The sequence below is a fragment of the Schistocerca americana genome, chromosome 3, assembly GCF_021461395.2.
Source record: "Schistocerca americana isolate TAMUIC-IGC-003095 chromosome 3, iqSchAmer2.1, whole genome shotgun sequence".
In the NCBI taxonomy this organism is placed as follows: Eukaryota; Metazoa; Arthropoda; class Insecta; order Orthoptera; family Acrididae; genus Schistocerca; species Schistocerca americana.
Window position 1 is genome coordinate 37,975,277 of NC_060121.1, and position 288,358 is coordinate 38,263,634.

The 288,358-nt window shown below is 43.9% G+C and overlaps 1 protein-coding gene across 1 annotated transcript; it reads left to right on the plus strand.

Annotated features, from left to right (window-relative positions):
- The first annotated feature begins 56,649 nt into the window (after positions 1–56,649).
- LOC124605242 (transient receptor potential-gamma protein-like) lies at positions 56,650–232,639 on the plus strand. The gene is made up of 4 exons (XM_047136796.1): positions 56,650–56,873; positions 62,821–62,958; positions 176,682–176,943; positions 232,493–232,639. The coding sequence occupies exons 1-4, from the start codon at positions 56,650–56,652 to the stop codon at positions 232,637–232,639; spliced, it is 771 nt and encodes a 256-aa protein (XP_046992752.1).
- Positions 232,640–288,358: the final 55,719 nt, after the last annotated feature.

The window sequence follows — 288,358 nt, forward strand, 5'->3', positions numbered from 1 at the left end:
CCATGATGTTAGATTTGCAATCTGAGCATACGTACTATCCATAACCACACTTTAGATCCAAGTCATAGTCACAGATATGCGAATACAACACATTGGCTTATACTTGAGGTATTTCGTTTCCCAGGAAGTGGTGGCAGCTGATGCTGTGGCGTCTTCGAAGCGCGAGCTTAGCCAGCGCTAGCTATCTCAGCACATCAGCTGAGCGAACTTGCATAGTATGTCGGTAGCACTTCGTCGCCTTGCCTATTATGCTGTGTAGCAGACTTTAAAGCTGTGCAGATCAGCATAACCAAAAGGCGAGGGGTCTCGCTCCTTTTGCCCACGACTGTACATAAAGAAACCAAATAATAACAGACATAAATCGAACACACAGTAGTTACGACTTTATATCAGTGTTAGGCAAAATATCTGCAGCTAGTGACAGAACAATAATATTTTAAACATAGCTGCACAACAGCAACGGTTCTACGTAATAAAATTATAAACAGCCGACCAGTTGCAATGGATAAAGAATTCTTTATCCATTGCAATTGGTCGGCTGTTTATAATTTTATTACAGAAGAATAACATTACTCCACACCAATTAGCGAGAAGAACATGAAAATTGTGAAGAAAAAGTTTGTAACGTGACACTGTGCTTATGTCTCGTAAGTGGAGTGACCTACAGCCTGCGACCAGGTGGGAGAAAACGCGTATGCCAGCCAAAAACTCGATTAACTGTAAGTAATCACTTATTCGCCTAAAAAAATTAGATGTGAACTGTTTTATAAGCTAAAATATATCAAAGATTACACTGGAAGTGCCTTAAAGTAAAATGAGAAACGCTTCTGGAACAAATAAATCGCATGAAGAAATAGGTGTTTGTTATTTACGATGCGATCATTTCTGTGCTTGCTGCTGGTGGTGGCCACGTAAACAAACTTGTTATTAATTATTTGGTTTTGCCTTAAGACAGTCTGTTTATTTGCAACGTTTAGAATACTTTATAGTTACATGTAATACCAAATTGCCGATTACTCTTTCCAGCATCGCTAAATTAGTCTATACAGGCAGGATATATAGCCTCTCCCGGGTTCGCGGGGTCAGGGATTTTCACCCGCCTCGAGATGACTGGGTGTTTGTGTTATCCTCATCATTTCATCATCATTCATGAAAGTGGCGAGATTGGACTGAGCAGAGGTTGGGACTTTGTACGGGCGCTGATAACCGCGCAGTCGAGCGCCCCACAATCCAAACATCATCATCATCATCATCATCATCATCATCATATAGCCTCTATAAGTCGATTTCTTTTACCGAAAGATTTTACATCCCTGATCGAATCTTTGTGTAAAACACCTTTGCCTGAAGTTATGCGTCGTCTTCAGTATTCATAAAGTCTCACTCATCCCAGTCTCGCAAGTAGTTCTGAAGGGCCAGTCATAATAACTGGTTTCACAATCACCAATTTAGGTGTTATGGTCCAGTTGCCGATTCGATATTTAGTTGCCAAATTCACTATTTACTTCTTAATTAACCTGCTTTCCTGACACACACCGTAATTAAAAATAGTTTCGTACGATGTAAGTGCATCCTTCAATAGGTCAGAGAACGTTCACACAACATTTGAAGTCAGTGGAAAAGCCTCCACTGCACAAAAAGCCATGTGACAACATGCGCAGAACTGCATTACGATACGTTTGCTACGGATGACTTCTACACAGTTTGAGAACTGCCAGACCATTCGAAAGTCATGGATAATACGTAACCAGTCACTGGTTGTTGGTTCATGAAGTAACACATGTTCTGTGGAAAATGCCACATACGGCAGAGTGACCAAAACAGTAATTCAGCCTTATCATTTGCTGACAGTCGCCATAAGAAAACTGCATTCAAGTTGTCGTTTTTCCGTAACTTAAGATTGCTTGCAGTGAGTAATAGAGACGCGTACACAAATACATTACAGGTGATATGTGCTACAGGCTAAATTAAACACATATCCTCGCTATAAATACACAACTCACCTACCCAATCAAAGCTAGTGTTATTTGCTGCTGGGTTACATTAACAAGAAATACAATTCGTTTCACTATTTTTTGCTGTAGTCTTCAGCCTGAACACAGTGTTGATACAGTGCCCCACAGCAGTCTCTCCTGTGTAGGCCACCTCATCTCTATGAAGCTACTGCATCCTACATCCATTTAAATCTGCTTAACGTTGGCAAGCCTTTGTCTCTCTATCTCCATCTACACTTTAGCCTCCATTACAGAATTGACAATCCTTTGATGCCTCATAATATGTCCTGTCAACTAATTCCCTCTTTTAGACAAGTTGTGCCATAATTTCCTTTACTTCCTCAGTTTAATTCAGTACGACTTCTTTAGTTATACGATCTACATATCTAATCTTCAGCATTCTTCTTTATTACCACATTTTGAAAGCGTCCATCGTCTTCTTGACAGAACTGGTCATCGTCCACGTTTCACTTAGAGACAAGGCCACACTCCACACAAATACCATTATAAAACGTGAAGCTCGCCGTCATCGAAGAGAAGCTCAGGGTCGAGAACTTCCCAGGTAGTGTCACTCAATCTCATCGCATGTTTACCAGAGTAGAATAATGGCTGTGGGCAAGTGGCAGATTAGAAAGCGGTAGGAAACAATGCGGTATTCCAAGAAGGCTGCGCACTGTCGTACTGGAAGGAGTGCATCATCAAGATGAAGTACTCGAACAACTTCACGTGACTTTCACGCGTCTCACTCGTAAGTCTGGCGTTTTGTGCATGAAGAGCAACTCCACCCATATCACCTTCACAAGGTACACGCTGTGCTCCCAGTGGATTTTGTACCACATGTTAATTTCTGTACTTAGTTTTTACATCCTAATGTGGATTTCCCTGAGTTTCCAATACGAATTTTCTTCACCCACAACGCGCATTACGGCAGGAAAGGTGTTTTGAACGCTCCATATAGCGACATTTGGGATTAACAAATCCCCACGCGATCTAATAACCCAGAAAATTTTAACTTCAGTGACATCGGCCACGAAAGCCTGCAGACTTAAATAAAACCGAAAGTGCATGTGTACACGAAGATCCCAGCACGTCTTCGGCGTCAGTGTCAGGGTAGATATCTGCAATGATCGTCCTTCCTCCTCACCTAACGGGTGTCACGTAATTGACCTTCCTGCAAAAAGTGCTGGCGAAGTTTAGGGAGATGTGCTATTGCAGCCGGCCGGTGTGTCCGTGCGGTTCTAGGCGCTTCAGTCTGGAACCGCGTGACCCCTACGGTCGCGGGTTCGAATCCTGCTTCGGGCATGGATGTGTGTGATGTCCTTAGTTTAGTTAGTTTTACGTAGTTCTAAGTTCTAGGGGACTGATGACCACAGATGTTAAGTCCCATAGTGCTCAGAGCCATTTGAACCATTTTGTGCTATTGCACATTCGGCACGAATTGTGGTTCCAGAATGGTGGCGCGGCAGTACATTTTGCAGTTCGCGTCTGAAATCATCCGAAAGTAGTCTACGGGGATAGATGGTTGTGCGAGATGTACCACATACTGGATCCCCAGATTTAACCAGCTTAGATTTTTTCTCCTTGGGGCCACGTGAATAGACTTGTTTACGACACCCCTGTCCAGACGGAAGAATATCGAGTTGCACGGAACATGGGTGCGGCAGAAGTGATTAATCATACACCACGTGTGCTGGACAAAATTTATGCAAACTTACTGCGCCGACACGCTGTGTGCAACGAAATTGGTAGTCGTTATATGGAACAGCTGTTGTAATATCACAATAAATAGGCGTGAAATCTTTACATCTCGTTTTTCTTATAACGTGGAAACGAAGAGTTTCAGACCATGAGTTTCTATATAAAACTTGATCCACTAAGTCCCCTATACAACCTCTAGAAGAGCTGAACAGGAATTGTAAAACACTCGGTGTGCTACAGTCCCATTAAACCTTTAATTAATTTACGGAAGATTGAGCTAAGCTTCTCATGAGTGAAATTAAGTGTGATACTCTGACCCTATTGTTGGATAATTCGAGAATGAGATAAAGTGATCCGCTGATTTTTTTTGCGATGGGTGTCGGCAGTTTCAATTCACGATATGTGGACCAGTAAATGAGATAAGGAATTAAAGAAAAACATGGAATGGTTTGTATCATGAAGAGGCTGCAAAACAGGTTTCATATCGGAATGCTTACCTGAATTACTGGAATATTGGGATCTTTTACATGTCTCGCCTTCCCAGGATCGCGACTTTCTCACAGAACGGTAAGCTTTAACATGTCGAGCCCTGCCAGCATATATTGTAGCCATAGAAGGAGAAACCTTTTAAATCTGCGATACTGGCAACAAAAACTAGTATGGTTACGGCTGTTGCGGATATCCCTCCATGTGAGTATTACCTACACGTCGTTCAGTGAGCAGTTTGGTACACTTCAACTGGCTGGGAACAGATCATCAGGAAACACATGAGACGATCGGCCTGTGTATGTAATTTCATAATCTTCTGCGAAATGACTTCGCATCTGACAGTAATATCGAGTTTGTTAGGATTTATGGTTAACTAGGAGAAAATTTCTAACTAGGCTATTTAGCCATCGTGGAAAAGGCAAAGAGTTTAAATCATTAAATCTTCAAAGTAGTGTAACACATTTTTACATCAAACCAAATTTTTAGTTAATGTAATACTGTTCCCCAAGGTACGTGGAAAACTTGGAAGGGTGCAATAATTGAATACGGCAGGATGCGAACTCTTTTAAATTAAGAAGAGTTTGAATGGCAGTGCTCTTACGCATAAATAACGGTTCCAAATCAGCGACATAGCAACAAGAGGCATGTATGTGAATCGACACACACACCACTCTCTTAAGATTCGCCAACCTTCGTACCCCATCCTTATTTCCCACATTTTCTGAAAGTAAGCGTTATGTTGATTAACAACAGGCGCTCATGTCGGAGATCGCATTCTGATCTACGATAAACGCAGAGCACGTCACTCGAGTTATGTCTTGTACAAATACAAAAACTCGGGCGTTCGGTGCTTAACGTTAGCAAAGCAACAAATTCAGAACCACATTTGAAAATAAACATTTTCTACTATGTAATGATTGAATGTTTCGTATGTAGTAGAATAAAAGAAAATCCACGATTATTCGCCAGAGCTAGTTCGGGAAGGACAAAAGAAGTGTCTGCATCGACGCGGACTCTGAGCTGGTAACGACTCTGGAATTGGCGTTGCTGGAGAAGCAGCCGAGGGCGGGCCGGTGGACTGGATCCAGCCTCATCCTCAGTCCCTGCCCCGGTTCCATTTCCAGCTCCAGCCCCAACTGCAGCTGCAGTTCGTATCGCAGGCCGCGGCTGCCATTGTGTTCCCAGAAGGCACGCCCTCCGCTGCTCCGCCCTGCCGAATCTTACCAATTCCGATTCCAATTAATACCGAGGCGGATCTAATTTGCGAAAGAAAATCGTTCTCGCCGGGTTTAATTACTGGCGGGCGCCTGTGGCCCTCGGCCGCTCCGCCGTTCGATAGACGTTCATTAAAAGTCAGCGCGCGGCTGTCCAAGTGAGCGCGTTGAACACACCGTGGGCGGCGGGCCGGGCCGGGGCGGTCGCGGAGGCAGCGAACGCGGCGCGAGCGCGCCCGGCTGTCAGCCGGCGTGCGGTGGAGGCGCCGCCGAGGGGGGCTGTCACTTTCCCGATGTCTCAGCCAACTGTCAAAGTATAAAGTAACGTGAATGCTGAGTATCTCCAAAGCCGCAAGGGAGAAAATTCCAGAAATTGCGGTCTGTGTTTGAGACGGGATGGTTTTCAGTTGCCTCGGCACGTGGATGTGTTTCGCGACGTGTCCACTAGGTTATAGGAAGACCACATTGTGCTTCTAGAAGCTGGGAAGCAGTTTGCTGAGTTTTTAAGACTGATGGAATAACTGCATTTAATAGTTCGTTTGCAGTAGTGTTTAAGTTACACTTAAACTGTATGGAACGCGATTACACTGCGTCAACGACTGTTTATGACTCTGCAGTGAACTTACCGAATTTATAAAGTGCCCGACTAAAAAAGGAGATGGCATTAGGGTCCGATTTATAACCACCGAGCGGGTAGCTCAGTGGTTGGTTAACTGTACTCGCATTTAGGAAGAAGACGGTTCAGAACCGCGTCCGCCCATCCTGATTTAGATTTTCCTTGTTTTCCCTAAATCGCTTAAGCGGGGTAGGACGTGAAACGGGCCGACTTGGAGCGGGAGAGTCACCACAGGACATTTTAATTTACACTGTCTATACTTTTACAAATAAATTCATAAAACTTTGTTACCATGACCAGGAAGGATTCAGGATTCACACTCATAGCAGAGGAAGTTCAAAACATAACAAAACAAATTTTTTACATGTGAAATTTTTCATCATTTTTTCACTTGGTATTGGCTGCATTTGTTGCTGTAGGTACACCTTTCTTCATAAGTAAGAGAGATTCTTAGATGAATTTTGCACAACATACAAACCATACTTACAGGTGTATGAAACTCTAGAATTTTCCAAATCTGCAAAAAAACTGTGGTAAAAATTGAGATAATTAACTATAAAATTCTACTTTTCTCTATACACAAAGTTTAAAACGTAACAGCCCATTCATTTTTCCATAGATTAAATAAATTCTAGAATTTCATATACCTGTAACTATGGTTTGTAAGCTGTGCAAAATTCATCGAAGAATCTCTGTTACTTATGGAGAAAAGCGTACCTATAGCAACAAATGCAGCGAACAATGAGTGAAAAAAATCGTGAAATTTCACATTTAAAAAAATATTATTTTTTCGTGTTTTTGAACATCCACTGCTATGAGTGTGAATCCTGAATCCTTCCTGGTCATGCTGACAAAGTGTTATGAATTTATTTGTAAAAGTATAGACAGTGCAAATTCTGTGGTGCCTCTCCTTCTCGAAGTCGGCCCGTTTGACGTCCTACCCCCTTAAGGCGATTGCTGGGATGGTTCCTTCGAAAGGACACGGCCTCTGTCGTTCTCCAGCCTTCCCTAAACCGAACTTGTGCTTAGTTTCTAGTGACCTCGTTGTTGACGGGACGTTAAACACTAATCTCCTCCAGGATTTATATTCACAGTTCGTGCCTGTACACAAAAAAACACCAACAGTGTCGTAATAAATGGTAAGTGACAGACAGACACAAATCCCACGACTGACTCGCGTGGGAACCAGTACCGAGACTTCCCGATCCATAGACTGGTTAGAGTTAAGTCATTCTTTGGATTCATGAAGTACAGGAGAAATGATGGATGACTTGGATTTCAATATTGTTTCAGTGTCTTCCTAACTGACGTGAAGTGAAGCTCTGAATAGCATGGAAGACGAAACAGGATGGAATTACACACTGTTATAAGCGGCCCAACAAGTCTTAGCAAGATTCTAATATCATAGTTAAACTGTCCTCATATTCCAGCTCTGGGATTCAAACACTGTTATAAATAGCCCGACAGGTCTAACCTGGATTGTGACATCATAGCTAGACTGTCCTCGTATTCCAGCTCTAGGTCAGTATACCAAAACTGTACACTGTTGTAAGTAGCCCAACAGGTCCGAGCTGGACTATAACGTCATAGGCTGGAACTCGAATCGCAAGTCTGGATTTGTGTTGTCTGGTAGTCACCTTTTATTCTAAGGACAACAGCCCTAGGGCGTCGCAGGAGTGAACACTGGCTCAGTTGGGCTATTTTCTTTTTTTTTTAATTTCCCGTAAAATTTAAATTTCTTGCCATTTTATACTCTGAGGGGAGGGAGCGACGCGGGGATATCCCGTGACTTACTGATGACGCCATCGATGACTTAATCGGTGACACGCTTTCGGCCTACTCTCCCACTGCTACGCTACTAATCCCTCAATTGCCTTCGGTGTCCCATCCCTACCATTGCCTGATTTAGGTCGGCTACATTCTGTTACAATAAATTTAACTTTGTTACTCTCGTTCATATGATGTATTTTCAAAACAATATGCTTTCCGTTCAACTGCTCATACAAGTTGTTTGTGTCCCTCATTGAACTGCGTCCTCGGAAAACCTCAAAGTCTTTATTTCTTGCATTTAATGCACATCATGTAAAAGCTCGGGAAGTGCCAAAGTTTAATAAGTAGCATCTTGTAACGAGTTTACTGAGCGTATGTTATCATATTGTACATCGACTACTACTGATCGTTGTCGTTCTGTACAAAATTAACGAAGTCTGTATGTATTTTGTTTTTCTTTTCTGTGTTAACGTTGCTTATCTCGGATTATAATGATTTTGCACACAATCAATATTATTACTTACGGCGTAATTTTGTTCCCATGTATTGCGTAATTTCATGGTAATTCAAGGACCTTGGGTCCGTTAGAAAAATTAACATCTATGGAGAGTACCACAAAGACACAGCCGACGAGCGATAGTGAGTGACGATGTGCTGCAACTACGAGTAAAACTGAACGCTGTGAGTGAGACGGAGCGTCGTCGTTTCAGACCATGAACTGTGTGTGGTCAGATTCCGTCTGCTCAAAACCGTATATGAAATTTATGTGAGGGACGAGTTCCTAAACAATTCAATTCTGGCGTTGTGAAAAATGAACTGGCGGACTGCACGTCAAAGATGGATATCCGATCCGCTGTCCACTGCTGTTTTCCGGAACTCATCATGTGATATTAATATTAAATTTACTCGATTGGACTGTCCCATACTTCTGAAAGAGGGTAAGCTTATTACTGAGTGCATCAACTCGTCAGCGAACAACGAGACGGTTGGAAGCAAGCTGCAGCACACTCACACATCTGCAATCACACTGCCGACTGTCAACCGTCGCTACTTTGCTTCACAAAACGTAAAGTAGGATAGATGGTGTTCTGTGGCAATTTTCTTGGCTGTTGCAGTTCTCTCCTACGCTCGGGTTCAGTACAGCTGTCCTCCTAGGTTCCTGATAGTCTGACCAATGCACGACATGCCACAGCTGTTGGGAATGTGGTAGGCACCCGCCATACGAAAATTTAGATCATTCCTTACGGTTAGACTGTCGCCGGAAACATATATTACATCATATTTCCGCAAAATATACCAACTCTTTTGCAAGTACTAGCTGCATAAGGCATAAAGTCTGTAGACTTCCTCCCACCTCGGCATTATCATCACTGACCCGATGCATGCTTGGTCGACAGCGTAACGCATGTCTGATATGTCTTTTTCACTATAACCATTCCGACGACGGAAGGTAACTTCGTAAAGAGTTAACTCGAGAGGCAAACTGACGAACTTCCAGGGACTCAGAGGATGTGCGGTCTGTCAACCAAGGTTCGAAGGATTCCTTCACGCTGAGCCGGATTGTGACCAGTACCAGCCTCCAGATACCAGTCTGTGATAATTGGCTGCCTGTGAACAGCATGTTCCAACATACCATCAACCTTCCTCTTGACCAACACATCAAAGAACCGGCCCGTCCTTTTCCACGAACATTCGTGTGGATTAAATTCAGGTGTTCTAAACAGTCGTTCAAATTCTCACTGCCACGAGGTCAAACAACAGAAGTATCCAGAACGAGATTTTCACCCTGCAGCGGAGTGTGCGCTGATATGAAACTTCCTGGCAAATTAAAACTGTGTGCCGGACCGAGACTCTGGTCCCGAGTTCGAGTCCCGGTCCGCAGAGAGTTTTAATTTGCCAGCAAGTTTCACAACAGAAGTATCGTCTACATATATGGAGAAACACGCAGGTTTCAGTGCCGCAGACTCTAGCGTGCTTTCCTCGAAGTCTTCCATTAACAAACTGGCAATTACAGATGACAATGGGCTGCCCATCGCAACTCCACCTGTCTCGATAGTAGGGGTACTGAGTAAGTGGAAACCGTCACTTGTCGATGCAGTGTCCTTAATTCAACATCAGATCTAACCAGCATTAAATATGACGGATCACTCAGAGGAACGCGAATGAACACAGAGACCACATCAAAACATACGAAAATGTCAGTCATTCAGAACTAATCCCTCTCATCGACGTAAAAATCAACCGAGTTTTTGATGTGTACACGCCGTGCTACTGATAGTCTTAGCAGGGGGGCAGGCTGTTTTGCTACTCCGTATCTAGGAGCACCATGATACTGAAAATAAACCTAAGTGGATCAGCTCCCTTGTGGATCTTCGGAAGGCCGTACAACCCGGGTAGGGAGCACTATAAAACTCTCAGTAGTCTCTGGCGACAAGGTACTTTTCTTAAGGTGACTGTTACACCTTCCTCTCAACCTCTTCTTCGGTCAGCACCCTGTCTACGATACATTGAATCAGCCAGTGAACACTCCAACTTTTCAATATAATCCTTTATATACCGCACAACCGTAGTGAACCTTCCGCACAGCATTAAGAGGTAGTTTAAACACAGACTATTCGACAGAAATTACAGAATCAAGAAGGGGCAATCACTTGGACATCAGTGCAAAATTTAAACCTCGTTGTATTTTTGCGTTGAAAATAACGACGTGTACGTATATCGAAATGTCGGCGGCTGTCGAAAGGGATGAAGTCACCCGGCAACATTGTCTGAAGTTGCTTCAACTTCTCGCTTTGCTTTTCATATGAAATATATGAGGGGCGCCCAATAAGTAATACAATACATTCTTTTTATCGGTCAATTTCGGTTGAAAAAAATGCGGAATTTGTTGTGAGAAATCGTGAAATAATCCCGCTTGAACCGCTATAGCTTCGTTTACTTCCGTTAGATGGAGGCGCTGTACGTAGTCTTCAAAATATCATATGTAAGGAGGTGCGTTCCAAACAGAGCTGTCATTGAGTTTGAGAGCATCGCAAATATTCACAGACGTTTGCAGAATTCCTACTGAAACCTGGCACTGAACAAAAGCTCGGTGAGTCATCGTAACAGTACCACCTACTTGTCCGATCTCTCGCGTGCCGGCCGGCCGCACGCAGCTCTGACTCCTGCGATGTTGGAACGTGCGGACACTCTCATTTGAGGTGATCCATGGATCACAATCAAACACCTCGCTGGACAGCTGAAAGTGTGTGTTAGTACTGCCGACACACTCGGCCACCAGTTGTGTGCCGGCGGTCTTCCTTGCCGCCTAACAGAAGACCATAAATGTCAACGAAGAACCATCTGTGCGAAATGGCATCCGCGTTACGAGGCTGATGGTTTCAATTTTTTGTGGAATGTAGTCACAAGCGATGAAATATGGGTTCATCACTTCAAACCCGCCGGCCGCGGTGGTCTAGCGGTTCTAGGCGCGCAGTCCGGAACCGCGCGACTGCTCCGGTCGCAGGTTCGAATCCTGCCTCGGCCATGGATGTGTGTGATGTCCTTAGGTTAGTTAGGTTTAAGTAGTTCTAAGTTCTAGGGGACTGATGACCACAGATGTTAAGTCCCATAGTGCTCAGAGCCATTTGAACCATTTGAACTTCAAACTGGAAAAAGGGGCAATCTGTGGAGTGGCGCCACACCACCTCTCTTCCGTAGATAAAGTTCAGAGTCCCACACTCTGCCGGTAAAGCGATGACGAGGGTCTTCTGGAGCTCTGAGAGTGTTATTCTGTTTGATATCCTCCCTTACGGTGCAACGATCAAGTCTGAAGTGTATTGTGCTACTCTCAGAATACTGAAGAAACGAATTCAGCTTGTTCGTTCCACAACATCGCAAGGGCTCACACAAATCTGCGCTCTGCGCGCCCGAGAGGAGCTCACAGAACCCCACTGGACTGGCCTGCCTCATCCACCCTACGGCTCTGATCTCGCACCTTCCGACTTCCTTCTGTCTGGCCCAATAAGGGAGTCACTCCTCGGGAAGCAGTATGTAGATGACGGAGTGGTTACTGAGGCAGCGATACGTCGCCTCCGACGTCGACCACTAGAGTGGTGCCAAGCGGGCATACGGGCCCTCCCAGTAAAGTGGTTTGAAGCCGCTTCATTGAACATAAATCGGAGATTCTGTTGAACTCTTGTATTTTGTAGTAAAAGGAGTGGTTAATAACATGGTATATTGACATCCAGAATAAAAGCATCCCGATTTTCAGAAAAAAAATGTTTGCATTACGTATTGTACGAACCTCGTAAATTCGTGTCATACATCATGGCGACAACACCTAAGCGAAACGAAAAATTTTATACTCCTTCATCCCTTGTACTTTGTGTCGTGATTCGATGGGAAAAAGACTTTCTCCACTCTCTTCTGAGCACAACAAATTGCAACACTTCGCTTACGTTAATTATAAATGCACTGAAGCGCCAAAGAAACTGATAAAGGCATCCGTATTCAAATACAGAGATATGTAAACAGGCAGCAACAAGGGTCTGGCGCAGTTGTTAGATAGGTTACTGCTGATACAATGGCAGGCTATCAAGATTTAAGTGAGTTTGAACGTGGTGTTATAGTCGGCGCACGAGCAGTGGGACAAAGCATCTCCGAGGTAGCGACGAAGGGGCGTTTTCCGGTAAGACCATTTCATGAATGTACCGTGAATATCAGACATCCGGTAAAACATCAAACCTCCGACATCCCTGCAGCCGGAAAAACATCCTGCAAGAACGGGATCAACGACGACTGATGAGAATCGTTCACCGTGACAGAAGTGCAACCTTTCGCAAATTGCTGCAGATTTCAGTACTGGGCCATCAACAAGTGTCAGCTTGCGAACCATTAAACGAAACACTATCGATATGGCCTTCGGAGCCGAAGGCCCATGTGTGTGCTCTTGACGACTGCACGAACACAGAGCTGTTCGTCTCTCCTGGGCAGATCAACACCGACATTTGACTGTTGATGAACGGAAACATGTTGCGTGGTCGGACGACTGTCGTTTCAAACTGTGTCGAGGGGACTTGGAGACAACCTCATGAATCCATGGACCAGAAATAAGTTCAGCCGAAATTATTTTTAACCGACCTGTCAGTGTTCAGAAAGGATAGATTAAATACAGTCGGTGGTGGAGTATTTATTGCTGTCAGAAGTAATTTTCCTTGCAGTGAAATTGAATTAGATAGTTGCTGCGAAATAGAATGGGTAGGGGTTGTACTTGATAATCGTTTTACCGACTCCCGCGACTCAGAAGATATAGTTGCTGAGCAGTTCAAAGAAAACTTGAGTCTCATTTCAAATAGGTACCCAATCATATAATTATAGTCGGTGGTGACTTCAATCTACCCTCGATATGCTGAAAAAATTATGCGCTAAAGCCGGGGACAGGCATAAAACGTCATCCGAAATTGTACTGAATGCTTTCTCAGAAAATTATTTTGAACTAGTATTTCATGAGTCCACTCGAAGCGTAAATGGTTGCGAAAGCATACTTGGCCTCTTAGCAACATATAATCCTGGACAAATACAGGGATTAGCGACCACAGAGCAGTTCCTGCTAGGCTGAATACCGTAACAACCACGAACATCAAAAAGAAACGCAAAGTACGTCTGTTTGAAAAAGCTGATAGAAATGCTCTTAACGCCTTTTTAAGAAAGTCTCCACTCCTTCCGATCTGATCACGTAAGCGTAGAAAAGATGTGAAATGATTTCAAAGAGATAGTATCGACAACAATTGAGATATATATACCACATAAATTAATAAGTGATGTTACTGATCCTCCATGGTACACAAAACGGACCAGATCGCTGTTACAGAAGCTTCGAAAAAAGCATGCCAAATTTAAAAGAACGCAAAATCCCCAAGATTGGCAAAGTTTTGCAGAAATTCGAAATATAGCGCGTGCTTCAATGCGAGAGTCATTTAATAATTTCCACAATGAGACTTATTAAACACGATTTTACGAAACTCCTTCACCAAGGAAGACGAGGTAAATATTTTTGAATTCCAATCAAGAACAACTGCCAAGATGAGAAACATAGAAGTAGATATCCTCGGTGTAGCAAAGCAGCTTAAATCACTTAATAAAGGTAAGGACTCTGGCTAAGATTTTATATCAGTCTGGTTCCTCTGAGAGAATCCTGATACAATAGCTTCCTATTTAGCAATTATATACAACCGCTCACTCACATAAACATCCGTACCTAAAGACAGGAAAATCGCTCAGGTCACACCAATATCAAAAAGGGAAGTAGGAGTAATCCGCTGAATTACAGGCCCATATCACTAACGTCGATTTGCGAAAGGGTTTTGGAACATATACTATATTCGAACATTATGGAGGACCTCGAAGAAAACACGTAGTCACCACGGATTCAGAAAATATCATTCCTGCGAAACACAACTAGCTCTTTATACTCATGAAGTACTGAGTGCTATCGACAGGGGATGTCAGATTGATTCCATATTTTTAGATTTCCAGAAGGCTTTCGACACCGTTCGTCACAACTGTCTTCTAACCAAACTGTGCAACTATGGAATATCACCTCAGTTGTGCGACTGGATTCGTAATTTCCTGTTAGAAAGGTCACAGTTCGTAGCAATAGGCGGGAAGACATAGACTAAAAGAGAGTTAACATCCGGTGTTGCCCAAGTAAGCCTTATCGTCCGTCTATTGCTCCTGATCTATATTAACGACGTAGGAGACAATCTGAGTAACCCTCTTAAATTATTTGCAGATGATGACGTCATTTACCGTCTTGTAAAGTCATCAGATGACCAAATCGAATTGCAAAATGATTTAGATAACAGATCTGTATGGTGCGAAAGTGGCAGTTGACCCGCAATAAGGAAAAGTGTGAAGTTATTCACATGAGTACTAAAAGAAAGCCGCTAAATTTCGATTACGCGATAAGCCACACAAATCTGAAGGCTGTAAATTCAATTAAATACTTAGGGATTACAATTACAAATAGCCTAAATTGGAACGATCACATATATAATGTTGTGGGTAGAGCAAACCAAAGACTGCGATTCATTGGCAGAACACTTAGAAGGTGCAACAGATCTACTAAAGAAACTGTCCGTCCTATTCTGGAGTACTGCGGTGCGGTGTCAGCTCCGCATCAGGTGAGACTGACGGATGACATCGAACAAGTTCAAAGGAGGACGGCTCATTTTGTATTATCGCGAAATAGGGGACATAGTGCCACAGACATGATACGTGAATTGGAGTGGTAATCATTGAAACAACGCCGTTTTTCGTTGCGACGGGATCGTCTCATGAAATTTCAGTCACCAGTTTTTTCCTCCGACTGCAAAAACATTCTGTCGGCACCTAGCTACATAGGGAGAAATGATCATCAGGCACATTGTGAATAGCAGAGTAATCACGTAGCTGTAGACGCTGCATGTCAGCAGAGGTCTGTTCAAGCTGATGGGGAGTGTGCAGTTGGAGTTACACGGGAGCCCTGATAACGTCTAGATACGACTCTGATAGCTGACACGTACTTAAGCATCCCGTCTGATCACCTGCATCCATTCATGTCCATTGTGCGTTCCGACGGCCTTGGGCAATTCTGAGAACACAATGCGACACCCCACACGTCCAGAATTGCTGGAGAGTGGCTCCAGGAACTCTCTTCTGAGTTTAAAGACTCCCGCTGTCCGCCAAACTCCCCAAACAAGAACTTTATTAAGCATATTTAATTATTTATTTATACGTCAAGTTCCGCAGGACCAAATTGAGGAGGCAAATCTCCAACGTCATGGAACGTGTCAGTACATGAAATTACAACGCAAAAGTAATAACAGATAAAAATAAAATATTTATGACCCCAAGAAAAGTAAAGCCATAAGTTTAAGTAAACGCAGTCAACAAAACAAGAAGAATTAGGTTAATTTTTCGAGGAACTCCTCGACAGAATAGAAGGAGTGATCCATGAAGAAACTCTTCAGTTTCTATTTGAAAGCGGCTGGATTAGTGCTAAGATTTTTTAATTCGAGTGGTAGCTTATTGAAAATGGATGCAGCAGTATACTGCATACCTTTCTGCACAAGAGTTAAGGAAGTCGGATCCAAATGTAGGTTTGATTTCTGCCGAGTATTAACTGAGTGAAAGCTGCTTATTCTTGGGAATAAGCTGACATTATTGACGAGAAATGACTCGAAAGAACATGTATATTGAGAGGCCAATGTCAAAATACCCAGAGTAGTGAACAGAGGTCGAGAAGAGGTTCGCGAACTTACACCATTTATTGCCCCAACCGCCTGTTTATGAACCAAAAATATCATTTTAGAATGGGAAGAGTTATCCCAAAGTATAAACCATACGACATAAGTAAATGAAAATAAGTAGACTAGACTTATTTTTGTGTCGAACGACCACTTACTTCAGATATCGTTGGAATAGTAAAAATGGCAGCATGAAGTGTTTGGACACGATCCTGATCGTGGGCTTTTCAAGACAATTTACTATCTATCTGATCACCTAGAAGTTTGAACTGTTCAGTTTCACTAATCATATGCCCATTCTGTGAAATTAAAACGTCGTTTTTTTAATTGTGTGTTAGTAAAAACTGAGTCTTACTGTGATTTAGCGTTAGCTTCTTTTCTCCAAGCCATGAACCTACGTCATAAACTGCACTATTTGAAACCGAGCCAATGTGGCACATAGCATCCTTGACTACCAATCATTTGGGATGCCTTGCAACGTGCTGTTCAGAAGCGATCTCCACCCCGTCGTTCTCTTACGGACTTACGGACAGCCCTGCAGGATTCATGGTGTTAGTTCAGCACTACTTCAGCCATTAGTCGAGTCCATGCCACGTGGTGTTGTGGCACTCCTGCGTGCTTGCGGAGCCTTACGCAATATTAGGCAGCTATATCAGTTTCTGTGCCCTTAAGTTTATATGTCCCAGTGAATCTAAACGTTATTATCTTTACATTAAGAAAAATACTGTCTTAGGTATTAACTCATGGCACTTTTGTTGCCCTATGCATATAAGTGCTTTCAGAAGTCAAATTAACGATGAAATTAAGTAATTTAATAATAATGAAAGCCGGCTGGTGTGGCCGAGCGGTTCTAGGCGCTTCAGGCTTGAACCGCGTGACCGCAACGGTCGCAGGTTCGAATCCTGCCTCGGCCATGTCCTTAGGTTAGTTAGGTTTAAGTAGTTCTAAGTTCAAGGGGACTGATGACCTTAGATATTAAGTGCCATAGTGCTCAGAGCCATTTGAACCAATAATAATGAACCTTAAAGTGCTGGTGTACTGATGTATGAGCACAATAAAATAAAAACAGTGAGTAGTAGAGAAGGTATGGCTGAGAACAGTGGTGTAATTAAGTTTACAAAATAATGATAAATTTTATTAAACCTCTAGTAACTAAAGCTTTCTGGATAAGCAGCTAATAAATCCTATACAAAAAGATAACAAACATAAAGAGCTAAGGAATGGTGTTTGAGAGACCGTACATTGGGGGTGAAATCTATACAAATACTCACCTGAATTAATCTCTTTTGCAACGCATTCTGGCATTTTTAATATGAATCGACTGTGAGGCCCAAATCTATTCCAATGGAATCAACTGCAGTCAAGTATACCACAAATGGATCACCAGCGAACAGGGAGCTGTGAGCGTTTAACAACCTTCCGCCGGTGTAGCAGTACTTCACTCTTTCACGTTGACTCAGGCGGCAGCAGAAAACGGCGAGCTGTCCGTATTGTCCCAGTGTCTAACACAAGAATGCACCGATTTTGATAACCTTGCCATCATTTTCACAGAAGCTCAGTTTGCAGCAGTCTCTCTTAAATGGCTTCCTCCTACCACTTTCAGCCATCCGGCCACCTTCACGATGGAGTGGCACCCGGCCCAGGTAAAATGTTTTGCGAACTGGCTGGCGTCTTTCTGTCCGACCCTAAACAGAAGCAGGAGAGAGCTTCGGCCGGAAGTCCCTCTGTAAGTAACAATCACTGAACTCTGCTTCCCAGAATCCCTCGCACGGCCAGGTCAGTGCGATCAGCATTTAGCGTCCCCAGTTCATCTTTCTCACTGTTCTCGGTCGCCCCCATCCCGGCCCCTCAGGTACGAGTTCTCTACAGTTACAAGACATTCTGCACTCAATTTCCTCATTTAGAAAAAAGTCATTAACCACACACAGAAACTGTATAACGGAGAACACTAAGATCACGACTGAAAATATAAATGTTAATCTGGCTGACAGTGTGAGGGTGTGTCAGAGTGACTGTGGACAGCGACAACTGCACTAGAGGTTCAGGTGAACGTGCACTGCTGGCGCGGTTGGTTGCAGTTTTAGCGTCATTCTCAGGACACACAGGCTGCACCTTTTACCTAAATCCACCACTAACAGTTAATTCTCACGCGACCTCCTTCATTTCAAAGGCTTCACCTTGTGTCTAGTACGCAAAACAAAAGAAAAAATCTGAATCTTACGCTCTTCTTTACCTTTGTTAATCTTGTTAAAATTCTTTTAACGCCCGGGGCGAATTGTGGAGCAGTGAATTGGGATCTCTTATCAGACCGCTGTGGCTCTGGGGCTGCCACCAACAGTCAGTCGCTTGTGAAGCGATCGTTGCAGGGCAGGAGTGGGGAGCGCACTCCTTACCGCCCCCCCCCCCCTCCTCACGAGGGGCGCTGCTCGGCGGCGTCTCAACCAAAAAGTATTCCCAGGTTGGCGAAGCGAAGGCAAACTAAGCACTGGCCCACAAGCGATGCGGATGAATTCTTAACTTGCTTCCTCGTGCGTAAATACCAATTTTCCCGGAGAGAGCTCCTCAACAGAAAAAGTCGGTAACCTGGTCGAGCTGCGGACTTTCGATCTCCACCCCCACCTGTGCCTGCACGTAGTTGCCAGATCCACTGTACGGTGTTTAGGGGGGCGATGCTTCATATCAGTCTTACACATAAAGTAGGCCCTATCCCAATGAGTTCGCGTGCTTGCCGAGGAAAAATGAATGTCTCTATGTCTCCTTATTACATTCTACTTCCTCCGACCTTTCTCTCACGATCTCCAGGGAGGTATTCAATGCAGTCAGCACAATTATAGCACAATTGTAAACATACGAACGGTGTTCAATGAATAAAGCAGCATACTCTGAAAGCGGGTTCGTTTTATTCACGATTCTAATAACTATATTATTCTCCACTCTTTTGCCTACAAAATCTTATTTCTCAACATAATCTCCGTTCAATGCGACGGCCTCATGTGACGTCACTGGGGTGGTCTGTATGCCCGCACGGTATCACTCTAGTGGTCGCCGTCGTAGCCGAGGTCTTGCTGCCCCAGTAACCTCCGAATTGTCTAAGAATTGTTTCCCGTAAACTGCGTCCCTCATACTACCCGGAAGGTGAGTGATCCGGGCTGTGGGGTGGATGAGGAAGAACAGGCCAGTGAAGTTCCGTGAGCAGCTTTTGGGCGCGCTGACTTGTATACGGCTTTGCGATGTCACGGAAAAGCAGAAGCTCGTTTGCATTTTTGTGGCGACGGACACGCTGAAATCGATTCTCCAATATTCTGAGGGTAGCACAACGCACTTCAGAGTTTATCGTTGCACCGGGAGGGAGGACATCAAACAGAATAACCCTCTCAGAGTCCCAGAAGACCGTCGTCATCACTTTACCGGCGGAGGGTGGGACTTTGAACTTTTTCTTCGGAGGAGACTTGGTGTGGCTCCACTCCATAGATTGCCCCTTTTTTCCCGTTAGAATTGATGAACCCACGTTTCATCGCTTGTGACGACGTTCGACAAAAAACTGCCACGATCAGCCTCGTAACGCGCAAGCAACTCCGCGCAGGTTGTCCCTCGTTGCTGTTTATGGTCTCGCGCTAAGCGACGTGCAACCCAGCGGGCACACCGATGAGCACGCCAACCAGTGAAGAGTACGTCAGCAGTGCCAACACAACGTCCAGCTGTGCAGCATGGTGTTTGATCGTGATCCGTATATCACTTGAGGCGAGAGTGCGCGCACGTTCCAGCATTGCAGGAGTGACAGGTGTGTGGGGCTGGCCGGCACGTCACACATCGGACAGGTTTGTGTGATGATGACAGACGCCCCACCCAACGATTCACCGAGCTTTTGTTCACTGTCGGATCTCCGTAGCCGTTGTGCGTGCGCTTATGAACATCTGCGAGGCTCCGGTTTTTCTCCAAAAGAAATTCGGCGACTGTTGTCTGCCTGGAACGCTCCTCTGTTACAGAAGCCATTTTGAAGGTTACGTGGCGCCCCTCCACTTATCCGAGCTTCATAAATTTACTGTAGGAGCTGAAGCGGGAATTCTCCACGATGTTCCACAAAATATTGCGCAGTTCTCGACCGAAACTGGCCGAAAAAAAAATTTGTTGCATTTCTTATTGAACGCATCTCTTAGTTCGTCAGTGTCTTATAATCGGACACTGCGGAGCTATGCCGGCTGTTTACGGGTATTACCTTGCATTTGCACACTGAGCTGCCACTTAGTGCAACGAGCGGAAGAACGGAAGAACGGCTGCAGTGAGCGCACGTCCTCTGCTGCAGGCAACGGAGCCGCCAGCGTGCAGTGTCCGCCTCGCAGTCCCTTTATCGGTAATACCACGTCTTCTGACAATGTGGAATGCACTGCTCTCGTTCAAATACTGAAGGTAGCGGGGATGAAATACAGGAAGCGAAAGGCTGTTTACAATTTCTACAGAAACTAGTTATAAGAATAAGCGACATGCAAGAGAAGCCACGGTTGGCTAGGGGGAGACCAAGGATACTGAGCAAGTTGTCGAGGAATCGAAGAAAAGATTAGGAAAAGGAATTGAAGTTCAGAGAGAAGAAATAATAGTATTGCGCTTGGCCGATGACGCAGTAATTATGCCACAGACACAAGGAGTTTCAAGTGCAGTTGAACGGAATTGATAGTGTCTTGAAAAGAGACAACAACATAAACATCAATAAAAGTGAAACAAAGGAAATGGTGATAGTTACGGCCTCCTAATACAGCCAGGAAGGTGAGCCGGGAAGAGCTGGGCCAGTGGGGTTGTTACACACATCCCTCACTGACAGGACACAAATTTATTTCACACAGTTTCAATCGCACAGCAGCCAACTCAGATTTTTAATTAATTAAAAGCAATGAGAAACTCATTTAAAATTCAGTGCCAGTTAAAATAATTTATAGAAAAATTTAAAATTAACTTTAACCAAAAAAATACTTTCTATTCTTTAAGACAAAGACACGTTCTACATAAGGGCGTAATAAACGCAGACGTAAATCTAAACAACAGTACCCGAACAGACCAGAACGGTCTTAATCATAAAATGGCGAGAATAAAACACGATTTTAAATTTATTGATTGAAAAAAAGCCTAAAACCATATTTAAAACAATGAAAAACAATTTAACACCGAGACGTAGGCAAGATAAATTTGAACCCAGAAAAACACATCAACTGAAGATTTAACGCCTTCTTTTTCAATAACACAAGAATAATAATGATATAATCCCAACGTACATAAAAATTTGCTTAAGATGAAGGCCGCAAGCTAACGGATACAAATTCAGAATTATTCCTATTATAAACATAACTTGAAGAGGAACATTAAGTAGTGCGGCTGCGGTTGGAGGTAACAGCGCGAGACGTGCCGAGTGTATGAGTTCTAAATGTCATAAACAGCCGACGATGTGTGAATAAGTGGGGCCTGATCCTAGGTAGCACGTACCAGCAAAATGGTTCAAATGGCTCTGACCACTGTGGGACTTAACATCTCAGGTCATCAGTCCCCTACAACTTAGAACTACTTAAACCTAAGTAACGTAAAGACATCACACACATCCATGCCCGGGGCGGGAGTCGAACCTCCGGCCGTAGCAGCCGCATGGTTCCGGACTGAAGCGCCTAGAACAGTTTGACCACAACAATACAAGAGATTATTAACGACAGCTTTCTGGAGCACAAAGAATGTTAATTGTACAAAATTCCAAAGCACAGCAGTGCATCAAATAAATACAGTACCCTTAGGGTAGAATTAAGTAATCTGCACTCTTATCAAAAACCATGACAACGGAACTGTTATTTAACAAGTTAACCAAAGGATTTAAGAAACCAGAAACAAATATTTTTTAAAAAATAATTTCAGCAAGAATATCAAAAATTTTCCTTTCTACCAAACCATTAAAGCAGACGCAAGGACACTTGCATGACATTCAAAACTCATCAGTACACACATTAGTCCATAGCAGATCTGAGAAAACAGATCCGTCCTGGAACAGACCAAAATTTAAATGAACCACTGAAATAGTACAGACGCTCTATATAATTTCTTAGCCAACATAGACCTCTGGCATTAGCTTCAAAGAAACCAGAACACAAAAGCAAATTATAACTAGGCTAATAAAACAGCAAAACAAACACACTTTGTGACACGAACAGTTAATGATCCGTGGTAACTGATAATTATAAACATTTCATTGTGCCTCCAACTGGAAATTACATAACAAATCATTTACTTTAAAAATCTGAACAATTAAGTGAAGGCGGACAAGAACAGGTGATGCATACACTACTGCACACCCCCAACATTCAGAACATGCTTTCTCTTGGAACACGGTGCTTAACACAGGCTAAAGGTTCACAAGTACCACGAATGCATAAGGTTAATATATAAAACACTTTAGAATAAGATATAAGCCAATGAATCAGTTTAAAATGGCTACCAGATCTTGCAATCACATTGCCCTTCGAATACCATGGAGACTTGGACATCCATACCCAAGAAAAAGAAGTAAGACAGACCAAAATGACAGTGAACACTGCCCTGACAGCTCGGCGCCCTTGTGATAGATCACATCGCAAGCCACGTCGGTAATCGATAACTTACACGAGATAACGTCACCCCATTACTTGTCGCCTGCCAACGTTTAACATCACGGCGGAGGGAGCCCACGAAAGCTCGTTACAGCTTCGTTTCCAGCTCACACCCCCTGCCCCCTCACCCCATCCCGCCAAACCGGCCAGCACGCTCGGAGCCGCCACTCCAGGGAGGTGCGGTCCAACGGCAAGTATTAATCAAAGATCTTGAGAGGAGTGTCGCCGATACATTGCTAGAAAGCCGCCACGGCTCAGGAGTGTTGTCCAAGTGAATGAGGTAATGATGAGGGAATTAGTTTAGAATACGACACACTAAATTTAGTAAATGAGCTGCAAAGTAGCTGATGGTGGTCGAAGTAGGCCTACCGGAGAAATAACATGCGATGCGATAATAGCAAGAATCGCGTTTCTGGGGAACATAAATTTTATTAAAGTCGAATGTAAATTTAGATGTCAAGAAGTCTTTACTGAAAGTACTGGTCTCGAGGTACCTTCCATGTCAGCGAATTATGGATGACACGCGCTTCAGACAAGAAAAATATAGAATATTCTGAAACGTGGTGCTGTGAAAGAATACTGAAGAACAACTAGCGAGAATGTACTGAATCGAATTGGGGTGAAAAAGGGAATTTATGGCACAACTTGAGTGAAAGGAAGTTTGGTTTTTTGGTCTAGATCAGAGAACTGTCAGTTTGGAAGAAATTGAGGGGGTAAAAACTGTAGAGGGGGAACAAGGCTCGAATACAGTGGTCCGGCTCAACAGTATGTAGGTTGCGGCAGTTACGCAAACACGGAGAGGCTTGCACAGGATAGGCTGGAATGGGGAGCTGCATCAAACCAGTATTCGGGGTGAAGACCGCAGCTACATCAGATTTCATGTAACGCTTGCCCAGAGGACATTTGAAACGGGATTTATTTCCGCTGAAAATAATCCGTCCACTACTCTGTATTGTTGCTCGTCAGTCAGTCAAACAGTCATTGAGCCAGGCAAAAATTTGAGTCACGTATGTAGCCTATTTTCTAAAGTACCTGATAGAGTTAGTACTGTCCGGCGTGTTCACACTGAACTGCCCCCTCAGACGCTACGCGTTCGAATTGCTGAGGACGGGCTTGGCGATCCCGGGTTTCTCAGCTGCGGCCTGGTAAGCGCCGCCAGTCCTCTGTCACCGTAAGCTCTGTACCTGCTTCAGCGACCACCGTTCGGCGCGACGATGGAACGTTTTGTGTCGCAGGGAACTGGAATCTCGGCTGACCGCCCGGATCGCGAGGATGGTAAAAGCCTCTATAAAAAGAACCCTCCGCCCTAAGGTGTTCTGCGCCCTGATGTGGTGCCTGGCTGCTGCAGCAGAACAGCCGTAAGCGGGCGACCTCTGGGACACCTGCCGCACCTCAGCTGTACCAGGCTTACCCAGGCAAACAGGGCTCTGCCTGGGTGGACATCTGTTCCCTGGTTGCTCGTGGGACCACCATTCTTCAACAACTGCTCCCAGTGGATCGGATGGGCCGCTGGTGCGCAGTTACCCGTCCCAACAAGAGAAGCCGTGAGGGTACCTCTGCTGAGCATACTCCTTAGAAATGCAGAATCAGTTATAGTATCAGGGAGCAGGTGCGTCAAAATGTTTTTGTGATAGTTAAAAGGGCCGAGGGAACCTTTATAAGGTGTCCCCATTCTACATCCAGAAAGGTTTAGATGCTATTACGAGTAATTTGAAGGCAGGTAAACGGCTTCATAATGGTACATTGTTGATTGTTGAAATGGCCTCTTCAGGGCATGTACAAAGACTTCTGAAAGTAACTGCATTGGGTGAATATCTCATTACGTTGAACTGCAAGAAACCTTGATTTCCAGCTGTGGGGTGGTAACATGTGAAGACCTCGTGCATCAGAACATCACTGTCTTACAAAGGAGATGGGTGTTAAGGAAGTTCAAAATGTGAAGAAGAGAGCGAATGGGCAGCTTGAACAACACCTTCATTCATTCTAACTTTGAAAACGCAAGATCCGCCCAGCCACATTAAGGCACGTTACTTACGCTTACCGGTTCACCTTTTCTTTCCAAATTCCGTTTGATGCTTCAAGTATTAATAATTTGGTCATAAAATGATCGTGCTGCCTGCGGGAACTGTGGTCAAGAAGCTCATGAACCATGTTCATCTCCATTGATGTGTGTTAATTCCTCTAACTCACATCCAGATTGGAGTAGGGAATACACCACCCATAGGGACGAAAAGAAAGTTCAAGAACTGAAAGTTACACGTCGCGTGTCATATACCGAATGAAAGAAGCTCTTTAAATCAATGCAGCCGCCATCATTCCCTGCGTCATTTGCATCATCTGCAAAACGACCCATACTTATTTTTAATATTGGTGCGACGACACAAACGGAAATGGCGACTGGCGCTACCAAGAAGTGCTCCTGTTGCTGAACATGCCAACAGCCCGGCTCTGGTAACACTGCGCTTGCCAGAAACTCAGCTACACAAAGTTCTCAGACTGACACCGTGAAGCCATTGCCCCCAACAGCGACTGTCCCACCGGCGCCGACTGTTACACTCACTCAGGAACCTTCCCGTATTTCAGCTCAACAAGGGCAAGCCGCCACAAAGGCCAAGTAAGAGTCCAGTGGAACAGTCCCTAAAGCGCCGGCAGGGAAGCCGCCTCCTGCTGCTGCTGCTGCTGCTACAGACGATTTGGCAGTGGATGTGGTTTCAATCGGCAACCCACCTAGTTCTACTAGCCCACCATCAGTGACTTCGCGTTCCCCACCAAGGTGCAAAAAGGAAAGGAAGACAAAAGTTTCTCAATAGATAATGGACATCCCGCAGTGGAATTTAAATGGCTTCAGAGCTCAGGTGGATGAACTGAAGTTCCTCACACAGACCAGATCTCTCTCTCTCTCTCTGTGTGTGTGTGTGTGTGTGTGTGTGTGTGTGTGTGTGTGTGTGTGTGTGTGTGTGTGTGAGTGAGTCCTTAGAAAACACAATTCAGGGAATCTAATAACCTGTATTTAGGGGTTATCGTCTATACCGTAAAGATGATCTTCATGGCGACAGAGCTCAGGGAGGAATGGCAGTGTTGGTCCATGACACACCTTTCTCCTCCCCTGTAGCCGTAATCACCACACTACAGGCAGTTGCCGTCACCTTTCAGGCAGCCTTCTGTTCCCTCTTGCATCCGCCACAGCGCCACTGGACGGCGATGCACTTTCCGAGCTGATCGACCAGCTTCCGCCACCGATTGTGCTCTTTAGGGATTTTAATGCCCGTAATGTTCTGTGGGGTCGTCTCTCCAACTGCCCGAGGAGACGAGTGGTTGAAAGTGTATTACGATCTGACACCATGTGTGTCACGAATACGGACTCCACGACACATTTTTTCACAGCAACAGGGACATTCTCCGCCAGTGATTTGACAGTTTGCCCACTTGCTCTCGCAGACTCTGTCGAATGGGAGACGGCAGACGACCTCGTCTCGTCTCCAGTGACCACTTTGTTATTACTGGCCGCCTTTTACAACGAATGGAGCGTGGGGGAAGAGCACGCAAGTGGCTGTTATCCGAGGCGAACTGGGCGCTTCACAGCCAGCTGGCTGTGCTTCACTACGACCGGGTGCATCACATCACCGATGTAGTTCACGCTGACGCTGATGCATGTACACCTAAGTTGTCAAGCCGTCGCAGAAGACAACCTGTTCCTTGGTGGAATGATCAGTGTCGTTGCTCTATACGGGACAGGCGAACAGTGCGGTGCAAGTTCCGGCATAGTCCAATAGCAGAGAACGTTCGAGCTTTGTGGTTAGCGAGAGCCGAAGCTCGATAGACAGTGAAGGAGAGCAAGAAGCAATCACGGCACGAATTTCTGAAGTCCATAAATAGGTCAGCTTCTGCCACTGCAGTATGGGAATCCGTAAGGAAGATATCTGGGAAAAGGATGTCTTGTCCATTAACTGCTGTAGAGGGTAATGGAGTCCTGAAAGTAAATCTATCGTCCATGAGTCCAATACCAGGTTTCCACGCCTGTCGCGAAGTTCAGAGAGGAGACGTCTCGCTTCACCTCCACCCGTTCTCCATGTGGGAATTGGACACAGCATTAGCTGCAGCTCGCGAGACCACTCCCGGGCGAGACTTTACACATTACGCTATGCTACGGCACCTGAACGCTGCGTCTAAAGACACCTTGCTTGCTCTCTTTCATAAGATATGGAGAGATGGGAAATATCCTGTCCCTTGGTGGCAGTCCGTAATGGTCCCCATTCTTAAACCAGGGAGGGACCGCACGCACACAGGCATCTGTCGGGTGTCGCTCTTGCCAGCAGCGTAGGAACGGCGCCAGAGCCGATGATCAGCTCCCGCCTAGTCAGGAGTCTCGCATCTCGAAATCTCCTCGGTCGTTCCCAGTGTGGATTCAGAAGATGTCGTTCCATTTTTTATAACCTCAACCTACTGGAGGCGACTATACAGGAGGCATTCCTACGGAAACAGCATTTAATATGCATCTTTTTTGACGCTGAAAAGGCATACGACACTACGTCGAGACACAATATACAGGGTGATTCAAAAAGAATACCACAACTTTAAAAATGTGTATTTAATGAAAGAAACATAATATAACCTTCTGTTATACATCATTACAAAGAGTATTTAAAAAGGTATTTTTTCACTTAAAAACAAGTTCAGAGATGTTCAATATGGCCCCCTCCAGACACACGAGCAATATCAACCCGATACTCCAACTCGTTCCACACTCTCTGTAGCATATCAGGCGTAACAGTTTGGATAGCTGCTGTTATTTCTCGTTTCAAATCATCAATGGTGGCTGGGAGAGGTGGCCGAAACACCATATCCTTAACATACCCCCATAAGAAAAAATCGCAGGGGGTAAGATCAGTGCTTCTTGGAGGCCAGTGATGAAGTTCTCTGTCACGGGCTGCCTGGCGGCCGATCCATCGCCTCTGGTAGTTGACGTTCAGGTAGTTACGGACAGATAAGTGCCAATGTGGTGGCGCTCCATCCTGCTGAAATATGAATTGTTGTGCTTCTTGTTCGAGCTGAGGGAACAGCCAATTCTCTAACATCTCCAGATACTGTAGTCCAGTTACAGTAGCACCTTCGAAGAAAAAGGGACCAAAAATTTTATTGGCTGAAATGGCGAACAAATGTACAACTAAATGAAACTTTATAGCTCCCTTAATTCGCCGGCAGATAGTGCTTAGATCTGCCTTTTGTCGTTGCAGACTTTTTAATTCCTAAAGTTGTGGTATTCTTTTTGAATCACCCTGTATTTTATTAGCTATATGAATGGGGCCATCTCCCGTTTATCCTGCGACCGTATCTTGCTGAACGGTATTTTCGGTGCAGAGTGAGGAATACTCTTTCCGATGGGTTTCCTCAAGTTCATGATATCCCACTGTCTTGCGTTTTAAGCGCGACTTTGTTCACAATTGCGATCAATGGCATATCGTCTAGAGAGTGGAGCCCTTTGCAGTGCTCGTTATTTGTCGATGATTTTTCTATTTTCTGTTCCGCTTCTAGTACCATATCTTCCTCTCGACACTTGAGCGACTGGAAGAATGGTCTACTCGCACAGGTTTCAATTTGCCCCCAGAGGAAACAGTATGTATTGATTTTAATCGTGATTTTCCTCTTTTTACACTTCCGGAACTAAGGCCATAGGATACTTTTTTACATTTTAAGGAGACGGCGTGGTTTTTGGATCTCTCATTTGGCAGCAAACTTATTTGGCTGACACATCTCAAGGAACTCAAAACACGAGCCGTTGAAGCGCTGGATATCGTGAACTTGAATGGCAAGAACGGGGGTGCAGACAGACACTGCTTGCAGCAGTTCTGTAAAGGTTCCGTGCGATCGCGTCTTGATTATGGTTATACGGTCTGTGGCTCGGCACGATCAGCATATTTAAAGATGCTGGACTCCGTACACCACGAGGGTATCAAATTAGCCTCACAAGCCTATAGAAGGAGCCCTACACCGTGCTCCTGGGCGGCGCTTCCTTGTGGTTAAACAGGCGCTCAAACTCCGGTCGTTTCCAAGTTCTTTGTCTTTTCCTGCAGCTAGTAATATCTGCGAGTCCTTAGAACGACTGTATCGCACTCGTCCACGAGGGACGAAACCGTGCGGTGTAAGGGCAAAGCAGCTTTTATTGGACCTGGGAGAGTCTCCGCCAAACATACAGAGGGAGGGTTGGTGCGAAGCTCCGCCGTGGTTGTTACTGAAACCTAGGAAGATTTTAGTTTCGACAGAGTGCAACAAATTGTTCACTCCACACTACTTTTTTCAGGTTCAAGTTGTTACAATTTTAAATGAGCACCAGGATTCTAACAGAAGGTTCCCAAGAGGCGAGTACTGTCGGTTGTTCTGTCGTTTTTCCTGCCTTGTGCGTTACTATGCGATTTTTAAAGCTGTAGATCAGATAAAACATGAACGTGGATACAAATTCCTCATATACTGTGATTTGCTTAGTGCGTTTCAGACAATCCAGTCTATGTACCCAGCAGATAAAACTGTCCAGGACATCTACGACGCTATCCGGTACTTGCACAGACAAAGAAAGGACACGTGGCTATGCGTGCGAACGAGTTGGCCGATACCACGGCCAAGGGGGCGTGCACCCTTCCGAACGTAACTGACTGCTCTATTCCTCTGCCCTGCACTGTCATTGCAGCGGAGGTCTGCCGTGCGTCTCTGGGAGAAACAGTGGCTGGGCGTGACGCCACGGCGCACCTCCTTCCGGCCAGTTCGCATTGATCAAGTGTGTTTAAGGCGACTTGGGACAGGACACACAACAGCCCCCTGGGCCGTGGCTTCCACCTCAGACGTGAAGAACCGCCTGTTTCTGATGCACGTGCTGTGCTGATTAAGGATCGCTACATTTTAACCGACTGTTTTTTATGTAATAACGAGAGTGTTCAGGGCAGATCTGCCCTCAATTTTAGGTGACAATGAGCTGAATGTGTCACGTGTTTTACGATTTTGTGCTTTGTCTTCACTTTTACCTAAGCTGTTAGGTGGACGCTTGTAGTATGTTACAGAACTACTGGCTCATCCCGTTACTATTTCTATAATCCGCCGATCTTCTATTCCGGAATTGCATGTTAGGCGCTCTTCATATCAGATATTGTTTGTAATGGTCTGCCTTGACTCGCTTGCTCCGTTGTACCGTTCAGAGGAAAATGGCTCAAATGGCTCTGAGCACTACGGGACTTACCTTCTGAGGCCATCAGTCCCCCAGAACTTAGAACTACTTAAATCTAACCAACCTAAGGACATCACACACATCCATGCCGAGGCAGGATTCGAACCTGCGACCGTAGCGGTCGCACAGTTCCAGACTGTAGCACCTAGAACCGCTCGGCCACGTTCAGAGGAGTCGCGTGGGTTCATATAAAAGAGTACAAGGGAACATATCTGATCGTATGTTGTATTTTAGGCTATCCTCATTTTTTGTGCTGTATCCCCAATCACCACACACAGTCAGCCTACCGGCGCCGACCATCGCGATGTTGAGCGCCCTCCAGATGCAGCAGCAGCAGCAACAACAACAACAGCAACAACAACAACAACTGACCCTATTTTTTACCTTTTATGTTAATGATCTGAAAGATAACGATGGAGTTTCCGTGAGGCAATTCGCGGAGGATGCTACAGTATATAGGGCTAGGCTATAGTTAAATGAGGGAAGACGTGCAAATGGTCGACGATTCGTGCTGGGACTGGGTTACACGCTGAACGTAAATACATGTATCGTGGTGTGCATAAACAGGCGAAAAGATTCACTATTGTACGAGCACAGTATTAGCGACATGTCATAGGAAGCTGTAATCACCGTAAAAGATGTAGAAGTAACCACACGCAGTGACCTCAGGAGGAATGACTACATAAAGTAAATTGTAGGAGAAGTAGATGCTAGACTGAGATTCATTTGGAGAATTTGAAGGAAATATAATTCGTCCACGAAAGATGTGACTTGCAAAACACTCGTCCGACCATTTCTTGAGTACTGTTCACATGTCTGGGTCCCGATTAGTAGAGGAGGGAGAAATGGTCCATCTAGGAGCTGCGCGTGGTTCATTCGGTGGGAGGGCGTTGCTGATCTGTTCATCAGACTCCGGTGGCAGACGCTACAAGAGAAGCATCCTGCAGCACGAGAGATTATGTTCCACTAAGAATTGGGCAACACATTATACTTCGTTCGCTAAATGTGTTCCACACGGGTGGCATTTCCTGAACGCATGTTGCACCTATGAGAGAAAGGCTTCCGCAGCGTACGAGTACCCTAACAAGCGTGAGCAGATAACAGTGGACGCTTGCTTTATTTCTTACGATTGTCGCACGGTATCATTCAGACTACCATGCCGAGTTTCGTATTTTGTCAGTAGTCGCACATCACTGCCTGATGTATCGACGGTATATATGCGCAGATCACGGAAAACTGCGTAGGTCGTGCTTGGGTTGCTCAGTTGGTAGAGCACTTGCCCGCGAAAGGCAAAGGTCCCGAGTTCGAGTTTCGGTCCGGCACACAGTTTTAATCTGCCAGGAAGTTTCATATCAGCGCACATTCCGCTGCAGAGTGAAAATCTCATTCTGCTTTTTATAGTTGGCAGATGCAAATTTCACCAAAGGGAATAGTTTTAAAGTGCCCGCTAAGATCTTTTGACGCTGCTCACAGTGTCCTGAGAACCTGGGACCAATGTCGGTGGTTTACGACACAGCCGTTATGATGGATTTTCAAGTGTATGATAAGTTTTACCACTTGTTTCGCATCGATTCTGCTAGAACTTGAGATGGCAACATCAATGATCCACCCTTTCTTTTCGTCCACAGTTTTGATATCTAATGTACGTATTGTATTCCAGCAGTCGGTCTCTCTGAGGTCACAAGTCACGCACTAATTTGGTATGTTCGTTTACGACAGCTTTTCTGGCTTACGTTCACACAACATCTTCGCCAAAGCCATATGCTAATTTTGGCATATGTTCCAGTGGATCTCTTGTACCGTAACACTGTGCCTCCGTACAATTAATCAACTGCAACATCTGAAGCTGTGGTCGAGTGTTCTGGTGATTTGGGCTCAGATGGCGTTAGCTCTGATGGCTCGGTTCTGTGCAGAAAAAAATCAGTGCTTTAGTTACCCTTTTTAGTATTCATTAGTTCATCCGAGACCAGATCCTTTCCGTATCTGCTTTACCTTCGATCCTCTCCGAAACACGCCTTTGCCGCGACGTGTGTCAGTCGGGCGCTGAAGCGCGGATTTCAGGTATCGAACCTTAGTTTTCTGTACGTTGAGAAGCTTCCTGTTGGTGTTTACAGTCAGAAACAGCTCTTGCTCACTTTCACACAGTCTGTCAGTCAGCCCCGCTTGCGTTCAGTCGCCTGCCACACACCCTGTCGACGCTGCTGCGTGGTCATTTGACACGCTTTTTCTTATTTTCCTGTCCAGATCATTCCTCTCCCGTCTACAGTTCACGATACCTGCTGTGTAACTGACGAAGGATATAGTCCAGGAGCTAATTTCCATCGCGATATGCCAGAGTTCAGTTTTTTTAATTTTTTCCTTTGGGGTGGAATATTTGCTGAGTATTCTTTTTACATGCCCATAATTGGTGCTGCCCCACTGAAAACCTGGGTATGTGTAGGCGGGTGGCACTTAATCGTTTTTGAAATGCGTTGAGGAGTTGGTGTTGAGAGGTAGGATACTTCGCCATAATTTTATTAATAAATTTAATTAAAAACGAATCACTTTATGGGCACATCAAAAAGTCCGAAAATTCGCAAAAACTACGACCAGAATTTATAGGTGACTTGCTGTTTTGGAAGCAAGACCACTGGTGGTAGAATTTACAAAACCTCTAAACTAACCTCCAAGAAAAAATTTAAGTAAAGAATCTTAAAATTTTCTGGAACTTCGGCGTTAAATCCAAGCCTTAACACGAATGTTTAGTATGGTCAACACTGTCACTTTTAACAATAAAATCCAAATTTTAAGTTTTAGGAGCCTACAGAAACGGTTAACAGGCAGTTAACACCCGATATCCAATGACAAGTAAAACAGATCGCGTGTAATAAGAAAAACAAGCAAATCCAAGTAAATAGGCTGACGACAAGCTTACGTAAAATACTGTCAGTTGGTCGTGCAGACAACGGGCCCGTGCAGGGCCGAAACAACTTCTTTGTTGGTCTAACCTTTCACTGTTTAACTGTTAACCCCGCCTGCCTTTGTCAGCACAAGACCTGACTTAGGTGACCTGAGTGTTCTTCACATGTCTTGCTACAAACAGCAACATTACTCAAATAATTGTACACGCACTTAAAATTTAAGTTACGCAAAACACAATCTAAGAAAACAAAAGGGAGACAGTTATATACAAACCCAGTCCGTACAGAACGCATTGAAGGGCTTTCACTCTTCTGCTGGAGGTATTTAATGAGAGTCCTGATTCAGATCTAGCACCAAAACATTCTGAGTACCCGAAAACCGTGTCAGCAATCGTGTAAAGCAGGAAGTTGAACTGACTCTAAAACCACTTTGGGATTCAGTTGTCGGTGGTCAACCACCAGACGACACTCCTGACTACCGGCCTGAGCCACTAAAAATACAGGAGGCGCAGACGGCCGGGACTACACTGGTAGCAAACTGCCGATCACTTATCTTGTCAAGTTCTTTCCTTTTAGGAGGGATAATCGATAAGGCGGCTGCCACACCAGAATCCTGTCAGTCAGCTTAACAGCGTACTCAATGTTATGCGTGGCATACAGTTATCGGTTAACACTTCTGGATACTGATGTAGTCCGGCTCCAAATGCAAGAGCTCAGACGGACCGCCCTTTTCTGTAACGGAACATATCCCCTGGTGACATTTAAGACCAGGCAAAGGATAAGTCTTCCTTGAGACAAAATTTGAATATAATTTCTTTGTCAACATAATTCAATAAACAGCCAGCGCGCTTAAAAGAAATCACACCCTGTACCACAGTAAACTCAATGAGCCACGACCACTGCCTAACATTTAGTAGAGTCCAGTACACCCTGCCACTAGAATGACGCCCCTGTTGTCACTCTGGCACTTAACTTGAGGTTTTTGAAGTTTAGAAAATTTGAAAATGCGAGAAAACTTACGATACCAGGATTCGCTAGTTAGTGAGAGAGCACAGATGGGTGTCACACTCGAAAGGCAACTTAACTTGAGTGGATGCTCCGACTTTTCGAGTCCTTTAATTAACCCACACAAACCTCCACAATAATCTGCGAGCTTCTGGCGCCATCTCTGCTTTCCCTTCTCTCGGGCCGTGTCCCCTCTTCTTGTAACGAAAAGATGCGCCTCCTTCCGCTGGTCAACATTCTGACAGATTCTGGCTACCTACAGTCCTTTCAACCACTAGGCTACGGTTACTGCTAGTAACACCACGCCTCTGACCGCTAGAACGGAACTTCACAGTATTAGCCATTAATCCATCTAGATCCGGAAAGCTTTGTGGCCTCTTAATAAAGAGCGCCCGCGACCGGTCCTCTGGAAGTATTCTCAATGATACTGTCCAGAGTTTCCATTTCATATTCATCAACACACGACGCTGTGACTGCCGTTCAAATATCCTCAATGTATAGCGCCAAACTCTTCCCATATCCTCGGACACAACAGACATAACGATTTGCAAGTTCGTAACAAAACCTACAGAGCAAATTACTTTGTAATAGTCTTTGCCCGCTAGCCCTCAGTGACATTGCTTCCCCAATAACGTCTGCAATTACTCTAGAAGTTTGCCCCGAGCCAAAGGGTACACGAATATAACCTGAAAAATCTCGGTACTTGTAAGTAGCAAGACAGTTGCCTGATTCTCTAAGCGGACTGTTAACCACAGAAAATCAACAACCTGCTCATCCGCCTCCATAGCCAGATTAGAGATTCCCTGAAGTGCACTCAGAAGAGGAGTAGCAGTTCACTAAATAAATGGTAAGTACGCGACCTGTTCTCCTCCTCTGAACCGACCAGGTGGGAATCATCACTTTCTCCAGGATTCAAACCTCTGCGCTACCCACAGCCGTTTACCAATTCGAGAGACTCCGTTCAAGCTGAAGCTTAATTACTTTATCCCTTAACATTTCACTCACCGGTTTCTGTTTAAGATCGGAATTAATGATGCTAAGGTCTCTCACGCGGTTAACCGGATAATTTAGCTGCACTGAACGCGAAATACGTTTGCGCGTGTGGGATAATTACCTGCAATAGTTGGTGGTTGGCTTTCGCGCTACAAGGGAGGCCGCCGCAAACAGAGCGAGCGCCCCTGACCACCCCCACCCTATAGCACGCGCCTTAGCGCGCTGCGCACCTGCCGTGGGAAGTCCGCGACTCTGCCTTCCTTCCTCCTTCTCCTTGCAGGTAGCCAGCTCAGACTTAAGTTGCTCCTGACTGAAATAACCAACCACCGGTCTTCGATCGGCGATCCATCTTCTATGAACCAGACACCTATAAAGAAAGTCTAACACAGTCTTAAAAAAAAAAATAATAATAATCTGTTCCTGCCGCAAAACGGTATCAGAACCCTGCCACTCGATTACAGCCACGCTCTGCAAGCATTGAAATGCAGCGGGAACATGATGTTGACTAGTAGGATTGTATTAATAAATTTAATTAGAAATGAACCACTCTATTTACACGTCAAAGAAATCCAAGAAAATCTTAACAGCTTCCACCAGAATTTTCTGGTTACTTTCTGTTTTGGAAGAAAGAAAAAATTTAAGAAAAGAATGAAATTTTCTGAAATATTCACATTCAATAGAAACCCTAACACAAATGTTTAATGAGATCGGAAATGTGCCATTCCACATTCAAGCTTTAGGAACCTACAGAAATGACCAACAGGCTGTTAACACCCGACACCCACTGACAGGTAAAACAAGTCGCGTGTAATTAGAAAAAACAGGGAATTCTAAGTAAACACGCCGATGACAAGTTTACATAAAATACAATGATTTGGTCGTGCAGACAACGTGCCTGAGTAGGGCCGAAGTAACTACTTCCTTTTGTTTATGAACAACACTCAACTTGGTTGGCCAGCTGAATTTTTAGGCTCTCACTTCTGTACCGTCAACAGAGAGACCGACCACTTAAAGATTAGCCATTTCCTTTACTCAACACCCTTTTGGCGGAACGCTATTCTCCTACATACAAATCACTACACACCGCCTATTTAATAGTCGCCACACAAACCACTGATAGAGCAGCCGTCCCCATTTCGCCCGTACATCGACCTAATCGTCGCTGCGCTTCATTCTGGCAACGGAAAGTCGCTCTGACTCTACCGCCGCCAGCGTTGCTGCCAGCTAGAGGGGGCTGTCGGTATTGAATCGCGCCACGATGTACGGACATACCACATTCTCCCCATCCGGTATCCACACGTATTCGCTTTCTACGATTTTTTCCTGCTTTGATTGCAGTATGGCACACTTTTCAAAGACCAAATTTCACGCCGACGTCGTTACTGAAAATTTGGACTCTAATTGTCTGAGGCAGGACTTCAGTTTCATATTTTCCTTTGACTTTCGGGTAATCCATGCACACTACGTGTGAGGTCACTTAAATTGTTCCAACCACATCTTCCAAGTTGAGTTCCGCAACCACTCTTCTGGTTGCACCCAACTGGACGAAAATTATTTCATTACCAATTCGTCATTCAAAATACTTGTTGTTCTTCCCGTCGACACACTGTTGCCTTTGCTGCTGTAGCATATCGTAACATACCGTTCGATGATCGTTGATACTTTTTTTTCCGGAGCGCCACAGCTGCACCCATTCTTAGAAAAATCTCGAAACTGGCCAGGAATCTAACCTGGGATCCTTCGCTTAGGAAATCCGCAGCGCTGGTCGCGCAGCTCCTGTCTTCAAAGAGGTGTACTGAAAAAAAAAAGTTTCCTCACTTGCAAGCTACCCAGAAAATTATTTATTGATCAATCTTCTGTCACTCTCTTGCACTTGGATTCTTAGTTCTCATTTACTCCACCCTCGCCTTCCACTCTGTTTGCAACGTTCCCCGCCCCCCAAACATGGATTCTTTCCAGTGACCACAGTGTCCACAATTTTCACCATCCCTTACTCACGATGAACACCTCCGTGAATCTTACACTACCGACAAACTCGACTCCAACGACCCAATCACTTCTCCTCTAATTTCTCAACCTGGAACACAACTGAATCAAAAAAATGGTTCAAATAGCTCTGATCACTATGGGACTTAACATCTGAGGTCATCAGTCCTCTAGAACTTAGAACTACTTAAACCTAACTAACCCAAGGACATTATACACATCCATACCCGAGGCAGGATTCGAACCTGCGACCGTAGCGGTCGCGCGGTTCCAGACTGAAGCACTTACAGCCTCTCGGCCACACCGGCCGGCACAACTGTACCTATACCGAAATATCCCACCAACGCCAACTGCACACCCACACACAATCCATTCTCTCAGCGAATCTTCAACCTACTCCCATCCCAGATTTTCGAATTCACCCCAACATTTATCCTTCCTCAAATCCAACTACTTCGTTCCTATAGTACACCACATAAGGCCTCTCGTTTCCATCCTTCTCTCTCCATCTATCTCTTTGCTCATCATAATGGGGTTGCACAGAGTGACATTTCCACAGAGTGACACTTGCACGGAGCCAGGCTAACGGGCTTTTCGTAGGTACAGGCACACTAAGAAGATTATCAGTTCAACACAGCTGGTCATGCGAGGTCGCTCGCACACTCACCACAACAGTGAGCAACCAGTGTCGTTTTTTAAAAGAACACACCGCCATTTGACTATTTTATTGTTTACTTCAGTACAACCCAGGTTCTGACCTTTTGTACCATTTCCAAGTATTTGCTAAAAGCAAAACTTTCATACAGTAAGGCCACATAAAATTTCAAAAGATGTAAAATGTCTATAATCAATGAATGTAAGTTCGTGTATAACTACGAAATATGTATTTATATTTTATATATTTTATATATTTTTCAAGAAACTTACCATGTTGTCATGGCCATAAATTAAGAAAAATGTTGGCTCCCCACAAAGAGCCAGGTGTAAAATCACCATCTTGTAAGTGCAACACCTCAGTAAATAATTGTGGGAGCACGACATATGTAGTAAAAACGGACTTACGTACGTAAAGAAAAAATGAGAATGTCCGGTCCGTAAAACGTATCGATAGTGAAAGCAAAGAGTATGCGTAATAAGACAACAGAATACTAAAGTGACAAAGTGTAATACATATATCACAACTAATACACTACAGGACATTTATATTGCTACACCAAGAAGAAATGCAGACGATAAACGGCTATTCATTGGACAAATATATTATACTAGAACTGACATGTGATTACATTTTCACGCAATTTGGGTGCATAGATTCTGAGAAATCAGTACCCATAACAACCACCCTTGGCCGTAATAACGGCCTTGATACGCCTGGGCATTGAGTCAAACAGAGCTTGGATGGCGTGTACAGGTACAGCTGCCCACGCAGCTTCAACACGATACCACAGTTCATCAAGAGTAGTGCCTGGCGTATTGTGACGAGTCAGTTGCTCAGGCACCATTGACCAGACGTTTTCAATTGGTGAGAGATCTGGAGAATGTGCTGGCCTGGGCAGCAGTCGAACATTTTCTGTATCCAGAAAGGCCCGTACAGGACCTGCAAAATGCGGTCCTGCATTATCCTGCCGAAATGTAGGGTTTCGCAGGGATCGAATGAACGGTAGAGCCACGGGTTATAACACATCTGAAATGTAGCGTCCACTGTTCAATGTGCCGTCAATGCCAACAAGAGGTGACCGAGACGTGTATCCAATGGCACCCCATACCATCACGCCGGGTGAACGCCAGTATGGCGATGACGAATACACGCATCCAATGTGCGTTCACCGCGATGTCGCCAAACACGGATGAGACCATCATGATGTTGTAGACAGAACCTGGATTCATCCGAAAAAAATGACGTTTTGCATTCGTACACCCAGGTTCGTCGTTGAGTACACCATCGCAGGCGCTCCTGTCTGTGATGCAGCGTGAAGGGTAACCGCAGCCGTGATCTCCGAGCTGATAGTCCATGCTGCAGCAAACGTCGTCGAACTGTTGGTGCAGATGGTTGTTGTCTTGCAAACGTCCCCATCTGTTGACTCAGGGATCTAGACGTGGCAGATAAGATGCCCGTCATCTCGACTACTAGTGATACGAGGCCGTTGGAATCCAGCACGGCGTTCCGTATTACACTCCTGAATCCACCGATTCCATATGCTGCAAAAGTCATTGGACCTCGACAACGCGAGCAGAAATGTCGCGATACGATAAACGGAAATCGCGATAGGCTACAATCCGACCTTTATCAAAGTCGGAAACGTGATGGTACGCATTTCTCCTCCTTACACGAGGCATCACTACAACGTTTCACCATCCAACGCCGGTCAACTGCTGTTTGCGTATGAGAAATCAGTTGGAAACTTTCCTCATGTCAGCACGTTGTAGGTGTCGCCACCGGCGCCAGCCTTGTGTGAATGCTCCGAAAAGCTAATCATTTGCATATCACAGCATCTTCTTCCTGTCGGTTAAATTTCGCGTCTGTAGCAAGTCACCTTCGTGATGTAGCAATTTTAATGGCCAGTGTTTAATGTTTTTATCTAGTTGCTGATAAGACGCGATGTACATGTCTACTGATATTTTACAGCTTAGTTAAATTAGAATTATTTTATTTAAGTGTTTTTTACCTATTAAGGAGCAATTACTTCAGACAATGTAATTTTTAATGCATTTTTACATTTCTGCAGGCATATCATAGCTGTTATATACATTTTAACCCTGTACTATGTTACATATACATGCTTGGAATGCTGCAGTGTTTTGGTGCTGTTAAGAGGCCCTTAATCATCTGATCTCCCCCCCCCATCGACCACAGTTTGCTCCACGCCTTTCCTACTCCTCCACCTCTCCACAGATTGTAACCTCCTATTCAGCCCCCTAGTCTAATTCCTAACTGTAATACGATAAATAGTTTAGACAAGAAGAGAATAGAAGCTTTCGAAATGTGGTGCTACAGAAGAATGCTGAAGATTAGATGCGTAGATGACATAGCTAATGAGGAGGTATTGAACAGAATTGGGGAGAAGAGGAGTTTGTGGCACAACTTGACTAGAAGAAGGGATCGGTTGGTAGGACATGTTTTGAGGCATCAAGGGATCACAAATTTAGCATTGGAGGGCACCGTGGAGGGTAAAAATCGTAGAGGGAGACCAAGAGATGACTACACTAAGCAGATTCAGAAGGATGTAGGTTGCGGTAGGTACTGGGAGATGAAGAAGCTTGCACAGGATAGAGTAGCATGGAGAGCTGCATCAAACCAGTCTCAGGACTGAAGACCACAACAACAACAACAATACTACATTTACCCCTCCAACTCACTATTATACTTATGTCGAGATTATACAAGTGAAATCCATTTTTACAATTTTATGAGCATTTTATGATTGTTACACATTTTCCTACTTATCGTATGTTTCATAAATATTGCACGTGGACCTCAGTGTCATGTTTTCTATCCACCTCGGACCCTCCCCCCCCCCCCTCATGCCCCCAAACCCACATGCCTTCTGCTCTCTCTACCATTCCCTCATCCCCTGCCTCCCCCCCCCCCCCCCCCCACCTGCCAGCATTACTATACAAACCTAATCTCATGGATTTCTAGCCTCGCCCACCCAGGCAATACTGCCGCATTCCTCATTGCTTTGTTTATATATCACAATCTCTTGTCACCCCGCCCCCCCCCCCCCCCCCCCACACACACAAACACACACACTTACTCACATCCCGCTCCGCGTGTTTTACCCCTATTTTTTACTTTCGTATTTTGTATTTTCAGTGGCACGTACTTTATTCTCACATGTCATTCATCGCCATTGAATTTTAGTTCGTCTTGTACCTTTTAGACTTTAGTACGTCGTCCTGCTTGATGTAGGTTTACTTACAGTTGTTGACAATGTGAATGTGGTGTATACATATTTATTGCAAAGATGATGGTGCATAGTGCCACCCGAAAGATAATTATATAGAGACCGAAGGTATTTGATGTTAGTAGTCACATTGAAAGGTGGCTACACTGTACCACTGCGCCAGAGATTGCGCCAAAGAGTACTATTAAGCCGCCTCCACAGTGCTTGTTTAGAGATCGTAGCAGTCAGTGCTTGTTGAGAGTTCGTGAAAGTCAGTGCTTGTTAGGAGATCGGAGAGGACAGTGTGTGTTGGGAGTTCGTAGCAGGCACTGCTTGTCGTGAAATCGGAAGGATATGTTGTAGTAAAAAGTGTTGTTCCTTGTTTTATGCAGTTATTTGATGGGAGAGATAGCAGATGTTATTGTGTGCATTTCGTCAATATATATGAAGGTAAAACTTACAATGTCTTTTTATTATTCGTGTATCTGAAATAATGTGTCACTACAGGTTCAGTCAACAAAGCATCTGGCTTGTGTTCTAGGATTAGAGTGTAATTGTGATTTTCTTGCGTAATTATAGTTTTTCTAAATTTCTTTTGTCACGTCAGCATAGTTGGTATGGGGGCTTAATTAAATATATAATTGATTGAAAATATTTTTAGTTTTAGTAGCTGTATGTCCGATTACGTAGTGTCTCGTAATCGGTTGGCCCTGACTAGTATATTTACGCTATCTGACTGCAACAAACAATGTAAGAAAATTTTCGTAAATACAGTTAATTAATTAAGTCCCCCAGCAACTATAAAACCTACAACACCAATAAGCACAAGAGTAACTGTTCTGTATGTGGGAGTGTGACTCAACGTCCACATCTGGCACGGTTCTTTTCCAACAAGACAAGAATTTTTTAAATACCAACTATGCTGACGTGACAAAAGAAATTTAGAAAAACTATAATTACGCAAGAAAATCACAATTACACTCTAATCCTAGAACACAAGCCAGATGCTTTGTTGACTGAACCTGTAGTGACACATTATTTCAGATACACGAATAATAAAAAGACATTGTAAGTTTTACCTTCATATATATTGACGAAATGCACACAATAACATCTGCTATCTCTCCCATCAAATAACTGCATAAAACAAGGAACAACACTTTTTACTACAACATATCCTTCCGATTTCACGACAAGCAGTGCCTGCTACGAACTCCCAACACACACTGTCCTCTCCGATCTCCTAACAAGCACTGACTTTCACGAACTCTCAACAAGCACTGACTGCTACGATCTCTAAACAAGCACTGTGGAGGCGGCTTAATAGTACTCTTTGGCGCAATCTCTGGCGCAGTGGTACAGTGTAGCCACCTTTCATATGCCCCTCCTCCACAGGCCAGAATTTGATGGTATTTTTGCCAGCATTGGTGGTGAAAATACCACCAAATTCGTCCACAAAAATACAGACAAAAATAAAAGATAATATTAATACCTAAATATCACATAATTAGTTAAAAATTTTGGCTTTGCACTGACCTTTCACTAACCTAATGTATGAAATACAGTAAGCAATACAACTTCTTTTCATACATGTGACTTTACATAATAGTTTACAATATACAAAAAATCAGTTTATGCAAATGTTCACATAAAATGCCTTCAATGATTAGTTTATACAAAAAAAGAACACCAACAGGTAACATCTTTTCAGTAGAAGCAGTCCATCAGTTGCACCCAGTAACGTTGAGAGCAGGTGCAGACGCCAACAAGTGACCATCATTTCAGTACAAGCAGTCCATCAGTTGCACCCAGCAAAGTTTAGCAGGTACACCCAGCAACAAGTCACATTAATTCAGTAGAAGCAGTTCATCAGTGGCACCCAGCAATGTTGAGTAGGTGCAGACAGCAACAAGTGACTTCATTTCAGTAGAAACAGTTCATCAGTTGCACCCAGCAATGTTGAGCAGGTGCAGACACCAACAAGTGACATCATTTCAGTAGAAGCAGTCCATCAGTTGCACCCAGCAATGTTGAGTGCAGGTGCAGACACCAACAAGTGACATCATTTCAGTAGGAGCAGTCCATCAGTTGCACCCAGCAATGTTGAGCAGGTGCACCCAGCAACAAGTGACATTATTTCAGTAAAAACAGTTCATCAGTTGCACCCAGCAATGTTGAGTTGGTGCAGACAGCAACCAGTGACTTAATTCAGTAAAAACAGTTCATCAGTTGCACCCAGCAATGTTGAGTGCAGGTGCAGACATCAACAAGTGACACCATTTCAGTAGGAGTAGTCCATCAGTTGCGCCCAGCAATGTTGAGCAGGTGCAGACACCAACAAGTGACACCATTTCAGTAGGAGTAGTCCATCAGTTGCACCCAGCAATGTTGAGAGCAGGTGCAGACACCAAAAAGTCACATTGTTTCAGTAGAAGCAGTCCATCAGTTTCACCCAGTAATGTTGAGTTGGTGCAGACAGCAACAAGTGACATTATTTCAGTAGAAGCAGTCCATCAGAGGCACCCAGCAATGTTGAGTAGGTGCAGACAGCAACAAGTGACTTCATTTCAGTAAAAACAGTTCATCAGTTGCACCCAGCAATGTTGAGAGCAGGTGCAGACACCAACAAGTGACTTCATTTCAGTAGAAGCAGTCCATCAGTTGCACCCAGCAATGTTGAGTAGGTGCAGACAGCAACAAGTGACATTATTTCAGTAAAAACAGTTCATCAGTTGCACCCAGCAATGTTGAGAGCAGGTGCAGACACCAACAAGTGACTTCATTTCAGTAGAAGCAGTCCATCAGAGGCACCCAGCAATGTTGAGTAGGTGCAGACAGCAACAAGTGACTTCATTTCAGTAAAAACAGTTCATCAGTTGCACCCAGCAATGTTGAGTAGGTGCAGACACCAACAAGTGATATCATTTCAGTAGGAGTAGTCCATCAGTTGCACCCAGCAATGTTGAGCAGGTGCAGACAGCAACAAGTGACTTCATTTCAGTATAAGCAGTTCCATCTGTGGCACCCAGTAAAGTTGCAGAGGTGCAGACACCAACAAGTGACACCATTTCAGTAGGAGTAGTCCATCAGTTGCACCCAGCAATGTTGAGCAGGTGCAGACAGCAACAGGGGACATCTTTTCAGTAGAAGCAGTTCCATCAAATTCATTAGCACTGATCACTCTGTTCATCAGCAGAAATTAAACACGACCAAATGTCACACATCATGTTGAAAAGTGCAGGTAACAGTTCAGAATATTTATCTTCACTAATCAGACAGTTCAGGCATGAACAATAGTTTGAATGCACATACAGATGCTTTTACAGTAACATACAAATCACAACAAACACACAAATGATATCAGATAATTTTCCTATTAACTATTACAATACACAAATACCAGTAAACCTATAATATTCATGGGTGTCAGTGCAAGCCACTACAAACAAATAAAATAATATTTAGGAGATAGGTGGGTAGGATTAGGAAAGGAAAACACACAAAACACACTCACGCATCTCTCATCCACATTAAATACTACTGTGTAATTGAATAGTGTTAATTGTGTAACTGAAATTCTGTCTAAATCTGATGTTCATCATGTGTATCAAGTAGTACTGGCAGCAATGTATAACAGTCAATAATAGTTAAGTCAACGTCATAGTCATCATGTCAAGACCAATGTTTGCCAAGCCAGATCAAAATGTACTGTTGTTGAACAACTGTCAGTGAGCCAAGATATGCAATTACTTCCTCTCTCCAAAAAAAGTATATACTGCTTAGTTATTTAACAAGTGTGTGTATAGACTATCTTCCTTCTATTTTAGTGTTCTAGTCTGCTCTCTTCATCCTCCTTGTTCCATAAGACCAACAAAAAAAATATGCTCCTCACTTACTTTACCTCTTATACACCAAAGCTCCAATAATCAACAGCATCACATAATCTCAATACGTCACTAATACTTCTTCAATACGTCGATACATATAACTCTTATCATCAATATCATTTATCTTACCTCTTGTCCACAAAAACTCCAATAATCAACAACTTAATATACTCTCAATACCTCAATAATACGTCGCTACATATAAACCTCAGCACCAATATCATTTCACTTCCATAACAACTCTTTCCTCTAGTCAGTCTCCTTGAACAAGTACAGATAAAATCCTAATGCAAACCTCATCATCTCATACAATCCGAAGACACATTGTCAACACACAACCTCTGTGTAATCCATCTGACCCAAATTTTCTACTCATTATAAATTATAAGATACATTTTGGTTCCTTGTCCATCATTAAATACAAGAAATGCATACCTGACCTCTAACAGACTTAGTTCGAATAACTCTCAGTAATTAAGTACGATTACGGAGTGTGAATGATCATAATATTTCACAGTGTGTACACCACTTCAAGAATCATAGCAGAAGCAAACATGTGGAGTATTTTTTGTGTCAAGTGTCACTTCCTATTTCAATTGCTTACGAAAAATGCAGTCTAATAATTGTTAATGGTCTAAACCTAGTTTCGGTCTGTCATGTCGTTAGCCTCCTTCCTATTTGCATAAATTTATACAGCTTCCATAAAACCTCAGCTCATGTGACTTCAATGACTTTCTTGTACTAATGTCGTTCGTCGAATTATAGCAGTGAATTTTCTTATCTTAAAAATATAAGGCACTGAGCGTACGCAAAACAAGCAATAGCGAGTAAATAGACCAGTAAAGAACAGAATGTCAACAAGTGGATGCAGCACAATTCCTACAACGAGGCTCTGCCAAGCGAACAATCTATAATTAATCCAATAGTGTGACCTAAACTCTATGTTTATACACAGTATTTCAGCATTTCTATACACCAAATGAGAGAGCAGTTATGGCAACTAAACAGAAATGTATAAATATGTAATCCATACGCATAGCAGTAAACATATATCTTACGTAATAAACAAGTCATTAGCATCATATCAGCCTGAGCAAATAAATGTTCATATGTCATCTTAGCAAGTAAACATGGATGCGCAAGCAGATAAATCACATAGTATAACTTACATACCTAAACACATCAGCACAATAAATCAGGTTACAATTATAATTTAAATAAATAAGCACAGCAGGCACATAATTAAAAATATGACATCAGTGAAAAGCAGTGCAGTCAAGCGAAGCATAATATAACTAAACTCATCAGCACAATAAATCAGGTTACCATTACAATTTAAATAAATAAGCACAGCAGGCACATAATTAAAAAAATGACATCAGTGAAAAAGCATAGCAGCCAAGCGATGCATAATATACACAAGTTACAACCCAGTTCATTAATAATCATTGTTAAATTCAGTTAACGTACGCAAGCGCGTCGCTTCACACGTAAATTCATAGAACATGAAATTAGCACAAAGTATGAATCACGTAATCGCGAGCAGCAAATTACGTCTAAAGTACGTACCTAAGTGGAAATAGGTTACCTGTAAAATGAACTCAATTAACAGTTACCTTTTTTAGTTAATTAGTTTCTTCTTCGAAATTACATTCTTCCTGAAAATTTCTCGATAGCAGGTCGTCTTAACGTCGGACACGCACAGAATTTACCTGAAGGTCTTAAATATTTTATAGAACCGTATCCTGAAAAATACTGAATGTTAATAACAGAATTCAACAAGTCACTATAGCTTTATACTGAATTTAGTCGGAGAAATTAGACTGTGTGTTTGTTTACTGCTGTCAGTGCATTCGCACTGAACGCTCGATCAGCTGTAGGCGCGTGACGTAGGAAGCAATTGTTCGCGGTCAACCGCTGCCTTGTGCGGCGCGCAGACTTGACTGTTGCTTTGAGTATATGCCGCCGCCAAAACACAGCGCGGTATCCTTGTACTCTCCGCATGTTTACATGTAGCTGTTAGTTTCTCACAAGTATGTCATTCCACAAAAATTTTAACGTTAGATATATGGTGTATTCCTTTAGAGCGTCGAGATTTAAGAGTTTCTACTTCAACAGTGTTATCATGTATAATTTTGCGAATTCTGTATGGACCGTTATAAAGCAGAAAAAATTTGCGACATAAGCCTTTTCCTTTATGAGACAAACGGTGGGACTTAATTAATACCTTCTGACCAACTGACAAATTTTTTAAACGACCAGGACGTTTCGCCGATTTCTTTCTTCTAGCAGCCGCGGATGCAATATTTCGTAGAGCCATGTTCACAACTTCAGAATGCCGTAGTTTCCGTGAAGGTGGAAAAGGAACTATTTCAGAAATGCGATTTGTCGGTGCTTTATTTTTTAATATCAATAGAGGCGGTAAAGAAGTTGAATCATTAGGGAGTTCATTCAGAATGTTTTGAAAAATATGAAGATACTGATCCCAAGTTCTGTGATTCTGATGACAATAAAGACGGCACAATTTATTGATTTCCTTCATCCATCTCTCTGAAGCGTTAGATTGAGGGTGAAAAAGTGAAATGAAGATTGGTTTAATTTTACGACGCTGAAGAGTACGAAGCCAAATTTTAGAACGAAACTGTGATCCATTATCTGATATAACCTTATCAACGTGACCGACTTCTTTAAGAAAATGTTTGATAAAAGCGTTAGATACTGAACGAGCTGTTGCTTTGCGTAAAGGTGTAAAACACACATATTTTGATGTCAGTTCCACTGCTACGAAAATGTACGCAAAACCATTAGAAGAACGAACCACTGGACCAAACAAATCGACTGCAGCCATCTCCTTTAATTTCGCTGGAATGACGGGAAACAACGGTGCTCTGTGAGAAATCGTTGGAGGCTTAGCCATTTGACATAATTTGCATTTGGCAAGAACAGATCGAATACGTTTTTCCATATTACTGAAGTAACAATTTTCTCGTAATTTATGAAAGCATTTTCGGGGACCAAAGTGTGCATAACTGAGATGCGTATACCAAATCAATTTATTGACCCACTCATCAGGAATACAAACTAACCAAACGGAGTTGTCGACCGATCTTCGTTTAAAAAGAATGTCATTGCGAACTAAATAATGCTGTCTAATCGCCACGCTTTCCTTTCTCCTCCACTTCTCCTTAATGTCCTTCCAGATTGGATCCTTATTTTGCTCCTTAGCGATGTCCTGGAGCGAAGACGAAATAAAGTTCTCAAACGCAACACCTTGAATATACATCAAACAATAATTGTTTTCTTTGCAGTCCTCTTCAGCACTTTGTTTCAAACCCATAGGTGCACGTGATAAAGCATCAGCAACAATATTTGAAGAACCCTGTATGTAAACAATACTAAAGTCAAATTCCTGTAGGTACAACGCCCATCGTGACAATCTGCCGTGAGTTAATTTTGTTGACATAAGAAATTCCAGAGCTCGATGATCGGTGTAAACCTTAGTATGTCTGCCAAACAAAAATGTGCGAAATTTTGTGAAAGCCCATACAACAGCCAAAGCTTCAAGTTCCGTAATCGAATAATTCTTTTCTGATTTAGAGAGAACACGACTTCCAAATGCAATAGTCTTCTGTACTACAACGCCGTTTTCTTCTATCTCTTGAAATAAATGTGCACCTAGGCCTTTGTATGATGAGTCCGTTGCCAAACAAAATTCTTTAGATAAATCCGGATGTGAAAGAAGTGGAGCAGCAACTAAAGCATCACGAAGCCGTTCAAATTCTGACTGAGCTTCCTCATCCCAACACCAATTAGATTTCTTTCCGGATAGTTCACATAAACGAGGTGTGGCCAAATCGTCCAATTTAACAAAGCGTCTAAGAAAATTACAGACACCAAGGAAACTACGAACATCACGTTTTGTAGTAGGAACAGCATAATTACGAATAGCGTCTAATTTCTCTGGATCAGGAAGAATACCTTCTGTAGAAATAATGTGACCGAGAAATTTCACCTGTGAACGACCAAATTCAGATTTTTCCAAGTTCACTGTCATGCCAACTTTTGCAAAGATACGTAATAATGAGTCCAAAATTTTGTTGTGCTCACTCCAAGAACGTTTAGCAATAAGAATGTCGTCAACATAAGAAGTAATGTTGTCACGAAGATAAACAGGTAAAATTTCATTTAAGCTACGAATGAATGCTGCTGAAGATACTGTAAGTCCAAACGGTAATTTCCGAAATTGGTAACAGTTACCAAAGGCTAAAAAAGCAGTGTATTTTCTACAATCAGGGTGGAGTTCTATTTGCCAAAAACTTGCGCGCATATCAATCGTGGATAAAACTTTGATTCCATGGAAATGTTGAAGAAGTTCATCTAAATTTTGTGGGCGGTCAGTTTCAGGAATGATGATGTTATTTATCTGCCTGGAATCCAGAACCAGACGAATTGATCCATCCTTTTTAAGAACAACGTGTAATGGGCTAGTATAAGGACTGACTGCAGGCTCAATAATGCCCTGATCTAACATGTACTGAAGTTCATTCTTAACCTTGTCTCTGTAAGCCAAAGGAATAGCGTACGTTTTCCCGCGAAATGGTGTGTGTTCTTTCACTTTAAATAAATATTGTAAGCCTTGTATAGTTCCTGTGTGATGACTAAACACTGTAGCATGTGAAGTCAAAATGTGGTGCAGCTCTTCTCTTGCAACGTCATCTGGCACTTCAGCTTTCTTAACCTTTTCATTAATTAATTCTTCGCTATTAATTATGTCATCCATCGCGTCTCTGTATCTATTGTCATTATCATGAATAAACACATTGTCGTCATAATGCTCAACGAAAACATCAGAAGTAAGAAACCTTAAACATTTTGTATCTGACTCAGATCTTGTTAAACACTCGAAAAAGTTTAAACACTTCGGCATTCCAGCAACAGTCAAATTTACACTTCCTTCTTTAAAGTTCAAAATTGCCTTATGTGCGTTAAGAAACTCCATACCTAAAATAATTTGTGTACTGAGTAATGGAACAATAATAAAATTAGCAGAAAATTCGTATCCTTGACAAATGAAATTTAAGTTGGTCTGTTGTTTGACTTCCACACTTTTTCCAGAAATAGCACCTCGAATTGTAGTTTTAGAAATAGGTAACACAGGACAGGCAATAGTTCTTTCACATATACGAAAAACTGATTCACTAATGACATTCAGTGGGCTCCCAGAATCTAATACTGCAGTGAACTTATTCTTACCCACACATATTTCAATAACAGGGTGTAAAAATGCGTCTACATTATTTTCCTTTTCGCCTAATAAAATATCTCTCATGTCTTCCAGGCGTACGTAGTGTAAAGTCGTAGTGTCATTACTTTCTGAACCGTCTATATTGCTGCCCGAAGCCGAAGCTGCGAGTCATTGTCGATTGTTTGCGTCACGTCTTTGAGTATTCGCGTCATTTCGCGGATCAATTTCTACGATTTGCACTTGTCTCTCTGAAGTTCTGTCACGTGGAGGATGCCAATTAGGTCCTTCCTGTCTGTTAGATGCAAATTCTTGGCTGTGTCTGTTATTAAAATTTCTGTTTTCCTGTCTGTCTGCATAACTACTCCTTGTGTAATTTCGACTGTCACTTCTGAAATTATTGTTGTATCTACTACCCTGATTGTTTCTGTAGTAAGAATTTCTATTACTGTTTGAATAATTTCTGTCTTGATAATACCGATTACTGTTTCCGTATGATTGATTATTCCGATACGAATTACCGTTGTTATAGTTGTCTGTGTAATTTCTGTTAGAACGTCTGTTATTGTCATAGGGCTGGTATCTATTGTCGTGTCTGTTACGTCTGTCATTCTCAAAATTACCGCTATAACGTCCGTTCCAACCACTATCACTTTTCTCTGAAAATCTATTGTAATTACTGTTACTGAAAAAGTTACAAGAGGTCCCGTCATCGTTGTCATACTCAAGTTCTTGCAACAAAGTCTTAAAAGTCTCGATGTCGTCCTTACATCTTCCAGCTAAAGCAATTTGTCTTATGGATTGTGGCAACTTAGTTAAACAAATGCGAATTAATTCAGTCGGGCTATAAGGGTTGGACAGGAACTGATTCTTTCGAATCATGTCTTCAAAGTACTCTGCCGGCGTGCGGAACTCAGACTGTTTAAAATTACGCTGCATAATCAGACTATGTTTGACTCTGTCTTGTGTGTTTTCGGACCAATATGCCGATAGAAATGCATGATAAAAATCATTTAAATTATTGCAATCTCTAATGAGTGCGCGCATCCGCGTCGCCGGTTCGTTTTCTAAATATCCACACATGAATTCTAGTTTGTGACTTAGTGGCCAATTTGGTGGAAGTGCGTACATAAATTGATCTAGCCATGCACATGGATGTATGTCATTCTTAGAATTGCGGAAGATCTTAAATTTCCGGACAGTCAAAAAGTGTTTATAATCAAAGTTTTCGCCTCGTGGCGACAAAGACCTACCACGTCTGTCCCAGTCCGAATGTCGATTATTGTAAAGTTCGCGCGCCTGGCGCTCTCTTGTTGCCTCTCGTAAATGAAATAAATTACTTTCTTCATACCCCTCTGCTATCTGTGATTCTAAGTTCCTTCTACTGTCCTTTCCTACTATTTCGCCTTCAATTTGTTTGACTTGCTTCCGTAATGCCTCAAATTCCTTTTTCACGCGTTCATTAAATTTTCCCTGATTCTCAACATGCTTATTTATGTTCTGATACTCTTCGGTTTCTGCAAATGGTAATGGGGCTGTATCATCCGAATCTCTGTCCCCATGTAAACTAAGATTTGTCAATTTATCTGAAATTTCCTCAACTCTTTCCGATAAGTCACCTATTTTTTCTTTCTGTTTGTTTACATCTTCCGTAAGTGTCGCGACTCGGGTTTCAGTATTGACACATTTGGTAGTTAACTGTTCATATTGTCGTGTTAGATTATTTATTCTGTCATTTGGTACGGATTCCTCGATTCTTTCAAATATTTCTTCCTTATCCTTTGCACGTTGTAAATTTAACTCTGAAAAATTCTGTACTATCACGCGATCTCTTTCTTCCTGTTCTCTATCCTGTTCCCTTTGTCTGATTTCCACTGCAATTAATCTATTATTGTGAGAATTCAGAATCGGTTGTACTTCTTCCCTGATTTCTTTCTTTAATTCATCTTTCATATTTTTGAAACATGTCCCTATTCGTGAATCTATCCGTGTTTCCAAAGTTCCCATCTCTGTTTTAAATTCAGATCGAAACTGCTCCATTATTCCCCTATCTGTTTTTATTTCAGATCCCAAAGTTTCCATTCGTGTTTCCATTGTCCCTATTCTTGATCCCACTGAGTCTAACTTTGTTCCCATTGTTCCCATTTGTGATCCCAGATTTAATATTGCACTCATCAACTGCTCCATATTAAATTGTTCAGAATTCTTTTCGCCCCTAACATCTCCCGCAAAACTAACTTCCTTCGTCACAGCTGTAAGGCTATCTGTGTTCGATACTATTTCAGAATCTTCTGTCGTTAATCTCAGATTCTGTGAATTTTCCGATTGAGAAAAATTTTGAAATGGTTCCGGACTATTTTCCCGACTTATTACATTGTTTTCCACTTCATTATCCATCATACTGTTTTCCTCTGTTGGCGAGTTCGCCATGTCAACAATTTCGTCATTCTCACTATTCATCATTTTTCCCTTTTTCATCGATCGCGTAATCATTTGCAAAACATACAAAAGATTCGTCACTGTACGAAAATTACACACGGTGACTCTTTATCTCAACAATACCATTCAAATGCAATGACTCCCTCAAACACGATCAATCGAACAATTGAAATAATTGCACAAAATTGTCAAACGCGTATACAAGGCAATAAAAAAAATTAAATTTTGAAAAATACCATTAGAAGAATGCTAATTACCAAATCTACACACTCAATACAGACTACAATCACTAAACTACAAATTGCTACAACAATACTACAGTCTACAATTTTCACAATCAGAAGAATCCAAGGGACGATCCGAAGCAGCGGTCGCCACGTGCATGGGGGCTTAATTAAATATATAATTGATTGAAAATATTTTTAGTTTTAGTAGCTGTATGTCCGATTACGTAGTGTCTCGTAATCGGTTGGCCCTGACTAGTATATTTACGCTATCTGACTGCAACAAACAATGTAAGAAAATTTTCGTAAATACAGTTAATTAATTAAGTCCCCCAGCAACTATAAAACCTACAACACCAATAAGCACAAGAGTAACTGTTCTGTATGTGGGAGTGTGACTCAACGTCCACATCTGGCACGGTTCTTTTCCAACAAGACAAGAATTTTTTAAATACCAACTATGCTGACGTGACAAAAGAAATTTAGAAAAACTATAATTACGCAAGAAAATCACAATTACACTCTAATCCTAGAACACAAGCCAGATGCTTTGTTGACTGAACCTGTAGTGACACATTATTTCAGATACACGAATAATAAAAAGACATTGTAAGTTTTACCTTCATATATATTGACGAAATGCACACAATAACATCTGCTATCTCTCCCATCAAATAACTGCATAAAACAAGGAACAACACTTTTTACTACAACATATCCTTCCGATTTCACGACAAGCAGTGCCTGCTACGAACTCCCAACACACACTGTCCTCTCCGATCTCCTAACAAGCACTGACTTTCACGAACTCTCAACAAGCACTGACTGCTACGATCTCTAAACAAGCACTGTGGAGGCGGCTTAATAGTACTCTTTGGCGCAATCTCTGGCGCAGTGGTACAGTGTAGCCACCTTTCAACATGTATGGTCTTAAGCTGATATCTGCAAGTGACCTATGAGTGAATGTCGTTCTCTTCATTTCATAAGAATGCAGCATGTACATGTAAGTCTAAACATCGACATAATCGCAACTGCATACTCGTAAAGTTGTGAAAATTTACGTTAAGGGAACAGAAGTCTACGAGACTGATTTTACTATGAAACAAATCACGCGAAGGTCACACTGCAGGTGTATAAGTTCTGGTGGTAGCCGAGTTTCCACACTGTCAACATAACCTGAAAATCAGTGAAACTGCGCAACCCTTAGCAAGTTGAAAGGAGTATGATAATTTGATGTAACTGTATTTCTTTTGTTGATTGCTTGTCCTGAAAACAAAAATGTATTTTTATACTGTTAATGAAGATGATGGGAAATTTATTGAGACGGTTGTTTCTCGGTCTCATATGGTGAATACTTTCTCCAATCATATGGCTTAAAAGCTTTCTTTTTTTATCACATCGGCATCTCGCTGTTCTGAACTTTTAATACGATTTGAATGACAGTCTTGAAAACCAACTTTTGGTAACCAAACCATAGTCTTCACTTGCCAGATTTTGTAGGTACATTTACAAGACATGGGTCAACGGTTCTGTGCATTCATTTTGTGAGAAATATAAATAATTTCTTTTCAGAGTTCAGTTTCATCACATACCAGATTTGTTCGGAAACTTCATGTCGACATCCTTGTCTGTTTTCAGTGTTTATTTCAAATTTTCCTCGTAACTAGTGCGCTATTTCTGCACATCGTCATTCCTCAAAAATAGTTGCTGAAAATCTGAGTGACAAGACCGGTCGTTGCGGTGGGCGGAGACATATGGGTACAAATGTTGACGTAGCAATAAGTTTTCTTTCATTATCGGTACATAAATGTGATGATAAAGAAATTACACTATCAATAATGTTAATGCATTAATTCACTACACATCAAGACAACTTCCAGCAATAATTTCATTCGGATTGGTTAATATTTATGATAAAAATGTTGGCACAGAGCTTAAAAAAACAAATTTATGATAAAATATATTTTAACAACTGATCTCAAAATGAACGTTACCACGAGACTTACACCCAAGCTGAGGTCATCGGTCCCGCGGCTTGCACGCTACTTAATCTAACTTAAACTAACTTACGGACCATAACGTTTTCCTTCCTACTTACATGAGGCAAACTTCCAAATTTTCCCATCACTGTACCTGCTGGAGAAGAATATGAATAGATTTTTATTCAGAAAGAAAAAAGCTACTTTGGTCTTGAAATTACAAGAATCAGTGCTACCAACAGAAACTGCAACGTTTAACTTCACCACGCAATTTTGACACTCAACTGCTAGGTCGCTGGCGTTTACAGAAATTAACAAACAGGGGAGTCGACATGAAGTTTCCGGACAAATCCGGTATGTGACGAAACTGAACTCTGAAAGTTACTCACACTACGCCCTGGTGAGGGGACAGGGAACTTTGTGAGCCCTGATCGTTCTTGAACATTTTCATGTTGTGCAGTATGTCTGCTCTGATCGTGTGAAATTTTATTAGGATGCAGTTATGATTTATACGCTGCCCTACCTAGTGTGTTTCTGTGTGCCGGCTTCCCCGTGATGCCGCAACGTAGTGTGGGATTGCACGAGGACTCGTCCCGCCAAAACTAATTTGACTCGCTACCTACCTTGTGCGCGTATTAGTTACAAAGGGTAGCCACTCGTCTGTGTGTGTATTGAACGCGTGCGAATACAACGCATCAAGACAGAGCTTACCCCGTGTAGCAACGTGTCTTCCTCCTCATGTACCCATCCCGTTCGCGTCTCAGTTGTTTTCCATCAAGAAGCGGGCTGTCTCCTTTACTCATGCATATTATTTCTTACGTCAACACCCCTTTCTGTCATCACACACCTACTGATTGTACAGGGATGAGTGAGGTATCGCTAGAAGGTTTTTTTATTTTATTTTATTTATTTATTTATTTTAACAAGCTCCTGACATTACATACCGGTCTTGCGTTAAAACTTATAGTTCGCGGAAAATTTTAACTTAAAAGAGACTTTTAATTATCATAGGCAAAAGGAAACCATCGATGCCCGGCTCCATACCAATATTTTACGAAGTTATTAGTCCTGAATGAGAGGCTCCCTATTCTTATTGCAAGTACCATTTAATTGTCTTAAAGCACTTGTTATCTGGACAACCAGGACCACTGTGGTTATTCATTACCTCTGCCCATCGCAGAAGCTCACTTTCCGAAACGACAAACATATTTATCATTGTCACCTTGTATTGTGATTTACCTGTTCCTGCTACGGTGTAACGTGCTTACTGCAATTGCAAATGTTTGACGAGTTAAAGTTGTTCTAGGTAATGTCGCCTTGCTGACGGCCCCTGATTTCTGCCCGTCGTAAAAGCCGGGACAAACATTCCGAATGCAAAACACATTTTTGGACGCATGGAAATGTATATACAAGGGTATACCATAAATTCGTGGTTATTATATCACATCATTCGGTTCATTTTTATAGATGTTTTCTGTTATTTCACATAACTACCCTTATTGCACGATTTACATCTATTACAAACACAGTCATTATTTAAAATTATGAAAGAGCGAAAGTTTTGCTCGCGGGCCCTGTGATAAATAGGATATTTGACCAAGTAATTTCAGCCCACTGTTGACGCTCGTAATTTTTCTCATCTTGCCGCAGCTGATAATTCAGCCATATCCAGATTTACCCCAACAAAGTAATCACGTTTGACTTGATAAGTAACTATATTACAATAATATGTGAATAGTGGTCATATCAGACAGAAGTATAGTCGTTCACGATACGTTATTGTCTTTATTTGTTTCCCTATCGCGTCACCCGTTGTCTTAGTTATTTTGATTAATGTTCAGCGTACTTTAGCTATTCGAGGCAATCCTTTTGTTTTCTAACAAGCATCGAGTCACAGAGAATAGTGTGATCGTTTGCAGTCGTCCTTTTACTTCTGGCACTGGCAAGAATAATTTGTCCTGCCATACTCGCATGCCCCCGTATAACATCAAGGTAGATGCCCCTCTCAGTCAGTTACACTGTTTCGACTCGATGGCGGAAGAGCGGGCCGAGGTGTCGGTCGGTAGGTCAGACACTTCCGCCCCCCCCCCCTCCCTTGCTCCTGCCTTCCTTCCCCTGAGGCTGGGTAGGACGGGCCGCCCGCTGCCCGCTTTTACTGCAGTCGCGGCAGGCGGCAGGCGGCCTCACGGATCAAAGTCTGAGTGAGGCCTGGCCGCGACTCCTGTGGGCGTGATGGAAGGCGAGGCGGCGGCCGTATCGATTCGCGGGGGTGGAGCGGGCGCCGCCTGCCAAAGTGGCCGGGCTTCGCCCCAGCTCAGCTCAGCTCAGCTCGGCGCGGCTCGCTGCCTGCCCGCCTCCCGTGCTCTCATGCCCTCACCACCGACTGAGTCGTTGTCCTCGCTGCAGGGACGGGGCGTGCTGGCAGCGCGCCTACACTTCCTGGCGCCGTATCTCTGGTAACTGAAGATGTCACCTCTGTGGGCACTCCGTAAGGAAACACAGTCTACACGAATGTTCATTATTTTGATTACTTGTTACGATCTGAGAGAGCAGATTATATTCAGATTCGATACTGAAAAAAGATACCTTTCATAACACAGAAAAATTTGGGCTTGTGCATTTGAACTACATACGGCAGGTGGTGCTACGAAAAGTAAAACACTATCAGGTTTTGACATCTTCGGCTGCAAAGTCCCCTTTACTCAAAACGGTCGAAAGACCGCTCCTCTGTCTGTTGGACAAAACTCCCTACTATTCTGGAAACGAGAAACTATTCCAGAAGTCGGAAAAATCATTTGATGGTCAACGGCATCGGATGTGTGAAGTAAGGGAAAACCACCAGTTAAACATTCCTAGATATTCCAAACAACAGCAGAAGATTATACTAACGCCTTCTGCAAAATTTTCCGGAGATAAACAGCCCCCCCTCATCGAATCGTGGGACTTCAAAAGAAACAGACAAGGATCCCAATTTTAAAGTAGCCACTCGGAATGTCTAATCAACGAACTAGAAAACCTAAAATATAAAACAGCGACACGAAATCGATGTCCTTGGCAAATCAGATACGGCCACAGTCAGGGGACTTCCGTTCTACAGTCAGCAGAATAATTCACACCGGCACTGATCGAGATGTACTGGGATCGGAAGGACTTGGAGTGAATCTAAGAAACAAGCACTCACTCACGTATGAAGGATATGTGTAATATGGCTCTGGGGAAATACCAGTCCAAGGTGGAACTAAATAAGTGGGCACCGTGCTGTGGTACAAGAGTACATGCCAATATACAAAGCACAAGTCGCTTGACGAAGTATATCAAAAAGTAAGTAATGTCGTAAGACAATGAAGCGAGATGTAAACCTGAGTGTCATGCGGCACTGTAAATCGAGTCTGCGTGAAGAACCAGAAGAAAGTTTTGTGGCTAACTATGGACTTGAAAGAGAACCTGAAAGAGGAGTCACATTAATTGAGTTCTTGTCGGTGCCAAATCACCTCATGCGAACACATTTTTCCAGCATCACAATTGGAGAAGATGTACTTGGAAGGCAGCAGGAGATGTAATGTCGCAACAGGTCAACTCCATTTTAATGAAATGCAGCTGACAGTGAACACAACCTGATCCCGATGGAAAAGTTCGTTCATATTCAAGTGCTTATAGAGAAAGACGGTAAAACAAGAACTGAAAACTGAAAACCTGAAAACTGAGGGTCTAGCAATGCACAGTGCGCAGGAAACAGAAACACGGCTAAAACCTCTAACAAGGTGGAATAAGATAAGAGTTGGAACAAATTAAATCTCATGTATACAAAGCAGCGGAAAAAAGGGTTGGCAAAACGAAACCTAGAAGCCAAAGGAAATGGTTTACAGTAAATCGCAAAGGAGGATTTTCTCGAGGAAATGTGCAGACAAATGAAAGAAAGTGTGCCTGACGGAATAGCTTACATACTGTACATCACAAAAAAATTTCAATAAACTCAACACAAAAATTTCATCTACAATAGAAGACAAATGCGAAAACACGCTCTTTGATGAAAACGTGGTGAAGAGAAGGAAGGAATGCGTGGAGAAAACGCATTGTTTTATCCTTTACATCGGTGGAAGAAGAGGAAGGTGACAAAGGACACGACATTCTGCAAGATTAATTTGATAAAGCTCTTGAAGACCTAAGGGAGACAAAATCAACGGGTACTGATGATATTCCAACAGAGATAATCGAGTATCCTGGCGACAGCAAGCAAATGATACTGCTCAAACTGACTAGGTACATCTGTAACACAGAAGAGATACCAATCATTCTTCCAGAAATGCATCATGGGCCTCATAGTGGAGCTGGCAGCTACAAAATGTGAACAGTTCCGAACCTGTAGCGTAAAGTCAGATGCACAAAAAATTCTCACAAAGATAAGGTGAGGGATATGCTGAGTGAACATCATGTTCGATTCAGGAGAGGATTACGAACAAGAGAGGCGATTATGACACTGGGGCTTCTTATCGAAAAGCAATTGCAGAAAAATGAACCGACGTTTATTCCTTTTGTAGACATGGAAAAGGTGTTTGATAATGTCATCTGGCAAGAGATGTTAAGTGTGTCTAAAACACAGTGACATGGGGGAGATAACTTCAATAACAAGGAAGTGTCTTTTATTAGGAATTATCGTAAGGAAAAAGAAGCAAAAATCAGAAAAAACGTGTGGCAAGTATGTACTTCCTATCCTCTTATAACGAATGCTTACATCCAGTAAGCTATAACGCCAAACACGTGGCACAGTTCAGATGGAAATCAAAAATAATGGACAGAAGATCGACAGCGGCCGTCGGGTGATACTGCCATAGCCATGGAGACGAAAGGTGATCTAGACAACATCCTGAGTACAATGTACAAGATTTTCTGGAAGCAGTATGAGGAAGAATGTGAAACTCTAAAGGAGTTAGAGGTGATGGAGGAATTTACATATTTGGAAAGCAGGATGACAAGGAATGATAGAACCCGGAAATAATTTGTGACCAGAATACAGAAGGCCAAAACTGAATTTACTTTGAGGAACCACATCAGTCTGTTACTACGGAAACGGATAATGAAGGCGTCAAAAAAATGGCTCTGAGCACTATGGGATTTAACATCTGTGATCATCAGTCCCCTAGAACTTAGAACTACGTAAACCTAACTAACCTAAGGATATCACACACATCCATGTCCGAGGCAGGATTCGAACCTGCGACCGTAGCGGTCACGCGGTTCCAGACTGAAGCGCCTAGAACCGCACGGCCACAACGGCCGGCATAATGAAGGCATCCTTTGGAGCGTGGACCTCTCTACTGGTATGAGACTTGGACAGTAGGGAAACAAGAGAAGAGACTGCAGAAACCCTGGAAATTTGGTGATACAAGTGAATGATGAAGATGAGCTGCAAATGAAGAGGTGCTTGAGTAGAGTACAGGAAACATCCAAACAAGAAGTCACAAACTCGTGTGGTAGGTTCTAGAAATAATGGCACCATTGGAACAACAGCAGAAGGAGCTATTACGGGAAGCGATCGTCCGTGACAACCAATGATGTAATACGCACAGCAGGTTACGAGTGATGAAGGGGGTGCGCCGTGTGCGGTAATGGAGAGATAGAGGCGGGCATAAAAGTTGAATGGCGTGCTGCTCCAAAACTCCCTCAGGGTTGAAGAAAGATATCAGAAGGAATTCTCGAAACATTAAACAACATGAAATTAAGAGAATGCATTACGAAGAGGAAAAGCAGACCAGTAGCAACCTCCTATCAACCGCCCCCCCCCCCCCCTACTGCGCTGTTGATTGTCAGGCGTTACCCGCCTTTCCACGCAGTCTTACATATTTTGATTGCTACTAAGACGGACTGATTTAGAGGGTGTATAACGCGAAGGGTGAGCTCTTTCACTCTTCCAAGTGTTTCCTCTCTTACCAATACCAACTTCTCGCATATTATATGTGCACACAGTCTTGTACGCAATCGTCTGACAAATGAATACTGAAGATTGAGTGTAAGAATATTCACATGTATAGTATAGTAATGTAACATTTTAATCCGTAAGTAAGTGACCCGCTGTGTGCAGCTACAGTATGGAATACGAGATGGCAATACGTAGCCGCTGCACAAACTCGCTACCGATTATGCAATTTAAATACATACTCTGCAGTACTGAATTACGAGGAGTAATTATCCCTCGTGAAGAGTATCAGTACCTGCTCCAGTAAGTAATTACAATTCTTAACGTCAGCAACCTTGTGATGCTTACTCGTTAACGACGCGACAGTAACCCTCTGACTCTACTCCTAAGTAAATCCAACTATCACTCGATGACAAATACTTATTAGGAACCGGTCATCAAGAGGCGTTGATACAAGAGACGAAACTAGGATGTCATAAATTTCCTCGTTACTTAGTTGTCTCCTTTTACGTGAATTAAGTGTTCTCGCTGTGTTGCGTATAGCGATTCTTCTACGAAAACAGCGAAGCACTGCGTATTCGCAATGTGAGAGGTATAATATCAGTACTCATTTAAAATTAGTAATTACAATAATTACATTTCTATTTACGTTTCCTTCTCTTTAATTCTTCACTTTATATCATCATAATTTTCTTTTAATAGAAAAACTTTTAGCGTATCCAAAATTGATTGTGAATCACAACTACATGTGCTACATTTTCGTTGACGGTAAAGAGATGTTTGTTGTACCTTTGAATTATTCTGCACTGCTGTTATTCTCGATGGAAAGTTCCTGTGAAACACATTACCCAATGAACTTTGAAAAAACGATTAAGCTTTTTCTTTCTATAAATGTAGCCCTTTTCTTTTGACGTACTTTTCCTTATTACAGACAGCAAGGCGTACCATTATTTGAACCTAGACAGAATAGGCAGTGAATCAGTATCTGTGGTAAAACTAGAATAGTTGATGAACATTTGAGTGTTTCTCACGTATGTTGGAGTACACGTACGCGCGCGCGCGCCCACACACACACACACACACACACACACACACACACACACACACACACAGTATCATTGCTGCTCATTTGTGAAAGAAAGAACTAATTTTTTGTGATTCTGCTGAGGCAGATCCGTTGAGTTGGTTAGTGTAGCGCGCTCTGTGCCACGTGATGTTTGGTTTGTAGGGCGCTCCACTGTGCGCTCATCGCCGCCCGTGCAGAGTTCCAATTTTTTCAGAGTCCAGTCTAACCACTGTCACGAATGATGATGACCACACAGACAGCAAGTCCCCGGGAATCGAACCCGGACCGCGTGATCCAGACCCAACGCTAGCCACTTTTTTTATCTCATTTTGTTCGTTATTTTATTGTTCATTCTCTTTGTTCAAGGCGGACGTCCCATGAGCCTTGTTCAAGTTGATCATTGATCCATTAACTCAGTTTATTTATTACAGAGGGGAACGAACTCTGTGACCGAACACGCTAAGCTACCGTGCCGTCGCCCCTACAACACGAGCTGCGGACGCGATGTGACGTGAAAAATATTCATTGCAAGTTCGTTGTTTACAGTTTGAATTTTTCGCTTTTATTCTCTAGTACTACTTACGTGTTGATGTCGTATATTAAATGTACGTACTATTAGCCCCAGCATTAGGAGGATGTGGAGAACGTCAGGGGTAAGAAGGAAGCAGTGAGGTGGTGTGGCTGATACAGGAGGTCAGCGATCACTGTTAGCTGGTACATCGTGTGGGTGGGAGAACGTACTAGGATACTAGACAAGGCGAGTAATAATTGGAATGTGAAAGATCGACGCACCACACGTACTGAAACTTTGAGTGTTGCGAATATAGAGCGTAATGTGAAAACCATTAACACGACCGACAACGAAACTGCGAAATAAAATATCAGCTGTAGTGAAGGAAACGGATAGAAACACAAATGGCGAACTGCGCTGTAGCCCTTCTCTATCTCTGATACTGGTCCAGGCTAATACTGACGACCTATACTCAGTCAAGTTTCCTATGGAAGTTGCTGAGAAAGCTTCTCCAGGACGTCCACTTCGAGTGACTGCGTGCTGCGATACTCTTGCGTACCGCAAACTGATTAACCGATACGGGTTTTCCTTTTGTTAACGCACAATACACCACACCTATTCGAGTTTGACGAGCGCTGATGACCTCACGTCTGACCGCAATCCGTAACATATTTGCCGACGACTTGTGCTAGGGCGATAAATGTTGTTTCCCACACGATTACTGACCATTTGTCAACTAAGTGGGCCTAAATCGGAGGAACACGTCTTCCACTGTGGGAGAAGATTCACCCTGGTGTCCTCGAGGCACGGTGCGGCGTTCCGACGCGCAAATGCCCGCCAGTGATGCGTAACGCACGTGCGGGTCGTCGCGGCTGTCGACGTGCAGCCTAAGCCCCTGCGTGCGCCCAGTAGCCGCCACCCGCCACCCACCACTCCAGGGCAGCAGGGCGGGGCGGGGGCGGGGGCGGGGGCGGTGAACGGGCGAGGAGGCGCGCGGCCGGCGCGCCCAGAAAGGGTCGAGGACGGCTCCCCTACACCCCTGCTCGGAAGGTAGCAGAACTGAGGGACGCTACCTAGAGGCTTCCTCGCTCGCATTTTCGACCCGTAGTAGACTACTGGCCATTAAAGTTGCTACACCAAGAAGAAATGCAGATGATAAACGGGTACTCATTGGACAAATATATTATACTAGAACTGACATGTGATTACATTTTCACGCAATTTGAGTGCATACATCCTGAGAAATCAGTACCCAGAACAACCACCTCTGGCCGTAATAACGGCCTTGAAGAGCCTGGGCATTGAGTCAAACAGAGCTTGGATGGCGTGTACAGGAACAGCTGCCTATGCAGCTTCAACACGATACCACGGTTCATCAAGGGTAGTGACTGGCGTATAGTCATGAGTCAGTTGCTCGGCCACCATTGACCAGGCGTTTTAAATTGGTGACAGATCTGGAGATTGTCCTGGCCGGGGCAGCAGTCGAACATTTTCTGTACCCAGAAAGGCAGATCCTGCAACATGCGTTCGTGCATTATCCTGCTGAAATGTAGGGTTTCGCAGGGATCGAATGAAGGGTAGAGCCACGGATCGTAACACATCTCAAAAATAACTTTCACTGTTCGAAGTGCCGTCAGTGCGAACAAGAGGTGACTGAGACGTGTAACCAATGGCACCCCATACCATCACGCCGGGTGATACGCCAGTATGGTGATGACGAATACACGCATCCAATGTGCGTTCACCGCGATGTCCCCAAACACGGATGCGACCATCGTGATGCTGTAAACAGAACCTCGATTCATCCGAAAAAATGTCGTTTTGCCATTCGTGCACCCAGGTTCGTCGTTGAGCACACCATCGCAGGCGATCCTGTCTGTGATGCAGCGTCAAGGGTAATCGCAACCACGGTCTCCGAGCTGATAGTCCGTGCTGCTGCAAACGTCGTCCAACTGTTCGTGCAGATGGTCGTTGTCTTGCAAACGTCCCCAACTGTTGTCTCAGGGATAGAGATGTGCGTTACAGCCATGCGGATAAGATTCCTCTCATTTCGACTGCTAATGATACGAGGCCGTTGAGATCCAGCACGGCGTTCTGTATTACCCTCCTGAACCAACCGATTCCATATTCTCCTAACAATCATTAGATCTCGAGCAACGCGAGCAGCAGTGTCGCGATACTACAAACCGCAATCGCGATAGGCTACAATCTGACCTTTATCAAAGTCGGAAACGTGATGGTACGCATTTCTCCTCCTTTCACGAGGCATCACAACAACGTTTCACCAGCCAACGCCGGTCAACTGCTGTTTGTGTCTGAGAAATTGGTTCGAAACTTTCCTCATGTGAGCACGTCATAGGTGTCGCCACCGGCGCCAGCCTTGTGTGAATGCTATGAAAAGCTAAGCATTTGCATATCACAGCATCTTCTTGCTGTCGGTTAAATTTCGCGTCTGTAGCACGTCATCTTCGTGGTGCAGCAATTTTAATGGCCAGTAGGGTACGTACAACGCTCCGAACTGAGAGTGCCAGTGTTAAGAGTGCACAAGAAATCGATACACTTGCAAACTGTGCAGCGTATATCAGATGCTGTTTCAGATCCTAGTGATTTCATTAAAACTGTATAAACGAAACTTCCTAAGATTATACAAAAATCAGGTGACATCATGAGATCCATCGCACAAATTTCACGACTAAGATTTTTTCTGAAACTGTCGCCATCTTTATTTTGGAGCTTCGATATCTCTTAACTTTGTGTGTTTCGATAGCGTTATGCCTTCTCTTTAAAAAAAAAAAAAAAAAAAAAAAAAAAAGTTGGTAGAGCACTTGCCCGCGAAAGGCAAAGGTCCCGAGTTCGAGTCTCGGTCGGGCACACAGTTTTAATCTGCCAGGAAGTTTCATATCAGCGCACACTCCGCTGCAGAGTGAAAATCTCATTCTCGATGTATTATACCAATCGATCCCCTCTTTTAATCAAGTTGTTGAATAAATTTATTTTCTCTTAATTTTGAGTCGATACCTCGTGCTCTATCCCGTAAGCATCAAAATTCTTTTGTAGCATCATAATTCAGGAGGTGGTTCAAAATGGTTCAAATGGCTCTGAATATGGGACTTAACTTCTGAGGTCATCAGTCCCCTATAACTAAGAACTACTTAAACCTAACTAACCTAAGGACATTACACACATCCATGCCCGAGGCAGGATTCGAACCTGCGACCGTACCGGTCGCGCGGTTCTAGACTGAAGCGCCTAGAACCGCACGGCCTCCCCGGCCGGCTCAGGAGGTGGTATTCTGTAGTTAATTTCACTGTATATTATCCATGTTTACTTCTGTGCAGGGCTACAGTCCTCACAAATACTTTCAGAAGAGTCTTCCAGACACATAAAGTGAGTTAGATGTGGAAACACCTCTTTTTTTCAGGAAAAGTTTTCTTTTCGCTGCTAGTCTGCAATTCATTAGTGGTGAAACAAAGAGGACATCACCTTGCATTGCCAGTTACCTACATCAGCGGCAATTATACATTCAGGGGCAAACCTATTGTTCTCTTTTGATGGACAGGTCCTCAACCTAGTCTTCTGCTAAGAGGAGCGGCGCGGGATTAGCCGAGCGGTCTTAGGCGCTGCAGTCATGGATTGTGCGGCTGATCCCGGCGGAGGTTCGAGTCCTCCCTCGGGCATGGGTGTGTTTTTGTCCTTAGGATAATTTAGGTTAAGTAGTGTGTAAGCTTAGGGACTGATGACCTTAGTAGTTAAGTCCCATAAGATTTCACATACATTTCAACATAGCTAAGAGGAATATGACACCCTGAGGATAATCCGTCATATTGATTAACACAAACTTAATCTGTTGTTTGGTTAAGTGGTTTTCTATGTCACCTCCAGCCCCTCCCCATCCTCTCGGAAACCTGGAACCACTTCTAATATCAAATTAATTGGCTAATTACTGAAATTTATGGAAAAAATTTGGCGGGATACAGCTTAATGGTGCCACTTGCGGTATTCAGGGGAGCTTCAGGTTATTCGAACCCCCCCCCCCCCCTTTCTAGTGCATCAGTTTGATATGGCTAATTAATTAATTAATTAATTAATTAAATCGATATCCCACAGTTTTCCTTGCCTCCCACTTCCCATTCTTGAAATATTAATTGATCGATTGCAGTGCATGGAATGTTGCTTAAACAGTTTAGACACTGTGTGGAATATTGTTTATTTAAAAAATTAACGAGGTGCAAGTTGGTGTATGAAATATACACACATCAAAAAAACTTCTGCGTCACCTCGGTTCCGAAAGTCCCGGAACCTGTACAGAAACTTGGAATAGAGATCAACATAAAAATCATTTCCGCCATTTTTATTGCTCATGAAAACCACGTATTGCAAGTTTTACCAACATACAGCAAGACCTTCAGTGGTGATCCGGATTGCTGTGCATATCGGTATCTCTAGTACCCAGTAGCACGTCCTATGGCATTGATGCATGCCTGTATTCATCGTTGCATACTATCTACAAGTTCATCAAGGCACTTTTGGGCCAGATTGTCCCACTCCTCGACGGCGATTCGGCGTAGATTGCTCAGAGTGGTTGGTGAGTTACGTCGTCCATAAACAGCCCTTTTCAATTTATCCCAAATGGTTCAAATGACTCTAAGGACTATGGGGCTTAACAACTGAGGTCATCAGTCCCCTAGACGTAGAACTACTTAAACCTAACCAACCTAAGGGCGTCACACATATCCATGTCCGAGGCAGGATTCTAACCTGCGACCGTAGCAGCAGAGCAGTTCCAGACTGAAGCGCCTAGAACAACTCGGCCACAGCGGCTGGTTAATATATCGCAGGCATGTTCGATGGGGTTCATGTCTGGAGTACATGCTGGCCACTCTAGTCGAGCGATATCGTTATCGTGAAGGAAGTCGTTCACAAGATGTGCACGATGGGGGCGCGAATGGTCGCCCGTGGAGATATGGTTGCACTATCGGTCGGAGGATTCACGTATCGTACAGCCGTTTGCGACGCCTTCCATGACCATCAGCGGCGTATGTCAGCGTCACATAATTCCACCCGAAAACAGCAGGAAACCTCCACCTTCCTGCACTCGCTGGACAGTGTGTCTAAGGCGTTCAACCTGACCGGGTTCCAAGCACGTCTCAAAGATTGTCTGGTTGAAGGCATATGCGACACTCATCGGTGAAAACAACGTGATGCATACGTGAGCGGTCCATTCGGCATGTTGTTGGGCCCATCTGTACCGCGTTGCATGGTGTCGCGGTTGCGAAGATGGGCCTTACCGTGGACGTCTGGAGTGAAGTTGCGCATCATACAGCCTATTGCGCGTAGTTTGAGTCGCAACACGACGTCCTGTGGCTGCACGAAAAGCATTATTGAACACGGTGACGTTGCTGTCAGTGTTCCTCCGAGCCATAATCCGTACGTAGCGGTCATCCACTGCAGTGGTATCCCTTGGGCGGCCTGAGCGAGGCAGGTCATCGACAGTTCCTGTCTCTGTGTGTCCTCCATGTCCTAACAACATCGCTTTAGTTCACTCCGAGACGCCTTGACATTTCTCTTGTTGAGAGCACTTAATGGCGCAAAGTACCAATGCGGACGCGATCGAACAGCGGTACTGACCGTCTAAGCATGGTTGAACTACAGAAAACACGAACAGTTTACCTCCTTCCTGGTGGAATAACTGGCTGTCGAACCTACTAATAGGCGATGCATCGTTGTTTACATCTTTGGGCAACTTTAGTGACATCTCTGAACAGTCAAAGGGACTGTGTCTGTGGTACAATATTCAGAGTCGACGTCTCTCTTTAGGAGTTCTGGGAACAGGGGTGATGAAAAATTTTTTCGATGTGAATAGTTTACTTAGAGAAGTTGTCAGGAAATAGACTGCGTTTTGTGGAATATTTAAACAACTGCGGCGCTTTTTCAATTCTGATCGCGTTTGGAAACGCGTAATTACACAGTTACAGATCGCTTAAACGTATCTGCAAAACGTCATCGCGTCTCGCCACCCACTCAGGCTGCTCCGGCGACCTTCGTTTGGCGGGCCGCGACACGCCGGCGAGGGCCAAACAAGTAGCTGCGCGCTCGGGCATGCGCGAATCCTAAGCAACCTGTCGGATGTCTGCGCACGCGAGACGCAAACATCTGACACGGAATTGATTATGTTACAAAACTAGTGTCAGGCTGACTCGAAATACACATAAAAAAGGAAAAAAAAGATCGTTGCGTACGGAGAAAGAGGAAGGGGGGGGGGGGGAAATAGAGAGAGACAGAGACAGAGAGAGAGAGAGAGCTGTAGTCTACTTTGCAGATGACATAGGAACTAGTATGAGATATTTCATTCCGCAATGGACTCTAAATTAGCCCAAGCATCCTAGTGCACTTTCTTTGTGGTACACCTCACAAACTGCTTCAGCAGTAATTAAATCTCGTCCAGAATGTCATATCTTGAAGATGTCACAAACGTTGCTTCAGAAGCCGTGCCACAGGAAATATTAACCAAGTCGTGAATATAGGCCGTTAAGCAATTTCCTTCACACGTTTTGAAACTACTTGGAAAAAAAAAAGATCGGCACTGCACAGTAGTTTTCGTGCATAAACAACAGTGTTACGTTTTTGACGAGGAGTGTCAATAAATATTCCAAACCTATCATTATTCAATGTCACAAATGGAAGCAGTGATGTATGAAATGATAGTTGGAATTTCTGATTTTGACATCAATTTATGCCCTCACGATAACAGAGTTCCGACCACTACAGGTATGCTAAGTGTAATCTTTTTTTAAGTAGTATAGAACTGCTAAGTTGATGGGTCCTCTCACCTACACAACGACGAAGAAGGAAGGAGGAAAGGGTCTACCGCGTCATAAGATAGTCACACCGACAGATTCCGCCGCGTCGTATTGAGAAACACAATCCAGTCACGGCTAGATGTCTGAGATCATTGAGAGAACTGTTACGTGCAGTCCAGACGCCGCGCACTGGTGCCGCAGTACAGTGCCAATGCTCAGAGACCGGGTGAAACTACCGCCGCCACAGAGAGGCCCGCCAGTTGTGGAGGTCGCCTCCCCAGCAGGACCTGAGTGGTAGGCATTCTGGTGCCATCAATACTCACAGCGCAGTCACTCATCGTATTGAATCTTCACACATTTACACCGAGTATGCATGCAATGCAAGCGCTCCAAAAGGCGACCCAAAGTAAACTGTGTGTTAGTTCACTATCCTCCCATCCAGGAGGAGCCGCGAGCCAAATCGTTATAAGCCGCGGGAGACCGGAAGCTTTCTCAGACACTCTGAACTGGTAAACAAAGGATGGGCAAGCCCTAGACTGGAACAGAGGTATACGCTGAGATACTGTTTCTGGCCACAACCTGCTTGGTTGCTGCTATGCTTTTTGCGGCCTTCTCCAGACTCACAAGTATAGTGCGAATAGGCACATACTTATCATGGGAACTACAATGGGATAGTACGATTGCTGCCGCACTCTGACACCGTGCGATGTACTGGAAGTGTCTATTGTTGACGGCTGCGGTTCTGGAACGAATCTCGATTGAAATTTCGATACCTGTAGCGCACGTAATTTTCCAAGTATTATCTCTCTCGTACTCTTACGGCTATGGACATGTTGAATCTGTACTTTTCTGCACATGCCGCATCACAAGCCACAGTATCTTTACAGTGAAACATGTACACATTTCAGACCAGCCGTGCGGTTATCGTTTATAAGTGAACAGAACCCGAAAAAGTTATGGTATCCCACCACAATGGCTACGTTTCTCGATTCTCCTCAGTTGTAGGAAATTATTTGACGTTCAAGACTTCCAGTCAGCGCTTCGGGAGGGTGTTGCATACTGCCAGGACTCTCTGAAATACACTACTGGCCATTAAAATTGCTACACCAATAAGAAATGCAGATGATAAACGGGTATTCAAAAAATAGTTCAAATGGCTCTCAGCACTATGGGACTTAACTGGTGTGGTCATCAGTCCCCTAGAACTTAGAACTACTTAAACCTAACTAACCCAAGGACATCACACACATCCATGCCCGAGGCAGGATTCGAACATGCGACCGTAGCGATCACGCGGTTCAAGACTGTAGCGACTACAACCGCACGGCCACTCCGGCCGGCCAAACGGGTATTCATTGGATAAATATCTTATACTAGAACTGACATGTGATTACTTTTTCACGCAATTTAGGTGCAGAGATCCTGAGAAATCAGTACCCAGAACAACCACCCTTGGCCGTAACAACGGCCTTGATACGCCTGGGCATTGAGTCAAACAGGGCTTGAATGGCGTGTACAGGTACAGCTGCCCATGCAGCTTCAACACGATACCGTAGTCCATGAAAAGTAGTGACTGGGGTATTGTGACGAGCCAGTTGCTCGGCCACCATTGATCAGACGTTTTAAATTGGTGAGAGATCTGGAGAATGTGCTGGCCAGGGCAGCAGTCGAACATTTTCTGTATCCTGAAAGTCCCGTACAGGACCTGCAACATGCGGTCGTGCATTATGCTGCTGAAATGTAGGGTGTCGCAGGGGTCGAATGAAGAGTAGAGCCTCGGGTCGTAATACATCTGAAATGAAACGTCCACTCTTCAACATGCCGTCAATGCGAACAAGAGGTGACCGAGAAGTGTAACCAATGGCACCCCATACCATCACGCCGGGTGGTTTGCCAGCATGGCGATGACGAATTCGAATGTGCGTTCGCCGAAATGTCGCCAAACACGGATGCTACCATCATCATGCTGTAAACATAACCTCGATTCATCCGAAAAAATGACGTGTTGCCATTCGTGCACCCAGGTTCGTCGTTAAGTACACAATCGCAGGCGCTCCTGTTTGTGATGCAGCGTCAAGGGTAACCGCAGGCACGGTCTCAGAGCTGATAGTCCATGTTGCTGCAAACGTCGTCGAACTGTTCGTGCAGATGGTTGTTGTCTTGCAAATGTCTCCATCTGTTGACTCAGGGACGAAGACGTGACTGCACGATCCGTTACAGCCATGCGGATAAGATGTCTGTCATCTCGACTGCTAGTGATACGAGGCCGTTGGGATCCAGCACGGTGTTCCGTATTAACCCCCTGGACCCACCGATTCCATATTCTGCTAACGGTCATTGGATCTCGACCTACGCGAGCAGCAGTGTCGCGATACGATAAACCGCAATCGCGAAAGGCTACAATCCGAGCTTTATCAAAGTCGGAAATGTGATGGTACGCATTTCTCCTCCTTACACGAGGCATCGCAACAACGTTTCGCCAGGCAACGCCGGTCAACTTCTGTTTGTGTATGAGAAATCGGTTGGAAACTTTCCTCATGTCAGCACGTTGTAGGTGTCGCCACCGGCGCCAACCTTGTGTGTATGCACTGAAAAGCTAATCATTTGCATATCACAGCATCTTATTCCTGTCGGTTAAATTTCGTGCCTGCAGCACGTCAACATCGTGGTGTAGCAATTTTAATGGCCAGTAGTGTACGTGTTGTGAAGCACAGGCGTCCGGCACTATGCGATAATCAGCAACGTTGCCGTGGACATAAAGGCTGGGAAACATCACCGATACGAGTTGGTGTACTGTAATCAACATCGCAGTCGATAATGCAACAAGGAGAACGTGAGGACCTGCTTAGCGTAGCCGATGAGGGCATGTTCTGCGTATCCATTTTGTTAGAGCCGTATTGCCTGTCCTGTCTGCACACTATAGCAGAACCAGTTGAACCCCGGCATTGCTGTACTGTGCAGCTGCATAAGAAGTGATTCTGTCGGCTCTTGTATTCGGATACACTCCTAAGTGAATTGATATCAGGGTTCACCAAGTCAAATGTATCCTCCCCTTATGGCTAGAATACATAATTTTGTTTTTGCTTGAGAAGTTGTTTGGTTACTACCAGCGAACGTCTGGTGATATGTCGGAACAGCAGCAACTGTACCTTTATGTTCAAGGAGCAGCATAACATTTCTGACTATGATTTGTAGGTGTATAAAAAAGATTGTGATAAGTCCATCCTCACACCAACTGTCTATCATCTTCGCACAGCCCAGTGGCATAAAAGCCTCCCGCCATCACACATTTGTGGACGAATAAAAGACATAATAACAATTTTAAAAATCCCTAGCGTCTTTTTTTTTTGTTTTATCGATATCTCCACTTCCACGAAACCTTTTGTTATTTTTGATACTTATAAATCCAGTAAAAACGCAGTGGTGTCATATACAGGGTGCTCCGTTGATAGTGACCGGGTCAAATATCTCACGAAATAAGCATCAAAAGAAAAAACTACAAAGAACGAAACTCGTCTGCTTGAAGGGGGAAACCAGATGGCGCTATGGTTGGCCCGCTAGATGTCGCTGCCATAGGTGGCGTGGCGTGGACCACCCCGTATAGCGTATATTGAGACTGCTGCATCGTGGTCCGTGTCAGTGCATTCCATAGAACTACCTACCATCACGAATTTCCACTGACCAATAAATCATTGCGAGTGCCATATATACTAGAGTACGTCCATTTGGAGTTAATTTTTGAAAGCTAAGTAGATGGGTGGATAAACCGCAAAACTCGAAGCACTTATTAATTTCGTGTTGCTAAGCACAGTAATTGTTTAATACTTTGGACTAGTAAGAAGTTGGATCTGTAGTTTCATCTCGCAAAATATAGTTTGTTACGAACAAACAAAACAGCCTGTTAGAGCATCATGCAAACATTTTGTTTGTTAGATGCGCGAGAAACGTCTCCATAGTGATACAGTCCTGTTTGGATCCTATAACATGTACGTGCGGGAGCTTAATTTTCAAAAAGGTTTGTCATGTTATGTAGAAACCTCGTATAGCCTTGAATGTAAAGAGTGCTTGTCTCCAAGCATACTATAGACTTCTGTGTATCCCTACCAGCGTACCAGCTGTATGTAATTGAATAATCACTAAGAATCCATTGTCATGCAGTTATTTAACTTCAGATGTATCCAGGATGTCTGTGAATAAGGTAATGCCGTAATTCTATTAGTGAATACGAGGAGCGGTAGTTAGTGCATTGTGAAAAGTGTCCTCATGCCTAATAAAAGGGGATAGTGACTGGACAACTGTGCTTATTCAAGAACGCAACTGTGCTCACACGTTAGAAAAAGTATTCTATAACTCTTACTTCTTCAATATGTTATGACAGTTGCTCTTGAGGGCTAGATATTCGCTGGGGAAAAGAGAATGTTACTGATTACAACTTGTCTGATCGGGTGAAATCAAGAAATGCGTGTAATGTGCTCTCGGACATCTGTATGAAACTGATTAAGAGTGGTCACCCCGTGAACGCTTCTGATTGCCCCATGTTCCCTACTCAACTTGTACCATCACTGTGTGATATATATCGCAGAGATTTTATTTACTACCTGACATTAAATGGTATGAACTCATTTCAGAGGCTGACCCCTGCTTTAACCAGTATGATTCGCATGTGCTATGCCAGATTGATGGACCACCGTCAGTTAAGTGTTATTGTGGTGGGAGTATAGTTGGAAACGTCAATAATAGTAATGATCAATAATAATAATGTCTATTCCGTAGCCAAGTAAGATGCTTCTAATGACCTATTTCTTTACTTCATGGTTTGTATGATGATGAGCATAGGCAGTTCATATTTAAAGATATGGCATACACGGGAGATGCTTGATTAATAGAAATAGTCTCAGAAAACATTGCATCACCGAGGTCGTTCAAGGCTGTGAAGTGCCCTAAAGCACTGAAGAATGCTACGTTGTTAACATATTTCTACCACGGAATCCGCTGGGATGATCCTGCTATATCCTATAAAGGTATGGTTACGTCTCTTGATTACTCGTCCATCATCTACGTGTAAATCTCACGGATGCGTCCAGTCTTCAAGTTTGCTGCTATTCAAGACCTGGAACTCTGCAGGTGTCCTGCTCTCCATCAACTGAAGAAGAAAATGTGCGAAATAAATGTGCTGCTGTGTCTCCTTATGAAAATGTAAAATTACCTTGAGAAATAAATGAATTTTTACCTAATAATATGTGTTCGAGAATATGTGGTCATACATATGTCGTCGTACTCCGGAATTTCTCGAAAACATCCGCAAGCAAGCTCACTCTGTGACCACGTAAAACCGTGGGTACACCCCTGAACTGTAGATATTGAATTCCCGCCTCACATTCACGGCATACGTTATGGAATGGCCTGTAAAGCTGCTGGAAAATGCAGCTATGTTGGGAAACCTGGTTTCGTTGAGTTTTTCATACTATCCACATACCTCTATGGGAAAACCCCCTTCCTAACCGTAAGCTGAAACATTTCCTCGTCGGGAAATGCAGCTCTAGTGATATGAATATCCTCTCGAGAAAGAGTTTCAATGAGTTTTTGGAGTGCTGCCCGTCCAAAACGTAGCGTGTCAAGGAAGTGGAGCGTAATTCTTGGCTTCATTCGTTTTGAGAATGAAATGCACAGGGTGATTCAAAAAGAATACCACAACTTTAAAAATGTGTATTTAATGAAAGAAACATAATGTAACCTTCTGTTATACATCATTACAAAGAGTATTTAAAAAGGTTTTTTTTCACTCAAAAACAAGTTCAGAGATGTTCAATATGGCCCCCTCCAGACACACGAGCAATATCAACCCGATACTCCAACTCGTTCCACACTCTCTGTAGCATATCAGGCGTAACAGTTTGGATAGCTGCTGTTATTTCTCGTTTCAAATCATCAATGGTGGCTGGGAGAGGTGGCCGAAACACCATATCCTTAACATACCCCCATAAGAAAAAATCGCAGGGCTTCTTGGAGGCCAGTGATGAATGCTCTGTCACGGGTTGCCTGGCGGCCGATCCATCGCCTCGGGTAGTTGACGTTCAGGTAGTTACGGTCAGATAAGTGCCAATGTGGTGGCGCTCCATCCTGCTGAAATATGAATTGTTGTGCTTCTTGTTCGAGCTGAGGGAACAGCCAATTCTCTAACATCTCCAGATACTGTAGTCCAGTTACAGTAGCACCTTCGAAGAAAAAGGGACCAAAAACTTTATTGGCTGAAATGGCGAACAAATGTACAACTAAATGAAACTTTATAGCTCCCTTAATTCGCCGACAGATAGTGCTTAGCTCTGCCTTTTGTCGTTGCAGAGTTTTAAATTCCTAAAGTTGTGGTATTCTTTTTGAATCACCCTGTATTTCTCAACGCCATCAGGTACGACACCGGCCACATCGTTGTTCATGGCGGAATCATCCATGTGCTCAACAAGAAAGTGAGCGCCATACCCGCTTGAATTATGGAAGAAAACGGGTGTGTGCCTTGGTAGCTGGTACCTCTCACTGCTGCACCACAGGACTTCCCCGTGAGGTGACAGTGGCCCCTACGAGGAGTTTCCGCTTTTCTGTGTAACGGCAGCTCGCAAATATGACAGTCAGCCGTGTTACTGTACAAACCTTCACTCTCCTTCGATTTTGTCATGGGGGAACGTTATCGCTGTGAAGCTTCTCAATCTCCCATAAAAGTTATTAGAGCTCAGTGGCCATCGAAACCGCAGGATTACCTCGACATAAGATAAGAAGCGTTTAAGACTCGAAAAATAGGAGGATAGAACTACGTACAATGCCGCATATGGTACGTGTTTATCTGTAAAAGTGGTGTGTTAGGTCGTGGGGTCATCTTGACAGCTGGTCACTGGAGCGAGAAGGATTCAAAAGTCGACGTACACTACAGACGGGCATCGCTCTTGGTATTGAACATTTTTAAACTTTATGAATTTGTTTTCATCAGTAGACATAATAACACGTACCGGGTCCTTGGAAGTACAGTCTACTAGATGCTCTGCTAATAATTTGTCTGAGGAAAACGCACTGAGGCATCTTAAGGCACTGTGTTTCTTACCATTATGCTTACTCCCCGGTGGGTGGAAAGGAGTCGGGACACGTCTTTGATCAGAACATAATCATAATTATAATTATCACCTTCAAATAAGAGTAGGATGTTTACATGCTTACCAGCAAATTTTGAAAAATGGAGGGGCCGTCGACTATATGCTTGTCCTGCTCATCTGACTTGCTTTTCTTCTCCAGGCCATAAACATGAACCGATATTCCTGGATTCTGCAGCTCAAATTCAGGTGTATCCTGGATCTTGACCGCGAACTCGATACCGTCAAAGTTATATACTCCAATGATAGTATCTTTAGGTATGTGGTGTGTACCGGCACGGTCAGGAAGATCTCTGTAGTTATAATTTCTCTCGCAGGCCAGGACCGACGATGCAATACTAGTCTGATCCTTTCTATTTTTGGCATTAATGAGTACCCTCTTATTAGCTACATCTTTAAATGTCTCTGTATAACTAGACCCTCCATTTACCGTACCATAGACATGTCTATGGACGTCCAGTTGTAGTTTTCAGCCGACTGCTTTAGCTGACCCTAACTTCCATCTCGAAAAACCAGTCCATTGTAGCAGTCAACGTGGAGCCAGGAAACCAGTCGGCGAATGATGGGCTCCTCGTTATCACGCCATTTTCCGCCCAAGACTTCTCTCTTCGATACCAGAATGAAATTTGTGTTGGGGAAAGGGGGAGAGGGGGTGCGATAGTTCGATGCAGAGCACTGCACTGCACTTAATGGCGAGATACCGCAGATAATTGTCTATCTTGAGGAGCTCCGTTTCCACGAGAGGGAGGCACGCCCTTAGGGTCGCGGTACCCTCCTGCCAGATTATCCATCTTTGTGAACGAGATTCGCTCCTCAAGAGCGCCTGCAATCGACGAGTATTCAAAATGCGGTATAGTGTCACTGACCTGATGTCCTTAACTAAAAGGACGGGAAAGGGAACTGCCGCTAGCCACCGGATCATCTCTGTCATTAATATTGTAACTACAGCTAGGTGAGGAAGCTGCCTGTGGTGACGTGCTGAGGCGGCGGCTGCCACGCGGCGACCAGCGGCTCCCTCGCTGGCGAGTCGCGCCCACCTCAGTGCCGCAGGCTTCGCTGCCCGGGCCACGGCGTATTGCGGGAATTGTACCCCAGACGAAGCTGCTGTAGAACACAGCTAAGCAGAATGTTCTGGATATCGCTTGCTGCTCCTGCCAGGAAAGAAAGCACACTGATTATTTGTAAGCAGAGTGAGTTCGCATCACCTATTACGCTCTGGCTCCTTGGCATTTCTCTCATATCTTCATGGCGACCGAGATCTCTCTTCAGTCTCCCCCACTCACTGTGCCGCTTCGCCTGAAGTGGGGAGGGCCCATCGATTCATCTCAATGATATCAGCTGCAACATCATCATTTTCTTTGGGCCTTTGTACCACTTCAGCGCAGGGTCGGCCTTGTTATCACGGATTAGGCGATGTTAGTGACAGACGGTAGCCAGATGCCCTTCCTGTCGCCATCCTGTACCCCTTGGGAAGGAAATAGAGTATCTCAGCTGCCTGCGTCGAGTGTAAGCCATGTAATAGTTCGTTTCAAATGACTGAAAGGCGTATAACTGAGACAGGACGTGGGGACCAGCCCGGTATTCACCAGCGGGATGTGGAAAACCGTCTAAAAACCACATCCAGGCTGGCTGGAGGGCGGATTTGATCCGGGGCCGGCGCACCCCTCGGCTGACCTGGTGAGTATATCACCTGCAAAATAATGATATAATAATAAAAGGATATACACACAAAAACTATGGGAAACAAAAATATTTTTTTTTAAATATACTGTTAACACCCCACCCGTCACATATCTGGTTTTGGCGTGTGTTCACCCCAGCTAATTGAGTAACATATCAACAGAGAGTGCAAAAATTGCTGCAATATCAGATAACGCAATGAAAGCAATAAGGCCCTGTGTCTCCTGATTGAACTGTGGTGGCAGTGTTGACATTAAGTGATTCATAATTGATCCCTTCTAATTAAAAGGGGTTCACATTGATGTTATATTCAACTGTTGAACACCAGATGCAAATATTGAACATAAAATTAATTAAGAAAGTGACTTGGGATTTCAACTACCTGATTGAAAGCAGATGCAGTCGATTAGCACAAATTCATTTTAACTCACGACCTTCAATCATCACATTACTCTCCTAACAGGCAGTGGCAATAAATTGCGTTTACGTGGAGTAAAGCGCGATAAATCAAAATAAATTCCTATAGACTGACCCAGGCGTAATGCAAAGTGCGAGAAGAATTCTACAATACACGGCCCATGAAACCCTCATGGAAATTTTGCCGACCTGATCCAACAAATTAATCAGTGGCTTAACTCAAGCTGGAGCGGCCACATTATCACCGAATTCAGCGTGGCGGGGTGGCGCCGTTGTGCGGACATCGGCCGGCCTCGTGGTGCTGCAAGGCTGCGCTCGTCTATTCACTTCTAGCTATCTTGCTCAGTACATAGCTGAACGAAAACTTTCTATCCCTAAGCTTAATCGTTCTGTTTGCTAAGTCCTAAACTGCAGAGATGCTCACTCTCTCTCAGGCAAGCTGAGTAAAGAACGCCATGTCCACACTCTAGACAAGCTGTGGAGACTTCTGCCAGTCCGTTCATCACCTCGGTTTCCCCTCCAGCAAAATCACTTACGACAATTGTAGCGCCAGTCGCATTAATTATGCGTCGCTTCCCATCGCCGACCAATACCTGCTCTGGGAAATTCCCACAAAATTTCCCTTCCGCTCCGCTGTAGCTTTGCGCGGCTTTCTCGCGTGTTTTACTGAAAACGGGACGATGGACATTTTTCAACAGGCATACAAGTTCTCCGTCCGCTTCCCGGTACAACAGGATGGTGTCAACCACCCCCTCACTGTCACTCATCTTAAGGCAGCTGGAGGCCGCGCCCCGTCACCGCGTTCTCAGAGTTTGAGCCGCCCTAAGCTGCCTATTATCGCTTCCCTTCGTTGCTCCCCAGCCCGGCCACAGTCAACTTTGAATACTTCCCTGGGATAAATTAGCCTCCAGTAAATCGACGCGTTTCCATAAAGTTTTCACGTCGCGTGAATTACTTTAAAACCATCATCCAACATTAATTATTCCAATACGTCCATACTACACCCTCTACAAGATCCATTGTGCCTTTTCAGTCATTTTTGTTCAGCCCTACTGTTCGCTCAACGTGAGTTCGGTGATCTTTAATGACTTCATGTAAGGGGCATAGTTCTTGCGATCTTACAATATACTCACACGAGATCTGCGATGGCTCCTGCATATCTCCAGGATGTACCCATCCCTGTCTCCCTTCTTTGTCTGCCAGGAAATCATCTACAACAACAAAGAATATACACCATATTACATAAACGATGAAATTTAATTATGTATGCACAGTACTATGGAGATGAAAAGAGAAATTAATGGATATATATATATATATATATATATATATATATATATATATATATATATATATATATACTTAGTGAAAAGAAAAGAAGTAACGTTTATGCTGCTGCTGCTCTTCGTGCCACTGCTGCTGGCGCTGCAGCTGCTGCCGCTGCTGTTGCTGTTGCTGCTGGTGCAGCTGCAGCCGCTGTTTTCGCTGTTGCACCTGGTGCCTCATTTGTTGCTGCCACGGTTGTTGCTGTTGCTCTAGGTGTTGCCTCTCGACCTACTCAATTATTCGCTGGATAGATCCTGAAACAATAAGACATTTATTCAATACGAAATTCTTAGTGGAAAAAGTTTCAGTTACCGATTTTAATCTCTCGAAATCATCTACAGTCTCCCTCGTCAGACCAGTACTACAGAGATTGAATATACAGGGTGAGTCGCTAACTACTGCCACTAAGAATAACTTCGAAAGTATGATAGGAGCTGAAAGGTTTCTCGGACAAAAGGTGAATGGGACAACTGGGGCCATATTAAGAGGTCAGTTTTTTGTTACTAGGTGGGGTCGCTTCAGAGATATGGTCAACTTTTTATTTTATTTTAATGGGGTGCTTTAGTTTGGTACTTATTTTCCGACAGTGGCTATCGAAACAAATCCAATTACATGTAACAGTAAGGTCTTTGAAGGTCAACGAAGGTCTCAAAGGTGGTATGAACGTCCATTTAGAGAAGGTATTCGAAGTGATGACCATTGGTATCAATGCAGTGCTGTAATCTTTTTATCGTGGATTGAGTGGTATTTCTTATCACATCCGCATTTATCGAAGAACATACTCTGACAATTCTGTTTCGCGTAATTGCAGGTGTAGTTGGAACGTCTTTATAAACAAAGTCTTTTTCGAATCCTCACAGGAAAAAAATAAAGAGCCGTCAAGTCTGCCGAGCGAGCCGGTCACGACGCATCTCCTCCGCGTCCAATCCAACGATTTGGGAATTGTCTCTGCAACTCATTTCAAGCCATCAGCGAAAAATGTGCCGGACAGCCATCGTGTTGATGCCACATACTGTTCCTTGTCCTAAACGTATTTCTTCCAATAACAGACCTAATGTTTCTTGCAGGAATGTGGTGTACTTCCTACCAATAAGATGCCCTTCGATGAAGGAAATACATTCACCGACCTCGGTTTTTGGTGTGTAACTTACCGCAGCCAACATTGATTTTCAGTTGCCCAATAATGCACGTTATGCAAATTAACATTTCCATGGTTCGTGAATGTAGCCTCGTCAGTAAATAAAATCAAATTAATAAATGTGTCATCCCTCTGAATCTGAAGTTGAGCCCATCGGCAGAATTCAATGCGACGCATACAATCTGTACCAGTTAATTCTTAGTGGAGACTGATATGGTAAGGATGATATTCATGGCGATGCAGAAGACGAACAATACTACGAGGGCAGTTCAATACGCAATGCAACACATTTTTTTTCTGAAACAGGGGTTGTTTTATTCAGCATGAAATACACCAGGTTATTCCCCAATCTTTTAGCTACACAACACTATTTTTCAACGTAATCTCCATTCAATGCTACGGCCTTATGCCACCTTGAAATGAGGGCCTGTATGCCTGCGCGGTACCATTCCACTGGTCGATGTCGGAGCCAACGTCGTACTGCATCAATAACTTCTTCATCATCCGCGTAGTGCCTCCCACGGATTGCGTCCTTCATTGGGCCAAACATATGGAAATCTGACGGTGCGAGATCGGGGCTGTAGGGTGCATGAGGAAGAACAGTCCACTGAAGTTTTGTGAGCTCCTCTCGGGTGCGAAGACTTGTGTGAGGTCTTGCGTTGTCATGAAGAAGGAGAAGTTCGTTCAGATTTTTGTGCCTACGAACACGCTGAAGTCGTTTCTTCAATTTCTGAAGAGTAGCTCAATACACTTCAAAGTTGATCGTTTAACCATGGGGAAGGACATCGAACAGAATAACCCCTTCAGCGTCCCAGAAGACTGTAACCATGACTTTACCGGCTGAAGGTATGGCTTTAAACTTTTTCTTGGTAGGGGAGTGGGTGTGACGCCACTCCATTGATTGCCGTTTTGTTTCAGGTTCGAAGAGATGAACCCATGTTTCATCGCCTGTAACAATCTTTGACAAGAAATTGTCACCCTCAGCCACATGACGAGCAAGCAATTACGCACAGATGGTTCTCCTTTGCTCTTTATGGTGTTCGGTTAGACAACGAGGGACCCAGCGGGAACAAACCTTTGAATATCCCAACTGGTGAACAATTGTGACAGCACTACCAACAGAGATGTCAAGTTGAGCACTGAGTTGTTTGATGGTGATCAGTCGATCATCTCGAACGAGTGTGTTCGCACGCTCCGCCATTGCAGGAATCACAGCTGTGCACGGCCGGCACGCACGCGGTAGATCAGACAGTCTTGCTTGACCTTGCGGCGATGACGACACACGCTTTGCCCAACGACTCACCGTGCTTTTGTCCACTGCCAGATCACCGTAGACATTCTGCAAGCGCCTATGAATATCTGAGATGCCCTGGTTTTCCGCCAAAAGAAACTCGATCACTGCCCGTTGTTTGCAACGCACATCCGTTACAGACGCCATTTTAACAGCTCCGTACAGCGCTGCCACCTGTCGGAAGTCAATGAAACTATACGAGACGAAGCGGGAATGTTTGAAAATATTCCACAAGAAATTTCCGGTTTTTTCAACCAAAATTGGCCGAGAAAAAAAATGTGTTGCATTACTTATTGAACTGCCCTCGTACTTTGGCTCATGCCAGATTCCCTTGAGATTTGACGCGAACTAACACAAGGATCTCGAACCGCAGTGTCAAGAGTACCAATTTCCGTTTCCTCATTAGTAACTTTCCTTCTCCAGATATGTTTCCTATACGTTAAAATTCCAGTTGTCCTCAATTTATCGTACACACATATAAATGTACGACGTGTAGGGTGAGTACGCTGAGGCTAGCTTTCAGGGAATGAGTCTCTAGTTGTCACTGAACTTCGTTGGCATTCTCTGTAAATGAGAAGCATATCGACTTGTTCTTTGAATGAATACATCATTCACATTCGCTTGATTCAACGATAGTAGTCTTACTGTTCCTATTAGTGTTGTATTGCGAAACTGTCGAATGGTGTTTACGAGTCAGTGGCACGTTAGATGGATATGCCGTTGTTGTTGTTGTTGTCTTCAGTCCTGAGACTGGTTTGATGCAGCTCTCCATGCTACTCTATCCTGTGTAGGCTTCTTCATCTCCCAGTACTTACTGCAACCTACATCCTTCTGAATCTGCTTAGTGTATTCATCTCTTGGTCTCCCTCTACGATTTTTACCCTCCACGCTGCCCTCCAATACTAAATTGGTGATCCCTTGATGCATCAGAACATGTCCTTCCAATCGATCCCTTCTTCTAGTCAAGTTGTGCCACAAACGTCTCTTCTCCCCAATTCTATTCAACACCTCCTCATTAGTTATGTGATCTACCCATCTAATCTTCAGCATTCTTCTGTAGCACCACGTTTCGAAAGCTTCTATTCTCTTCTTGTCGAAACTATTTATCGTCCATGTTTCACTTCCATACATGGCTACACTCCATACAAATACTTTCAGAAATGACTTCCTAACACTTAAATCAATACTCGATGTTAACAAATTTCTCTTCTTCAGAAACGCTTTCCTTGCCATTTGCCAGTCTACATTTTATATCCTCTCTACTTCGACCATCAGTTATTTTGGTCCTCAAATAGCAATACCCTCAACATCACGTATTCGGCGAATATTGACTATTTGCACGATATACGAGAGAGAATTGTCAGAGCATGTGCTTCGATAAGTGCCGAAGTGATAAGGAATAGCACTCAATCCAAGATAAGAAGATTCCAGCACTGCATTGAAACCAATGGTCATCACTTCGAATACCTTCTCTAAATGGACGTTCATGCCACCCTTGTGACCTTCGTCGACCTTCAAAGACGTTACTGCTTCATATAATTGGATTTGTCTCGACAGCCACTATCAGAAAATAAGTACCAAACCATAGCATCACATTTAAAAAAAGAAAGTTGACCATCATATCTCTGAAGCGACCAAACCCGGCAACAAAAAACCAGCGTCATATTATGGCCCATGCAACGTTTGTCAACTTTTCAGCTCCTATCATACTTTCGGAGTGGCGACAGCTAGTGACTCACCCCGTATACTTACAATGCTACCGATGCTGCTGCAGCTGCCGCCACTGTCTCTGGTGTTGCACCGCAGCATTCGTTTCACCCACGGTTTGGTGTTCGTGGATATGCGCCGAAATGATAGGAAGAAATGTATTCAATACTACGAAATTCGTAGCGGAAGAGAAAAGTTGTAGTTACCGATTTAAATCTGCACTTAGCAGGTAATTCCTCATCCTGTTCTAGTGGTTTCTGCCGTTTGCCACCACTGTCACTGTCAAAAGTGCTTGATGCCGCTGAACGCTTCATTTTTCACCTAAACTGGTAAAACGCACACAAAAAAGGAGTAAAGTGGCGATCACTGCCCACGAGTGAGAGCGAGACAATCGACCTTCCGCTACGGCGGTTGACAGCAGGATGAGGGAGACCGAGAGTGGAGTGGCCTCTATGTAGTCTCCCCTGCCACCCACCACTTTCCCGAGGGAGCCACTAGGAACGCGGCATTCTGCCCCACCTGCAGGACAGGTCGGTGCCGGTATGAGCATGCTGTACAAGTCTGTGACGGTCTGTCAGCACTGCCTGTTTCCTGCTGGTTGTCGGCTTTTTGCTATGCGACAAAACCGAGCGTAAGATTAAGTGTAGGTAATGCTGACCCCCATTTCGCGATTCGTTCAGCCTTCTATGTATCTAGGACTGCCGTAATTTCTGACGGAGAGACCGGCACTATTGACTAAAAATGGACGTAATTTGGGAAGCAGAAATCGGGGCAAAGCTGGCTACTTCTCTCAAGCTTAAAAAAGGGAGACATTGTAGTAAATGGCGCTTTTCCTTTCAAAGAGCTGCAGCTACATAAAAAATAACGGAACTTTGAAAGATCATTGTTGGACACATCAGCTAAATGATAATTAGTATATGTACTCCCCCCATATCGTAGCACTTACAAATTATACATTTTGCTTTATAGTCACGCCTCCCCTCGTTTTATGAATAACCATTCATCTGAAAATTTTTCTTGCAATGAACTCTTCCTCTTCTGCATCTTGATTTCACTTGAGACAGTCAAACAGTTCAATAACAAATTAACCGCGATGCGACTCCGAGAACCACAGAATCACGTTGCTGCAAAGCTTAAACTAAAGTGAGATAAGAGACGTCGATGGTGGTCCATCAATCTGGCATCGCGAATTCGCGTTAATAGCGCTTAAAGTAGGGCTCATATTTTGAAATGAGTTCATCCTGTTTAAACACGTCAGATATAAAATAAAATCTTGGCGATATATATCACATAGTGATGGTACAAGTTGTGTAAGGAGCATTTAGTAATCAAAAGCGTCCACGTGGCGAAGATTCTTAATCAGTTTCACATGTCCGAGAGCATATTACACGCATTTCTTCATTTCACCCTCTCAAACACGTTGTAAGCAGTAACATTCTCTTTTCCCAGCGAATCCGTAGCTCTCAAGGGTAACTGACGTAACGTATTGAGGAAGTAACATATCTAGAATACTTTTTCTAACGTGTGCGTGCAGTTGTGTTCTGGAATAACCAGAGTTGCGCAGTCACCATCCCGTTTTAGTAGTGATAACAACCGTGACCTTATTTTGCACAATACACTTACAACCGCTCCTCACATTCACTAAAACAATTATGCCATTACCTTATTCACAAAAATCTTGCACAAACTTCAAGTCGAATTACGATGCATTCATAGCGATTATTCAGTTACATACAGCTGGTGCGCTGAAAGGGGTAAACAGAAGTCTGTTGTACGGTTAGAATAAAGCACTCTTTGCATTCAAGCATATACGAGGTTTCAATATAATATGGTAATACTCTTGAAAATTTAGTTCCCACGCAAACACGTTATAGGATCTGAACAAATTGTTCAATTGGCTCTGAGCACTATGGGACTTAACTTCTGAGGTCATCAGTCCCATAGAACGTAGAACTACTTAAACCTAAGTAACCCAAGGACATCACACACATCCATGCCAGAGGCAGGATTCGAATATGCGACCGTAGCGGTCGCTCGGTTCCAGACTGTAGCGCGTAGGACCGCTCGGCCACCCCGGCCGGCGGGATCTAAACAGGTCTGTATCATTAAGTCTACAAACAAATCGTTTGTATGACGCGCTAAGATGCTCTTTCGGTTTTTCATAACAAACTCAATTTTGCCAGCTGCAACAACAGATCCGTCTCTTCGCAATCCTCCTGCTACTCCAAAGTGTTAAACAGGTGTGGTTCATAGCAACAGAAACATACAAATGTCCTTACAGTAGAACGGTTCTCCATCCACCTGATTGGCCCTTGAAAATTAGCTCCGCATAGACGTACTCTAATATATATTGCACTAGGAATGATTTATTAGTCATAGGAAATCTGTGTGATCTGCGTGGTGGTAGGTAGGTCTACGGTACCGAATGCGTTGATACAAACGCCGACCCCGACTTCGCAGTCTGTATATAATGTATATATCACACCAGTGTCTGTTGGTTGCATGTGCAAAAACCAAAAATACGAACAGGTTTCTTGGAGGTGGTAAAATCCATAAAGTAAAAAACAGACGCTAGGGATTTTTAAAAATACAAGATAGATACGAAGCCCACGCCTACTACAGTAGTACAAGTTTATATGCCAACTAGCTCTGCAGATGACGAAGAAATTGAAGAAATGTATGATGAAATAAAAGAAAATATTCAGATTGTGAAGGGAGACGAAAATTTAATAGTCATGGGTGACTGGAATTCGAGTGTAGGAAAAGGGAGAGAAGGAAACATAGTAGGTGAATATGGACTGGGGGACAGAAATGAAAGAGGAAGCCGCCTGGTCGAATTTTGCACAGAGCACAACATAATCATAACTAACACTTGGTTTAAGAATCATGAAAGAAGGTTGTATACATGGAAGAACCCTGGAGATACTAAAAGGTATCAGATAGATTATATAATGGTAAGACAGAGATTTAGGAACCAGGTTTTAAATTGTAAGACATTTCCAGGGGCAGATGTGGACTCTGACCACAATCTATTGGTTATGACCTGTAGATTAAAACTGAAGAAACTGCAAAAAGGTGGGAATTTAAGGAGATGGGACCTGGATAAACTAAAAGAACCAGAGGTTGTACAGAGATTCAGGGAGAGCATAAGGGAGCAATTGACAGGAATGGGGGAAATAAATACAGTAGAAGAAGAATGGGTAGCTTTGAGGGACGAAGTAGTGAAGGCAGCAGAGGATCAAGTAGGTAAAAAGACGAGGGCTAGTAGAAATCCTTGGGTAACAGAAGAAATATTGAAATTAATTGATGAAAGGAGAAAATATAAAAATGCAGTAAGTGAAACAGGCAAAAAGGAATACAAACGTCTCAAAAATGAGATCGACAGGAAGTGCAAAATGGCTAAGCAGGGATGGCTAGAGGACAAATGTAAGGATGTAGAGGCCTGTCTCACTAGGGGTAAGATAGATACCGCCTACAGGAAAATTAAAGAGTCCTTTGGAGATAAGAGAACGACTTGTATGAATATCAAGAGCTCAGATGGAAACCCAGTTCTAAGCAAAGAAGGGAAAGCAGAAAGGTGGAAGGAGTATATAGAGGGTCTATACAAGGGCGATGTACTTGAGGACAATATTATGGAAATGGAAGAGAATGTAGATGAAGATGAAATAGGAGATATGATACTGCGTGAAGAGTTTGACAGAGCACTGAAAGACCTGAGTCGAAACAAGGCCCCCGGAGTAGACAATATTCCATTGGAACTGCTGACGGCCGTGGGAGAGCCAGTCCTGACAAAACTCTACCATCTGGTGAGCAAGATGTATGAAACAGGCGAAATACCCTCAGACTTCAAGAAGAATATAATAATTCCAATCCCAAAGAAAGCAGGTGTTGACAGATGTGAAAATTACCGAACTATCAGCTTAATAAGTCACAGCTGCAAAATACTAACACGAATTCTTTACAGACGAATGGAAAAACTAGTAGAAGCCAACCTCGGGGAAGATCAGTTTGGATTCCGTAGAAACACTGGAACACGTGAGGCAATACTGACCTTACGACTTATCTTAGAAGAAAGATTAAGGAAAGGCAAACCTACGTTTCTAGCATTTGTTGACTTAGAGAAAGCTTTTGACAATGTTGACTGGAATACTCTCTTTCAAATTCTAAAGGTGGCAGGGGTAAAACACAGGGAGCGAAAGACTATTTACAATTTGTACAGAAACCAGATGGCAGTTATAAGAGTCGAGGGACATGAAAGGGAAGCAGTGGTTGGGAAGGGAGTAAGACAGGGTTGTAGCCTCTCCCCGATGTTGTTCAATCTGTATATTGAGCAAGCAGTAAAGGAAACAAAAGAAAAATTCGGAGTAGGTATTAAAGTCCATGGAGAAGAAATAAAAACTTTGAGGTTCGCCGATGACATTGTAATTCTGTCAGAGACAGCAAAGGACTTGGAAGAGCAGTTGAACGGAATGGATGGTGTCTTGAAGGGAGGATATAAGATGAACATCAACAAAAGCAAAACGAAGATAATGGAATGTAGTCGAATTAAGTCGGGTGATGTTGAGGGTATTAGATTAGGAAATGAGACACTTAAAGTAGTAAAGGAGTTTTGCTATTTGGGGAGCAAAATAACTGATGATGGTAGAAGTAGAGAGGATATAAAATGTAGGCTGGCAATGGCAAGGAAAGCGTTTCTGAAGAAGAGAAATTTGTTAACATCCAGTATAGATTTAAGTGTCAGGAAGTCATTTCTGAAAGTATTCGTATGGAGTGTAGCCATGTATGGAAGTGAAACATGGACGATAAATAGTTTGGACAAGAAGAGAATAGAAACTTTCGAAATGTGGTGCTACAGAAGAATGCTGAAGATTAGATGGGTAGATCACATAACTAATGGGGAAGTATTGAATAGGATTGGGGAGAAGAGAAGTTTGTGGCACAACTTGACCAGAAGAAGGGATCGGTTGGTAGGACATGTTCTGAGGCATCAAGGGATCACCAATTTAGTATTGGAGGGCAGCGTGGAGGGTAAAAGTCGTAGAGGGAGACCAAGAGATGAATACACTAAGCAGATTCAGAAGGATGTAGGTTGCAGTAGGTACTGGGAGATGAAAAAGCTTGCACAGGATAGAGTAGCATGGAGAGCTGCATCAAACCAGTCTCAGGACTGAAGACCACAACAACAACAACACAATTACATCCTTTATTCATCGACAAATATGTGATGGCGGGAGGCTTTTCGAGACTGGGCTGTGCGAAAATGACACATTTGGTGAAGTGTGAAGTTACCATGATCTTTTTTATACACCTTCAGATCATAGTCAGACATTTTATGCTGCTTCTCGAACATAAAGGTACAGTTCCTGCTGTTCCGACATATCACCAGACGTTCGCGGGTAGTAATCAAACAACTTGTCATGTAAAAACAAAATTACGTATTTCTAGTCATATGGGGAGGATACATTTGACGTGGTTAACTGTGATACCAATTCACTTAGGAGTCTATCAACGTAAGGGGCAACAGAATCATTTCTTACACAGTACAGCAATGCCGGGGTTCAACTGGTTCTGCTATAGTGTGCAGACAGGACAGGCAATACGGCTCTAACAAAATGGATACGCAGAACATGCCCTCATCGGCTACGCTAAGCAGGTCCTCACGTTCTCCTTGTTGCATTATCGACTGCGATGTTGATTACAGTACACCAACTCGTATCGGTGATGTTTCCCAGCCTTTATGTCCACGGCAACGTTGCTGATTATCACATAGTGCCGGACGCCTGTGCTTCACAACACTTGTCTCAGAGGGTCCTGGCAGTATGCAACACCCTCCCGAAGCGCTGACTGGAAGTCTTGAACGTCAAATAATTTCCTACAACTGAGGAGAATCGAGAAACGTAGCCATTGTGGTGGGATACCATAACTTTTTCGGGTTCTGTTCACTTATAAACGATAACCGCACGGCTGGTCTGAAATGTGTACATGTTTCACTGTAAAGATACTGTGGCTTGTGATGCGGCATGTGCAGAAAAGTACAGATTCAACATGTCCATAGCCGTAAGAGTACGAGAGAGATAATACTTGGAAAATTACGTGCGCTACAGGTATCGAAATTTCAATCGAGATTCGTTCCAGAACCGCAGCCGTCAACAATAGACACTTCCAGTACATCGCACGGTGTCAGAGTGCGGCAGCAATCGTACTATCCCATTGTAGTTCCCATGATAAGTATGTGCCTATTCGCACTATACTTGTGAGTCTGGAGAAGGCCGCAAAAAGCATAGCAGCAACCAAGCAGGTTGTGGCCAGAAACAGTATCTCAGCGTATACCTCTGTTCCAGTCTAGGGCTTGCCCATCCTTTGTTTACCAGTTCAGAGTGTCTGAGAAAGCTTCCGGTCTCCCGCGGCTTATAACGATTTGGCTCGCGGCTCCTCCTGGATGGGAGGATAGTGAACTAACACACAGTTTACTTTGGGTCGCCTTTTGGAGCGCTTGCATTGCATGCATCCTCGGTGTAAATGTGTGAAGATTCAATACGATGAGTGACTGCGCTGTGAGTATTGATGGCACCAGAATGCCTACCACTCAGGTCCTGCTGGGGAGGCGACCTCCACAACTGGCGGGCCTCTCTGTGGCGGCGGTAGTTTCACCCGGTCTCTGAGCATTGGCACTGTACTGCGGCACCAGTGCGCGGCGTCTGGACTGCACGTAACAGTTCTCTCAATGATCTCAGACATCTAGCCGTGACTGGATTGTGTTTCTCAATACGACGCGGCGGAATCTGTCGGTGTGACTATCTTATGACGCGGTAGACCCTTTCCTCCTTCCTTCTTCGTCGTTGTGTAGGTGAGAGGACCCATCAACTTAGCAGTTCTATACTACTTAAAAAAAGATTACACTTAGCATACCTATAGTGGTCGGAACTCTGTTATCTTCCTCTCTGTTAATATTTCCTGTGGCACGGCTTATGAAGCAACGTTTGTGACATCTTCAAGATATGATATTCTGCACGAGATTTAATTACTGCTGAAGCAGTTTGTGAGATGTACCACAAGGAAAGTGCACTAGGATGCTTGGGCCACTTCAGAGTCCATAAAAAGCCACTCCGTCTACAGGCCACAAGTGGCCCATCGGGACCATCCGACTGCCCTGTCATCCCCCGAGTATGATTGGATGGGAGGGGCGAGGGGTCAGCACACCGCTCTCCCGGTCGTTATGATGGTATTGTTGAAGCCGCTACTATTCGGTCGAGTAGCTCCTAAATTTTGATAAATAATCAGCTTTGGCGGCCGAAGACTTCCGGCATAAGAAGTCAGCCTCATTCTGCCAACGGCCTTGTCAAAGAGGGCGGAGGAGCGGATAGAGGTTCAGGGCACTCTCTTGTCCTAGGGGTGGGAAATTGCCCCTAAAGGCGGAAGAATCAGCAATGATGAACGACATGAGGAGGCAGAACGCAATGGAAACCACTGCATTACAGACACGCAACGTGGATCCACATGACATGTGGCCTGTACTTGAAGAAGTGTCATGATGGTCTCTCCATTGGCAAAAGATTCCGGAATAGTCCCCCATTCGGATCTCCGGGAGGGGACTGCCAAGGGGGAGGTTACCATGAGAAAAAGATTGAATAATCAACGAAAGGATAACGTTCTACGAGTCGGGGCGTGGAATGTCAGAAGCTTGAACGTGGTGGGGAAACTAGAAAATCTGAAAAGGGAAATGCAAAGGCTCAATCTAGATATAGTAGGGGTCAGTGAAGTGAAGTGGAAGGAAGACAAGGATTTCTGGTCAGATGAGTATCGGGCAATATCAACAGCAGCAGAAAATGGTATAACAGGTGTAGGATTCGTTATGAATAGGAAGGTAGGGCAGAGGGTGCGTTACTGTGAACAGTTCAGTGACTGGGTTGTTCTAATCAGAATCGACAGCAGACCAACACCGACAACGATAGTTCAAGTATACATGCCGACGTCGCAAGCTGAAGACGAACAGATGGAGAAAGTGTATGAGGATATTGAAAGGGTAATGCAGTATGTAAAGGGGGACGAAAATCTAATAGTCATGGGCGACTGGAATGCAGTTGTAGGGGAAGGAGTAGAAGAAAAGGTTACAGGAGAATATGGGCTTGGGACAAGGAATGAAAGAGTAGAAAGACTAATTGAGTTCTGTAACAAGTTTCAGCTAGTAATAGCGAATACCCTGTTCAAGGATCACAAGAGGAGGAGGTATACTTGGAAAAGGCCTGGAGATACGGGAAGATTTCAATTAGATTACATCATGGTCAGACAGAGATTCCGAAATCAGATACTGGATTGTAAGGCGTGCCCAGGAGCAGATATAGACTCAGATCACAATATAGTAGAGATGAAAAGTAGGTTGAAGTTCAAGACATTAGTCAGGAAGAATCAATACGCAAAGAAGTGGGATACAGAAGTACTAAGGAATGACGAGATAAGTTTGAAGTTCTCTAACGCTATAGATACAGCAATAAGGAATACCGCAGTAGGCAGTACAGTTGAAGAGGAATGGACATCTCTAAAAAGGGCCATCACAGAAGTTGGGTCCGCAGCTCTTGGTCTTGCGGTAGCGTTCTCGCTTCCCTCGCACGGGGTCCCGGGTTCGATTCCCGGCGGGGCTAGGGATTTTCTCTGCCTCGTGATGACTGGGTGTTGTGTGTCTTTCATCATCATTTCATCCCCATCGACACGCAAGTCGCCGAAGTGGCGTCAACTCGAAAGACTTGCACCAGGCGACCGGTCTACCCGACGGGAGGCCCTAGCCACACGGCATTCCCATTTTTACAGAAGTTGGGAAGGAAAACATAGGTACAAAGAAGGTAGCTGCGACGAAACGATGGGTAACAGAAGAAATACTTCAGTTGATTGATGAAAGGAGGAAGTACAAACATGATCCGGGAAAATCAGGAATACAGAAATACAAGTCGCTGAGGAATGAAATAAATAGGAAGTGCAGGGAAGCTAAGACAAAATGGCTGCAGGAAAAATGTGAATACATCGAAAAAGATATGATTGTAGGAAGGACAGACTCAGCATACAGGAAAGTCAAAACAATCTTTGGTGACATTAAAAGCAACGGTGGTAACATTAAGAGTGCAACGGGAATTCCACTGTTAAATGCAGAGGAGAGAGCAGATAGGTGGAAAGAACACATTGAAAGCCTCTATGAGAGTGAAGATTTGTCTGATGTGATAGAAGAAGAAACAGGAGTCGATTTAGAAGAGATACGGGATCCAGTATTATAATCGGAATTTAAAAGAGCTTTGGAGGACTTACGGTCAAATAAGGCAGAAGGGATAGATAACATTCCATCAGAATTTCTCAAATCATTGGGGGAAGTGGCAACAAAACGACTATTCACGTTGGTGTGTAGAATATATGAGTCTGGCGATATACCATCCGACTTTCGGAAAAGCATCACCCACACAATTCCTAAAACGGCAAGAGCTGACAAGTGCGAGAATTATCGCACAATCAGCTTAACAGCTCGTGCATCGAAGGTGCTTACAAGAATAATATACACAAGAATGGAAACGAAAATTGAGAATGCGCTAGGTGACGATCAGTTTGACTTTAGGAAAAGTAAAGGGACGAGAGAGGCAATTCTGACGTTACGGCTAATAATGGAAGCAAGGCTAAAGAAAAATCAAGACACTTTCATAGGATTTGTCGACCTGGAAAAAGCGTTCGACAATATAAAATGGTGTAAGCTGTTCGAGATTCTGAAAAAAGTAGGGGTAAGCTATAAGGAGAGACGGCTCATATACAATATGTACAACAACCAGGAGGGAATAATAAGAGTGGACGATCAAGAACGACGTGCTCGTATTAAGAAGGGTGTAAGACAAGGCTGTAGCCTTTCGCCCCTACTCTTCAATCTGCACGTCGAGGAAGCAATGATGGAAATAAAAGAAAGGTTCAGGAGTGGAATTAAAATACAAGGTGAAAGGATATCAATGATACGATTCGCTGATGACATTGCTATCCTGAGTGAAAGTGAAGAAGAATTAAATGATCTGCTGAACGGAATGAACAGTCTAATGAGTACACAGTATGGTTTGAGAGTAAATCGGAGAAAGACGAAGGTAATGAGAAGTAGTAGAAATGAGGACAGCGAGAAACTTAACATCAGGATTGATGGTCACGAAGTCAATGAAGTTAAGGAATTCTGCTACCTCGGCAGTAAAATAACCAACGACGGACGGAGCAAAGAGGACATCAAAAGCAGACTCGCTATGGCAAAAAAGGCATTTCTGGCCAAGAGAAGTCTACTAATATGAAATACCGGCCTTAATTTGAGGAAGAAATCTCTGAGGATGTACGTCTGGAGTACAGCATTGTATGGTAGTGAAACATGGACTGTGGAAAAACCGGAACAGAAGAGAATCGAAGCATTTGAGATGTGGTGCTATAGACGAATGTTGAAAATTAGGTGGACTGATAAGGTAAGGAATGAGGAGGTTCTACGCAGAATCGGAGAGGAAAGGAATATGTGGAAAACACTGATAAGGAGAAGGGACAGGATGATAGGACATCTGCTAAGACATAAGGGAGTGACTTCCATGGTACTAGAGGGAACTGTAGAGGGCAAAAACCGTAGAGGAAGACAGAGATTGGAATACGTCAAGCAAATAATTGAGGACGTAGGTTGCAAGTGCTACTATGAGATGGAGAGGTTAGCACAGGAAAGGAATTCGTGGCGGGCCGCATCAAACCAGTCAGTAGACTGATGACCAAAAAAGAAAAAGCTCCTCAATTAGCATCAAGAGGCCGAGTGCGCCCCGAAAAATGGCAACAGCGCATGGCGGCCTGGATGGTCAGCCATCCAAGTGCCGACCATGCCCGAACAGCCCTTAAATTCGGTGATCGCACGGTAACCGGTGTATCCACTGCTTCAGCGTACGTGGCAGAATGAAATAACTCCTACTAGTTCCTATGCCATCTGCAAAGCAAACTACAGCTCTCTAGCTCTCTCTCTCTCTCTCTCTCTCTCTCTCTCTCTCTCTCTCTCTCTCCGTACGCAACGATCTTTTTTTTTCTTTTTTATGTGTATTTCGAGTCAGCCTGACACTAGTTTTGTAACATAATCAATTCCGTGTCAGATGTTTGCGTCTCGCGTGCGCAGACATCCGACAGGTTGGTTCGTGTACGCAGACCGTTTGAGACGTCTGCGGACGCCGGCAGGGAGCCTGCTCAGGATGAGCGCATGCCCTCGTCGGCTAGCCAACCGAAGGTCGCCGGAGCAGCCTGAGTGGGTGGCGAGACGGGAGGACGTTTCTCAGATGCGTTTAAGCGATCTGTAACGGTGTAATTACGCGTTTCCATACGCGAGCGGAATTGGAAAAGCGCCGCAGTCGTTTAAATATTCCACAAAACGCAGTGTATTTCCTGACAAATTCTTTAAATAAAATATATTTCTCACAACACCTTGTACGGCGTTAATTTTTTTAATTAAAGAATATTCCACACTTTGTATAAATTGTGTAATTATTATTCCATAGACTGCAACTGATCAGTTAATGTTTGCAGAATGGGAAAGGGGAAAGGAAACGAAAACTGAGGGATATCGATTTAATTAATTAATTGATTAGTCAGTCAAACTGATGCACTGGAAGGAGGTGTATTCGAATAACCTGAAGCTCCTCGTGAATACCGAAATTGGCGCACTTGTACGAAATCCCAACAAATTTTTTCAATCAGTTTAATTAGTTACTCAATTGATTTGACATCAAAATTGGTGGCGAGTTTCGGAGAGGGTGTGGAGGGTGTGGGGGTGACAAGGAAAACCACTTAACGAAACAACAGGTTACGGACCTGTCAATGTAAAGGACGGACTATCCCCAGTGGGTCATAGTTCTCTTAGCAGATCCCTAGGTTAAGGACGAGGGAATGAAAAGAAAGCAATAGGTTCGCCCTTGAATGTATAATTGCCGATTATGTAGGTATCTGACAATGTGGCATTATGTTTGTTGAACTACTTCTATATTCTCTCTACTTCTTCCGTCAATACTTATTTTTCTCCCCGAATATCGGCGCCAGTCAACTTCTTTTAGTGTCTCATGTGCAAACCTAATAGTCTCAACAAGACCCATTTTATTCTGGTGGACTCTGTTACTCTTGTTTGACTTTGATTGATGTTCATGCTATGATCTCTTCTCAGGACGCTATCTTTTCCATTCAAGTGTTCATGGCAGATCGTCGAGAATTTTGCCATATCTTCTGAAAATGATATTCTCGGGAAACAATGACACTTTTTCGGTATCATTACCCGTTACTAAGATCTAGATGTTCCAATTTGTTATGCTTATGAGGTGAAATATGCACATAGAACGCTGTCTGAGGCGGACATGTGGCTTTTAACAGCCACTGCGGACACAGGCCATGGCTTCTGGGTGATCGCTGGGGTTCTGGTGCCACCAAAATTTGTTTTTCGTCAGAGTTTTTCATCAATGAAGCATTATGAGGCAATATCTATGTACAATGGGCAGTTCACACCTGTAGAAAACACCAAAAGTGGTACTGCAGTAACAAAAAAATGGGCTACCAAAGTTTGTGACATGAAAATGACTGTAAAAAAAGTGTAAAACTAGAAAGGTTGCAAATTCCGTAAAATATTTCTAATAACTTTTTCACTCGTTTATGATACAAATAATAAACATGGCGTTTTCAGTGAACTGAACTGCTTTCGACGAGCAAAACGGAAAGCAAACGATTTTTTATCAACCATATATATTATGTGTACTTATTTTCTTGATAACGTGTGTCAACGTGTATGAATGGGTCGAAATATATAAATGAACTGTCAAACCATTACTGACTTATAGAATTCGTTTTATATATGCTGCATTTGCTGCTGTAGCAGGAAGAAGAGGGGGACCAGTGGAAAAATACCTTTGCTGAGACACAGAAAGAAGCGTCAATCCTAGTTCCACGTTCCTCACCAAACGTTTCGACGTGCGAACATATTCGCGTATTTTTGTGCTGAAGGTGAATAGTAGATGCCAATGGGAGAGAGAGAGAGAGAGAGAAGACAGTCACGGTGGTGCAGACAGAAAGTGTCCATGAAAGTTAAAGACAGATTGATGAGGACAATAGCAGTGGCAGCCAACCAGAGAGGAGACACTGATGGTCGGTGGGGGACAGTGTCAGTAAAAGACAAAGGTGGGAGCAGCAGGCAGTGGAGGTGAGTGGCCACCGCACACAGGCTTGGCGGTCTGCAACCTCCCATGTGGGCAAACTTTAAGGGGCTCCGGAACGCCCTATACTTGCAATGTTAAAATAACGCTTATAAATTACATCTTTCCTCACAAAGTATTTGAGGTAGGAAGTTGAACTTTTTACAGATTATTTATTGGAATATGGGCTACAACTTAACACACGGATTTTACAAAATTTTAGTTCAGTTATTAAAGATGATTTTTTTCAATTGTAATGAAAATTCACAACATTTTTTTGCAATTTTTTATTTATATATTAAAAAATACACAGTTTTTTTGGAAAAAGGCTGTGTTAAATTATGCAGAAGGTACTGCGTAACATTTACTGAAAGTTTGAAACAAATATGTTTGGAAGATCCTTAGAAAACATGTAATTAGTATGAGAAAATAAAAGTTTTGGGAATCGAGCGACAAAGATTGGATTAACTTTTTAGTGCATTCCAGGTCCATAGGATGGATTATCTTCATCCTCTGCAAACTCCTCCTCCAGCTTCCTCTTGTTCCTCCTCCTGTTTACTCTTGCTTGTATTTCTAGACTCTTTACAGCCCTGTCTGCAGCCCGAAGGCGTTCCTTGTCTAAAGCAAGCATCGCTCGTTGTTGTGTTCGTAGATTTTGCTACCATTTTCTTCAGTTGCAGTTCCTGCAACACTGTTCCAAAAGGTGGTCATGTATGAACACTTATCACATTTCAGTTGTATTTCACTAGCAAGTCCTACGTGCTTTATTATGGAGAGTTCCAGACCAACTTCACTACAATGAATACATCTTACACAGTTTGAAAAAATTCCTTTGAGAACCGACATATCAAATATTTCATTCACATCCGATTCGCCCATAAAACATTCATAGTTTTCACTCATTGAACCAAGCTCCTTCTGTGAAGTATTTTCTTTCCCACTTTGACTGCTATGGGCAGGTGTACTTGAGAGGTTAGGTTCACTCACTTGGTTATCGTCTTTATTGTTTACAGTAATAACACATACCTTTGGCTTTCCAACATTTCTCCTTTTCTTAAAAGCCTTCAGAGGATTTCTAATAACTTTACTTTTACTCATTTTTATACTTCAACAAAACAGAGACTCAAGAAACAGAATTAATTACGAATATTTTCGAGATAACGACAGAGTAAATAAACATGAAACAATCGACAATCACACCAGCGATATATATTGAACCATCACAGGTTAGCAACAACACATACTTTATCTCACATCACTAAAATGTACCTGATGAACACGGACGTTAATAATAACACCATTTGACAGCAGTTTAACAGCGCCACAGTGGGTCACGCCCATGTAGAACACATTTCAAAAAAAAATTAAAAATAGTTGTAGTCTTCGGAATTGAATAAATTATATATCTATTAAAAGGTAATAGTCTGCAGATTCAGAAAACGCAAAAAAGTAAAAATTGAACTTTTCATGATTTTGAGCCTTTCCGGAGCCCCTTAACACGTACGTATGGGGGAGGGTGCATTTTGGACCGAAATTTTAATCACGTTGGTATACGGTTACAGAAATGTTAAATCCTCCCCCCCACCCAACCCCCTCCCCCCCCCCCCCCCACCATCTCCGTCTCCTCCCAATCCCACGGCCCCCTAGAATTTTTGTGCTTCCGAGGTATAATGGAGACAGTGGGAAAGGCAAAGAAAGATAAAACAGTCTGAGAGAGCCAGTAGAATAAACCGTAAATCAATGGGATGAAAATGAGACAGTGGGAGAAAGAGACGCTGACAGTGGCAGGGACGAAGTTGCTGAGTCTGAAGGCTTCACCACAAAGAAGAGACTGGATAAAAAGATTTCGAATGTTCCCTGATAAAGGAGCTGTTCATTGTCCACTTGGTTGAATCAGAGTGTGTGAAAGTAATACACACGTGTATCATGGAGCCACTCTTTAACAGTACTAACTTCGGTTACGTGTCTGATGCAATATTATTCTGTAATTCAGAACATGTGAACATTCGAGGAAGTCATACAGACTGTGACACGTCACTGCACTGTATTTAGAAACCGGATACTTCCGAATAAATGACAAGTGTTCCAATGCACAGCAGGACGTTTATATACAGGTGTATGAAAGTAACTGTCCTAATTCTCTTCTGCAGTAGAGGACAAGAATGTAAACACTACTTATCAGTAATTGTCAGCAAATGTTTAGTGTAGCATACAAAAGCTAGTGCTCATCACTCAGATTTGGAAGCACTTGTTTCAGCTATTATTCTTACCACGGAAACAATGAACTGCAGAAGTTAGTTTATTACTGTTGGTTGCAGAATATATAATGTATTATTTGTTTACTTAGTTTCTGGTATTACAATACTTAACACTGTTTTTCTATGGGAGTGAGGGAACACTGGCTTCCTAGTCAGGGAAGTGTCACTGAAAGTGAAATTTTCTGCCTCCAGAAGGTTAATTTATTTCCGAGTGTATTCCCTGCTTTCACATTTCAGATTTCCTCACTCGTTTTCAATTATAATTATAAATAAAGTTTATAAATATATGTAATATTTTCATTGTTTTCAATCATAATAATTTCATAGGAAGAAAACAGTATAACTCCTGCATAATGTGCCCTTGCTAAGATCAAGCCCTAAATTTTGCAGGGATGTCCTTCCATCACTTTTATTACAATATACAGTTTCACTCATCACGGTCTAAGTTCAAAAAGACGCATTATTGCACACTGCTTTACTAAGAAAAACATTTAATCTCACGCCATCTGGTCTTTCAGAACACTAGTAATTAATTTCTTATACTTTCCCGGCGATTTGTTGTCATCTCGTTGAAATCGGGTGTCCTGCCGATGGTGCACGCCTTGCCAACTCCCCTACATGTCTGGTGAAGACGTCGCACATACCGTGCTGGGTTTGGAAGGCGCGGACCAGATCTCAGCAGTAACAACTGTTATGATAAACTTCGAGAGCTTACTGCAAAAACCCTGTAAGTGCATATTTTTGTCATTTATGGGCTATGTACGCATTCTGTATCGGAAAATGAATATCTTTCGTCTGGACAAACCAGTTATGTGCAGCCCTCAATCTATGAAAAAAGCAGGTGTAGCATAAATCTGTCAAGGGCGTAGTTGAATATTCTAAACAACAACAGTCATTTAGGTGTACTTAGATTTTTCTTGCCCTTTGTCAATAGGCTTGGTGAAAGTATTTAAACAATTCATCAAGCGCCCTTAACAGATTTCAGTAGAAGCAGATACGCTATATAATGTGGTATGCTTGTGTTTCTTAGCATCGGCTACCGGAAAGGTGATCTGAAGTTGGTGCACAATAATATGGTATCAAGTAAACAGTGTGACATAAATTTTATTGTTCGTTATTTGAAAGATATCGAAGATCAATTTTGTTAGCAAACTGTGGTAAATCAGTGTTTAGTATCATTCTCAACAGCCAGCAACACTGCTGTTAATTCATTGTTGGGCTCTAATATCACATCACCTCAACAATGTGACATCAGTATTATAGTCAATTATTGTAACCGACGTGAATGAATAGTTAAACACCCATTTTAGCAGATGCTGCTGTGAATTCAGTGAGTGCAGTAGCACTGTACCAGTTGCCTACACTGAGTTTAATAACAAAAAATATTTTCAAGAAGTGCCCTGCTTGTTCCATTGACTAAGAAAATGATACGCACAGAAGATAAAAGTGCAGGCAAGTAATAAAACGATATGACATGCGCGAGATTCGGCATAAATACCGCGACTGCACCTGGGCTCTTCAGTAGTTGTGTACTCACCTGATGATGGCCGGACGTCTCTGGGCCGAAATACCGTGGCAGAATGTCGACGGGATCTGGCTGCATACCCGGAAATTATTAGAAGAATAAAACGATACTTTAAACACCAACTTAATAACTTTGCAATAACTGGAAGCAGAGCAGGTGATCCAAGCAGAGTACGCGATGAAATTCCCAGACAGACAAGGGCACGAGATAAACCAAAGGAGAAACTATATCAGGTGAGCCCAGGGGTGGGGATTGGTTTTAATAAAATGGTCAAGCAGTGCAGAAGAGAGTGGTTTTGACGCTGGTTGTTCCATCAAGGGTCCTGACTATGAAAGAAATTCCAGTGATAGTGCAGACCTCATGATTAAAGAAATCAATGCCGTAAAAGAGAGCATTAGTGGTAAAGTATCAAGTTGGAATAAAAGTGATTCAGAAGAATATAACTAAAAAATATAAAACTGATTAAAAAGAACCAAAATCAGTTAATTGTGAAAGATGTAGGTACAACTACATCAAAATTTTGTCAGATGAAATGAGGTACTCTTTTTGTAGAAGCTTCTGGGAATGTGACTATACAAGGCAGAAAGATTTTATTCTTGGTAACACCTCAGTAACACAGTGAGTCTAACTCCAGCCAGGAGAAGAAATATTGATCAGCCGCTGAAACAACGAAAGGATTCTAAGGTTTACTACTTAAATAAAGTCAATAGAAAGTCAATGTGTAAAAACTTCCTTATTAAAAAACTCATGCTCTTTGGCTGATCCCATTGATACTGCATATAAAGGGAATGATGAGATTGGACTTTTCATAGGAAGCAAACCTAAACCAGATGATGTGCAGAGAGTTAAAGAACACACAGAAAAGTTTCCTATCCTGGAGTTATACTACCAAATGAAATCCACAAAATGAATGTGCTTAGACCCTAGATTAAGCATATTTAAAACGTACAAGGAAGAACGTGAGGATATTACACCAGTCAGCGAAATACCTTTTAGAAGCATACATACTTTATCCAACCTACAATCTTGTCTTCTACTAACCTAAAAAGGATCAATGTCAAAAATGTGTTAGTAAAGAGTTATGAAGAAAAAAGAAAGCGTTGAAAGCAAGGAAAAATAAAAGCAAAAACCGCTGATAAGGAAAAATATAAGGCAGACAAGACATTTATGTGTTCCACATTTTATTTACAATCTGCCTCGCAAAAATACCTTCAAGTGAAATCAGTCAGATGTTCTATTGTCTGAAAATCTGTGCATATAATTTCACTATCTATGAACTTTCCGAGCCAAATGATTCATTATTCTATGCTTGGACTGAGCTAAACGGAAAGAAAGGCACCCGAGTGATGAAATATATTATATAGATTTGACGAGATATAAAACACATTTCATTCTCCTCTCACACCGGTGGGGATCAGAACAGGAATCAAAACATAGCTGTGATGTCCCTGCACTTGCTTCAGACAACAAATTTAGACATTTACGAACATCCAGCATGCTGGAGTAGCTGTGGATCACCAACTTCTGTTAACCAGTACAACGAAAACCAGTCCAAAATTGCAAATTCTACTTTTATTTTTCTACTCGACGACTAGTTTTTGGCACTGTAACTGTTCGTTGCACATTTTGACACTGTTTTCACATCTTCGGAAATACCATTTTTGACTATGTTGCGATGAATTGAAAACGGATCTCGGGCCGAAACTAGTCACAGAGTGAATAAGTAAAAAAAAGTGAAATTTGCAACTCTGGACTGGTTTTCGTTGTACAAATTTAGACATCATTTAAACTTGAAGACAAGTTTCTAAATTTGGTCACACATTCATAAAAGTGGACAGCATGCATAGTGCAATTGAGTGTGCGAAGAAACATGTACAGTCATGCTCAAAAGTATCCGAACGATCTGAATTGCATTTCGCCTTATTCGCATGCAACCCGCATAACGCAGCTGTCTAGCAGGTCCTCTAAATGCTCCTCGGTACAGTCGTTAGCCTATTGAAAATAGTTCCAACAAGCCGCCACTAGAAACATTGCTCTGTATCGCAATAACTCAAGATGTAAAGTAGTATCACGATACTACAAATATCAGGGAACACCTTATCACACATAAGACTGTCCTTAAGACTTGTAAGCCCACATTTCTTACAATAAATAACATACCTGAAATGTTATCACTCTCATTATTACGTCAGATAGGTAATGTACGTAATATGTTCGTCGTATTCATGATTTTCTCTTCAAAGCAACATACCGTACTTATTATTTAACACAAAATGACGTTAAAAATTTAAGTTAAACACGAGCAGCTAGTTGAGAATATGTATGAACTTCAAATGACACAGCGAACCGTCCCGTTCTGCATATGGATTCAAACCCAGGTCATGCAGACTAAAATGGTACAAATGGCTCTGAGCACTATGGGACTTAACAGCTGAGGTCATAAGTCCCCTAGAACTTACAACTACCTAAACCTAACTAACCTAAGGACATCACACACATCCATGCCCGAGGCAGGATTCCAACCTGCGACCGTAGCGGTTGCGCGATTCCAGACTGAAGCGCCTAGAACCGCTCGGTCACACCGGACGGCCATGCAGACTCAGGAAAGATTTCGTGACTGGCGGAAACTAACAGTCATTCCTGACTAGGTATACAAAGAGTGATATACCTCGATTTTAGATAGTATCAGTTAGCAAATGTCAACTTTCAATTACATAATGTAAACATTTTTAACGGACAGGAATTCCTACCCAGCATCTATTGTCCCTGTTAACGAACTACGAGAGATGTTAAATATTGCTTCTTCACAAGTGACTTACTTGAAATGCCGCGAGGTAAAGCTTTGTGTTGGACAGGGATTCGAACCCAGAATCTAATCGGACTGATATCGAAGCACAATCAACTGTGAGATATCGGATTTTCTCGGCAGTAGCTAGATGTTTTAACTGAAATGACGCGAAGAATCATTAATTTTTTCCTTCCCAGGACTCCAGCCCGGCACCTAACGCTGTTATATTCTAGAGAAAACGAACGTTAACTATGGTTTTGTTACACCAGCAGCGACATGTGAGCATTTTTGAACTACAAATAATATGATGAAGAGTTCAGTGTTGACTGGGAATCGCACCCCACGCATATCTTTGTAGACTACACACAAAGAGACGTCAGCTACCGAATTTTACTCCACCAGCAGCTCGTAATAACATCCTTGAACTTACAGTGATAACGCAAATAGTTCTGTGTCTCAGTGGGAGTCAAAAGTCAGATATCGTTAGTGTTGACAACGAATGAAAATACAGTAAAAATCGAAATTATTATCCACCAGCAGATAGGTGTTCTCATGCTAGAGCTTGGAAACTTTAGTGCCGGGACAGGCATCGAACCCATTCACACGCAATATGTGGAGATGTTGAGCCTGCCGGTGTGGCCGAGCGGTTCTGGAACCGCGCGACCGCTACAGTGGCAGGTTCGAATCCTGCCTCGGGCTTGGATGTGCGTGATGTCCTTAGGTTAGTTCGGTTTAAGTAGTTCTAGGTTCTAGGGGACTGATGGCCTCAGATGTTAAGTCCCATAGTGCTCAGAGCCATTTGAACCGTTTTGGAGAAGTTGAGGAATCTGCAGTTTTGAACAAACAACAAATTGTTGTGGAGCTTTATTGTCACGAAGGGATCAAATTCTGCATTAGGGGCAGTCTGAATTGCATTTCCAGTTCAGAATCAATTTTATCGACATACAGAAGCTTAAATAAATGATGGAATAAGTGTCCTGTGACCCTACATAGCGTTTCTTTCGTCACTAGAAATAAACAACTAGTATAAGGAAGGTTACTGGTGATAGACTTTCGGCATGTCGCCACTCCTGACTTTATTGTGGTTCAACCTAACGTCTACTTGGTAGAGAAGGAATATCATGTTTAATGTGAATTTCAGATCACAATGCCATTATACCTTCTTCACTTGGCGTAGCCAGAAAATATAATCTGTCTCTCCCTATCAAAAGTGATTGGCAGAAGTGGGAATCGAACCCAGACCCTAAGTATATGAACCCATCATCAATCCAACACACCATCAAATCCTCTCCTCTGTGACTCATTTTTCTATCATTAAGGCCGCTGCGCCACACTGGATGAGAATTCTGACACACAGGCTCCCTATAGTGGTTTTTGAGCATGTTCAGTACATTCATTTACTTGGTTGACCGAATCGCCATAAACTAGCTGCCTTGACTACCCGGTGCATACATTCGACTCTATTTCGTAACCACAGAAATAAAATCACGTAACTGCCACCTACGCAGAATTGCCAACAGTGTAGGATGCAGATATTTAAGTAGGAAGTGTTCCTTTCCATTTGACCTACTCTACTGCGCTATCTGTTTGTTTAAATGTCGTGCAGTACAGAAGAAAAGCTGTAACTGTCTGTCTCTCACAAGTCTAAATCCGGCCATATGCATTACCTCACAGCACTGTGGAATGCAGAAGTTCTGGAGAAACTGTTGTTGACTTCTGGAGCTGCTGTAACTACGAGTCAGCTAGTAACGTAACGGTAAGCATCACGCAAACTTGATAATATGTCGCGACTTCGAGTACATTCACTGCTACATTTCTGAAAACGCATTTCCGCTGTCTGCTGAAGTTATCAATATAATGAAACTTCGAACATAATCACTTCTCAACCCGAAATAGTCGCATGTGGAAAAAGGGCTAACTTTTGCGACATTTTGTTCTTTTCAGGATTAATAGACGGCCAGACAGCAGATGCATCTTGAAACTTTTGTATTATGTATGGAGAGAGGGAATCGTGCCAAAATACGTCAGAAAAGTATTTTCTACATTAGCTGTCGTGCGGTAGTGAGATTTTATTCTTCTTCAAACCTTGTTTGACAGCTTCAACTCAGAACAAGTTTCCTACATGCATGTAATCAGTACAGTGTCTGTGCATTGTCAGACTGTTTTAGGTAACATAAGAGAATTTGCATTTATCGTTGATGATTAATTTGTGTCTCATTTTTAATATTGTTTTAACAATACTAAAAGAATCCTTTCGAAAATTGTGCACTCTATTATAAGAAATGAAATAAAACTGCCCATGATAACCTTACGACGAAAGTCTGTTTTAATAAAGCTGCGTATCTGTACACAAGCGTGCCTCTATCGGAACGAATTTATGCTGTGTCATACTCAAGAGGTATGCAAATGTGGCACTTCATAAATAAAGTTATATATTCCTAGAAACGCAAAATTAGCTTGTCAGCAGCCGAAAGAGGGATTACTGTTGTGCAGCACTGTAAGTTTTTCACCATTGCACTATGAGCCGAAGGTATTTTCTTGCGATTTCCTTATCGATGTTTGATTTGACAGCTTGTAGCTCTTTCACAGAAGGAATAAAAACGATACTCAACATGACTGGAACTGCCAACCGTAACAGACGCTTTTTTACCGATCAGCACTTTACCACAGAGCTAGCGAAGACGTAAGTGTCTTGGTTTCAATTTACGAGGCCAATAGTGGCTAGAACTCGTAAACCGCTATTTAAAGGACGAGATTAGTTGCGATATCCACGTGCAACGACTTTCCTGGGCTCAAAACGGCAAATTTACAGTCTTTTGTTGCACCTCAAGCAATAATAACTGATTATTCAAAGAAAATGACAGGAAAAATCAAGTGAACTTTGAGGCTTAATTCCGTGCACACCAGGAAGTAACTCGTCCAACACAGAGTTGCCAAACATACCTTGCCTTGTTGCCAAATCTCAGTTACAATACCTGCAGGAAGAAGACGAACCGATGTAATCCTACAGTGGACTGGGAAGTGACCATAACTGGCGTGTGAAAGAGACGGCTGCTACGGACTGGAATACGTAATACGTCTCATTCGCATTTCTGTAACTAGGTTTAGGGACTGGAGCGTAGTTACTAATAATACTCAGAACTGACTGAAAACTAAGCTTCATAAATCAGTAACTCTCATAGTTGTTTTTATATTTCTTTCGTAAGTGTACTCAAAACTGTGAATCTCATTGACGAACGTTTACGTGCCTCGCCGATAATCGAGCACAACTAACAAATAAAAAAAAAGAAAGAATGTGTGTGTGTCTGTGTGTGTGTGTGTGTGTGTGTGCGTGTGTTTGTGTGTGTGTGAGAGAGAGAGAGAGAGGAGAGAGAGATAGTGAGGGAGAGAGATAAAAATAAAAAAGAATGAGAGAGAGAGTAAAAAATTGTTGTAAAGAAATTGAATTATGGTATGTAAAGAAAACTTTCATTTAAATGACACTTTTCACATCATTACGAAATGTCATGATCTATGGAACAAGTATTAATCTAATCAAATCTAATCTAATCTAATCATATCATATTGCTGACTAGCCATGAAGAGTCATGAATTACCGAAATTTTCGGCAACATCAGTAACCAAATCTAAACTTGAAAATAAAAGACGACAGTTTTTATAATAAACCGGGACTCCTATCAAGACCCTTTCGTCCCTGTTAACTAACCACGTATGATATACCTCCATTCAGAAGTAACAAAGTGTGAACGCATTTAAAGATGAAGCGCATGGTGTGACGTTCTGTGACGGAGATATGATCCCAACACGTAATCAGATTGTTAACTAAGTAAAATCAGATGATACGTATCGGTTTTTCTTACCAGCTGCTAGGTGTTCGAATCTAAAAAAAGGATACAAATTTTTGTGCCTGAGCGACAATCGAACCGCACACCTACCGTCCTTCTTTATCATCCGCGAATACAGCTTAAGTATCAATTGTTTACTCACCAACAGTAAGATGTGTGCATGTTTGACCAGAAATAACGATATCTACTGCGACTGTTGGCAACACATGAACGGACATTAAAAATGCACGTTAATTTTCACTAGCAGGCCAGTGTGCACGTGATAGGGCTTGAAACGAAATTATGAATATTTTTGTACTGGATCAGGATTCCGATCCACATACTTACCTTTGGAGGAGACCTAGAGAAGATTGCAGTCTTGGGAATAGGAACGAAATGAGTGAACTATACCGTTCTGAGAATTCAGATCCTCGAAAGAGGAGATACGAATTCGAATCACAGCCTAGCACCAAATTTTTCAAAGTCTCTAGTTCAATCAAGTACAAGTAAAATAAGAGCCCTGTTCCTTTAAATGGCTATCGGTCCATCAAATAAAATAAAATTTTTCTAATGTAAGTAACTTTACTGGTGACAGTATTTCTGTTTACCATGACTTCCGTCTATGTCATTTCCCAACATAATCCGGCTCTGCCCAGTTGGTAATGAAGGAACGTGATTTTTAATGCGGCTTCTGGATTATAACGTTTTTCTCTTTAGTTTACCAGAGGTAAAATAGATCTGTTTGTGCCTCTTAAAAGTAAATGTCTGAACCCACGCATTGCACCTGTGAAAGTTCGTTCCACCAGACCATTGTGGCCACATTTCCCAGCCTCAGGAGTGTGCTGTAACGGATGATGTGCTTAGCTTACAAAATTAGTCATGGTGGAAAAAATGCGAGTCTGTTAAATGGTTAAGTAGAAGCAAGCTTCTGACGCGGAGATTATTCTATTCTCGTGTTAGCAGGAATAGACTCTTCTAGGCATCATAACCTCGATGTGAAGCCATTTTGTAATTTTCACTAATTCAGCAAATTTCTTAGTTCTACAAAATCGACTGTAAAGTGTAAAGTTACCGGATAATTCGATTATTACCGTCATTATTACTATCACTTTCTTCGTACCGCTGCTGGAACACATGTGCTTGAAAATCATTTAATGCCTTTTGGTCATTACAGAAATAGTTGCCCAAGAGCAGGTTCTTTCCCTGTCTACGGAATCCTTTCCATGTTAATATCAAACATCCGCAATTACTCGTAGATTACATTAAAACTAAAGTAATTGATGAAGACGTTACTTGATAACAAAAAGGCGCTGCCTTTCTTCATTTGCTTGCGCCTAGAAATGGCTGTCGAAAGCCAAGGGATCTTACTGCCTTCCGATATACGTCGCTGTCAGTTCTTCCATATCATTTGGTCGACGCGACCTGTTTCAAGTTGTGTATAACAGAGAATGTTTTAGGAATTCATTTGTTTTCCTTTGCAATAAACAGATTTTCATTCTTAAGCTATCCAAGTTCAAAATTTTCGCAATATTACTTAAAATTAATTTTTGCTTCTGTTGTTGTTGTGGTCTTCAGTCCTGAGACTGGTTTGATGCAGCTCTCCATGCTATTCTATCCTGTGCAAGCTTCTTCATTTCCGAGTACCTACTGCAACCTACATCCTTCTGAATCTGCTTAGTGTATTCATCTCTTGGTCTCCCCCTACGATTCTTACCCTCCACGCTGCCCTCCAATACTAAATTGGTGATCCCTTGATGCCTCAGAACATGTCCTACCAACCGATCCCTTCTTCTGGTCAAGTTGTGCCACAATCTTCTCTTCTCCCCAATCCTATTCAATACCTCCTCATTAGTTACGTGATCTACCCACCATATCTTCAGCATTCTCCTGTAGCACCACATTTCGAAAGCTTCTATTCTCTTCTTATCCAAACTATTTACCGTCCATGTTTCACTTCCATACATGGCTACACTCCATACAAATACTTTCAGAAACGACTCCCTGACACTTAAATCTATACTCGATGTTAACAAATTTCTCTTCTTCAGAAACGCTTTCCTTGCCATTGCCTTGCCATTTTATATCCTCTCCACTTCGACCATCATCAGTTATTTTGCTCCCCAAATAGCAAAACTCGTTTACTACTTTAAGTGTCTCATTTCCTAATCTAATTCCCTCAACATCACCCGACTTAATTCGACTACATTCCATTATCCTCGTTTTGCTTTTGTTGATGTTCATCTTATATCCTCCCTTCAAGACACCATCCATTCCGTTCAACTTCTCTTCCAAGTCCTTTGCTGTCACTGACAGAATTACAATGTCATCGGCGAACCTCAACGTCTTTATTTCTTCTCCATGGATTTTAATACCTACTCCGAATTTTTCTTTTGTTTCCTTTACTGCTTGCTCAATATACAGATTGAATAACATCGGGGAGAGGCTACAACCCTGTCTCACTCCCTTCCCAACCACTGCTTCCCTTTCATGTCCCTCGACTCTTATAACTGCCATCTGGTTTCTGTACAAATTGTAAATAGCCTTTCGCTCCCTGTATTTTACCCCTGCCACCTTCAGAATTTGAAAGAGAGTATTCCAGTCAACATTGTCAAAAGCTTTCTCTAAGTCTACAAATGCTAGAAACGTAGGTTTGCCTTTCCTTAATCTTTCTTCTAAGATAAGTCGTAAGGTCAGTATTGCCTCACGTGTTCCAGTATTTCTACGGAATCCAAACTGATCTTCCCCGAGGTCGGCTTCTACTAGTTTTTCCATTCGTCTGTAAAGAATTCGTGTTAGTATTTTGCAGCTGTGGCTTATTAAACTGATTATATAATATAGGAAAGTATTTCACAGTTGCAAAACCCGAATACGACCCATTGACCTTACACTTAGTCATCGACCATAAATTCTAGCTCAGAGTGACACCAGTTTAAGTAACCTAATATAGCGAAGACTGTTTGCCAGCGCTCTTTCTCACCGAAAAATACGCAATTCACTCACTGGGCTCCATAAGTGCACTGAACAATAATTTCTGTGTGTATGCAATGCATACGGATTGTAGAATTTAATAGTGCTCTCTCTTCCACTTCTGTATACAATATGCTTGACCTAAAGGGGCCCTTTATCATTACAGGCCCGGAGCAGTGCAACATCATACTGACAACAGTAATGTGCTTATACTGACAACCTCACTGTTCGTTTTACCTGATTGTGTAAAGATGGTTCAAATGGCTCTGAACACTATGGGTTTTAACTGTGAGATCATCAGTCCCCTAGAACTTAGAACTACTTACACCTAACTAACCAAAGAACATTACACACATCCATGCCCGAGGCAGGATTCGAACCTGCGACCGTAGCGGTCGCTCGGTTCCAGACTGTAGCGCGTAGAACCGCCCAGCCACCTCGGCCGGACCTTATTTTGTAATCATTTAAATAAAACAACATGACCTCCCAGTGGGAGACATTTCGTCCCCATTTTTTTCTGTGAAATTTGTCAGTAAGCTTTTTTCCTTCCAGTCAGCGAAATGCGGCAGAGTATGGCCGGTAAACGATTCACAAACCACGATTTAGTGCCGTTAAGACGATTTCTTTAAAAATTGTCGTAGATGAAGCAATGTAGCCTCGTCTTAAATCGTCTTATGCAGCAACTTTCACAGATATCTCAAATAGGAAAAGCTCTTTACCCAGGCACGAAGGTTGTAAAACAAACTTCCCACAGTTTGTGTCAGGCTGGTCTTTTCGTCTGATAGCACTGCTTAAGTATTTTGTCCAAGAGGTATTTCAAGTGGTGCTCGTGTTGGTGTGGGAATCATTGGTTGAAAACGAGTTCAACACAAATGGGTACAGTACTGCTAAGTATTCAAAATGATTATCAACATATGTCTGAGTTTATCCACAAACTGAGGGGTATTTATAATATTGAAGCTACACTGTGTATCCTTGACTTCTTTGAGTGGGTATTCGAAGGTGTTTACTCACACGTACACAATATTATGAATACTGCGAATGATATAGTTAACGTTGCTCTCATAAACCAATTTTTTTGCATTAATTCTTCTGGGTCTTCAGCGTGCAACGTGTGTTGTAGATACAGTCTTAGCCAAAAAAATTGACCGCCGATTGGTTCACGTAAGGTGGGCAATACAGTCGTGCTCCCCTCAGAATTCTATGTCCGGCAATATGCTCGATCTGGCAACATTGTAGACTGTGACACTTCCCAGAGGAAGTCTTGACCACAGTCTGAGTACATCACTCTTGACTACGACCGTGGTCTTGAGGTAAAAGATGGACTAGCTAATACGACGTCTGGCAACCGAAAGCACATGTCGACCAGATTTTTATCGCCCCTTTCCTCTCGGTGCTGAACCTACGAGTGTAATTCAAGCGAATCTACAATGTATTTTGCTTTCTGTCACATTGATAATAACAGTTTGGTTCAACAATATTTTAGCGAGAGATTTGTTGGCCAACCATCTGCCTCTGAACACCACATGCGTCTGAGTTCTCTGGGACACGTTTGATGCCTACCGGCGGGGGCTGAAGCACTGCACTGCCTCGCCTTCTGCCAACACCGTCTGCTCCACTCCTCACTCTCCGCTCCACTCCTCACTCTCTACGGTGTAAAATGCTTTAACGTTGTTGAGCGGTGACCCATAAAATCTGTCTACGATTTGTGTTTCACACTCTATAGCAATGGAGGCACAAAACCGTTTTTATTTGATGAGTATTTTATTACACTAGTATGCAATACATCATGTGGCACAGAATTTATTTCATTGTTTCTGATCCAGTGTGCTATAATTAAAGTGTCACATCCTGTTCTTTTTCCTTTCACAGGAGATTCTTCAAATAATTTATTTTTAATCGTTGAATCATAAGTGTTAGTCAAGGCACAGAGAGTAAATGCAGTATAATATGTTTGGTTTCTTTCTTTGATACCCTATGGTAAATGAATGCGAAACATTGTGTCAATACCTTTCAGATCCTGCTCTCCAGCTACTCAGGCAAACTGCTTGTTTTGAGGTCCATATATTAATTAATGGAGAAGTGAATGCTGTTCAAAAGTGATATTTAAAATATTCAATTGGATTTAAGGCGACAAAATTGCCCATATTTGAAGCTCCCCAGAGAAAAAGTGAGTTGCTAGAGCCGCTGTTAGCAAATGTCTGCAGAGCGTTCCTAATTGCTACTATGTAAATGTATCATAGAGGCCCTATAGTAACCAAGAGGTACATTTCCTTCATACTTATCACCCTGGCATGTGAGTCTTAAGTGAAGAACAATATTGAAATTCATATCGTTGACAGTTGATTCGAATTTCTTCAGAGACGCTTGTATTGTGAAGCAGGTTGGCAGTCAGAAAGCCGAGATTTATGACCATTAACACAACTTACTGAGTCGAGCTACCAAGAGGACTTGATATTTAAAGGTTTTCTTCCCATTTCCTTAAAGAATTATTTCTGGATAATCGCAGCTCCATAAAATAAATCAGAGAAAAAGCTCGCACATGCTGACCCCTACCACGGTTAGAACTGACGAGTCATTAAGCTGTTACAGCACAAGACACGGGCGTTACCAAGGGGCTACAGACACACTGCTGCCAGCACGCCACTGTCATCATGATATTGGTCGCTCAGCCTCATAACGCATCGTGAAAGATAGTAAAAAATGTCACTAATGTGAAGAATAGCACTTCTTTAGCCAAAAAATGAATTTTCTGTCTCATTGTCTTAGTTTATGTGGGGATTATATAGCATGAGGCATTCAAATGGAAATGGAACATCAAGTGAATTTAGCGAGTGAATTCAGTACCATACACGGAAGTGATTGCACTGTCACAGTGTTGCCAAATGTTCGGGACGATGTTGCCAGTTCTCAGCTGTGCCAAGAACAGCTCTGTAGCGGTATGCAAGGAGAATCCCATACTTGTGTCATGGGAGTATACGGAGAGGAGGCGTGGGGTTTTGTTAACATACAACGTTTTCCGCAACCAGTTTTTTCAAATATTCAGGTGTGTAATCTTCCATCACAATTACTGTTTCCCACAAAATATATACGAATAAAACACTTACCTTGTTATTTAGTGACAAAAGATTATTTCAGTACAATAAAATCAACTCTGCCCACCTGTCACAAAAAATAAGATAATAAACACTTTGCACCTGGAAATCTTTTTCATCTAAGTGCAGTTTTGTGATAATACAAATAGAGTTTCATGAATTGCACAAGAGTGTAGAAAAATGTTGGTACAAATGGAAGGTATAAGAAACACAGGTAACTATTTATTCTGTGCCATGTAATAATCAATTCATTTGAAAATTCAGAAGAAACTAAAAATTACGCCCATTAAGACAGAAACTAAAGTGCAGATGCGGGCATGGTGCAGATCTGCCCTCTTTTCATCTTCAGATCCATACAAATAATGTACACTAACCAGAGCATTCATTGCTTTCGTAATGTTTCCCTGTTGTTTAGTCTTCTAATGATAAACTGTATCCACACCCATGAGTCTGATTGTTTCTTTGTATCCTTCCATCTACTATCTTTTTGTGTTATTGCTCGGTATTCAAAAACCAAAATATTATGCGTGCTCCCACGAGGTATTAGAAAGAGGTCGCAAGAAGGCTAACGAATCATAATCAAAATACACTGAGACACCAATTTGTCTGTCGTCATGGCGTTAAGTCGACAAGAATAGTTGGGTCTCATTGCCTGCATCACCGGCATCCCGTGACGAATAACAATGGTAGTAATAACAGATTAGTAATCAAGGAATGCATTACAGACAACTGTTAACGATTAACAAAATAACCAAGAAAGGCTGAGTGTTTAATTAGTGCACTGCCACTTTGTTACTGAGTTCTGTTCTGGTTGTTTGCAGAGCGAAAAGAAAGAACCCTGTGGCCATACACATCGCTAGTACAACGAGATATTACCTATCAGTTATCCTTTCTTTACATCACGAGACTGCCGGCCGTTGTGGCCAAGCGGTTCTAGGCGCTTCAGTCTGGAACCGCGACACTGCTACGGTCACAGGTTCGAATCCTCCCTTGGGCGTGGATGTGTGTGATGTCCTTACGTTAGAAGTTCAAGTAGTTCTAACTTCTAGGGTACTGATGACTTCACAGTCCCATAGTGTCCAGGGCCATTTGAGGCATCACGAGACGAACAAGGCGTTACCGAACTGATATTTGAAATACGTTTCTGTTTTCTCTCTCTTTTTCTTTTTATTGTTTGAGGAAAGCATCGAAAAGCGCGAGTAATAAGCAAGTAGGCATATAATCTATTTAAACTTATTTTTATCGAGATACATAATGCAAAAATACACATTTTAAGTGTATTATTGCATAATTACAATTATTGACTGTCTATTGGTGGCTTGCTCGCGTTCAGTGGGGTAAAACCCATCACAGAAGCAAGCAAAACACAAATATTTCTTGCACCATGCGCAACACACAATCGAAATCTCGCTGCACTGACGTGTTGTCCGATATATTACTCTTCGCTAGCTCTGTGGTAACATGCTGATATGAGAAAAAGCGTCTGTTATAGTTCGCAGTTCCAGTCTCGCTGAGTGTAACGTTGTGAAAGAGCTACAAGCCGTCAAATCAAACATCGATAAGGAAATCGGAAGAAAATACTTTCGGCTCATAGTGCAGTGGTGAAAAACTTACAATGCTGCATAACAGGTAACGCCTCCTTCCGCTGCTGACAAGTAAATTTTGGGTTTCTAGAAATACATAACTTTATTTATGAAGTGCCACATTTGCATGCCCCTTGAGTATGACACAGCATACCAATTAAACACAGACGCAATCGAAATCTAAGTGAGTAGTATTTTACTAATTCGTGCCGATAGAGACACGCTTGTGTACAGATACTCAGCTTTACTAAAACAGATTTTCGTCGTAAGGTTATCGTGGGTAGTTTTATTTCATTTCTTATAATTCAGTGCACAATTTTCGTAAGGTTTCTTTTAGTGTTGTTAAAACAATAGTAATCACGAGAGAGAAATTAATCATTAACGATATATGCGAATTCTCTGATGTTATCTATAATAGTCTGACAATGGACATGCAGTGTATTGATTGCATGCATGTAGAAAACTTGTTCTGAGTTAAATCTGTCAAACAAGGCTTGAAGAAGGATAAAATACCACTAACACACGACAGCTAATGTAGAAAATACTTTTCTGACGTATTTGGGCACGATGCGCTCTCCTCAGGCGTAATACAAAAGTTTCGAGATGTATCTGCTGCCTGGCCGTCTATTAAACGTGAAAAGAACCATGTTGCAAAAGTTAGCCCTTTTTCCAGATGCGACTACTTTGGGTTGAGAAGTGAAGGGAATTATGTTCGAAGTTTCATTATATTGATAACTTCAGCAGACAGCAGAAATGCTTTTTAAGAAATGTAGCAGTGAATATACTCGAACTCACGGTGTCTTATCTACAGTACACGACGCTTACCATTGCGCTACTAGCTGACACATGCAGTGTGGCGCAACGGCGTTATGATAGAATAATGAGTCACAGAGAAGGGGATTTGGTGGTCTGTTGGATTGACGATAGTTTCGTATGTTTATGGTCTGGGTTCAATTCCAACTTCTGGCGATGATTTTTGATAGGGAGAAAAAGATTATATTTTCTGGCTACGCCAAGTGAAGAAGGTATAATGGCGTTGTGCTCTGAAATTGACATTAAACATGATATTCCCTCTCTACCAAGGAGACGTTAGTAAAGTCAGGAGTGGCGACATGTAGAAACTCTATCAGCAGTAACCTTTCTTATACTAGTTATTTATTTCTAGTGACGAAACAAACGGTATGTAGGGTCACAGGACACTTATTCCACCTTTTATTTGAGCTTCTATATGCCAATAAAATTATTTCTGAACAGGTAATGCAACTCAGGCTGCCCTTAACGCACAATTTGATCCCTTCGTGACAATACAGCTTGACTACAATTTCTTGTTTGTTCAAAACTGCAGATTCCTCTACATCTTTACATACTGCACGTGAATGGGTTCGAATCCTGGCCCAGCATTGGAGTTTTCATTATGTATGAGAAAGCTCTAGCATGAGAACACCTATCTGCTGGTGGATAATAATTTTCATTTTTAATGTACTTTCATTCGTTGTATGTACATTAAGGTAATCGTAAGACTACTGTATGGATTTTGGTACCGTTTTCACTAATAGACGCACTGGTTCAGGAAAGATAGTTACGTCTGTCTGTCCGCTTACAGTGCCAAGCAGCGGTGAGCTGGCGCCGCCGGCAGGATGGCTCGCAGCTCACGTCGTTGCCGGGAGGTGTCAAACGCGGAAGCGCTAACATCCTTGCCTCCTGAGGACTTTGCTACAACACGTTCCTTAAATCGTTAAAGTTGTTAGAAAGTGATAATATCCCGTTATCTGGTGTTTCTGTCTTATTTTAATTGCGTTGTGGCGTCATCCTTAGCCTTATACTCGCGAAATGAGCGTTACAGGAATATACGGGAATCGCGCGTTGGTGCCCCAGGCAAAGTCCTAGCCGCGGTGGTTTCCCGTTGCCTTCCTCTGCATGTTACGAAGTGACGGGTGTGTATTCGTGTTTTGTCTTTGATTGTGGTGAGTGTTTGTTATATATAATTTTGTGGGTAAACGAGAAACGTAGGGAATCGAAGCGTTTGAGATATGTTTCTATGGAAGGAGACGATGTAGGACGTGTGTTAAGAGGTCGGTGGTACTAGAGTGAGTTGCAGAGAGTAAAGGGAAGCTAGCGCGCGGCCTGTCCCCTCAGAAGGTTACCTGGAGGCCGTAGTCCCCGCGGCGCCTGGGGACGGGAAGTAGCACGCTACTGCCAACCACCACCGCTACGCCTGTGACCTGACCTCGGTTACGTCTTCTTTTATATCCTTCCACGGGTTTCAACCCCACCTTGCCATCGCCATTACAACACTTCCTCTCACCGAACTTTTTAGCTTATTTTGGCAGTTCCCCATGAAATTTTATCGCGCACTCTGTCGATGTTTTCGAAAATGTTTTTTCTTTAGGGGAAGGAATTGTTTTATCTTTCAAACCGAAAATTAAACTAAGGGAAATTCTCTTCCAAGTCTTGGCTCTTATTCTGTAACCTAAAAACCGTTCACTGATGGCCTTTTCTTTCTTTCTTCGGGCCTTTGTCCCGCGTCACGCGGAGTCGGCTGTGTTACTATTGATTTCGCAGTCTTAGCCTCTTCTCGATGCTATTCAATCTGTATATTGACCAAGCAGTAAAGGAAACGAAAGAAAAGCTCGGAGTAGGTATTAAAACCCACGGAGAAGAAATAAAAACTTTGAGGTTCGCCGATGACGTTGTAATTCTGTCAGAGACAGCAAAGGACGTGGAAGAGCAGTTGAACGGAATGAACAGTGTCTTGAAAGGAGGGTATAAGATGAACATCAACAAAAGCAAAACCAGGATAATGGAATGTAGTCGAATTAAGTCGGGTGATGCTGAGGGAATTAGATAAGGAAATGAGACACTTACAGTAGTAAAGGAGTTTTGCTATTTGGGGAGCAAAATAACTGATGATAGTCGAAATATAGAGGATATAAAATGTAGACTGGCAATGGCAAGGAAAGCGTTTCTGAAGACGAAAAATTTGTTAAAATCGAGTATAGATTTAAATGTCAGGAAGTCGTTTCTGAAAGTATTTGTATGGAGTGTAGCCATGTATGGAAGTGAAACATGGACGATAAACAGTTTAGACAAGAAGAAAATAGAAGCTTTCGAAATGTGGTGCTACAGAAGAATGCTGAAGATTAGATGGATAGATCACATAACTAATGAGGAGGTATTGAATAGAATTGGGGAGATGAAGACTTTGTGGCATAACTTGACTAGAAGAAGGGATCGGTTGGTAGGACATGTTCTGAGGCATCAAGGGATCACGAATTTAGTACTGGAGGGCAGCATGGAGGGTAAAAATCGTAGAGGGAGACCAAGAGATGAATACACTAAGCAGATTCAGAAGGATGTAGGCTGCAGAAGGTACTGGGAGATGAAGAGGCTTGCACAGGATAGAGTAGCATGGAGAGCTGCATCAAAGCAGTCTCAGGACTGAAGGCCACAACAACAACAGTTGCAGAAGGTGGTCGGGTGCCCTTCCTGCCGCCACCTCGAGCTCCCGGGACGGAATTAATGCACCCCAGCTGTCTGCCTCTAGTGTAAGCGATGGAATAGTGCAAACCCGGTATTCACCTAGCGGGATGTGGAAAACCGCCTTAAATTCCACATCCAGGCTGGCCGGCAGGCCGGCCCTCGTCGTTCATCCGCCGGGCGGGCCGAGCCGGGGACGGCACGCCTACCCGAATCCAGGAAGCATCGTATTAGCACTCTCAGCTAACCTGGTGGGTATTCACTGATGGCGTATTAATGATAAAAAAAGTTTCTTGATAAGCCGAGGACTCTTCTTTCAGACTAAATGAAAGATTTTTTTCCCGAAAACAAATACTGAGGTAGATAGACGTGTGTGCCGGTGCTACACAAATACAGTGGTCAAAATAAACGTTGCATATTTCCGGTACTTTAATAGTGAACGTTGTGATCCAGAAACACATTATGATATCAGTACATTGTGTTCCTTCAGGGTGGTTCCAATAACGATACGGTACAGTCACTCCGGTGGAACAGGGAATGAGACAGCTGGACGTCGCAGCAGATGTCACTGTGAGTCAAAGTGATGTCTCTAGAATCTGGAACAACTTACTAGCGACAGGCTCAGTTGAGGATCGTCACAGAAGTGACTGCGGAAGAATAAAGACAGCTGTGCCGGCCCATATCTGCGTATGACAGCAACCGGAAACCCTTAATACGATGCTACATGTTTACGGCGGTAGTTCCAAACAGCTGCAGGAGTGCATGTGTCAACACAGACGATACGAAGCAGGCTAAATGGACAACAAGTACGTGCCACAAAATCTCTCAAGAATCCTCTGGCGAATTTCGGATTCGGAGATGGGCTGTTGTCGCAGAGGCATGAAGCCACTCTTTGTGGACTAGGCTCTTTTCTGATGAGACCCATATCAGTGTCCACCATGGCAATACTGATATTCATGTGTGGAGTCAAAGAGGCAATGTTTACACACAAACTGTATCGTAGCCCGCCGTCTTTATCCAGACGGTTCAGTCGTTTTGGGATGGAATGACGCGCGGCCGCAAGACGCCCTATGTGCCGACACGTGGGAGGGTGACTGGTGTGAAGTACCTGCGCGATATCCTGGCACACATTGTGGCTCCACTTGGTGAACGTGCCGGAGCGAGATTCACGCTGATGGACGGCACTTTCCTAGTGGAGCACAGAATCAGTCGAATGGAATGTCGTCCGCACTCTCCACATCACAGCTGCTTTGTGAACGGATGCGCCTTGCCAAAACGAGCGGCTTATAGTCGTCCTGTGCTAAGAGTTACCTTACAGGACATCATAGGGACCACTGTGGGGGAATCTGCCAATATTCCACAGGCTGCCCTTGACAGTTTGGTTAGGAGCGTGCTTATCCACATTAGAAAGTGTCTCCAATTACGAGAAGGACCAACTGCTCCATAAACAGTATTTTGTGCAAGAGACAGTGAGAAGAAACTGCGGTCTTTGCAGTGGAACCTTTTATAATATTTTTCTGTTTATTAAGTATAAATGTGTTTATCTTCTTTGTTTCTGTTTTCTTGTGACTATACCTGAGACAGCAAAATCAGTTTTGTTTCGGATTATTTTCAGTATTGAAAGTAAAGAAATAGGCTACATTTGTTTTGAGCACAGTATTATTAAGATTCAGATAAAGAGAATGTTGCTATACAACATCGGCAATAGAGTCCTGACCCAGCGTTATAGCGCATTCATCAAACTTCAGAAATTCGCAGCTCGTAACTACCAGTCAGAAATTGTACCTGTGCAGCAACTAATCGTCGGTCTAGAGAGCTGGACGTTCAGCGCATCTGAGATGCAAACGGAGCTCACGGATTCCCTGGCGGGGGAAGTGCAGTGGATGGCAGACAGTCGCGGGAGTCCAGGCAGGGAGCTGCTCGAGCGAGAAGAGCGCGTACCAGGTCTGCGGCCCGCACCGGATCCAGGTAACGCAAGCTGGCACGCCGTGACGCCGACGTCTGTCACTGTCGCCTGAGGCCTCTGCGGCTGGTCGCGGTGCTCGTTTTTCTTTTAAATTTACCTATCCATCACATAGTCAATTCACAGAATTTGCATTAGTGAAGCTCGTACTATTTTGGCGTAAATGTTCTCGCATTAGTCCGTTGCTAGCAAATGGCATTGTTCCTCCTACAAAACCTAACACGTGTACACTCCACGGAGAAAGTTGAGGGACACGCTACCGCCGCAGCGCAGATCGGGTTTTGTGCCACACATGGGCCGCACGCCTGCCACGGCCCTCCCACGAACCACGGGCCTCGCCGAGGTGCCTCAGCGACACCGCAGATACTGCCACCGTGGAGGGGCCGGGCTAACCCGTGGTTCCTCCATAGGGGCAGAGGCCTTCACAACAGTTGTATCAGCAACAGTCTGGGTGACTGACTGGTCTCGCCTTCAGCCAGCGTGACCTCACTGTACTGGTACTACGAACGGCTCAAAGCAAGGGGGCACTAGAGCTGTTACTTTTCACCAGGGCGTGTGGCTCTGCTGTGCGTATAAGCGATCCTTGGGTAAAATTTTCCGGAGTCTCCCATTCGGATCTCTGAGCGCGGTCTACGCATGAGGATGTCGTTACAGGAAAATCTAAATTGGCGTTCTCGGGTGGGAGCAGCGACTGTTGGATCACTTGGGCTGGTATGGTAGAGAATTTAGAAAGGGAAATGGATCGAGTTAAAACTGTAGCAATTAGCGAAGTGCGGAGGCAGGAGCGAAACGTCGTCTGTTTAGGGAAGTACAGGGTTAAATATACATATTGCGATAGGGGTAGTGCGGGTGTGTGTCTAATAATCAATAATAAATTAGGAATTACGTTAAGTTTTTTTGAACAGCATAGTGTACGCATTATCATAACCAAGATGGACACAGAACTCGCACCCGCCATAGTAGTACTACCCTATGTGCCAGCTAGCTGCGCAGATTATGAAGAGACTGAAATAATACGTAACGAGGTAATGGAAATGATTAAGATAGTTAAAGAAGTCGAATACTCAACTATCAATGGGCGTTGGAATTCGATAATAGTAATAGGAGAAATAGGAGGTAAACGAGGAATGCGGTAAACAAATAAAAGAGGAATTTTCTGCTAGAATTATGGACAGATCAAAACCTGAACCCCACTGACACTTCATTGTACGCGTGGAAGAGACCTGGGGACACTGGAAGCTTACACGTTGATTATATAGTGGTAAGACACAGATTTTTGAAACAGTAACTCAACTGTAATACATTTTCAGGGGAAGATGTGGACTCGGACCACAATTTATCATCTATGACGCACAGACTGAGTCCGAAGAACAACGAAAAAGTAAGAAATTAAGGCAATGGAACCTGGGAAACTGAAGGAACCAGAGCTTCTTCAAGTTTTCAGAAGGAACATTAAACAATGGCCGACTTAGATAGAGGAGAGGAATACAATAGAAAACGAAATGATTGCTTTCAGATATGAAAAAGTGAAGGGAACAGAAGATCAGATGGATAAAAACTTAAAGGTTTGATGGAAATTCTGAGACAAAAAAGACATACTGAATTTCATTCATGAACGGGAACAATATAAAGATGTAGCGAATGAAGCAATGAAATGAAACACAGGCGTGTAAAGAATGAAACTGATGTCCATTTTTCGTTGCAGATTCCGATACTCCTGGAAAAAATACATAGCCTTTGTCTTTTAACGCCGACCGGGGTGGCCGAGAGGTTCTAGGCGCTACAGTCTGGAACCGCGCGACTGCTACCGTCGCAGGTTCGAATCCTGCCTCGGGCATGGATGTGTGTGATGCAATTCGGTTAGTTAGGTGTAAGTAGTTCTGAGTTCTAGGGGACTGATGACCTTAGAAGTTAAGTTCCACAGTGCTCAGAGCCACTTGAACCATTTAACAGTTTCTTCGTTGGGTAATAGATGGCGCTGCAATCGGTAAAAATCATCTATAGCCGTCCATAGCTGCGAAGATTCTCCCGCTGTAGCATGTTGTGTACGAACTGACCTCTCGATTACGTCACATAAGTGGTCAATGGGATTCATGTCGGGTGATCTGAATGGAAAAACCACTCATTAGAAATGTCCTGAAAGTACTGCAGTCGAATCGCACCACAACTGTGGCCAGATGACGTAGTACATTGTCGTCCATAAGTATTGCATCGCTGTTTGGGAAGATGAAACCCACGAATGGCTCAGAACGGCCTCCAAGCAGCCAACCGCACCATTTCCAGACAATGATGGGTTCAGTTGCATCAGAAGAGCCAGTCCATTCCACGTAAAGAGAGCCTACGCCGTTATGGAGCCACCACCAGCTTGCACAGTGCCTTGTTGACAACTCGGGTGCGTGCCTTCGTGCGGTCTGCGCCATACCCGAACCTACCGTCAGCCTTTACCAACCGAAATCGGGACCCGTCTGACCAGTCGTCTAGGGCCGAACCGAAGTGGTCACGAGCCCAACAGAGGCGCTGCAGGCGATGTCGTGGTGTTCAGCAGAGGCACTCGCATCGGTCGTCTGCTGCCATAGCCCCTTGACGCCAGATTCCGCCGCACTGACCTAGCGGATATGTTCGGCGTACGTCAGACACTGATTTCTGCAGTTATTTCACGCAGCGATACTCAGCTGTTAGAAAAGACAACTCTCACCAAACGCCGCTGCTGTCGGTCGTTACGTGAAGGCGGTCGGCGACTGCGTTGTCAGTGATGAGAGATAATGCCTGCAATTTCGTGTTCTCGCCACCCGCTTGGCACAGTGGATCTCCGAATACTGAATTCTCTAACGATTCCCGAAAGGGAATGTCGCGTGCGTCTAGATCCAACTACCATTCCGCGTTCGAGATCTGTGAATTCTCGTCGTGCGCCCACAAAATCACCTGAGTACCGAAGACAACTCCGCCACTGTCCTTCTTTACCTCGTGTGTGCCACACTACCGCCATCTGTATGTCTGCATATCGCCTTTCCGTGGCTTTTGTCACCTCAGTGTAGCGTACTATTAAGATAGAGATGTTGAAGGAAGTCCGGTTGATTCGCACGGTTACTCAGCACAGTAATTTGTGCTATAAATAACACAAACTGCAGAAACTCGGCAGGCAATTGCGTCTTCAGTAAATGTCAGGAAGCCGGCCGGCATTCGCGGCTCTCCTTGCGCGAGCGCGAGTTTCTGGGACGGAATGACGTCGCCGGAAACGCTGCCGCGTCGTTTCACTTAATGCGGAGCCGGGAAGTGACGCCCGGTGCGGCATTTAGTCGTACGTCGCAATTTGGCGTGCGGCTGGCGGCGCCCGCAGCGACATCAACGAGCAAGTGGCGCCACTTTTCACGGGAGTCGCTGCGCGATTAATCTCCCTTAACGACGTGGCGCGGAGCTGCTGGGCCGGCGCGCATCTCTTCCTCTCCGTTTAGCTGACTTTCCTCCCTCGCCCCTAGCAACGCACCGAGCACGTGCTGGAACAGGGTCAGCTACGGCCCCACCGACTGCACCAAAAACACACTGCGCACGATACTTGCTCGTTACTTCCCGCGCTACTGAACAGTTTTCAACTAAACGATAAGGCTGCACTTGACAGTACGCACACGTATTGGACAGCAACTGCGTCAAACGCGTGCTCCAACATAAATGTAAATGCTATCCGAGCCTAGGGGCTGCACTGCTGTACCTGACGACTATCGACGCCTGACTCTGCACTGTCCTCAGTGCCGGTCTTTGGCAGAACGGAGTTCTCTGTAGTTGCGAGTGTACTGTGTCGGAGCTAAGTGGATTCGAGAGCGTGGGAAAATTGTTTGAAAAGGCAGCGTATCGGAAGATTTGTACCGCATACAGGGACAGCGGGAAAAAGTCGTCGGCCAGGTCACACCGGGAGAGAAAGTCTGTGTTGAGTGATCGGGACGGGCAGTCATTGTAAACGAATACACGAAAACTGAGAGAACGACAGCTGCTAAAGTCACTGCGCGCGTCAATGTCAAACTCGCGAACGCTGTCAGCACCAAAACAACGCGAAGGGAACCGCGTGAGCGGTCGAGTGCAGGGCGAGCTGGAATTACGAAGCACACGTCAGTGGCGCCAGTGCTCATGACGAGACTACGTGCTGCCGAAGCTTTGGAGCAGTGGAGAAACGTCATTTGGTCGGACGTACCTTGTTTCGCACTTTCTCCAGCTTCTGGCCGACTACATACCCCGAGAGCAGACCATGGGCCCCGCGGCTGCTCTGCTGAGGATTATGTGACCATTTCCGCTGATCAGGTCCAGCCCACGGTAAGGTGCTTGTTCTCCAGTGGCGCTGCTGTCTGGCGAGACGACAGGGCCGCTGTCCGCTGCCCACGGCCGCTGCTGTGAGCGCGAGCACCAGCTGCCTCCTGCCTCCGCCCCTCGGTCACCACATCTCAACGTCGCTGAACCACTGAGGCGGAGAAAAGGCTGCGTCAGCGCTGTCCTCCTGAAACATCGTTACCTCAACTTCCCACTACTTTGGAGGAAAATCTCTATTTCATTGTTTGCACTGTTTTCGTGACTCATTGCGAAGGTTGCTCGAGGACTCGATACTCTTCGTACGACAAACCAAATATCTGAAGGCGATGAATGATTTAGGTTTGACGACATCGGCTCCAAGAAAAACCGTACACACACACACACACATATATATATTATTTTAATTTTTGTTGAACTGAATTGAGATGGATGGAAATACTTAAAAATCAGTGAATATATTTAAACCATGATAAGGTGGCATCGGACATATACTTTGAGAATTTCGTCGCCGTAAGTAGGAGATTCGTGGGCCACGTTATTTCTGAGCTGCCCGCATCTCTTGGTCGTGCGGTAGCGTTCTCGCTTCCCGCGCCCGGGTTCCCGGCGGGGTCAGGGATTTTCCTTGCCTCGTGATGGCTGGGTGTTGTGTGATGTCCTTAGGTTAGTTAGGTTTAAGTAGTTCTAAGTTCTAGGGGACTGATGACCATAGATGTTAAGATGTTAAGATAGTGCTCAGAGCCATTTATGAGCTAAAATGAGATAAATACTGAAAATACAGTTTACATATAATGTTGAATTTTTAGGATCATGGATTAATCAAATAATGAAATCACAATAGCGATAATCATAACTATACTTACTGAAGTGCACTATGCTACTTACATTGGGAATACAATATTAATCACTAGTGATATGTTGGTTATCCGCACGTCGGCACCTCGTCCGTGCGCAGTGGAAATTTCCTTATATAATTACTATTATCCGCGAGTATGCGCCCTGCAGTACGCAGTGACTTTTTATAAAATTAAAGAGTTTAAATTAGAGCGGCCAGTCTAACGCGTGAGGACTCCATTTCAGAACAGATAACAGAAGAAGTCATTAACAAAAGACTACACATCCTTTCCGTGTCTCACCAGCGATCACATGCGACAGCGCACAAGATAACTTGCATTATTAGACAGGACTCTCTGATTTAAAAAAAAATAGATTTACATGCTACGGCTAAAAATGTGCCCTTAAAACTGCGCGTAAATAACAAAGTAAATTGATAAAGGATTTTTTTTTATTTTATCGCCTCAGTTTTGAGATTGCCAGAAAATATGTTTAACAAGGGGAGCATACAGCGGTCGGATTTTTGTAATTTTCTTTGTATTTAAGGCGCGCGAAGCTGAGAAATCAAATATTGACCCCCACTATAGTTCGGTCTAAACACCAAAAATTCCAGAGAAAATTGACTGTACTGCATATGGTCAGGGAAGGGGGAGGGGGGGGGGGGGGAGAAGGTTGATACGTATGCCCCGTGACGACAGTATGCAGGAGGTCGAGCGGTCAGGACTGGAGAGTGGGCATCCAGGGCTGCCGTTAAATGACAGAACAGGACATTAGCTACCATAAAGAGAATGTATTTCAGGGTATGGCATACAAGGGGCGCGCCTAGGGTCATGCCAGTCTAGGAGGTCGAACGATTAATTGTAATGGAGAAGGGAAGGGGCAACTTACGTTGGTGGCCGGTCGTGAAAAGTAGAGTCAGAGGCTCTGCCTTCCGAAAAGACGTCTGTTCTGGTCGAGGTCTGGATTACAAGAGAGAGAGGCAACGTTGTTCCGCAACGCACAACTCTACAGCATCCACACGCGTGACCTGTATCCCACGCACGCTATTGGCTAAAACCAACGGTGTGAATTCGCTAGCAGTTTCAGCAGAGGTCTCAGCGCGTCTCTTGTCAGCAGCTTTAACTGGACAGAACTGTCTCGGTTTTGAAAGACAGGCAAATTGTGTCTCGTACACACAGCGCAAGTTGCTCTAGGAGTAAACTTGTAAAGATTTGACTGGGCCTTTGAAATAATTTTTTTTAAACCAATTCCCTAAAGTATTTCTTCACTGATTGCCACCATGTACACGACTTTAATCTTTTTTACCATTTTTAATACGCCAAAGCAAGATCGATTTTTTTCGACAACCCTGTGTCTTTGTGGTCGAAAGCTCGCCTGCCACGTAGTGGTTGCAGAATCGATTCCCGATAGATGCAAATTTTTAAACAGAGGTACCTATCCGAAACGGTTAAAACTCAGAAATGTAGAAAAAACGGTAGTGGTCGGCACTTACATATGTAAAATTTAAGATTTGATAACCAAGAGGCTTCTAATTTTTATTTTTATGAAGAAATGCATGTGTTTATATTTCTGATTACACATTGCACATAAAAATCCACTTTTCACTGCAAATATACATTCTTAACAGCCCAACTATATAAAAGATTATTTAAATGTAACACTACATTACAAATTAAATTCTTTTTTGACCTTACACATTTTACGCTTCATGGAACACGCACCTTTATTTGAAATTTTGTAGGGACTGGAAACTAACCCGTGCCACACATGTGGTAGATGAGCATTCAACCACACAGCCACACAATCTGTCTAGAACAATGTATCGTGCTGTAGCATGCTACAGACAGTCGCAAACCTTCAAAATCGAATTTCTCAAGAATTTTCGAGAGTTGCATCGACTGATTTTGCTCACTGAACTTCCCATTCCACGAGTGTATAGAAGGAAGAAGAGGCATACTGCAGTAAGTCGCAATCCCATTACTTTTTATTATTCTTGTAAATCTAGATTTCTGCTATAAATAGCTATCTTCAGTAGGTTTCGTTACAGTTCAACAGACTTACGGCAGTTCATGTCACCACATATTCTTACAGGCGTATAGGCAAAAGGGAACTGAAGTCAATGTCCATCTCCCTATACACCTGTAGGAATATTTGGTGACATGAACTTCCGCAAGTCTGTCGAACTGTAACGAAACCCACTGAAGGTGGCTATTTATAGCCGAAATCTATACTTACGAGAAAAGTTAAAGCTAATGGGACTGCGACTGACTGCTGTGTTCTCTCCTTCCTACTAGTCTACGGTGGCTGTGCACAACGGTACCTCATGGAATCAAATATATATGCAACCGAGTGCCATATGGTCCCTTCGTAATATTTATTTCTCATAGAAAATCTAAAAAAACAAAGCGTTAACTAAAAGGACGCCATTTAGTTCCCAGCCCGCCAACCTAATAGAAGATTGCAGCAGTAGTCTAGGTCTGAATAGTGACACTAAAAAACAAGCTGTATGATTGTCACACGACAGCCCGGGTCCTTTACAGATGCAAATTTACGAGTCAGTGCCTCCTTAACAAACAAAAAAAAAAAGTAGAGAAGTTTAAGTAATTAACAAGAGGTACTATGAAGACTGGGGAACATAAATGGAGATAAAATGTCGCACGCCCGTGACGCCTCCGTTAAATGTAAGAAAATTCTCCCAACAACAGACTTAGACATTAGACGCTACATCTGCTATGCACTTATGTACGGTTTCGAAGAATGGACAGTAAATGTAACATGAGCAAGGAAGATCGACGTCTTTGAAATGTAGCTTTACCGGAGAATACTCAAAATGTTGTGGACAGGAACAGTAACTAACACTGAACTATTGCGAAAGATGCGCAAACACCGACAAATCCTAAGAACGTTTGAAAGAAGAGAAACTACATAGCGAGGGCAAACACAACAGAACACGAAATATAAAAGTGGCTCTGAGCACTACGGGACTTAACTTCTGAGGTCATCAGTCCCCTAGAACTTAGAACTACTTGAACCTAACTCATCTAAGGACATCACACACATCCAAGCCCGAGGCATGATTCGAACCTGCGACCGTAGCGATCGCGCGGTTACAGACTGTAGCGCCTAGAACCGTTCGGCCACCCCGCCCGGCGAACACCAAATACACTAACGGAAATGGAAAAAAGAACACATTGACACCGGTGTGTCAGACCCACCATACTTGCTCCGGACACTGCGAGAGGGCTGTACAAGCAATGATCACACGCACGGCACAGCGGACACACCAGGAACCGCGGTGTTGGCCGTCGAATGGCGCTAGCTGCGCAGCATTTGTGCACCGTCGCCGTCAGTGTCAGCCAGTTTGCCGTGGCATACGGAGCTCCATCGCAGTCTTTAACACTGGTAGCATGCCGCGACAGCGTGGACGTGAACCGTATGTGCAGTTGACGGACTTTGAGCGAGGGCGTATAGTGGGCATGCGGGAGGCCGGGTGGACGTACCGCCGAATTGCTCAACACGTGGGGCGTGAGGTCTCCACAGTACATCGAAGTTGTCGCCAGTGGTCGGGGGAAGGTGCACGTGCCCGTCGACCTGGGACCGGACCGCAGCGACGCACGGATGCACGCCAAGACCGTAGGATCCTACGCAGTGCCGTAGGGGACCGCACCGCCACTTCCCAGCAAATTAGGGACACTGTTGCTCCTGGGGTATCGGCGAGGACCATTCGCAACCGTCTCCATGAAGCTGGGCTACGGTCCCGCACACCGTTAGGCCGTCTTCCGCTCACGCCCCAACATCGTGCAGCCCGCCTCCAGTGGTGTCGCGACAGGCGTGAATGGAGGGACGAATGGAGACGTGTCGTCTTCAGCGATGAGAGTCGCTTCTGCCTTGGTGCCAATGATGGTCGTATGCGTGTTTGGCGCCGTGCAGGTGAGCGCCACAATCAGGACTGCATACGACCGAGGCACACAGGGCCAACACCCGGCATCATGGTGTGGGGAGCGATCTCCTACACTGGCCGTACACCACTGGTGATCGTCGAGGGGACACTGAATAGTGCACGGTACATCCAAACCGTCATCGAACCCATCGTTCTACCATTCCTAGACCGGCAAGGGAACTTGCTGTTCCAACAGGACAATGCACGTCCGCATGTATCCAGTGCCACCCAACGTGCTCTAGAAGGTGTAAGTCAACTACCCTGGCCAGCAAGATCTCCGGATCTGTCCCCCATTGAGCATGTTTGGGACTGGATGAAGCGTCGTCTCACGCGGTCTGCACGTCCAGCACGAACGCTGGTCCAACTGAGGCGCCAGGTGGAAATGGCATGGCAAGCCGTTCCACAGGACTACATCCAGCATCTCTCCGATCGTCTCCATGGGAGAATAGCAGCCTGCATTGCTGCGAGAGGTGGATATACACTGTACTAGTGCCGACATTGTGCATGCTCTGTTGCCTGTGTCTATGTGCCTGTGGTTCTGTCAGTGTGATCATGTGATGTATCTGACCCCAGGAATGTGTCAATAAAGTTTCCCCTTCCTGGGACAATGAATTCACGGTGCTCTTATTTCAATTTCCAGGAGTGTATATGCTTCTATAGTTGATAGTAGAAGATAAAAAGGGTGAAGAAGGGTGCTTGGTTATATGATTTAAAACAGTGGATAGGAATATCAGTTACAGTCCTACTGTTACATTGCGTGGGTTAGATTAAAGATGCTTCGTGTGCTCGCCAACGTTCATTAAGGGATAAGCAGAAAAAGATGAAGAAGAAATACACTTTGGCGTGTTTGTATGTATATATTTTCTTAAGCAAATCGATGTTAGTGGAGAATATGACCTCTGGTCAACAACTTTGCTTTGTTACTATTTTTGTCAACGCTACCATGTGACTGTGGGCTCAGGCTCGAAACCAGTAATAGTCTAATAAAATGATAGACGGCGGCCGGCAGCGCTTGCGGAGCGGACTCTGCTAGACGGGCGCTCAGGGGGCCAGGCCGTTGTGGGCGACGCGGCGTCTCCACTGACAGTCGCCTTCACCTGCTACGCCCGAACCGACGATGCATACACGTCTTGGCCGAAAATGAATGTGACAGAAGTGGCAACCCCAGATGACCAAGCGTTTAGAAAAAAAAACCGTTTCTTATGTGGATCGGTCCAGGCATTAGCCATTTACGTAGCCCTGTTTTCCAGGCAGCCGCGGGCGCTGCGGAAAGAGAACGGATGCGTGATCCGGCTGTCCTGGGCTAGAGCGTCTCTATGGAAACCTCACTACTTTATTTGTTTTAAGTTTTTACGACACTTACATAGCAAATAAATAGGAATAATGCGCAATATATTGTATTTATTAACGTTCTCATAAACGTAAAGGAAAGAAAAGGCAGGGGACTGTAAATATTTTTGCAGAAAGGGATTTTAGGGCTCACACGAGAACTTCGTATATAAATTTAGACTTTTCTTATTTTACAATTGATGATTTACAAAAAAATGGCTCTGAGCACTATGAGACTTGACTTCTGAGGTCATCAGTGACGGCTGCTCTCTGTTGAACAACACATGTGCCAATCAATTCCTCATTTGGCGTCGAGTGGATAAGATTTTTGTTACCTTGCATTGCAACATTTGTGAGGAGGAGACTGAAAGTAAATCGACTTGTATGCTAAAGATTCAAAATGGTTCAAATGGCTCTGAGCACTATGGGACTTAACATCTGAGGTCATCAGTCCCCTAGAACTTAGAACTACTTAAACATAACTAACCTAAGGACATCACACACATCCATGCCCGAGGCAGGATTAGAACCTGCAACCGTAGCGGTCGCGTGGTTCCAGACTGTAGTGCCTAGAACCGCTCGGTCACCCCGGTCGCCGACGATTTACAGGTGTTGCGGTGATATTTATCGTAAAACCTAGGGAACCAATAATTTTCTTGGCATTTGCACAAGCTCCGCATTTCAGCAGTTACCACGTTATTTTAATGTAAGTTTATGTGAAAACAACCATTGTTTACATCCATAAAAGGTTCTTTCTCATCGCACAGCTCGGCAGTAAGCGACACACAACGAATGATATCGCCAAAGGCTCTTGAGGACAGCGGGCCGCAACTCGTTGTGGGGTAGAATCGACTAATGTCTGAAGTACTGCGGGAAGGAACTGACATGTGCGTAAATCCGTAAGAGTACGAGGAGATGGAGATCTCTTCTGAACTGTAGGTTGCAAGGCATCACAGACGTGCTCGATGATGTTCATGTCTGTGGAGTTTGGTGGTCAGCGGAAGTTTTTAACCTCAGAAGAGTGTTCCTAGAGCCACTCTGTAGCAATTCTGGACACGTGGGGTGTCGCGTTGTACTACTTGAATTGCCCAAATCCGTCGGAATGCATAACGGACATGAAAGGATGCAGGTGATCAGACAGAATGCTTACGTTCGTGTCACCTCTCTGAGTCGTATCTAGACGTATCAGGGGTCCCACATCATTCCAACTACACACACCCCACACCATTACAGAGCCGCCACCAGTTTTAACAGTCCCCTGTTGACATGCAGGGTCCGTACATTCATTAGGTTCTGTCCATACCCGTACATGTCCATCCGCTCGATACAATTTGAAACGAGACTCGTTCGACGAGACGTTTCCAGTCATCAACAGGCCAATGTCGGCTTTGACGGGCCCAGGTGAGACGTAAAGCTTTGTGTCGTGGAGTCGTCAAGGGTACACGAGTGGGACTTCGGCTCCGAAAGTTCATATCGATGACGGTTCGTTGAATGGTTCGCGTGCTGATACTTGCTGACGGCTCAGAACTGAAATCTGCAGTAATTTGCGGAAGGGTTGCACTTTGTCACGTTGAACGATTCTCTTCAGTCGTCATTGGTCCCGTTCTTTCAGGATCTTTTTTCGGCTGCATCGATGTCGAAGATTTGATGTTTTACCGGATTCCTGTTATTCACGGTACACTCGTGAAATGGTGGTACGGGAAAATCCACACTTCACTACTTACCTCACACCAGCACTAGTAAATCATCAACTGTAAAACAAGAGAAGTCAAATTTTTTATAAGACGTTCTTGCGTAACCCTTAAATCCCATTCTGAGAACTCACATAAATCTTGATAACATGCCATTGTAGCACCAGTACCCGATCTGACAACTGCGCCAGACACTTGTGTTACATAGGTATTGCCAATCTCAGCGCCGTATTCTGCCGTTTACTTATCTGTGTATTTGAGTACGCACGCCTTTACCAGTTTCTTTGGTCCATGAGGGTATTTTGAGTAAAATTACAAAACCATCCAAGTTGCACAGAAGTTTGTTTTTATCTAAACTTTCGGGCTTTAGTCCATTATCAAGCCATCCACGTTAAGTACTGCCATAACACCATATTGTTTGTGCACTGGCCTCATGGTTTTTGTGAGTGGCTAATTCCAAGGTACTATTTGCACACTCTTGTCTAGTGCTGGTTTTGCTGTACGCAGCACTGGACTGTCAAATGGTGACTTGCACTCAGACACTCATGCAAGCAATGTGGCCAGTCTACAAACGTTATGGCATCACATATGTGGATGGCTTGATAATGGACTACAGACCGAAACTGGTCGCCAATTAAATGAAAACAAACTTCTGTGCAACTTGGACGGTTCTGAAATTTCATTGAACCATGGTAAGTTGTTGCCTGTTGCCATCCAGTATGCTGGAAGTGAGTAGGAATGTATTTCGATGCAGTCTTCTAGGGTCGCGATTTGAGAAGTTTTGAAGTTGTTTCGTCAGATTCTTTACTTGGTAATAAAAGTAGACATCGGAAGAATGCACTGGCGACTTGAGTGGAATTACGTTAATACTGCACAGTGTCACTACTTCTATATCTTGAAAAATCTCGTCGTATAGTGGTGGATTTGTTTTACCTTCTCCACGAATCAATTAACAGAACGAGTTGGGTCTCTGCACGTAGGGCTTCATTATTTCCGTGAAAATTTTTTGTCTAAGGGTGTTGTAATTTCCCAGATTTTGATGAAGTAATAACGCCATTCGTTTACTTTGCCACGTACCCGTCCACCGTTTGCTGAATACTTGTACCAGCGGAGACAAGCATACGAATGGGCGCCGTGGCTGCAGCTACTGATGTCCCCAACGGCTGCAGGGCCGGCACTGCCTGGAGCTTCCGACAGCGCCTCTCAGGTCAGAATGAAGCTAACTGAACGAGAAGACCTGTACCTTTTAATTGCACTCCTTTCTTGGAAAATTTATTTGCAAGTCCAATTATACTTTTGTGTTTACTTCTCATGTCTTTTATGAAAATCCTAGTTTAGTGCCCACTGCTTTGCTCGCGTAGACAGTATGCTGCAGAGATTTTTTGTCTTCTTTTTAATAGAATTTTTACATTGATTACAAACTGCAACACAGTCTAAACTTTTCACGCTAATTAAGGACATACAAGCACGGTCTTTTCAGGAGGTACGTCTGACCGAAAACCAAATCTGTTAGCGGGGTCCAAAGTTTTTGTTAATCAGGCCTTTTCATTTTTTTAGTGATATTTTCGTAGAAACTTTCATTCCTTAACACATATTTCTTAATATCTAACCGAGAAGTGAAATACCAATTTTCATAGATTTAGCCTTAAAAATATATTCTTAAAAATTTTGATGTTTCAAACTGAGAAGCCAAATACAAATTTTCGTAGATTTCGGTTTAAAAATGCTTTCACAGTGAATTGTTTCACAAAACATTTCATCCCCTACTTCACCCACTTAAAGAGCTTAATTTCCAAAAAGACTCAAACACGTAAGTTAGAGCGGGTTGCCTACATCAGGGTCAGGTATGCACTCAGGAGCAAACCTATTGTTCACCTTTGATTGACAGGTACTTAATCTATTGTCCTGCTAAAAGGATTCTTTCTTTTTATTGTCAGGCACTTAACCTATTGCTCCCCCACCTCCCACCCCTCAGGAAACTCCCTCCTCCCCCCCTTGCTGCTACAGGTACAATTTAAGTTCTGAGTTATTAGAATAGCCCCTCAAACTCTTATCAATTTGATTGAGTACTTACTTAAATTGATCAATTAATTAACCTCTCCCCCTGGTAAACTCACTACTCTCCCACCCTCCCTCTCGGAAATTGGCCGTAAAAAGACTCAGTTGATCGGTCATTTGGAGGGAATTCGATTGTAATGCATGTAATACTGTTTAAAAATTTATACAATGTGTAGAATATTGTTTAGTTATTCGTGGCAGTGTGTGTGGAACATAGTTTATTTACTTAGTTAAAGAATTTGTGTGGAAAACGATTGCTGTGTATGGAATATTGTTTAAAAAATCTAGACAATATGTGGTATATTGTTTATTTAAACAATTTAGGGGATTCGAGGCAGTGTATGGAATACAGTTTATTTATTTATTCAATGAATTTATCAGGAAATCGATCATCAGCCCCGCCGCCCAATCATCGCCCCTTCCCCCCCCCCCCCCCCCCCCCCCCCCTCGCCTCTTTCCTTCCACTACTCCACCTGGAAATTGGCGGCTCTGCGGTGGAGACGACGGATTTCATGAAAGGAAATTCAAGGATATATCATTCTTTTATAAGAAAAAAATCAGTTTGCGGGGTATAGATTTCACTTGCTTATCATTCTCTGCTGTTTGGAAAGATGCAGGTGTTGTGAGAAGTAAATACATCGGCAGCATATTTTTTTTTATTCCGATTGCGCCATGAAACACACATCACACATAATTACACACAGTTAAAAATCTTTCGCTCGTGAAGCACGCACCGCCTGCCGTCACCTGTCCACTGGACCGCACAGGACGCCAGCGCACACGCTGCCAGGATTCGGGATGCACCAGCAGCCCCCACGAAGTGATGACGCAGCTGTCAGCTGCCGAACCATGAGTAGGTGTCTGCAAGGATGAGGTGGCAGCATCTCTTTCATACTTGACACCTGATATATTCCTGAGACTGCTCATGATGCCTTTCAATACGAATATAATTTGTTCAAATTTGTATAAATTTGAAATTTGTTGAAATTTGTTGAAATTTATTACCTACCTACAGCAGTAGCAGCTTAGCTCGGTGTTACCGCCACAAGAGGCTGAGATATCAGTGCTTTTTGAGTTGTCAGCGTGGAAGGAGCACGAGGAAATGCTGATGCCAGACAGGGGGAGTTTTAATAGCTGAATTACATGCACTCATTCAACCAAGGAGTGCATCCACAGCTCACTGGATGAAGAATGGAAGCGAGCATTAGTGCATCAACATATGAAGAGAAAGAATACGGTCCTGCAAATAAATTCTTTGCATTAAAGATGCATTACACAATGCATGGAAACATCTGTCTCTGCTGGAATTGTCTGTCATTTCTAAAAACCTACGTTTAAGCTCCCACCACACAAAAGATAACTGCCTCCGGTCCACCAGACCAAAGAACTGACCTAGTTCAAGAGTTCACGTGATCATGCAGTTCAGTCCATAGGAGCACAGCATCATGATGACATCACGTGTTTTTCTCAGCTGCACGTCTGACCCAGCCTCGTCATCCCCCTGGGGGCCTGGAGGGGAAAACAGGCGGGAAATGGAATCAGCCTGTACTAGGGGCTGGAAAGATGAATGAGGGTACTTTACTGATTTCTGGAACAATTTATTTAGGGACGGATTTCACCTAGTTTATTTATCATGCTAATGCAAAACACTCACCCTGACGTGCTTGTGGTCACAATATATAGTTTACAGACCTGTAAACTAATCGTAAATAATGCATTACACTGAGATGCAAACAACTCGTAAATTGCCGAAATAATCCAGTACACAGTACACAAACATGCAAACTCGTAGATCACCGAAATAATGCACGCAAACATGCCCACAACACTTAAACGCCCGAAAATAATTCAGTGCACAAACACTCAGTGCACATAAAAAACGCTACTTATCAGCGACTCGAAGCCTGATTCTAATGGATGGAAATCCTAAGTGGAAACCCCCCCCCCCAACTCATGGAAACTGTCCAGATGTGGGAGAGAAAAGTTAGGCTAGTGTACTTTATTTATTTTCCTCGGGAAACTGACGCAAGTATCTATCCTAATTACGTAATTAATCACAAGATCGGTCCTAATTACACAACTATATGCATAGCGCTGCACAAGAGTGGCTTAAAATCGTAAAAACTAGCTACAATTGGTGTTCTCCTGCTGGGGAAAAAATCTCGCAAAACCGCTTGAAACTTACGCAGATATCGATCCAAATTACGTAATTAATCACAGAGATCGTGTTTAATTACACAACTACATACATAATGTTGCACAAGGACGGCAATACTCCGCAAAAGCTGACGATACCATACAACTGGTGTTATACTGCTGGGCAAAAAATCTCGCAATATCACTCGAAACCAGCACAGAAACACTCAAACCCTACCCTACACCTACAAGCTAGGTTGAAAAAGGCTGAGGTGTAAGGTGCAATCTTTATTCTTTCATTACGTTCAACTGCCTAGATGCTGGTGTTGGACAGAGAGGAGTTTAAAAAAAGTGTGTTAGGTAATACAACAACTGTCACTGTTTGACGTCAGAGTTCACTTCAGACGCCCATTAAGAATCACCCTACAGTCAAGTAACGGAAGCCACTACACGCTATGACAGCTGATGGAAAAAAAAGTGTCACAATTATAATAACATTTCCAAATTGTCACGAAAAAAACCAGCACTCGTATTGAATGGTTCATAATGCATCACATCTACTGGGGAAAATCGTCATCCTAAAAGACTGCAGTTGCGCATGCTTTCTCTTCCATGTACAATCACAAACTATGGAAAATCAGCCTACGGGATGGAGCTACTCTGCCGACAGCCTCGCGGCTCGTGTTGGCCGCAGGCTACCCTGATACTATCGCCCTTCGCCAACACAAAAGCAGGTAGGAGATAAAAGGGAAGCTTTCCCAAATGCATCTTAGCCCTCTAAACTATAGTGACGCTGCTACCCCTAATGTCACAGACTAGACAGGTCCCCAATGCCTCTCGTTCTGGGATGGAAAACACCTTCGTTTAACGTCATGTGGGACGCTCCAGCAGAGACCACGCTCTCGCAGGGAACTCGACCACCGTTCAGCACTGAAAATCAACTCGGCTCCTATAATGCAAATATTAAAAAACAAAACATTCGCAACGATAATAAAAAATCCTCTTTGCACGAAAATAGACAAACTCCATTTTCATTTACTTTTGTGAGCAAAATCCGTATAGTTTTTTACGTTCGACTGCACTAGAATATCATTATTTTATGACGTCCAGCGAAATGTACTGCCACCAATCACAAATAATCAGCAGAGACATACCCACGCTGTGTAAAATCAGGAAAAAAAATCTTCGATTATTTTAATGCAAAAACTACCGATCACCGCGGAATGTCCTCATTACTTCGAAATTAAATTGATCATGAGAGTCACTTTGCATGGCGAGCCATTTTTTATTTTTTCTCTAGTCGGAATACACTCACCAGGTGGGTCAAATGGGAACACTATTGAGAAACGACATCTCAAGCTGACCACTGAGGGATTCTACATCCCACAAGAAACATTTTGCGCAAGGACCATGTTATTAAAACACGATCATCACACTGCATAAACAGTGGTCTTGAGTCTACAGGTACACACACGAGCCGCTGATAGTGTTGAGCTTTCTAGTAGAAATGCTGTCCGCGATTTGGAATCAAGTCCATCTATTCAACCACTTACTTGTGTTGGATCCTCTAAAGACATCTTTTAATGATTACAGCCACTGGTGAATCATATCCGTCGCACTCTCATACCTCGACAATGAGTCGCTTTTTTCGAACGTATGTGCTAGGAATCTCATACGACAGAAGTTCCAGCGCTGTGTTTTAGACAGTCCCTCTGCATCTTGTAACGACACCTAAGTCTATGCCCCTGCCATCCATGTGGCGTAGTCTATGTGATCACTCAAATATGAGTATGGCCTGGTTCCCCTCCACACAAACGTGTTACTGTTTCTGGTCCGGACCTGCTTGCTTGCTTGCTTTTCTACACCCATCTCCAGACTCTGGGATTACAAGAACACTTGTACTTTCACATGGTTTGCCATAATATTATACCATTTTCGCAATACTTATCGATATCAAGCACACAGCTGTATCCTACCGATCGCTTGCGAATCATAATTCCGAAGAAATAGACTTGAAATTATTCCTCCACAAACCCAAAACTTAAGCTAGGTGGAGCATGCTGTAAACCACTGACTAACTAGAAATCTGTCATGTCTGGGAAGACATTTATGTGGAAATTCGAAAAACTAGAGGAAACTGATATTTCCACTCGTGAATAACAATTTCGGTGATGTAGCAGATTCCAAATCATCCCTATAATTTACAAAGTCAGGTAAGGTGTTTCTCACGTCTAGAGAACTAGCAAAAGTGTCTTCCACGTGCTACATGCACACACCACAATCGATCTTCTGTCAACTAAATAAAGGCGCGAAATGTGCAGAAGCAGTCAACCGAACAATTTACGTGGACGGGAATAATGGCCCAGTGCAAAAACACGCCGATATTGAATCTTGTCAAATTTTCACACCATCACGAAAGCTGCCCAATAGATACTAAGTAGTAGTTTGCTATTCAGCCGTCTAGAGGACAACACAGTTAAGTCAGCTACATTCCTACACTCCAACAGACTTCTCCATTTGCACAGCTCCTACCATATATTGTTACCATTGCAGTCTCAGTTGAACGACTTCGACAGTGAGTGAAGTATCGGAAATACACTCTGTTTACGGATGTGGCTCTGGAAATAGAAATATCGGTAAGTACTCGACGTCAGATCCATACCTCCCTTACGAATGGATATAGTAATTTCCTTTGCACATGTCGGAACACAAACACATACTTTATATGCCTGATGCTCATGGCGAACTTATCTCGCATCCCCCACTACTAAGTATAACACTTCGTCAATATTTGATTGCTGGCGGTACGAAATGCTACGAAAATCAACGATAGGTGGACATGTCTCGTAAGTTTTTCTTGTGAGTACTGCCACCGTGTCTTAGAAAGAGAGGCGTAATCGTTTCACAAACTTCTATATGTTAAAAAGAAATACTATCACAAGCGGTCTTCGTTCTACATATCCACCCAAGTACCCATGTTAAAAGCTATACCGGCTTTATAAATCCATGTATGGCATTACCTATGGATCACGTGGTTTTTCCAGACAAATAGCGAGTCAGGGATCGTAGTAGTTTATATTATCACACCAGCAGTCCGGTTACACGTAGCCCACGATGTAACCTCGTCATAAAATCGCTGAATTTTGAAAGTGATTCGGTTAAGGAAAGTGGTATGAAACCGCTATTTGCAACCCCCTCACGCTGTCGCCACTAAATATGTCTCCAGTATTTGTAATGTATTCTGAGTCAATAACATGTCAGAGGTTCTGCGATATATCCACTGAGTTACATACGAGGTGCATTCAAGTTATAAGGCCTCCGATTTTTTTTCTCCGGACTGGAAAGAGATAGAAACATTCGCATTGTTTTAAAATGAGGCCGCGTTCATTGCCAATACGTCCCAGAGATGGCAGCACTGTACGGCAGATGGAATTTTACCGCCAGCGGCGAGAATGAGAACTGTTTTAAATACTTAAAATGGCGACGTTTTCCTTACTTGAACAGCGTGCAATCATTCGTTTTCTGAATTTGCGTTGTGTGAAACCAACTGAAATTCATCGACAGTTGAAGGAGACATGTGGTGATGGACTTATGGATGTGTCGAAAGTGCGTTCGTGGGTGCGACAGTTTAATGAAGGCAGAACATCGTGTGACAACAAACCGAAACAACCTCGGGCTCGCACAAGCCGGTCTGACGACATCATGGAGAAAGTGGAGAGAATTGTTTTGGGGGATCGCCGAATGACTGCTGAGCAGATCGCCTCCAGAGTTGGAATTTCTGTGGGTTCTGTGCACACAATCCTGCATGACGACCTGAAAATGCGGAAAGTGTCATCCAGGTGGGTGCCACGAATGCTGACGGACGACCACACGGCTGCCCGTGTGGCATGTTGCCAAGCAATGTTGACGCACAATGACAGCATGAATGGGACTTTTTTTACGTCGGTTATGACAATGGATGAGATGTTGATGCCATTTTTCAATCCAGAAACAAAGCGCCAGTCAGCTCAATGGAAGCACACAGATTCACCGCCACCAAAAAAATTTCGGGTAACCACCAGTGCTGAAAAAATGATGGTGTTCATGTACTGGTACAGCGAGGGCGTAATCCTTACCCATTGCGTTCCAAAGGGCACTACGGTAACAGGTGCATCATACGAAAATGTTTTGAAGAACAAATTCCTTCCTGCACTGCAACAAAAATGTCCGGGAAGGGCTGCACGTGTGCTGTTTCACCAAGACAACGCACCTGCACATCGAGCTAACGTTACGCGACAGTTTCGTCGTGATAACAACTTTGAAGTGATTCCTCATGCTCCCTACTCACCTGACCTGGCTCCTAGTGACTTTTGGCTTTTTCCAACAATGAAAGACACTCTCCGTGGCTGCACATTCACCATCCGTGCTGCTATTGCCACAGCGATTTTCCAGTGGTCAAAACAGACTCCTAAAGAAGCCTTCGCCGCTGCCATGGAATCATGGCGTCAGCGTTGTGAAAAATGTGTACGTCTGCAGGGCGATTACGTCGAGAAGTAACGCCAGTTTCACCGATTTCGGGTGAGTAGTTAATTAGAAAAAAAAATCGGAGGCCTGAAAACTTGAATGTACCTCGTACAATGATTGATTGCGAAGGATCACTAACAGTAGTAGATGGTGTGATGATTGAGGTTGTAAGAAATGTACACCAGCTTTTCAGATCTCTAGTGCTACTCGGTCAGTAGAAATTATGTCTATGATTTGGGATCAAGTTTTTCTATTCAACCACACACCTGCATTGGATCCTATGGAGAAGTCCTTTAATGATTACAGGCATTAGTGAATCATATTTCTGGCACTCTTGAAACGAGCCACCTTTCTCGAACCTATCTGCTGCAGTAAAATTCTAACATGGTTTTGGGTAGTCCCTATGCGTCTTGCAACTGCCCCTCAGACACTGCACTACCGTCCGTGCAGCTTTGCGCATGTGATCGTTACAATTTAAGTAGGAACTGAGTAGAAGTCAGAGAAAGCTACATCCACCACCTTCTGCAACCTGTGTAGAAACAGGCGAAGGAGAGTCACTGCAACAGAACTGAGTTTTGACCATTCGACGCAATCGAAGCCTCGCCTGCAACACGAGGTAGTATAAAAGACAGTGTGGGAGCTGGGGAAGGACGTGGATTTTGCTACTGCATTGTGGTGCTTCTCCAAACTACTAGCAGGTACTACAGATCCACGCCCCTCAGCTCCCATTCACGTCTATCGCACCAACACACTATCATCGTTATTCTACACCATCCACCAGAGAAAAATTATCAATTATAAAAGCTTCACTAACTTCATTCAATAGAGTACTTGATAAGATTTTTACCGCATCTGTCTCCTCCCATATATCGAAAACAAATACCGCATGCAAGCCGGTATCGAGCACATGTGACAATATACATCTACATCTACATCCATACTCCGTAAGCCACTTGACAGTGTGTGGCGGAGGGTATTTGAGTACCTCTGTCGGTTCTCCCTTCCATTCCTGTCTCGTATTGTTCGTGGAAAGAGAGATTGTCGGTATGCCTCTGTGTGGGCTCTAATCTCCCCGATTTTATCCTCATGGTCTCTTCGCGAGATATACGTAGGAGGGAGCAATATACTGCTTGACTACTCGGTGAAGGTATGTTGTCGGAACTCCAACGAAAGCCCGTACCGAGCTACTGAGGGTCTCTCTTGCTGAGTCCTTCGCTGGAGTTTATCTATCATCTCCGTAACGCTTTCGCGATTACCAAATAATCCTGTAACGAAGCGCGTTGCTCTCCGTTGGATCTTCTCTATCTCTTCTATCAACCCTATCTGGAACGGACCTCACACCGGTGAGCAGTATTCAAGCAGTGGGCGAACAAGTGTACTGTAACCTACTTCCTTTGTTTTCGGACTGCATTTCCTTAGGATTCTTCCAATGAATCTCAGTCTGGCATCTGATTTACCGACGATTTTATATGGCCATTCAGTTTTAAATCACTTCTAATGCCTACTTCCAGATAATTTATGGAATTAACTGCTTCCAGTTGCTGAACTGTTATAGTGTAGCTAAATGATAAAGAATCATCTTTTCTATGTGTTGCAGCACATTACACTTGTCTACATTGAGATTCAATTGCCATTCCCTGCACCATGCGTCAATTCGTTGCAGATCTTCTGCATTTCAGTACAATTTTCCGTTGTTACAACCCCTCGATATACTACAGCATCATCCGCAAAAAGCCTCAGTGAACTTCCGATGTTATCCACAAGGTCATTTATATATATTGTGAATAGCAACGGTCCTACGACACTCCCCTGCGGCACACCTGAAATCACTCTTACTTCGGAAGACTTCTCTCCATTGAGAATGACGTGATGCATTCTGTTATCTAGGAAGTCTTCAATCCGATCACATAGTTGGTCTGATAGTCCATATGCTCTTACTTTTGTTCATTAAACGACTGTGGGGAACTGTATCGAACGCCTTGCGGAAGTCAAGAAATACGTAAGAACCAGTGTCTATGGCCCTCTGAGTCTCATGGACGAATAGCGCGAGGTGGGTTTCACACGATCGTCTTTTTCGAAACCCATGCTGATTCTTAAGAGTAGATTTATAGTGTCCAGAAAAGTCATTATACTCGAACAAAGTACGTGTTCCAAAATTCTACAACTGATCGACGTTAGAGATACAGGTCTATAGTTCTGCACATCTGTTCGACGTCCCTTCTTGAAAACGGGGATGACCTGTGCCCTTTTCCAATCTTTTGGAACGCTAGGCTCTTCTAGAGACCTACCGTACACCGCTGCAAGAAGGTGGGCAAGTTCCTTCGCGTACTCTGTGTAAAATCGGACTAGTATCCCATCAAGTCCAGCGGCCTCTCCTCTTTTGAGCGATTTTAATTGTTTTTTTATCCCTCTATCATCTATTTCGATATCTACCATTTTGTCATCTGTGCGACAATTTAGGGAAGGAACTACAGTGCAGTCTTCCTCTGTGAAACAGCTTTGGAAAAAGACATTTAGTATTTCGGCCTTTAGTCTGTCATCCTCTGTTTCAGTACAATTTTGGTCACAGAGTGGACATTTTGTTTGATCCACCGCTTTGACATAGGACCAAAATTACTTAGGATTTTCTGCCAAGTCAGTACATAGAATTTTACTTTCGAATTCGTTGAATGCCTCTCGCATAGCCCTCCTCACACTACATTTCGCTTCGCGTAATTTTTGTTTCTCTGCAAGGCTTTGGATATTTTTATGTTTTCTGTGAAGTTCCCTCGCTTCCGTAGCAGTTTTCTAACTCGGTTGTTGTACCACAGTGGCTCTTTTCCATCTCTTACGATCTTGCTTGGCACATACTCATCTAATGCATATTATACGATGATTCTGAACTTTGTCCACTGATCCTCAACAATATTTGTACTTGAGATAAAACTTTTGTGTTGAGAAGTCAAGTACTCTGAAATCTCCTTTTTGTCCCTTTTGCTAAACAGAAAAATCTTCCTACCTTTTTTAATATTTCTATTTATGGCGGAAATCCCCGATGCCGTAACCGCTTTATGATGGCTGATTCCCTGTTGTTGGTTAACTGTTTCAAATAGTTCCGGTCTGTTTGTCACCAGAAGGTCTAATAAGTTATCGCCAAAGTCTGTTCTCTGTTTCACTGCTCAAGGTAGTTTTCAGATAATGCACTTAAAAAATTTCACTGGATTCTTTGTCCCTGCCACCCATTATAAACGTTTGAGTGTCCCAGTCTCTATCTCGTAAATTAAAATCTTCACCCAAAACTATAACATGGTGGGGAAATCTACTCGAAATATTTTCCAAATTTTCCTTCAGGTGTTCTGCCACAACAGCTGCTGAGCCAGGAGGCCTATAGAGACATCCAATTACCATGTTTGAGCCTGCTTTAACTGTGACCTTCACCCAAATGATTTCCCGTTCCGGATCTCCGTCAATTTCCTTCTATACTATTGCACTTTTTATCGCTATAAACGCGCCTCACCCCTGCACTGTCCAGCCTGTCTCTGCGGTATACATTCCAATATGAGTTTAGAATTTCGTTACTGTTTACATCTGGTTTCAGCCAACTTTCCTTCCCTGGTACTATGTGGACATTGTGACCGTTTATTAATAAGAGCAGTTCTGGGACCTTTCTATAGATGCTCCTGCAGTTTACTGTTACCACATTAATATTGTCATTCCCTGTTGCGTTTCTCCTACTGCTACCTTGTCAGGTCTCAGGAGGTGTCTTGTCGGGTCTAGGGAGGGAATTCTCTAACCCAAGAAACCCACATGTGCACTCCACACGTACTCTTGTAGCCGCTTCCTGCGTGGACCCTACATGTCTCCACCTGATAGCAGAGGTCGAGAAATTTGCACCCCAGATCTCCGCAGAACCATCTGAGCCTCTGATTTAAGCCTTCCACCCGGCTCCAAACCAGAGGACCGTCGTCGATTCTGGGAACGACAGTACAAATAGTTAGCTCGATTCCACCTTGCGAGCGAGGCTTGCCGCCTTCACCGACTCCGCCAACCGCCTATGAACTGAGGATGACCTCTGAACCCAGACAGCAGGAGTCATTGGCGCCGACATGAGCAACAATTTGCAGTCGTGTGCACCCAGAACTCTGTATCGCCACTGGCAGGGCCTCTTCCATATCTCGGATGAGACCTCCGGCGAGCAGATAGGGTGAACACTGGCCTTCTTCCATGACCTTTCTGCTGTTTCCCTAAGGGGCTCCATCACCCGCGTAGCATTGGAGCTCCCAATCACTAATAAAACCCTCCCCGCGTGTGCCTGCTCGGACCGTGCTGCAGGAACGGCCACATGTCCACCCACAGGCAGATCCTATTAAATATACGGGTATTGATCCACTGGACAAAAGTTTCATCACCTGTACTGTAGGAGGCTGACCGTATCCCACAGACTATACTGTAAGTCGCAAGAGAAGCTCTCTGTGACCCTGAGTCGTTGTTTGAAACATTGTTTTCTTTCTGCTCTAACACGCTTTCTACACTGTGATACATTCTGTTTTTCCGTCACGACTTCGAGGCTATGTGTCAGGTTCTAAACTGTCATTAACACATTCTGAACCATTACCTCTCACAGAAGATTAGATCTCGAATGGTGCAAACCATGTTATTGTTACACATACTGGATGATTTTAAATGAAAGACAGTTACGAAATAATGAAACTGGAAGAGTTTGGCGGCGATGTGGAGAGTTTTCAAACTGCTGTCCGAATGTGATTGACGACCTCTACATTTAAACTCATTTGTCACAGTGATGGAATAGCTGATTGCTCTGCGTTCCTTTTCGACCGATTCCGCATATTGCACTCATGTATATGACCACTGTTTCGGTGCTAGCCATCCCGAGAAGGTGCCAACCCTCCACAAAACTCATTCTCCAACTCAAAGACGCATTGTCAGACAATCAGTATGTGGTAACCAACAGTGCGTCAGAGGATGGATGGGATGTAAAAGACACAGCCGATGTACAGTTGATAGTGTGAACAATTTTACCAATTTTACGGTAATTTTAACATCAACCAATGATGCGACAGCATACTTCCCAATTTCAGTATCATAGCTAAACTGCTCCCTCTCTACTTTGTGAGTATCATTGCGAATGTAGAAAGATGACTGTGCAGTACTTTGAACACGAACATTATCAAAGGCTATCAAACAGCATTCTAAATATATCTAACACCTCAAGCATAGCTCTTGATTTACGATCTATCCCTATGGTGATGGGAGTAGTGGGGCAACAACGACGTCACCCCAAAGTAGGTCACCCCAGACAAGGACGTCACCCCAAAGTAGGTCATCCAAGATGGCGTCTATGACACCACTGATGACGCAAGTCCCACACCCTCTGCCACACCACCCTCATGGGAAGTTTGATTTTTGGTGGGAAGTAGGTCACCCCAGATAAGGACATCACCCCATAGTAGGTCACCCCCAGGAAAGGATGTCACCCCAAAGTAGGTCATCCATGATGGTGTCTGTGACGTCACTGGTGACGCAAGTGCCACACCCCCTGCCACACCCTCATGGTGGGAAGTTTGAATTTTGGTGGAAAGGTGCCTCACCCCCCCCCCCCCCCCTCCTCCCAGAAAACTGTCACGAAGTTGAAATTTCAACAGGATAATGCATTACACCATAGTTATCTCTACTAACCTAAGAAAATCGCGGGATGTTAGGCCACTTGGGCTACCTCCACTAACCTAACCCCTCCCCTCCCCTTCAAAGTAATCTGGCGGGAAGTTCAAATTCCAACAGGATAATGCATCAAACTTAAGAAAATGGGAGGAAAGAAAGGGCACTTGGACTACCTCCACTAACCTAAATCACCTGACCACCACTTCTTCCTATGAACTGGCGCCACATTTGAATTTTGTCAGTAAAGAAAGTTCAATTTGCGTATCTCTACTAAGCTAAGAAAATAGCGTGAAAGAAAGGAGACTTGGACTAACCTCAGTCACCCGACCGCTACCTCCTCCTAGCAACTGGCGCAGAGTTTGAATTTTGGTGGTAAAGAGAGGTCACTTGGGGTTTCTCTACCAGCCTAAGAAAATTGTGGGAAACAAAGCTCACATCCACTAACCTAAGTCACCTGACTGCCACCTCTTCCTTGGGATTGGTGGGAAAATGATGCAGTCTGCACTGGGCTGCTGGAGAGAGGAAGTAGTGTGCTTTATTTGCTTTGGGACAATTTATTTATGGATGGAATATATTTATCACACTGACACAAAACACAAACCCTGATGTGTCTTCAGACATGCAAACTACTGGTAAATAACATAACAGACACGCATGCTAATTGTAGACTGTTGAAGTAATGCATTCCACAGCCAACACACATGCAAACTTCTACACCAAAATAATTTCAGTACAGACCTGCAAATTGCTAATATATAGTGCAGTACACAGATGTGCTGACACAAAACCGTAAACTGTCCAAATAACGCATACCACAGCCTACAGGCTCACACGCAAAATAATGCAATCAATGCGCACCAACCCCCGACCGCTGCACTGCACAGGGGGTTAGTGGCAGCCCCCACGAAGTAACACGGCCGTCAGCTGTCAAACTACGCTCAGCTGCCCTCATGCATGAGTAAGCGACATGCCTTTCATACTTGACACCTCACAAAAAAATGGCTCTGAGCACTATGGGACTTAACTTCTGAGGTCATCAGTCCCCTAGAACTTAGAACTACTTAAACCTAACTAACCTAAGGACATCACACACATGCCTGAGGCAGGATTCGAAGCTGCGATCATAGCGGTCGTGCGGTTCCTGACTGTAGCGCCTAGAACCGCTCAGCGACCCCGGCCGGCGACACCTTACATATTCCTATCGAAATACGTGTGCATCTAGGTGCAGGTCGCAGGTGAAAGTTGCCTCTTCCCGGGTTCGATTCCCGGCGGGGTCAGGGATTTACTCTGCCTCGTGATGACTGGGTGTTGTGTGATGTCCTTAGGTTAGTTAGGTTTAAGTAGTTCTAAGTTCTAGGGGACTGATGACCGTAGATGTTAAGTCCCATAGTGCTCAGAGCCATTTTACCCATTTGACCCAAAGTTGCCTCTATTTTCGAGTACACAGTCACTGTTGTATTGACATCACATATCTCCAAGGTGTACTCATGCAGCCCTCATATGCGACACTCTGGGCAGCACGTGTCGTAACTTTTGATGACAGAGTAGGTACATAACATCGCATGCACATCTAGCAACTTTCCCAATGTTATACTGAAGTTACATGGCTATGTAGAAAATAAGAACCGAGTAGACCTCGTGGAAATTGTATAGCGTCCCAGCAATAGTTAACAATCGCTTTCTTGATGTCTCAGCTTGTATGCACGAAAATTCTTGCCCTAACAGAACCTGTTTACGAAAATAGCGCAGAATAACGTCGGATGCAGTCTTCCTCACGGACCTAACGAGGTACCCAGGCCTTCACGTGGTACCCCACCTGCTTTCAACACACACAAACGTTCCCTCCGCTATGCAGAGGCTCCTATATCCCAGCACAAAGGATGTGAATGAACCAAGCATTATGATTGGCTCTTATCGAGTTTACCCTCAGAATTACTGATACTGCCGGTATCGAAGCACCATCCACCTTTTCTTTCTGGGACTTTAAGCAGTAAAATTATTTTGCACAGATCGCTAAATTTCATTGATAGTTAAACCCGCAAAGTTGTCTACAGATCATCAAATACATAAGAGACACACAAGAATATTGGAAGCCAGGAACATATTTACCCGTGTAACTACAATTAAGTTTTAAGATTGCTGCTACAGTCTGACACCAATCGATGTACATGTAATGTCTCTTCTTGACGACTGTGCTGGAACGAATCTCGGTATCTATAGCACACATAATTTTCCACGTAAAAAGTCTCTCGCGGTGATTGATGTGCTGAATCTATACCTCCCTCATGGTAGGACACACAGTCACCCTCTCTAGTCATGCCACAACATAAAGAATAGTAACTCATCTCCAGACTAGCGGATTACAAGAACACAAATATTTTCACATGCTTCGCCATAATATTACACCATTTCCGTGGTACTTCTCCATATCAAGCACTAGACAGCAACCAACCCATCGCTAACGCAACATAATTCCCAAGGTATAGACTGTAAATTATTTCTCTACAAACTCCAAACTTTAGCGAGGTGCAGCATGCTGTAAATCAATGAGTAACGAGAAACAAATAGAGGAAACTGATATTTCCACTCTCGAATACCGATGTCGGTGATGTAACAGATTCCAATTCATCCCTCTAATTTACAAGCCAACTAAGCTCTTTCCCATGTCTAGAGAATGGGCAAACGTGTCTTCCACATGCTAGATGCACACACCACAATCGATCTTCTCTCAAATAAATAAAGGCGCGAAATGTGTAGAAGCAGTCAACCGAATAATTTATATGGGAGGGAGTTACGGTCCAGCGCCAACGAACCTCCATACACAATCTTCTCAAATTTCCACTTGTTCACGAAAGCCGCCCAACACGTACTAACTATTAGTTCGCTGTTTGGTCGGCTAGACGACGGCGAAGTTAACTCAGATATATTCCTACACACCAACAGGGCTCTGCATTCGGACGGCTGCTGTTGTTAATGGGAAACGTGAATCATTCCCACCACTGGCCATGGATACACGGAATCAATCTAGAAAACTGGTCACGTATATGTTTTTTCATTACACTTACAATTAAATGTTACGATCATGGTCTCAATTGAACGGTATCTGACAATTAGTGAAGTATCGGACATACACCCTGCTGAAGGCTGTGGCTCTGGAAATGGGAATATCTGTACCTTCCTTACGACTGGACATAGTCATCTCCCATACACATATCGAAACACAAACACATACATTAGAAGCCTGATGCTCAAATGCGAACATATCCCGCACCCCCCACCACTAATAAATATAATAATACTTGACGAATAAATGATTCCACACGATGCAAAATAATACTGACCGAAATCAAAGATGGGTGGGTATGTCTCTTAGGTTTTTCTTGAGAGTGCTACCACTGTGTCTTAGAAAGAGAGACGTAATCGGTCAGATGTATAAAAAAACCGATCGCAGTAACTGTTGTATTTTACCATCACAATCTGTCTTGGTTCTACAGCTGCATACAAGTACCCATGTTAAAAGCTATAACCACTTTACAAATCGAGGTACGACATTACCTCTGAATGGGATGGTTTTTTCCGGACAAATACCGTGACGGTGATCGTAGGAATGTGTATTATCAGACCAACACGTAGCCCATGATGCAACCTCATGATAAAATTAACGCATTTTTAAAGTGATTCGGCTAAGGAACGTGGTATGTAAGCGGTATTTGTGTTTCTCTCACACCGCCCAAGCTAGATAATTCTATAGTATTTGTAGCGCATTCTGTCTCAATAGCATATCAGAGGTTCTGCGATATATCCACTGAGATATAGGCGACAACTGATTGAGAAGGAACGCAAAGAGTAGTAGTAGATGATGTGCTGATTGAGGTCGTAGGAAAATGTACACTAGCTTCTCAGATCTCTAGTGTTACATTATCCGCTAGAAATGATGTCCATGATTTCGAATCAGGTCTTTCCACTAAAGCACATACCTGCATCGGATCACACCCACAAGTGAATCATATTTCTGGTACTTTCATATCTCGCAATGAGTCACCTTCCTCGAACCTGTCTGCTACAGTAAAATTACAACCTGGTTTTAGCCAGTCCCTATACATCTTGCAGCTGCGCCCGTTTCTATAGCTTCGCGCATGTGATCGTTCAATTTTAAATCTGAACTGAGCAGGTCGAAGAAACCCATACCCACCACCTTCTGCAACCCGTGTAGAAACAGAGCGACCTGAGTTAGTGCGACAGGAGCATGTTTTGACCATTCGTTGGAAATGCATGCATTGTGGTGTATCCCCAAACTACATACAAGTACTGCAGATCCGCGTCCATTCAAATCTATCACCCCAACATACTATCATCGTTATTCTCTACACCCAAATAGAGAAAAATTAAGAACTATAGAAGTTTCACTAACTTGATCTGATACAGAAATCACTGAGGCACCATTGCTCGCATGATGAGACATAGCTGCAGTGCAGCTCCAGGACAGAGAGGGAGATTTCGCAGTTCTTCCGCAGAATAGCGCAGAGTGCAGCCCTCCAAGCATTCCTAACGGTATACCCAGTCCCTCATCGAATTTACACCTCAAACTGCTGCTTCTACTACCACTTGTCTGGCACGACCCTATTAAATATACAGGCACTGCAGAGGCCACTTTAAAGTCTGATCACCTATACTCTGGGAGAATGATCGTATCCCACAGACTGTACTAAATCGCATTAGACACTCCCCTCTGGTCCTTTTAACAACGCTACATACCATACTACTGATAGATCGGAAACGAAAGTGGAGGACGTTGTAGCCTTAGGAGTGCGTGTGTCTGTTCTCTCTTGCCAATACCTTCGAGTTACCGATCCTAGAATCTAGAACATTACTTTAGAGTTGATAGCTTGTTTGATTTACCTAAAAATGCGTCGAACTCCATCCATTTTGAGCTCCATGGTGCATAAAAACCATTCATTTCATGTTCTTCTTAACTGTCTGCTATTACATCATTGGGATCAGGGAGCCACAGACCTCGTAGCAATGGGAACAGCCCCTCAGACTCCGACCGCGGGTGGACACCGCCAGCGGCCCTGACCAGACACCCGCCACAGAGACTCTGCTGGTGGTGGGGTTTCGGGTTCCGCTGGATAGGTCAGGAGTCCACTACACGCAACAAGCGGCTACACCGGTAGCAGGGGTTGTGAGGCGTGGGCTGGGCGGTATTTTAGGTTAGATGGCCTTGGGCAAGTACAGAAAGGGCAACAGCGTCAACGGGTGCGGGGCAAAGTCAGGATATGCAGGGACCAAGCAGCAATCGGTATTGTAATTGTAAACTGTCGAAGCTGCGTTGGTAAAGTACCGGAACTTCAAGAGCTGATAGAAAGCACCGAAGCTGAAATCGTTATAGGTACAGAAAGCTGGCTGAAGCCAGAGATAAATTCTGCCGAAATTTTTACAAAGGTACAGACGGTGTTTAGAAAGGATAGATTGCATGCAACCGGTGGTGGAGTGTTCGTCGCTGTTAGTAGTAGTTTATCCTGTAGTGAAGTAGAAGTGGATAGTTCCTGTGAATTATTATGGGTGGAGGTTACACTCAACAACCGAGCTAGGTTAATAATTGGCTCCTTTTACCGACCTCCCGACTCAGCAGCATTAGTGGCAGAACAACTGAGAGAAAATTTGGAATACATTTCACATAAATTTTCTCATCATGTTATAGTCTTAGGTGGAGATTTCAATTTACCAGATATAGACTGGGACACACAGATGTTTAGGACGGGTGGTAGGGACAGAGCATCGAGTGACATTATACTGAATGCACTATCCGAAAATTACCTCGAGCAATTAAACAGAGAACCGACTTGTGGACCTACTGGTAACAGACCCGAACTTTTCGACTCTGTATGTGCAGAACAGGGAATCAGTGATCATAAGGCCGTTGCAGCATCCCTCAATATGGAAGTTAATAGGAATATAAAAAAAAGGGAGGAAGGTTTATCTGTTTAGCAAGAGTAATATAAGGCAGATTTCAGACTACCTAACAGATCAAAACGAAAATTTCTGTTCCGACACTGACAATGTTGAGTGTTTATGGAAAAAGTTCAAGGCAATCGTAAAATGCGTTTTAGACAGGTACGTGGAGAGTAAAACTGTGAGGGACGGGAAAAACCCACCGTGGTACAACAACAAAGTCAGGAAACTACTGCGAAAGCAAAGAGAGCTTCACTCCAAGTTTAAACGCAGCCAAAACCTCTCAGACAAACAGAAGCTAAACGATATCAAAGTTAGCGTAAGGAGGGCTATGCGTGAAACGTTCAGTGAATTCGAAAGTAAAATTCTATGTACCGACTTGACAGAAAATCCTAGGAAGTTCTGGTCTTACGTTAAATCAGTAAGTGGCTCGAAACAGCATATCCAGACACTCCGGGATGATGATGGCATTCAAACAGAGGATGACACGCGTAAAGCTGAAATACTAAACACCTTTTTCCAAAGCTGTTTCACAGAGGAAGACCGCACTGCAATTCCTTCTCTAAATCCTCGCACAAACGAAAAAATGGCTGTCCAAGGAATAGAAAAGCAACTGGAATCACTCAACGGAGGAAAGTCCACTGGACCTGACGGGATACCAGTTCGGTTCTACACAGAGTACGCGAAAGAACATGCCCCCCTTTTAACAGCCGTGTACCGCAAGTCTCTAGAGGAACGGAAGGTTCCAAATGATTGGAAAAGAGCACAGGTAGTCCCAGTCTTCAACAAGGGTCGTCGAGCAGATGCGCAAAACTATAGACCTATATCTCTGACGTCGATCTGTTGTAGAATTTTAGAACATGTTTTTTGCTCGAGTATCATGTCGTTTTTGGAAACCCAGAATCTACTATGTAGGAACCAACATGGATTCCGGAAGCAGCGATCGTGTGAGACCCAACTCGCTTTATTTGTTCATGAGACCCAGAAAATATTAGATACAGGCTCCCAGGTAGATGCTATTTTTCTTGACTTCCGGAAGGCGTGCGATACAGTTCCGCACTGTCGCCTGATAAACAAAGCAAGAGCCTACGGAATATCAGACCAGCTGTGTAGCTGGATTGAAGAGTTTTTAGCAAACAGAACACAGCATGTTGTTCTCAATGGAGAGACGTCTACAGACGTTAAAGTAACCTCTGGCGTGCCACAGGGGAGTGTTATGGGTCCATTGCTTTTCACAATATATATAAATGACCTAGTAGATAGTGTCGGAAGTTCCATGCGGCTTTTCGCGGATGATGCTGTAGTATACAGAGAAGTTGCAGCATTAGAAAATTGTAGCAAAATGCGGGAAGATCTGCAGCGGATAGGCACTTGGTGCAGGGAGTGGCAACTGACCCTTAACATAGACAAATGTAATGTATTGCGAATACATAGAAAGAAGGATCCTTTATTGTATGATTATATGATAGCGGAACAAACGCTGGTAGCAGTTACTTCTGTAAAATATCTGGGAGTATGCGTGCGGAACGATTTGAAGTGGAATGATCATATAAAATTAATTGTTGGTAAGGCGGGTACCAGGTTGAGATTCATTGGGAGAGTCCGTAGAAAATGTAGTCCATCAACAAAGGAAGTGGCTTACAAAACACTCGTTCGACCTATACTTGAGTATTGCTCATCAGTGTGGGATCCGTACCAGATCGGGTTGACGGAGGAGATAGAGAAGATCCAAAGAAGAGCGACGCGTTTCGTCACAGGGTTATTTGGTAACCGTGATAACCGTGAACGGTCATTTTAATTTAGTACCATCGCGACCTAGAATTTTTTCTCGTCGATTTTATATAGATTACAAGACCGCTGCTTCCTGAAAAGTTACCGAAAATTTTGAACGAAATTTTGCCTGCCACCACAGTGTTATCTGTGGACGAACAAATCGGCACCTTCTGCACGAAGCATCTGCCAGCCGGCCCGATTCCCCTGTGTGGCGATCGTTCGACCTGTTCGTAAGATACCAGAAACAGGAACGAAAAATTTTAAGGGTATAAGTTCCCAGGGAACTCCCACAGATATTCTCGCAACTGTAGTATTTTGAACAGCGAGTGGTGTCGCAATGTTGTTCAGGACAGCCGGCCTCTGTGGCCGAGCGGTTCTAGGCGCTTCAGTCTGGAACCGCGCGAGCGCTACGGTCGTAGGTTCGAATCTTGCCTCGGGAATGGATGTGTGTGACGTCCTTAGGTTAGTTAGGTTTCAGTAGCTCTAAGTTCTAGGTGACAGATGACCTCAGACGGTAAGTCCCATAGTGCTCAGAGCCATTTAAACCATTTTTTTCTTCAGAACAGCAGTCACGCACTCCTCTTCCGCTCTGGCTAACGGGGATGGTTCGCCTCGGTGTGCGCTCCTGCTCGGAAGCACTAACGTTTCGCCGAAACAGCGGCCACGCGGCCACTGCTGTTTCCGCTATAAGCGGCCCAGCTGCGGTCCATTGAGCGGTCGGCTGCCATGACGATGTCATGAAGGCCCTCCTGCGTCAGTCCCGGGAGAACCACACGGAGCTCCACAAACCGCTCACATTTATTAGCTACAACAAACTAGTTCTACAAACAGGTTAAAGAGTGTTGTAATCATGATAAAACTAACTACAGCACCTGCTGAATCTGATAACGACACATGTTTCGTGCTCCCATTAAAAGTGGAATTCAAGATTGAATTCTTTACACATGATGCGATTCTACATTCATTAAAAGATGCGAGGAAAAGGTCGAGACGAGGCTGACGAATCACAGTTTCATTGGAGTACCGACAATCGTGGTGATCAAAAATGGTTGAAATGGCTCTGAGCACTATGGGACTTAACTTCTGAGGTCATCAGTCCCCTAGAACTTAGAGCTACTTAAACCTAGATAACCTAAGGACATCACAAACATCCGTGCCCGAGGCAGGATTCGAACCTGCGATCGTAGCGGTCGAGCGTTTCCAGACTGAAGCGCCTAGAACCGCTCGGCCACAATGGCCGGCCGTGGTGATCCGGCAGTATGTTATCGTCATATTTTCAGGTGTCAGCTACCTCGAGTGTCAGTCCCGATACACGGACACAGTACGTACTCGGGCAACAGACCGTTGTTGTCAGTGTCACGAGCGTTTACAGTACTCGGCCTCTGGACAAAACTATTACACCGGGGGTCTGCGAGCCCGTACTGCGGAAGACTGCGAAATCTCACGCAGGAGTCCAGCGTATCGTTGTGACGGCAGCTTGCTCCTCTTTCTCGAGGACATTCTGGACATTCGTTGCAAGAAAGGGTTTCGTCGCAGATGCAACTAAGTTCTGTACGTGTCTGTTGCTGGTGATTAATGTGCTATGCAGAGTTTGAAAATGAGTATTGACGTGAAGATAAAACGTTTCCGATTTCATCATCATCATCATCATTTAAGACTGATTATGCTTTTCAGCGATCAGTCTGGAGCATAGCCCCCCTTATACAGTTCTTCCATGATCCCCTATTCAGTGCTAACATTGGCGCCTCTTCTGATGTTAAACCTATTACTTCAAAATCATTCTTAACCGAATCCAGGTATCTTCTCCTCGGTCTGCCCCGACTCCTCCTTCCCTCTACTGCTGCATCCATGAGTCTCTTGGGTAACCTTGCTTCTCCCATGCGTGTAACATGACCCCACCATCTAAGCCTGTTCGCCCTGACTGCTACATCTATAGAGTTCATTCCCAGTTTTTCTTTGATTTCCTCGTTGTGAACACCCTCCTGCCATTGTTCCCACCTACTAGTACCTGCAAGCATCCTAGCTACTTTCATATCCGTAACCTCAACCTTGTTGATAAGGTAACCTGAATCCACCCAGCTTTCGCTCCCATACAACAAAGTTGGTCGAAAGATTGAACGGTGCACAGATAGCTTAGTCTTGGTACTGACTTCCTTCTTGCAGAAGAGAGTAGATCGTAGCTGAGCGCTCACTGCATTAGCTTTGCTACACCTCGCTTCCAATTCTTTCACTATGTTGTCATCCTGTGAGAATATGCATCCTAAGTACTTGAAACCGTCCACCTGTTCTAACTTTGTTCCTCCTATTTGGCACTCAATCCGTTTATATTTCTTTCCCACTGACATTACTTTCGTTTTGGAGATGCTAATCTTCATACCATAGTCCTTACATTTCTGATCTAGCTCTGAAATATTACTTTGCAAACTTTCAATCGAATCTGCCATCACAACTAAGTCATCCGCATATGCAAGACTGCTTATTTTGTGTTCACATATCTTAATCTCACCCAGCCAGTCCATTGTTTTCAACATATGATCCATAAATAATATGAACAACAGTGGAGACAGGTTGCAGCCTTGTCTTACCCCTGAAACTACTCTGAACCATGAACTCAATTTACCGTCAACTCTAAATGCTGCCTGACTATCCATGTAAAGACCTTTAATTGCTTGTAAAAGTTTGCCTCCTATTCCATAATCTTGTAGAACAGACAATAACTTCCTCCTAGGAACCCGGTCATATGCCTTTTCTAGATCTACACTCCTGGAAATGGAAAAAAGAACACATTGACACCGGTGTGTCAGACCCACCATACTTGCTCCGGACACTGCGAGAGGGCTGTACAAGCAATGATCACACGCACGGCACAGCGGACACACCAGGAACCGCGGTGTTGGCCGTCGAATGGCGCTAGCTGCGCAGCATTTGTGCACCGCCGCCGTCAGTGTCAGCCAGTTTGCCGTGGCATACGGAGCTCCATCGCAGTCTTTAACACTGGTAGCATGCCGCGACAGCGTCAACGTGAACCGTATGTGCAGTTGACGGACTTTGAGCGAGGGCGTATAGTGGGCATGCGGGAGGCCGGGTGGACGTACTGCCGAATTGCTCAACACGTGGGGCGTGAGGTCTCCACAGTACATCGATGTTGTCGCCAGTGGTCGGCGGAAGGTGCACGTGCCCGTCGACCTGGGACCGGACCGCAGCGACGCACGGATGCACGCCAAGACCGCAGGATCCTACGCAGTGCCGTAGGGGACCGCACCGCCACTTCCCAGCAAATTAGGGACACTGTTGCTCCTGGGGTATCGGCGAGGACCATTCGCAACCGTCTCCATGAAGCTGGGCTACGGTCCCGCACACCGTTAGGCCGTCTTCCGCTCACGCCCCAACATCGTGCAGCCCGCCTCCAGTGGTGTCGCGACAGGCGTGAATGGAGGGACGATTGGAGACGTGTCGTCTTCAGCGATGAGAGTCGCTTCTGCCTTGGTGCCAATGACGGTCGTATGCGTGTTTGGCGCCGTGCAGGTGAGCGCCACAATCAGGACTGCATACGACCGAGGCACACAGGGCCAACACCCAGCATCATGGTGTGGGGAGCGATCTCCTACACTGGCCGTACACCACTGGTGATCGTCGAGGGGACACTGAATAGTGCACGGTACATCCAAACCGTCATCGAACCCATCGTTCTACCATTCCTAGACCGGCAAGGGAACTTGCTGTTCCAACAGGACAATGCACGTCCGCATGTATCCAGTGCCACCCAACGTGCTCTAGAAGGTGTAAGTCAACTACCCTGGCCAGCAAGATCTCCGGATCTGTCCCCCATTGAGCATGTTTGGGACTGGATGAAGCGTCGTCTCACGCGGTCTGCACGTCCAGCACGAACGCTGGTCCAACTGAGGCGCCAGGTGGAAATGGCATGGCAAGCCGTTCCACAGGACTACATCCAGCATCTCTCCGATCGTCTCCATGGGAGAATAGCAGCCTGCATTGCTGCGAAAGGTGGATATACACTGTACTAGTGCCGACATTGTGCATGCTCTGTTGCCTGTGTCAATGTGCCTGTGGTTCTGTCAGTGTGATCATGTGATGTATCTGACCCCAGGAATGTGTCAATAAAGTTTCCCCTTCCTGGGACAATGAATTCACGGTGTTCTTATTTCAATTTCCAGGAGTGTATAAAGAAATTCCCTGTTCCACTCACAACACTTCTCCATTATTTGCCGTAAGCTAAAGATCTGGTCCTGACAACCTCTAAGAGGCCTAAACCCACACTGATTTTCATCCAATTGGTCCTCAACTAATACTCGCACTTTCCTTTCAACAATACCTGAGAAGATTTTACCCACAACGCTGATAAAAAAGAGATACCTCTGTAGTTTTACAATCTTTTCTGTTTCCATGTTTAAAGATTGGTGTGATTACTGCTGTTGACCAGTCTCGACTCCCAGGCCATTTCAATTATCCTGTGTAGCCATTTAAACCTGACATTCCACTGTATTTGATGAGTTCCGACTTAATTTCATCCACCCCAGCCTCTTTATTGCACTGCAATCTATTGACCATTTTTTCCACTTCCTCAAATGTGATCCTATTTCCATCATCATTCCTATCCCATTCTACCTCGAAATCTGAAACATTACTGATCTCATTTTCACCTACATTGAGCAACTCTTCAAAATATTCCCTCCATCTGCCCAAGGCATCCACAGGATTCACCAGCAGTTTTCCTGACCTGTCCAAAATACTTGTCATTTCCTTCTTACCTCCCTTTCGAAGACTGCTAATTACACTCCAGAATGGTTTTCCAGCAGCTTGACCCATAGTCTCCAACCTGTTTCCAAAGTCTTCCCACGATTTCTTCTTGGATGCTGCAATTATCTGTTTGGCTTTGTTTCTTTCTTCAAAATAACTTTCTCTGTCTACCTGGGTTCTGGTATGTAGCCATTTTTGATACGCCTTCTTTTTCCTTTTACAGGCGCTCTTGACTGTGTCATTCCACCAAGCTGTTTGCCTCATCCTACTTTTACACACTACTGTTCCAAGACATTCTTTAGCCACTTCTAGTACTGTGTCCCTGTACCTTGTCCATTCCTTTTCCAATGACTGTAATTGACTACATTCAACTAACTGGTACCTTTCTGAGATCGCTGTTATGTACTTGTGCCTGATTTCCTTATCCTGAAGTTTCTCCACTCTTATCCTCCTACATATGGACCTGACCTCCTGCACTTTCGGCCGCACAATCCCAATTTCACTGCAGATTAAATAATGATCAGTGTCATTAAAGAATCCTCTGAATACACGTGTGTCCCTCACAGCCTTCCTGAATTCCTGATCTGTTATTATATAGTCAATGGCAGATCTGGTTCCCCTGCCTTCCCAAGTATACCGGTGAATGTTCTTATGTATAAAAAAGGAGTTTGTGATTACTGAGCCCATACTGGCACAGAAATCCAAGAGTTGTTTCCCGTTCCTGTTGGCCTCCATATCCTCTCCAAATTTACCCATAACCTTTTCATACCCTTCTGTTCGATTTCCAATCCTTGCGTTAAAATCACCCATGAGCAGAACACTGTCCTTGTCCTTTACTCCAACAACTACATCACTGAGTGCCTCATAAAAACTATCCATCTTATCTTGATCTGTCCCTTCACAATGCGAATATACTGACCCAATCCTAATTTTCTTGCTCGACACTGTCAAATCTATCCACATCAGTCGTTCGTTTACATACCTTATTGCAACTACGCTGGGTTCCATTTCTTTCCTGATGTTAAGCCCTACCCCCCATTGTGCTATTCCTGCTTTGACTCGTGACAGGTAGACCTTGTATTCTCCCACTACCTCTTCTTTCTCACCCTTTACCCGAATGTCACTAACAGCTAAAACGTCCAGCCCCATCTTACATGCAGCCTCTGCCAGCTCTACCTTCTTCCCAGAGTAGCCCCCATTGATATTAATAGCTCCCCATCTCATTACCATTTGTTTGCCAAGTCATATCTTAGGAGTCCCTGGTTTGTCAGTTAGAGGTGGGACTCCGTCACCTCCAAAGGTCCGAGGCATTTTGCTCTGGTTCTTGCCAGCATCATATTTAAAGTACCAGGGAAGCAGGTTGCTAGCCTTACTTGCCCCGAGTCCCATTGGGTTTTACCCCTAACGGCTGAGGGACTAACCGGTGGATTTGGTAGTCTTTGCCGCATGAGCACAAAGGTGACCACGACTCAGAATATGTCCGAGATGCCCAGCCTTATTCCAAAGTAACTGGTATCCCGATTGTCGGGACCACTTACTTGGTCACTCATACGTTTCCCGTGGTTCATGAACTAGGACATGACTACTGGAACCCACACCATGAACCATTCCGATTTCATATACATAAATATACATTTTTTTTTTCTTTTGTGTATGACGAAATTTCGGCTGTAGACCATTTTCTTTTTTTTTTTACATCCTGAACTTGAGTTCAGTTTGGTGTAGTCGCAAATACTATGCTTAAACCCTGAATGAACGGTGAGAGTGATGCCCGATACCAGTTCGCAGTTTTCATGCGACGTCTCAGAGTTGTAAATATGCCATTCATCGTAAGTATATTTTGGTTAATATTACTAAGTCAGGGAACAGAACAAACAAAACTATTTGCAGTTGTGTATAACTTCCCTTACAACGGAAGGACTGTCCAGTTTTGCTAGTTTTGTGAAAATAAGTGAAAATTTTAAACCCCACAATTTTTGATGTGAGGTGAGAACCATATTTGCAGCACCGTTTTCTTTACTGTGTAAAAGAGTTTCCGATGTAACCTACACCACTTCGGTATGCGGGGTGTAGGTCTCCCAGGGTTTCAGAAGCTGACTGCACGAAAACTACAATACGTACAGAAAACAAGCACGTGTCAATGGATAGAGCGTAGTTTTTAACTGACATTACAGGTGCACAATATTGGCACTGTTTGTGGAGCAGAAAACGTCAATACAGGCGGAACATGGAATGCGTGCAGTGGTGGGAAGTCGCAACGACGGCGGCCCGATCTGGAGGCCCGCCCGTGTGTGGAGGGCGCCATTTGTCCACGTGGCCTGCCTGACCAGCCCGCCGTGTAGTCGCGTGTCGAGGCGCGAACTAGGAGAGACTTTCTGTACACAGATGTTTAAGTATTTTCTGTATGTCTGCTTGTTTTCGTGTAATCTCTTCTGACACCCCCCCCCCCCCCCCCCCCCCCCGGTACTTACGAGTAACCTTGCATTCTCTATTTGGTTTCTATATACTATAGTAAATATCTTTTTCCGCTTTTACTCCCAGTTTTTGATCAAAATTTTGTGTATTTGTATGTATGTAACCTCGTATTTTCAACTTGCTTGCACCCATGAAACTACAATAAAATTACACTACTGGCCATTAAAATTGCTACACCACGAAGATGACGTGCTACAGACGCGAATTTTAACCGACAGGAAGAGGATGCTGTGATATGCAAATGATTAGCTTTTCCGACCATTTACCCAAGGTCGGCGCCGGTGGCGACACCTACAACGTGCTCACATGAGAAAAGTTTCCGGCCGATTTCTCATACACAAACAGCAGTTGGCCGGCGTTGCCTGGTGAAACGTTGTTGTGATGCCTCGTGTGAGGAGGAGAAATGTGTACCATCACGTTTCCGACTTCGATAAAGATCGGATTGTAGCCTATCGCGATTGCGGTTTATCGTATCGCGAAATTGCTGCTCGCGTTGGTCGAGATCCAATGACTGTTAGCAGAATATGGAATCGGTGGGTCCAGGGGGGTAATACGGAACGCCGTGCTGGATCCCAACGGCCTCGTATCACTAGCAGTCGAGATGACAGGCATCTTATCCGCATGGCTGTAACGGATCGTGCAGTCACGTCTCATTCCCTGAGTCAACAGTTGGGGCCGTTTGCAAGACAACAACCATCTGCACGAAAAGTTCGATGACGTTTGCAGCAGCATGGACTATCAGCTCGGAGACCATGGCTGCGGTACCCTTGACGCTGGATCACGGACAGGAGCGCCTGCGATGGTGTACTCAACGACGATCCTGGGTGCACGAATGGCAAAACGTCATTTATTCGGATGAATCCAGGTTATGTTTACTGCACCATAATGGTTGCATCCGTGTTTGGCGACATCGCGGTGAACGCATATTGGAAGCGTGTATTCGTCATCGCCATACTGGAGTATCATCCGGCGTGATGGTATGGGGTGCCATTGGTTACACGTCTCGGTCACCTCTTGTTCGCATTGACGGCACTTTGAACAGTGGACGTTACATTTCAGATGTGTTACGATCCGAGGCTCTACCCTCCATTCGATCCCTGCGAAACCCTACATTTCAGCAGGATAATGCACGACCGCATCTTGCAGGTCCTGTACGGGCCTTTCTGGATACAGAAAATGTTCGACTGCTGCCATGGCCAGCACATTCTCCAGATCTGTCACCAATTGAAAACGTCTGGTCAATGGTGGCCGAGCAACTGGCTCGTCACAATACGCCAGCCACTACTCTTGATGAACTGTGGTATCGTGTTGACGCTGCAGGGGCAGCTGTAGCTGTACACGCCATCCAAGCTCTGTTTGACTCAATGCCCAGGCGTATCAAGACCGTTATTACGGTCAGAGGTGGTTTTTCTTGGTACTGATTTCTCAGGATCTATGCACCCAAATTGCGTGAAAAAGTAATCACATGTCAGTTCTAGTATAATATATTTGTCCAATAAATACCCGCTTATCATCTGCATTTCTTCTTGGTGTAGCAATTTTAATGGTCAGTAGTGTACAAAAAAATTAAAAAAATACTTGTTACTCGTTATGTAATCTCGGTCTTTCTGTTCTATATTTTCCCTGGAGCCTATATTTTATTAGCTGTCACGGTACTCTCTCATGCACCAACCATTTTTCTCCGGCACTCTTTATTGAGTCATGTTCTGAGGTCATTGTAAGTCTGACATTTTGGACCCCTAACTCTTATTAGGAATTAGATTTCAGAAGTATTTATATGCCGCCTACGTATTTTTATATTTTTAACTCTACCTAGAAATCGGATTTCAGACATCTGTATACGTTGTTTTTTCGTTTTCGTGACTGTTCAGGTTTCAAAAAATGGTTCATATGGCTATGAGCACTATGGGACTTAACATCTATGGTCATCAGTCCCCTAGAACTTAGAACTACTTAAACCTAACTAACCTAACTAACTAAGGACATCACACAACACCCAGTCATCACGAGGCAGAGAAAATCCCTGACCCCGCCGGGAATCGAACCCGGGAACCCGGGCGTGGGAAGCGAGAACGCTACCGCACGACCACGAGCGGCGGACTGTCCAGGTTTCACTCCCCCACGTCGTTTCTGGTGTAGCTACGCATCTGTAGAATTTCATAATCTATTCAGTGTTAGTTTTGCTTTCCAGACTGACAATAACTGAAGCTTAGAGATATTGTCGGCCGGGGTGGCAGAGCGGTTCTAGGCGCTACAGTCTGGAACCGAGCGACCGCTACGGTCGCAGGTTCGAATCCTGCCTCGGGTGTGGATGTGTGTAATGTCCTTAGGTTAGCTAGATTTAATTAGTTCTAACTTCTAGGCGATTGATGACCTCAGAAGTTAAGTCGCATAGTGCTCAGAGCCATTTGAACCATTTTTTACAGGTATATTACAAATTTTTTCATACTATTTGTCGCTCTTGCAATATTAATGATTAATTAATTGACACATTAATGACCGGCATCATTATTACAAGAAGAGGCAAACCCAGCAGTTACAGTTGCAGTAAAATTCCTTCGCAGTCAAAGATGATGTCTGGCGATAGTGATGGCTCTGAATTCAGTACTCTCTCTTGCACTGCATGGTTTTATGAGCAAAATTATTATAATATTATGTATAGTGAAGCGAAACATCTAAAAAGAATTCGCTACGGACGTTACACTCGTAACGAGGAGTTGTAGCCTGTGATTTCCCCCCCCCCCCCCCCTCCTCCAGATTAGTTTGAATGAAGTGACTCAGATATTCCTCTATGATTAAAAACTGCCTTTGAGCATTTGCTGACAGTTCACACATCGGTAGCGTTGGAATTGAAGAACCTACTGAATTATCCTGGTATAATCTAATTTTCAAGTCAAAATCACGTATTTTCATTAAAAAAAGTCTATTTTATACTAAATTACTTAGAAAATTAATAAAAATGAATATTTTTTATTACGTCGTTCACCTACCATAAATTCCTTTTTTCTCACAAAAGATGAACGTAATAAAATAAATCGAATGACTTATGGTGAAAGAAAAAAGTAAATTAATAAATACATTCATCATCAAAAAGTCAAAAGTCCAGAGACCTTCCGCGCCGGTGGTCTAGCGGTTATAGGCGCGCAGTCCGGAACCGCGCGACTGCTACGGTCGCAGGTTCGAATTCTGCCTCGGGCATGGGTGTGTGTGATGTCCTTAGGTTAGTTAGGTTTAAGTAGTTCTAAGTTCTAGGGGACTGATGACCACAGTAGTTAAGTCCCATAGTGCTCAGAGCCATTTGAACCATTTTTGAACCACCTTCCGCGCTATATGAAGGAAATCCTCGGAGAGAATTTTCCAACTTCTCTGTTCTCATCTTCTCATCCTCCGTTTTTTTTCCCCTGAAGTCCTTTCTCAGCGATTTCCTAACAGCTGAATGTTTCCTAAAAATAACGCTGTCGGTTACCAGGTGGTTTCAAAGTAAGAGAAAGAAAGAAAAGGAGAAGAAGATCGTCACACTATTTTTTGAAAGAGAAAGTAATACTGTGGAATGTACGTGTAGGCGTGTTAACGGAGCTCGAAATAGCAGCCCGAAGAATTTGCTCGGCGCACTTCCGTCGCCATCGCTCAATGAGGATTAAGAGCAGCGCAGAGCAGCAGAGATGAGAACTTGGTCAGTTGAGCCGCCAGCCGAGGGGTGTACGCTCCAAAGAACAGGTCTTATTAGGAGTGTTAATGAAATTCCTCGAGATGCTCAAATATTTGCGAGTGATTACGGGGAGCCGAGGCACGCTAGGGGACGGTATTTGCCGTCCATATTTCATAGCGAGAGAACGAGGCGTAATTTGCTCTCTGGCGGCCATTAACTGAAAATGAGAGCGCAGTAAATGTCCTCACATTTAGTGACCGGCCGGAGTCTCTTGGTAACCCAAGAAAAGTGATTACAATAGGTGCTTCTGAGTCTTTACCACTAGAACAACCGTCTCGCGTAAGACATGACTCAAACTACACAACGGTTTCCCACCACAGTGTCAATCCTTAGCATACAAGCTCCACAATAAACATAAGCGTCTGTCCAGAAGTGCCAATGATAGCAAATGAAACGTCACGTCAATAATAACAGAGTCACAAAATTTTGTAATGTTTCGTACTGAAAACTGTTCTACTTAGTTTTAGCATATGTTGTCCCAGTGTGAAAGAGCTGGCTTTCATAACAGTCAAGTACTAGTGAGGTGTTTGATACGGGCAGCGACCAGTTCACACCAAGTGTGGCTCGTGGGGAGGGAAGAGTTCATCACTTGAGTGGCGAAAAGCGGTGTAATGAGCAAGACAAGGGCGCGGCTGCCACTTTGTCGGCGCAAGCACACGGACAGAGTGGAGAGAAACAATGCAAGGAAGTGTACCAACCTTGTAGTGAATGTAGACTTTTCAAAAATGGTTCAAATGGCTCTGAGCACTATGGGACTTAACTTTTGAGGTCATCAGTCCCCTACAACTTAGAACTACTTAAACCTAACTAACCTAAGGACATCACACACATCCATGCCCGAGGCAGGATTCGAACCTGCGACCGTAGCGGTCGCGCGGTTCCAGATTGTAGCGCCTAGAACCGATCGGGCACTCCGACCGGCAATGTAGACTTCTCGTAGTACTTGCTTACTAGACGAAATAGAAAAGACCCAAAGAAGAGCAGCACATTTCGTTACAGGTTAATCAAGTAAGCACGAAAGCGTCACAGACATGATCAACCAACTCCAGCGGCATACGTTGCACGAGAGGCGTTGTGAAAAACAGTGTGGTTTATTGCTAAAAGTTCCGAGAGCGTACGTCCCCAGAACACCCAACAAATATGATACAACGTATATATCGCGAAAAGATTGTGAGGATAAAATTTCCACAAACGACTCGCGACTGGAACTGAAAAGTGGTCAGATAGAGGAACACAAACTACCCTCCGCCACGTACCGCTAGCTAGTTTGTGGAGTATAGACTGTAATATCTCTTTATATTCGATGAATTAGTCTGATACAATTCTACCCATGAATGAAATTTACTAATTTTCTATCTTCATACTCGCAGAATCCATGCGCAAAGTACAGGGTGATTCAAAAAGAGTACCACAACTTTAAAAATGTGTATTTAATGAAAGAAACATAATATGACTTTCTGTTATACATCATTACAAAGAATATTTAAAAAGGTTTTTTTTTCACTCAAAAACAAGTTCAGAGATGTTCAATATGGCCCCCTCCAGACACACGAGCAATATCAACCCGATACTCCAACTCGTCCCACACTCTCTGTAGCATATCAGGCGTAACAGTTTGGATAGCTGCTGTTATTTCTCGTTTCAAATCATCAATGGTGGCTGGGAGAGGTGGCCGAAACACCATATCTTTAACATACCCCCATAAGAAAAAATCGCAGGGGGTAAGATCAGGGCTTCTTGGAGGCCAGTGATGAATGCTCTGTCACGGGTTGCCTGGCGGCCGATCCATCGCCTCGGGTAGTTGACGTTCAGGTAGTTACGGACAGATAAGTGCCAATGTGGTGGCGCTCCATCCTGCTGAAATATGAATTGTTGTGCTTCTTGTTCGAGCTGAGGGAACAGCCAATTCTCTAACATCTCCAGATACTGTAGTCCAGTTACAGTAGCACCTTCGAAGAAAAAGGGACCAAAAACTTTATTGGCTGAAATGGCACAGGAAACGTTCACCTTAGGCGAGTCACGTTCATACAGAGTTGTTTCCCGCGGATTCTCAGTGCCCCATATACAGACATTGTGACGGTTGACTTTCCCGTTAGTGTGGAAAGTTGCTTCATCACTAAACACAATCTTTGAAACGAAAGATTCATCTGTTTCCATTTGAGCAAGGATAAAATCACAGAAATCGATTCTTTTAATCTTATCAGCTGCAGACAGTGCTTGAACCAATTTCAGACGATAAGGTTTCATAACTAACCTTCTTCGTAGGACTCTCCATACAGTTGATTGTGGAATTTGCAGCTCTCTGCTAGCTCTGCGAGTCGATTTTCCTGGGCTGCGAACAAATGCTTGCTGGAAGCGTGCTACATTTACATCACTCGTTCTCGGCCGTCCAGAACTTTTCCCTTTGCACAAACTCCCATTCTCTGTAAACTGTTTATACCAACGTTTAATACACCACCTAGCAGGAGGTTTAACACCATACTTCGTTCGAAATGCACGCTGAACAACTGTCGTCGATTCAGTTCTGCCGTACTCAATAACACAAAAAGCTTTCTTTGAGCGGTCGCCATCTTAGCATCAACTGACGCTGACGCCTAGTCAACAGCGCCTCAAGAGAACAAATGTACAACTAAATGAAACTTTATAGCTCCCTTAATTCGCCGACAGATAGTGCTTAGCTCTGCCTTTTGTCGTTGCAGAGTTTTAAATTCCTAAAGTTGTGGTATTATTTTTGAATCACCCTGTAGTTTCATACAATAGCTATGCCATGAACGCATAATTATTCTTTGTAGTACTCTCTCTGGTGGTTGTTAGAAGAAAAAGCTTCCGAGATTGTCTTCGTGCCGATTAGCCTGAGCTTTGTTTGAAGAACTGTAATCTGATTATTGAGATTTATGACAGAAGATAACTGATACGAACTGTACGATTGAAAGGGAAATATATATATATTGCTCCTTCATACAAAAGGTGTGTATTTGACATTTGAGAATTAATGATATTCATCGATATATTGCGTAATTGTTAATCAGAAGGGAACTTCCGAAAGACTGGATACGAACCTGCGTTTAATAATCCAAGAGCTCTATTACTTCTTCGGAAGGTTAAACTTCATCAAAGCCAAATCTGAGGTTTCCCGACTGATTATACAACGCTCCAAAAAATACGAGGCATTTTATTTGTACAGATTAGCAGACTGCCGCAAAGCACGAGCCTGCAGAGAAGAAGAATCACCGCCTGATTTCAGTCTAACAAGTAAAATTTCTGAATCATTTTGAGTGACTGAGCTATGACTGTGTTTCCTAACATGAATGACTGATTGCTCGAACGAATTGAGAGCTACATAATCACGTAGATAGGAGGAAAAATTACAAGACGTAAATCTTGATGTAGATGTAGTTGGTGTTAGCAACCGTGGTGCACTGAGATGCCGCACAAGAAGAGTTATGCGGCAGCTGGAAGCACACGTGCTGTGGACGTCCGTCCGCAGCCGGAACGTCGCCTCGCGCAAACCGCCCACGCCGCCCGCGAGAGTCGCACGCGATGGGGTGGCGGCGCCACCGGGAAGAGGTGGTGATGACGTCTGGTGTGTGTGTGGGGGGGGGGGGCGCTCAACTGCGCGCTCATCACCAAGTACCAAGTTCTACACAGTCAACTTTTTCTTGCTCAAACCGATCTAGCCACTGTCACGAATGATGATGATGGTGATGAAATGATGAGGACAACACAAACACACAGTCCCCGGGCAGAGTAAATTCCCAGCTCGGCCGGGAATCGAACCCGGGGCCCCGTGATCCAGAGACAGAAACGCTAGCCACTGGACCACAAGGTGCGGACTCCTAAGAAGAGAGACGCCCGCCTAAGTAACCGTGCACGAGCGGAAGTTGTGACTGCAAGTTTTTAAGTCTTGTTAGGGAGTTCCTGCAGACCGTTCGTCGTGTCTGCAAGCCTTCGAGTCGTTCAATGAATACAGTGGCCGATAGACGGTGGTTATTCTTAATTAGAATCAGAACAGTGAATAGAATTATGTGGTTTGGACAAAGAAAGCCTGCCTAGAGACTTAGTACCGCCACGTTCGAACTGTCCTTCGAATACTACATCAAGACAGAAGATTAATTTTCTCCTGCCTTTAGTTCGGAGCACATTATATAGTTTGTGTACATGAAAAAGTAGTCCGCACAGGGCAGATACGCTAAACGTCTATTCTAAAATTGCTGTGGCACAGATAGGCTAAACCTGTATTCGACAATTGCTGTAACCGACGCTAGCAAAGTTGAGAGATGTATTTTACTATTCAGTATTATGTGTTACTTTCGTTTTGTATGTGTTGCCGTAGAACCCATGCATTTGTCCTACCAGGAAACTTTTGTTAGTCTTTTTGAGCAGCACCGAGATTTTCATCAACCTGGACGTCACAGTCCACAACAACTCTCTCTTCAGATTCTAGATTCCAAACACTGTGAAGCGAACATGGGAGCAACTTTTTTAACATCCTAGTATCAGAATTTCTTATTTGTTACATTCTGATTTACGTCGTGAGAATTATACAAGTACTAATTTCACACATTCTTATATTCTTCTGATTAAGAAATCGACGGTGCAGGACAAAACACATTGGAAGCCAAACAGTCTGACCTGAGAGTCTATCGAACGACTTCCGTTCCTCACACTTGAGCAAAGCTGGCTCCAACCCAAAGAATGATATAACTCACCATCATTACAAAGTCAGTTTACGAAATGTACCGGTCTTTGATACTTTCCAACCTAATTTCTAGGTTTTGTTGTAATCAATCACAAACCGAATCAAATCTACGGAACACGTCTTCTTTATACAATTGTTTTCATTCCTGTCGCAATATGGATGTATAAGTCCGTGCAACTTGTGTATCTTGTCTCAAATGAAATCAAATTTCACGATTCAAGAATTCATCTATAAATTTTCTCGGAATTTTGTAAACGATTCAGAAACACCGAAAATAAGTCTGTTTTAGAAATATAAGTAATTTCATCGGTAACATTTATATTGTAAATCAGATATAACTTTTCCCCTCCTCAAACGTTTCCGAAGAGTTAATGTTATTACTTTAATGACTGTATAATAACAGTTGATTACACTGAGTCAATTAGGACAGTTACGTGTGTCTCTAGAATCGTGACGGCAATCCCGGACTATGGGGGCGAGTGTGTGTGCGCTTGCGTTCTACGGCATACAAACGCGAGTGATCGTTCGCAAATTTGCAATTTTCATAATCTGATATAATTTGTGGTTCATTCAGGTGAGAACAGTTTTGTGAAAAATGGTAGTTCCGCTGCAAGGTAACCTATCAGTGATGCAGCCCGAGGCAGTATTATTTCGTTGTGGCGGTATTGTTTTAGATTGTACAAGTATCGGGAAGAGCTTCTCGTTGCTGGTTTGGACTTACTGAGACTCGCTAAAGCGATAACAGACATTGTCGGTTCACACGGAACTAGAGTATTTCGTACTGTGAGACTGTTTTGACTCTCGTAGTCTTGAGATCCTATTCCGTGACCTATCGCTTTCGAGAGTCCGAAGATTTTACAGGAACGAAACGCGAGGGGAAGTGGAGGCTGCATCAGGTACACTAGGAGTCTGTGTGATTGTTATGGGGCTCAAATCAATCAAGTTCAAATTTTTAAAATAAAAAATTTATAGCTTAGCGCCTGCGTCTTGCAATACAGGTGTGCGTGAACGGTCCTACTGTACGAGAGGAGGGGCGTGTTGAAACTTCAAGCTTCACTCTTCTGTTCTGCTTTGTTTCGCTTGTTAAGTCCGCGGCTTAATAACTGTTTACCCTGCACTGCGGCTCCAGTGGTATTCCTCTATCTGTTGACGGGCATAAAGTTCGTATGTGCGACAGTACTCTACGTGGCAGAACTCTGCGTGTTGCTTGCCACGCCTCCGCTCTTGTTGATAAGGGCGACCTAGACGTGGTGGCCAGTGGTTTTCGCTAGTATTTTGAAATTCCGTAGCTCAAAAACTGTAATAGACATTCAAATGAAACTTTTCTCAAATAATTAGTATATTGTGAACTCTATGTAAAAAAAATTTGAAAACCGTGGAATTCGTGGTGGAGTGAATACTGATTTTTACCTGAAGTACTGACTTACGTGCAATTTTTACTTTAGGTACACTGTTCTACCACACTATTCAAAACAAAAGCTCAAACCAATTTCAGTCTTGCTGTTTCGTGTATTTTAAAAAAAATGTCTTTTACAAGTCAATTTTTTCTCCTAATAACTGAAGAACATATGAAGGGTCCGGCTTACAATATTTAGTTATTAGTTATTCGGAGCTTGCACAAGATAAAGTAGCATGGAGAGCTGCATCAAACCAGTCTCTAAAGGGAAGACCACAGCAGAAACAGTGTGAATTGTTCACATAATTCCTCGATGTAGGGTATCTGCTGAAAAAGGTCACATTTGTTGAGATCTTGCGAATGTGTGGGCAGTGACAAAAAAATTGGCACCTAAAGGATTTAAACCTCAAAGAATTCATGACAGACTTATCTGTGTGAGCTCTTGCCCCATCTGACTAGAACCATATTCGGATGTGATCAGGAACCCTCTTATGAGTTTACTTTCGAAGGAAATTTGTTGGTCAGATTTTGACTGTCTGCAAATATAGCCGGATCAGACACGTCCTCCTAAGTTCACGCCACACTGCCACTCTTAAAAGGGACGTCTATGTGGGGGTCTCAGGTCTTTATCTATCAGCACAAGACGTGAGTGTCAAGACAAAAAGACAAACAGTGACGAGATTCGCAGCATGAAAATCAAATCGTTGGTCATCATTTCATGCATTCATTCTGAAAATGTTACGGTCTTGAGTAATCTTGAGACATCATTCACTGAACGGAGGACACGTTCTAACGGTGCAAATGTTCCCCTTACGCTGAAATCACAGGAATGCGATATCAGAAATGCCTGACTATGACTATCATTCAGCAAGTATTTTCTGCTGTTCCGACTGACGATGGGCCACCTGCTGACTGTAGGTTTAGAGCAGGACCGGTTTCTCTTAAGTCTTGCACCAACAGCAATAGTGCAACACGTCCTTGACCAAAGTTGAAGATTCTAGTGAAATTGATGCAGAAGATCTACGTCCCGTCAACATCATTAGAGATAGACCACAAGTCGGATTGTGGTGAGGTCGGGGACCGAAATCGGCCGCGCCCTTGCAGAGGAACCATCCCAACATTTTCTTTGGGCGATTTAGCAAAATCACGAAAAATAAAAATGTGGATGGCCGGATGAGGGTTTTGAACCCTCGTCCTTCCGGATGCGAGTGCAGTGTGGTGAACTCTGCACCACATCGGTCGGTGTAGTTACAGCGCAAGAATCATAATCAATAAAAAAAAAGTTTTGTTAATAAATGCATCCTGCTTACGAGACCGGAGTTGCATGGGTACTAAAAGAGCACTGCCTGGGGAACGACGTGCCTCCATGGAAGTATGTAAAAGTTAGGTAACACATGAGGTGCTGTTAATTAAAAACTGAAGAATCTTTTTTCCGCACCCTGCAACTCATCGTTTCGCAACTGGCTGTCATAAATTTTGTTCGCCGACCGAGACGATGAAGTGGGCGAAGGGGTCGTCGCCCGCAGCTGCAGAGACCAGAGAGAGAGAGAGAGAGAGGGAGAGAGAGAGAGAGAGAGAGACCCACCCACCCCTCCCCGCTCGCCATCCACATTTGCAAAATGGACAGGCGCAGCAGATTTGCAGAGCCGCGCCACCGTTAACACCCTCTATCGCGTCCTCTCTCCCCGCCGTTAAAAACCAATTACCGTAATGGTCGCCAAATGAAGAGCTCTAATTATGTGCAGTGTGTGGTGAGCCGCAGTGCTGCCAACCCCGGGACGTCTCACTGCTCCTCGCTGCAGTCGCGTCACGCAGAGCCGACGAACGAACTCTTCCGTCGGAGGTTTCTGGGTTCTGGGAGCCGTTCAGTTTGCCGTTACTTCCATCTCCTCGAAGGTTCCGCAGTACTCTGCCTTCCACTTGCCGAATGAACGGCATTTGTTAAAAATCCTTCAACTGAAGCTGCGTGATTTTCCACCGACACCTTGTCGCGAGTATGCTCAGACAAAGAACAACCGTGGTCAGGGAGCAAAAGTCCTACACTGGAAAAAAAAGTTGCACCTATCACTAAGAATGTGATGTCACTGCGCAAGAGAGTAAATGCTCTTAGGGTACGGTGGCAGTTTTCCTGTTACATAAAGAATGTTTGTATCCTGTCGTCACAAATACAACACATTTCAAGTGAGAGTGCTTTACGTGTGTCAGTTTGGTTGTGGAGACGCTTGCAGTGCATAGGCGACTGCGATGTGCACACCCAAGTAATTTTACAGTTTGAGATCAGAAACAGTTGGCTGAAAATGAAAGTGTTGGTGTGATGTTGTCATCAGTGTGTGACAGTCATTAAATTATTCTGTAGAAGAGTTACGAGACAGTTTCTGGTGACAAGAGTGCTAGTACTGCACGCTTATACCTCGACACGAACTGTAGGAGTGTGCCCGCCAGCAGGACAATTCCCAAGCGCACTAACCAACGCTACCTCTACCGTGTGGCCAGCGTGGGTAGCTGGCTCGTTGTGTTGCCATTTTACCTTTCCACGGTACATCGCTATTTCCTCCTGGTTCATAAGATGTAGCCATACACACTGACTGCCGTCTTTGTTGTTCAATCCAGCGGTCGCGGAGTCACTTGAAAGCAGTCAGATGGCTTCAGGGCGCGGAGTAGTCGCACAGAAGGAGGCAGTGACTACATCTGATCCTGCCTCGCAGATCGAGAAGAGGCTGCAGGCCTAGGAATTATCCAAGCATTTTCCAGACAGTCTGAGAACAATAAGTCGCGTGATTTGCCTCGTGCACCGCATCACACTAAGTGTTCAGCGTCTCTAGTCACACCCACGAGGGTTCTTCACCAGATGTTCCAAAATACGGAGACCACGTACAAAGAGGAACGTTTCCGGTATATAAACAGAAGATAGACCTGCAGAGAATCATTCTAGCTTTGACACGTGATGCAATGGGTAAATCATGCGACTCTGACAAAGGGAAAACTCTTATGATCCCGGGCATCAGAATGACTGCACAGCGCCGGCCGGAGTGGCCAAGCGGTTCTCGGCGCTACAGTCCGGAACCGAGCGATCGCTACGGTCGCAGGATCGAATCCTGCCTCGGGCATGGATGTGTGTGATGTTCTTAGGTTAGTTAGGTTTAATTAGTTCTAAGTTCTAGGCGACTGATGACCTCAGAAGTTAAGTCACATAGTGCTCAGAGCCATTTTTTTGGCTGCACCGAAAATGACAGAACATATGCGTTTTCTCTTAATGATGATCTGTCTATATGTTTAAAGTACTGAATCGTACTCTCTTTTGTCAAAACACATACAACTCACAACCTTCAACTGGGTGTTAAAAATCCATCCTGCGATTATCAGTGACGGCTTGGGGTCTCGTGCAATTGTGCCCCCACAACTACCAAACGGTTCTGTGTCCGCGACATTCTTGCGATTATTTCGGCTCCCGTCCTATGCCGAAACGAGTTTATGACGAGAACCACCCTGGAAATTGAGGGTCAGATTCGTCTGGGAAGAGTACACCCTTCTTTTTGTTCATGGTGTGACACTGATATTGCTAATTCTGCGTGACACGATGTCACACATTGATCAACATCCGACAAGCTGGCCAGGGTGAGGCGAGATGTTTGTTAACGCACCGTGTGTCTGCCTGCCGTGTCCTGTCAGTGTGCAGGGCGGTCGCGGTACTGTACGCTTAGAAGACCGCACAAGAAACTCTGCTGCAATTTTGCTTGTGCATAATAAAAATGTCATTCTTCTTCCAGTGCTACCCCAGTGGGATATTAGCACAATTTAACCGTGCCCTATGTATGTGTGTATGAATACGTAATTGTCTATAGAAACGCTCCTACTTGGATTTCCCACCGTTATTTACGAGTCTGCTACAATATTGCGGTGTTGGACACCTCTAAGGCAATCTGACAGTGCTTTTTCTTTCTCTGTCCCTTGTTTTCCAGTCATCAGTCTTCTGACTGATTTGATGAGGTACACCACGAATAACTCTCCTCCGCCAATCTTTCGGTTGGAGTACTGATCGCAACCTACACACATATATTTGCTGAAAGTATTCCAGTCTCTATCTTCATGTACAGTTTTTGCGATGTACAGCGTCCTCTAGTACAGTGGAAGTTATTCCCTGATATTTCGACAGGTGTCCTACCACCCTGTCCCTTCTTCTTGCCAGTCTTGCTCAGGTATTCCTTTTTTCGCCGATTCTGCAGAGAGCCTCCTCATTCCTCAGTTTATTAGTCCAGGTAATTTACAATATTCTGCTGAGCATCACATCTGAGATGCTTCGTTTCTCTTCTGCCCAGTTTTCGCACAGACCATTTTTTGCTACCACACAGTGCTCAACTGAAGATGTCCTTCGTCAAATTAAGGCGTATATCTGATACTAGAAGACTTTTCTTGACCAGTAATCCTGTTTGTGCCAGTGCTATTCTGCTTTTTATGGCCTCCTTGCTTCGTCCATCTTGTGTTCTTTTGCTGCCTGGGTAACACAATTCCTTAACTTGGTCTATTTCGTGATCGCCAATTCTGATGTGAAGTGCATTTCTTTGACCTTGGAGTCATTTTAATGTTACACACCACTTTAATATTGCGCTAGATATATATACGAGTTCGTATTTGCCTCTGACTTTCAACTGACTTAATGCAACTCGGTGCCATTTATATGCTTCATTTTAATACTTTGCCGTGATGGCCAGAGAGAGAGAGAGAGAGAGAGAGAGGGAGAAATGGGGCAGAAATCAAAATTGCGCTGCTTCCATCATCTTGGATTTACTTAAATTTCCCCTCAATTTTTATGTCTCCTGACAATGTCATCTTTGATTTTTATAGCTTCCCACCTTTTTTTAAAAAATTTCCCACCGTGCACCATCTTTGATCTTTAAATTTTCCGCCAGTTTCTAAATTTCCTAACACTTTATACACACAGCTACTGGCCTGTTTTCAACTTCCCACTGACGTGTTTGAATTTCCTGCCACTCGCCATCTTCGATGTTTTTAATTCTGGCAAAATGCGATTGCAGTATCACAACCGTGGTACTGATGGGTAGCAGAGTCTGGAAAAATGTACCAGATAGCTGGTACCTATACTTCTCCCCTCTACACGAAACATTGCATGTTGACACTGAGTCATTAAGGCAAATGTTACACTTTGATACTGATATGACTGAATATGATCTATATATAGAGTGTTCCTGACAATGCCTCGTATCACTGCTGGCACAGTACAGAAAGTGGAAGGATGCTCGAGGTCTTTTTTAACTAATGCGACCCTTTAGTAATCACAAACACGTTTGAAGCAGTTACGAAAATAGCGAAACTCGGAGAAGTCACTAAGGGCATCGCTAGGGCACGCGGTTGTTTTTGTATCGCTCTGTGTCGACGCGCGTAGCGAGTGCCGTCTGTGTGTCCGCAGGATGCTGCAGCGGGCGCAGGAGACGGGCTACATCAACATCAACTGCGTGGACCCGCTGGGACGCAGCGCGCTGCTCATGGCCATCGACAACGAGAACCTGGAGATGGTGGAGCTGCTGATCGAGTACAAGGTGGAGACGAAGGACGCGCTGCTGCACGCCATCTCGGAGGAGTTCGTGGAGGCGGTGGAGGTGCTGCTGGACCACGAGGAGACGCTGCACCGGCCCGGCGAGCCGCACGTCAGTAGCCGCCGCGTGAGCGCCCCCTACCCGCAGCCGCAGCCGCCTGTTAGTATGCCGCCCCACCCGGCGCCCACCCCCCCGCCTGCCGCCCCACACCTCACTCTGTCCGCAGCGCACCTGTCTGCTCTCTGTCTGTAGTGCTGGGCTGCTGCTTCACGCTGCATGGCTGTTCGTGCTCGCCATGACACTGACCACACACACACACAAAGAGAGAGAGAGAGAGAGAGAGACAGACAGACAGAGTTGCACACATGTCCCCTCGTATGTACAGGGTGATCAAAAAGTTAGTATAAATTTGAAAACTTACTAAACCACGGAATAATGTAGATAGAGAGGTAAAAATTGACACACATGCTTGGAATGACATGGGCTTTTATTAGAACAGAAAAAGTTCACAAAATGTCTGACAGATGGCGCTGGACAGCAAAACGTCAGTGACTGCGCATGACAATCGTGTATAAAAGGAGCTGTAATGAGAGAGAGAATCAGATGCGTCAGCAGTCGCGGCATGTTGACGTTACCTGAAAAGGCGCTTTTAGTGAAGCTGTATTGTCAGAATGGGGAATGTGCTAGTTCAGCATTACAATCTTATCGCCATAGGAAGGGGATTCGAACGGGTAAAGGTCCGTTGACAAATGCAGCTGTGGCGAAAATGATTTCGAAGTTCGATGCCACAGGTTGTTTAGACGATAGACCCCGTAGTGGCCGACCGATCACAAGGCGTAACGCTGTTGGGACAGTTCAGGAAGAAATGGAGACTTTAGTGGGTTCGTCTATGCACGGGGAAGTCAGCGTTCGTGCAGTCGCACGTCGCACCGGCATTCCATACACTACTGTTTGGTTGTCACTTAGGCGTACCCTCCGATGCTATGCGTACAAAATCCATCGGCATCATGAACTGTTACCTTGCCATTTAGTGAAGCGGAGGGCATTTGCGGTGTGGGCATTTCAAAAGATGGCGGAAGATGACGATTGGTTGAGTAACGTGTTCTGGACCGACGAAGCTCATTTCACGCTCCGAGCGTCTGTCAACGCCCACAACTGCAGAATTTGGGATACCGAAAATCCTAGAACTCTCGTGGAAACTCCATTGCACGACGAGAAAGACACGGTATGGGTTGGATTTGCCACATACACCGTTAGCGGGCCTTTTTTCTTCGAGATAATACGTGATTCTGGATTTGTAACTGCTACCGTGACGGGTGAGAGGTACGCCGATATGTTACAGAATCGCATCTCCAGCCTGGCTGATAAACATCTGCTTGAACGTACGATGTTTATGCAGGATGGCGCCGCACCCCATATTGCTAGACGCGTGAAAGATCTCTCGCGCGCGTCGTTTGGTGATGATCGAGTGCTCAACCGCCACTTTCGTCATGCTTGGCCTCCCAGGTCCCCAGGCCCCAGTCCGTGCGATTACTGTTTTTAGGGTTACCTGAAGTCGCGAGTGTATCGTGATCGACCGACATCCCTAGGGATGCTGAACGACAAGATCCGACGCCAATGCCTCACCGTAACTCTGGACCCGTGGTCTAGGGGTAGCGTCTTCGATTCATAATCAAAGCGTCTTCGGTCCCGGGTTCGATCCCCCCCACTGCCTAAATTTTGATAAATAATCAGCATTGACGGCCGAAGACTTCCGGTATAAGAAGTCAGCCTCATTCTGCCAACGGCCTTGTCAAAGGCGGCGGAGGAGCAGATAGAGGTTCAGGGCACTCACTCTCTTGTCCTAGGGGTGGGAAATCGCCCCTAAAGGCGGAAGAATCAGCAATGATCAACGACATGTGAATGCAGAAGGCAAAGGAAACCACTGCATTAAAGACACGTAACGTGCATCCACAGGACATGTGGCCTGTAATTGAAGAAGTGTCATGATGATCTCTCCATTGGCAAAAGATTCCGGAATAGTCCCCCATTCGGATCTCCGGGAGGGGACTGCCAAGGGGGAGGTTACCATGAGAAAAGGATTGAATAATCAACGAAAGGATAACGTTCTACGAGACGGGGCGTGGAATGTCAGAAGCTTGAACGTGGTAGGGAAACTAGAAAATCTGAAAAGGGAAATGCAAAGGCTCAATCTAGATATAGTAGGGGTCAGTGAAGTGAAGTGGAAGGAAGACAAGGATTTCTGGTCAGATGAGTATCGGGTAATATCAACAGCAGCAGAACATGGTATAACAGGTGTAGGATTCGTTATGAATAGGAAGGTAGGTGTGTTACAGTGAACAGTTCAGTGACCGGGTTGTTCTGATCATAATCGACAGCAGACCAACACCGACAACGATAGTTCAAGTATAAATGCCGACGTCGCAAGCTGAAGATGAACAGATAGAGAAAGTGTATGAAGTATTGAAAGGGTAATGCAGTATGTAAAGAAGGACGAAAATCTAATAGTCATGGGCGACTGGAATGCAGTTGTTGGGGAAAGAGTAGAAGAAAAGGTTACAGGAGAATATGGGCTTGAAACAAGGAATGAAAGAGGAGAAAGACTAATTGAGTTCTGCAACAAGTTTCAGCTAGTAACAGCGAATACCCTGCTCAAGAATCACAAGAGGAGGAGGTACACTTGGAAAAGGCCGGGAGATACGGGAAGATTTCAATTAGATTACATCATGGTCAGACAGAGATTCCGAAATCAGATACTGGATTGTAAGGCGTACCCAGGAGCAGATATAGACTCAGATCACAATATAGTAGTGATGAAGAGTAGGCTGAAGTTCAATACATTAGTCAGGAAGAATCAATACGCAAAGAAGTGGGATACGGAAGTACTAAGGAATGACGAGATACGTTTGAAGTTCTCTAACGCTATAGATACAGCAATAAGGAATAGCGCAGTGGGCAGTACAGTTGAAGAGGAATGGACATCTCTAAAAAGGGCCATCACAGAAGTTGGGAAGGAAAGCATAGGTACAAAGAAGGTAGCTGCGAAGAAACCATGGGTAACAGAAAAAATACTTCAGTTGGTTTATGAAAGGAGGAAGTACAAACATGTTCCGGGAAAATCAGGAATACAGAAATACAAGTCGCTGAGGAATGACATAAATAGGAAGTGCAGGGAAGCTAAGACTAAATGGCTGCAGGAAAAATGTGAAGACATCGAAAAAGATATGATTGTCGGAAGGACAGACTCAGCATACAGGAAAGTCAAAACAACCTTTGGTTACATTAAAAGCAACGGTGGTAACATTAAGAGTGCAACGGGAATTCCACTGTTAAATGCAGAGGAGAGAGCAGATTGGTGGAAAGAATACATTGAAAGCCTCTATGAGGGTGAAGATTTGTCTGATGTGATAGAAGAAGAAACAGGAGTCGATTTAGAAGAGATACGGGATCCAGTATTAGAATCGGAATTTAAAAGAGCTTTGGAGGACTTACGGTCAAATAAGGGAGAAGGGCCAGATAACATTCCATCAGAATTTCTAAAATCATTGGGGGAAGTGGCAACGAAACGACTATTCACGTTGGTGTGTAGAATATATGAGTCTGGCGACATACCATCTGACTTTCGGAAAAGCATCATCCACACAATTCCGAAGACGGCAAGAGCTGACAAGTGCGAGAATTATCGCACAATCAGCTTAACAGCTCATGTATCGAAGCTGCTTACAAGAATAATATACAGAAGAATGGAAAAGAAAATTGAGAATGCGCTAGGTAACGATCAGTTTGGCTTTAGGAAGAGTAAAGGGACGAGAGAGGCAATTCTGACGTTACGGCTAATAATGGAAGCAAGGCTAAAGAAAAATCAGGACACTTTCATAGGATTTGTCGACCTGGAAAAAGCGTTCGACAATATAAAAAGGTGCAAGCTGTTCGAGATTCTGCAAAATGTAGGGCTAAGCTATAGGGAGAGACAGGTCATATACAATATGTACAACAACCAAGAGGGAATTATAAGAGTGGACGATCAAGAACGAAGTGCTCGTATTAAGAGGGTGTAAGACAAGGCTGTACCCTTTCACCCCTACTCTTCAATCTGTACATCGAGGAAGCAATGATGGAAATAATAGAAAGGTTCAGGAGTGGAATTAAAATACAAGGTGAAAGGATATCAATGATACGATTCGCTGATGACATTGCTATCCTTAGTGAAAGTGAAGAAGAATTAAATGATCTGCTGAACGGAATGAACAGTCTAATGAGTACACAGTATGGTTTGAGAGTAAATCGTAGAAAGATGAAGGTAATGAGGAGTAGTAGAAATGAGAACAGCGAGAAACTAACATCAGGATTAATGGTCACGAAGTCAATGAAGTTAAGGAATTCTGCTACCTAGGCGGTAAAATAACCAATGACGGACGGAGCAAGGAGGACATCAAAAACAGACTCGCTATGGCAAAAAAGGCATTTCTGCCCAAGAGAAGTCTACTAATATCAAATACCGGCCTTAATTTGAGGAAGAAATTTCTGAGGATGTACGTCTGGAGTACAGCATTGAATGGTAGTGAAACATGGACTGTGGGAAAACCGGAACAGAAGAGAATCGAAGCATTTGAGATGTGGTGCTATAGACGAATGTTGAAAATTAGGTGGACTGATAAGGTAAGGAATGAGGAGGTTCTACGCAGAATCGGAGAGGAAAGGAATATGTGGAAAACACTGACAAGGAGAAGGGACAGGATGATAGGACATCTGCTAAGACATGAGGGAATAACTTCCATGGTACCAGAGGGAGCTGCAGAGGGCAAAAACTGTAGAGGAAGACAGAGATTGGAATACGTCAAGCAAATAATTGAGGACGTAGGTTGCAAGTGCTACTCTGAGATGAAGAGGTTAGCACAGGAAATGAATTCGTGGCGGGCCGCATTAAACCAGTCAGTAGACTGATGACAAAAAAAAAACTCTGGACTTGCTTTACAGTGCTGTTCACAATATTATTCCTCGACTACAGCTATTGTTGAGAAATGATGGTGGACATAATGAGCATTTCCTGTAAGGAACATCATCTTTTTTATGCTAATTATTGCTATTCTGATCAGATGAAGCGCCATCTGTCGGACATTTTTTGAACGTTTGTATTTTTTTGGTTCTAATAAAACCCCATGTCATTCGAAGCATGTGTGTCAATTTGTACTTCTCTATCTACATTATTCCGTGATTTATTCAGTTTTCAAATTTATACTGACTTTTTGATCACCCGGCATTTTCACACAACATTTCTCTTTGCAGGCTTCTATATCTGCTACTCAAGAACTCAGGAATTTTAAAGACACACAGAAAGATGTGGGAGAAGCACTGAAAACGTAGGTTACCAGTCAGTGTGCCATTTTGTTCAATTACTGAAACAGTTGCGATGCGTTAGGGCAAACTTAATTTTCACGTGTACTAAATAGGTGTAATCTACCATTAAATTTTATATCTTCGTGAGCTTGTAAAATAAAGTAATACGGGGGTCTTCAATGAGTAATGGAACACATTTTTTTCTTCGCCAACTTGTGTTGAAAGGATGTGGAAATTCCTGTGGGACATCGCGCAATATTACCGCCTCGGCCCCTGTAGCTTCGTGATGTTCCAGTAGGTGACGGTGCTTCACGTAGTCTTCAAAATGGCGTCTGTAACGAAGGTGCGTCCCAAGGAGAGAGTTTTCATTCAGTTTCTTTTGGCAGAAAACCTGAGCATTGCAGATATTCGCAGACGCTTGCAGAATGTCAATGGAAATCTGTCCGTAATAGCGACATCCCACCATAAACAGAAGCTCAAAACTTCCTTAGGTTTCAGACGTGTATAAGATGGCACAAAAATGTCAATCTTTTGGCGGGTGATAAAATCTTGCAGTTCGAGTTTCCTATTCCGTACAGCGTTAATATTCCGAATACAAATACGGAATTCTGTTGTACATGCTGCAGTGTTATCAGTCTGAACCATCTAGTTTCGCTAGTGTTGCGGGCAATATAACTATCTTCTGAGGATAGCAGGGATAAAATGCAGGGAGCGAAAGGCTATTTACAACTTTTACAGAAACCAGACGCCAGTTACAACAGTCGAACGGTATGAAAGGGAGGCAATGATGGGAGTGGGACAGGACTGTAGCCTGTCCGCGATGTTATTAACCCTATACATCGAACAAGCAATAAGGAAAACCAATGAAAAATTTGAAGCAGGAAATAAAGCTCCGTCAGAAGAAATTAAAACTTTTGAGGCTTCTCGATGACATGGTAATTCTGTCAGAGACAGTAAAGGCCTTGGTAAAGCAGGTTAAGGGGACATTGTACGTGAAATTCGGTGAAATTTGAAATGTTCTGTTTTCTACTCCATAATGTACTTTGCCCCGCCCCACCTCCCTCCCCTCCCCTCCCCCCCCCCCACCCCAATGAACCACGGACCTTGCCGTTGGTGGAGAGGCATGCGTGCCTCAACGATACAGATAGCCGTACCGTAGGTGCAACCACAACGGAGGGGTATCTGTTGAGAGGCCAGACAAACGTGTGGTTCCTGAAGAGGGGCAGCAGCCTTTTCAGTAGTTGCAGGGGCAACAGACTGGATGATTGACTGATCTGGCCTTGTAACACTAACCAAAACGGCCTTTCAGTGCTGGTTCTGCCAACGGCTGAAAGCAAGGGGAAACTACAGCCCTCGTTTTTCCCGAGGGCATGCAGCTTTACTGTATGGTTAAATGATGATGGCGTCCTCTTGGGTCAAATATTCCGGAGGTAAAATAGTCCCCTCATTCGGATCTCCGGGCGCGGACTACTCAAGAGGACGTCGTTGTCAGGAGAAAGAAAACTGGCGTTCTACGGATCGGAGCGTGGAATGCCAGATCCCTTAATCGAGCAGGTAGGTTAGAAAATGTAAAAAGCGAAATGGATAGGTTAAAGTTAGATATAGTGGGAATTAGTGAAGTTCGCTGGCAGCAGGAACAAGACTTTTGGTCGGGTGAAACAGGGTTATAAATACAAAATCAAATAGGGGTAATGCAGGAGTAGCTTTAATAATGAATAGAAAAATAGGAGTGCTGGTAAGCTACTACAAACAGCATAGTGAACGCATTATTGTGGCCAAGGTAGACACGAAGCCCACGCCTACTACAGTAGCACAAGTTTATATGCCAACTAGCTCTGCAGATGATGAAGTAATTGATGAAATGTATGATGAGACAAAAGAAACTATTCAGGTGGTGAAGGGAGACGAAAATTTAATAGTCATGGGTGATTGGAATTAGACAGTAGGAAAAGGAAGAGCAGGAAACGTAGTAGGTGAATATGGATTGGGGCTAAGAAATGAAAGAGGAAGCCGCCTGGTAGAATTTAGCATAGAGCATAAATTAATCATAGCTAACACTTGGCTCAAGAATCATGAAAGAAGGTTGTATACATGGAAGAACCCTGGAGATACTAAAAGGTATCAGATAGATTATATAATGGAAAGACAGAGATTTAGGAACCAGGTTTTAAAATGTAAGACATTTCCAGGGTCAGATGTGGACTCTGACCACAATCTGTTGGTTATGAACTGTAGATTAAAACTGAAGAAACTGCAAAGAGGTGGGAATTTAAGGAGATGGGACCTGGATAAACTGAACGAACCAGAGGTTGTACAGAGTTTCAGGGAGAGTATAAGGGAACAATTGACAGGAATGGGGGAAAGAAATACAGTAGAAAAAGAATGGGTAGCTTTGAGGGATGAAATAGTGAAGGCAGCAGAGGATCGAGTGGGTAAAAATACGAGGGCTAGTAGAAATCCATGGGTAACAGAAGAGATACTGAATTTAATTGATTAAAGCAGAAAATATAAAAATTCAGTAAATGAAGCAGGCAGAAAGGACTACAAACGTCTCAAAAATTAGATCGACAGGAAGTGCAAAGTGGCTAAGCAGGGATGGCTTGAGGACAAATGTAAGGATGTAGAGGCTTATCTCACTAGGGGTAAGATAGATACTGCCTAAAGGAAAATTGAAGAGACCTTTGGAGAAAGGAGAGCCACTTGCATATCAAGAGCTCAGATGCAAACCCAGTTCTAAGCAAAGAAGGGAAAGTAGAAAGGTGCAAGGAGTATATAGAGGGTCTATACAGGGGCGATGTTCTTGAGGACAATATTATGGAAATGTAAGAGGATGTAGATGAAGATAAAATGGGAGATACGATACTGCGTGAAGAGTTCGACAGAGCACTGAAAGACCTGAGCCGAAGTAGACAAGGTCCCGGGAGTAGACAACATTCCATTGGAACTACTGACGTCCTTGGGAGAGCCAACCCGGACAAAACTCTACCATCTGGTGAGCAAGATGTGTGAGACAGGCGAAGTACCCTCAGACTTCAAGAAGAATATAATAATTCCAATCCCAAAGAAAGCAGGTGTTGACAGATGTGAAAATTACCGAACTATCAGTTTATTAAGTCACAGCTGCAAAATACTAACAGACGAATGGAAAAACTAGTAGAAGCCGACATCGGGGAAGATCAGTTTGGATTCCGTAGAAATACTGGAACACGTGAGGCAATACTGACCTTACGGCTCACCTCAGAAGAAAGATAAAGGAAAGACAAACCTACGTTTCTAGCATTTGTAGACTTAGAGAAAGCTTTTGACAATGTTGACTGGAATACTCTCTTTCAAATTCTAAAGGTGGCAGGGGTAAAATGCAGGGAGCGAAAGGCTATTTAGAATTTGTACAGAAACCAGATGGCAGTTATAAGAGTCGAGGGACATGAAAGGGAAGCAGTGGTTGGGAAGGGAGTGAGACTGGGTTGTAGCCTCTCCCCGATGCTATTCAATCTGTATATTCAGCAATCAGTAAAGGAAACGAAGGAAAATCTCGGAGTAGGTATTAAAATCCATGGAGAAGAAATAAAAACTTTGAGGTTCGCCGATGATATTGTAATTCTGTCAGAGACAGCAAAGGACTTAGAAGAGCAGTTGAACGGAATTGACAGTGTCTTGAAAGGAGGGTACAAGATGAACATCAACAAAAGCAAAACTAGGATAATGGAATGTAGTCGAATTAAGTTGGATGATGCTGAGGGAATTAGATTAGGAAATGAGACACTTAAAGTAGTAAAGGAGTTTTGCTTTTTGTGGAGCAAAATAACTGATGACGGTCGAACTAGAGAGGATATAAAATGTAGACTGGCAATGGCAAGGAAAGCGTTTCTGAAGAAGAGAAATTTCTTAACATCGAATATTGATTTAAGTGTCAGGAAGTCGTTTCTGAAAGTATTTGTATGGAGCGTAGCCATGTATGGAAGTGAAACGTAGACGATAAATAGTTTAGACAACAAGAGAATAGAAGCTTTCGAAATGTGTTGCTACAGAAGAATGCTGAAGATTAGATGGGTAGAACATAGTCCGCAGCTCTTGGTCGTGCGGTAGCGTTCCCGGGTTCTATTCCCGGCGGGGGTCAGGGATTTTCTCTGCCTCGTGATGACTGGGTGTTGTGTGATGTCCTTAGGTTAGTTAGGTTTAAGTGGTTCTAAGTTCTAGGGGACTGATGACCATAGAAGTTAAGTCCCATAGTGCTCAGAGCCATTTGAACCATTTTTGGTAGATCACATAACAAATGAGGAGGTATTGAATAGAATTGGAGAGAAGAGGAGTTTGTGGCACAACTTGACTAGAAGAAGAGATCAGTTGGTAGGACATGTCCTGAGGCATCAAGGGATCACCAATTTAGTACTGGAGGGCAGGGTGGAGGGTAAAAATCGTAGAGGGAGACCAAGAGATGAATACACTAAGCAGATTCAGAAGGATGTAGGTTGCAGTAAGTACTGGGAGATGAAGAAGCTTGCACAGGATAGAGTAGCTGGAGAGCTCCATCAAACCAGTCTCAGGACTGAAGACAACAACAACAACAACAACAACAACAATGTACTTTCCTGATCACTTTGGTATCCAATACATTAAAATCAGAGAATTGGGAGACCTTGAAATAATATTTTGAATGTTGTCGTGTGATTGTCAAATTTCACGGATACGCATATATTGCCACAGTTGAGCAGTCATATCTAGGGAACTACAGATGTATGAATTACTTAGGTGATGGAGACACCAAGACTATCATTTCAGTACAAAACAGTAAGCCCTAAGATGTTCCTATACAAAAACGTGAGTGTGTCGGACATGTCCAGAAAAGGATTGGAACATGTCTGCGTAACCTAAAAACCAAGCTGGGTAATACAAAACTGTCTGATGGCAAGACAGTAAAATGTGCTGGAAGACTAATGGACAAAGTAATTGATGAATTACAGGAATATTATGAGAAGGCGGTTAGACATAACTGTGACAATTTAGAGAAGATGAAAAGAGCTATGTGAAGCACTTTCTTTCATCGAATACCAGTCGATGAAAAGCCATGTCATGCTTTGTGTCCACTTACACCAAACACTTGGTGTAAATATAGGCAAGCTCAATTTTCTGGCATCCTGCATGAAATTACACATAAACATTCTCTTCCTTTGGCAGTAAGGGAGGCAATCAAACCTATTTACAGAGATTTGGCAAATCCTGAGCTTCTAAAGAAGTGTTTACATTGCAAGACCTAGAATGTGAATGAATCCTTGAGTAACGTTTTGTGCTGCCGTGTGCCCAAAAATATATTTGTTGGCCTTATGACTCTAAAGTTACCAATGTCTGATGCTGTAATAACTTTTAACGGTGGTAACTGTGAAAGACTTAAGGTTCTGGAGAAGTAATGTGTAAGATTTGGATAGAACACAGCTAAAGGACTGGTGGAACTGGATGAGCTTCGTGTACGTGAAGCAGAGTTAGCTACTCAGCAAATGACAAAAGAACCAAGAAAGAAAAGGAGGAGGCAAGCACTGGGCTGTTGTGACACTGAAGAAGACACAGGGCAATTGTAGTGAATAAAAGACGCAGAAATGTAACTCTGTATAAGAATTTGTAATAAAAAATGTTTTAAAACCTCAATATCTCTGAACTGTATTTTTTGCAATAGATGGCCCGTTTTCTACAAAAAATACTGGTGGTAGAGACATGAAATTTTCACAACATGCTAAGTGTGAGGTTCAAAACATATGGAATAATTAAAATATCCTGTTTTTATGTTCATTTACTTACAAGATTCTGTCAAAAAATTGAGTGTTTGAAAAAAAAGATAACATGGCCCACAATACAATTTTAGTAATAATTCTAGTTCAGTGTATCTAGAAAGGTGCATTCCATAATTATGGAAAATTGTAAGTTGGTGTCTTAAAAAGCTTCCAAGATAATGGGTCACAAAATTCGATAATTTAACATTGGCGGCATAGGACATACAATGTCCCCTTAATTGAATGGCCAGTGTCTGAAAGTAGGACACAATATGAACAAAAAAATGGTTCAAATGGCTCTGAGCACTATGGGACTCAACTGCCGTGGTCATAAGTCCCCTAGAACTTAGAACTACTTAAACCTAACTAACCTAAGGACAGCACACAACACCCAGCCATCACGAGGCAGAGAAAATCCCTGACCCCGCCGGGAATCGAACCCGGGAACCCGGGCGTGGGAAGCGAGAACGCTACCGCACGACCACGAGATGCGGGCGTATATGAACATCAACAGAAGCAAAACAATGATAACGGAATTTAGTTGAATTAAATCAGGCGATGCTAAGGGAACAAGATTAGGGAACCAGACACTAAAAGTAGTGAGTGAGTTTTGTTACGTGGTCAGTAAAGAAACTGATGATGGTAGAAGTAGAAAGGATATAAAATGCAGCTTGCCAATGACGACGAAAGAATTTCTGAAGAAGTAAATTTGTTAACATCGAATATACACTGATCAGCGAAAACGTTATGGCCACCTACATAATAGCCTGTATGTCCACCTTCGGCACGAATGACAGCGGCGACCCCTAGTAGCATGGAAGCACTGAGGCCTTGGTAGGTTGCTGGGGGTGTTGGCACCACACCAGCACACACGTCACCCAAATGCGGTAATTTCGTGGAAGGGGGGCGACGAGCTCTGACGCCACCGTCATTGACATCCCAGATAGGGTTCAGATGCGGTGAGTTGAGGCCCAACACATCAGTTGTAATTAGCCACTACGTTTCTCGAACAACACCGTCAAACTCGTGGCCTAGTGGCATGGCACATTATCTTGTTGAAAAATGCCACTGCCTTTGGGAAACACGATCGTCACGAAGGGGTGTACGTGTTGTACAACCTGTGTACGATACTCCTTGGCTGTCACGGTGCCTCGCACTAGCTCCACTGGACCCAGGGGCGCACACGTGGATGTTATCGAGAGCATAATGGACCCGTCCAGCAGTACGGGTGTCGAGCAGCCGGTCCAATGGAAGACGACTGATTCGTGCCCTCCCATCGGAATTCATCAGACCCTGCAACGTTCTGCCACTGCGCCAACGTCCACTGCCGACGGTCACGTACCCGTTTCAGCCTTAGTTGCCGATGCCGTGGTGTTAACGTTGGCACATGTATGCGTCGTCGGCGGAGGCCCATCGTTTGTAATGTTTGGTGCATTGTGTGTTCAGACACACATGTACTCTGCTCATCGTTAAAATTTGATTTTAATTTCGCCACAGTTCGTCGCCTGTTCTATTTTGGACTGCCCACCCTACAACGTCCGACATGTGTAATGAGGGACGGCCGCCAGAACCCAGGACGTCTAGGTTTCGACACCCGTTGAACCTAACAGAGCCCTCTTCGACATTTGCCGAAATGCCCGTGCCAAGCCTCTGGGCCATCAGAATCTGCCCTCGGTCAAACTCCGATAGATATCACACCTTCCCCATTCTACACACGGATAGCACGCTACGTGCACCGTGTGTGTGCCCGACAAGCAGCCGTACCTCCCCAGGTAAAGCTGTTATCACGTGGCCGGGTTTATATCCATAGTAGATCGGCGCTCATAATGTATCGGCTGATGAGTGTCAGTTTGTTACCAAGTCTTTTCTGAAGCACTTCGTCTCGAATGTAAGTGAAATTGGACGATAAACAGTTTAGCCGAGAAGAGTATAGAGACTTTTGAAATGTGGTGCTACAGAAGAAGGGTGAAGATGATATGGGTACATCATGTAAATAATGGGGAGGTACTGAATAGAACTGGGCAGGAAAGAAATTTGTGGCACAACCCGGGATCGGTTGATAGGACATATTGTGAGACATCAAGAGACCACCTGGTTAGTACTGAAGTCTGGGGGGCAAAAACTGTAGAGGGAACACCATGAAATGAATACAGTAAGCAGATTCAGGAGGATGTAGGCGGCATTTTTTTCGGCGATGAAGAGGCTTGCATCAAACCAGTCTTCAGAGTGAAGACCTCAACAACACCAACGACTATCTTCGACAGCTTGTTATTTGCCACCTGCATTTTTCTCACGGTGGCAATGAGTTTGTAGAATAAATTACGGCTGCTAAGAAACACAGTTGTAACTTCCGTAAGTGCAGCGTGTGCCACTTTTTCTGGCGTCGCCCTCGACCCAGAGCGGTGGGTGTTGCGTTGTGAGTCCCGTAAAGTAGAAGTAAAAGCACCCCTCGCAATCCCGCGTCCGGCCATCCTGATTTAGGTTTTCCGTGATTTCCCTAAATCGCCCCAGGCAAATGCCGGGATGGTTCCTTTGAAAGTGCGCGGCCGATTTCCTTCCCCGTCCTTCCCTAACCCGATGAGACCGATGACCTCGTTGTTTGGTCTCGTCCCCCAAAACAACCCAACCCCACACCTCGGCCGGTCTCATGGCAGGCGTGGAGGTGGGTAAGTGGGTCAGCTACGTCAGCCACTACACGTTCCAGCCTCCTGTCGTCTCTGAGACGGGTGGATACTTTTCAAGCGACTTCTCGAACTCACAACAGCCTTTCCAGGATGCAGCATGTGGTCCGTGGCAGCCTGGACACCCTGGTGAAATTTGCACTTCTTACTGGTGTGCAAGTCGCCACACTTCTCGCAACGCGACGGCAACCAGCAATAGGTCGGGCTGTGTGTCCAACTTTGGCATCGTTTGCAAACCCTCTGTGCTGCCGCCGTGTCCGTTCTGGGGAGTGCTGCTGTGCGAGCCCTCCACGACCAACAGTGTGTCCATCCCGTGTAATCCTCTCCATTCCTGCACAACTCCTGTAACCTACATCCGCCCCAACCTGCTTGCCGTGCTCAAGTCTTGCTCCCCTATACTTTCTTTCCTTACCGGAATGACACTCCGCCGATGCCCCCGAATGTTCCCTGTCAAACGATCCCTTCTTTTTGTCCAGTCGTCCCATAAATTTTTCTTCTTTCTGTTTCGATTCCGTCGCATGTGATTAGTAATCCGATCTGTGTACCTAATCTTCAACATCCCCCTGTACCACCAAATTTAAAAACTATTCTTATCTGAACTGCTTATCCTGCACGTTTGACGTCTGTACACAGATACACGCAAGACAAATACTTCCTAGGGAAAATATTGTAACACTTATATTCATATTCGACTTTTATAAATTTGTATTTGTCAAAATGGTTTTCTTGCTGCTACCAGTCTTCGTTTTACATTATCTCTACTCCTGCCATAATTAGTCATTATGCTACCTAAATAACACAGCTCTCGTTGGCTAATTCGAGGGACTGTTACCTAATCTAGTTTCCTCAGCATCGCCTGACTCGATTCGGCTACGTTCCGTTACGCTTGTACTTTTTGTTCATATTCATCTCACAACCTCTTCTCAAGAAGATGTCTCTTCCGTTACAATCTGTGCCAAGGGCTTTGCGTCTCTGTCAGAATTATAAGGTCTTCGGCAACCCTCAGAATCGTCATTTTCTCTTTCTGAATTGCATTCCCGTCTGTAATTTCTCACTGCTTTCCTTTTGTGTAGGCTGTTTAACGCCGTGGTGGCTGTACAGCCAACGAAAATAAAGCTGTGGTGCGCTCCCTCTGTGTTTGAAATCCCTCCTTAGGCCGGTATTACACTATCAAATTTCTTTGTCCAATATCTTTGTCAAAGATATTTGATAGTGTAATAGGGACTTTGTCAAATGTCGTCCAATATTTGATCAAATCTAGGGCCTCGCTGTATATTTGGTCAAAGAAACCGCTTGTCTTCTGTTCACTGCAATGTGACATGTTACCACATGGAGCGCTAGCATCGCTGCAGCGTTCTGTCGTCTGTAGTGTTTTTATAAACATTGCCGGTAAATACAATTAGTGTGTGCCGACAACTACAAAATTAATAGAGATGTCTGAAGCTGATGGGGCGCTTTACAACGTGAGGCACCCTGAATACAAAAATAGATTAAGAAGATTGGAGACCTAACCTGACCTAACCTATCCTAACATAACCCTCTCCTGTAGCAAGGAATCGGAGTGTTATAGTGAGCCTGTCTTCTGAAGATGTAGCAGTTCTTAAGTGAATATTGTGCTTCGTGATATGAGGATACACTTCATTGAGCACATACAGAAATGTATGCTCATTCATTCTTAAGTAATTGATGTACGACTTGACGTCTTCCACTGTAAGCTCACGTAACAAGTTTTGTTGAATGCTTTTATCGTGTCGTCGTAAAACCCACGGCTTCACCCAGATTAGATTAGTTTTTCGTTCCATAGATCCGTGCTGAGGAGATCCTCGTGGATGTGGAACATGTCGATTTTTTTGAGCTGAAATAAAAATACTAATAGTATGAATAAATACATCATTTGTTTCTATTAAAAATTTCTCCAATAGAGTAGAAGGAGTTGGCAAGTAGTAAGTCTTTCAGGCTCCTTTTAAACTGATCTTTATTTCTAACTAAATTTTTTATGTTTCCTGGCAAATTATTGAAGATGAGTGTTCCTGAGTAGTGGACCCCTTTTTGAACTAAAGTAAGTGCTTTTAAGTCCTTGTGCAGATCATTTTTGTTCCTGGTATTGTATGTATGAACTGAGTTGTTTGTTGGAAAAAGAGATACATTATTTACGACAAATTTCATTAAGAAGTAAATATACTGAGAGGCAGTAGTTAGTATACCAAGTTCTTTGAAGAGGTTTCTGCAGGAGGTCCGTGAATTTACTCCACAAATAATACGTATTACACGCTTTTGGACCTTGAAAACTTTTGTTTGACTTCAAGATTTACCCCCAAAATATTATCCCATATGACATTATGGAATGAAAGTATGCAAGCTTTTTCATTTTTATGTTGCCTATGTCTGCTAACACTCGAATTGCAAATACAGATTTGTTAAGGCCTTTCTGCAGTTCTGTGGTGTGCTCCTCCCAACTGAATTTATTATCAAGTTGTAATCCCAGGACTTTTAAGACTGTCAACCTCGTATGTATGGTTCCATTTTTTCCCCCCACTTCCTTTCCGCATGTGCACACAATGCAATTGGAGTACGTAGAACTGCTGCGGTTAGTAACAAGTTGTTGTCAGCCATCTTGAACTTTGACGAAAAATTTGATGACAGTGTAATACCCCTTCTAGCGCTACGTCAAAGATCTTTGTCAAATGTATTGGACGGAATATTGGATCACATCTTTGATCAAATCTTTGACAAAGAAATTTGATAGTGTAATACCGGCCTTAGGTGTGCTCCCAGTCCAGAGGCAGAAGGCGCGGTGGCGACGTGTGGCGGTCACGTGCCGCTGCTTCGAGTTCCCCTTCCCCCCGCCACTGCAACTACAAACAGAAGAGAAGGCGCACGGCGGCGAGTCGCTTTGTTCGCCCTTGTGCAGACACGAGTGGCGTTGCGAGGCGATGTGCGCTAGGCGTAGTGCGCTGTTCTTTCCTTTCTCCCGTCAAATGGCGCGCCACACACTTTGCACGATAATGGGAGTGAACTCGATAAGTACGACTTTGGAGGCTTTGAAAGTATCAAGCCTAGCTGAAAGCAGAAAACATCTTCATCTGATGAAATGAATTGTCATCAGAAACATTTTACTTTAGAGCTTGTCGTAAGTGAACAACCTAACCTGTGACCTGCAGAACTGCTGCCAATAAAATTTTACACATGCGAGTCTATCGTGACTGCAATAGGCAATCTGAAATGAAATGCGCGAGCATTTTAGGTAAGCATGTGGAAAGACATTCCTTAATAAATCGTTGATAAGGCTGTTGTAGTTCTCAGTAATTCTTTATTTGATCTCCTATTACAGTAATTCCGGACAGAGGCCTTGAGAACATCGCGTCACAAACAGGAATAATGTTATGTAAGTACCTCCAGTGGTAACATCAGTTTCCGAAGCATTGCAACAGAATTGTGTATTAATAGTTTTACGATAATATACCAGATGAGAATTTTGCTGATTTTATTCCTCTTGAAAACAAGCTGTCAAGTATACGTCGCTGTTTTGTAAACAGATCTCATCTGTCAAAGAGTAGTAAGGAACGTTACACCTTACATCTGTTAATGGAATTGATTATGGCAAATGAATCTGTTCTTGTTCCAACTTTGGTCAAGAGTTATTGCTATGAAATATTCGTCCGTCGCTGACGAATTCGTATTCACCTCTATCCACTATTATTAATACACTATCTTCATCCGTGAATGCTAGCAACAGATCTAAAAAAATTAGATATATTTCGCTGAGGCATCCCGAACATTAAGCGGTATCATTTTTTGTGTGTTTATCGCACAGCCCACCGACAGAGACTGGCAGATTCCACAGTGCGTAGAAGCAGGTGGGTATTTTACCTCATTCGGCCGCAGTTCGTTGCTCGTGTCTGAATGATATATTTCACTACATAAACATTTTTCAGACATGCTGTATATGTTTTCGGAATGATCGGAAAACCCGTTTGTTATCCTTTTTCGACTATAATGGAGTGATCCAGTTTCTTCTTCGCTGCTGAACATGTACGGGTTGCCCGGGTCTGGTCCAGGGGGCACATTCGCCAGCGCTGTGGGGCGCGGCGCACCCCGCCCACCACCTTAGCGTGTGCGGCGCGCGAGTCTGAAAAAAATGTTCAAATGTGCGTCAATTCTCAAGGGACCAAACTGCGCAGGTCATTGATCCCTAGACCTACACATTACTAAAATTAACTTTAAGTAACTTATGCTAAGAACAACACACGCACACTCATGCCGGAGGGAAGACTCGAACCTCCGGCGGGAGGGGCCGCGCAATCCGGTACATGGCGCCTCAAACCTCGCGACTACTCCGGCCGCGCTTAAGACTGCGTTCGCAGTGGCGCCGACCCCGATGCCCGGACGGCGCCGCAAGAGGTTCGTCGATAGCTCGGCGACGGTCCGTCCGATCTCTGCGTCACCTTTACGTTGCCTGAAGGTGGGCAGGTAGCTTGGAATCTGTTTAACCCAGGCGGTAATCAGCTAGTCTAACCTGCTTGGGCTGGATGAATGCCGGTGTGCGTATATGCTTGGAGACGACTGACGCATTATGACTTTTGCTACCAAACAGACGTCGAATGCACGTGAGTGATCTATACCTGCCACGAAAAGAACGTGGTGACTACTGTAGACTCTTTTCTCAGTTACTGGAATAGCTCTACAAGCCGGCCAGGGTGGCCGAGCGGTTCTAGGCGCTTCAGTCTGGAACCGCGCGACCGCTACGGTCGCAGGTTCGAATCCTGCCTCGGGCATGGGTCTGTGGTGATGTCCTTAGGTTAGTTAGGTTTACGTAGTTCTAAGTTCTAGGGGACTGATGACCTCAGAAGTGAAGTCCCATAGCGCTCAGAGCCATTTGAAACACAAGAAAATAAGCTCTGCAAACTTTACGACTGTGCCAGGCGAAGAGAGAAACGTTCTGATACAAACTCGAGGTGACGACTGCAGACACTGAAAAGCAAGATTGTTATAACACTCCGCACAAATTCACATACATTCAGCGAAACCTGCATACGTTAGGTGACTGCCAGGCAGTATACGTGTGAAGGACAAATATGTATTTTAGAATCAAATGGCCTGAAAACTTCAAGCATTTAGCAATGGAAAACCGAACACTGCATTTTTAAACCATCTCATACAACAAAATCGCCACACTACTGGCATAAAAGCGCCATTACGTGGTAATAATAATTCGTAGACAGCTAATGCGCACCTACAACAACCCAAAGATCCACTACAGTAACTTTCAGTACAAGAGAAGCTACCTTTCTCACTCGAACAAATTGTATCTTGAACTTGTTAGTTACGCCGAAATTTTCCGGTGAAGATTGTGCTTACTTTTGGTTTCCAATTAAGTTGCGACTCAGTCCACAGACTCTGTGCTGTATCGGGATTATGATACGTTTCGTCCTTAGAATGCCAAGAACTTTTCTTGCCTACAATTAACTAATCAGTTTCTTACTGTTCGTATTTCGTGTGTGAGGACATCGGCCGATCCACCCGCGGAAAAGAAAATAATTTGAATTTCACCGATTGTCATTTGGAAAAAATGTTCAAATGTGTGTGAAATCCTGTGGGACTTAACTGCTAAGGTCATCAGTCCGTAAGCTTACACACTACTTAACCTAAATTATCCTAAGGACAAACACACACACCCGTGCCAGAGGGAGGACTCGAACCTCCGCCAGGAGCAGCCTGTCGTCTGGAGCCTGTGTATTCCGACTGTAATTGTAAGACCGGCTGCGCTGTGACCGCCACGCAGCCTCGTACTGATCTCAAAAGATTGACCGTCTCCGGTGCAAGTCCGTCGTCGGCTGGACTCGCCGGCTGAGCTCCTGGCCAGCTGCCAGCTGCCCCAGCTGCCAGCTCCCCCTCCCAGCTGCCAGCTGCCCCAGCCGGCCGTGTCACCCTGGCTCCGGGCCACCCCCCCCCCCCCCCCCCCTCACACACACGGACAGTCACTCTTCAGCGGCTGCCAAGCGCTAGCAGCTCTGTCGCGCACCTCCAGCTCACACCCGCTGCCAGCCAGAGCTTTCACGCGATGAGTTTTCACTTTGGATCGTCCCGTGCCGTTTCCAAAAGCTTGCAGCTAATTAAGCTGAATGCAGTAAATTCCCAAGCAATTCATCTGATGGTCCGCGCTGTAAACCGCAGCCTCCTGGGAGTCACCAGTTTCGTCTGACAAACCACTCTGCGGGCCTGCAAAGGGCAGCGACGCCGTAGAGTTCACGCCCGGCAACCGCAGTCTGCTTCGTGGCTCGCAGATTCTAGAAGCAGCTGAACGGGGGTCTCTTCCCAATTTCCGAAAGGCTTTCGTCGATTAGTAACAAAAATATTCTCGTACGTAGTATCTTCACAGATATGCGATAATCTCTGTCAATAATTGGATATTGGAACCCAGTATGTTAGAGTGACGGCCAACTTCAGACACAAAACTGACGACAGGCGCATTACAAAGAAGAGTGATAGGCCCCCGTGCTGCTCTCAGTACCGATCAACAGCTGTACGTGCTGGACATCGACAGGATGGGAAAACGAGTGGGAAGCAGGGCGTCCGCTAGTGTTTGGAGAAAAGTTTCGAAACAAAACACTGTTCCCAGTCACCCGTTGACGTTTTATTTCTCCGTAAGCATACACCAGAACTTGACCCATGGTCTACGGGTAGCGTCTTTGATTCTTAATCAAAACGTCTTCGGTCCCGGGTTCGATCCCCCCCACTGCCTAAATTTTGATAAATAATCAGCATTGGCGGCCGAAGACTTTCGGCATAAGAAGTCAGCCTCATTCTGCCAACGGCCTTGTCAAAGAGGGGTGGGAAATTGCCCCTAAAGGCGGAAGAATCAGCAATGATCAACGAGATGAGGATGCAGAACGCAATGGAAACCACTGGATTAAAGACACGTAACGTGTCTCCTCAGGATATGTGGCCTGTAATTGAAGAAGTGTCATGATGATCTCTCCATTGGCAAAAGGTTCCGGAATAGTCCCCCATTCGGAACTCTGGGAGGGGACTGCCAAGGGGGAGGTTACCATGAGAAAAAGATTGAATAATCAACGAAAGGATGACGTTCTACGAGTTGGGGCGTGGAATGTCAGAAGCTTGAACGTGGTAGGGAAACTAGAAAATCTGATAAGGGAAATGCAAAGGCCCAATCTAGATATAGTAGGGGTCAGTGAAGTGAAGTGGAAGGAAGACAAGGATTTCTGGTCAGATGAGTATCGGGCAATATCAACAGCAGCAGAACATGGTATAACAGGTGTAGGATTCGTTATGAATAGATAGGTAGGGCAGAGGGTGTGTTACTGTGAACAGTTCAGTGACCGGGTTGTTCTAATCAGAATCGACAGCAGACCAACACCGAAAACGATAGTTCAGGTATACATGCCGACGTCGCAAGCTGAAGATGAACAGATAGAGAAAGTGTATGAGGATATTGAAAGGGTAATGAATGCAGTATGTAAAGGGGGACGAAAATCTAATAGTCATGGGCGACTGGATTGCAGTTGTAGGGGAAGGAGTAGAAGAAAAAGTTACAGGAGAATATGGGCTTGGGACAAGGAATGAAAGAGGAGAAAGACTAATTGAGTTCTGCAACAAGTTTCAGCTAGTAATAGCGAATACCCTGTTCAAGAATCACAAGAGGAGGAGGTACACTTGGAAAAGGCCGGGAGATACGGGAAGATTTCAATTAGATTACGTCATGGTCAGACAGAGATTCCGAAATCAGATACTGGATTGTAAGGCGTACCCAGGAGCAGATATAGACTCAGATCACAATATAGTAGTGATGAAGAGTAGGCTGAAGTTCAAGACATTAGTCAGGAAGTGGGATACGGAAGTACTAAGGGATGACGAGATACGTTTGAAGTTCTCTAACGCTATAGATACAGCAATAACGAATAGCGCAGTGGGCAGTGCAGTTGAAGAGGAATGGACATCTCTAAAAAGGGGCATCACAGAAGTTGGGAAGGAAAACACAGGTACAAAGAAGGTAGCTGCGAAGAAACCATGGGTAACAGAAGAAATACTTCAGTTGATTTATGAAAGGAAGAAGTACAAACATGTTCCGGGAAAATCAGGAATACAGAAATACAAGTCGCTGAGGAATGAAATAAATAGGAAGTGCAGGGAAGCTAAGACGAAATGGCTGCAGGAAAAATGTGAAGACATCGAAAAAGATATGATTGTCGGAAGGACAGACTCAGCATACAGGAAAGTCAAAACAACCTTTGGTGACATTAAAAGTAACGGTGGTAACATTAAGAGTGCAGCGGGAATTCCACTGTTAAATGCAGAGGAGAGAGCAGATTGGTGGAAAGAATACATTGAAAGCCTCTATGAGGGTGAAGATTTGTCTGATGTGATAGAAGAAGAAACAGGAGTCGATTTAGAAGAGATACGGGATCCAGTATTAGAATCGGAATTTAAAAGAGCTTTGGAGGACTTACGGTCAAATAAGGGAGAAGGGCCAGATAACATTCCATCAGAACTTCTAAAATCATTGGGGGAAGCGGCAACAAAACGACTATTCACGTTGGTGTGTAGAATATGTGAGTCTGGCGACATACCATCTGACTTTCGGAAAAGCATCATCCACACAATTCCGAAGACGGCAAGAGCTGACAATTGCGAGAATTATCGCACAATCAGCTTGACAGCTCATGCATCGAAGCTGCTTGCAAGAATAATATACAGAAGAATGGAATAGAAAATTGAGAATGCGCTAGGTGACGATCAGTTTAGCTTTAGGAAAAGTAAAGGGACGAGAGAGGCAATTCTGACGTTACGGCTAATAATGGAAGGAAGGCTAAAGAAAAATCAAGACACTTTCATTGGATTTGTCTACCTGGAAAAAGCGTTCGACGATATAAAATGGTGCAAGCTGTTCGAGATTCTGAAAAAAGTAGGGGTAAGCAATAGGGAGAGACAGGTCATATACAATAGTACAACAACCAAGAGGGAATAATAAGAGTGGACGATCAAGAACGAAGTGCTCGTATTAAGAAGGGTGTAAGACAAGGCTGTAGTCTTTCGCCCCTACTCTTCAATCTGTACATCGAGGAAGCAATGATGGATATAAAAGAAAGGTTCAGGAGTGGAATTAAAATACAAGGTGAAAGGATATCAATGATACGATTCGCTGATGACATTGCTATCCTGAGTGAAATTGAAGAAGAATTAAATGATCTGTTGAACGGAATGAACAGTCTAATGAGTACACAGTATGGTTTCAGAGTAAATTGGAGAAAGACGAAGGTAATGAGAAGTAGTAGAAATGAGAAGAGCGAGAAACTTAACATCAGGATTGATGGTGACGAAGTCAATGAAGTTAAGGAATTCTGCTACCTAGGCGGTAAAGTAACCAATGACGGACAAAGCAACGAGGGCATCATTAGCAGACTCGCTAAGGCAAAAAAGGCATTTCTGGGCAAGATAAGTCTACTAATATCAAATACCGGCCTTAATTTCAGGAAGAAATTTCTGAGGATGTACGTCTGGTTCAAAATGGCTCTGAGCACTTTGGGACTTAACTTCTGAGGTCATCAGTCCCCTAGAACTAACCTAAGGACATCACACACATCCATGCCCGCGGCAGGATTCGAACCTGCGACCGTAGCGGTCGCGCGGTTCCAGCCTGTAGCGCCTAGAACTGCTCGGCCACACCGGCCGGCTGTACGTCTGGAGTACAGCATTGTATGGTAGTGAAACATGGACTGTGGGAAAACTGGAACAGAAGAGAATCGAAGCATTTGAGATGTGGTGCTATAGACGAATGTTGAAAATTAGGTGGACTGATAAGGTAAGGAATGAGGAGGTTCTACGCAGAATCGGAGAGGAAAGGAATAGGTGGAAAACACTGATAAGGAGAAGGGACATGATGATAGGACATCTGCTAAGACATGAGGGAATGACTTCCATGGTACTAGAGGGAGCTGTAGAGGGCAAAAACTGTAGAGGAAGACAGAGATTGGAATACGTCAAGCAAATAATTGAGGACGTAGGTTGCAAGTGCTACACTGAGATGAAGAGGTTAGCACAGGAAAGGAATTCGTAGCGGGCCGCATCAAACCAGTCAGTAGGCTGATGACCAAAAAAAAGCCTACACCTAAGGGGTGCACGAAGCTCAAACCCGCTACGGCAACAGCAAGCTGCCGCAGGTTAATTGAAAGGAACCAGTGGACACGTCCGTTCACGGACCGAGCTGGCAGGCAAAAGAGCGTCCTCAAAACAGGCGCGTCCTCGCCAACTCGTCCAGCGCGCCCCACATGACCGCCCCCCCCCCCCCCCCCCAGCCACCCTGTTGATGAGCGTAGGCTGCTTCGTTGGGCGTCCCACTGTCACCGGTACTCGACGTAGCCTCCCCACCAGCACTACTACCGTGCGTGGATGGAGCGTGGGTGTTACGAAAAACATCCGGTACTGTGCCCACTCAGGCTACGCCACAGTCCTACCAAGGAAGCAGTACCATATGTCATATGAAAGTCAATTGGAATGGAAAACTCGAAAAATGTTGATTACCAGTGTTTCCTCAGCACATGAGGCACACAGAACACCAGATACGGTCGGCGGCAGCTACAATTGTCCAACGGCGTAGCAGAAAATGCACACGGACTTGAACAAATTTTCCAGTTGCTGTAACGAATGACAGCTCTTGTGAAATACGAATAATTACAAAATAATACATACAACACACTAAAGCAACTCGATGGCATCAGTTCAGAAGTAATGTTGATCATCTAAGTCACTTCTCATCTTTCGAATATCTAGGAATAACACCAAGAAAAGATATGAGATTTGTTGAACTCTTCCATAAATATTCTGTACCTCTGGCACGGTGTCACGTCTAGGTTTTCTAGTCTCTGTCTTTTGCTCTCTTTGGCTCCCGTTAGTACCATGAAATGCCTTTCCTCGTAGTAGTCAGTATTTCCCACACAGTTCTTTCATTGCCTATTCTTGGAATAATTTCCTGATTTTTTATCTCATCAACTGACTTAAGTGTTTTGAATCCTTTTGTGACACCAAATATCTGAGTATTGGAGTTCTCTTTTTGCCCAATTTCCCCTTAATGCATGAGTCATTTTCATGCAATGAATTGCCCCTGAAATAACTTCTCGAATTAAGCTTCATATTCTGATATAGGAATGCCCTTTCTGCCTGACTAGTCTGTTTCTTAGGTTCTCCTCACTTCGTCCATAGGGCAATATTTTGCTTCCAAGCTGGCAGCATTGCTTCACCTCGTCTGCAACTGGTCCCCATTTATCACGTTACTTCATTTCTGTTTCTTATAGTTACTTTCTTATTTCTTTGGTTTACTCTCAGTATGTGTTCTGTACTTAATACATTGTCTATTCCATTTAACAGGTCCTGTAACATATTCTTACTTTCAGCAGGGTCATCAACAAATCTTATCGTTGACATCATTTCACAGTGTATTTTAATTCCATTCCTTACACTTTCTGTTGCTTCTTCGATGTATCCTTGCCTTAAGACCTTTTTAATTTTTTCCATATTACTCGTCCTTCCCTAAACCTTGTACCTATGTTTCTGAGAATTTCAAACATCTTGCACCGTTTGACATTGTAGAGTGCTGTTTCGACATCAACAAATCCTATTTTTTCTGAAGTTTTGTTTCCAGTGTTTCATTTATCGTCAGAGAAGCATGGCTGAAGCCTTTGCGTTACATAAATCCAAATTGATTGTCGTCTAATACATTTTCAGTTTTCTTGCACTCTGTACTACTCTTTCAGCAACTAAAGTACATGAGCTGTTAAAGTGTTTCTCGCATTTATCTGTATCTTGTTATCTTCTGCGCTGTGTAGATGATAGTGTTTCTCAAGTTCGATGGTTCAGCTGTAGTCTCGTGGGTTGTACATGTTGTCTTGAGTAATCGTTAACTTGCCACTTCTCCTAACGATTCCAAAAATTGCGAAATATTTGTTAACTATCCATTCTTACTTTTTTGATCGCAAGACTTCCTTGTAATGGGTCTCCATATTCTCTTTCCACCTATGATGTCTGTTCTCCTCTATGATGTTTGTTTAACAGTAGACTTTCCGTTGAAGCCTTTTTTTTAATTTTCATTGAAATGCTTTTGACGTTACAGTATACATAATATGTCGTTCTGACGACCTTTTCCTTCTGTTTCCTCACATTTTTCCTCGAGGTATTTCACTTTTACATCTCTGCACTTGTTACTGCTTTCAGTCCTAGGTGATTCATATTGCTGTATTCTATCCTGTTCCTGGCCATTTTCTTCCGTCTCTCAACTTAACTATTTATTCTCTTACCCAAGGTTTCTTCGCAGTCACCCCTCTCGTTTATATCTGACTAACTCCTGCGATTGCTTCCTCTGGGGATCACCATTGTTCTTCAACTGAGCTGCCTGCTGTGTTATTCATTACCGCCTCAGCGAACATCAAATACATGCCATCATCCTTAAATTCTTCTGTAACCACTTTTTTATACATTGAATCTTCTTGACGGTTCTCCTAAACTTTAACCTCCTCTTCACTGTTACTACACTCTTACTTTAGTCTACGTCTATTCCTGGATACGCTTTACAACCCAGTATCTGCGTTCGGAATCTCTGTTTCACCACAATGTTATCGAACTGTTATCTTCACGACTCTTCAGAACTTCTTCGAGTACACATCCTGCTCTTATGATTCCTGAACAAAGTTTTTCCTATTACTTGCTGGAGTGTACTGCAGAGTTCAAGGAAGTTTTCTGCTTTCTCATTGCCACTACAGCCCGTATTCTCCCGTAATCAGGTCGTGTATTCCTTCCCTTGTTACTGTGTTCCAGTACCCCACGACTACTAGATAATCATCTTCTTTTATACAATGAATTACCCATTTAATGCCCCCATAACTACTGTCGACTTTGCAGAGAATAAACCTGTAACTAACCTATTCAGAGCAATTCAACGTTTGCTCTTCCTCCTTATGCATAACGAATGCTGCTCCTATAACGTTTCACTTCACTGATCATTTATTTATTTATTTATTTATTGATTCTCTGCCACGTTCGATGGTCCAGGCTCCAACTCGTAGTGTAGTACCCATTGATTGGTTGTTAATCTTTGTCTCATTCTCACGGTGACCTCCCTTTGTCAGTCTTTTCCCGGAGATCCGAATAGAGGACTAATACGGAATCATCTGCCTAGTAGGTCATCGTGACACTTTGACACTTTAACATCCACAAGCTACATGTAGTCGCACATTACACCTCTTTAACGCAGCGGCCTATGTTGCCTCCCACATCCTCGTGTCGTTCGGAATTGCTTATTCGTCTGCCTGTGGCGGACGTTTCGCAAACCGAGCGCAAGAGGACGCTACAAACCTATACTCGCTGTTCAGTCCTCTTTCTACATCTACACATACATGAATAGTGCGTGGGAAAAATGATTGTCGGTAAGCTCTACTGACTCTGTACTGGCTGTAATTTCTCGAATTTTCTCCTCGTGGTCAATACGCAAGATGTATGTGGGGGGATGTAATATGTTGTCCGGCTCCTGAAAAGTGCTGTCCCGAAATTTCAATAGTACATCTCTCCGTGACTCACAACGCCTTTCTTGTAACGTCTGCCAGTGGAGTTTGTGTAGGATCTCCGCAACTCTCTCACGCCAGCTAAACAATCCCTTGACGAAACGCGCCACCTTCGTTGGATGTTTTCTATCTCCTCTATCTGATAGTGATCCCGGATAGAAGAACAATACTCAAGAATCGGGCGAACAAGCGCCTTATGAGCCACTTCTTTCATGGATGAGTTACGTTTCCTTAAGATTATTCCGATGAATCTGAGTCTGGTGTCTGCTTTTCCCACTGTTATATATGGTCATTCCACTTAAGGTCGCTATGGATAGTTACGCGTAGATATTTTACGGCAGACGCTGTCTCCAGCTGTTTGTCATCAATACAGCTGTGCAGTAGTGGATTTCTTTTCCTATATATGCGCAATATGTTACATTTAATGACGTTCAGGGTCAGCTACCACAGTCTACATCATTCATCAATTCTCTGCAGGTCGTTCTACAAATTCTCACTATCTTCTGGCGTTGCTACTTTGGTATAAACAACTGCATCATCCATCATCTGCGAATATCCTTAAAGAGCATCCGACGCTTTCTACTTTCCCAACAAAATATTCTCAAGGACCTATGGAACGAAAACTAATCTAATCTAATCTAATCTAATCTAATCTAATCTCATCGAGCATGATTGGTAACTTGTCATATCACACTATCAAGTACCTAAAAAAGTCACATTAAGAGTCTTTTTATACGTTCTCTATTTTTGGTACTTAGAAAAAACATTGACATATTCATAATTGAAAAAATATTGAGCTTAAGACTTTTTCAATTTAGCCATCATTGTTACTGTTAAATTTTAGATTATTGCTCGAAATCTTTGTCTTCAAATCTGGGTGTTTAGTACAACAAACTCCTTAAAAAAAAAAATTGAGTATGAACTGAAAATGACAGGAAAAAATTAAAACTGAATATATTGGTCTTTCAAATGTACTACACTTGAGATTGCATTGAGTACACATGTGTGAAAAATAAGAAAACACTAATTTCATACAAGGTATTATTTATTTGAAAAAACACAGTTACAACAGAGTACTCCATCAGTATACAGTTAGTTTTAATTTTCAGTTCTTATTGAGGTGAGTTCAATCTGACCTTTGAGTCCATTATTTCTGAAATATTAGGTTCCAAACTCGAAACTCTCACTCTGAAATCCGACCGCATGTCTAGCCGATTCCTATATTGGTTTTTCATGAAACACATGGAAGAAAATACGCTCACACCGATATGTGGTTGCAAATGGAAGGATCTTTTTAATTGCCTTATCTCCAAGTTTTTTATTGTCCTTGCGTGATGATGCCTAGAAGTCTGTAATTTTATCACCGATGAAAATGTTTATCATCGTACCACAGCTGGACAGATCCACAAGTTGATCTTGCTCTTCTTATATGAGGCCTTGGATTTTGTCTATTTCTTCATATCTGAAGGGATTTCGAATAAACCTTTCGTCTAGGTCAGGTTCAGGGAAATACTCTCTAAAAGTGGTGGCTAGGCTGGGTAGATGCTCGGGTACATTGATCTTTATCTGGTCAGGCAAACTCTCCTCTGAAGACTCCAAGGATTGTTTTAAAGTAGAAAAGTTAGTTAGTGTTTTCTATCCTTGACGCCCAGATCTGACACTTTTTGACCATAACACTAATCTTATCCTCAACTTATGAACATGTCTACATTTTTTCCTTGTAAACTCAAGTTTAACACATTCAAGTGTTCAAACACATCAGCTAAGTACACAAATGAGCAAAGCCAAGAGAAGTTAGTGAGAAAATCCGCGTCCTTTTTGTCAAGAAGGAAGACACGAATCTCGTCTCTAAGTTCAAAAAATCTTGACAAGATCCTACCTCGAGAAAGCCATCTTACTTCCGTGTGAATAAGAAGTTGCTCATTCTCTCTGCCGATCTCTTTACACAACGAAGAAAATAATCTGGATTGCAGGTGTCGAGTTGTAATGTAGTTGATGATTTGAACTACTTCGTTAAGTATCTTTTGCAAGGGTTCAGGCAATATTTTGGCTACTAAGACTTCACGATGGATACGACAGTGAGTCCATTTCACCTCAGAGGTTACGGCTTTGATACCAGCTAGAAGACCTGTTTTTTTGCCAGCCATTGACTTTGCTCCATCCGTCGACAAGCCTACACATTTTTTCCAGGTGACATCGTGTTCATTGAGGTAATTATTTAATACAGTAAAAATACCGTCTGCTGTTGTATGCAGTAGTTCGCATGAAAAAAGAAAATCTTCGAACACTTGGTCCTCCCATAAGAATCGTGCGAAAACCAACATTATAGCTTTCTTTGATACGTCTGTGCTTTCATCCAATTGTAGAGCATACATGTCACTCACGCAAAGTCGAGCCAGCAATGTTTCTTCGATGTTAACTGCCATATCAGTAATTGGTCTTTGAACAGTATTATTTGAGAGCGGGACAGTCCCTATTGCCGTAACAGCTGCATTCTCTTGTAAAGTATTATTGCTGATGGCAGTATAGGTTCCTAAGCAATTGTGTTGTTTTTCCCACATTTAGCAACAAGCTGAGCCACCTCGTAAGACTCAAGGGTTGCATTTTCATTTACATTTGCACCACAGTGTTTGGTGATTGTTTTACGAGATGTTTTCAACTCTCCTAATTTATTTTTGAAAAAAATGTAATGACTTACTTTTGTACTCTGGGTGCTTTGTTTCAAGATGGCGCCGGAGATTTGCCGGTTTCATACATTCATTCGAAAGGCTTTCATAGCAAATTACGCATTGAGGCTGTTGCTCAGGACGAGTGAACGTAAAACCGATTTCCAAGTTCAAATGGCTCTGAGCACTATGGGACTTAACATCTTAGGTCACCAGTCCCCTAGAACTTAGAACTACTTAACCCTAACTAACCTAAGGAGATCACACACATCCATACCCGAGGCAGGGTTCGAACCTGCGACCGTAGCGTTCTCGCGGTTCCAAACTGACGCGCCTAGAACCGCTCGGCCACACTGGCCGGCCCGATTTCCAAGTAATCAGAGTTATATTTTCTAATTTTTCCAGTAAGCTTAACACTGATCTTGGAAGGGGTAAGTTCAAGGGACGCCGACGATTTAGGTTCAATAGACACTGATAATTTCAGTTCGAGAGTCACTGACTTACTTGCTTGAACATCAAATGAATTATCTTTCTCTTCTTCTGTAGGCCTTTCTCGTTTTAACGAACCACTTTTTAACCAACTGTCCAATTTTAACTACGCGAACTGTAGCTTCCACGAAAAACAACGCATTACAAATACTACTGTTTTAATACAGAATACTGAATATGTAAACAACACGGTCTGTGAAAGCAGTGGCAATAAATTAACAATGGCCGATAGTCGTCTGAAATGCGGGTTTCTGTGTAAAGTGACTGTCAGTTGTCTGCTGCAAAGAGGCACCGCTCGCAGTCTAACGGCATACAGCAGAACTATTTGCCTCTATCTAGTTCCAGTTTTGCACTAGTGTGTGCTAGTGTCAGTTGGCTCTAGGAAGGCGCTAGACGCACAAGTTAGCCTTCGCTAAAGCTCTGCTCGTGCTGGAAGCGGCCAAAACGAAAAATCTGTTATCATACGAAAGATATTTACTATATTTTTTATTCTAATAGCATGTTGCGGACCCCTCTGGCATAGCTCGCGGACCCCTGGGAGTCCGTGGACCACCTGTTGGGAACCACTGTGCTAGATCATTTATATATATTGTAAACAGCAACGTTCCTATCACACTTCCCTGTGGTACTCCGGACATTACCTTTACATCTTTCGATTTTGTTCCGTTAAGAGCGACGTGTTGAGTTCTATCTGCAAGGAAGTCTTGAATTCAATCGCAGGTCTGCTCCGATACTCCGTAAGCTCGTATTTTTTTCATTGAACGGCAATGCGGGACGGTCGACGGCCGTTCTCAGAATGAATGTGACTCCTTCTGCAGAACTGCTCTGCCACGATAGCGGTTAAGTAACAGTGACAGCGGAGCGCAGCAGCAGACGACGGCGAATAGCTGTCCAGTGCTGGAAACACGTTACGACGAGCCACTGTGCGGGGCGCGGGAGCACCTGGAAACGAGCAATCGCTGGAGTGAGCAGCGAGATAGGACCGTGGACCGGACATTCATAAAAACTCTTCCCCTCCCGAATATGCCCTCCATAGATGCGGGCGGAACTATGGGTTTCTGTAAGGAATTCGTTCGACTACGGCACAATATCGTGGAGTATTTTAATGAATGTATTCTCTTTTTCCCTGCATTACTTATCGTTGACGTTACAAAAAGGTACGGCCAAACTTTCAGGAAACATTCCTCACACACAAAGAAAGAAAATATGTTACGTGGACATGTGTCCGCAAACGCTTACTTTCCATGTTAGAGCTCATTTTATTACTTCTCTTCAAATCCCATTAATCATGGAGTGGAAACACACAGCAACAGAACGTACCAGCGTGACTTAAAACATTTTGTTACAGGAAATGTTCAAAATGTCCGCCGTTAGCGAGGATACATGCATCCACCCTCCGTCGCACGGAATCCCTGATGCGCCGATGCAGCCCTGGAGAATGGCGTATTGTATCACAACCGTCCACAATACGAGCACGAAGAGTCTCTACATTTGGTACCGGGGTTGCATAGACAAGAGCTTTCAAATGCCCCCGTAAATGAAAGTCAAGAGGGTTGAGGTCAGGAGAGCGTGGAGGCCATGGAATTGGTCCGCCTCCTACCAATCCATCGGTCACCGAATCTGTTGTTGAGAAGCGTACGAACACCTCGACTGAAATGTGCAGGAGCTCCATCGTGCATGAACCACATGTTGTGTCGTACTTGTAAAGACACATGTTCTAGCAGCACAGGTAGAGTATCCCGTATGAAATCATGATAACGTGCTCCATTGAGCATAGGTGGGAGAACATGGGGCGCAATCGAGCCATCACCAACAATGCCTGCCCAAAAGTTCACAGAAAATGTGTGTTGATGACGTGATTGCACAATTGCGTGCGGACTCTCGTCAGCCCACACATGTTGATTGTGAAAATTTACAATTTGATCACGTTGGAATGAAGCCTCATCCGTAAAGAGAACATTTGCACTGAAATTGAGGATTGACACGTTGTTGGATGAACCATTCGCAGAAGTGTACCCGTGGAGGCCAATCAGCTGCTGATAGTGCCTGCACACGCTGTACATGGTACGGAAACAACTGGTTCTCCCGTAGCACTCTCCATACAGTGACGTGGTTAACGTTACCTTGTACAGCAGCAACTTCTCTGACGCTGCCATTAGGGTTATCGTCAACTGCACGAAGAATTGCCTCGTCCATTGCAGGTGTCCTCGTCGTTCTAGGTCTTGCCCAGTTGCGAGTCATAGGCTGGAATGTTCCGTGCTGCCTAAGACGCCGATCAGTTGCTTCGAACGTCTTCCTGTCGGGACACCTTCGTTCTGGAAATCTGTCCCGATACAAACGTACCGCGCCACGGCTATTGCCCCGTGCTAATCCATACATCAAATGGGCATCTGCCAACTCCGCATTTGTAAACATTGCACTGACTGCAAAACCACGTTCGTGATGCACACTAACCTGTTGATGCTACGTACTGATGTGCTTGATGCTAGTACTGTAGAGCAATGAGTCGCATGTCAACACAAGCACCGAAGTCAACATTACCTTCCTTCAATTGGGCCAACTGGTGGTGAATCGAGGAAGTACAGTGCATACTGACGAAACTAAAATGAGCTCTAACATGGAAATTAAGCGTTTCCGGACACATGTCCACATAACATCTTTTCTTTATTTGTGTGTGAGGAATGTTTCCTGAAAGTTTCGCCGTACCTTTTTGCAACATCCTGTATATACTAGAGGAAAGTACTTTCGGAAAAGACTTATTAACACTTAATCTTATATTCGATAATAACGAATCTCTCTTTCTCCGAAATGCTCTCCTCATTGCTGCTGTTTCCTTCGACCGCCACCAATTATTTTACCTCTCAAGTAGTAAAGTTTGTGTACTACTGTGGGTGTCTCATTTTCTAATCCGACTCCCTCATCACCTCACGATTTAATTCGACTACTCTTAATTCTTTCTTTTACTTTAAAATATGATCGAGTGATGATGTCTTCAGAAAACATTATCCAGTGTGTTCCAGCGACCTTCCAAGTGCTTTGCCGTCTGTAGCAGACTGACCCCGTCTCACACACTCCTCACTCTCCGTCTCTCCGTCTCCTCGTCGAGCCGTTCGACTCTTATTGTTAGAACTGTTGTCTAATTACTGTACAAGTTGTACGCAACCTCCCGTTTCATATATTAACCCGAACAACAAAGCTACAGCATCGTCGAAAGGGTATACAATCTGTCTTTTTTTCTCAGTCAGGAACATAATAGAAAACTGAAAAGAAATGAGGAAGATTATTGGCTCTGCACTTACTTGTACAAAAATGTACCATATGCACAAATAGTACAATATGACTTTAAGCATAACAAATAGGGAATCGAGTGAAGTCTAACACTTTGCTGTTACTACAGTACGGGATTATAAGGTTGCAAACATTATCCTTAAAATTATGAGCCATCAGCAACCGTAGAAAATAATTTTGTCTGTAGTAAATCCAGTCTATGCAAAAGCGTTTTCGAGTTCTTGAAATTCGTAATCGAGAGAGACGAAAGCCGGCAGACCGTCTGCCGCCCAAACTAAAATTTCGATAAAATAACACGCTTTTCTGAAAATGCACGTCGATCCATACAAAGCGACTGGAAAGGTAATAAATGTCTCCACTTTTTGCCGGCCGGGGTTGCCGAGCGGTTCTAGGCGCTACAGTCTGGAACCGTGCGACCGCAACGGTGGCAGGTTCGAATCCTGCCACGGGCATGGATGTGTATGATGTCCTTAGGTTAGTTAGGTTTAAGTAGTTCTAAGTTCTAGGGGACTGACGACCTCAGAAGTTAAGTCCCATAGTGCTCAGAGCCATTTTTGCATCTCCACTTTTTAATCAAATCTTTATGCACATACCTGGATAACTCATAAATATTCGATAAAATTTCTTTCTTTGAAACTGACAGTAATTTACTGACACTGCATGCCTAGAAAAATAACGTGGCTTCCACATTGAAAAGAATACACACGTGATGGATTCCGTGTGCCCTAAATATACAGCTTGCTAGACCGCACATGATGCACCAATTACTCGAGATAAATTGTTTCGTGTCGGTTAGGAATTTAAAGATCGCATTTCTCGATTCATAACAAAGACATGTCCACAGTTCGTGGCCTCATGGTAGCGTTCTCGCTTCCCGAGCATGGGGTCCCGGGTTCGATTCCCGGCGGGGTCAGGGACTTTTCCTGCCTCGAGATAACTGGGTCGTCTTCATCATCATCATTCATCCCCATTACGGTCGGAGGAAGGCAATGGCAAACCACCTCCATTAGGACCTTGCCTAGTAAGGCGGCGCGGGTCTCCCGCGTCGTTCCCCTACGCTCTGTAAAGAAGTATGGGACTCATCATCATCATCAAGAAAGACATGGCAAGAATACAGAGAAACAAGCATAATACAAATATGTACAAATGGGAAAAATTAAAGAAAGAATAAGAACAGTTAAAAAATTCTTTCGTGTGTCTACATATCGTAGCAAATATGGCAGGATTGTGTCCACGTGTACAAGTGCCTCACAGAGTCCCCTGTTTCCCGCTGAGGCCGTCGCTCTGCCTGCCCTCACGGAAATCACCGACGCACGTCTTTCCGTTGCTCAGTACTCGACGACTGCGTCTCAGTTTCTGAACGGTCTCACGGCCATTACCAAAAACTGTAACGCACACTAAGATTATAAACTTTCACATACAGGCACACTTGAAACTCACCTGTAACAATGCTGTGTGGTGTTTCTTTAGCCGTCACCACATGCTATAAATACGCGAACTCGTTAGCTGCAGTAAGACTTGATTGTTAGTTCGTATTGTTCGTTACACTAGTATATTATTTTGACTTTACTGTAATTGCCTTTCAGACTTACCTCCAAAATTCTGTTGCATTAAGTTTTCCAGTTCATTGGTGCAGTATAGCTGCGCTTCAAACATAGTGCAGATAGGAAAGTAGTTCGCATATACTCCACTTCTTAGTTTTTCTATCTTAGGAATCTGAAAATTTCCTTGTGATTACTGAGGATAGTTTACCTGAAATATACGCTTTACTCTTCTTCCAACTGCAAATTTCCCACTATCCTGATAAACTGCTCGCTGCTGATGGTACCCTCTCGAGTAAAATATTCTTGAGGTAATCACCCACTGGATACGCAGGCGGTGGGTACTCAGAAGGGTGTCGTCATCATAGTTATAGTAAAGAGGCAATGAATTAGAACGTTCGTACCTTACGTTGAAGCGTTAGTAAATGAACGTGAATTTTTTGGGGGGCGACAGCGAGAAGAAGTTTCCAAATCGTGTAAAGTTCTTTCACTGTCAGACACTGGTTTGTGCAATTTACACACGATGAGTTACGCTGCCTCAACAGATACATGTACAGTTCCTATCTTTAATGCTTGACGTATTGTGTTAAACCTGTAATGTTAGATTATACTTCTTAATCGGTAGACTATAGTATAATTCTTAAATTTTGAATTTAGTCAGTAATATAACTATGAAATACTAATAAATGTTTGTGGACCATGCCGCCGGCCGGTGTGGCCGTGCGGTTCTAGGCGCTTCAGTTTGGAACGGCGTGACCGCTACGGTCGCAGGTTCGAATCCTGCCTCGGGCATGGATGTGTGTAATGTCCTTAGGTTAGTTAGGTTTCAGTAGTTCTAGGTTCTAGGGGACTGATGACCACTGCTGTCAAGTCCCATAGTGCTGAGAGCCATTTGAACCAACCTTTTTTGGACCCTGCCAGGTGTTAGAACGGTAAGCTGAAGAAGGAATTGGGTGATGGTGTTAGCTCATTAGTAATACAGAAAAGTGGTATGTAGTAACCAGAGAACAAGACTTAGCCGCACGTTTAGAGGCGCCATGTCACGGACTGCGAGGCCCCTCCCGCCGGAGGTTCGAGTCCTCCATCGTGCACGGGTGTGTGTGTGCGTTGTTCTTAGCATAAGTTACTTTAAGTAGTGCGTAAGTCTAGGGACCGGTGACCTCTGTAATTTCGTCTCTTAGGAATTCACACACATTTGACCATTTGGAACAACACTTAACAGCTTAGTCTGCTATCACTTATCGGACATCTTGTTTCAATATCTCGATCCGTTTTCTGTTTCCACAACATTAGTCCAGCGGTCTCTGAGGAGTAAAATCGAAATAGGTTCTATCTTGACCCAGTCGTGACTTTGACTTTTTGAGAAATGATCTCCAAGCGACATGACGAAAAAAGTGTATTAAAATTGACGAAAAAGAGCCTGATATGCGGTGTAAGAAGACTCGTATTCTGAAAAGCCACAACCACACATTAATCTTAAGGAAATTACGAGTTTTTCGAGTAACTGAGGTACCGACGAACACACAAACATCACTTCTGTAGAAGGACCAAAAGATTCTGACGAAGTTCTAGGCGCGCAGTCCGGAACCGCGCGACTGCTACGGTCGCAGGTTCGAATCCTGCCTCGGGCATGGATGTGTGTGATGTCCTTAGGTTAGTTAGGTTTAAGTAATTCTAAGTTCTAGGGGACTGATGACCACTGCTGACAAGTCCCATAGTGGTCAGAGCCATTTGAACCATTTGATTCTGACGAAAATCTGATTCTCTGGAAAAGTGCAAAACGTACGATCAACGACAGAGGGTTACTCGACCTCCTACCACACTTGACGTCAGAGTCGACACGTCCGAGCTGACAGAGCGCTCCAGTGATTCGGGCCGAGACAAAAGCGGTCTAGGACAGGTCCCAGACCCGCCCGAAGCAGGCGGTGAGTCGTACGGAGGGGAGGGTGTCCGTGTTTTACCAAATAGGCGAGCCTGCAGTGACAGCGAGGTGTCTGCCAACGTGCACACTACAGCGCCCCTCATCGTGCAACACACGTCCAGTCAGCATCTGGTGCTGGAAAACCTCTGAATTCCAGTATACAGGTTCACAGCTCGCATTCGTAACTGTGTTTTACAGAATTTCTCTTTCTTCTTTTTTGCATTGTGCTGTAACCCGGCAACTGGTGCGTGTGGGTGTGAGAGCGCCGAGCATAGTAGCGAGGCCGTGCGTGCGTACTCAGCCGCCAGCCGCCAGCTGTGTAGGAGCGCGGGCCAGGCCGGCCCACAGACACCCTGCTGCCTGCTGCCTGCTGGCTGATGGCTGATGGCTGATGGCACCCACACGCAGGCGGAGCGGGGCTCACTCTCTCTCTCTCTCTCTCTCTCTCTCTCTCTCTCTCTCACTCTGTTATGTAATTTGTACCGCACCCCCCCCTCCCCACCTCCCCCCATCAACCATGGAACCTGCTGTTGCTGGGGAAGCTTGCGTGCCTCAACGATACAGATAGCCGTACCGTAGCTGCAACCACAACGGAGGGGTACCTGTTGAGAGGCCACATAAACGGGTGGTTCCTGAAGAGGGGCAGCAGCCTTTTCAGCAGTCTGGATGACTGACTGATCTGGCCTTGTAACGCTAACCAAAACGGCCTTGCTGTTGTGGTACTGCGAACGGCTGAAAGCAAGGGGAAACTACAGCCGTAATCTTTCCCGAGGGCATGCAGCTTTACTGTATGATAAATGATGATGGCATCCTCTTGGGTAAAATAGTCCACCATTCGGATCTCCGGGCGGGGATTACTCAGGACGACGTCGTTATCAGGAGAAAGAAAACTGCCGTTCTACGAATCGGAGCGTGGAATGACAGTTCCCTTAATCGGGCAGGTAGGTTAGAAACTTTTAAAAGGGGAATGGATAGCTGGGAATTAGTGAAGTTCGGTGGCAGCAGGAACAAGACTTTTGGTCAGGTGAATGCAGGGTTATAAATACAAAATCAAATAGGGGTAATGCAGGAGTAGGTTTAATAATGAATAAAAAAATAGGAGTGCGGGTAAGCTACTACAAACAGCATAGTGAACGCATTATTGTGCCCAAGACAGACACGAAGCCCACGCCTACTACAGTAGTACAAGTTTATATGGCAACTAGCTCGGGAGATGATGAAGAAATTGATGAAATGTCTTATGAGATAAAATAAATTATTCAGGTAGTGAAGGGAGACGAAAATTTAATAGTCATGGCTGACTGGAATTCAATAGTAGGGAAATTGACAGAAGGAAACGTAGTAGGTGAATATGGATTAGGGCTAAGAAATGAAAGAGGAAGCCGCCTGGCAGAATTTTGCACAGAGCATAATTTAATCATAGCTAACACTTGATTCAAGAATCATGAAAGAAGGTTGTATACATGGAAGAAGGAAGCAGAGGATCAAGTAGGTAAAGATTAGATGGGTAGATCACATAACTAATGAGGAGGTATTGAATAGAATTTGAGAGAAATTTGTGGCACAACTTGACTAGAAGAAGGGATAGGTTGGTAGGGCATATTCTGAGGCATCAAGGGATCATCAATTTAGTACTGTAGGGCATCGCGGAGGGTAAAAATCGTAGAGGGAGACCAAGAGATGAATAAACTAAACAGATTCAGAAGGATGTTGGTTGCATTAGGTACTGTGAGATAAAGGAGCTTGCACAGGATAGATTAGCATGGAGAGCTGCATCAAACCAGTCTCTTCACTGAAGACCACAACAACAACAACCGCTCACGTCAGTTGTTCCCTGTACCGCTTCTGTACGATTCTTTTATCTTCTTACATGTAGTGTCACGAGAGCCTTATTTCCGTTATTCCAGCTCTTACTTTTGGTCACATGTGCAGTTTATTGTCCGACAACTACCAAAGCAAACGAACGCATGTCGTACCGGTGCGAGGTGAAGTCTAAAGATACCACAGGAAACCGAGCCAGTTATATTGGGATTGAACAGCCAGACTCCGAGGCCTTAGCTGTAAGTGTCAGTTCTTTACTCCTGCCCACGATGACGCTGTGCACAGCGCGGTTTTCTGTTTAGCTCCGGACAACGAAGTGCGACAGAAGAGTTTCCTCCTTGAAAAGCCCCCGTTGGCAGAAGTTTATCAAATAGCACGATCTTTTCAAGTTTCTAGGGTAACGGGTCACCAAATTGAAGTGTGGGGCGACTTGGCAGTAGGGTCACAAGACGTTCCCAGCAGGACGCCAGATCGCTTGCACGAGGAAGCGCCAGTGGTCGCGCTGGACGTGGGGGCCTAGCTGTAGTCCCAGCTGCTCACTGCCCTTTGTCCGGCTACGTTATCTGCGGACCAGCACACAGTTTTCTCGAACTACAGCTCACAGTGCGGCCTCGGCGCGGTCCTCGGGCGCCGACGTGCTTACGCCTCTGAACGGCCTGTTGCTTTCCCCTCTGAATCTCTGTCTGGACAAGCGGCGTTACTCTCAGGTGGGAAAAGAGGCTCTGCCATAGTCTGTGCTCTCCAGAAATTACACGTGTTTTTCTATGGCCCCAGGTCTCACCTTAGCACTGACTATAAACCCTCGGTTTCCTTGTTTAATCTTCACATTACGTTGCCTCACAAGGTAGCACACCGCCTACAATACTGGCCGCTGTTCTTGTCTCGCTGCAAACACGAAAAAACTTCCGATCTACGTCTCAACATGCAAACGCGGACGCCCTGTCTGACCTTCCTATGGGTCTGACCCCTACTTTGATAATCAAGAATTGCTTTGCTTCCCTCTTGATACTGAAAGGCAAGCCGAAGTCGAGGATTTTCCAATTACGAGCTCACGCATACACTTGTCACTGTCGTCTACCCGATTCTCTGCCGGATGGTTCGGTTTTTTGAACAGGGCTGGCCAGATACTCCGCGGGCTCAGGCCCCGGACGCACTGCGCAACTACTTTTCCTTACGGTACCGCTTCTCTGTTTTTGTCTGTGTTTTGCTCTTCTCCGAGGAAGACCTCTCTCTCCAAGAGACGCTAGAGCGTGAAGATCTATGCCTTCTCCATCGGGGAGTTTCGCCCACCAAACTCTTAGCTAGGAGAAATGTTTTTTGTCCGAGGATTGAAGACTACATTATCCATTTTATATAGCAGTGCGCCCGAGAACAAGCACCTCTCACGGCGTCTCTGTCCCTGTGGCACGTTCCGCGCTAGCCGTGGGAGCGCATTCGAGTGGACTTTATGCGTCCCTTCTTCAATTCCTACTGGCTCACGGTTGTGGATGAGTTTCCCAGTTTCCATACATTCTCCAATGAGTGTCGACATTGGCTGAGATCACAATTCGTACGATTTTGAATGTTTTTTTCTATTGAGTCTTTACCTCGTACCTAAGTTTCCGATAATGGGCCCCCTTCGTTTCTCACATCTTCCAATTGTTTTGTTCCCGCCACGGCATTCGTCACGATATGGCTCCGCCATTCCACGGTTGATGAAATGGTGAAGCGTAATGACTAATGGGTACGTTCAGGTTCCAAATGCATTCTGCGATGGAAGACGAGCTTCTCCATTTTTTGAGAACCTACTGCTTCACGCCTTTGGGGGAACGAAGCTCATCTGAATCGCTTCACGGCCAGCAGTCACGCACGCCGCTCCCCCTCGCGTGGCCTCCGCCACGTTTGTCGCGGTAGCATTCGTCCGGCCACTTAGCGTCGGTGTCGCCGGTGTGGGCGCGAGGGTCTGTTGGCCGGTCCACGTCGATACTCGCCGCTGGGGACGCCCTCTCTGTGACGTCCGTGGCGGACGGGCTGGGGGGCGGGCGGAGGGGGGGGGGCGCCGCTTTGACACTCGCCGCCGGGAGCTGCTAGTTCGCGGGTACGGCCCCTGTCGCTATAACACGCCCACCACCCTCCGCCCTCCACCGCGAGCCTGTTCTGCACTGTGCTGCGGAGCCCCCCCGCCAGGCCCAGTGGCTGCCGTGCGGTTCCAGCGTCCCGGCGCCGGACGCCGGTCCGTCTCGAACGAGGAAACGGTCTTCTGACGACGGCCAAAGACTCACTTAAGTTCAGCTTACAACAAATTCAGATCGTCGTCTGCGAATGCGGTCAGCAATACGTTGGACAAACGCAGCAATGTTTTTCTGTTTTTCTAAACGCTGCGAGGAACATATCGGGCACGTGCGGCTGGGAAAGACGGAGAAATCGGCGATAGCAGAACACAGCATCGAGGAAGAACACCGAGGTAGTCTGCCGAGCCGCCTGCTGTTGGGACAGAGTCAGCAAAGTGTTAATCGAATTTCGAATTCACGAGAATCTTGTAAACAGAGACGAAGGATAGCAACTGACAAGGAGACGGCACGACCGTGGGGTCGGGGATTTGTCCGCAATTTTGTGTTGTGAAAGAGGACCCCTGACACCGCACGTGGTTAAAATATTAGGACGCACTACCCGGAAAATCCCGGCAAAATCGATCCAAAGTTTCTTAGGTGCCTTATGAGTATGAATGTTAGTACACTGCCGAGCCGCCGTCTGGCCTCGGTGTTTAGAGCTCGGATTCTTACGTCAGAGGTCTCGTGTTCGATTCCTCCTCTGGCACTTTCTGTTTTTTCCTTCTCTTTCATTTCCTTTGGTTATTCCACTAATTATTCAGAAAGTTATCCAAACCTACATTATCTTTAACAAATTAGTTACATTATTGAATAAAAATTATTTTCTTTTTGTGCAACAACACAATTCATGGCGGTGGGTTTTCCATTTTTCATTGTAAAGTGTATGAGGAGAAACATTGACTTTTTAATCAGAATAACAAAGTCTATTGCGAAACATTCAATTTTTATGCATATAATAATCATAAACAAGAACCGCAGTGGTAATTATCGTAAAAACAAACAAAGCAATAATTTTTGCGGCATCTTGCGCAACATATAAAAGCGGATTTTTTACAATCACAGGGCGTTTGCAATAAATCTGTACAAAAATATGCCACATTAACATTTACGAAAATGTTTTGAGTTTCTGATAATTTTGAGGCAAACCAGGCATATTGAATCATATCTCGGAATATTGGTGACCATAACTGATGGTGAATTATAGAGTGAATTTTTATACAGTCTTCCCGGGAATTAATTTCACGATTCTCCTGTAACAATGCGCTACAATTTTGCTGCAACAGAAGGAAAAAAAAGTGCCGGAGGAGGAATCGAACCCGACACCTCTGGCGTAAGGGTGCGAGCGCTAACCAGATGGCAGCACGGCAACGGACTAACATTTTATACACATAAGGCGCCTAAGAAACTTTGGATGGATTTTTCCAGGGATTTTCCGGGTAGTGCGTCCTAATATTTTAACCACGTGAGGTGTCAGGGGTCCTCTTTCACCACACAAAATTGCGGTCAAATCCCCGACCCCACGGTCGTGCCGCCTCCTTGTCAGTGCGGCGCGGGATCCAGCTATAGCAGCAACCCGGCGAGAGCGACGCCGCCGCCCTCCTCGCGAGACACGGCCCGTGGCAGGGGCGCGCTGCTCCGCCCAGCCCGACCACTGTACACAGCCGGAAGGGGACTGGTCGCGCGCCTAAGTAGGACGGCATCCGAGGCCACAAGATGTAACTCGCTGAGTAGTCGTGCTTTATAATTCTGCTACCCGGCTAGGAACTTCGAGGGCTTTTCATCAACTGTATACACCCGGAAAGTCTACATTAACAAAACTGAAGATATAAAATCCTATGGAAAAATCGGCCTCATTTTCGTGACGCTAAACATTTCTCGCAACTCAGTACCGTCGTTTTTCGACCAGACTTGACTACCTGCTTTTCAGTAATTGAAAGATTTACTCGTGAGTTCTCAAACTCATTTCAAGACTTTACACTTTGAAGACTGATTATTTGTCAAGTAGTTCTCGGAAGTGGCTGCTGATGCACTCCCTCACTACCTCCGAGCTCAGCTGGTACACGTACAGTGCAGTACCCAGCTCATTGTCCTCTAGTCCAATGTACGGATTTACAAGAATGGCATAAAACGATAACCGAAGAGCCGTATCCTCGACTTCATGGACAAATCGGTAAAGTAAATTCAGTGTTGGGATATACGTCTGTGTCCGTATGGTTTCTTTCTGTTATGAAATTGTGAAAGTGTCCCAAACGTTCAGGTGTTACAGATTTTAATCTGCATAACAAAATATTTTTGTATCATAAACCATATATCCACATATATTACATAGTTTCTTAGATCCCAGCACTTCGATCGCGTAGTCTCTTTCGTTTGCACAGACCTCTTTTTGTCTTCCTTTAATCAAATTTTTATGTTGTTCACACACTGCAAAACCCTCAAAACTTTTCACGCTTATTAAGGGCATAGGAACATTGTGTTTTCCTTCTGAACAAAAAGCGAATCTCGTTGCTCAAGTCCATAGTTATTTTTAATCGTGCATCTAACCGAGATTTAGCTTTTAAAATTTTTTAATTAAAGAAATATTTTCTTAATAATTTTCATCGTCACTGCGTGAAACAGGTATTTTTAATTTTTGAGAGTGAAGCCAAACTCAGATTTTCTGAGTTTTAGCACTGAAAATGCGTTCATAGTGTAACATTTCATACAACATCTCATCTCCTATCTCACCTCTTAGTTTAATTTCTAAAAACACGAACATGTATTTTTTATTTGTGAATGAGAAGTAAAATACCTATTTTCATAACTTTAACCTTAAAAATACTTTAGTAGTTCTTTAATAATTATATGTTTTGAAAACAAATTTTCACTAACTATTTCACCCCATGTGGGTTAAATTTCCAAAAATGCTGGAACTCTTATATTTTTATTTCTGATTGACAAATCAAATTCCAATCTTCGTCGCGGAGGCTTCGAAATTTCCGTAATAGTGGCGTATTTTCATAAAACACGTCATCTCTTATTTCACCCCCTTAGGGGTGGATTTTCGAAAAACCCTTCTTAAATGACACCTAAAATACGAGATCAACATCTTGTCCAAAGTTCAAGTTTTCCAAAAAACGTGTAATCTCCTGCTTAACCCCCTTAAGGGTTGATTTTCGAATAATCCATTCTCAAATGACGGAATATAAGATCAACACACTCTCCAAATTTCAAGTTTGTATCGTCAGCGGTTTGAACTGGACCGGGATGAGTCAGTGAGTGAATCAGTTACTGCATTCAAAGTATAAATATAAGACACTTTGAAATCTGGTTTGAAACTGCTAGTCATTTCAAGGGGCATAAGTCGACTCCGGAAATAATTTATTGGTTATGACCTGCAGATTGAAGCTGACGAAACTGGAAAAAGAAGGCAGATTAGTCTCGGTTCAGTTCGAGGTTGTTCATAGTTTCTTGGGAACATTAGGAAACAATTGACGAAAATAGGGGAAGGAAATAAAATAAAAGACAAATGGCTAGTTGTTGAGAGGTGGAATGGTGAAGGTAGCAGAGGAATAAGTGGATAAAAAGAGGTGGCTAAGTTTAATATCCTCGGATGACACACTACATCTGAGTTTAATTCAAAAAAAGGAAGAAATATGACAATGCAGCAAATGAAACAGGAAAAATGATCGGTTGACAGAAAGTTCTAAACAACTGACTAGAAACAGATAGAGAAGGAATTCAAAACTATATATGCATTCGTGACTGGATGGGTGTCGCCTATAGGAAAATTAGAGATACCTTTGGAGAGAATAAAAGCACCTGTAGCTACCTGGGGCAGGGATCACGTTGTGATCATGAGGTCGAGCTCTGACTGTAGTGACATTTATTGGTCGAGCAGACTTTGCAAAGGAATTGCTGTCTTGAGAGCAGGAGCAGATGCTCAACTGATACTGCTGGCCTAGTCGGTGCGGAGACGGCAGCTCGAACGTTATCCTCCATGACCCAGTGTCAGCTGCCCAGCTGCCTGGCTGCTCAATGGCTTGCGCAGGTAGGCAGCAGCGGCACGCGCCGCCTTTGGTAGGCACCGGCTGGCTGCAGTCAGCAGTCAGTAGGCACCGGCTGGCTGTCATTCCCTCTGGCTCCAGTGACACGGACAGTGGCAGAGCGACAGAATGTGTTCTCCAGCTCCGAAAGCTTCTCTGCTTAACGGGTCGAGTCTGCGTCTACGACTTAGTGGCTCTGGTGTTTCCACTTATCGGACACGCCGGCGCTCCTAACCTAACTGTGGGAATTTCAATAATGTTTCTGCGTCACTGAGCTCGGTTTTTTTCTGTCTACGTGAGAATTTGTAACTGCGTTCGGACGCGAAGTTACGTAGTTTTACCCGACAGCGACCTGTTAAGCTGTACAGTGTGCTGCTGGCGTTTCTGTCTGCCCTGCTCCGAGGTCTGCGCATCGTCGGTACGCCGTGTTGACATCCACTCTCTTCAGAGCTCGCCTGATGAAACTTTAAATAAATTTTAAGCCTTCACAATAAAGTTATTTGGCAGTGCAACATAGCTATGTGGATATAAAGAACTCAGATGGAAATCTGTAACTAGACGAAAAACGGCAAGATTTGAGGAATATATAGAAGCTGTACAAGGAAAGCAAACTTTAAATCTATGTGATAGAAAATAAAAAGAGAGTAGACGGAGATGAGATGGGAGGTATGTTTTTGAGAAAAGAATGTGTCAGAGAAATGAGGCTAGGAACCTGGTATAGACGACATTCCCTCCCAAGTGACCCTTGGTAGGCCGGGATATGGGAAACTGTTCTACCTGGTGTGCAAGAGAACCGGCGAAATCCCCTCGGCATTCAAGTATTGTCTAATAATTCCAGTTTCAAAATGTAAAGTGCTGACAGGTGTGAATATTACAGAACTATCAGATTAATTAGCCGTGGATGCAAATTATTGACTTGAATTATTTACACCAGCCTGGAGAAACTGACAGAGAACGAACTCACAGAAGGTCAGTTTGGGTTGTGGAGAAATAGAACAACATGTGACACAATACAAGCAATACGTCTTACCTCAGAGGAAAAGGCATCCTGACGTTTGTTGTTGTTGTAGTCTACAGCCCTGAGGCTGGTTTGATGCAGCTCTCCATGATACTCTATCCTGTGCAAGCTTCTTCATCTCCCAGTACCTACTGCTACCTACATCCTTCTCAATTTGCTTAGTGTATTCATCTCCTGGTCCCCCTCTACGATTTTTACACTCCACGCTGCCCTCCAGTACTAAATTGGTGACCCCTTGATGCCTCAGAACATGTCCTACCAATCGATCCCTTCTTCTAGCCAAGTTCTGCCACAAATTTCTCTTCTCCCATATTCTATTTAATACCTCCTCATCACTTACGTGATCTACCCATCTAATCTTCAGCATTCTTCTGTAGCACCTCGTTTCGAATGCTTGTATTCTCTTCTTGTCCAAACTATTTATTGTCCATGTTTCACTTCCATACTTGGCTACACTCCATACAAATACCTTCAGAAACGACTTTCTGACACTTAAATCTATACTCGATGTTAACAAATTTCTGTTCTTCAGAAACGCATTCCTTTCCATTGCCATTCTACATTTTACATCCTACTTCGGCCATCACCAGTTATTTTGCTCCCCAGATAGCAAAACTCGTTTACTACTTTAAGTGTCTCATTTCCTAATCTAATTCCCTCAGCATCACCCGACTTCATTCGACTACATTCTATTATCCTCGTTTTGTTTTTGTTCATGTTCATCTTATATCCTCCTTTCAAGACCCTGTCCATTCCGTTCAACTGCTCTTCCAAGTCCTTTGCTCTGTCTGAGAGAATTACAATGTCATCGGCGAACCTCAAAGTTTTTATTTCTTCTCCATGGATTTTAATAACTATTCCGAATTTTTCTTTTGTTTCCTTCACTGCTTGCTCAATATGCAGATTGAATAACATCGGGGAGAGGCTGCAACCCTGTCTCACTCCCTTTCCAGACACTGCTTCCCTTCCATGCCCCTCGACTCTTATAACTGCCATCTGGTTTCTGTACAAATTGTAAATAGCCTTTCGCTCCCTGTATTTTACCCCTGCCACCTTCAGAGTTTCAATGAGAGAATTCTGTGAAAAGCTTTCTCTAAGTGCTAGAAACGTAGGTATGCCTTCCCTTAATCTTTCTTCTAAGATAAGTCGTAAGGTCAGTATTGCCTCACGTGTTCCGATATTTCTACGTAATCCAAACTGATCTTCCCTGAGGTCAGCTTCTACTAGTTTCTCCATTCGTCTGTAAAGAATTGGCGTTAGCATTTTGCAGCCGTGACTTATTAAACTGATAGTTCGGTAATTTTCACATCTGTCAACACCTACTTTCTTTGGGATTGGGATTATTATGTTCCTATTGAAGTCTGAGGGTATTCCGCCTGTCTCATACATCTTGCTCAGGACTGGCTCTCCCAAGGCTGTCAGTAGTTCTAATGAAATCTTGTCTACTCCCGGGGCCTTGTTTCGACTCAAGCCTTTCAATGCTCTGTCAAACTCTTCACGCAGTACCGTATCTCCCATTTCATCATCATCTACATCCTCTCCCATTTCCATAACATTGTCCTCAAGTACATCCCCCTTGTACAGACCCTCTATATACTCCTTCCACCTTTCGTCTTTCCCTTCTTTGCTTAGAACTGGGTTTCCATCTAAGCTCTTGATATTCATACAAGCGGTTCTCTTTTCTCCAGAAGTCTATTTAATTTTCATGTAGGCAGTATCTATCTTATCCCTAGTGAGATATGCCTCTACATCCGTACATTTTTCCTCTACCTATCCTTGCTTAGCAATTTTGCATTTCCTGTCGATCTCATTTTTGAGACGTTGACAATGTTGAGTGGACTACACCATTAAAATTCTGATAGTGGTAGGGTAAAATACAGAGCGCGAAAGGTTATCTACAACTCGTACAGAAACCAGACTACAGCTATAAGAATCAAAGGGCATGAAAAAGGGAAGCAGTGGTAGAGAAGGGAGTGAGGCAAGATTGTATCCTATCCCCGATATTACCCTGTGTGTTGAATGTGCAAGCTGTATTTTAAACGAAGGTGAAATTCGGATACGAAGTTAAAGATAAGGAAGTGGAGCGTGGACACTAAATGACTGAGACAAAATAATAATAGGAACATTTGAACTGAGGAAAATGCTTAAGATTAGGTGGGTAAAATGAATAACTAATAATGGGGTACTGACCTGAAATGCAGAAATAAGAAACGTATGTGACAGAAATGAGCAGTTGATAAGACACATGCTGAGACATTGAGGATTTATCAACCTGTAATGTAGGATACTGTTGGGAATAAAAATGTTAGGAAGATACCAATGCTCAAATACACTAACCAGATTTAAATGGATGTCAGTTGCATTAGTTATGCAAAAATGAAGACAGACCACTCAGGAGATCCGTATCAAATCAATCTTTCGACTGAAAATCACAAGAACTGCAACTACTAGACTGTACAATGGACTTATTGTTGTTTATATTTCAGCATATTAACACAGGTTCAATCAATTGGTTTTTTTTTTCGAAGGCAAGTGAAGGTTTCTAAAAATTTTATGCATCAGCGATGAAGTGTCAGCCACATGCATCGCCTCGTATAGTTTCAGTTACTGCTGGCAGATGGTATGTTGCATTACAACGATTTTCAAACCAGTTGTGACTTTGCTTGGTTTTTTCATCAAGTAGGTAATAATCTTGGTGAATATCATGTGTATCACAGACTTCCCCTCCTGAAATCCCTAATCTCTAAGCATATTTTCTTTCATTACATGTTCAACAGTTTAATATTCCTCACATTTCATTACTGACAGTATATACAGCTTAAGAAATTTTGCAATGCTAGAACAATTTTCCCTCTCTTCATCTAGTTACTGTGCCATCTGCTGTCTGTATAAAGAGCTTTTAGTACGTTCTCCCACTTTTAAAATTGTTTTGCAATTAATTTTTAACATTTTTGTGTGTAGTTTTCATTTTCTCAAGTGTTTGGTTATTCTCTTTTTAATTTCTGTTTCTTCTCCTTCTGCTTATTAGAAAGTAAACTTGCTCTATATTTGGTGTCACTTATGTAGTTTGTTGTAATAACAACCACGATATAGATGTGGCTTGATTTTGTATTTCATTGATTTTATGAAAAATTACACTGCAGTAAGATTTAGGTTCATCTGTTAAAATAGCTCGACAGTGCATATCCTTTGTCCAGCCACAGAACAAGAAATATTTAACTTTTCTCCTCTACGGTTTGACATAATGTATCAAACTAATTTGATCCCGGAGACAATCTTATACTCTCATTAGGATAGGAAATATTCTTCAAATAAGCTTCTGAAATGTCATGAATGATTCTTTTTGACGAATAATATTACACTCAAATATACAGGAAGTGGTACATGAAGACATGTAAAAATTTGTTAGATATTAAATTAGTGTCTTTGTTTTGTCAGCGGTTCTAATGCATTCTATTATCATAATATGTAATTCAATGTGTAGGATTATAAATATAGCTTTACGAATCTTTTGCAATTAAATATTGTTATCTATACACAGCAAGTTGTATGTGCTTTCTATTTGGCATACAAATTTTTTAGTAATCTTACTCACTAATAGTCGACCTTCGTTATGTAGTACATATAAAGTTTCTTTTAAATTGTTTCTTTCAATTGCGTTATAACTTACAACATATGCTTCTCATGTATGAAATTTGCAAACATTCGGTACAAGAGCAACATTTCCAATACATTGACTAATCTCCTTTCATACACTGGTTTGGCTGTAGAGACGTTCCTTATAAAGTTACCTTTGTAATTTTGCTACCCCTGTTCATAGGATATTAAATTCTGTTCTGCTTCTTTTGGAACAACTGTTAGTTTGCTGTATTGCCACGGTATGACATTTATTATTTGTTTGAAAACTCAGTTTGCGTTGAGATTTGTTTTTAATTGATGTTTACAGATTACACCTACAAACATAACTCATGAGTAATTATTAAAGACCTCACATAGTTCTCAAGTGTCATTCAGGGTCTGCACAGGCTGTTACCTTAATCATAATAATATTGTAGTTACTTGTATCTGATAATGGTTTAAATTAGTCTTTATTCACCATTTACGTAAATTACATCCGTCATATTGGTTGTGAGACTGTTTTAGCTTAAACTTTTCTTGCTAACCACTAACTTAAGTGTTTATACACATTTTGGTAGTTACAGACATTTTGATCTCGTCACTACCTAACAAAAAAAGTATTTCACCCAGAAGATATTGTCAGATGCCAATCTAACTTCGCACATGTACAAACCATCGATGGATGTGTAAAGGAATAGAGTTTTGATTCTCTATAAACTCTCTACATCTGTCTGAGAACCCTTCTTGCAAACGGGAATGACCTGTGTGTTTATCCAGTCACTATAAATGCTTTCATCCTTCAGCGATCGACGATAAACTGCAGATAGAAGTAGAGATGACTGTACGCATAATCGCATAGGTATCCCATAAGGTCCAATCACCGTGCTTCAACTGAGTGATTTCACTAATTTTTCTTCCACTGGACTGATCATTTTGACAGCCATCCAACAGCTGAAAGGAAAAACTGCAGTAGGAACTTCCTCAAACTGGTTTAGAAAAAGAAATTTATTTATTCAGCTTTCCTCTGTTATCCTCTGATACGACGTGATAGCGGTCACCGACAGTCTCGAATGATGGCTTTGATCCATTTACTGATTTAGCTGTGACTGTAACTTTTTGCGATTTTCTGCCAAATCAGTAGAGAGAATTTTGCTATCGAATTCGTTCAAATTGCTCCCCTTGTGCTAATTTTGTCATCGTTCAGTTTTTCTGTCGACGAGGTTTTGGGTACCTTAAAATCCGTACTGAATTTCGCTATTCTTTTGAAGTAGGCTTTTGACACGGCTGTCGAACCAGGGCGGGTTCTTTCCCATCGCCGGCCGCGGTGGTCTAGCGGTTCTAGGCGCTCAGTCCGGAACCGCGCGACTGCTACGGTCGCAGGTTCGAATCCTGCCTCGGGCATGGATGTGTGTGATGTCCTTAGGTTTGTTAGCTTTAAGTAGTTCTAAGTTCTAGGGGACTGATGACCACAGATGGTAAGTCCCATAGTGCTCAGAGCCATTTGGTTCTTTCCCATCCTTCACAGTTTAGCACAGCTCATAATACATATTGTCCGATGCCCTTGAACGTTGACAATTTGTGCTCAGCATGTCCAGTCTTGTGTTGACTGCTCAAATAATCTGAAATCTGCTTCTTGGCAGCAGAAATACTTTCCTACCTCCCTTTACATTCCTATTTTCACTTGTAGTTTGTGATGAAGCAGTGGCGTTTCATTACTGATTTCCTGCTCTGTGTTAATTAAGTCGAAAATTACGAACCGGTTTATATCAGGAAGATCTAAAATGTTCCCCTGTCGAGTCAGCTCTTCGAGTAACTGCTCATGTTATTGTTGGATAATATACTGAGAACAGTTTCAAAGCATTCCCTCTGCCTTCCACCTGCACTAATCGCTTTAGTCCCTCAATCCAAAGCTCTTACACTGAAATCCCCTTCTAATACTATAACTTGACAAGTAAATTTATGTGCAAGCTCTCTGTAATAAAAGAGCTGGTATTATTTTGTTACTGAAATTAGATTAATTTATGAACATATGGCGGGATTTCTATTTCCTAAGAAATCAACATGTGGAAGACACACATACTCTGCTACCGTAGTAGGCGCTACCTGCGTGTAGTGCATACCCGATCTATGAAGAGATATCGTAAAATTTTCTATCAGGTAGCAGAGTTCGAGAAATCCGCATGTATGTTCGTGACAGAATTGTCTACGCCTCTGGTTTAAGGCTTCCACTCGGCACAAAGCAGCAGACAGCTGTCGTTTGTGGGCACACCGCGGGCGAGGCCGGTTGTTTTCACCAAAGCGGCTAGACAGCTGGCAGCCGGTAGCGACCGAGGACGATCCCTGAACGCAGGCGACAGGCGTCATTCGTTCAGACACGATTCGTGGTCTGTAAGCAGCTGCACTAAGTCGACAGTTTTTCCGTATCTCGGACACGATTCCCCAGCAGACATGCTGAACGGGCATTGGCCTTCCTTCGCGACTTGCCTGCTACTGCCCCAAGAGGCTCCATCACCTGCCGAACGTTGGATCTCCCAGTGCCCAGACAGCCCACTCTCTGCATTTGTCGGGACCGTTCAGAAAGATTGGCCCCAGTCCCAACAGGCGAGGTCTCCGGTACTGACTCACGTATATTTACAGCAGTGGGCAAGACCTCAGAGCTATCTTTAAGGCACAAGGGGGAGGCCTTGCGGCCAGTACTCGTTTTTGCCTCCCGCCCTGAAGTTCGCAACCATCCACTGTTCGCCACGAATTGGGTGTATTGGAAGCCAACGGCACAGGGCTCCCTAGTGGGGCCGTAGACATAAGAGTGTGGGAGCAGGTGCCTGAGCGCCGTCGCATGTTAGGGCAGCAGACTGCAGCCTGGCAAGTGTGCCCACGTCACTGTGTATCCGTGCACAGCAGGCGCAATGCCTTGTGTTGTTGTGGGCTTCATTCCCAAGGCCGGTTTGATACGGCTCACCACGCTACTCTTTCCTGTTCAAGACTCTTCAGTTCTGCGTACCTCCTGTTTACTGTACTCTGTTTGTACGCCCCCACACTTTCTTTCAATATCAAACTGACGACTCCTTGATGCCTCGGGATGTAACCCATTAACCTATCCGTTTTTTTAGTAAAGTTGTGTCATAAATTCCCTTTTTCGCAAATTCCGTTCAGTACCTCCATATTAGATATTATCTATTACATTAAACTGCTCGTCTGAGTCATTTGACATTTCTGACAGCATTAAAATGTCGTCGGCAAAGTTTTTATTTGTTCTCCCTCAACTTTAATGCCTTTTTCTAATATCTCGGTGCCTTCTTTTACTGAATGTACAGACTGAATAACACTGAGGAGAGGATACAAACGAGTCTAACTCACTTCTTAACTACTGCTTCCGCTTCACGACCTTCGGGTCTTACGTATAACAGCTGCCCAGTTTCCGTACATCTTGTAGCCAGTGTTTCTCTCCTGTATTTTACTTATAGACTGTATTCCAGGCTACATTGTTAACGGCCTTCTGCAAGTCTACGAATGCATAAGCGTAAACGTGCAGCCTTCAGCGTGAGTCGTAAGGTAAGTTGTAGGGCCATATCTTTCTACGATTCACCGGTACCGAATCTGTTCTTTCCCAGGTTTCGATTTATATTAGTTTTTCCATTTTTCTGTAAATAATTCTTGGTGGTATTTCGCAACTAAGGCTTATAAAGATGATGGTTGTATAATATTTACATGTGTCTGCGCTTGTGCGCTTTGGAACATGAATTATTACTTTCTTCTTGTAATCTGTCAGTATTTCTCCTGTACGACATATCTTGCACAGTGGGTGAAATAGTTTTGTCACGATTGACTCTGGCAAGGACATCAATAATTCTGAGTGAATGTCGTCTACTCCGAGGGCCTTGTTTAGACGTACATCGTTTACAACTACACTCCACAAGCCACCTTGCGGTGTTTGGTGGAGGGTACTTCGTGTCACACCGTCACTTCCCATCTTTTGTGTTCCAATCACGAATAGTTCGCGGTAAGCCCCCGTGTGGCCTCGATCTCTCTGGTTTTGTCTTCGTGGCCTTTCAGCGAGGTATACGTAGGAGGAAACAATATACTTGTTGAGCACTCCGCGAACGCGTGCCCTAGGAAGTGTAACAAGAAACCACGTCAGGGCGCAGAACGTATCTCCTACAGCGTATGTCACTGGAGTTAGTCGATCGTCTCTCTGAGGCTTTCACGATTACTAAAAGAGTCAGTAGCGAAACGCGCTGGCTGCTGCTGTTTGGATCTTCTCTGTCTGTCCTATCTGGTATGGATCTCTTACTGCGGAACACTATCCAAGAATTGGTCGAAAGAGTGTTTTGTTTATGGGCTACATGTCCTGCGCATTCCTCCAGTGGCTGACAGTGTCAGACAGGCCTCATCTGCGTTTGGTTTTATGTGGTTGTACGTATAATCCTAGATATTTTATGGAAATAATTGCTTAAAGTGATTGTTCTGCAATCGTGTAATCATACAATAAGGGGTCTTTTTGACTATGTTGACGCAATAAGTTGCATTTCTTATGTAGAAAGTGATTTTTCAATCCCATTTAGGCGTTCCTGTATTCCGCTGCCATATCCTAGCGTTGCGACTTGTGTACAAAGGTTTTCATCCGCAAAAAGCGTCACGGAACTTCCAGTGTTGTCTCCATACTATTTATATTGTTGTTGTTGTTGTTGTTGTTGTGGTCTTCAGTCCTGAGACTGGTTTGATGCAGCTCTCCATGCTACTCCGTCGTGTGCAAGCTTCTTCATCTCCCAGAACGTACTGCAGCTTACATCCCTCTGAATCTGCTTAGTGTATTCATCTCTTGGTCTCCCTCTACGATTTTTACCCTCCACGCTGCCCTCCATTACTAAATTGGTGATCCCTTGATGCCTCAGAACATGTCCTACCAACCGATCCCTTCTTCTTGTCAACTTGTGCCACAAACTCCTCTTCTCCCCAATTCTATTCAATACCTCCTTATTAGTTATGTGATCTACCCACCTAATCTTCAGCATTCTTCTGTAGCACCACATTTCGAAAGCTTCTATTCTCTTCTTGTCCAAACTATTTATCGTCCGCGTTTCACTTCCATACATGGCCACACTCCATACAAATACTTTCAGAAACGACTTCCTGGCACTTAAATCTATACTCGATGTAAACAAATTTCTCTTCTTCAGAAACGATTTTCTTGTCATTACCAATCTACATTTTATATCCTCTCTACTTCGACCACCATCAGTTATTTTGCTCCCCGAATAGCAAAACTCCTTTACTACTTTAAGTGTCTCATTTCCTAATCTAACTCCCTCAGCATCACCCGACTTAATTCGACTACATTCCATTATCCTCGTTTTGCTTTTGTTGATGTTCATCTTATATCCTCCTTTCAAGACACTGTCCATTCCGTTCAACTGCTCTTCCAAGTCCTTTGCTGTCTCTGACAGAATTACAATGTCATCGGCGAACCTCAAAGTTTTTATTTCTTCTCCATGGATTTTTATACCTACTCCGAATTTTAGTTTTTTCTTTACTGCTTGCTCAGTATACAGATTGAATAAGATCGGAGAGAGGCTACAACCCTGTCTCACTCCCTTCCCAACCACTGCTTCCCTTTCATGTCCCTCGACTCTTATAACTGCCATCTGGTTTCTGTATAAATTGTAAATAGCCTTTCGGCCCCTGTCTTTTACCCCCGCCACCTTCAGAATTTGAAAGAGAGTATTATATATACCTTGTGATGGATGTATGAAAGGTCGTCGGGGTACGCCCGATGTGAGTTTTACGCCCGGAGACTTGTGCCTATTGAGAGTGACGTGGTGTGTGTGGTACCCGCAGAGCTGGGAGGCGCTGCCGCCGGACACAGCCACCTTCACGCCGGACATCACGCCGCTCATCCTGTCTGCGCACCGCGACAACTACGAGATCATCAAGATCCTGCTGGACCGCGGCGCCACGCTGCCCATGCCGCACGACGTCAGGTAGGCCCGCTCACAGCCCACCAGCTACACCGTAAATTCAAAAGTCAAACAGGAAAAAATCGAAAAAAAAATGACAAGTCTGTTTTTGTCTAGAGTGCACCAGTTTACAAACTTAAATTCTTACATAATCTTTATGACAATGTAAAACGGATCTTACAAAGAATTTTTGTTATAAAAATCTACTTGTGAGTGAAGGAAAAACTAGAAGCACTATCGGAGACATTGTGTCAAATTCTTGGATAATTTCGAGGCTTACAGACGCACGGAATGTCTCTTTTATAATCAAAACTTAAAGCCCTTTCAACATATTAGCGTCGCTCGTCAGTTTGCGTCCTCATAGTCTGGGTAGGAACGCCCAGCGAGAAAATTGTTCAGAAAACGGCGGAATTGATTTTTGTAACACGTCACACATCGTTATACTATCAGGTCACACGAGAACGTGCACTGAAAAAATCGAACCGACTGGCACGCACCAGAGCACGAACCTTTTTCAAATGTCTCGCCTCGAAACAGGACACAGTAGAGAAGAACTCACTCAGAGTTGTTATATAATTCTCATCTCTGCACCCGTAATGCTGCATACTGAACTCCTGTGATAAAGTGTGTAGCCAGCAGAGATGAGCAAACTCGTTCATCCTTGGGAACTAGTTCACTGCTGATCGTTCCTTTTTGGGAACCGTTCATTTTTACTCGTTCGCCTATCATTTGTGCTTGGTATATGGTTCTTATGAAAAACTGAAAGCTAGTAGCGTAGGTGACTGAAAGATGGAGGGCACCAAGAGGGGGCACTTGCCTCCCCCCTGGAGAATAGAGGTTTTATTCATTACAGAATTCTTACACATTTTTAGAAGTAATTTCTGTGATTCTGCAGAACCTCTCGTTTAGCCAACCGTAGCCTTGTGTGGCTGATCGCAGGGGAATAGTATAGGGTGGCGCACGGAAAACCGACCCCGAGTACAGACTGGTCGCCAATTACGGACGATGTGTTGCCCGTTACGAGCAGATACAATAAACAGACAAAGATGTAATAATTACGCAGTGAAGAAATGACAAGCTAATGCAAGCAACAACTGCGAAACAATCGATAACGATGTGTAGAGAGCTGGAGAAGAGAACACGAAAATTTCACGCGACGCGCATGGGCTATAGCTCGTGTAGTCTTGTAAACTTGTTGGTGGCTGTTTCCCAACTTAATAGACCACAAGTGTTTTGTATAAAATTCTTCGTTTCGACTTCCACTACATAGCCATGCTACGTTGTAAACAGTAATCGTTTACAGCCTATATATACTTCACGTTGTTTCTGAGTTCGTAGGCGAAGTAGTGACTTTATGGAACCATAAAATAAAAGCGGTATTCTCATACTAGCGTCACACGCTTAGTAAAAATTATGTTTTTATGTTGCATTATTCAAGTTAATGCATCAATAATACTAATAACAATAACAACAATAATCCAGAATGAGATTTTCACTCTGCAGCGAAGTGTGCGCTGATATGATACTTCGTGGCAGATTAAAACTGTGTGCCCGACCGAGACTCGAACTCGGGACCTTTGCCTCTCGCGGGCAAGTACTCTACCATCTGAGCTACCGAAGCACGACTCACGCCCTGTACTCACAGCTTTACTTCTGCCAGTATCTCGTCTCCTACCTTCCAAACTTTACAGAAGCTCTCCTGCGAACCTTGCAGAACTAGCACTCCTGAAAGAAAGGATATTGTGGAGACATGGCTTAGCCACAGCCTGGGGGATGTTTCCAGAATGAGATTTTCACTCTGCAGCAGAGTGTGCGCTGATATGAAACTTCGCAGGAGAGCTTCTGTAAAGTTTGGAAGGTAGGAGACGAGATACTGGCAGAAGTAAAGCTGTTTTTTAACAACAACAATAATAATAATAATAATAAAGTAGTAAAGTTTTGGTTTGAAAGCTCCTTCTGAACAAATGTTTTTGAGATGATAAGTAAATACGATTTTATGGCAATCTATGTCTTTTCAAATGGAGATGCACCGCTTTTCCTACTGAGCCAAAATGACCCACAACCCACTTTTTTTTTTTTTTTTCAAAGAATCCAAACTAGCAGGTAATGGAAATTGGAAAAAACCAAACTTAAAAATAATTACAGCCTTCCTAAATGTAATGTTTTGTATATGAAAGATACACGAAAATCGTTTTATATGAATTTTCTTACAGTAAAAATTAAGCAAATTATTGAAAGTTAGCTACTAAATCAAGTCGATGAAACCAAAAAATATATGAATAACAAAAAAAAAAGCTTGCCTTGTTATAAGTATATCTTCTGCTGTTCATCAATATAATGAAGTGAGCTGATATGCCCTTTTGTTACCTGAAAAGACGTACCTATTACATACTACGTAATTTTTATGTAATTTACGTAACTATAAAATACTTTTTGATTACCGGTCGTGGACGCTGAATAGCCAGAACCAAGTGCAAGAACAGTTTGGTACACATGTAAAATAGGCGAGCGCAGTGAACGAAACGAACAACTGGATACTGAAGTAACTAGGAGCAGTCGGCAGAAGAATTGTCAGGTGGTCATGCGAAGAACGACGAGTGCGGCCGAGGGAGACCGAGACTGAGACGAGCAGGCGACCGAGGCTGGAACGAGAACTGCCGAAGTGACCGCCGCGACCGAAGTGAACTAGTGAACTATGAACCGATCGTTCCTCGTTCCCGGGAACTATAGACCGCCACAACCGAAGTGAACTATGAACCGATCGTTCCTTGGAATTCGTTCCTCGGTCCTTTCGTCCACCTTGGTGAACCGTTCCCTTGGACCCGTTCGTTCGCGAACTACCCATCTCTAGTAGCCAGCTGCCAGTATCTCGGAACTAGAGAAGGACAGAATACAAAGGTGAAGAACGAGCGCAATTATAGAGTCCGAAGAGTCACTTAAGAACTAATTCTATCCCAAGCGCAGGTCTACCCCCCCAGTGTCACTCGTACTGAGCTGCAAGCCAGAAGGGTTCCGCGGAACAGAGCACGGGTGAGCCACACGCAGGCAGCGAACCGTGCCGGCGGACCAGCTGCCGCCGCCCTCGCCACTTCAGTCGTGAGCGTCCAGCCCCGGTGTGGTTTTATATCGAAATGCGTCTCCCCCAACGTCCGCCACGCCTGTATTCACATTTCTAGGAGTACTTACCATCTGGCCGCCAGCGTTAACCACAGCTGAATGTCCTCAGGTTGGGCGTTCGTAGAGTTACACTACTGGCCATTAAAATTGCTACACCAAAAAGAAATGCAGATGATAAGCGGGTATTCATTGGACAAATATACTAGAACTGACATGTCATTAGATTTTCACGCAATTTGGGTGCATAGATCCCGAGAAATCAGTACCCAGGACAACCACCTCTGGCCGTAATAACAGCCTTGATACGCCTGGGCATTGAGTCTAACAGAGCTTGGATGGCGTGTACAGGTACAGCTGCCCATGCAGCTTCAACACGATACTGCAGTTCATCAACACTAGTGACTGGCGTATTGTGACGAGCCAGTTGCTCGGCCACCATTGACTAGACGTTTTCAATTGGTGACAGATCTGGAGAATGTGCTGGCCAGGGCTGCAGTCGAACATTTTCTGTATCCAGAAAGGCCCGTACAAGACCTGCAACAAGTGGTCGTGCATTATCCTGCTGAAATGTAGGGTTTCGCAGGGATCGAATGAAGGGTAGAGCCACGGGTCGTAACACATCTGAAATGTAACGTCCACTGTTCAAAGCGCCGTCAATGCGAACAAGAGGTGACCGAGACGTGTAACCAATAGCACCCCATACCATCACGCCGGGTGGTATTCCAGTATGGCGATGACGAATACACGCTTCCAATGTGCGTTCACCGCGATGTCGTCAAACACGGATGCGACCATCATGATGCTGTAAACAGAACCTGGATTCATCCGAATAAATGACGTTTTTCCATTCGTGCACCCAGGTTTGTCGTTGAGTACACCATCGTAGGCACTCCTGTCTGTGATGCAGCGTCAAGGGTAACCGCAGCCATGGTCTCCGAGTTGATAGTCCATGCTGCTGCAAACGTCGTCGATCTGTTCGTGCAGATGGTTGTTGTCTTGCAAACGGCCCCAACTGTTGACTCAGGGAATGAGACGTGGCTGCACGATTCGTTACCTCCATGTGGATAAGATGCCTGTCATCTCGACTGCTAGTGATACGAGGCCGTTGGGATCCAGCACGGCATTCCGTATTACCCTCCTGAACCCACCGATTCCATGTTCTGATGACAGTCAATGGAGCTCGACCAACGCGAGCACCAATGTCGCGATACGATAAACCGCAATCGCGATAGGCTGCAATCCGACCTTTATCAAAGTCGGAAACGTGATGGTACGTATTTCTCCTCCTTACACGCGGCATCACAACAACGTTTCACCAGGCAACGCAACTGCTGTTTGTGTATTAGAAATCGGTTGGAAACTTTCCTCATGTCAGCACATTGTAGGTGTCGCCACCGGCGCCAACCTTATGTGAATGGTTAAAATGGCTCTGAGCACTTTGGGACTTAACTTCTGTGGTCATCAGTCCCCTAGAACTTAGAACTACTTAAACCTAACTAACCTAAGGACATCACACACATCCATGCCCGAGGCAGGATTCGAACCTGCGACCGTAGCAGTCCTGCGGTTCCGGACTGCGCGCCTAGAACCACGAGACCACCGCGGCCAGCCCTTATGTGAATCCTCTGAAAAGCTAATCATTTGCATATCACAGTATCCTCTTCCTGTCGGTTAAATTTCGCGTCTGTAGCACGTCATCTTCGTGGCGTAGCAATTTTAATGGCCAGTAGTGTAGTCTGTTATCACTAACTTACACGAAACCCTGTCGGTGTACTATTCGTTATTTGGTAAACAAGATGATGACCACTCTCCCAACCAACCTTAAAAATATTCCTGAAAAATGTTTCTAGAAACGGCAATGATGCCTCAAACAGTTCTATTTATAGATAGCAGTCATGAGTCGATAGACGTTTCTGTATTATTTAGAGTTCTAATTCTCTGACTCATATTATTGTCGATTTTGTGCATGAAACCTATCACTGGACCTGCAACACAGTGCATACGTCCACCACCTGTCACCAATATAGTTGTATAGCCCAATTACCGAAATAATTAAAATCATTAGCCAGTTTTTAAAATTTATATTTTATTGCAATGAAATTATGGTTAACAATCCAGTGAACAGTCAACATTTTTCGTATCGTAACTTAAATGCAGTCAAGACGTAAACACAATTTACCTGTATGTGTGCTGCCAGTAATCGGTATCATTTTTTGCAGATATTTGTTGTCTCTTCGTCGGTTCTTCATAGCAGCGACCTAGTGTAAGAAGCATTCTCGTTTGAGACCGTTCTCAGAGGATGTAGCTTCAGGTTCTTTCCACTACACCATCGACTGTCATAACCTCTTCGACTTCATCACGTTCGCTGTACTCATCTCCATCTATTTCAGTACGTCCATATTCGCCTCCTCCATCACCAACACCTTCAGCTTCACACTAAAATACCCTGTTAATACTGTCATTTCACAGTTTTTCCACACCATTTTTAGAAATTATGGTTGATAAAAAGCATCTGCTACTCACCTTTTGGACTCTGATAATTTTTGTTATTGGCCCTACTATTATCATTATTTCGCGATAAGACTTTTAGGACATCGATGTGGCATTCTTTTAATAACGTAAGTTTACAATTTTATACTTTCTAAAGATTTTTCTTAATTACTTAGGTGATTCTAATGTTTTTTTCGTACATGAAGATAAAAAATGCTTAGCGTTTCCTTCTATCACGTAAGAGTTTTTTTTCACACAATAATGATGAAGATCCACAAAACTGATACGAAACACGCTCATTCAAAAAATTTTATTAAAATTTTTTGTTAAAAACATTATAAACGAGTCACTCCTAATATTATAATGAAGTATTATGTTTTTTCCTCACTTCCGTTTGCTGTAGGGTCCTTGAACATATTTGCCGTTCGAATACAATAAACGTTCGTGAGAAGAATCAGAATGCTATCAGAAACCATCGCTCGTGCGAAACTCAGCTTGACGTTTTCTTGCTTGATATACTCAGAAATATGGATGAAGGGCAACAGGCAGATTCCATATTTCTAGATTTCCGGAAATCATTTGGCGCAGTGCACCATTCCAGGTTGTTGACGAAGATACGAGCATATGGAATAAGTTCACAGGTAAGTCAGTGGCTCGAAAAAGACTTCTTAAGTGTACAACCCAGTATGTCCTCCTCGACGGCGAATATTCGTCAGAGGCAAGGGTATCGTCAGGAGTACCACCGTGTGATACCACTGCTGTAGTTTTCTGTATGCATACATGATTTGGCGGGCTCGGTGGGCAGTAATCTGCGGTTGTTTGGTGGTGGTGCTGTGGTGTACTGTAAGGCGTCCAACTTGAGTGACTGTAGGAAGATACAAAACGACTTACACAGAATTTCTAGTTGCTGTGATGACTACGGAAAAATGTAACTTAATGCGAATGAATAGGAAGATCATGCCTGTAATGTTCGGTTACAGTATTAGTAGTGTCCTAACGGTATACTAAACATCGCTGGTAAGGTTTCTGCCCAACGCTGGTGACTGCTTTGAAGGACAGTAACAGGTGCAAACATGTAACTCTTTTGTATCGGTTGTGAATAAATAGTTGCCAGTATTTAAGTTCCATCCCTCGTACTATTGCGAAGATTGAGAGAACCGGTCTTTGAAGCTGACTGCCCAACTATTCTACTGCCGCCAACATACATTTCGCGTAAGGACCACGAAGATAATATTCAAGAAATTAGCGCTCTTACGGAGGCACAAAGACCGTTGTTTTTCCCTCGCTCTATCTGGAAGTGGAACAGGAAATGAAATGGCGAGTAGTGGTACGGGGTACCAGTCACCACGCACAGTCCTGTGGCTTGCGGAGTATCTGTGTGGATGGAGATGTAGATCTATAAGTACTTATCCCCTGAAACCTCTATCGTATTCTCCTCTGTGCACTGACTGGGGACATTCGGATCGCAGAGTCCAGCAGTAGCCGATACCAAGTTGACATCCCACCACTCCTGGTGCCCCGTTCATTTGTTTGATGTCCTGATGGACACTTGAACAGCAGCTAGATTCTCTAGATAACAGGTGGCACGGGAGGCCAGGAAGTGCAGATTCGAGGTCGCTGAAGCCTCCAGTACTTGGAAGTCACCCAGCGTGTTTCTTACTATGTTCTCGTACTCATCGTCTTTGTGCTCTCCAAGACACTTGTTGACAACGTGCCTAAAAGAAAACTAAGATAAAATTTGGGTTTCATTAATTTTGTCTTTAAATATTTAATCTTTCGATAGTATTTATGGAATATTCCGTCGGCTCTTGGGGAAATATAGACATATTAATAACTTGAATAAAACGTATTAATGTTCCACAATAATATTTATTAGTTCGTCATGAACCGGTTTTTGACTTCTTAGGCCATCGTCAGATAACTCAATGTTGAACAGATAGTTCACACAACTTCAGCGAAAATTCATAGCAGAGAAAAGAATACTGTGCAAAGATATGTAACATTTTATGACTATATCGATACAGAACATAAGCATGATATAATATCTAAAGGGACTTTAAACTAATAAATCTCCCACTACAGTATATTCAAATATCAAAACTGTGTGAGTTATAAAACAGAAATTTTCTGCAATTGAGTAATGACACAGGTTACTACGTTATATGAACAAACTGGTGAATGCGACAAACAGACCGAATAAAGGGAGGGGAAGATATACGACCATGGAATGTCGTTTGCCCATATGACGTAGTAACATGTACCGTTACTCACTTGTAAAACATTTCTATTTTATACTCTCACATAGTTTTACTATTTGAACATACTGTAATGTAAGATTTATTGGTTCAGTGTCTCCTTAGGTATTACATTATGCTTGTGTTTTCTATCAATTTATGTCACATATCTCTGTACAGAATTCTTTGAACTGCTATGAATTCTCGCTGAAGTAGTGTTAGCTTACTGCTCAACACTAAGTTATCTGACGATGGCCTAAAAAGCCAAAAGCCTGTTCATAACGAAATAAAGAAATACTATTACGGAATAATTAATACGTTGTATCAAGTTATCAGTTTCATCTCTTATTAGTTTCCGAATATCATGGCTGACGAAAACTCCTTTCTTTCACTTTAGCTTGTGGCAGCTGCGATAACTTAGTCGCCATATATTTGACAGCGTCACCATCTTTTGGTAAGACTTTATGAAATCGTTCCATAATGCCAAGTTTTTTTGTGAAGTGGAGACAGAAATTTTTCTTTGAATCTCCCTTTGAAATGAATATTACATTTTTCACTCCAACCTGTGGCATTCATATTGTCCAGATTTTTGAGGCCAGAGCTTGTCTTTTGCACGAGTGTCTCGTCTGAGTAAGAAGAAGGAGTCCTTCCTCAAAATTTAGACACACTCGATGTGGGGTGAAATCTTTACGCCTAAGTCGCAAAATGCACTTTTTCGACAGAGTCTAAAATTGTCCGCTGGTGCGTTTTCATTCTAAATTTGCCACAAGATTTATGAAGAGTAGTCATGAAATTAATATAACCTCTTAAAGCCGTGAATTTCACAAAAGGAAGCAACAGTTGATTTATCAGCCGTTGCTAAACTTTTCGTGGAAAACGTTACAATATCAACTAAATATCTAGACAGCTGCGTTATACATTGCAAAATTGGGTTAATAGGGTGCTTCTGGTCGTTCTGAGGAGTTTTTGCTTCACATCCTGTTTGGAGTCCCAGCAGGGTATACACACACACACGCACACACACACACACACACACACACACACACACACAGCAGTAGAACTAGCAACGTCTGAAGACGACGGCTGGCTCGCGCGTCGAACTATTGTGCAGAAAATGGAAATTACAACTCGGCAGGACACCCGTAAGCTCACTAATAGCCAACCGCACCGAGAAAACTTGATAGATCATATACAATTCAACTTATTTCTGTAGCAAGGTATATTGCATACCTTCACAGAACCATACTGGCGTTATGTCGTATAACGATTAAATAGCTATATTTCTGATACCTCACAGAAATTCTAAGTATGTGCCAAAACTGCATATGTTTGAACGTAATTACTTTACCCGAAATAAGCACCCAGAAATGCATCAGGAAAACATTTTATTCTCAACAAGTGCAATTACCTTCCTAGCTCACTTCCGGTTGTCGCAGTTTTCTCTTTCCTATTTCGTAACAGCAGGAAACGAACTGCCATTCATTAAACTTGTTTACTGTCTCTTTGGTGTGAATCCAATACTGACAAGTATAATATACTCTGTTTTCATGGCGAATTTCCTGCAACTTGTAAACTTACGAGAAAAAACGCTGCATTTAGTTCGCCTTTACTGCACTATTATCTATACCATTGTATCAATCTAAGTTGTTGGTGACTGTAGTCCCAAGACACACTTTTAGGGCCCAAGTGGGGAACCTCTTACTTTTTTGTTCAGCGTCTACTGTGTCTTTTCCTTCCATTCAGATATATTGCGTAAATCATTTTGCAACTTGTGTAGTTCTTCCGAGTTGACTTCATTAGATGGTGAACGACAATATCATCTGAAAAAAAAATCTAAGATGGCTGCTCAGCTTGTGCCCTAAATAATGTAGGCAAAGAACCGTAGAAAGCCTAACACACTTTCGTCAGGGACACAACATACAACAACGTCTTTAGTAGAAGTTGAGTTTGCATATGTTAACACGTATTGCGACGTTCCTGAAATGTTCCAATATAATACTAGAAATTAATTTTGATGAGATAAGTTGTGAGTTGATACGGTTATATACTGGGCGTACTTGCTGGGCTGACGAGAGCGGAGCACCACTGGCGGGTGCGAGGCCCACGAGAAAGACAGGCCGCGGCGCCCAGCTCAGCAGACAAGATGCGTTCCTAAACCTCTTCACTCGCAGCTGGCCGTCTAAGTACTAACGACGATTGCATCTTACACTGGTATCTGCTATTATGAAGTCTTACTGATTAACAGTACTACAGCAAAATTTAATTTAATATCAATACTCGATGTTGTTGTTGTCGTGGTCTTCAGTTCTGAAACTGGTTTAATGCAGCTCTCCATGCTACTCTATCCTGTGCAAGCTTCTTCATCTCCCAGTACCTACTGTAACCTACATCCTTCTGTAACTGTTTGGTGTATTCACCTCTTGGTCTCCCTCTACGATTTTTACCCTCCACGCTGCCCTCCAATACTAAATTGGTGATCCCTTGATGCCTCAGAACATGTCCTACCAATCGATCCCTTTTTCTGGTCAAGTTGTGCCACAATCTTCTCTTCTCCCCAATCCTATTCAATACCTCCTCATTAGTTATATGATCTACCCATCTAATCCTCAGCATTCTTCTGTAGCACCACGCTCGAAAGCTTCTATTCTCTTCTTGTCCAAACTAGTTATCGTCCATGTTTCACTTCCATACATGGCTACACTCCATACAAATACTTTCAGAAACGACTTCCTGACACTTAAATCTATACTCGATGATAACAAATTTCTCTTCTTCAGAAACGCTTTCCTTGCCATTGCCAGTCTACATTTTATATCCTCTCTACTTCGACCATCATCAGTTATTTTGATCCCTAAATAGCAAAACTCCTTTATTACTTTCAGTGTCTCATTTCCTAATCTAACTCCCTCAGCATCACCCGACTTAATTCGATTACATTCCATTATCCTCGTTTTGCTTTTGTTGATGTTCATCTTATATCCTCTTTTCAAGACCCTGTCCATTCCGTTCAACTGCTCTTCCAAGTCCTTTGCTCTGTCTGAGAGAATTACAATGTCATCGGCGAACCTCAAAGTTTTTATTTCTTCTCTATGGATTTTAATACCTATTCCGAATTTTTCTTTTGTTTCCTTCACTGCTTGCTCGATATGCAGATTGAATAACATCGGGGAGAGGCTGCAACCCTGTCCCACTCCCTTTCCAAACACTGCTTCCCTTTCATGCCCCTCGACTCTTATAACTGCCATCTGGTTTCTGTACAAATTGTAAATAGCCTTTCGTTCCCTATATTTTACCCCTGCCACCTTCGTAATTTGAAAGAGAGTATTCCAGTCAACTTGTCAAAAGCTTTCTCTAAGTTTACAAATGCTAGAAACGTAGGTTTGCCTTTCCTTAATCTAGCTTCTAAGATAAGTCGTCGGGACAGTATTGCCTCACGTGTTCCAATATTTCTACGGAATCCAAACTGATCTTCCCCGAGGTCGGCTTCTACTAGTTTTTCCATTCGTCTGTAGAGAATTCGCGTTAGTATTTTGCAGCTGTGACTAATTAAACTGTTTGTTCGGTAATTTTCACATCTGTCAGTACCTGCTTTCTTTGGGATGGGAATTATTATATTCTTCTTGAAGTCTCAAGGTATTTCGGTTGTCTCATACATATTGCTCACCAGATGATAGAGTTTTGTCAGGACTGGCTCTCCCAAGGCTATCAGTAGTTCTAATGGAATCTTGTCTACTCCCGGGGCCTTGTTTGGACTCAGGTCTTTCAGTGCTCTGTCAAACTCTTCACGCAGTATCGTATCTCCCATTTCATCTTCATGTACATCCTCTTCCATTTCCATAATATTGTCCTCAAGTACATCGCCCTTGTATAGACCCTCTATATACTCCTTCCAAATTCTGCTTTCCCTTCTTTGCTTAGAACTGGGTTTCCATCTGAGCTCTTGATATTCATACAAGTGGTTCTCGTTCCTCCAAAGGTCTCTTTAATTTTCCTGTAGGCAGTGAGATAAGCCTGTACATCCTTACAGTTGTCCTCTAGCCATCCCTGCTTAGCAATTTTGCACTTCCTGTCGATCTCATTTTTGAGACGTTTGTATTCCTTTTTGCGTGCGTCATTTACTGCATTTTTATATTTCTCCTTTCATCAATTAAATTCAATATTTCTTCTGCTACCCAAGGATTTCTACTAGCCCGTGTCTTGTTTATAGCATTCAGGCTCTTCTGCTTAAAAGTACTCATTACATGCTGGAAGTGGTGTCTTATGCAACTGATAATCATTTTAGCGTGACTTTATTTTATTGTATGACAGTACCGCCGTAACAAATTATAAGTAGGCCCATGGACTTCCCATCATTATAGGACTAATAACAGTAAGGTTTCATAATATCTGACTCCAGTAGAAGATTCAGTTTTCGTTTGTACGGACACACGTAGACACGAGTTAACAGGTGTAGAAACGTAGTTGCCTGCTGATTTGAGGGAGAGAGCGAAGCGCAGGACTACCTTCGTGAGGTACGCGCCGCGGCCTGTCATTCTCGTGACAAGTGAGAGGAGAGCTGGCAGGAGCCTGGGATTGACCAGGTGGGTAACTGTCCAGTGACGAGTTGAGAGGGCAGGTTACTGGGAAGCTGTCAGTGATCAGGGAGGGTAGCGGCTGGTGACGCGCGAGAGAGGAGCTGACAGTAGGTAAGTAACTGGATTGGTAACCGGCAAGTGATAGACAAAAACAGCCGACGTGTAACTGCCCGGGTAGATAACAGGCCATCGACAAGTAGAGGAGATATGTCGACAGCAAGTAACTGACTTCGCTAATTGCCTGGTGTGGCACAGGTAGAGAAGAATGGACATAGAAGAGCTGACCGACTGTGCAAGTTTGTAGCTGGTGACAGGTGGGGAAGCCCTGTGGGAGAGCAAGTAGCTGCCCGCAGAAGCAGCCGTCGTGCAGCCGTGACGCTGCCAGCCCCAGCACCGAGAGCAAGCCGAGTGTCAGCGTGAGGGATGCTCGTACAGTCGATAGGCCAGCAAGACAGCGTTGTAGAAATAAGGTAATACATAAATAGACAAGAGACCAAACAATGTTTTACCATAGCTTAGTATGTTAGCTCTTAAATCACAGTCGATAATTTAATTAGCCAGCAAATGTGAAACACAGCTGATGAACTTAAGTAGTTATAGAAAGCAGTTAAATGGCTTAGATAAGTTTAAATTAATAGGTAGAGATGTGGACATTTCATTGAACATAAGAAACTTTCTTCGATTTTTAATTGTTGTTGTAATTGGTCGCTTAGTGTAATTAATTGATTATAGTCCAATATTAGTGTAGAAAGGAGATCAAAGGATAATCATAAATGGTGCAGAGTTACTCCCCTTCGGTTTGTAGATATTTTCGTTAAAATTAGACTGTTCGCGAGCTGTGTCGCTGGACCGGGGGCGATGCTGCGTGCGGTCCAGAGAGGCACCGTGCCGTGTGGCCGAGTGCCGGTGCTCACACGCTGCGGAGCCAGTGGCGCCCTAAGGGGGGGCAGTTACCCCTAGTGAGAATTCATCCAGTTTACGAATATAAAAAATACCTGTAACTTCAGAGCTCACTTATGTATGATTTAAAATACCTGTAAAATTGCCACTAAAATAACCGGAAAATATCAATAAAATGACGTAAAAATGATATGAAACATATGTAAACAGAATTGCAGGGTGAACTAGAGCAAAGAAAAACTTTAAAGCAGAATCGAACTAAAATTAAAAAAATTATGATAAATTTAAAAATTATCTGTTTTTCTTTAAGAAATCTCGTTCGTTGAAGATGTGCAAAATTGTTAAATATCCGTCTTACGCTATTAACTATGAAGTATCTTTATTTTTATTTCTACACCCACACGTGGTAGAAATTAACAACAGCAAGTGAGGCAACAATGGGAATAATCAGATGAACCAGCAGTTTATTGTTAACTTTTGCAAATGCATTCTTGAGCAACATTTAAGCGTTTTTCCTGAAGGCACGTCCATTGTTCGTTCTTTACATATTAAAAGAATCAGTTGTCTCATAAAGGGACGTTAAACACAAACGTAAAAAATAATATCATCCTTCAAAAATAATCTACGATACAGTATCTATATGACGATCTATAGCCGGAATATTCGAGATTTTAGTAACGTAAACAATGCATATCTGATAAGGAAAGACCGTTTACATATTAACAAACTCTGGTTCAAAAATGGTTCAAATGGATCTGAGCACTATGGGACTCAACTGCTGTGGTCATAAGTCCCCTAGAACTTAGAACTACTTAAACCTAACTAACCTAAGGACATCACACACATCCATGCCCGAGGCAGGATTCGAACGTGCGACCGTAGTGGTCGTGCGGTTCCAGACTGTAGCGCCTTTAACAAACTCTGGGCATTACTAATAAGCTATAATAAAATAAAGCGAATCTGGCGATCGACAAACTACTACATGTGTACGCGGTCCCATTAAGAATGGTACCCATGGTGAGAGTTCCATCTCGAAAATGTTGACTTATAGGGTACTAAAATGTCACGCTCTCTGTTCCCACCTCATTAGGTACAAACCTCTTCATAAACCTCAACTGACAACACAATACAGTTGCACAACAAAACACACTCGGCAAAATTTTATTCTTTCAAATTTCAAATAATGGTTAACAACTGTCAGACGCTAATTTAAATTAGCGTATTGTATTATGTTCCTTTTCGTTTGCTGAAGAACTGTTCGAGGGTACTGTGTGACCACTAATATCGCTGCTTGTCTGTAGAAGTAGGCAACATTCGTCATTGAAACTACTGTGAACGAACGTGATCTAGCAGAGTGTGGCGTGAGCTACCTTCATTTCCGGAACGTTCTAGGTGAGTCTTGCTATGTTCTAATAGCAACATATCGCATAAATATTTCCACATCCATCGCAACAAACCGCTCCAAACGATCGCGCGAAACTCAAAGTCGCTGGCTTGCGGTCTAATGGACACCGCGCTGTTTCATTGTTGAACCAAAACCCCTCTCTCCCTCCCACCACTGTGATACGATTTCAGCTTCTTTAGTCATCGCTCAGCTCGGTTCGGCATCGCATCGCGAGTTGTAAGTGGACAGTGGTGCATGATTGCTGTTTGCATAGACGTTTGTGCGTTGTGAATGTAAAAGCGCAGTGTATACAGTGGCAAAATGACCGATATACGTAAGTTTTTTGTACCTCATAAGCGAATGAAAACTACAAATGAAAGTGGAGGTGTCGAAGAAGATACTGTCTATGATGAGGTATCACAGGAAAAGGGTGAGTCAAACGCAACCATCACTATTAAAAATTCCAGTAGTTGTGCTGATGGAGAAAATGAAGACGAAGCCAGTACCTCTGCTGGCTTCAGGGATGAAAAGGGTAGTAGTAATCTGGTCAGTATTCCCGGTGTCGTAAATTACATTGAAAAAAAAAGGATATTGACAATTGCCTAAGTATAGGATTTTATTGAATCCATGGCAACCTGAAAAAAGTTATAATTTTAAGAATGACATAGACAGCACAAAAAGAAAATTTCGACCAGACTGACTGTCATTATATCCGAGGCTGGTCTATTCTAAAGCAGTTAAAGGTGCCCTCTGCAAGTTTTGTGCGCTTTCCCGCTCACGCATAACGCATGGTAGTCATCAAGGCGCATTCATAAGCCGCCCATTCACAAATTTGAAAAAGTTCCATGAATGTGCAAAAATGTATATGAATTCCGAGTGGCATAAAGATGCAATAGAAAAGTCAAATAACTTCATTAGTGTTGTGACAAACAAAACTAAAAGTGTGGAAGAACTCGCCAACGAGAATCTTGCGAAATTAGTACAAACTAATCGTGCAAAGTTAAAATCAATTGTTTCTTGTGTTTCGTTTTGTGCGTTACATGACTTACCTTTAAGAGGAAAAACAAATTCAAATGCTGTATTTGATGATTTGTTACAATTTAGAGTACAGTCAGGTGACGAAACATTGCGGAAACATTTTGAGGGTGCGCCTAAAAATGCTACCTATGTTTCTCATAGAACCCAAAATGATTTAATTGATGTATGCACCGAAGTACTAAGAAATAATTTGATTAATAGCAGCGAATCATGTTCAGTTTTAGCAGACGAAGCAATGTATATTGCAGGCACAGAACAACTTTCTCTTTCTGCACGTTATTTTGACCCTGCAACTAATGTTGTCAGATGACTTCCTTGGATTTACACCATTAGCAAGGTTAGATGCAAAACATATCTCCAACACAATAATATCTACTTTATCTGCTTGGGGTTTAAATCTAAATAAAATGGTAGGACAAGGCTATGACGGATGCAATACGATGGCCGGTAAAATTGGCGGAGTACAGAATATAATTGCTGAGAAATATCCCAAGGCTCGCTTCTATCATTGTGCTAGCAATAGACTTAATTTAGTTGTGAATGATTTGAACACCTTACCAGAGGTTAGAGATGCCATTGGTACTATCAAAGAGGGAGTTTCTTTTTTCCGGGGGAACACGCAAAAGAAAGTCCTAGTTGGGAACCTTCAAAAACTGTGTGAGACACGCTGATCTGAGAAGGATAAGTCTATAAGAAAATTTAATGACAAGTTTTTAGAAATTGTTGAAGCATTAGTAATTTTACATAAAGAAGGAGATCATGAAACTAAGCAGTAAGCCTGGCAACTTTAGTGCACACTTACTTCTCCAACATTTATTGTTACATTAAAAGTAATAGCAAAATATTCAGCCAAACTAGAACCTGTCACGAATATCCTACAATCAGTAAACATTAACTTGTTAGAAGTTTCAGAACACATTCAAGGAATTGTAAAAATTTTATTGGATTGCAGAGAAAATGCGGAAGCCGAATTTGAGATGATAATGAAAAGTGCTGAAAGCAACCCCAGTGTACTTGGAATAGATGTCACTGGAATTCGACAACCGCGAGTTGTTGCACGACAAATGCATCGTTCAAATCATCCATCAATTTCTGTCACTGAGTACTACAGAAAATCTCTCTTTATTCCATATTTGTCCGCAGCTCGTGGTCGTGCGGTAGCGTTCTCGCTTCCCACTCCCGGGTTTCCCGGGTTCGATTCCCGTCTGGGTCAGGGACTTTCTCTGCCTCGTGATTACTGGGTGTTGTGTGCTGTCCATAGGTTAGTTAGGTTTAAGTAGTTCTAAGTTCTAGGGGACTGATGACCATAGATGTTAAGTCCCATAGTGTTCAGAGCCATTTGAACCATTTTTATTCCATATTTGGATTCCCTAGTCCAGTCCTTGCAAGAACGGTTTTCAGAAGAAAACGAGGCATCTTTTGAGATTTTCTGCTTGCACCCAAAGGTAATGAAATCCCAAAGCGACCTAGATATGAAAAGGATAACTGAAAATATCAAAAGATTTTATGGTGATCCTTTAGATAACTTCACTGTAGAAGCACGGACATGGATCAGTATGTGGAAACGCAATAAAACAACTGAAGGAGATATTGCTGAATTACGCCTGATTGGTCTACTGGACAAAGCCAAATTCTTGCCTGCCGTAGCTTCAGCCTTGAAGATGGCCCTTAGCTTACCGGAAAACACCTGCTCTGCGGAAAGATCGTTCAGGTACTTAATTACCACAGTAACATTTTTCTGATTGTAATTACTTAATTAGAAAGACTTTGAAACAAATTCTTATGTCAGATGAAATATTTCTTCTAATTATTTTTAAATCTTGTTTGAAATATTATCACAATAGAGTAATTGAAGAAGGTTACACTGTATGAAATAGTATAGGCCTACGTCATGTTTGTTTGCAGCACTCCCAGGCGCGTGAAAACGTGGCTAAGAACTACCATCGACTCAGTTGTTTGTGTACGGGACTGATGACCTCAGCTGTTGAGTCCCATAGTGCTCAGAGCCATTTTTGTTTGTGTATGGTGTCACTTCATCGTGATAAGATAAAATCAGAGGAGGAGTCCTTTATCGAAAAAGTGGTAGATAGTTATGGGAAGGACCCGAGACGAATTCAATTTCTGTTTAAGTAATGCAGGTCTGTGAGTAGTCAAGTGTTGCACATTATTAGTAACAGAACCGATTTCCACAATCGTATGCCTTCTTTTGTTCTTAATATTAAATTTACAACAGTATTTCAAACTACATTAATATGTTTGTAACAATATGTTTGTAACAATAAAACAGTCACATTATCCTTACAACCAAAGTTCACAAAATTTGTTAAAACAGGAATCTGTTATGGGTTGAGGAAATTATTGTGCACATCTAGTTTTTACTTTACAAAATAGAAAGTAAAGCCCCGTTTTTTTCACTTTTCAGGGGACTAACAGAGAAAAGTGTAAATAGCAAGAAAATGCATTGAGGCAGGCAAAAATGAACGATTTATTCTTACTTAAAAAGAGAAAATAATTTACTTTTATCTATTTAACAATCTGAAATTGTTATTATTTATTTTAAGCACCTATTAACATCTCTCAGCAGTGGTGCACTTACTGACATGGCGTTGTGCCTCAAAATGTGCATTTACGAGAGCAATTCAGAATATTCCCACAACATTAACTCTTAAAATGAGACACCTTAACAGCAAATGCGTGAGAAACAGCGAATTAATCTAAAACCGATGTGGCTGACACTAGGGCGTCTGCCTCTAAGAATACAGCATAGCACACGAATCTAAACTTTGCAGAGCTGCCAAATTTTATTTGGAAATGCGTTTCCACCTTTATTTGTCTCCTCTCTATGACCATGCGGAGTCGCCACACTGGGACCAATTTTGGAACATTTGCCAGTTGCCATTTACTTCAGTATTGCAAGCGAGGGTACGCCATTAACCATCCAGGCATTTGATCGATATGGCATATTGTAGAGAGATGGTAACTAATAAGTGACTGATGATTAATGAGACAATGATAGCTGGTTTGTGATAGTTTGATAATGACTTAGGTCTCAATTCCTTATGAGTCACAAGGGCCACCTGTGTTTCTAGGCTTCGTTCCTATAACATATCCCGGATGTGCTAGTTTCCAAACATACAGGAAAGATAAAAGCTGATTTTTCAGCGTCTTGAAGGCCTGTGCGGCTCCGGCGCGGCGGATGACCGGGGCAAGGAACGCCGCACAGGCAAAAGCGGTTGCTGCGGCGTCAGCTGTCACTCAGTGGAAACGGCCGGAACCTCATCAGTCATCACATAGCAGCCTGCACGTGTAGCGCGGTATCAAAGATCTGCCTCGCGCCGTTGCTGTCAAATGCGCCAGCAAATGCAAACAGCCGCTCCGGGCTGCTGCGAATCTGTCTGTGTTGAAACTCGACGTCAGCCGGTACGGCGAGCCGGCCAGAGTCGCGCTGTGTGTGACATACAACAACGATGCGGCCCGGCCGTCGCCGTTGCTGTTCAAGGCCGCGGGTCGGACCGCCAGGCCGCGCTCTTTCTGACCAGGTCTTTAAGACCGGTTGCACTCAAGGCGGATATTTTCCGCCAGGTCCATTGACCGTCGCCATTGTCAGAAGTCCAGTGTTTATACACACGGCGGTAAAGTCAGCAGATTAAAGGAAATATACTTTCATCATCAAACCCATTCATTTAATTTTAATGTGTTACGTAAATTATTCATTGTTTTTAAACGTACAGTTTTGTTTAAAATTAACAGACAGTAAAATCTAAGTACTGTTATTGTGGCGACTAATGAAAAGGAGAAGGAAAAACCGAATAATTTGGGATCATCATCCAATTAATTAAAGAAGAGGGGAGGATGGAACTTTCTAAACGTTATTTGAGGGGAAGGATGACAACATATCCTTCAGTTACTTTTGAATGTCGATTTTCAATAGCAGGAAAACAGGTAGTTCAGAGAGAAAAAGCTTAGGACAGGATCAAACGAAAATGGTGGCAAAATGTACAGTCTGCTCATGTAGAAACAGGTTTTACTATAGTTATAATGTTAGTTTTTTATGTTCATAACTCTGGCATGGTACTAAAAGTGCATCAGTATTTCTAAATTGCATATAAGGGGAAAACATCTGGCTTACCATGAAATGACAAATGGTCTTCAGAGAACAATAGTAATTCAGTAAGCATATTAGAATGCGTAGGCGTATTCCAAAGTAGAGCTGTATCACATGAAAGAATCGTTCTTAGTTAGTACACTACGCAGCTGCAGAGCACTATTGTTAAGTGGATAAAAGAAGCTTTCACAGTAATGTAAGTGAATTTGACCAGGTTTATACAGTTGAGTGTAGTGAACCGTTTTTTCCGGACTTTTATTTTAAAGCCAACTGCGTTGACTGCATGAGCAGTGTTTTTAAGCGCTTAAACAATTATTAGTGGTAAGAAAACAATTTATTTGCAGAATACGGTTCAGAAACATAAAATCTGGGAATATATATATATTCCCAGATTTTATGTGTTTGTGTGTGTGTGTGGTGAAAGTTTTTTGACCCTACTGAGACAAAAACCTGCGGGCGCCCCTGGTCTCTCTCCCTCTGCGATCCTTCCCGACATCTGCTCCTGGTCGGCATTATTATGTTGGAGCCTCAAGCTAACATTATAGACCATTCGAAACTGTGTGAAATTTAACAAAAGACTAATAAATTTCAATTAATTTGAGCAAATAATGTCGAAGTGCCGTAAGTTAGTAGCCGCTCCTTTTCTCGCTGTCTCCCATCCACATGCTCCTGAGAATCTTCATTTCAAGCTAACAAATTCATCAAATGTCGGTGGCCGTAATTTAAACGGTGACCGTGCAGTCCTACAACAGCAGGTAGTTCGGCCAGCACGAGGGCGGCAGCGACCGTAGCGTCAGGAAGTCTGTCTGTCATTTTGCGGACCGCTTCCGCTTGTTTCCATTCGTGTACTGGTGTGACGTCTGTACCTTTCCAGTCTTTATACACCGATATGCCACTGAGCGAGCCGTTGTATACTTTTGTTAAAATCGCAGATATTCCGTCAGTATAGTCCGAAAGGAACGTAATTCATGTACAGTCTGGCTTTACGTTATTAAGTGGCGCACGTTTTTTAGTTGTGCCTAGGGTACCTACGCCGAAATGTTTCATGTTTGCACTTATCCCAGATCCATTCCGTGATATTTATTGCGTGTTCTTTGGTGCCATAGTTTCGGAAATAATTTGCTTTATTAGTGCTGTCATTTGTAACTGTACCATTGCTATCACGTGGTGAAGGTGCTGATTTTCTGTTGCCACTCACATGTCGTCTGACGTTGTTTGCATTTCCGGCCAGTATTGTAATATAATTTTTGATTCTTTTTAATAACACAGCTGCTTCCGTTGTAAGAACCTGTCTGATTCAACATTTATGCAAAAGATGTCGTTATCGGCGTTTGTTTAAATGTTCCTGTAAACACTTATAAATAAAGGATGACGATCTTGCGTTACAGCGAGGAACAAACTGTTTTCAGAAAATAAAATCAGTGTAGCTGAAATACACTCCTGGAAATGGAAAAAAGAACACATTGACACCGGTGTGTCAGATCCACCATACTTGCTCCGGACACTGCGAGAGGGCTGTACAAGCAATGATCACACGCACGGCACAGCGGACACACCAGGAACCGCGGTGTTGGCCGTCGAATGGCACTAGCTGCGCAGCATTTGTGCACCGCCGCCGTCAGTGTCAGCCAGTTTGCCGTGGCATACGGAGCTCCATCGCAGTCTTTAACACTGGTAGCATGCCGCGACAGCGTGGACGTGAACCATATGTGCAGTTGACGGACTTTGAGCGAGGGCGTATAGTGGGCATGCGGGAGGCCGGGTGGACGTACCGCTCAACACGTGGGGCGTGAGGTCTCCACAGTACATCGATGTTGTCGCCAGTGGTCGGCGGAAGGTGCACGTGCCCGTCGACCTGGGACCGGACCGCAGCGACGCACGGATGCACGCCAAGACCGTAGGATCCTACGCAGTGCCGTAGGGGCCGCACCGCCACTTCCCAGCAAATTAGGGACACTGTTGCTCCTGGGGTATCGGCGAGGACCATTCGCAACCGTCTCCATGAAGCTGGGCTACGGTCCCGCACACCGTTAGGCCGTCTTCCGCTCACGCCCCAACATCGTGCAGCCCGCCTCCAGTGGTGTCGCGACAGGCGTGAATGGAGGGACGAATGGAGACGTGTCGTCTTCAGCGATGTGAGTCGCTTCTGCCTTGGTGCCAATGATGGTCGTAAGCGCGTTTGGCGCCGTGCAGGTGAGCGCCACAATCAGGACTGCATACGGCCGAGGCACACAGGGCCAACACCCGGCATCATGGTGTGGGGAGCGATCTCCTACACTGGCCGTACACCACTGGTGATCGTCGAGGGGACACTGAATAGTGCACGGTACATCCAAACCGTCATCGAACCCATCGTTCTACCATTCCTAGACCGGCAAGGGAACTTGCTGTTCCAACAGGACAATGCACGTCCGCATGTATCCCGTGCCACCCAACGTGCTCTAGAAGGTGTAAGTCAACTACCCTGGCCAGCAAGATCTCCGGATCTGTCCCCCATTGAGCATGTTTGGGACTGGATGAAGCGTCGTCTCACGCGGTCTGCACGTCCAGCACGAACGCTGGTCCAACTGAGGCGCCAGGTGGAAATGGCATGGCAAGCCGTTCCACAGGACTACATCCAGCATCTCTACGATCGTCTCCATGGGAGAATAGCAGCCTGCATTGCTGCGAAAGGTGGATATACACTGTACTAGTGCCGACATTGTGTATGCTCTGTTGCCTGTGTCTATGTGCCTGTGGTTCTGTCAGTGTGATCATGTGATGTATCTGACCCCAGGAATGTGTCAATAAAGTTTCCCCTTCCTGGGACAATGAATTCACGGTGTTCTTATTTCAATTTCCAGGAGTGTACAAAGGACGCCCCGCCGTCTCCACATGGCAGTCATAGCTTCGGTTTTTTCATACTTTCCACAGTGCTGTTTACTCGTTCAGAAATTGTCGTACAAATCCCTTCAGGAACGATTTGGTGAGGAATGCCGTCAGAAGCTGCCACAACGTGTCCTGGGAGGCAGGCAGAAGGCGAGCTCGCAAAGACGCGTAGCGAACAGGCGGCTGGCGCTGGCGTTCCTCTTCCTGGAGAAGCGGGCTAACCGGACGACTATCCACGGTCGTCTGGTCAACATCTCCCACAGAGTTTTGGTTGTGGCAATGGTTTGCCCAATCTAAAAATTTTGTCTAAACTTCTACTAAAAATGCTGCTAACAGTTTCCACGACGAGACAAGGTTTCAACGAAGTAATAAAAGCGCGGTGCAAAGGAACATCATGCACAGCTGACAAGTGCAACGTGTGGATACGCATCATCGTTTGAAACGTATCTGCCCTGCTGTAGTCCAGTATCAGAAGCCACCCAGTGCTCAAATTATCCAGACGTTGCCACGTTTTCAATTTCGTTGTTCATTGAAACTCAACAATAACAGTTTGATGACAACTGTGGGAAGAATGTATCATGGTGCATCGACATGTTTCTCGAGATGAGTGTACCGCATGTGCTAATGTAATTGTTTCGAGCCAACCTTGATATTTTGGCAAAAGTACCGCTTTTACGACCGCTGTGAGTCTGCGGCTGGTAAACGTCTGACCCACGCGATTGTTTCCTCAGCGATTGGTCTTACCATAGTGCTCACATTTAACATCGACTACACACGAATACAGAGTTCCACAGAAAAATTACTTTGATGAGTTCTAGAACAGACACAGACCCGCAATTTGTTAATACACACAGGCCAGACACTTAAAGGTGACCACCGACTTTGTTCGATATCAAGTGCAGTAAACACTCACAGGCGGCTGGTGGGAACAATAGCAGTGGAGGGTATACTAAGCGTATAGGCAGGTCGCGGAAAAGACTACAGTCGTTGTCGTTATGCGGAAACGAAGGGATTTATCTGGCTTCCAAAAGGGGCACAATCATTGGCTTTCGGGCCGAGGATGGAAGCATTTCCGAAAGCGTCTACAAACCTCGTGCCACCATGGTGAACGTAGGATCTGAAAGATAAAATGGTACTGTCCATAACCGGTGCCGAGGTAACTGTGGTATGTCGCGATGTGAACGACGGTTGTGGAGGTGTGTACTGGCGAACAGGCGTGCAAATGTCGAGGAACTGACCAACCAGATGAACCGAGCGGCTACCAACAGTATCTCCTCAACGACTGTTCAGAGAACTTTGCTGCGTAGGGGCTGAGCAGCTGACGCCTGGTTCATACACCCACGCTAACGCTGTTCGTCGGCGACGACAGCTGCAGTTTTTACCCCAATACTACATCTGAGTGGCGGGAAGTGGCCTTTACAGATGACAGATGGCCCGTGGCGTGTACGAGATGAAACGTTTGAAAGCAAACGCCCTGCAACGATCGTCGTAAGGGTCCAGTCCGGAGGAGGGAGCGTGTAATTAGGCTGTATACGTGTTTAAGTTGGTAACGCCACGTAGTGCTCTGTATGGGAGTCGCTGACTGCGCTGTGTGCAGTCCGTGACAGGTTGAACTCATTGTTGGAATGTTCGCGTGTGTAGTGCAGTTGAACAGCGCGTAGCGTTGGGCAGTCGGAGGTGAGCCGCCAGCAGTGGTGGATGTGGGGAGAGAGATGCCAGAGTTTTTAGAGGTTACTATGAGCGGACGATCTGGACGTGTGTCCATCAGAAAAAAAAGAAATTTGTGAGACTGGATGTCATGAACTGATGAGGTAAATATATTGTTTGTTCTCTATCAAAATATTTCATTTGCTAACTACGCCTATCAGTAGTTAGTGCCTTCAGTAGCTGGAATATTTTATTTAGCTGGCAGTATTGGCGCTCGCTGTATTGCAGTAGTTCGAGTAACGAAGACTTTTGTGAGGTAAGTGATTCATGAAAGGTATATGTTATTGTTAGTCAGGGCCATTCTTTTGTAGTAATTATTGAAAGTCAGATTGCGTTGCGCCAAAAATACTGTGTGTCACTTTAGTGATGATCAGAGAGAGAACTGTCTGAGTACGTTCAGTTTTGCTCAACTGTTTGAAAATCAAATAACGTAAGAGTTTTTCCGGCACTGTCATTCTTTACATACGCAGGGGAAGTTTCAAGCGTTATGGTCTGGGAAATGTTTTCGTGGCATTCACTGTATGATCTGGTCATTATGGAAGGCGCAGCGGGCCAACGCAAGCATGCATATACCCTTATGGACCAGGTCCACACTTATAAGCAGTTTGTTTTTCCTTGGCACGATGGCATTTACGACTAGGACAATGGAATGTGTGACAAAAATTCGTTCAAATGGCTCTGAGCACTGTGGGACTTAACATCGGAGGTCATGAGTCCCCTAGAACTTGGAACTAGTTAAACCTAACTAACCTAAGGACATCACACTCATCCATGCCCGAGGCAGGATTCGAGCCTGCGACCATAGCAGTCGCGCGGTTTCGGACTGAAGCGCCTAGAACCGCTCGGCCACCGCGGCCGGCGAACGTGTGATACAGCTGGCGGTGTACGTGCACGGCTCGAAGAGCGCCGGACTGGGTTTGCCGGACTCACTCGACCGCCAGACTCCCCGGATGTAATACCACTCGAGACTGTAGATCCGCTTCGCCCTTGCAGTTGACGCCACGGATCCTCGACCGAGGAACCTGGAGCAGCTGGCCACGACCCTGGAGTCGGTATGGCTCCAAATCCCTGTCGGGATCTTGCTGGACCTCATTTACTGTCCTCCTACACCTCTGGCAGCGGTCCGCGCTAGAAAAGGTGCATATTCAAACTTTAGACAGGTAGTCACGTTAGTGTGACGAGGCAGTGGATGAATAGAACTACATCCCATATATTACAGACTGAATGGCGCTGCAGCTGAAAAATTAAACAAAAAGTTGTCTGTTTGCGATAAGCGTTTCGCTTCGCTTTTTTCTGAAGTCCGCTCAATCGCTTGTAATACAATTCTAAACACATTTGTGTATTGTAGGTTATAGTTAGTTTATAAACAATCTTCTGCCGTGCCAGTTACTCAACATGTTAACACTTTAGGTTCCAGTTGTCACTACGAGGGGTTCTTTCTTCAGATCTATGACGCCATCGAACTTTTACCTCGTCAATACTCTTGGACCTCTAGATTCACATTTTCACACCTCTCTCTCTCTCTCTCTCTCTGTCGATATATATATATATATATATATATATATATATATATATATATATATATACAGCTTTAAAAAAAAAACAGTATTAGCAGTTTCCCCCTCCCGTATCCTCCCTTCCCCTGTTAGTGAGTCCCAACACGCATCCACGCAACAAACAGTGGAAAGATGAATTGCACAGAGCAAGCACAACAGAGCACAGACAAAAGACGACAGAAGGAAGTGGCACCACTGTTGACAATTACACACACACACACACACATATATATATATATATATATATATATATATATATATATATATATATAATTGTCAACAGTGGTGCCACTTCCTTCTGTCGTCTTTTGTCTGTGCTCTGTTGTGCTTGCTCTGTGCAATTCATCTTTCCACTGTTTGTTGCGTGGATGCGTGTTGGGACTCACTAACAGGGGAAGGGAGGATACGGGAGGGGGAAACTGCTAATACTGTTTTTTTTTAAACCTGTAAGCATCTTCTGTATCTATCATATATACATTGATGAGAAGCGAAATACGTAATACTGACTGTGAAGAAGGCTTCAAAAATAAAAGAAGCGAAACGCGTGTGCCAGTGAGCAAAAATCCGTTAATTTAATCGCAGAGAATATATAGTATATAGATGAACAATGTAGTAACAGTCAACTTAAAGACTAAGAAACGATAGATTATATTATTATATCCAGATAACGATGAAATATATTCTTTTGAGATACAGTAACATATTTCCGCTACATCGTATTGTTGATGTCTTCTGCACGCTAGTCTGTGCTGCGCTAGCCTCTTCATCTCAGAAAAACTACTGCAACCTATATCCTTCTGAATCTGGTCACTGTATCCATCTTTTTATGGTCCCTCTACAGTTTTTGCCTCCCCCTCCCCCACTTCCCTTCAATACCAAATTCGTGATCCCTTGATGTCTCAGAATGTGTCCTTCCTGATGTTCATCTTACGGTCGATTTTGAAGACGCTATTCATTCCATTCAGCTGCTCTTCCAAGATCTCTGTCGTCTCTGACGGTATTACAATGTCGTCAGCAAATGTTAACAGTTATGTGTTTTCTTTCGCTATGAAATTAAATTCCCTTTTCAAATCCCATATCGGTTTCCTTTATTGCTTGCTGAATGTACAAATTCAATAGCATAGGGGAGAGGCTACAATCTCTTCTCACCTGCTGCTTCCATTTGATACCCATCGACATTTTAGTACTGCAGTCTGGTTTCTGTGCAAGTTGAGGTTGACTTTCCTCCTTCTCTATTTTGCCGCTGCTACTTTCAGAATTTCAAACGGAGTATTTCACTCAACAATGTCAAAAGCTTTTTCTGAATCGACAAATGTTGCAAACAAATGTTACCTTTCATTAGCCGATGTTCAAAGGTAAGCTCACCGGACAAAGAATTAGTCACCCCTAGAAAAATGATTACAAGCATCATTTAACATCGTGTAATTCCGCCCGTGGACTTCATAACCGCCTGGACTCGGTTAGGAAGTGAGTCAACAGGTTATGCTGGTATGTCCCCAGGTTAAACCACTCGCTGAGGATTTGATGGCGGAATACTGTCAGATTCCAGGGATGCTGATATCGGCGTTTTACTCGTTGTTCCAGCAAGTCTATGGGTTTAAAGTCAGGCAGTTTGGAGGCTAATCGAAATTTAAAAGGGTCTTTCTGACAATTTCCTCCCTTTTTCTCTGCCCACCGAACCCTCCCGTCTCTCTCCATCTACCTCCTTTTCCCACCTCTCTGCTTTTTCGGTACATGCTAGCCTTTTCCCCTGGGTACATTTTTAATACATGTGTTGCACACACCTCTTCCTCCCCCCATGTAGCGATGAAGGAGATGCAGAATGTTTATTTATTCCAGTCTGCAACTGTTAATGAAATCGTATAAACTGTCTCTAGACTGCCAATCGAAAATTCATCATTCCCACGAAGTCGAGACCTCAGTGTAGTAATTACCAACTATTCATACAGAGAATTATGTAGCTACGACTACGTTACTGACGTCGAGGACAGCAGTACGCAAAATACAGAGTGTGCAGGGCGCCGGGTCCTCGCGTGCCTCAATTTGTGGACGTTTCCCTGGAACTGCAGTGTTGCCGATGCTCTGTTGATGCTATTTTTTTTATTTTGTCGTGGATTTCGCTTCGCATTTGAAAGCTGTCCAAAGCGTTTCTACCTGTGAGTACTTGCCAACAAGGTATATGTATTCTCGGTCCACTTAAAACGTGTACCGTACGTGTGTCCATCTTCCCAATCCCCATCTCTCTGTGTCCAACCACCGCCTCTCTTCCTGTGTCGTCCTACCCACCCCTATGGGCCCACCTCCCGTGCCTCTGCCCGTCTCATCGTCTCCCATCTGTGTTCATCCCCTCGTACCCCCTCTTTCTGGTCATCGCCTCCTCCCCCTCTCTCTGACCATCTAATCCTCTCCCCTCTCTCTGTCAATCTACTCCTCCCCACTCCACCTGCCAATCTCCTCCTCTCACCCCACTCTGTCAGAAACTACCTGTCCATTTCCTCTCCCCCCTTGCTCTCTGTCCATCTCCTCGCGCCCCATCTCTGCTTGTCGAGTTTACTCTCCCCCGTGCAGCCCCTGCAACACTTTCTCGTACTACCTTCACAACGTGCCTAACCTGCAGAACGTGTTGATGAAAACCCTTTTCACACCTACCTCCACTTCTCTGTGAGCTACACCCTTGTTTGCTTTGGATGAAATCGATCCATTGGTTTTGGACCAGACTTTTTTTTATTTTTTTTTATTTTTATTTATTTATTTATTTTTTTTTTATCTTCAGTCTACTGACTGGTTTGATGCGGCCCGCCACGAATTCCTTTCCTGTGCTAACCTCTTCATCTCAGAGTAGCACTTGCAACCTACGTCCTCAATTATTTGCTTGACGTATTCCAATCTCTGTCTTCCTCTACAGTTTTTGCCCTCTACAGCTCCCTCTAGTACCATGGAAGTCATTCCCTCATGTCTTAGCAGATGTCCTATCATCCTGTCCCTTCTCCTTATCAGTGTTTTCCACATATTCCTTTCCTCTCTGATTCTGCGTAGAACCTCCTCATTCCTTACCTTATCAGTCTACCTAATTTTCAACATTCGTCTATAGCACCACATCTCAAATGCTTCGATTCTCTTCTGTTCCGGTTTTCCCACAGTCCATGTTTCACTACCATACAATGCTGTACTCCAGACGTACATCCTCAGAAATTTCTTCCTCAAATTAAGGCCGGTATTTGATATTAGTAGACTTCTCTTGGCCAGAAATGCCTTTTTTGCCATAGCGAGTCTGCTTTTGATGTCCTCCTTGCGCCGTCCGTCATTGGTTATTTTACTGCCTAGGTAGCAGAATTCCTTAACTTCATTGACTTCGTGACCATCAATCCTGATGTTAAGTTTCTTGCTGTTCTCATTTCTACTACTTCTCATTACCTTTGTCTTTCTCCGATTTACTCTCAAACCATACTGTGTACTCATTAGACTGTTCATTCCGTTCAGCAGATCATTTAATTCTTCTTCACTTTCACTCAGGATAGCAATGTCTTCAGCGAATCGTATCATTGATATCCTTTCACCTTGTATTTTAATTCCACTCCTGAACCTTTCTTTTATTTCAATCATTGCTTCCTCGATGAACAGATTGAAGTGTAGGGGCGAAAGACTACAGCCTTGTCTTATACCCTTCTTAATACGAGCACTTCGTTCTTGATCGTCCACTCTTATTATTCGCTCCTGGTTGTTGTACATATTGTATATGACCCGTCTCTCCCTATAGCTTACTCCTACTTTTTTCAGAATCTCGAACAGCTTGCACCATTTTATGTTGTCGAACGCTTTTTCCAGGTCGACAAATCCTATGAAAGTGTCTTGATTTTTCTTTAGCCTTGCTTCCATTATTAGCCGTATAGTCAGAATTGCCTCTCTCGTCCCTTTACTTTTCCTAAAGCCAAACTGATCGTCACCTAGCGCATTCTCAATTTTCTTTTCCATTCTTCTGTAGATTATTCTTGTAAGCAGCTTCGATGCATGAGCTGTTAAGCTGATTGTGCGATAATTCTCGCACTTGTCAGCTCTTGCCGTCATCGGAATTGTGTGGAGGATGATACTTTTGCGAAAGTCAGATGGTATGTCGCCAGACTCATATATTCTACACACCAACGTGAATCGTCGTTTTGTTGCCACTTCCCCCAATGATTTTAGAAATACTGATGGAATGTTATCTATCCCTTCTGCCTTATTTGACCGTAAGTCCTCCAAAGCTCTTTTAAATTCCGATTCTAATACGGGATCCCGAATCTCTTCTAAGCGACTCCTGTTTCTTCTTCTATCACATCAGACAAATCTTCACCCTCATAGAGGCTTTCAATGTATTCTTTCCACCTATCTGCACCCTCCTCTGCATTTAACAGTGGAATTCCCTTTGCACTCTTAATGTTACCAGCGTTGCTTTTAATGTCACCAAAGGTTGTTTTGACTTTCCTGTATGCTGAGTCTGTCCTTCCGACAATCATATCTTTTTCGATGTCTTCACATTTTTCCTGCAGCCATTTCGTCTTAGCTTCCCTGCACTTCCTATTTATCTCATTCCTCAGCGACTTGTATTTCTGTATTCCTGATTTTCCCGGAACATGTTTGTACTTTTCCTTTCATCAATCAACTGAAGTATTTCTTCTGTTACCCATGGTTTCTTCGCAGCTCCCTTCTTTGTATCTATGTTTTCGTTCCCAACTTCTGTGATTGCCCATTTTAGAGATGTCCATTCCTCTTCAACTGTACTGCCTACTGCGCTATTCCTTATTGCTGTATCTATAGCGTTAGAGAACTTCATACGTATCTCGTCATTCCTTAGTACTTCCGTATCCCACTTCTTTCCGTATTGATTCTTCCTGACTAATGTCTTGAACTTCAACCTACTCTTTATCACTACTATATTGCGATCTGAGTCTATATCTGCTCCTGGGCACGCCTTACAATCCAGTATCTGATTTCGAAATCTCTGTCTGACCATGATGTAATCTAATTGAAATCTTCCCGTATCTCCCGGCCTTTTCCATGTATACCTCTTCCTCTTGTGATTCATGAACAGGGTATTCGCTATTACTAGCTGAAACTTGTTACAGAACTCAATTAGTCTTTCTTCTCTTTCATTCCTTGTCCCAAGCCCATATTCTCCTGTAACCTTTTCTTCTACTCCTTTCCCTACAACTGCATTCCAGTCGCCCATGACTATTAGATTTTCGTCCCCCATTACATACTGCATTACCCTTTCAATATCCTCATACACTTTCTCTATCTGTTCATCTTCAGCTTGCGACGTCGGCATGTATACCTGAACTATCGTTGTCGGTGTTGATCTGCTGTCGATTCTGATTAGAACAACCCGGTCGTTGAACTGTTCACAGTAACACACCCTCTGCCCTACCTTCCTATTCATAACGAATCCTGAAGTGTTGGCAGAAGAGCCAACACCCTGTTGCTAGAGGAGGCCGAAATGCACGCTTTTAAAGCTGGCGTGACGTCTGGAACAGGTCAGAGAAATAAGACTAGCTAAACAGGAGGTAACTGGTAGAATACTTAACTTTAATCCACAATTGGAGAACATCGGTCTTGTTTAGACATTACTACAATTTCGATATAAACTGGTAATGGCGCCTTGCTAGGTCGTAGCAAATGACGTAGCTGAAGGCTATGCTAACTATCGTCTCGGCAAATGAGAGCGTATTTGTCAGTGTAACATCGCTAGCAAAGTCGTCTGTACAACTGGGGCGAGTGCTAGGAAGTCTCTCTAGACCTGCCGTGAGGTGGCGCTCGGTCTGCAATCACTGACAGTGGCGACACGCGGGTCCGACGTATACTAATGGACCGCGGCCGATTTAAAGGCTACCACCTAGCAAGTGTGGTGTCTGGCGGTGACACCACATTCTTCCCCCGCAAATCGGCGTACGGTTGTGTTATAAGGCCTCCGCCCGCCGTGGGGAGGACCCCATGTTGACGTATGCGACGAGGTGGGGAGCCTAACAACAGGCGACGCTGTGCCACCCGCACCCGGCCATTCGGTCCGAGGGGAGCTAGGAAACGCCTGAAAACCTAGTCCAGGTGCACGCCAACATGCGATGTTTGCGCCCGTAAAGAGACACGAGGGGCCGAAGATTCGACCTCCATCGTGGCGGGGCAGCCGACGGGCGAAGACGACATCTGGTCCCGAGCGGGCAAGAGTTCCATGTCGGAGGACAGCTGGTCACGGGAAGCGATCGGCGGCGCGTGACACAGGGAGGCGCTTGGCTGCTGCAGCGAAGTGTCCACTGCGGGCGTCGCCGGCGGGAGAACAGGCGGCGGCGTCGGCGCGTCGCGATGGGGCAAAATGGAAGGCAGCGTCGGTAACACCTGGGGATGAGGCGAGCCAGTAGATGGGTCCCCATGGCGCTGACTGGACGGCACCGTCGCTGAAAGCAGACGGGGAGCGGCAGAACCCGTGCGACGACAGAGGCGCAGCTGATTGAGATGCCGATGCACCTCACCAGAGGCCCCCAAAGCCAGATACATAGCGCGGCCGAGGCAGCGAGCCAACGCCGTGAACCGCGATAGTTGCGATAGTATACAACGTCGCCTGGAGCAAAAGCAGGTGGCTGCCGCTGCACAGGAACCTGATGCGGCGGATGTAGCAAAGACATCAAGGTTCGATGAGGACGACCGTGGAGCAACTCAGCCGGCGAGCGACCATCTCGGGGCTGAGAGCGATACGAGGACAAAAAGAGCAATAACGCGTCCTCCCGAGAATGCGACTCTTTTTAACCTCAACATCTGTGAGTTGAAAGTCCGGACCAACTGTGCAGCGGCACCGTTTGACTGAGGCGAAAACGGCGCGGATGTCAGATGTTGAATACCATTGGCCTTGCAGAATGACTGAAATTCTGCGGACAAGAATTGTGGGCCATTGTCGGAAACAATAGTCTGTGGAAGACCTTCAATACAAAAGAGAGCAGATAACGCTTGGATGGTGGCAGAGGACGTCGTGGAAGACATCCTGACAACAAAAGGAAAATTACTGAAAGAATCGACCACAACCAACCATCGAGCATTCCAGAATGGACCAGCAAAATCGATGTGTAAGCGTTGCCAACGGGTAGTGGCTTTCGGCCATGCAAAGAATTTCCGCGGTGGTGCAGATTGGCGTTCGGCACACGCCATGCAAGAAGAGCACATATTCGTAATCGCAGCATCAATTCCGAACCAAGTACAGTGCTGACGAGCAAGTTGTTTCGTGCGCACTATACCCCAATGTCCTTGGTGGAAAAGCCGTAAGACAGAGGACTGTAACGAACGTGGGACCACGACCCGGGACTGATCATTATCAGAACGCAACAGCAAAACACCACGTCGTACAAAAAGTCTCTCCCTGTGAGCAAAAAATCGGCAAACCAACGGATCCTCGATCCGTGACTTTGACAAGGGCCACTGCGTAGCAACAAAACGCAGAACGGTAGCAAGGACAGGGTCAGCAGCTGTGGCTGTAGCTACACGACGAAAATCAATCGGAAACGATTCGACCACGTCATCTGTTTCCACATCAATGAACATGCAAGCAAGTTCGGAAGAATCGAATGCTCTATCCTCAGCAACAGGCAAACGGGACAACGCATCGGCGTTTCCGTGCTTAGCAGCGGATCGATACAAGATATCGTAGCGGTACTGCGAGAGGAAAATAGACCAGCGAATGAATTTCTGCGCTGTACGTGGAGGTACAGGCTTGTTCGGATAAAAAGCGATGTCAAACGTTTGTGGTCTGTGATGACGGTAAAGGGACGACCATACAAGAAATCATGAAACTTAGTAACACCAAATACGAGAGCCAAAGCTTCTTTCTCTATCTGTGAATAATTTCTTTGCGCAGACGAGAGCAATTTGGACGCAAAGGCAATAGGGCGATCGTGCGAACCATCTTTGTGCGCAAGCACAGCACCGATCCCGAAATCCGATGCATCTACCATCAACAAAAGGGGCTTCCGGAGATCGAATGGCGTAAGGCAAGTATTGGAAAGCAATGCCGATTTCAACTGGCGAAAGGCGCGTTCGCATTCCGCCGTCCAGACGAACGGAACACCTTTACGGCGTAAGCGATGAAGCGGAGCTGAAAGAGAAGAGGCCTGGCGCACAAATTTGTTATAGTAATTTATTTTTCCCAGCACACTCTGTAGCTGCTTCAAATTCTGCGGTGAAGGCAAGTCCTGTATGGCACGGAGGTGCTCTGGACTCGGATGTATGCCTTGGGCATTGATTACATGTCCCAGATAGGGTAAGTCCCGAGCAAAAAACACACATTTGTCCTTCCGCAAGCGAAGACCATTTTGGCGCAAGACCTGAAATAATGTTCTGAGATTGGCTAAATGTTCTTCTGCTGTCTTTCCGGAGATCACAATATCGTCCAGATAGTTTGCTGCAGTAGGGACCGACGCTCAAACAGTTTGCAGATATTGCTGAAACAAGGCAGGGACGGATGCACACCCGAATGGCAGTCTTTTGAATCTATACAAACCAAGATGCGTGTTAACCACCAAAACTCGCTGGGATTCTTCGTCCACCGGTATTTGCAAGTACGCATCTGCTAGGTCCAAGTTCGAAAAATATTTACCCGGGCACAGTTTGTCAAAAAGATCTTCCGGACAGGGTAAAGGAAAAGTTGCAATCACTAGTTGTGGATTCACTGTAGCCTTGAAGTCCACACAAAGTCTCAATTTTCCGGAAGGCTTTTGCAAAATTACTAAGGGTGATGCCCAGAGAGAAGCCTGCAGACGTTCAATCACACCTTGCGATTCCAAATCGTGTATTGTTCTTGCGACCTCATCACGCAATGCGTGGGCAACATTGCACGCTCTGAAAAATTTCGGTTGCGCCTTTACTTTCAGTTCCAAATGTGCTTTGTAGTTCTTAGTGCAGCCTAGGTCCGGTGCAAAAATGTCTGCAAATTCCTCACATAGACGAGAAACACTGTCTGAAGGCACAGTCTGGTTCACTGATAGGACCTGATTGACTATAGACAAGTTAAACAACTGAAATAAATCTAAACCAAACAAGTTTACTGCAGAAGAAGAAAGACGAACATAAAAGGACATAAGATTTGTTTGTCCCTTGTATGTCGCAAGAAGGCTGCACTGTCCTAACACAGGGATATTCTGACGGGAATAACTATTTAATGTAACATTTGCGGCACGCAACGGAGGTGTGCCCAGTTGTTTGTATGTTTCTTTATTGATCAATGAAACTGCAGCTCCGGTATCGACTGGAATGGGACCACGTTGCCATTAATGTCCAAGTCTACAAAATTTTATTGTCCTTCTGACGACAAGAGCGACTGTCTCGTGCAACAAGAACAGACACTGGTACAGAAGCACCTGCAATTTGACGGGATTTCCTTCGACGGCGACGCACACTATTTGTGGGACGAACACAGTCGCTGATAGAGAAAGTGGCACTGGGCGGAGTGGAATTAACTACATGAATTTCCATGGGCGACGGTTCACGAGCCTAAGTATTCTTGGTTCGATTCCGATTCCGGCGTGAAGCAAAGGGCCTGGATTGGTTGTGAGTGTCCGTTCTGAGCTTTTTCTGGCAAACACTTTGAACATGTCCTTTTTTATTACAGGAAAAGCAAATAGCTTGGCGTGACAGGCAATTCTCACGCGAATGTCTAGTAGTACACCGCGGGCATGATTTTAGCACTGTATGTGCGTGCTTGCGCGGCACTCGTAGCGGTGGGGTTGGCGGCAGCTGCGCGGACGAGCGCGAGGGTTGTTTGCTGTTCCGTGCAGCTCACCCGGCGGGCCGATTAATGTGACACACGGCTGGCGAAGTTTCAAATGATTCCTGAGCAAATTCAAGTGTGTCTTGCCTATCCAATATGTCTATCATTGTTGAAGCGAGGGATTGACTAGTTTCAAAATTTGCTCCCGTATACGAACATCAGAAACGTTCTGTGCAATTGCATCACGCACCGTAGTATCTGAATAAGGGAGTCCACATTCACACTCAAAAGCACAATCCCTAGTAAGGCCTTGCAAAGTTGCAACCCACTCCCGATTAGTTTGACCGGCCGCACGTTTTTTACGAAAGAACGTATACCTCTTTGCAACGACATTGACTAATTCCTTGAAATATGCATCTAATGCCGACAAAATTTCGTCGTAGGACAGAGTTGCTACGTCGCGTCGGGGAAATAATTTCACTATCATATGGTACGTGTGCACCCCGATGGATGCTAACAAAAAAGGCTGCCGCTCGTTACCTTGAATTCTGTAGACGGCGAGATGGAATCCAAATTGGCGTGACCACTCCGTCCAGCTTTCCAGTGCAGCATCAAAAGGACGAAAAGGTGGTGCAACTGAGTGTTGTGGCTGCGGTAGCGGTGGAGCGGCGGCTGCCGCATCGTTTTGCATTGCACGTTGACCCTGGACAAGCTGGCCAAGGGCATCCAATAAGGTCTGCGTCTGCTGATTCTGCAAGCGATAAAATTCGGACAGTACATCTGGAGATTGTGGCGAAGCCATGACACAATGAAATCCGCCTATCAATACCAACACAAAATCCTCAGCGCCATATGAAGTGTCGGCAGAAGAGCCAACACCGTGTTGCTAGAGGAGGCCGAAATGCACGCTTTTAGTTCACGCAGACTGGTGTGAGGTCTGGAACCATACAAGGAAATGAGAACTTAGAAAAACGGTCGCAGTTGCTGTAATACTTAACTTTAATCCATAATTGTAGAACTTCGCTCTTGATTGTACATGTTTTATAATCTCAATATCAAATGCTATGGCGCCTTGCTAGGTCGTAGCAAATGACGTAGCTGAAGGCTACGCTAACTATCGTCTCGGCAAATGAGAGCGTATTTGTCAGTGTAGCGTCGCTAGCAAAGTCGGCTCTACAACTGGGGCGAGTGCTATGAAGCCTCTTTAGACCTGCCGTGTGGTGGCGCTCGGTCTGCAATCACTGACAGTGGCGACACGCGGGTCCGACGTATACTAATGGACCGCGGCCGATTTAAAGGCTACCACCTAGCAAGTGTGGTGTCAGGCGGTGACACCACAGTCAGTGAATTAAAGCTTGATACTGGTGGTTTAGCACGTGACATAAACTTCGAAACTACAGTGGAAATTGAGAATGTCCGGCAGGATACAAAGGTTCATTTCAGTGATTCGGAGTGTGTCATCTGTAAAGTAAGCTGAAATACATAGAGGACCGCATGACAAGTGGGAACAAACCATTCGTTTAAGACGTAAGTATCTTTGGCAGAAACAGTTTATCAATTGTCGACATGTTTGGAGATGAAACGATGAAGTTAACATATCAAGACCCAACGCAGTGTGCATATTTAATGCTACTCGCTAGCCGGCCGCGGTGGTCTAGCGGTTCAGGCGCTCAGTCCGGAACCGCGCGACTGCTACGGTCGCAGGTTCGAATCCTGCCTCGGGCATGGATGTGTGTGATGTCATTAGGTTAGTTAGGTTTAAGTAGTTCTAAGTTCTAGGGGACTGATGACCACTGATGTTAAGTCCCATAGTGCTCAGAGCCATTTGAACCATTTGCTACTCGCTTATAGACAAGATGAAGGGCACTTCAGAACAGGCCCACACTGTTTACTTTGATTCTGAATGGTATGTGTTTTATGTCAAGTTTGTAAACCTGCGTCAAGTTGACAGGCTTCTTTTGCGGCACGTACAACAAGTCCCTCAACACGATAGCTCTGATAGTACGGTTATTCTCGTGATCACGGGAGTGGAATGTACGAACGTTAGTGTGTTTAACCACCCGCCCGAAGTTGCCGGCATTTTCATCGAGACCAGCCTGCTTCCGTTTGGGGATATACCGAATATTCAGCGTGGAACGCTGGTCCACTAACATCGTTTACAAGTTTATGGTATAGTTTAATCCGTGGATATGATGGTTAAACGGAATATCCCCTCTCATTTACTGGTGTGTGGATACCGGGTGCGTATAATTTACAAAAATAGGACCTGTTTTAAGTGTAATGAGAGAGGACACCTCCGTACAAACTTCCCGCGTCTCGTCGCGGTCTTAACATCCACTTACGGGGGACCTAAAAGGCTAGCTTCAGCGGATCTGGTTCCCCAAGTGACAGCCATTCTGCCTAACTAAGTTGCTTAGGGGAACGTGGCCCATTGCGTGATGGTCCAAGCACATTTCCGCCATTAACCTCGCGTACAGACTTCGTCACCGTAGTTTCCACTCCGCCACTACCTCCACTTAAAACAAGCGTAGACGAATACGAGATGCTGACGAGTCATACGATTCCATTTCGCCCTATGCCCTACTGGAAAGGTTCCCGTGGAGGAGGCCTCTCCCCCCCCCCCTCCCCTGATTGTAGACCGGACGATAACGGTGATAACATGTCGGTTGCTACACGAGATTCGAAAGCGTCCAGCACTCCCTCTGACCTTTCTCCTGAGAATGACGCCGCCTTCTGGGAATCACATACGGATAGACCTGTTCCGGACTTTCCAGGCATCCCCGAATCTGTGACGTACTCGCACACTACTTCTGCGCCCCCGGATAGGCAAGGCATCTCACAAGCCGCTGCTGATCAGAACAGGATCGGCACAAGTGTGCCAGCGGCGCATGTGGTGACTGTAAGAGACGTACGTTCAGTTTTCGTTTCCGTTGATTCCCTGGAGCCGCACCGCCCACCTGTGGAAGAGTGCGGTGTATCCTCTGTACCTGATACTGATTTTCCGCATAATACCCTCCTCCTTCCCCCCTCCCCCCTCCCACCACGTTTACCCATGCTGCAGTCGCCTTCCCGCACAGCCACAGCCGCAACAAACAGCGTTTTCAACCTGGGCGCGCATCATCGCGAAAAAAGAAAGAGGATGGAAGAAGTTAGGGATCCACCTCTTTACATTCAGATTCCTCCGTTGATTCTATCGTGGACTGTTAACGGTCATTTGCAAGTAATCAACTGCGCAGTTTTGGCAATTAATAGATTCAATTCTTACCTCGAATGTGAACGGAATTAGTTCTGAGCTGAGACTTCCGGCGCAGTGAAAATTTATTTGCGCTTCAAGTGTAAGAAGTGTTATTTGACCATTTTTCTATTCCCGGCTTTAACGTATCACCTGAAATACCTACCGGTACTGCGTTATTTTACAGAGAGGGAATGATACTCTTAATCACGGCCGAGGTATAGGTTGCAATTCTTGTGAGCTTACTTTAGTTCTTGTTTATGCCCCGCCAGGATCTGCGCATTCAACAGATCGAGCACGTTTTTACAAAGAGGATGTAGTTTATTTATTTCGTACAACTCCGAAGAAAGTTCCGTTAGTCGCAGATTTTAATTGTGTTTTGCATGCTGTGGATCAGCCCCATAATTTTAATTTCAGTAAGGAACTAAACGATTTCGTACGCTCTTCGCATATAGGACATGCGTTGACCTGCCAGTGTCCCACTCTCGTCGGTATGCGCATTTTTACAGCTACGTCCAGCAGCCGACTCGGTCGCTTTTATCTCTCTGACTCTTTATGTGGACAGCTGCCAACGGCACACGTGATCACTGTGCCGTAGCAGTATCTCTAAATCATGTGCAGCAACCAGTAAAACTTTATCGCTTCACCTGGATGCTCTTAAAGAATCCTTACCTCGAGACATTTGTTCGAGAGGTTTCGACCCTTAGTCTGCGTGCGCAGGGCTGTTATCCTTCTGAAATGCACCGGTCATCAGAACATGCCAAACCTTTGCTCCAGAAAGCGTTAAGTGAGGATGTAACGGAAAATTCCATATTTATTAATGTACAACTACAAAATTTTGCGTGTGTAAAGCAGAAGAGCTGTGTTTTAACGGAAAAGTATAATAAAATGTGCAGGTTTAATATTATGCCAGAAATTTGAATTTTTTATTTTTTATTGTCTTTTTTATAAAAAGCCATAACTCAAATTCTGGTTATACAATTAATCTGAAAATGTTATTGTTGTGTCAAAAATGGCTCTGAGCACAATGGGACTTAACATCTGTGGTCATCAGTCCCCTAGAACTTAGAACTACTTAAACCTAAGTAACCTAAGGACATCACACACATCCATGCCCGAGGCAGGATTCGAACCTGCGACCGTAGCGGTCGCGCGGCTCCGGACTGAGCGCCTAGAACCGCGAGACCACCGCGGCCGGCCATTATTGTAGTGTCCTCAGAAGGTTATAAGACCGCTCAACTACAGTGAACTACAGTTATTAATTTATGGTACAAATTGTATCATTAACCGAGTTTTTTATTTTGCACATCAAAAATTAACTTCTTTTTCTACATACAATCATCTAAAAATCAGAATGTAACTGCAGAATCTGGTGTTCTTTAGTTCCAGGGACGCAGCAACACGTTGCGAACAGACCCTGAAAATTTCGTAGCATTAGCACATATACTTTTTGAGGAAAGGCTTCTAATAATGTAAAACAGGGAAAATGAGATTCAAAGATTTTCTTCTTGTACTTCTACACATAATAACCTTACCTCAATTTTAAAATCCTCCATACTGATACTCCTTATACTCTAGGTTTCTCTTTTCTCCTCTTCGAATCTGCCTGGCCTGTATTTGCAGGTAAGATATGTTAGCTTTCTTGACCCTGCTTTCGTCGAGCGTGTAAAATGCTTTTCTTGTACACACACCAGTATCTATACCAACTCTCTTCAGCACTTCAATTCTGCCATTATTGCCGGTATTGTAACATAAAACTGCATCCTAGACATCTATTTTGAGTACTTCAAGTCCACAGAATATCCTTTTTCAGCATCTAATCCAAATTAAAATATTGAGGCTTTCATTTGCATTTTGTGTCGTCGGTAAAGACACTTTCTCAATAAATCAGGGTTTGCAAGAAACCTGAATGTGGGCTTAATTCCATTCATAACAGATTCTAATAATGAGTGTTTATGTAAATACGTCTCATTTCTGTTGTTGAACTTACACCAATCGTCTTTCGGACACAGATGCGCATTGGTGTTTGGTCAGTGGTTTGCGGAAAAATGTTGCCCCCACAGCACGCCTCATTGCCTCTGAATTATGTGTGTTTTCCATGACAGCAATTCCATAAAATAACTGAAAGAGAATCAGTTTCTTTCAGTGTACGCCTGCCTTTTCCTCCTAGTGGTTTTCCATCCTCTAGTACTCCACCTTTCCTCCTTTCCTCTCTTTTCAGCAAGCGACGAAGCCTACGACCAAGCCTCTTTTGGATGTGGCCAACGCGTTCCAACTTTTCTACTGTCGGTATCTATACAGCCTGATAGAGAAGCTCTAAACCAATGTATGAATCCAGTAGAACCAACATCATTCACGCACCTGTACAATTCTCCTGTCCCAAGTTTCGATGGTGAAGGTGAGAGATTGTGTTCTTCATTTCGAGCTGCTTCCTCTTTTTTGTTGGTAAACCGATTTCCATGAAACCTCCGTTTCCTAAACATAGTTTTTCCACCACCCATTATGCTGCATAAATCTTGACTTCCACGTAAAGGTCTGCGAATTCAACCTTCCACCTACTAATATGTGTTAGTATTGTCAAAATGTAAATAAACCACATGCAAGAAAGTTTTCAGGCAAAGATGTAGATGTCAACCAGAGATATAGATCTCAGGCAAAGATATCGAAAGAAAGTAGCCTTCACACTGACAAAAATTCCGCTGAAGCAAGCGGTTTCCCAAATATCAGGAAAGGTGGGAGTGACCGCCAGTGCAGAGTTAATCAGTTTAACAATTTAAAGGCATTTCTAAAGCTGCTATCACAATAAAATTCACGTACAATATAGATTAAACAGTTTAGATCAAGAAAATAATATTTTGAAAATCGATTTTTTGGACCTAAATTCATTACATCCTCGATTAATGCGTTACAGATCTGGAAGGGCGAGGGATCTCCATCGGACCCAGAATTTTGTTATTTCGTCTTGCGTCAAATTTATGACGGTTCCAGCCAAGTACCTTTACAGAGTATGGATGTCCGCAATGTTAAGGCTAAACTTCTTCGTTTAAAGAAGCAACAAATGGAAGTACTCAGGGTGCGCTCAAAATCCCCCTCCATCCTCCATATCACGTCATCCAGTTGCGGGCGCGTCGCAAACGAGAATGTGTCACATCCTCTATCCATATCGATGGTCACATTTTGACATCCCAATGTGACATTTCCAGAGTGATCTGTAATTACTTTACCGACGTTTATGATGTATGTGCTGCTGATGCTTTTTTCCCTGATGCATTTGCCCCTCTCCTGCGTTGAGTGGTTAAATGATGACTCTCTATGTGGATTTATTGCTATGATATATATCTCCTAATTGTTGATTGGTCATCGCAAAAATCGTCTGGCCTCGATGGTGTTCCGAGTGATACATTTTTGGCCTCTTATACGTGATACCAATACGTCACTGGTAAACGAGGTGACCCGGGAGGTTTGATTCCTGACCCCTTCAAGGTTGTTCAAATCGTTCTAATTCCGAAGACAACCGGACGTGTAAACATTGATAAATTCCAGCCGATCACACTACTCTTCGATTATAGAAGTGTTGCCCGGGCAGTTAATAGCCTTTTGTCGATACCGCTACAGAAAATCATTGCTGTCCACCAAAGCTTTGGTGGGCGCACGATTCTGACCTTCGTAGCCGAATTCCGCAACGTTGTCTCCGTGGCTGCAGCGAATGTGTCTCTGGAGCCTTGCTGTTATTGATTTCAATAAGGAATTTGACAGGGTCAGTCACAGATTCTTGATGGAAGTGCTCAAGGCGACCGGTCTCAATCATTCTGCACGTCAGGTATTATCCAATATTTTTATTGGTATTCACGCATCTGCCGTAGTGAATGAACAACTTACTCCCCAGATAACCGTCCGATGGGGTTTTGTCTTGTCCTTAGAATCTCTGCTTCGTCGTATTGCTGATTAGTTAAATGGCTGGAAGATATTATATAGAAGAAATCTTCTCGGTACGAGCGCACGCGGATAATGCTATGGAATTGCTACGTCATATGGATGACATATGCTTGCTGAAGGACATACTGGAATCCTTTTGTTCTCTCTCTGGGGACCGCATTAATGAACGGAAATGTATCCTATTACCATTGAAGTGATTTCAACACAGTATCATTCCATGGCCAACGGTGGTTACTCACCAAAGACCGTTGGGGATTACCATGAATCGTGCCCAATGACAATGGCTGCACTCAGTTGGCGGGAGGTGACAATCGAATTCAAGTGGCAATTTGTGAAAGCGAACGCAGTTCCCTTAGTCTTCTTTCTACATTTTCAGCAAAGTGAACTATGCTACACAAAATATCATCTACTATTGCTGTTTGTTTTCCTTCTCAATCAGTCATCGCCTATAACTCAGTGGATATATCGCGGAACCTCTGATATGATGTCGAGACAGAGTGCGTTATAAATGCTAAAGAATCATCTAGTTTGGGGGGTGTGAGGGAGTCGCAAATACCGCATACATACCCTGTTCCTTAGCCGAATCACTTTCAAAGTTCAGTGATTTTATCCCTAGGCTGCATCGTTGGCTGATAATACCTATTCCTACGATCACCGTCACGGTATTTGTCCAGACAAAACCGCCTCATTCAGAGGTAATGTCGTACCTCGATTCGTAATGCGGGTATAGGTTTTAACATGGATACTTGTGTGCACCTGTAGAACCAAGACTTATTGTGACAGTAACATGCGCTAGTTGTTGGGATAGGTTTTTTCTTTAACATCTCGCCAATTACGTGTCTCTTTCTAGGACACAGTGATGGGACTCGAAAGAAGAACTTAAGAGACATGCATGCCCATCGCTGTCTTTCGATCAGTATTATTTGGTATGGAAGGCAATTAGTTATTGACGAAGTAATATACTTAGTGGGTGCATGATATGTTTACATTTGAGCATCTCGTTTATAAGGTATGTGTGTTTGTGGAAAGGAGATGACTATGCCCTGTTGTAGGGAAGGTAAGGATTTGACTTGGAGTACTGTGATAGCAATGTGGAGAGTATGTCCAGTTGTAAGGAAGGTACAGCTGTTTCCGGAGCCACTGCCGACAAGAGGGTGTATTTACGATACTTTGCTCATTCTCGAATGCTGTTCAATTGAGAGCGCGATCGTAACATTTAATTGTAAGTATAATGATAAACATATATGCGACCGGTTTTCCGGAATGATTCCGTGTATGAAAAGTCTGAGGTGGTAATGACTCATGTTTCCTGTTAACAGCAGCATATGTGCGAACGTAGAGGCCTGTTGGAGTGTAGCAACGTATACGAGTTAACTTTGCCCTTGTATAGATTACCAGATACCTAAATAATACTTAGTACGTGTTGGGTAGCTTTCGTGATCAATTGGAACTTTGAGAAGATGGTATGATTTCAATGGAGTGTTATTCCCTCCAATGTTAATTGTTCGGTTGACTGAGTACATTTCGGGTCTTTATTTAGTTGAAAGAAGATCGAATGTGGTGTGTGGAAGATACGTTTGCCTGTTTTCTAGACATGGGAAAGACCTTAGTTGGCTTGTAAATTATATGGATGATTTGATGTTAGATCAGCGAGATCGGTATTCGCGGAAGGAAATATGATTTTCTATGTGTTTGTTTCTAGTTACTCAGTGGTCCAGAGGACGCGCGACGTAGCTAAAGTTTCGTGTTTGTAGAGAAATGATTTCGAGTCTGTATATCGGGAATTATGTTGCGTTAGCGATCGGGAGGCTACTGCTGCGTACTTGACATCGAGAAGTACAGCGAAAATAGTATAATATTATAGCGAAAATACTGATCCTCGAGTCTGGAGACGTGCATAGAAAAGCGAGCGGGCAAGGAAGCAGAGAAGCAGGGGAAACGATCACTAATTTGTAGAACAGTTGTGAGAGTGACTTTGGATTGCTGATGTAAAAGGGGTGATTCTGTATGGTGGGGGATGTGAACTGAATGTTTACTAATCGACACGGTACTCCGTGATATATTGCTGGGGTGGTGATAGGTTTCACGCTCCAATATTCTTGCGAGTTTGGTATGTATTTGATGAGCTGTAGACAATTTTGCGATGCAAAATGGTGATCAGTGTAAAGTAGTTTATTACTGTTGAATGTCGCGTCTGTAGAAAGAAAGAAAAAGCTGACAGTGCTTCCCTACGACTGGGGGAGGGAATCATGACATAGAGACGGTGTGAGTGTAGGCGTACGATACGTTTATCGGGTGCTGTACAGATATAAAAGATAACTGCAATGTTGGTCTAAAATGTGTATATACTGTATTGTAAAGGTACTGTAGCTTACACTGTGTAATCTGTGTATATATTGCATTGTAAAGATGCTATGGTGTTTGTTATGGCATGACTAGAGAGGATGACTGTATGTCCTATCGTAAGGGACGTATGGATTGAGCAGATTGATAACGATGAGGGTATGAGATAGAGTTTGTAAGTGGAAAATTATATGCACTATAGATGCTGAAGCACAGTCGCCAAGAGAAGAGATTACCTGTACATTGATTGGTGTCAGAGAGTAGAAGCAACCAGTTACACTGGTGAATACGTTCCTAGCTTCCAATATTCTTGTGAGTCTGGTATGTATTTCATAATGTGGAGAGAATTTTACGGGTTTAACTGTCAATGCAAATTAACAATCTGTGTAAAGAAACCGCTGGAAGTCCGAGAAACAATAGGTGGATGGTGCCGCGCAGGATTAGCCGAGTGGTCTCAGGGTCTGCAGTCATGGACTGTGCGGCTGGTCCCGGCGGAGGTTCGAGTCCTCCCTCGGGCATGGCTGTGCGTGTTTGTCCTTAGGATAATTTAGGTTAAGTTGTGTGTAAGCTTAGCGACTGATGACCTTACCAGTTAAGTCCCATAAGATTTCACACTTTCGCACACAGTGGATAGTGCTTCGATAGTGGTGTCATCAGTAATTCGGCGAGTCAATTGGATTAGAGCAAATGATAATGTTGGACTCGTTAACATGCTTTGTGCTGGGATAAGGGAGCCTCTACGTAGCTGCGCAAACATTTGTGTATGTTGAGAGCAAGATGGATATCATGTGATGGGGTGGGTATCACGTTAGGCCCGCGAGGAAGTCTGCATTGGACGTTATTGTGCGTTATTTTCGTAACGAGGTTCTGTTAGGGCATGAATTTCCATGCATAAAAGATGAGAGAAGACGAAAACTAGTACAAAAGCACAAGTTAAGTATTTCTGGGGGGCTATGGAATTTACTAGAGTTATTTTAGATAGCAATGTGAATTGAGTATGAGATGGTATGTAGCTATGCACAATGAAGCGTCAGTCATACGCTAAGGGGAAAGCAGGTTCTGCTATTGTGGAATGGAATTCTGCAGCGTCTTCGCCGCACCGCAGTTAGTGTAGCGAGGAACACCCCATTCGCGCAGCCCTGCTTGGAGGGCGCGCTACGTAAATAAGTCCCCTGTCCGAGCACGTCATCAACGACGCCTACGTATAACTTTCGCCTGCGTTCGGCTGCTGCTCGCAGCTGCTCTCCCGTCCGATCGCGTCATCATCTGCGTCTAGGCGACAGCAACTTCTCACACGTGAAGTATGAAAGGCATGTGGCCACTTGCGGGACCCAGGCGGGGGGCCGTGCGCGGTTTCAGATCTGACGGTTGCGTCACTTATCGCTACCTCCTGTGTAGTCTACTGGACAGGGGGTGGCGGACTGTACTTGCGTGTGTTGATTGAATTATTTTGCGAGCAGGTCTGTAGGCCGTGCTGTGCACTATTTGGACAGTTTATGAGTACTGAGCGTGTCTACACATGAGTGTGACGCATTATTTAGGAGTCTGAATGTCTGTAATTAAAATATATACGCAAATTAGGAGTTGTTTGGGTGTCTGCTAGCTTTGTATTGTGACTCCAAGCATAGTGGGAAAAAGTGGAAGTTCTCATTTGCTCATTGAATATTGAACTTGTAAACTAACTTACTGAATATGGTTAAAATTGAAATGGAATTAAGTACTTAGGTAATTGATAGCTTAGATGAGCGATGTTGGTGTCACTTGTGTTCAGTTAAATTGGTTAGCATATTTACAGAACACTACGTCTGGCGCCGGCCGGAGTGGCCGTGTGGTTCTGGGCGCTGCAGTCTGGAACCGAGCGACCGCTACGGTCGCAGGTTCGAATCCTGCCTCGGGCATGGATGTGTGTGATGTCCTTAGGTTAGTTAGGTTTAATTAGTTCTAAATTCTAGGCGACTGATGACCTCAGAAATTAAGTCGCATAGTGCTCAGAGCCATTTGAACCATTTGAACTATGTCTGGCGCGAGTATAGAGGTGTGGTCTTGAGGCTGTGATGTAAGCGGTCGCTCGTGGGCCACTGACGCGGTCCAGCTATAACGCACTCGCGCGCGAGAGAAAGACAGCAGATGATCTTGTGTCATCACCCGACTTCACAGTAGTGCCCTCCGGTGACCACGATATGGACTAAGTCAGTCGGGCTCTGGAGCTCGTGGTGAACACACTGAGTAGGGCCATCTTGAAAGACGTCACGGTGGCGTCCTTTGGTGGCGAAAATATGAACTAAGCCAGTTGGAGTCCAGTCCCAGTGGAGAACACAACTGCTTGAAATTGGCTAAATAATAAAGACAAGTCCTTTTTTGCCCGCCATTTTCTTTCCTTTGTAGAGATCACAGGCGTGTGACGCATTATCATGCTGAAATTTGAACTTTGCGCCATTTTTCTGGGGGAGGGAGCCGTGGCACTTTCCCGCCAAACTTCAAACTTCCCTCCACAATCAGCCATCTCGATTGACGTCATCGCTGCCATCTTGGGTGACGTCATCTCTGCCATCTTGGATAATAGTACTTTGGACTGGTGCTGGATTTGTTCCAATACATGTATGAACCTACACGAATAACAAGCAGGTACTGTAAGTGTAGGGAGACCACACTCAAAGAAGGGTAAAAACATTGAAGGAAACAAAATCCGTATCAGAGCACGAAACTTCCACTCAGACTGCAGATTTTTAGTTTCGGGAGTGTACCACTGGCTACAACCTGCTCTGCCTCTCGAAAAGCAGTCCACATATGTGTACTGTTGCAAGATGTGTTAATATACACAAGCTGTTTAAGCGCTCTCCGAATGAAATTGATCTTACAGGCTTTCATTGGTAATCAGGCTGTGGCTTTCGCTTCAGAGCGTGACTCTAGCGAGTGGTAATCGCTGTATAGGCGACTTCTTCAGTTGCTGGTGAATTATTCACATGGTGAGTGGCTCCAGCGGAGAGACTCTACTAAGATGGAAGGCGTGATCGCGTGCTCCTGTCTGTCAGCTTCTCCACTGCGAACGCGTTTAAATAAGACGTCGTTGCGCATCGGCACACCATTATTACCGAGCATCTCTTATTCGATGGGACTATTCATCTCATCTAAATTATTTTGGGGCGTGATATTCACTCGCTTTAAGTCGGCATTATCAGATAGGTACGGGCACCGTTTGCACATTCAGGGGCCCTTAAGTGCCATGACGAGGCACGGTTCAACCGCGGCGTACAAGTCAACGCATAGAATTCACGCATTTGGGGTACCGAAAATCCGCTTCATCTGCACGAGCCTTCCCTCCACCCACGTAAAGTCGGTTTTTTTGTGGTGAATATCACGTAGAGGAATCTTAAAGTTTTCCATTCCACACTGAATAGTGAGCGTTACACAGAGACAACGGTACAGTTTACAAAGGATAAACGCGGAGATCTGCAACTGTACATGTGGTTGTAGGAGCACAGTCACACTACGATTTACGTTGATCACTGTTTTCATAGACTCTTGGCTTATCAAACCTTTTTGGGGGATTCCTTAAGAAAGCCCTTTACAAAAGTGACCGTAACGATAGTTTCAGTGAGCCGCTATTGGAATCAGTCAAATCGTACAAATACTAGGGTCTAACGATCTGTAGGGATATGACATGCCGCGCAGGATTAGCTGTGCGGTCTAAGGGGCTGCAGTCATGGACTGTGCGGCTGGTCCCGGCGGAGGTTCGAGTCCTCCCTCGGGCATGGGTGTGTGTGTTTGTCCTTAGGATAATTTGGGTTAAGTAATGTGTAAGCTTAGGGGTTGATGATCTTAGCAGTTAAGTCCCGTAAGATTTCACACGCATGTGAACGTTTTTGATATGACTTAGAATGGTGACGTGTGTTCTGTCCTAAACAGCTGGTAGACTTGCGTTAATTGATAAGATACTGAGGAAATACGGCAAATATACGAAGCATACTACGTACAGAACACTTGTACCATCAGTCTTAGAATATTTCTGCTCGTGTGGGACGCGTAGCACTGACAAATGCTCGGAGACAGACGTTAAATAGCCCACAAAAGCCCACTTACGAAGCTCGAAGAAGCAGTAATAAGTGAGAAATCCAGCAACATTCTGCAACTTCCTGCATATCGCTTTCCTAGGGAGCCAAACACGAGATCGCATTAACTACAGTGCACGTTTAACAATTATTTGCAGAGTAGAGCCGTAGATACAGATCAAGCCGTAGCACAGAGTTCTGGAATTGTAGAAAGGAAACGGACAATATGAGCCTGGAGTTGTCCAATCAAAGTTACGACGTGTGCTTAAGAAAAGGCAACGTCTTCTTCAGTTACGTCAAAGGAGTGCTAAGGACCACTTTCGTATCTCGGTGTGTTTGGAAGAGCCTGCAGCAGTAGAAACCTACGGCGACCCAGAAGGCCGCTCGGCTGCGCACACTTTGCGGCTGCCTGTCGGGGGCTGCGGGCGTCCGTGGGGCGCTTCGTGGACACAGCCAGCGGGGAGCCGGACAGCAGTGGCCACGCAAACAACAAATCCGTTAATACTGACCAAACGCTGCGCCCTGTACGTCGGACAGCCGTTTCTATCTCCAGTATGTTTTCTCGTCGAAACCTTCAAAATATGCAATGTTTTCTGTCCAGAATAATCCAAGACCAACCCGGTTTTATTGACGAAATTACACCCCAAAAATAGATTAACGGGCAGTTCCTTAAACAAGTCTAAAGACATAAGTAAGGAAAAATCGCCAACCATACAGAGGCAACACCTGGCCATTGGCCACCCAACGTCTATGCACCGGCGAAGGGACCGACCGAAGTTTCGTGAGATGCCAACATTCCAAAAACCAATCGAACCTCAATAATGAAGAGGAACCACCAGAATCCAAAAGTGCACAAACCGGCTCGCCACCTGCCCGAGAAAAAACGTAAGGCAAGGGGGGTGTTGAGGGAGCGACCACCCGAGTACGCCAGTGTCTGAAAGCTCGAACCCGACTTCGCGGCCCAACCCGGCGTCATGTATTGGCTCTGGGTGACGAGGCTGAGCACAGGAGCGCACCAAATGAGCCGAACTGCCGCGCCTGAAACAACGCTGGGGTTTGCTTTTAATAACTTTAGCGGATGTACATACTGCGGAATCAGCGCCGACGTCGCGCTCCTTAATCTCGTGACGTACATGGTTCTCAAGTGGTAATGCGGATGCTGCTACGACCATGTCACGGAGCTCTTCCCTGGTTGAAGGCTGCTTACGGAAGACAAAATGCGACTTAGCCGCCACACCCATTCCCCTAAGAACGATAGAGACCAATTCTTGTTCAGGTAAGCCAATTAGCAAGGCCAAAGAGGCTGTCTGAACTCCATCGACATACTGATGTAACTGCTCCTCACCAAATGTAACGACACTCAAGCTGTTTACGAACCGCGGTGCTCAATGTTTGTCTAATTACGAGCTCCCTTAATTTCTGCAACGAAAACCCTTCCGCCATGGCTCGCCAGAGGAGGTTCTGCAACTCGCCACTAGCTAACGGGTGTAACAACGACAAAATTGCTTGGTGCGGAACACGAAAGGCGGCCGCGTGTTGTTCTAAGCGAATCAATAACCGCAATAATTTTTCCATCTGATCTAGTCGGTCTACAACCAGTTCAGTAATATCTTGGAAGAAATAGACCAGGGGGCCGACTTTCGTGGCCGAGTGGTTGTAGGTACTTCAGTCTGGAACCACGCGACCGCTACGGTCGCAGGTTCGAATCCTGCCTCGGGCATGGGTGTGTTTGTGTTGGTCCTTAGTATAATTTAGGTCAAGTAGTGTGTAAACTTAGGGACTGACGACCTTAGCAGTTAAGTCCCATAAGATCTCACACACACAGTAGTAATGATCCCTTGGTGTGATGGATTTGTCCTTGAATGGGAAAAACATAATCGATTTCATCTCGACTAGTGTTGATCGAAGCGACACCGCAAGAAGTGATTTGGAAGTAGGCGTTGTACGCTTTTATATTAAGAAGGAAGTGTTTTGATTCTGGAGTTCCCCCGGTCATGTAACGTAAAAATTCCTGGGGAGTTGCTTCAAGTGGTGGTAATCGAAATTTTCCATTCATGCAACAGAATCTTGGTGTTTTTCTACTTAATTTTTTGGCGTTGCAGAATTAGCAGATGTTATCCACTTTTCCGATTACGATGTATTTGTGTTTGTTATATTCTTTTCGGGTCGTAATGGATCGTTTCATTTGTCAGGTTGTACTGTTTACTTCTTACAGGCTGACATTTTCAGGGGTGGCTTGTGTTCGCAGTCTTTTATTATGAGATTGTGTCGTAATTCTTGATTCGTTGTTCTTCCGTTTCTTTGCTTCTCCCAGTGCTCATTCTTGTTCGTTGGGAACGTGCATCGCGCTCTTTATTTCGTTTCTTCGCCGTTTTCCGTGGAACTAGCAAGATCTGCTCCTCTTTTAAGTATGGGCATTGTCTAAAATATAAATCAAATGAACTTTTTATTAAAAATACGCGAATACACTTTACACACTTTTCACGCTTTATTTTCCATTTATATTCAGTCGCTACACCATTTCGACTACTCACACTTCACTGTTTGTTTTTGTTCACTCAGTGCACTATTTATTATGTTCCTCCATCGCCACTGATAAGAAACTAATGTTCGAACCCACGACGGATCTTGCTTTATATATCCCTACCAAAGAGTAGCCCCACCAGTGTGAATCCCACAACTTACCAAAAAGGCTTCGAATGGTCCGCAGTGTTCCAGAACATTCCACAATATTCGACAGTGTTCTGGAGTCTTCCACACTAATCTAGGATGCTCCTGGATCTTGCCGAACATTCTGTAACCTTCCCAAATGTTCCAGACTATACCCGAACATTCCAGAACATCCGGGATCGTTGTGTAACGTTACAGGACATTGTGGAATGTTGTGGAATGCTCTCTAATATCAGATAAAACTGTGGCCTTCTCCATGGATGGGGGATGGATGGCTATCAAGCCATATAATCCCCTTGATCATGCCGGGACTCGTTTCTGAGTTTTGGTGGCAGCCACATTGTACACTTGCTTTCATAAGATATATTGATTACGAAAATGTGCGGATATTTTATTTTGAAAGTGAACAGTCAAAACCCAAACTCTTTACGTTACCTCTCAAAGAATGTCACCTGTTTCCTGAATATCTCTTCTTCTTTGTACTGAATCGTATGTGTTAGTATGGAGTAAGCAATCTAGGTAGGGTGAAAAAAGTTGGAAATTTGTGGTAAGGTCTAATGGGACCAAACTGCTGAGGTCATCGGTCCCTAAGCTTACACACTACTTAACCTATCTTAAACTAACTTGGGACAACACACACACCCATGCCCGAGGGAGGACTCGAACCTCCGACGAGGGGGAGCCGCGCGGACCGTGACAGTCCGCGCGGCTTGGCAGGGTGAGCTAAATGAAATAATCTGTTACTGCTGAATAAACATTTCGTGTGACCTATAAAGAAGAAGAGAATAGAAGCTTTCCAAATGTGGTGCTACAGAAGAAGATTAGATGGGCAGATCACATAACTAATGAGGAAGTATTGAATAGGATTGGGGAGAAGAGAAGTTTGTGGCACAACTTGACCAGAAGAAGGGATCGGTTGGTAGAACATGTTCTGAGGCATCAAGGGATCACCAATTTAGTACTGGAGGGCAGCGTGGAGGGTAAAAATCGTAGGGGGAGACCAAGAGATGAATACACTAAGCAGATTCAGAAGGATGTAGGGTGCAGTAGGTACTGGAAGATGAAGAAGCTTGCACAGGATAGAGTAGCATGGAGAGCTGCATCAAACCAGTCTCAGGACTGAAGACCACAACAACAACAACAACAACAACATAAAGTACATACATAAAGAGCTGTGAACAGGTGTTCATAAGCCAGCCGTTGTGGCCGAATGGTTCTAGGCGCTTCAGTCCGGAACCGCGCTGCTGCTAGGTCGCAGGTTCGACTCCTGCCTCGGGCATGGATGTGTGTGATGTCCTTAGGTTAGTTAGGTTTAAGTAGTTCTAAGTTCTAGGGGAATGATGACCTCAGATGTTAAGTCCCATAGTGCTCAGAGCCATTTGAGCCAGGTGTTCATACTTGCTACTGTGAAACACATCACTTCTGATGACCACGTGCTCGTGGCTATTAAGGTATACACTTTGTAGGCCATGTTTACCACACAATATTTTCATTTCTTGGTCCGTGCAGCCTCCTCCCAAAATATGGAAAGCGAAGAGCTTGCAGCAGAGGAGTTCCACTGACAGAGCTATCAGAACGACGTTCGCTTATAACTTTCTACTCGGTCGTTTCGGGGCCACGGTTCCTCACCTCAAATTGGTGCATTTACCCTTCTCCGTCATCGCTGAAAGTTTGCAACATCACCACTGAATCATCCTGCGCGTGTACACAACTTTTCGCGCTAATTAAGGCTTAGAATCACCGTATTTTAGGAATGTACCTCTGACAAAAAAGCGAATCTTTTAGCCGGAGTCGGTGGTCTTTGTTAACCCTGATGTTTCAGTTCTTGTGTTGATAATTCCATGGAAACTTTAACACTCTAACACAAAAATTTTCATCCCTGTTTCACCCCCTTACGGGCTGAATTTACGAAAACACTAAAACATCTATATTTTAATTTCTAACAGAAATATGAAGTATTAGTGGTTATAGATGTAGCTTTAAAAATGCTTTAGTAGTATTTTAATAATTATTTACTTTCAAAACAACTTTCACCCACTATTTTTGCCCCCTTAGTCCTTGTATTTCCAAAAATGTTGAAACACATTTTTTTAAAATTTCTGACTTATAAACCAAATACCAGTTTTACAGTTCCAGCTTCAAAAATTGCCTTAAGAGCCACGTATTTTCATCCCCTATTGCAGCCCCTTAGGGTTGGAATTTCGAAAAATCCCTTCTTAAACGACTCCTGCCGTATAAGATCAAGACGCTCTCTAAATTTCAAGTTTCTATTGTTAGTGGTATGGGCTGGTCGATGACAAATACACCCCGGATTTTAGGTTAAAATTCTATTTTGTTCCTCATTAAATAAAGGCAATAAAACTTTGCACATACACGAATTACGAAAATTTATGATCGAAAACGCTAATTTTATAGCGCCTAAAAATGCCTAATTTCAGGTTAGTACCTGATTGTACCTAAATTTTAAGAATTCAATTAAATAAAATTATTTATGACTAACATTCTCCCAGCTAAGAACTACGCAAATGTTTTATCGAAAATTGTAAATTTATAGTACCTAAAATACCCAATTTCATGTTAGAACCTGATTCTACCTTATTTTTAAAAATCCTAGAAAAAGTGAACTTCGTAATCAAAATATCCACGGGTGTACTGCCGGTCTACAGTGTCCAACGGGCACAATATTTCGGCGATCATACATGTCGCCATCGTCAGGTGAACTGACGGACTGAGCTCCTGAGAACGTGACGGTACGGAGATCCGTACGCTATGGCTGCTCAGGGGGAACTGGGTTCGGTCGCGGCGGCGGCCGATTTAAATACCCTCCGCCCGCAGCGCACTCCCTCCGCCGGCGTGTACCAGATTCCGTGTCAATGTGGCATGTCGGATATTGGTCAGACGATGCGTACCGTCGAGGATCGATGCCGTGAACACCAGAGGCACACTCGACTGATGTATCCGAGCAAGTCGGCGATCGCTGAACATTGTTTGTCGGAAAATCACGCTATGGAATACGAGGTTTCTGGTACAGACGTCGAGATACTGGGACAGCGTTGTTAGAGAGGCCATCGAAATTCGCACCAATGACGACCTCATAAACCGTGACTGTGGCTATAATCATAGCAAGGCTTGGGAACCAGCGACTGGGTTAATCGAGAGTAAATCGAGCAAACGTATAGTTGTGACGACCACGGCGGACAGAGCCATCACACCGACGTCATCTCAGACGCCGTCGCAATCTGTTCCACCGAGTGACCGTGGCGCGGGGCGCGGAGGGAGCGCGCCGCGGGCGGAGGGTATTTAAATCGGCCGCCGCCGCGACCGAACCCAGTTCCCCCTGAGCAGCCATAGCGTACGGATCTCCGTACTGTCACGTTCACAAGAGCTCAGTCCGTCAGTTCACCTGATGATGGCGACATGTATGATCGCCGAAATATTGTGCCCGTTGGACACTGTAGACCGGCAGTACACTGGTGGATATTTTGATTATCAAATACGCCGGGAGAAACTCAAGAATCACAGATAATTTCATGTTACTACCTGACTGTATCTAATTTTTAAAAATCCAGTCAAATAAAATTTGTGTGACTAAAACTACTCTTCTGGTCTTCCCGGCTACTTAGGAGACAGTAGCTGAATGGTAACTGGTTTGTCAGCGCGCGTGGACGCCAGTAGTGAGTCAGGCGAGGTTAGCACAACACACGCCAGGCTGTTCCAGCCCGCCCTGCTCCGCAGAGCGTTGTCGCTCGCTGTGGACCGTCAAATGGGCCGGCAGGGCACGGACCGCAGCAGCCTCGTGGTCTGTCCCCGGCGCCCCCCTGCC

Coding starts and splice junctions, on each gene's coding strand:
- LOC124605242 (XM_047136796.1), top strand. CDS start 56,650: ATGGAAGGCGAGGCGGCGGCCGTATCGATTCGCGGGGGTGGAGCGGGC. Junction 62,959..176,681: donor CCTACACCCCTGCTCGGAAG/GTAGCAGAACTG, acceptor CGACGCGCGTAG/CGAGTGCCGTCTGTGTGTCC. Junction 176,944..232,492: donor ACCGGCCCGGCGAGCCGCAC/GTCAGTAGCCGC, acceptor TGGTACCCGCAG/AGCTGGGAGGCGCTGCCGCC.